Below are 209,268 nucleotides of genomic sequence, written 5' to 3' on the forward strand. Positions count from 1 at the left end.
AGATCTTTATAAAGACTGAATTACAGAAAGATGGTGATAGATATTACGTAACTTGTGCTATAACATTTCATAACAGATACAAATGCTAATACTGTATGTAATTTTTAAGCATTAACACAAAACATAATATGAGAATATGACTGTATTAGGTGTGTGCAGCAGAAAGTCAATAAATGTAGTTGTTTCCTGAAATCACAAAAGCAAAGAATTTATAAACGTGTGATCATATTTAAACAGGTACGATACATTGCATCACTTTAATTTTCCTTGTAACCAAATGTCTTTCCTTAACAAGTGACAGATCACAGATATATCTACATTTTCACATAATTATATATAATACCATAATACCACATAATTGTAAAGACTCTGTCAAAGATGAGAAGAACTGAGGAATTTACAGCTGAACAGATTTATTCAAAATACTGAAGATTTGGGTAAAAAGCAACTTAAAAAACAGCTTTGCAGGCATAATAACCACAAATAAACACAACCGACAACCAAAGATTAAAATGTTACTGAAACTAAGCTGAAGGTAAGGAATTAGTACCCATGGACAAATAAGGAGTTCTCAAAAGAGTTATGAACAAAATCAGTTCTAATGGTTAAATTTTTTTTCACTACATTAACTCTTTCCCCGACAATGTCTGCTATTAAACACTAGGTGACGCTTAACAAATGAAGATAGAAATGGGTACAGTTATAGCCAGGGTGACCCTAAACAAACATCAAGTGACAGAAGGAGTTAACCTATAAAGGAAAGGTTTTTATGGAAAATAATATACAGTTAAATGACTTTTAAATGAGTACAGTTATAGTCAGGGTGACCCTAAACCAGTGCTTCTCAATTATTTTCTGTCACGCCCCCCCTAGAAAGAGGTAAACATTTTGCGCCCCCCCCCCAACTCTCCGCCGCGACTGTAAATAGTATAATTTGTCTATAAAATTACACCTCTTCAAAACATTGTATCCTTATTAATATTTAAGAAAAAAGAAATATAGATCAACTAACAACAAAGAATAACTTTATTAACATTGTTTTTTAGTCTGTAACAGAAAAGACTTAAAATGCATCAATTTGCCTGAAATAAAAAAATCAATCTTTATTTAAAGTATAATATTTTTTGACCATTTGATACTGAAAAATTAAATATAATCAATAAATAATAATAAAAAACACAAGTGGCTTATCAGCGTGATTGGGGTGTAATGTCTTTAAAAATCACTTCCTGAAAAAGTATTTTCCCTGGGGTCTCGCGCCACTATTTGAGAAGCACTGCCCTAAACAAACATCAAGTGACAGAATGAGTTACCCTATAAAGGAAAGGTTTTTATATAAGGTGTATATTCTCTCACACACACACACACACACACACACACACACACACACACACACACACACACACACACACACACATCTGTAATTTCTAAATGGGGTGTAAATTTAATTTAAGTCAAGCCAAGCCAGATTTATTTATATAGTGTTTTTTTACAAAGTTGCAAAAACTTGTTTTAATCAATTTAATTTGACAAATATTAACCTTGACATACCTCACCACAAAGTGTATTAAGAGAATCCCTAGTAAAGAATTATTGACAACTGTCAACAGTGCCCGTTCCTCAATCGGAAGGCTGCAGCCTCCGGAGGTCGCATATGCAGGCTGCATAAGTCATCACGTCTGGTTAATTTAAGTTAACTAAGCATTACATCCGCAAATCATAAGGATATTACAACAATTATCGACTAACTAAGAATAATAGTCAACTTTATAATAGTTAGTTTTCTAAAATAAGACAGTCTTGATGATGTATGCAGCCTACAAAAGATTGCCTGATGAAATTCAACTCTGTGTTCCCGACCTAACAGTAAAACAAAATGTGATTGGTTGGAGGGAAATCTTGCCACGATTGGTCAGCACAGTGTGCTTATTGTCTGATTGGCTGGAGTAGACGGTAGGCGGAGTCCACCTATTTGTGGATTCTTGTGCACGTTTTGACGTTAGAAATGTTTCAGGTCCACAAATGTGTGCAGCAATTCACAAATGCACAGAAAGCGATCCACAAATGCGCAGGAAGCCATTCACATATAAATAAAATAAATATATATATTTATAAATATTTTTTCATTTGCAAATCCCATTTTATTTATTTGTGAATTCCCTTCCTTTTTATGAAATGTCTAACATATATTTATGGTTCGCTTATTGTGCATTTGTGGATTTAAAAAATATTTATGAAACTCTCTATATTTATTTGTGGATCATAGAATATTTATTCAGAAATACAAACCAAATCTGACCCCATACGTTTCTTGTAATAGACTACAGTGAAAGTCATGTCAGAACGTCCACTGCAGGCATCGTTTTAAAAATCATGGTTACCATGGGTCTGATGCCCATTCCAACTAAAGTCAGATGCCCATTCTGACTAAAACAGTAAATGTTCATGATTTAATTTAAAAGAACTGACAAAATTCTACCTTCTGTCAAAATTTCATGAAAATATTGGATAAAATGAGCAAAAACATGTGAATAAGCAGCATTTTGGTCACACAGATTCCATAGACATCCATATATAACTTTTTCCTCTGATTTCTAATATAAAAAATATCATAACTTTCTCAATCCTCAATGGATTTTTACAATCCTGAATGTCTGCTCTGTCTAGAAATGTGATAGATTTTGAGCTTTGGCGTTTTTAAAAATGTTGTCATCATACCTATACACTGGTCTCACTTGGGCGCTGGACAACGTTTCTTCAGAAACATCAAATTCTTTAACAGTTTTGGTGTAAAGTATTTATCCCCACTTTATCCCCACTTTTACTTGGTTTGGGTTTTAGTCAAAAATGATAACCAATAAGCGAAATCAAACTGTCATAATTAGATTGAGACTTTAGCCTGGCTTTTACAGACAGGCTCACATTTTCACAGCGAAGGTCCTGGTAACCACAAACAACAACTCTGTAACTGTATTAAACTTAATGTTTACATTTGCTAGCTAGTGTGCTAACTTAGTAATTCCTTGTACAGCTGTTACCCGGTATGTTTAATACCAAGGCGATTTCTCTCCAGCTCTTTTCATTGTCTGTCCGGTTGTGGTAGGTTTTAGAGGAAACGTTATAGAGGCAATCATGTTGGGGCCACATTTCCACCAACTGCTCCTCCATCTCCGCTGTCCAACACAGCCGTGAAGCAACTTTTGCGCTTCTCTTAGTCATTTCCGCCTCCAGGATAACGTAATCATCAGGGGGAAAAAATCTTAAAAATCTTATATAATATGTTTGATGCGATCGGGCGGCCCTGATTTGTGTGCGAGCATATTGGAAGGTGTAAGTTTAGATTTGTAAATGTCTCACATTACAGGATAATCTGGGGCAAACTTTGGGGCCAATCGAGGTCGATGACCCGATTTTCTATCAAGGAGGGCAAAATCGGGGTAAATTCGTCCTGATAATCCTGTGGTGTGAGCCAGGCATTAGACAAAGGAGTGGGAGTGAGTGAGCTAAATATAAAGGGTGAGGGTGATGAGGTCCAGGTAAGGTATCATTTAATATGTGCAGTACCCAACTGGACTAAACCATATGAAGCCTCATGATTTGTTTTTATATAGTTAATACTACATAGTAACATCAGTTTCTTTTATCGTGCCGAATGAAACATACAAAATCATATGGTTAGTAACAATTAATAATTTAAAAAAAAACAAATATCTTCAGCAGTAAAACTAAAATAACTTAACAAAAATTTAAATGGCATCTCAATACTCAAAACCGCCAAAAAATACACTGATGCATTAGAAAAAACTAAAAGAAAAGTCGACACGACAGTATGTGTACACTCACACTCTATAATCCTGGGTTGTTTTTAACCCAGGGCTGGGTCACTATTGGACAGAACACATTGCTGGGTTAAAATGACTTAAATAACTGCAGGGTTACTGTAAATAAACCATGTTGAAACAACCCAGCAGTTGGGTTAAAATAGGGTGACCATACGTGCCATTCCTCCCCGGACGTGTCCTGGCCAGGATTTCAGTGCGTCTTCCGGAAGTTGTATTTGACGACCACATACGCCATTCGGTTACAAACATAAGACATACAATCCTAGTTTCATTCTTACCTTAAAATGTAACATAATTAATTGTCATTATTGAATTCGTTTAGAGTCTCAGATGCTTAACTTGAATACTCAGTAATATAATTTTAAATATTTAACCTACAGTGTCAAAGTACATTTATTTGTTGGTAAACACAGAAATTAAAATGTTCGCTTTAACTGTTTCAATAAACATCTCATGTGACAATATGTACAGCTAACAAGCTAAAGAACCCAGAAATAAGTTTTTATAAGCTGTCAAGCCGTAAAACCCAGTCTTTAAGGAGAACAAAGTGGATCGCTGACTACGTTTCCCCCTAGTGGACGCAGTTCTACTAATAGAAGTACTATGAAAAGTTGCCTGTATCCATTTTTGTGTCTTTAAACGCTCGTTTTTTGGGGTCGACAGCTTATAAAAACTTATTTACAGATTAAACTTAAAAACAGAATAATACCTAAAAGCTGCTGTGTGACAAGGTGTACATCTGATCTAACACGCCAAAAAAAAAACAAATACGTTTTTATAAGCTGTCGACTTCAAAAAACGAGCGTTTAGACACAGAAATGGAAACAGGCAACTTTTCATAGTACTTCTATTAGTAAAACTGCGTCCAATAGGGGGAAACGTAGTCGGCGATCCACTTTATTCTCCTTAAAGGCTGGGTTTTACGGCTCGACAGCTTATAAAAACGTATTTCTGGGTTCTTTGGCTTGTTAGCTGTACATATTGTCACAAAGCAGCTTTTAGGCATTATTCAGTTTTTTGTTATAAGCCAGAAATGACAAGGAGGCGGCCTCTTGCAATACAAAGTCAATGGAGATGGTTGGATTGCTTCCCCCCCGGTGGGCGTGGTTTTCAGGTTATGACTCGCTGCGCTTTGTCTCTATTTCTGTGCAGCACATGGTAAAATACATCAATCAATTTAACACAAAATTAGATGGATTTACTCTTTAACACGTTGCCTGAATCAAATAACAATTAAACATTTCATGTAACAACAAATACTAGATTTTATCCAGACATCCATCATTAATTCTCTTAATTGGGATGTCTGCGAAGTGTATGTCCGTGCATCTTATGGCGGATATCCATGCCATCCATCGTCGTTTGGTTACATCGGACACATGACTCCCTTCCATTTCAAGGCCAGAAAGCAATAAAAAAGAAAGTCCGTTGTCTATTTTTTTGCCCCGTTGATCGTGTGAATGGACATTACCACTGGGGCCACTGTTGTTTTGTTTACATATTAATGAATTGCCATCGGTCTGCAAGGGCAAAAATATTATGTGTTTTATATAGCCATGGGAGAGGTGCAACAGACGTAGCTAAGAAATGATCAAGTGTTATGAGTAAAGTCAGTAATTGGTAACATGACTCATGCCTTACATCAGGGTTACCCAAATCTTACCCTGGAGGGCCGGAGCACTACAGAGTTTAGGTCCAACCCTAATCAAACTTACCCACCTGTGATTTTCTAGTGATCATGAACATAGACATACGTAGACACCTCGTAGACTGAGCTGCCTATTGGAGCTGACGTAGCGTGCGGCCGCCATCTTGGATGGGTCTCCAATGCGCTCTCTTGCATTCATTTTTAATGAGGAATAATCATAACTCCCCTAATTTTTACCAGATTTTCACATGATTTGAGTTGTTATAAGCGGCAGAGATTTAGTTATGATACAGGACACTGTCACACATTGAAAAATACTGCTTTCATGCTAAAATACTTTGTCAATATGCCATACTTAAAGAGTATAATACAGAGGCAGACACTACGTCATGAGGTGTCTACATATATAATGTCTATGATCATGAAGACCTTGATTAGCTTGCTCCGGTGTGTTTGATCAGGGCTGGAGCAAAACCCTGCAGTGCTCCGGGCCTCCAGGGCAAGACCCGGGGAACCCTGCCTTACATTAAATGCTGAAAAAACTGTAACTATGTTTTCACAAATCGGTCTATACTCAAAACCCATCCATTATACCCCACCCATTATTTAGATATACAAGAAACCGCTGAAGCATATATTTAAAGGCAATGATCATTTCTCATCTTTTGTACTGTATTACATCCTGGTCTCAGACATGTAAAAGTCATAAAATCCGTAAAATCTTTGTATAAAAACAGCTTGAAGACTCATGACCAATAACACGTCATTATCATCACTGTCATATATTGGTCAAATATGATTTACTTAGTTTTGATAATGTAATAAAACATCTAATTTATCTAATCAATCTAATTGAACTTTGTTACATAATATCATGCATAGTGCCACTGCTCCCCCTTCGAAAAAATGTGTAATACTTTGCTCTGAAAAAATACAGTGAACAACTAGAAGTGTTGTAAGGGGTAATGCAGTTTTCCACAACGTAAAACCCAATTTAGGATTTCCTCCTTCTCATGTGGTCATGAGTCAGTGGAATACCCTTCCCACGAAATACAACTTATGTACAGACTTGCACACTTTCTCATGCCTTAAGATATGGTTGTTAAGCAAGCAACCCATCTGTCTTAAATGTATTTATGTATTAAGATATTACCAAATTGAGGGTGTTTGATAGGGTAGGGGGAGACATAGAGTAGATGGGCTGATGGTTTCCCTGTTTCTTTTGTTTTTGTTTATTTGCGCATTTGTTTGTTTAATTATAATGGACATTATTATTATTATTATTTTCATCTTGTAAGCTTATTTTTAATTTGTCAAACCTGCCCAGGGACTACAGGTGGAAATTAACAATTGACTAATATTTTCTTGATTAACAAGTTTAATGTTTATTTGTGCATTGTCCCTCTTTCAAATAAAAACAATCAACAACACAACAGGTTCTTAACATGACTAATACTTCCCCGGCGCATCACAAGAAGTGGCCTCACAACATGCCGATTTTTCCCATCAGCCACCGCGGTGCTAGAGTCATGAAGTCACGTCGCCGGAACCTATATTGCTAATGAAACAGCAGAGTGCTTGAGGGCATCATTCAGTCTAACCAATACCTGCAGCCCTGTCTATGTATTTTAACAATAACATGAAATATATAAAATGCAAAAACATTGCTTGTTTTTAAGAAAAAAATGAATATGTGGATCAGGCAACACGTGCATTCGCTGATTAGCTTTAATAGATTTATTTCAAAATGAAATATGATATAAAACACAACCATTTATTTAATACTACAAAACGTTTGTACAATATGAAATAAACACAAGAAAAAATCCAGTTAAAGTAAAAAGGCAGTTATTTACTACAGTGTTAAGATTATATAGATATATATGTGATGATTTAAGTTATGAAACTTAACTTTAACATCAGTTAAAACCACCAGCTGATCACCTGGAACTCACACATACAGTGAGAAAAATACGTCTTCGAAACCCCCAGCCATTCTGCAAGTTCTCCCACCCAGAGATCATGGAGGGGTCTAAAAATCCTCTTCGCAGGTGCATGTCCACTGTGGGAGACGTAGTCTGGAACGGATCCAGAAATTACAATGTATGATTTTTTTAGCTATTTGTATGATACAGTTGCAAATAAGTATTTGAACACCTGTCTATCAGCTAGAATTCTGACCCTCAAAGACATGTTAGTCTGCCTTTAAAATGTCCACCTCAACTCCATTTATTATCCTAAATTAGATGGACCTGTTTGAAGGTCGTTTGCTGCATAAAGACACCTGTCCACCCCATACAATCAGTAAGAATCCAACTACTAACATGGCCAAGACCAAAGAGCTGTCCAAAGACACTAGAGACAAAATTGTACACCTCCACAAGGCTGGAAAGGGCTACGGGGAAATTTGACAAGCAGCTTGGTGAAAAAAGGTCCACTTTTGGAGCAATCATTCGAAAATGGAAGAAGCTAAACATGACTGTAAATCTCCATCAGACTGGGGCTCCATGCAAGATCTCACCTCATGGGGTCTCAATGATCCTAAGAAAGGTGAGAAATCTGTCCAGAACTATATGGGAGGAGCTGGTCAATAACCTAAAAAAAGAGCTGGGACCACCGTTTCCAAGGTTACTGTTGGTAACACAATAAGACTCATGGTTTGAAATCATGCATGGCACAGAAGGTTCCCCTGCTTAAACCAGCACATGTCCAGGCCCGTCTTAAGTTTGCCAATGACCATTTGGATGATCCAAAGGAGTCATGGGAGAAAGTCATGTGGTCAGATGAGAACTTTTTGGTCATAATTCCACTAAACGTGTTTGGAGGAAGAAGAATGAGGAGTACCATCCCAAGAACACCATCCCTACTGTGAAGCATGGGGGTGGTAGCATCATGATTTGGTGGTGTTTTTCTGCACATGGGACAGAGCGACTGCGACTGCACTGTATTAAGTAGAGGATGACCGGGGCCATGTATTGCGAGATTTTTGGGAACAACCTCCTTCCCTCAGTTAGAGCATTGAAGATGGGTCGAGGCTGGGTCTTCCAACACGACAATCGCCCGAAGCACACAGCCAGGATAACCAAGGAGTGGCTCTGTAAGAAGCATATCAAGGTTCTGGCGTGGCCTAACAAGTCTCCAGACCTAAACCCAGTAGAGAATCTTTGGAGGGAGCTCAAACTCTGTGTTTCTCAGCGACAGGCCAGACACCTGACTGATCTAGAGAAGATCTGTGTGGAGGAGTGGGCCAAAATCCCTCCTGCAGTTTGTGCAAACCTGGTGAAAAACTACAGGAAACGTTTGACCTCTATAATTCCAAATAAATCATACATTGTGATTTCTGGATTTTTTTTAGATTACGTCTCTCACAGTGGACACGCACCCACGACGACAACTTCAGCCCCCTCCACGATCTCCAAGCGGGAGAACCCGCAAAACAGCAGAGTCCTCAAACACCTATTCCTCTCACTGTATACTCTGTGTTACTCAAATAATTACATTGTTACTCAATTGTATTTGTTTTCACCAAGGAGGTGCAATCATGAAAGTGGAAAAACATATTTACAACTAAAGGCATTCCAGAGCCAGACGAGCACCGAAAACAGCTTTGGAATTTTGGTGGAAATAGAATTCTGGGATGAGCCCTGGAATTCCATCCTGACAAAGCAACACACCTGCAAACCGATACATCCTTGCTAATTTTGTGGACACAGATGCTTTAGGTGTCCCTCAACCTGGGGAGTACCGAGCAGTTGTTGCAGACAACGGTACTCTGTTAAATGCCCTTGGTCCAAGCTACAGTTCTTTATGATTGCTAACACACAGTTTATGAATAAATTCACCATTTTCAGCACAAATCTCAAACTTCCAGGTCAAAATCCAAATTTTCAAGTCAATATCATATTCCCCTCTATACAATCAAACTTTTATCTCAGATGATGCTGAAACATGAAAAACACAGAGACTATGCCAGACGCAGCAAAACAAGTAAACATGGCAGCACAGTTTATTTGTGTTGCTGTTTTTCAAACAATAGTTTGTAGATGTCAAAAATAGTCTGTGTTTGATGTTCTTCGGGGAATCGACGCAGCAAGTCCGCAACAATTTCTCCGAACCAACTATATTCGTCTGTGTCTTGCAGAACAAGCTGGATTCTGGGCTGGAAGATGTGGCTGCCGAATGTGTTGGTGTCTCCTCTGCTGGCGTCTTGTCGGCGTGTGATCTCGCCACAAACCCGTTCTCATTGGCACTCTAGTAATTCAATTGTACAACGTTAGAGTTTTGCAAATATATACGTAAACAACATAATTTAATGAGCCCGTTCTCGTACTGATTAAATACTAAAGAATAATTTAATTCAAGTTGTGTATACAAACAAGTAAACAAATCATAGCTTGTTTGCTAGTAAACTAGCTACAGTAATGGTCATTCAAATCTCGAGTAGAGACACAGTTTCCTGCAATTCAAAGAACTACAAGCATGAAAGGAATATTTACCTTGTGTTTTTCATAATTAGTTTCCGTTTGCCGATGTTTCACACGTGCTTCCAACCAAGACAGAAATATAGCACAGGCACTTTCTTGCCATCTGGGTCGCAGCTCCTCGCACTGTTCAACTTCTTGTGAAAGGGAACGTACTTGTCTCGGCTGTTCTTCCACCTCTTCAAACAATACAACTTCTAGCTACGGCATAGAACCTATGCATGCCTATAACTTGCATGGCACCTTCTCTCTTCCTCCATTTTTCATCAAGGTAGATCCCGTATCTGGTCCTGGCTGCAGATACAGAAGCAAGTAGGTCCTTTGTAAGGAATACTTTGAGAACCCCTCCACAAGCTCTAACCTTGTTACAGACCATTATCTGGGCCTCAACAGTGTCTCCTTCTATATTGCAAGTCTCTACTTCCCTGTTGAGAGAGCACAACCTATATTTTAAAGCTATCCCTATAATATTCCTACCAGCTGAAATCCCTTCTGTTAACTGCTTGTCCTGCAGAAATCTTTCAACTAGAGACTTCAACTTTCCTTTGCACCATTCTGGGTCTCTGTTCATGATGGAGGGGTCTTGCAATCTGCCTGACACTGGGGCATTTCAAAGGGCATCTCTCTTGTAGTTTCTAAATTTTTACCACCAATTACTCGACAATTAAGAGAAAACGCTTCCCTGCCGATGACAAGTTTTTCCGGCAATCCGTAATACTCTTACCCAACGTATAAACCCGGAAGTATTCCCTTAGGACAGTGGTTCCCAATTCCAGTCCCCGGGCCCCCCCCCCCCAGAACGTTCCAGATGTCTCCCTATCTGAAACACCTGATTTCACCTATCAGGCTCCTTAATTAACACACTAACGAGCTGATGAACTGAATCAGGTTTTTTATATATGGAGACATATAAAACGCTCTGGGAGGTGGGGCCCGAAGACCGGAACCGAGAACCACCGCCCCAGGACAAACCGTTCAAATTCGGATTTTCGAATTCAAATGTTTTGAGGATCACTCTGAATCTGATCTCTTATCAAAAGTCCTTCACAAAAATGCAATTATCTTAACTTTTGCTATTTTTGAAGAAACCTACCCATATTTAAGAGGTGATAAAAGAAGGAAGGAAGAATGAAACGTTTTTCATTTGTTTGAAAGCAGAGGGTCTGTTCTTTCATTTGATATATTGTATGTTTATTTATTTAAAGAAGAACATTTTCTGGAAGGCATTAAACTTTTGTGAAAATCATAAAAATGCTGGCGCTGGCTGGCAACTTAAAAAAAAAAAAAACGCTGGTGGGGAAATAGCTAATTCTAAAACTACACTCAAAATATTTTTTCTTCAAAACTAAAAAAGTGTCTGTAGAAATAAAATGTAATGCTTTTTAATGCCATTTAAGACCTTAATTTTTGCAAAATCAATTTAATGACTTTTAATGTTTTTTAATGCTCTGCTAGACTAAAACTAAAAATAATTCAGATGACTAAAATATGACTAAGACTAAATTGCATCTTAGTCAAAAGACTATGGCTAAAACTAAAAATCTGCTGTCAAAATTAACACTGCTTTTAAGTGACCTGACCCAGTACACGTCTTATGTAAAGTCTTAAACTGTATGAGTTTTCTGGTGTGACACTAAATGTTCATGTCGACTAAAACTCTTCCAACAAACACTACAGTGATGTGGTTTCTCTCCAGTGTGAACTCTCTGATGAACTCTCAAATGGGATGGATCAGAGAAGCTTTTTCCGAGCAGATGTAAGGTTTTTCTCCAGTGTGAAGTCTCTGATGGACTTTTAAGGAATTTAACCGAGTAAATGTCTTCTCACACTGAGAGCATTTGTAAGGTTCCTGTCCAGTGTGAACTCTCTCATGGACTTTTAAGGAATATAACCGAGTAAACGTCTTCTCACAATAAGAGCATTTGTAAGGTTTTTCACCTGTATGAGTTCTCTGGTGTGACACTAAATGTTGACGTTGACTAAAACTCTTCCCACAAACACTACACAGATAAGGTTTCTCTCCAGTGTGAACTCTCTGATGACTCTCTAAGGAACCTAAATGAGCAAAAGTCTTCTCACACTGAGAACATTTGTAAGGTTTTTCTCCTGTATGAATTCTCTGGTGTGACATCAAACTGCCACATTGACTAAAACTCTTCCCACAAACATTACAGTGATGAGGTTTCTCTCCAGTGTGAACTCTCTCATGAAGTCTAATAGCAATTGAACTACTGAAGCTCTTTCCACAGGTAGAGCAGACGTAAGGTTTCACTCCAGTGTGAACTCTCAGATGAACATTGTATTGAGCTGGATTAGTAAAGCTCTTTCCACATTGAGAGCAGGCGTAAGGTTTCTCTCCAGTGTGACCTCTCAAATGGACTTTTAAGGCATAAAACCGAGTAAACGTCTTCTCACAATAAGAGCATTTGTAAGGTTTTTCACCTGTATGAGTTCTCCGGTGTGACACTAAATGTTGACGCTGATTAAAACTCTTCCCACAAACACTACAGTAATAAGGTTTCTCTCCAGTGTGAACTCTCTGATGACTCTCTAAGGAACCTAAATGAGCAAAAGTCTTCTCACACTGAGAGCATTTGTAAGGTTTCTCTCCAGTATGAATTCTCTGGTGTGACACCAAACTGCCACGTTGACTAAAACTCTTCTCACAAACATTACAGTGATAAGGTTTCTCTCCAGTGTGAACTCTCTGATGAACAACATAATGTTCTTTGGTGCTGAAACATTTGTCACATTGACTGCACTGATACGGTTTCTCATTGGTGTGTACAAGTATGTGTCTCCTCACGAGGTCTTTTTGTCTGAATCTCTTCTCACAGTGAGGACACTTGTATGGTTTTTCTCCAGTGTGAATGTTCTTGTGAGAATCAAGATTTCTTTTGCTGCTGAAACATTTGCCACATTCACTGCAGTAGAAATGTTTTTCACCACTGTGTGTCCTCATGTGAATATTCAGCTGAGATAAGAAGTCAAAACCCTTCCCACACTGCTCACAGTCAAACGGCTGCTTCTTCTCTGTGTGCTCTTCTGAATGATGTTTCTTCTCTAGTAAGGTAGTAAAGCTGATCTCAGATCTGGTGAAGAGTTTCTGTTCTGTGTGTTTTCTCTCATGTCTCTCTAAATGACTCTGTGAGCTGAATGTCTTTCCACAGGTGATGCAGGAAAGAGTTTGTGTTGTCAGTCCCTCTTCTGATGTTGAGGACGTTATTTCTAGATCCAAACATGAATCACTCTTCACATCTGAAAGAAACATAACAAAAGATTAAAATTCTCTTTTCACTCTTAAGATCTATTCAGATGGTAATTGTTTATCATTGGAACGTAAGGTATTTTTTACATTTACAGTATTATGTGAATGCTTTGTTCCGGACAAGTTAACTATTGCGACCTAAGTATATTTACAAGATGAGTTATGTGAATGCTTTGTTAAAGAGATATGTCTTTAGTTGCAGGTTACATTTTTCAACGAATTTGTGCAATTTGCTTGTTGATAATAAACATTTAAACTGTTATCCATTGTATTTTATGTTGTTGGGTATCACAAAACAGAATATAATACGAAAAAGTACAGCGGTTTGCAATGATTCTCCTTTCCCCCACAACGCACTGTATGACGTCACGCTGGGGAGTGAATTCACCAAAGCCGCCTTGAGAGCTTTGAGAATGACTATAGAGAGACGAGTAAAGTACCGTTCTGATTATAGATTATAGATAAATACACAGACAGATAGATAGACAGACAGACAGACAGACAGACAGACAGACAGACAGGCGGATAGGCTAGTATAGAGAGATAGGCAGACAGCCAGATAGCATAACGTTAGCATAACTTTGTGTAGAAAGTAAACAAAAATTAACATATCGTGCGTGCTGGCTTGAGGGGGTGGCCTGCCTAAAATGGGTGTATGCGATCTTCAGCACAAACGGATTTAGGCAGCATGTCAAATCCTGGAAGCTGAGTGAGGCACGTCACATCTGTTCGCGGGGTAAGCTTCTCGACCAGCGAACGAAACACACTCACTTACAGCCAGTAGCGGAGAGACAATCGGGAGAGTCGGGACTTTCCTGGTGGGCCTATCTGATAATAGTTAGACATTTCAAGTTATATTAGCAACACTGTCTGGCGGCGTGATGTGCGGCCGGTTCCCGCAGCCCGCTGGTCAAACTGTGCAGCATCTCTGATCAACAAAGTATATAAAAGTGCTCAACCTGTTTGGCAAGTCCAACCATGTACAGGATTTATAAAAATACGGTGATCAATGAGCGGTTCCTCCTCAAATGGCATAGCCTTTGACATAATTTGATGTAAAAAGCCACCGAACGCATGTTTATTACAGTATGTATGTGGTCGGATCTGAGTGTGCTGCAGCTGCTGACCGCAGCTTTTCCGTATAAAATGATCGTGTGATTCGTTATGATTGCATAAACAATATAACAAAGCATCCTTTTATTTCACAAAACAATATATTTTAGATATTATTTGATAGAATAGTAAGTGTGGATTAAGGATGTTTAAAAATCTCTAGCCTGGTGATCAGGACTAGCCTGACGTTGTCATACTCAATTCTAGTCAGAATTTGAGTCTGATACCGCTCCATTGAGCTATAATTATGAGGCGTGTCTCAACCGAAAAATGCCTCTGCACTCAATTGGATAGACCTACGACCAATCAGAGCAACGGAGTGTGTGACGTATGTTGAAATTACGTCTTTGCAGCCTGACCAAACTGCTAGTTATTTCGCTACAATGACACTAACATTGTGATTATACTGAGTTAGCGAATGTACATCAACACCTACTATGTTTACAACATTTCGTTTATATCACAACATGAAGTATTTACTAAGTCATAGAATAAGACTATCTCTTACCATTTGTACGTTAGGTGAACTTCATCCACGACGATACCCATTACGTTGGCTTGAAAATATTGGAGCCTAGCATGTCCCTCCACTTATTCAGCAACCACGATTCCGGGCTTCCGAAAAGAAGCTGGCAACGACTGCTAATTATATCCATCTCGTTGTGGATGCTGAGTTGCATCGCCGTGATAACGTTAGCCATTTCAGTTGCGACCAACTTTTGCTGAATAGAAAGGACAGCAAAAACATCAACAAATGCCCTGCTCGTGTTTCTCTGTTCCTCTTTTAAAATCAATGCTCTGTCGATATCTTTTAGAACAGACACAATGTCGGAATCCACACATCTGAACTCTACAGCGGCAGCCATTCAACACACGCGCTCTTTGGTGACGTGGTTCATTACGTTACTCTTGATTATCTGTCCATCATCGTATAAAGCCCGCCCTGACAATTTGATTGGTTCGACCAGCATTTGTCCAAGCATAGTAGCTCCTCAACGCAGAAACCCCAGACCGATATTCCCGTTTTCAAAATCTTGTGGGCGGGGGTAAGATCGGCTGGCACCCAGGCTAGATCAGGACATGAATGGATCAAATCAGCAGATTTGCGAAGTTTTATTTATCTCCACATATATCATAAATAATAATTAGCATGGTAACTTTGCAGTATACCACATTATATATTTCCTACGATGTATATATGATTTCCACATTATATACGTAAGTATTAAACGGCAATAAATGTCTCATCTATCTCTATGGCTCTGGCTGAGGCTTTCTCCACTTTGCCGAATTACGTAAAAAAACCTGTTTATACCAAAAACGTAAAAAAAGGTGTTCTTTAAGACAATTTTTGAGACATTTAAAAAATGATATACATATCTTGAGTGATTTTTGTACCCATTAATCGACAGTGGTGGTTAACCTGCAACACGCCCTTTAAATTGATTGACTGTGTCCGTTTCTCAAACATTTTTTGTAAATCATTCCAGAGATTAGGGGCTAGGTAGGAAAAGGATCAACCACCTTTAGACTAGGGCTGAACGATTAATTGCATTTGCGATAAAATCGCGATTTGACGGAACACGATTTTCTAATCGCAACGTGCGCGATTTGAGGTGGTCACGTAACGCAAGCGAAAGAGCGGAGAAGACGGCTGCATCAACTTTTCATGCTGTCCAGCGCAATGGCCTCTTGCTCGACGGAACAGTCAGAAACTGACACAGCTGATACTTTAATCGCGAAGAGGAACAGCACGTCGGTGGTATGGAACTATTTTTGTTTTAAAAAAGAAGATGTTGAGCAGCGTCAGGTGTTGTGCAGAGCATGCCGTGCTCCCATTGCTACTTCACGGGGTAACACTACAAACCTGTTTCAGCACTTAAAAAAATACCACAATCAATGCATGACAGTTGTATGACCAAAATGCCAAGCACCAGTGCGCGAGACAAGCCAAATACCTCAAGACAGGAATCACTGACAGAAATGTTCGCAAGTGTCACTCCGTATGAACGTAATTCAAAACGGCACGGGGAAATCACTCGGAGAATAACCGAGTTCATAGCCAAAGATATGATGCCTCTCAGCACGGTGACCAAGCCTGGGTTCATGGCATTAATACATACGCTTGATAAACGTTACAGTATACCCTCCCGCACATATTTCAGTCAGACTGCCATACCGGAGCTGTACAAAAAGTGCAAAGAGAAAGTTGCCGCGGAACGTAAAACGGTGGAGTTATTTGCTAGCACTACTGATATGTGGTTAAGCCGCACAGCTGAGCCGTACCAAAGTCTTACAGTCCATTTTATTGATGAAGATTTCAACCTACGAGCTCGCTGCCTACAAACTATCTACTTCCCAGACAATCACACAGGGGAAAATATTGCAGCCGGCCTGAGAGAAGGGTTTGTCAGCTGGGATCTCCACGAGGAGAATCACGTCTGTATCACGGACAACGTGTTGAATATGGTGCTTGCTGCGCGGCTTAATGAATGGACGAGGCTCCAATGTTTTGGCCACAGATCTTGCCATTGGTAAGTTATCGTGTGTGTGTGTGTGTGTGCACGTGCGTGTGAGAGAGAGATGCGTCGGTTAGTACAGCTGAATATACAAATATATATAAAATAATGATATTATATAAATCGGATGGGATTAAATAAATTCATACTTTCACTCCTTTTTTAATATGTAAATTCATTTTACTTGAAATGCCCACCTGCATTTTTTTTAATTGAGAGAGAGAGAGGACAGTGGTGTGGATGAGTGTATTTCAGAATTACAGCTAATGTGAGTGTGTAATAGTGAGAGCCTTGTATCACAAAACTCAAATTGTGTGTAATACACTACTTTTTATTTCTTTAAGAAAATGCACTCAAAGATGACAGAGTGTCAAGGGCAACAGGACTGTGCAGGAAGCTGGTGGGGCACTTTTCCCACAGTTGGAAGAAGAAAGCAGCCCTGACGGAGGCACAGAGAGAGCTCAAACTCCCTGAGCACAACCTCATAACGGAGTGCCCAACAAGATGGGGTTCTAAAGAAATGGTGATTGCCAGAGTGCTTGAACAGGTCAAAGCCATTCCTTAGGTATTGTCTGTAGATCGATATGCACGCTCCCTTATCCCAACCTGGCAGGATATTGACGTGTTGGAGTCGATTCACAAGGCACTGCATCCTCTACTGGAGTTTACTGATGCTCTTTCTGGAGAGGAGTATGTAAGCATCTCCTACCTCAAGCCAGTTCTCCGACTTTTTGCCACATCAGTCCTGGCTGAAGATGCTGAGGACACTGACCTGACTAAATCAATAAAAACCAAAGTCCTAGCATACCTCAACAACAAATATGGAGACCCAAACATCCAGGAGCTTTTGGATGTTGCCTGTTTCCTGGACCCTAGGTTCAAAATACAGTACATCAGTACAGACAACATCCCTGCTATCAAGACTCGTCTGAAGACAGAGATGGTAGACTTGGCACAACGTACATATCATTTGGTAAATAAAAATGTATTTCACAAAAACAAACATTTTCTGTAAAATCTAACTGGAAAACTAATGGCTGTTGTTTTCATGTTTCAATAGGAGAAGAGGTCTCGTACTGAAAATGTTCAGATGCCTCAAAGTGCACAGTCCTTGGGGGAAAAGCCGAAGAAGTCTCTTGGCAGTTTTTTTAAGACTAGTTCAGCCTCTCCTTCTTTGCCTGTAAGTCTTGAAGATGTCGCAGAGGCAGAGATAAACAATTACCTGATGACTCCTACCATTGATGGAGAAGATGATCCATTGGCTTGGTGGAGGGTGCACAAGATCAGCTACCCACAGTTGTGCACCATGGCACGCAAGTATCTTTGTGTACCTGCTACAAGCGCTCCCTCAGAGCGTCTTTTTAGCACAGGAGGAAATATTGTGACTTGCACTCGCTCATCCTTGAAGCCAGCAAAAGTCAATATTCTGGTTTTCTTAGCAAAAAACCTGTGAGCCACTAAGAACAGAACTGTTGGATAATTATGGCTGGCAGTGCCATACTCGTAGTGAAATTTAGTCTGTGTGGTGTGTTATTGTTGTGTACTTGAGATAAGTGAGGTTCATCTATATTATAATATTCAAACAGTTTATAAAAAATAGTTTATTGTCTAAATTAAAAGTGCATTTCTCTTTTTTTATACCTTTATTTACTTTGATTTTACAAAATATTTTCAATGCAAATTCCTTGTTTCAGTTGTGTGAAATGTTACTGACTAGGGAGCAGTAAGATACATAATTTTAAATAATTTTTTTCTTAAGACTGTACATTTTGCACACAGTGTTTACAAAGTGCATGTTTTTGTTTAAATTATTTAAATGCACAGTGGCAAAGCCACAGATGTTTCTGTAATGAGCAGTTCAATAAAAATGTCATTTATTTCAAGTCATACATGTTTGAATTTAATACTAACAAATAGGCCCAGCCTATGTGAAAGAACATTTCACACTAAATGTATCTAATATTGTGTTGGTCGTATCCAAATTATTCATTGTTTTGTTGGGAAAAAAGGCTAAAAATAAATTGCATATTAAATCGCAATCGCAATTTTGAAAAAAAAAAAAAAAAAAATCGCAATTAGATTATTTTCCCAAATCGTTCAGCCTTACTTTAGACACTTTTGATATTCTAGGGATAATAAAGTAACCAGAGTGTTGTGACGGCAGTGCACGTGGTGGATTGTATTCTGATAGTAATTCTCGAGGATACAAAGGCGCTAGGCCATTTAAGGCTTTATAGGCGATTAGCAATATTTTAAAATGTATGCAATATTTTACTGGTAACCAGTGTAAAGATGCCAAAATTGGGCTTGTGTGGTCATACTTCTTAAATCGAGTAACACTCTTGCAGTAGCGTTATTTCCAAGATGGAAGACTGCTGTGCAGCAGATGTTGGAGATATGACTATCGAAAGATAGATTTCTGTCGAACATCACACCTAGGTTTTTGACTGTGGAAGATGGCACAACAGTGCAGCTGTCTACGGGCAACTTGTAATCGGACATATTTAGTTTGGAGCAACTTAAATCAATAATAAGTATCTCTATTATTGAAGTTTAGCATAAGGAAGTTATTTGCCACTAATATCGCTAATACAGTCTGTTAGCTTAGAAAACTGGTGGGTTTCGCTAGGATAAGAGGAGATGTAAAGCTTGGTATCATCTGCATAGCAGTAAAAACTAATGTTATGTTTCCTATATGTCTCCTAGAGGTAACATATATAACAAGAAAAGGATAGGGCTTAGAACTGATCCCTACGGCACACCGTATTTAACCAGGGAGTGATATGACTTTCCCCATTTACATAAACAAAGTGATAGCAGTTGGTTTAAAGCTCACGTAACACACGCTGTTTCTGCATTTCTGATATTAATCTGGAGTACCTATGGAGTAGTATGACATCCTTTATATCTCTGAAGAGTCTTTAGTTTAATCAGATTTATAAAAGAAAGATTAGCTTTAACGAATCTTTCCGATAACGTACGAAAAAATGAAGAAGGAGGAGTTATAACACGGGAGGAGCGAGTAGGAGTCATACAACACTATACAACACTGTTTTAACTTATGATTCACTACATGATCGTGTGATTTATATAATATACACGCGCCTATTTCCAACATAAGACAGAAGTCTTACTTACCACGTGTAACTCGTCATGACCCGGTTCTGAAAATCCACCGCATCAAACGCACACGCAAAACTCCGCTGCTAATCCGGATAATAAACTATATCCATTGTTTCCATAAGGCTGGATGTCTTCTCCTTACATCCAAAAACACACTTCTTCTTGTGCCATTGTTGACTTTTGAAATTAAACAAGGCTGAGTGGCGTGATAAGCTGTTAGCAAGCTCTAGCGTCTCCCGCTGACTGACGGCTGGGCGGTGTTTTCCGGGGGAAGTTTTCCGGCGGAAGCCCATATAAAGAAGTGATGCGTATCGAAAACCCCTGAAACGTCAGTTAGAACCGTAATCGAAAAAAACTAGCCAAAACTTGTACGAACCCTGGCGAAGTGCATTCGGCACAGAAATACTCTGAAACACGCCCAACTGCATTTTTGACACTTTGCCTACGTTTAGCATGAGGAAACAACTCTATAACTGTGTTAATAAGTCAGAATGCTTGAAATACCATTAAACCCCCCCTTTAATACGATCTAAACCAGGCTAACACCTGACCACCAATGCCGGCATAGTTTTCTAGTCTATTGAGTAAGATTGTGTGATCTAAGTGACAAAGGCTGCATTAAAGGTTGAGTAATATAAGAATTGAGATTTCACCACGATTCAATGTTAAAGGAAGTCATTTGTAACTGTAAGCAGTGCTGTCTCTGTGCTGTGGTGGGGCCTGAATCCTGATTGGAACTTTTTATACGTACTATTATTCACTAAGAATGTGCATAGCTGACTTGCCATTACTTTGACACTAGAGGGAATACCTCTTTTAGTAATTTTGTGGGAAGAGGATCTAATAATTACGATGATGATTTGGATGATTTTATTCATTCTGAGTGATCCTCTATTGTAGTAGCATAAAATGACTTAAGTTGTTTAAAGGCGGTTTTTAGAGCATGTCTGTAGTGTTGCACACCCTCTTTCCATGCAGCAAGCCATACCTCTTAACTTTGTGCTCCTCCAACTATGCTCCATTTTTCTAGCCGCCTTTTTAAAGACTGCGGTATGATGGTTATACCATGGTGCTGGTGATTTTCCTTGAATGTCAGCCTTTTTCTACAACCACCTGTTAACTTTCCGGTCTTTCAGGAGACCTATTTGAAGTCTCCTTCCATGATAATATAATGGTTGCCAACATTAGGTAGTAGGGATGGGAATCGAGAACTTCTTAAGTTCTTAAGAACCGGTGCCCAGTGAATCGATTCCTTTGAACCGTTAGCAAGCCTGCTTAACGATTCCACTTATCGGTTCCGCTCATTGCAAATGTGTCATGACGTCACACACGCGCTGTGTTGGTTTGGTTTAGAACGCAGCAAACATTGCATCGAGACAGAACGATCCAAAGTTTGGTTATAATTAGTAGTGGGGAGAGCGAGGCTTCATAAAACACTGAAACAGTTGAATCAATAACTTATATTTCACGCGAAAATACGGCAATACGGTCGCGTTGCAGGAGGTTGCAGGACTGTCGCGTGTTTGATACACTATTACACAACAACACCAGCGAGTCAACCACCAGCAGAGCTAACGGGACGTCATCTGTTATTAATGCCGAAGGTAATGTGTTAATGTTAATGTGAGCGCCATTTCATTATGTAAACTTTTACTATACAGATAATCTCCGTAGTCATTGTCCATCAAATTGCTGACGGCCAGAGTCTGACTGGCTCTCACACTGGCTCAGAGAGATTGCAGAAAGTTTCTCTCGTGCACCTCTAGCTAATCCGTTTACAGAGGCAGGGAGGAATAAAATGACCGAGGCGAGGATAAACAACTTTTAGAGGCGGACACTACTTAAGTATTTCAACTTAAAAGTACATTTTCAAGTATTTGTATTTTATCAGTGTTTTTAATTTTTTTGAAAACATACATTCCAAAGCATATTATCATAATTTTAACTTCACTGGATTTCATAATTTCAAGTTTTTGGTTTATATTTAATATTTAAGTACATTAAAAATCTAGTAATTTTTTTTACTTTTACTTAAGTAAAAAGTACTTATACCCAAGAAAAGTAAAAGTACACTATTTTTATGTAATTATGTATTAAATCAATTTTAATATGCAATATAAATAAACAGTATGATTCTATGCTTTAGAATGTAGTGAACATTTTTAGTAAAGTAATTTTTTCCCAAGACAACACTCTGATAAAGCACAGATGCTTGGAAAATGAAACTAAAATACTCAAGTAGTGTCCACCTCTGCCGAACAGTGACTAAGTTTGTGGTAAAGGGTTTGCATCCGTTTGCCACAGTAGATGCATCTGCATTTCAGTAGGTTAATTTGCTGTATTTTGTCCAGCATCATGTCTTTTCAAAAGAAAATAACAAATGCATGGATGACCAAAAGTTGTATGTTTTATGTCAGTCTAGTTGTGTTTTATTAATTCCTAGTCCTATCATATATTTACTGGTTGAGCAACACTGCCCTAGGCTATAGGTCCCTTACTTTAAGAAGTAGCTCACCTACCTTTAAGTTTGTTCTGAGGTTGCTACACATAATTTGTGTATACTCTGTTCTGTGTCTTCTGAACAGATATTAAAGCGAGTTAATACAAACATACAAATTTGTACTTATTCCTTCACCCAATGAGAATCGATAAGAGAATCAATAAGGAATCGGATCGATAAGCAACACCGATAATGGAATCGTTAAATTCTTATCAATTCCCATCCCTAGTAGGTAGATAAGAAAAGAGACTAATAAAGAACTCTTTGTTGTCCCAGTTGGGGGCATAAATAGAGATGAGATGAGAATGACAGAAGTATCATAGAGTTTTCCTGCAACTATGACAAAGCTGATATCGTGATAACGGGTTCAAACTGGACCGATTTGTGGATAATGATGGCTGCCCCACGTGCTCTCTGAGAAAATGTAGAATGAAATAAATGACCCATCCATTCCCTTTTAATACGGATGATGTCAGTTATGCACAGATGTGTTCCTTGCAAGATATTGCAGGTGAGACAGTATTTTGCTACCCTTAACACTAGAGGTTATCCCCTTAGTATTCCATGATATAAATCTTAGCCCCCCCTCTTTGGGCTTAGTCGTGTTAGTCATTTTCAATGTATAATCATTTTAAAACCATATGTACAGTGTAAGGTGGTGCCAAACCCTGACAAAATATATTTATAAGACTAGCAAAAAATGGCTGAATCCACAGGAAACCATTTTCTAAAAACAATAAAAGTAAGCAACCTTCCCCCAATGTTGGGAGACACCTCCTACCATAGACATGTTAACCAATCACCCACTGTATACATATTAGGCAACACCCCTGAATTCACAGGAACCAATCAGTACCTATATGCCTTGTTCTCTGTATACTTAAGGAAAAGTTTGTAAATGGTTCAGGGGGATTTTCTATATTCAGAAATTCACCCCATGATGATGTGTCTTGGCACAGCATCATGTATTTTTATTTTGTTTTGAGGAATTTGTAACAAGATTATTATCTGTAACCACTCTTACCAGGTATGCAATGGTTTTTCGTTTTATTGTTTCATATTTGAATAGGATTGTAAATTGATTTCTGAATTATGTTTTTCCTACCTGCTTAATAAATTGTTACGTTTGAATTTATTCTGCCTTACTCTGAATTATTGACAACAAGTAAATTGATGTATCCTTTATTACCGCAAATCTACGACCAGGATTAAGTTTGGTGCATCGTTTGCCTTCTTGTTTTATTATTTTTGGTCTGACAAACCACTTACTTTTTATCAATAGAGTTAAGTTTGGTGCATCGTCTGCCTTTTTTATTGTATTAATTTGGTCTGACGAACCACTTAATCTTAATTACAGGGTTAAGCATTGGCGCATCGACTGCCCTTAATTATTTGGTCTGACGAACCAGTTAACTCTTAACTAGTTGCATGGTCGAGTTTGTGATTGTGAACCTGCAGCAGCTGTGGCAAGGATTCAAGCGAAAATTATAAGATCCACAATATAATGATGAGTTAAAATAGAATGACCAAACGTTTATCTAAATTCCACAATTATATCTATTTGATTCATATTACAAACAAAAAGATTTTATCTTTTGTAGTCAGATAAAACAACATACATTACGTAACGTTAAAACGTCATTGGTAAGAGCCAAAAAAAAAAAAAATGAATGCGCAGGAAGAGGAAAGAAAGAAAAAAAAACATGAGAAACCCACCCATTTTAAAGAAAAATCCCAGAGCAACACATTTCAAGCGTAACATGCTCTATAGAAAATGACTTAAATTGCTAGGTCTTAACTCCCCTCCAATATATTTAAACTCCCCAGAATGATAAATAGACAAAACATTTTTTTTTATCTATATCAGATGCACTTTTTTACATGCAGACGGTGACACGCAGGTATTGAAAAAAAGAGACATAACCTCAGCTGGGCCACTGACAAAAAAATTAATAATTATAATTTATAATTAATGTAAAATGAAAAAAGGAGCGCACACAAACCAAGGCTACCAAAACCTTTATCTCAGGCAAAATAGCAATCACATAATTATCTGAAAAAGAGCCGGGCAAAGGCAGAACATACAGTCCATCTGCAGAGTGGACTGGCTGTGATGATATGCATAGGAATTGTGCTGAGTGGCACAGTGAAGCCACTTTATAAAACGAAAAAGAGAGTAACAGTAATAATAAAAGAATACACAAGTCAAGGCTAGCGAAACCGTCATCTCAGACAGTGTAGCGGTCACAAAGACCCAGGCAACGGCAGGAAGTAATACATTAGCAGAGTGGACTGTAATATTTAGCAAAGAAACTGCAATGTGCGCCACTAGGATATCAAAGCCGTCATTTCAGTCAGTGTAGCAGTTAATGTTACGTTCTATGAAAAGGAACCGCTGCGAATTGACGATAAGAAGTCCTCTGCCTCTGTGAGTGATGTGAAAGATTTCCTATTTCCATCAAGAGTTCTTGTGAAGAGTCTCACTGTAAAGAGCAGCGAAGGCCTCATTCCGAGCTTCTAGGGATCTGCCATGACGTGTCGAAATGTAGCTCTTTGTGCTGCAACCTCTGGTGTGTTATCTTCAAATATTGCAATCGGATTACCCTGGTATTTTAGGTTGCCTCTCTTAGTTGTGGCCTCGCGTAAGATTAGCTCTTTGTTGGTATCGATGAAGTCTGATGATTACCGCCCTTGGTTTCTCTCCTGCCTCTGGCTTGGCTGCAAGAGATCTATGGGCCCTGTCGATTTCAGGCAGAGTTGGAAAAATACTTTCACCAAACACACCTGACAGCAACTGAGAAGGGCAAGGTCCTTCGATCGACTCCGGTAAGCAGACTAATCTAATGTTGTTCCGGCGACTGAGCGATTCTAGATCGGTGACTTTGGCCTGTAGCTTGAAGTTGCTTTCCGACTGGCCCAAGCATAACTTCTCCAGAGCAAGTAGATGTTCATCTGTTACGATTATGTCACTGTTTATTTTCTGTCCTCGAGTGTACAATAAAGTTGTGAAGTTTAAATTACTTCCGAGTTAATGGGAAACTAGACAAGACTTACTCTGTGTGTAAATTCTCATCTCAGGTATATAATTGTCATTGTCTTAAATCTGCTAAGCTTCCATTTTTGTTGAGAATAGTTGCACTTGACTGATTAAAAATTTGCCTTGTTGTGTACAGTAGAATTCTGATGCATTGCAATGCATCGTAGAATCTAATTGAATTGAATCGTTACCTGGTGAATTGTAATTGAATCGAATTGTGAGGGCAGTGCCAATGCACACCCCTAGTATTTCATAAGAATACCCCAAAGGACATTAAATATGTTGCCTTGTGTGTTTGTGTGTGCATTTGGTCGTGGTGTCACACTGTCTGACAGAAGCACAAAGAAAACACTTGCGTATGGAGAGAACTTTTAGTGAGGATATACAGGCGCGACTAAATAATTATTAAGATGTAATGTGCGATCCGTATGAAACAACTCAGCACAGGAATGAATGTAGAGACTGGATCAGGACTGTGGGCGAGAGCTAATTTATGCATATGGATCGTCTCTGCTCTTTCAATTCAAAGGAGTTGGGCGTGGTGATCTCAGCTCATTACAGATAATGAGGTAACAGGGGAAAGAAGGTACGGTACGATTTCACTTACATCATTTAAAAGTAAACATTCCAAGCATTATGTAGACATTTATCTTTTGTTTATATGGAAAGTATAATTTTTCTGACACGTTTCTGAAAGAACTTCACTGAGGGAGAGAGAACAGAATGCGCATCATGTTTATTTTCTTTATTTTGCGAAAGCACAACATTCTGTTTTTATTGGGAGTGGACACTTTAATGTTTTAAATGATGTATAAATCATATCTGCATGTTCAAAATCAGCAGAGTAATCTAAGTCTCTTTGCGAAGTGATTGAAAAAAAAGAGTTTGTGGTGCGCACTACATGGTCGACCCCAGTTAACCTTTATGAGTTTTCTGGTGTGTCACTAAATTGCCACGTTGAATGAAACTCTTTCCACAAACACTACAGTGATGAGGTTTCTCTCCAGTGTGAATTCTCTGATGAACTCTGAAACTAGATGAACTAGAGAAGCTCTTGCCACAGATCGAGCAGTGGTAGGGGGTTTCTCCAGTGTGAATTCTGTGATGGGTTCTCAAATAAGATGAAGTACAAAAACTCTTTCCACATTGAGAGCAGACGTAAGGTTTATCTCCAGTGTGAATTCTCTCATGGGTTTTTAAGTAAAATGAATCAGCAAACGTCTTCTCACACTGAGAACATTTGTAAGGTTTTTCACCTGTATGAGTTCTCTGGTGTTTCAATAAATGTTCATGTTGACTGAAACTCTTCCCACAAACACTACAGTGATGAGGTTTCTCTCCAGTGTGAACTCTCTGATGAAGAGTCAAAGTACTTGACTTAGAGAAGCTCTTCCCACAGATCAAGCAGAGGTAGGGTTTTTCTCCAGTGTGAATTCTCTGATGAACTTTTAAATGAGAGGAATTAGTGAAGCTCCTTCCACATTGAGAGCAGACGTAAGGTTTCTCTCCAGTGTGAACTCTCTGATGGACCGTTAAGGAATATAACCAAGAAAACGTCTTCTCACATTGAGAGCATTTGTAAGATTTTTCTCCTGTATGAGTTCTCTGGTGTGACACAAAACCGCCACGTCCACTGAAACTCTTCTTACAAACATTACAGTGATAGGGTTTCTCTCCAGTGTGAACTCTCTGATGAACAACAAGATAACTTTTGGTGCTGAAACATTTGTCACATTGACTGCACTGATATGGTCTCTCATTGGTGTGTACAAGCATGTGTCTCCTCATGAGGTCCTTTTGTCTGAATCTCTTCTCACAGTGAGGACACTTGTATGGTTTTTCTCCAGTGTGAATGTTCTTGTGAGAATCAAGATTTCCTGTGGTGCTAAAACATTTGCCACATTCACTGCAGTAGAAAGGTTTTTCACCACTGTGTGTCCTCATGTGAACTTTTAGACAAGAAGAGGAGACACAAACTTTCCCACACTGCTGACAATGAAACTGCTGCTTCTTTTTGATCTTCTTCTTTTTCTTCTTCTCTGTGTGCTGTTTTAATTGAAGTTTCTTCTCTTGTAAGGTGGTAAAGCTGATCTCAGATGTGGTGCAGGTGAAGAGTTTCTGTTCTGTGTGTTTTCTCTCATGTCTCTCTAATTGTCTCTGTGATCTGAATGTCTTTCCACAGGCGATGCAAGAAAGAATTTGTTCTGTCAGTCGCTCTTCTGATTTTGAAAAGGTTTGTCCATTAGAACATGATTCACTCTTCACATCTGAAAGAAACATAGTAAAAATTAACTCATCAATTATGAGAAAACGCTTCCCTGCCAATGACGAGTTTCCAACTTTCCGCTCTTTCCACTTAAGCAACTCGGAAGAAACGCTGCACGTGTAAGAGTAAGAACTCTATTTTGAGGATCGCGACAAATAAACACATACACCCGGACAAAAAAAATGAAGTTAAACTACCCATGATCACAATGATGCTTAATGCCAAACACACACCTGGGCTTTTTAATGTCATGCGAGACGAGGCTGGCTGCCAACGCAACAAAATGGCATCCGCGTTGGATCTGACAGGGTCCGATACAGAAAATGCAAAAACAGTTAGGATACTGAAAGTAAAGACCCTCTTCAGGGAAGCCTGCAAGATTAGCATAGCAACGCTGCTAACACTGCTATTCACAGGGAAGGAGACCAGAAATCGTTTTTTAATAAACAGTTTAAAATGTAATCTTAAATTCTGTCAAGAATTTGTAAAAAGTAAACTGTAACTGACTTTTGTTACACTCTGAACGCCGCAACATATATCACTGATCATTATTGACTGGTTGAGGCGCTACACGCTAGCCAAGTTGACTGTTGCGTGTTTTCTAATGCAAGTTTGCCATCTCTATAATACAAGCATCTTTGCTGAAAGTACACCGCAGGTCTAAGCTGAAGTGATGACGGGGAAAGTGCCTTTCTTGGATAGAATTAGAGCAAACGGTGTATCAACGACTCGGAAAGCGAGGTGAACAACTTACAGAAAAAATCTTGATGATAATGAAACTTTTATTTTGACATGTCATGGACTTTCATGCGACTGTTGCAGAGTGCCCATGTGAGGCGGAGTTATACACAGTGTCTATTAAAGGAATAAGCCCAGTGTATTACCAGTGCATTTTATAACAGCTAAGGGGCATTGTTAGGCATGACGCGAAGCGGAGTGCCTAAAACCCCCTTAGCTGTTATAAAATGCACTGTAACCCCACTGCTTTGCAGGGCTTATTGCTTTTATAAAACGGCTACTTCATATGCATAAAGTTAGCAGGATTTCATCAAGTAAAACACATAAGTTGTAATTATATTAGTACAAATATTACTCTTCCGCCAAACAAAGTAGTTCCTCAGAATCAAGTGTGGCTGCAACAGAGAGCAGTTCCCAGCAACACAGACGCACCAAAGACACAATGATAATATGATTAAAGACTGTCAGTGTGAAGCAGCACAGTGCTCATTTAGTACAAAAATATACCTTTAGCTGGGTTAACAAATGCAACATTATAAAAAGTTCACAATAACCTTTCATCAATAGCTCTCGCACTGCAGGGGTTAAAATTTTTAAATTGTCTTTTCATGCAGTGCACGCACACGCAATGATCTCAGATAAATGATCTCAGATAATTCAATCCTGCAATACTAATCATCAAACGGCAGGAGTGTTCAAAAAACTGGATAAGCAAGATCATAATTAGAGAGATCTGAACATCTCGGATGTGTCATTTGATCTCGGATGTATTAAGCGACTTACAAAGAATGGACCCCTGATCTCGTCTGGAAGCTGATTCCAGCTACAGATGGCATAATATGTTCCTGTACAGCTCAGTGGTAGAGCATTGTGTTTGCAGCGCAAAAGGTCATGGGTTCCAACTCAGGGAACACAAGAACTGATAAAAATGTATAGTTTGTATGAAGCTAAGACCTAAACAATTGTGTTAACAAGAATATTTGCAGAGACAAACGGTGGAGTTTTGTGTGTCCAGTAGGGGTGGCACGGTTCACAAAACCCTCGGTTCGGTTTGTATCACGGTTTTGTGGTCACGGTTCTCGGTTCTGTACGGTTCTTGTTGTTATTTTTTCTTTTAATTTTTAACACTTCAGAAACGTATTATCTTATTACTTATCCATAATTTAGGATACAGTATTAAAAAAGTTATATCATGTAGGAATGCACCGATCCGATATTCTGGATCGGTATCGGGGCCGATCCGGCCTTTTTTGCTGGATCGGATATCGGACTAACAGGACCGATCCAATTCCAATACTGCACGTTGCCCATGGTTGTCACTGACAAGCGATTAAAACGACAAAGTATTATAAAAGCACCATAAACGTTTTTATGCACTATAATCAAAGTCATCTTACATTCAATAGCTTCATGTGAAGGAACAAATGCACATTTAAAGATATTTATGGTCACAGAAACACTCTAACTTGCAAACTGAGTTAATCCACTGATGAGAAGTGGACGGATGAAAACGCGTCATTCAACACACGCACACGCACAATAATTGTAACGTTAGGCTTTATTAAAGATCTGATTTTATAAAGTCTCAGTAAGCTGTTGGATGGATGCAATTCACTAAGTTATGTGCTGAGTTAATTCACAGGTGAAGCGGATGGATGAAACGCATCCTTCAACACACGAACACTCAATAACTGTAGGCGGTTTAAAAGATCTTATTTTATAAAGTCTCAGTAAGTTGTTGGATGGATGCAATTCAGTATGTGCCGAGCACACGATGCATCAAATCTCTTTGTGTTTTAATAGTTATGAACGTAACTTTCCATTGCGGAGCAAGGATTCCCATGTGAGTGTGAGGACGCTTCTAGAGCATCAATGCTGCACCCAGGAAGCACAGTATTGCGCAAAATGCGCACTCAATATGATTTAGGCGCATCAATTCTGCACCCGAAATGTGCATAAAAGGTCCGGTTAAGTGCATAATTATCAAAATAACCATCTGCACACTAAAGCTTTTTTACTGTGACTTTTTGCGCAATTAAGGAAAATATATTTAGCATACTTATTTGATCAAACGTGCCTGTTTTATTTTCTCCTAAACACTGCCATGGTTAATAATTACTAATGTTCTTGTAACTTGTAAATCATTTTAAATTATTGGTTTTTACTTTAAAATTATAATTATATATTATATTATGCTAGATTTAGCAGAAAGCACTATACACATTTATATATAGTGTGCGTGTGTCTGTGTGTGTGTCTGGGTGTAATTTAAATTGCTCAAGAAAAATATACTGGACCATCTTTACACTACCATCACAAAAGCATACTGTACATTGCAGCCCTCTTACCTCACATTGGCAGCTCTGACCAGTTAATTTGACTACTTAAGGGCTGGTTATACTCGCGCTTTGGTCCGCAACGCAAGCCTCCGCGGATCGCGCGCGCGTCTCACCAAACGGACGAGGCGTTTATAGTTAACCAGGCGGCGACGCGAGCAATAAAGTCAAAAACAAACACAAAGAAACACAAAGAAAAAGTCATCCGCTGGAACAACCCTACTGCTTTTAACATTAGAGTTTGATATATATATAAATATGAGAACATGAATAAAACAACAATCTTATTATCATTTCATTAACGTTTTTACTTAACAAACAGTACAGACATCTTAAGGTTTATATTTTATTCCTCATCCAGTGGTTCATTCAATACAAATATAAGCCAAACATTCTGAATCATGTAAAATAATTCGTGTTTTAAACTGCAAAGTTTCCATACTTTACTTCCAGAGTGTCAGATAAATATATACATTGTTTTGCTTGGATTTATCAAAGAGATACGTCACAGGCTTGCCTGCTCGGACAGAATCGACTCGAGTTCGGTCATTTTCGGATGCGGAGCCGCGCGGAAAGTTACAAAAAATGCCGTGCACAGCGCCACGCGAAATGGGGTCTCGCGCACCCAACGCGCGCGACCGCCCACTCCGCGTTGACGTCATTTTTGCCGCGCGCACCAACGCGCTCTTGCGGACGCGGCGACCATAAACTAGGCTTTAGGCCTGCATACAGGCTGCGGGTAAGAAGAGAACAGTCCACAGTAAAGGAAATCAGAGTGTGGCCACAGGAAGCCAGTCAATCCTTACAAAGGTTTTGAGAGCTGGTGGTATCCTGAAAGACTGCAGACATCCCTTTTATGGATTGTTTACAATAATGCAGTCAGATAAAAACAAGAACAACTCGGCTGTGAAACAGCTTTCTTCCTATAGCAGTCAGGGTGCTAAATTAGAGTTTGTGACTTTATTGGAGTTCTTGTTTATTTCTTAATATACTTAGAGTGTTTTGAATCATTTTTATTAGAGTATTTATGTTTTAGTATCTCCAAATAAATTTTACTAAAATATTTATGATTTTATAATGCATAATGAACTGTACACTTTTGACGTGTAAAACACAATTTTGCTTCTATATAACATATAGAAATGACTAACTAACTAACTAACCAACTAACTAAATTTCAGGATGAAGATGCAATGTATGTAATAGAAATAGAGTATATGTTTTATACACTGTTTTTAATGGGGAAGATGTGTGACGCTGCATGTTAGGACTGGAGCGCGGCCTCATAGAAAATACACATATCTTTGTAAAGGCAGAGAGAAATCCAAATTTGCAGGTCGCAGATGAGCAATGGGTTGTAAAAACTAGGGATGCACCGGTTGACCGGCCAGAGATTGGAACCGGATGGTTTTTGCGCGATCAGCAACCAGCCGTTTTTTTTTTTTTTCGGCCGATTTTTACGAAAGTGCGCCTGCGTTCACAGACTTACATTTGCTTATAATGCGCGTTCGGCAAATGGCTGGATTTTTGAATATTTTCGTCCGAATTTTACGAAAGTGCGCCCGCTTTCACAGACTTACATTTGCTTATAATGCGCGTTCAGCAAACGGCTGGATTTTTGAATATTTTTGTTCGATTTTTTCGAAAGTGTGCCCGCGTTCACAGACAGACTATTTTTTTAGTATTTCTCGAACATGTCTTTTGTGTGGAAGCATTTCGAAATCTGCGAGCACAATGTGAAGATTGCAATTTGTAATGTATGCAAAGGACAGGTTAATCGAGGAGGAACAACGGCGAAGACATTCGGTACATCAAACTTGATCAGACATTTAAAAATTCATCACCTGAAAGAACACGATGGATATCTAAAGTCTATCGATCACGCAAAACAGGCAAGACCTTCAGTAACTCAACCATCAGTGAAATACGTCATTCTTCAAAACCAGAGTTACAGCCGGGATAGCCCAAAGGCGCAAGCCATTACAAAGAAAGTAATGGAATTTATTGTACTGGACGAACAGCCGTTTTCTGTTGTAGAAGACCAAGGTTTCCGCCGTCTAATGGCACACATGGATCCGCGATACACGCTGCCCAGCAGACGATACTTTTCTACTCAAAATCTACAATGCTGTGTCAGCTCATGTTCAAAGTCTACTTAATGCTGAGGTCAGATACATTAGTTTTACCACAGATATATGGAGCGCTGATGTGAGCCCAATATCACAAATTTTCTGGTTCACATACAGCACCTGCGCTTGTCATGGCTTTTGAAGAAATGCTTGAAACCTGGAACATTTCCAAAAGCAAAGTGCACGTAATTGTGCGTGATAATGCCGCAAACATGTGTAAAGCAATGAAGGATGCTGACCTACCTAAACCTGCCTTGTATGGTCCACACTCTGCAGCTGGCCGTACATGAAGGGTTGCTCTCACAGCCCAGTGTAACGGACATAGTTGCGACTGGAAGAAAAATAGTTGGCCATTTGAAGCATTCACCGCACGCATACTCCCGACTTCAGAATGCACAGACACAGCTGAGCCAGCCGAAAAAAAGGCTACAGCAAGATGTCCCAACGGGATGGGACAGCACGTATTATATGCTGTCAAGTCTTATGGAACAGAAGCATGCTTTGGGGGCATATGCTGTAGACTACGAATTACCTGTAACCCTCACCTCGTACCAATGGGGTCTAATCGAGAACATATTGACTGTTCTTGCACCATTTGAGGAGCTTACAAAAGAAGCCAGCTCTTCCACTGCGACTGCAGCAGATGTCATCCCCTCAATCGTGGCACTGAAACGGATCCTAACAAAAAGCGCTGAAACGGACCACAAATCCACACTTTTAGAAGCGGTTGAGAAAAGATTCAGCAACGTTGAACAGGAGCCTTTGTACTGTCTGGCTACGATCATCGATCCGAGGTAACGACAACAATATAATAATAAAAATAATAATAACAAAAATAAAAATAAGGGTCAACATATAATCTGTAATTTTTGTTTGTTTAATAAAAAGGTACAAGGATCAATATTTCTCCAACACAGCCAAACATACAGTACGAAAAATGCTTCAGAAGGTGTTACAAACAGAAACAGGAGAACTGAGTAAAGAGACGAGATACGCTGAAGGGAATGAAGAGTGCATAGAGGCGCCACCAGAAAAAATACCACGCAGAGCAAGCTTACTGTTGGCGATGCACAATGAGATATTGGGAGAACAGTTTGAAGTGATTAAGGATACGGGCAGTCGCACAGCACTGGAAATGCAGAGCTACTTGTCTGTGCCACAAATACCAACAAGCGAACAGCCGCTGGTGTACTGGCGCACAAATAAAAACCGCTTTCATGCGCTTGCTGAAGATGCGTGAGCGTACCTTTCCGCACCCTGCACAAGCGTAGAAAGTGAGCGCTTGCTCAGCTCAGCTTTTCACGTGTTGGATGAGAAAAGAAACAGACTAACTTGTGACAAAGCTGAAATGCTTCTTTTTGTAAAGAAGAATTTGCATGCACTTCTGAAAAGCCATAAATAAACGTCAGTTCTGTAGGCTATAAGATTCATATTTTTTATTTTACCTTAAAATTACACTGACTTAATGATTTAAAAAGCACCTGCTGTAGCATCTTTGTTTTACTTGTTGCACTAAACATTATTTGATTAAACTTTTTTTTATAATTTATTTATATAGTCTACTTTGGTTTTATTTATTTAGTTTGACTGGTAAAGACCTTTATTCTATACGCAAAATTTTAAAACAAAAACAAATGCTAAATGTTGAATAAGTACAGTAACATCTTTGTTTGGAGTGTTAAAGTGCCCATATTATGACTGCTTTTCCACAAGTTATATAGGTGTATGAGTTCCATAAAGCATGTTTCAAAAGTTGTTTGCTCGAAATAGCTTGTAGGAAAAGATTGTTACCCATCTCTAGGAGCCTCTGTTTCAGTGCATTTCAGATTGTGCCGTTTTGAGCTAGTCATTACAGCTGCTGCTCCTTTGATCACGCCCCACTACTAATGTCATGTGCGCGTGCATATCGTGAGCAGTACAGACCATACTGTGTTATTATTTTATATATTATTATTATTAACGGTTTATGTTGCCAACAGACAAATCATGCAGAAAAGTATCACTAATAAGTAACGTTACACTACAGGAGAAGAAACTCATGACACACACAATGATTTCAGAGTCAATTGTGATGTAGCAGTCTCAACAATACACTCGTTTTCCCTAGACAATGCTAACATATTCCCGTTATAAAACATTTTCAAATGCATTATTTTCGAAAATGACAAAAATTTAGACTCGGTGGGGGATGTATACTGCTTGTGGGCCGCGTGCTAATTGCTAGACGCTAACGGGAGGTCCGGACCGTAAAGTTATAAGATGCTCGGGGGTTAGCCTCGTCAGAAAAGCCGGGGCGGTAAGGCCGGTCTCGGTTAGTTTGGCAAAACACTTTTAGTTTGGCAAACCACTATTACTTAGTTCTTGTAGAATTGTAAAATAAAGCCGTAAAAAAAATTTTAATCTTCGAAACCACGCTGCAAACTATACAGCCTGCAAAAAATATCTATATAGCCTAACGTTACTGTCTACAAACAATAACATATACATTTAAAGGGATACTTCACCGATTTAGCATTCAGCTTTGTATCTGTAGAAACCCGGCAGTATTACTGAATGACCATGTTTTCCTCCATCATTTCCCCCTGAGAGGAGAGATATCTGCATTTTGGTTCTGCAAAAAAGTCCTCCGATGATGCAAAAATCGTCATATTACATCATCGGAGGACTTTTTTGCAGAACCAAAATGCAGATATCTCTCCTCTCAGGGGGAAATGAGGGAGGGAAACATGGTCATTCAGTAATACTGCCGGGTTTCTACAGATACAAAGCTGAATGCTAAATCGGTGAAGTATCCCTTTAAAAGGTATAGTTTACGGGATTAGCATCAATGTATGATCTCTGTTTTGAGATACAGATGCTCTAGCATCATAAATGTAGTATTTTGTGACAGAAGATGACAACATGCAAAATATAACGTGACTTCTTACCTTTTGTGTTGATATAACGATCGCGAATCGAATCCAGTCTGTTTCAGATGTGTGAATGATCCATGAAAGTCCAATAAAATACATTCAATGACCATTTTTGTCCACAAATGCGTATAATCCGTGAAAGCTACACAGTCTGTTGTTTACATCAGATTTCGCATGAACGTCTTATCGTCTACAATCTGAGGACACTTTGCGTCGTAACACACTGTTTATGAGATCACATTTTAGGTTTAAATAAACACGGGTTTAAACTTTGTTTTTAAAAGTAGGCGGGAGTATAGTCCATAATATCCAAATAGCGCTGTTATTTCAGTGAGACATGATGACAGTATAGAGGGTATCAGCGAAGTGACTGACTGCTCTGTGCTCTCTAGCTACCTGGTGGGTGGAGACCTGCGAGTGGGGTGGTCGGTGGGAAAATTCAAACTGAATGTGACGAAACGGCTAGTTACGTCACAACGGAGCTGAGTTTGAACTTGTGCAATCTGAGACTCAAGGCAGAGGACAATCTCACTCAAAACAGCATGGATGGATTTTTTTTCCAAGTTTGTATGCGTGTGGAAGCATCAGAGACACAAAATGACACCCCAAAACCCAGAAAAAGTTAGTTTTTCATAATATGGGCACTTTTAATGTATTTTGATTGTGTTGTTTGCATTTTGGAACTATGCAGTTGTTGCCTTTTAAAATTACATTTGTTACAGTTTTTATAATGTTTTAATTTAGGGTTTCAAGTTTCAACCCAAATTAAAAACAAAAGCTAAATGCTTTTGTCAGTAGGCCTTTCTCCTTGTTCAGCTCAGCTTCTTACGTGTTGGATGAGAAACGAAACAGACTAACTTGTGACAAAGCTGAAATGCTTCCTTTTGCAAAGAAGAATTTGCATGCACTTCTGAAAAGCCAAAAATATATGTCAGTTCTGTAGGTTGAAAAAGGATATTTTTTATTTTATCTTAAAATTACACTGACTTAATGGGCTCTCTCTTACACCCGGCGCAATGCAGCGCAATGCGCGACGCAAGTGTCTTTCGCTAGTTTCCACCCTGCGCGATTATAATTTTCACGTTTAGTGCCACGTTGTTTAAATAGCAAATGCATTTGCGCCCCCTTTTGCGCCCATGGGCGTTCTGGTCTGAAAACGAGGTGTGTTTAGGCGCATTGTTGGCACGTTGCTATTTTGAGGCAACTAAAATAGACTACGCCATTGACCAACAAAAACCTGGTCTAAAGTCTAAAGTCAATGGCACAATGTTTTTTTGTTATTTAAAGAGCGCATTAGTAAAATGCGCCTATAAACGGGAGGACAACGCGGGTTTGCTTATCACATAGTACATGAATGGGCAGCAGCACAAAAACGTTATTAAATATGAAAGATTAAAGGATTGAATGTAAAAGATTATTATTGAGTCTCTTGGACATAAATGAGGACTAATGATGAGACGTTAGAAGGCGCCAAGAGCTGCTTTACCTGCAGCCTGGTAAGTAAATAAATGCTTTGCTTTAAACAAATGCATCTGTTTTTAAATGTTTTTTTTAATGCTACCTAACGGATTTATTGTATATGATGACTCTGTACCTGCGGATATGGTGAGATGAGAAACATTTTTAAGCAATGCTTAAAAAATCTTGTGACGCTGTCCAAGTGCTGAAAGGAGAGCCGTTTGTAAATTCTTTAACTCCTGTTTGTTACAAATAAAGTATTTTTAGAGTACAAACCTTTTCTTACATACTTGTAAATTATATTTTGATGATATTGGATAGCCATACATTTAAAGCAACTAAAAGCCTGTTATTTTACTTCCATGACTAAAAGAAAACGATTTTTAAAGGTTTTAATAAAAAAATAACAATTTCAATACAAGTGAAAAACAACACAATTATTTAACATTAATGTTAAACTGGGGATCTTCTTTCTCCGCTTAGTTTTTCAGTTTACAAAGTCCGTCATCTAAATAGGGATTAGACATAGCGCCAGCGCAACAGGGTTTTAAAGGGGATGAGAGCTGAGACTCTCATTGATTTATTGCACGTTTTGCCCAAAATACTCCCATTACAATAGGACCAACCCTTTTCGACCATGCGTTCGGCGCACAAACCATTTTTCCCGTCGTTAAATTACCAAAAGTGGATTCGGACACGCCCATTTAGACGTTGCGCTGTGCGCTTTAGACAATGCGCTTAGATCGTTAAAATAGGGCCCAATGATTTAAAAAGCACATGCTGTAGCATCTTTGTTTTACTCGTTGCACTAAACATTATTTGATTTAACATTTTTTTTATCATTTATTTATATAGCCTACTTTGCTTTTATTTATTTACTTTTTATTTTTATTTATTGACTGGAAATAATTTTTTCTTTACACAAAATTTTAAAACAAAAACATGCTGAATGAGCACAGTAACATCTTTGTTTGGAGTGTTAAAGGCGTTCTAAGCAAATATGTGTGTTGATTTTTGAAATGTGTTTTCAAACAAATGAGTGTAGTTAACTCCTCCCCCTCCCCCTCCCTTCCGTGCTTTCATGAACGCGCCCAAACCCAACCCCCAAATCCTTCTTGGCGTTTATTGGTTAGAATACTTTGTTATGGTTTCTGGTGTAGGTTTGGCCAGTTTGTTATTATTGCAATTTGTGGATTCTGAGCTGTCTACAGAGAACGCGTTTTTTTACAGTTTGATCAGCGGACAGGCAGCAAGCAGATAGTGAGATGATGTTTGCTGTATGTAACAAAAAATGTTTTATGGTCTAACGCGTGAATTTGCTTAGAGAACCTTTAAATGTGTTTCGATTGTGTTGTTTGGATTGTGAAACTATGCAGTTGTTGCCTTTAAAATTACAATTGTTACAGTTGTTACAATGTTTTCATTTAAGGTTTCAACCCAATTTAAAACAAAAGCTAAATGCTTTTGTCAGTAGGCCTTTCTACACTGACATTTTTTTCTACTGGATATACTTAAAACTATAGTGCATCATTTTTGCATCCACTTTTTAAAGAAAGTTTCACGTGGAATTTTAAGCAAGGAATTGCTTAAAATTTAAAGGAATAGTCTACTCATTTTCAATATTAAAATATGTTATTACCTTAACTAAGAATTGTTGATACATCCCTCTCATCTGTGTGCGTGCACGTAAGCGCTGGAGCATGCTGCGACGCTTCGATAGCATTTAGCTTAGCCCCATTCATTCAATGGTACCATTTAGAGATAAAGTTAGAAGTGACCAAACACATCAACGTTTTTCCTATTTAAGACGAGTAGTTATACGAGCAAGTTTGGTGGTACAAAATAAAACGTAGCGCTTTTCTAAGCGGATTTAAAAGAGGAGCTACATGTTATGGCGTAATAGCACTTTTGGGAGTACTTCCCTTTCATTCTCACAGCGTTAAATTTTGTGTAACAACGCCATCCAGTAATTGCTGGAAATATCGCTAAGCCAGTTAGTTGTATGGCTGGACGGAAAACTGCACTCATTACTCTAAATATAAAGACATAATAAATAAATACGAAGTAACTTTCAAATACGAAGTAAAGTCATTCACTTGCTTCCCTGTTGACTCGATGAGGTACGAGTTTAATGTCCGGGTAAGACACCTCTGGGCAATAGGGAGCGTTGTTACACAAATTTGATGCTGGGAGAATGAAAGGGACATGTTTTTATATTGACCAAATTAAATATGTTAATGTATCTTTCGCGCTCTATGGCAGGCAGGGTGGACAGATAATTACTCAACATGTTTGATCTGAGTGATTTCGTGGGTTGTTTACGCCTGCCGGCTGTGTGCGAAGGTTGCTTTGTTCCGCTGTTTTGAATGGAAGCCGATGGAACGTCTAGTGTGATTTCCCCCAAAAGTGGGCGTGAACCTGTTCAGAGACATTCTATGACGTTGCGCCGGTTGTGCGTATTAATAATACCTGCAACATGATAAAGCTCATAGTTGACTAACAGGCAATATATTTAACAGAATTCCACTTTCAAAGTCTACAGCGAATGACCAGTTGTGACTACAGCCCTCTACTTCCCAATGACGTCAATAAAAAGGCTGTTTCTCAATATGTGTTCTTCAGCGATCTTGCGTCCTCACTCTACGTCATCATTAACAGTCGAAGTTCAATTCCAATTCTCAAGAACGCAAGTACAGACTACAGAGGACACATGAAAATACCCGGATGAGTTCTTGATATTAAGGATGCATCGAGTGCAGACTTGCGACTTGAAATCTGGGAAGGTCACGTGACCAGCAGTAAGATCGCACACATCTCAATTCTCACAAGTGCGTTCTGTGTTCTCGCAACCTTCTGAGTTCGTTCTTCCAAGGTCGCCTGGCAAGACCAGTCTCCACGAGAACACAAGTCCGTTCTTTGCATTCCTAGAATTGAGAAACAGCCAAAGTTTTTGACTAAACTCCACCCACAGGAATATTCAAGTCACCAGCTAAACTCAAGCGGCTCTGCTAAGCTAAGCTGCTGTCGAATCACAACACAGTAAACAAACTACACAATCAGAACCCATTATCTATTTCTAAAGGATGGACTTCATAGATCAAGGATAACATCAACCCGTTTTTAGGACAGTGAAAACAACGGTATAGAGAAAATAAAGTAAATTGTCAAGTAAATAAATTGTGTGAAAAATACCACGTTTTTTTTACACATGAAACATGAACAGGTTATATTGCGCACTGTAACACAAAGCTTCCAAAGCAGCGCTAACGTGCTAAAGTGAATGTGTAGTCTCAAGTGTGCAGATGGCGATAACAACTGGCTCATTTTTAATAATAATATTATTAATGACAAGGACAAGATGGTAGATAGGGGTTATCGCGCTACATCTGCTCCTGGAGTTAGTCTGCCTAAAACTAAAACTAGGACTAAACCAATGATTTGTGAGACCATTGATGGAAAAACAATTATCAAGGATGAATTCCTTAACTTCCTTTCTGTAAAAATTAAAACGATGAGCCAGGATCAAATAGTTTTGGTGGGCTCGACCACGTTTGATTCAGAGCGGAACTCCGCCCACACACCAAGCAACGGTGTGTAGCCTGTAAAGGCACTCAGAAGCAATATAAAAAGCTTATTAAAACTGTTAAATGAGTGTGGCGTTAAATCCCCCAATTTTTGTCGCACTATTTGGACGAGTCACCACCTGTGACATTTATCAATGTGTGATCTTTCAAGTTTACTATGTAAAATGGAGCGTTTGCATAGTGAGATGAGCGCGCTGCGGCATACTGTGAAATATCATGATATCATTTTGAGGCTGTATTGCCCACCCCTAGCGTCTAATTCCCTGTAGCATATATTAAATATTTGGGAATATATATTTTATATTTTATTAGGTTCTTTGGTAAGGTTAAATTACGTAACTTAATATCCCCAAACCTTTGGCGTCACGTCACGGAAGTGCCAAGTAGCTCCCCCTGCCAGCCACAACAACAAAACAAACGGGGAATTAAAAGATGAAAGATGATCTGTGGGAGAAATTAAGGTAGGGAATTTGTGAACAGATAATACAAACGCTGCTTTGTAAATTTTGAAAATGTTTATCATTATCCTATCTCTATATTAATATGACCATGCTGGTTTCTATGGTTCATTCGCGTATGTTGTTGCCAGTTTATAGGGCGATGTAATCTAATGGCTGATTCCATGCACTTTTAGGCTGAAATAAAGTCTCTTTTTATTTACATTACAGATGCGTAGTATGTAGGGGTGTGACGATACATCGCGTTCTCCGTTAAAAAGACCTGCCTGAAATCGATTCTGAATCGCAAGGCTGCGATTCTGTGTTTCATGCACAGCTTGTGTGTGTACTACGGCTCTGTGATCAGTAGGAAGTCCTAATCAAGCTAAAATCATTATGAGTTTGAGTCGTTTATAATGTGAATTAAAAAAGCAACACTCACACACAATCATTCAAAATAGTTTTATTATCATGAAAATACCTGAAACAATCTTAAGAACAGCAATATAAATATCCGTTTAGACATTTCCTGGAATAGTGTTTGTAATGATACTTCTTCGAGACTGTAACACAAATGGCATTTCTACACGAGAGCGCCCTCTGGCTTTTGGATGTGGCAGCATTTTACCATAATTCATTCAAATTCATTCATTGAGAAAACGCGCATTTGCACGATTAATCGTCACAGCCCTACTAGTATGTATTTTAATGGTCGCGGATGCGGGGCAGGTTGTAAAAATAGATACAGTGGTGCGGGGCAGGTTGGCCTAAATGTTTCATGAAAGCGGGACCCGCGGGTCGACATTTTTTCCAACTCACGGGTCCCACTTTAATGAAATATTGCCATATCACTAATGTAGAACTAGAGAACACAGAGACCTTCAGTTTCCAGATTTTTATTTATCGCAGCAAGCGTTGAGTACATGCAGTAAAAAAATATTTAGGACATGTCAATGAGGATTTAAGTGATGATGAGGATATCTATAGGAAGCGTTGTATGCTATACGCTCAAGCAAAAATGTTGATGAGAAAATTTCATGTGTGTTCAGATAGGTAAAAATAAACCTTTTAAGAACATATTGCACTCCTTTTTATACTGCACCTTTATGGATTAAATTTAAGAAAGAGAGTCTTCATAAGCTGCAGGTAGCTTACAATGATTGCATGAAAATCCTGTTGAAAAAATGTGGTGAAGTAGTGCTAGTGAGTTGTTCTGTATGACCAGAGTACAATCTCTAATGAGGAATTTGGTATATAAATTTACTTTCTGGGGTCCACTATCAGTCATATATGCGGATGCATTGGTTTAACTGCCTTTTCAAAATGTAAAATTTATTTAATATATTTGTTGCCCTTTATTGTTTTAATGTGTATTTATTTGTTACTGTTGTAATTTTGATGGACTTTGAGTCTGTAATAAAGTAAAGTAAGTAATGAACCATCTTTTTTATATCCAAAATGTTTGCTCAGAGAGCACACCGATTGCAGCAAATAAGTAATACTAATGTCAAGCCCACTGCACTGAGCGAGCAAAAGCTATTATGTAAGCTGACTCAAGATATAAAAACTTAAAGCTGTAACGTAAAGTCACCCATCACCGGGACAGCAAGTATACTTCTGAATCAGATATAATAAATGGATTAAGCTCTTTTAATCTGCAAGCGAGGAATAGAAAGAGAAAGACACTTTTACTGATTCTCCTTCATGTAATAAGTGAATTAAGCATAAACCATTATAAAACCGGTCACATTTATAATCTCTATACCTGTTTATAATATTCCTACATTGTCTATTATAAATATACTATTCATGTTATTGTATTCAGCAGTGTTTAATAGTATTTTACACCTCTCACAATGTTAACTTCACCAAGAGAGTTTGGGGTGGTTGGATTTATGAATGATGATGTGAAATTAATATAAATGTTTAATAAATCAAAGTACTGGGTTATGTCACACATTACTAGTTGTTTGTCACACGTATAGTAAACTATTTTTTTGACGGTGGGTAATAATGTTTGCCTTTTTCACCAGCTACCACCACAAGTACTTTTTAGATCTGTGAGAAACACTGACATCATTTATAAACTTGGCAATAAAATAATTAAAATCATGGACTTTTTGTAAACATTTAGTAGTTTTGATCAGGACTGAGGTTGATTAACAGATTTAAGCAAAAAAATTGAAAAAAAAGAAATAGTGTTCTGATGCATTATTACAGCAATTGAATTTATTGGATTTTTTCATCCCAAACAACATGAAAGGGTAGTGAATTTGCCCACAATGTGTTGTTGAGTGTTTGAAAAATTTTAAAGCATTTTTTATATAAGGGTTAAATGAGTATTACAATTTAAGGAATGTTTGCAAAAGATTTAAGGAGGACTTTTTAATTTAGGACCAAACCCCATAGTGCTGTAGGAATGGGACGATTACTGGTTTCACGATTAACCACGATAAAATATCCTGATGGTTAGTATTATCGTTTAAAATTTAATTATCATTACAACCGTGTTTGATTACCGTGATTTTGAAAACCCGCGGTAAATCCTGTCCAGCCAGAATCAGTTTGACGCAGGCACGCACATGCAACATAGTTTTTTGCACAAGGCGGCATTTAATGGATAATGTATTGCATTCATACACGGTAAACTTATTAGACAGATTTGTTTTACCACAGAAGTAATTTTAGGGACATGAAATATTAAATTGTGATTTTCAAAAATAAAACTTGTTCAAATGTTTTCAGTGTGTGTATCAGTTTAAGAAAACCATGATAATATTGATAACCGTGATAACTTTGGTCACTATAATCATGATATGGAATTTTCATACCGTCCCATCACTAGTGCTGTGTTCAAAATATCGATACGACGATACATCGTCATGGACGCATGACGATGCGCGCATCGATACAGCACCTTCCGTATCGATTCGGATGCACTTTTGAAAGTAACGTGAAGAAAAACGCTGTTGATCCATATGGAAAGGACGCATGTGTCCCGTGGAGTACGTAGAGTTAAGGAAGCGGGGTATAGTTTCACTTTGCGTGTCTGTCTCGCTGGCGCACGTGTCTGCATAGCGAGCCGCGTACTCGCGCTCTCTCTCTTTCTCGCTCGCGCGCATATTTAAAATCAATGAGTTCAGTATGAAAGCGCAGATATCTTAGCCTATACTACAGCAAAGGGCTTTATTAGCCACTCTCTTATAAAACAGTACTAACCCATTTGAGAAGAACAAAGATTTGCATGTGAAAAGTGTACGTCTAGAGATACAGAGCTACTTCAAACTATAGCTGTCACATTAATAATCTGATTTCTACTAAATAGTATTAACTCTGACTGGATGTTTATAGATATGTTCAAAGATATAAAATAATTAAATGAGAGACAAATATAATGCCTAGAGTAAGGCACTACCTTTGTAAAACTGCTTTAAAAAACATAAGTACTAACTCTGGGATTTTAAGCATTTCTATGTGACCCCAAAAGCTAATAAATGAATGGCAAAAACACAACTGTTACAACACTGCTTATTCAATGAACAATAAACAGATAATAATAATAATTATGTTACAAAAGTCTGAACAAAAAATGTAATTCAAAATAGTCTTGTATCGTGATGCGCATCGTATCGGGACCCTTGTATCGGGATACGTATCGTATCGGGGAATTGTTGGCGATACACAGCCCTACCCATCACCAACGTGCCTTTTTCCTTACGAGTGTGATATTGATGTCAGAGTCATGAGTGAATTGTGAGCTTTAGAAAACAAGCTTCATTGTGCGAATATCTCAGCCAGGTCACTAAGCCCACATTAGATTTGTTAATGTTAAAGGTAGGGTTTCAGATTTTGAAAAATGCTAATGGTAGGCGCCTAGCAATGAAATCAAGAGATCCCACCCTCAAGTCAAATCGCCATCCAAAGTCACGCCTCTTTCAAAGCACATGAACACGCACAGATCACATCTCATGTCTCATTCACCAGTGAGAAAACTTTGCAGTACAAAGTGAATAACACTTCCAAAACAACCAACATAAACAACTGGTTTACATCAGAATCACAAACGAACACAAATTTCATAAGCAACACAATGTTTCATAAAAGTAGAATATCTGAATCCATCTCAATACAAACATATGGCGTACCTACTTTACCAAAAATAACAGTGCAACAACTCTTTCAGACCCTTTGCCTCCTGCAGCTGTTTGCATCTCGGGATAAAGCAGTAAAGTTGCAGATGTTAATTTGGATTTTTGCTCTTTGCTGATCCAGGCAGTTAGCTTGCGCGGTGGGCATTCAAATTACGCTTACGTATGAGGGACAAAAAAGGAAACGTCCTTTCGGACCGAAATCTATGATCGGTTGAACATTTTTTGCTTCTACGCCTTTCACAGATGACATACATTTCTACAAATACATAAACAACTTAACACAGTGATTGCTATCAGGATGTGAAGAGACTTTTAACCAGCATAACTAAAAATGTTTCAGGATCAAATCTGTTACCCTACCTTTAATACAGTTGTTCATGTTAATTAATTGTGCAGTAACTAGATGTTACTTTTGTGTTAGTTAATGCTAAAATTGCTGTATAAGTATTGTTTATTGATAGTTCATTGTTATATGCATGTACATTGTTAACAAATACAACCTTATTGTTAAGTGTTAAAATTTTTTAGTCATATTTATTAGATTACAACCAGAAAATACAGCAAACTTGTATGGTATGCAGTATTAAAAAAACATATTTTATAAATGTAAAGTATTTCATGTGATCTCCTCTAAACACTTCACAGGAAAATGCAGGATCTTTTAAATATAATTTTTTAATGACTTCAGTCTCTTCAAGTTCAAGAAGTGTTTAGAGACAAGAAAGGTCACATTAAATACTGACATTTATCTGAAGAAACCACGCTGTTATTAATGTATTTACCCCTAATCTTATGGTAAGTAAAACACATTTACATATAATGAGGAGGATTAAATCAATATATTTAAGTAAAGTACTCTCTAATAATTCATTAATTGTTGTGAAAAGCCAACAGAAGAAACATACCTGAAGGAATAAAATCATCTTCATCGTCGTCTTCATCAGTGGAATCTTCCTCTTCTGTGGGTTCAGTTTTTATTTCTTCATCCTCATCATCATGATAGTCCTCATCTTCATCAGTGGGATCTTCCTCTTCTGTAGGTTCAATGTTTATTTCTGTAGGTTCGGTTTTTATTTCTATGGGTTCAGTTTTTATTTCTGTAGGTTCCGTTTTAATCTCCATCTCATCTCTCATCATCTCAACACTAAAATACACGGAAATAAGAATCTGTTTACAGAAAACCAACAAACAGAAAATAAAACAGATGTAAACACTCAGCGTTTGATACTCGTGTCTCTTCTTCTTCTTCGTGTTTATTGGCGGTTCACAATCTTCGGTAGATCATTAGCGCCATCTACTGCTCTTTGCTGTGTAATGGATTGAATTTTTCTCTTCATTGGGTTTAACTGCGGCTTGTATTTACAGAGTGACACTATTGCCATCTTCCGGAGATCTTTCCCTCCTGCACACAGTCACGTCAGTTTCGTTTAACCAGGAGCAGTATTGTGCATCTGGTCGTGGAGGAGACAGCATGGGAGAGAAGCTCATTCACGCGGTCTCGAAATACCCCATCATTTATAACCCATCTTTAAAATCATACAGCGATTTTAACAAAAAAAATGAGGCATGGAAGCAAATTGCCGAAACTGTCGGACTGCCAGGTTTGTTGTATTTGCAAAATGTGCTAAATGTTTGAAACTTTTTTGGTACATTTCTCGGCAACCGAGAGGCAGAAAGAAGAGACGTGTCTTGTGTTGTAGGCTATAGCGGTGTCTGTAAGTCAAAATGTCAAGGAGTTGTTGTGTGAATAATAATACCAACAAAGTCAGTGCTGGGTGCCTGATGTTAACATACCAGTAGATGCGCTATTACTAGCTTAACACTATAATTCATACACGTGTCACATTAACACTGCAAAATTACAGACAGATAAACAGATACAACTAATATCAAGTTTTATTTATATACAAACAATATATAGAAAGCTTGAATACTTAAGGTTGTTGTTGCAGTAGCAATCCAGCTCACCAATCAGGCTTTTTGCCTCCAGGATGCACCCTGTACCCTGTAATGTTTGTAAACAGGAAACCCGTGTATACGGCATTTAATTAGGATCTAGCCTAGTATTTCCATGCAGTTGCATTATTCCCGCATTATGGGGTTTCTTTTGTGCCAAAAGTAAGTCGACATGCTATCTGTGTATGGTATGTGTCGTCTTCCATGTCTATGTGTCTGTTTACTGTCTGTGTCTATGTGATTGCCCACATGACTCAACTTTTGTGTATGTGTCCTGCTGAAAAAACAGCATACCAGCAAGACCAGCATAAGTTGTGTTTTGGTGCTGGTTTGCTAGTGAACACCAGCTAAACCAGCATTAGCACCAGCTATACTAGCATCAAACCATCATTAGCACCAACTTACAATGCTGGTCATACCAGCAAGACACATCATATGTTGTGTTTTGGTGCTGGCATCCTGGTGACCACCAGCTAAACCAGCATCAAACCAGCATAGACCAGCATAATTCCCATGCTGGTCCATGCTGGTTTTTTCAGCAGGGAACTTAACTTACTCCTGTCGTATTTCCTTGTTGTTTTACTGTGTCGTCTTGCTGTGTTAATGGGGCATGCGTCATGACTATGTTTCGTTTTCCTCTGTCGTTACCATGTGTCGTTACCATGTGTCGTTACCATGTGTCGTTACCATGTAACGTTACTATGTGTTGTTTTTGCTTTTGCTAAATGACGTGCAATTCTAGTTGAAAAGTGATGTCTTTCCAAGGCTTTAACCTCATTTTAAGAATGTACTTTATTATATATTAATTATACTATTATTTTTAGGCTAATCATTTTCTCAAAATAGGACAGCTAACAAAAAGTTAATACGAATTTATTGATAAGTCAAATACACATATGACACGAATATCTCATCAATTGGTTTGTTTTTTCAGCCATAGTATATCCCTCACCTAGCATGGTTAAGGTTCTTACCTTCATGATCAGTTATCCTTGCTGTCCCACATTTTGACTGCATTTCTAATGACAAAGAAAACCTTTTGTGTTCTGCTATTTATACCAGAAATTGCCTTTCACATGCATATGATCAGAGATATATATAACAACACATGGTAACGACAGAGGAAAACGACACATGAAGAGTTTGGTTCCAAAACGCAATAAATCCATCTTGACAAATTTCTGTAAAAACGTGTTTTCTATACCAAGAAAGTGACAAGATGAAAACCACTATTTTCTGTTATAAACTTTACATAGCATCTTTAGGTTATAAAAAAATCCATAACTTGACAAAATGCAATAAATCCATGACAAGTTTTTATTCAAAATGCTACAAATCTATTGAATCAATCGCCTATATAAATGTGCATTTATCTTTGTCATGTTATATTCATTTAGTTGACTAGTTGTACACACTAATTAAAAATATAAACATTAATGTCATTAATCAAAACACTTAGTTTGTCATATTAAGAACACTGTCATTGCTGCGGTTATACTTGACGTCGTCGCTTAAAGGAATAGTCTAGTCATTTTCAATATTAAAATATGTTATTACCTTAACTAAGAATTGTTGGTACATCCCTCTGTCATCTGTGTGCGTGCGCGTGGGCGCTGGGGCGCGCTGCGGCGCTTCGGTGGCGTTTGGCTTGGCCCCATTCGTTCAGTGGTGCCATTTGGAGATGAAGTTGGAGGTGACCAAACACATCAATGTTTTTCCTATTTAAGACGAGTAGTTATACGAAAAAGTTTGGTGGTACAAAATAAAATGTAGCGCTTTTCTAAGCGGATTTAAAAGAGGAACTATATTGTATGGCGTAACAGCACTTTTGGGAGTACTTCGACTCGCCTGAAAAGTCCGCTTCACTTCTCACTCTCATAACTACTCGTCTTAAATAGGAAAAACGTTGATGTGTTTGGTCACTTCTAACTTTATCTCTAAATGGTACCATTGAATGAATGGGGCTAAGCTAAATGCTATCGAAGTGTCACAGCGTGCTCCAACGCTTACGTGCACGCACACAGATGATATAGGGATGTATCAACAATTCTTAGTTAAGGTAATAACATATTTTAATATTGAAAATGAGTAGACTATTCCTTTAACGTTTTTCACCAGCGATCAGCTGTAAAATGTTTTGGTCCTGCTCGATTTTCGTTGACCTTGAGTAAAATTATGGAAAGTTTTTCATAAGATCCCTCGGGATCAATGTGTTAGCATGACAGAGACTTGATGCTGTCGGCCCGGGCAAACAAGCACCCGTCTCCCGAGTGGCTCTTGCGTAAATTATTAGATGTTGATGGCTTACGTTTCTTTCCCATCACAGAAAACCATCACAGGTTTATCAATGCTATTAAAGTATTATTTTGTTTTTGTTTGTTTGTTGATCATGAAGTACAAAGTAGATGAGGAAAGCTAGGATTCTGTGTACTCAACACGCCACCATTGTTTGTTTACATTGCGTGGAAAGATGCGCTGTAAAATGTGGAGCGAATATATGGCATTCTATAGAAAAGGGGGAGTGGCGTTTATTGCATTTTGGGAAAAAAGGGAGAAAAGATGACAGAATAACACGGCGGATATTGGATTTTGCGTAAAATTAAGAATTTACTTTTAACTACAAACCTGATATAATACTGATTCTGGCAGTAACTCATTTTTTTTCGAAAATGGCGTTTATCGCGTTTTGGAACCAAACTCTTCACATAGTCATGATGCATGCCGCATTGACACAGCAAGACGACACAGACAAGGAAAGACGACAGGAGTAAGTTGAGTTGACACACACAAAAGTTGAGTCATGTGGGCAATCACATAGACAAAGACAGTAAACAGACACATAGACATGGAAGACGACACATAGCATACACAGATAGCATGTCGACTTCATTTTGGCACAAAAGGAACCCCTTACGCATTTAACAGTATGATTTACATTATTAAAAGGTTTAAGTAAAATAACAATGAACAGTTTTAAAATAATTTACTGCTGATAGAGATTTAATCATCATTATATTTGGTGATAAAGTTCTTGACTTTTGTTGAAGGGCGTGGCTCATTATTCCCTATTTTACAGTATATGAATTACAGTATTAAGAGGTTAAAATAAAATAACAATGCACAGTTTTAAAAATGTTTGTTTACATTAATTTTGAAGTTGATGATCACGTGTAATTTGTGCACTAGCACATGATTTAAATTTTTTTTAACTTAACAGTGGATAAGTGCAGACAAAAATGGATGAGTTTCTGTGATGTTTATGTGAGGGAAAGGAGAGAGGAGAAGAACAAGAAAAAGAAGAAAAAAAGTGGAGCAGCTGCCACCCAGAAACGCCCTTGGCGGCACTATCAAAAGATGTCTTTCCTCCTTCCATTCCTATCATCTCTGCCTAAGGCTGGAAACATGAAAGAGAAGAGAAGAGAAAAGAGAAGAAATGAGGAGAAAAGAGCTGAGGAAAGACAAGGTCAAGAAAAGAGGAGGATGGATAGTCTGGTAGAGGATAAGGAGAGCAGAAAGAGGAAGATCTCAAACTTTGCCCAGCCAGAAAAACGCTGCAAAAGAGTAGAGGCCTCATCAGTTTCCCCTTTCGAAAAGAAAAGTGTTGAAGCTGTAGAAACCTCCACCCCTGCTCTATTACCTGATCCTGACTTGCAGTTTCTGCAAAGTTTGCTGCCAGCCCTGAAAAGGTTTGATATCCAATCCAGGGCACTTGTCAAGCTGAAAATGCACGAGCTCATTTTTGAAGCCGAGTTTAAACGTGAGTTTTTGATATCTCGTGTTGATATTCTTTTATAAATTCTGAATGGTGGTGACATTGAATCTAACAATACAACTGTGCTTTTTTGCAGGGCCTCATTCTTGATTTTCCATGTTTATTCTTTTAAACACATACTTACATACACACACACACACCTTCAAAACCCATACTTATGTTCATTTCTTACTCTTAGTCCTGTTATGGTATTAATGCTCATGTTCTGGCATGTTCAACTTCCCACACATTAAAAACATACATGACATACATTTAAAGTTTTTTTAATAAAAGTTACTTTGATTACTAATTTACTTGAACTTGTGTTATGCTACTTTGATTTTTGTTTAGGCAGGCAATTCTAGGAAAAATCTGCTTTATGTGATTGTAATGTCATATATAATAGTAATAATAAAAGCAGAGTCCCCTAGGGCAGTGGTTTTCAAACTGGGGGGCCGCGAGATGGTGCCAGGGGGGCCCCAGTTTTATGACATTTTATGAAATACTTTAATTTATCATGAATTCTGTGTAATTAAACCTAAAAAAATAAGCCTACTAACCAAAAGCACACATTTTTTGTATAATTTAATGTTGTTGGGTTTTTTTGTATTCAAATGTTGAGTTTTAGAACAGTTTTTTGTTACAAATTTTCTTTGGGGGGCTGCAAAGGAATGCACCGTACACAAGGGGGGCCGCACGCTGAAAAAGTTTGGGAACCACTGCCTTAGGGTTCCACTATTACTTCCAGGGCCATAAGTACCAAGATTGATTACTGTAAAGCAGTAGTTGGCATCAACTACTGAAAATAATGCGACAGAGTAGGTCCCTTTATAGTTGTAGAAAAGGGAGCCCGAGTTCGGTGGAGCCTAGATGAAACATGCTTTCATCAATAGCCTCCAAACAATTGGGAAAATTCCAGCGCACACTGAAGTCCTGGGCCACCGTCTTCCAGTCTTCTTCTTGTGGCACTGGCATGTGCTGATCAACCAGACCTTCCCAGATTGCCTTTGCCACCTCAGGGACCATGCTGGACACAGTAGACCAGCCCACCCTGAAGTGATAGGAGAGTGAGTGGTAGGAGTCTCCAGTTGCTAAGTATCTGAAAAAATAAGACAACAGACAAGTTGGAAATAAAATGACATTTTATAAATTCTAGGTAACAGTTTAAATTCACAAATTAAAAACACCCTAAACCCAACCCACTACATTATAGAGGACCACAAGAGTCATGCAAAATGTAATAAAGAACTTCAATATTTAATAACTACCTAAACAATAAAAATAGCAATTAATAGATTTGTTTAAAAATTCATTAATTAATCTATAAATAAATAGACAAAGTTATGTCACATTTTATTAGGCAATAAAAAGTGAGATTATAAAAATAACGTAGAAATTAAATATTAATTCATTAATAAATAGTTCAAAGTAATATAACAATTTACAAAGACAACATAAAACACTCAATACGTTTTTTCCATTTATAAATTCTTAATTAAATAATGGAATTTCAAAATGTATTTCAAAAAGCGAGTTAAAAAGAGAAATAAATAACTGGATTTATAAATTGAACCACAAATACAGGTTTAAATTAGGCATTTAAAAGGGCATTTCCGTTTAACATTTCTGTTTTCATTTCTCGATGGTTCTCCTTATTCTTTTCGCTATTCGATTTGCTTTTCGTTTTAGCCTCTCTATTTTGCTTTTTCGTGACTCTTTGGGTCCTTGCAAATGGTCAAATAAGAAATGCAAATAAGCCAGGTGGATGTAACAAGCTCACTGATTGGCTCGGATTGTACGTCATGGGCAGATTTATAGATCTCGGATGAGGACCCAAAGAGTCACGGAAAAGAGGCTAAAATGAAAAGCAAATCGAATAGCGAAAAGAATAAGGAGAACCATTGGGAAATGAAAACAGAAATGTTAAACGGAAATGCCCTTTTAAATGCCTAATTTAAACCGGTATTTGTAGTTAAATTTTATAAATCCAGTTATTTATTTCTCTTTTTAAACCGCTTTTTGAAATACATTTTGAAATTCCATTATTTAATTAAGAATTTATAAATGGAAAAAAACGTATTGAGTGTTTTATGTTGTCTTTGTAAATTGTTAAATTACTTTGAACTATTTATTAATGGATCAATATTTCATTTCCACATAATTTTATAATCTCACTTTTTATTGCCTAAAATGTTACATAATGATTTTTTTTGTAACTTTGTCTATTTATTTATAGATTAATTAATGCATTTTTAAACAAATGTATTAATTGCTATTTTTGTTGTCCGGGTGGTTGTTGAATATTAAAGTTCTTTATTACATTTTGCATGACTCTTGTGGTCCTCCATACTACATTGCAACATAAGTGAAAAACTAAAAAGATTACAGCCTATGAGCCTTTAACTCTTATAATACTTATAATGTAATTTAAAATGTCCTTAAGTTAATTGTCATAGCATACAACATATAGCCGAGCTTAAAATTATCCATATCCTTTGTAAATATGACCAAAGAAGGCTGTGAAAATAAATCTGCGTTGTTAATACTTTTGATCTTTAATTTAAAAAATCTACAAAAATCTAACCTTTCATTGGAGAAGAATAATTTTAAAATGGGGGAAAATCAAATATTTTTTTCTCTAAAACAAATTAATCATACCCTTTTATTTAATTCTTTTTGCAACCTCCTTTCCCAAAAGAACAGCTCTGAGTCTTCACCTATAATGCCTGATGAGTTTGGAGATCAGAGATCATTCCTTCATGCAGAATCTCTCCAGATCCTTCAGATTTCAGCTCCATGTTGGTGCTTCTTCTCTTCAGTTCATCCCACTCATTTTCTTTAGGGTTCAGGTCAGGTGACTGGGATTGTCATGGCTAAAGCTTCATTTTGTGCTCAGTGATTTTTTTGTGTTAGTTTTGGATCATTGCCCTGAAGGAGGATAAAACCATGGCCCATTATATGATTTCTAACAGGGACACTCAGGTTTTAATTTTTTATCTGTTGGTATTTCATAGAATCCATGATGCCATGTATCTGATCAAGATGTCTAGGACCTTCAGCAGAATAATAGGCCCACAACATTAAAGATACAGCAGTATATTTCATTTTACACATGGGGTACATTATACCCCTGTGTGCACCAAACTAATGTTAAGTTTTTGCTGCTAAAAAATGCAAAAATGTTTTGCTTCATCTGACCATAGAGCATTTGAAAAATAACTGACACTACTGAAATTTCAAATGGGATGGGTAATATGGTCAGATGAAACAAAAAAAATGCTTTTTAGCAGCAAACACTCAACATTAGTTTGGTGCACACAGGGGTAATGAAATATACTGCTGTATCATTAATGTTGTGGGCATATTCTTCAGCTGGAGCTCCTGGAAAATTGATCAGACACATTGCCTCATGGATTCAATGAAATACCAACAGATAAAAAAATCAAAACCTGACTGTCCCTGTTAGAAATCATATAATGGACCATGGTTTGATCTTCTTTCAGGGCAATGATCCCAAACAAACACAAAAAATGAGTCACTGAGCACAAAATGAAGCTTTAGCCATGCCAATTCCAGTCCCCTGACCTGAACCCTAAAGAAAATGAGTGGGATGAAGTGAAGAAGCACCAACATGGAGCTGGAATCTGAAGGATCTGGAGAGATTGTGCATGATGGAATGATCTCTGATCTCTTGTCAGGTGTTCTCCAAACTCATCAGGAATTATAGGTGAAGACTCAGAGCTGTTCTCTTGGGAAAAGGAGGTTGGAAAAAGAATTTTATTAAATGGTATGATTAATTTGTTTTAGAGAAAAAAATATTAGATTTTCCCCCATTTTAATTTGAAGAGTTTCGTTGCAAAACGAGATAACCACCGTTTTGTTAATTGTTCAGAAATCACGTTTTTTGGTTCTGCATTCCAATTAATTTCAATGCAACTGCAGTTGGTTTGTTTTGATTTAAATCTTCATAATCTAAAAAAAAGACTTGACTGAGTTAGAAGAAGCTGAGCGACTCTTCAGAGTGAAGATGTTATGGTAATGTAAATCTTAAGTTTTTATATTGTAGTTATATATAATATATCAGAGACAGCACGTCATTTTAACCATGTTTTATGGTAAAGGGGTTTTGCGCTTTTCCATTGCATAGTACCCTACAGGTAAGGTCAAGTCAGCTCACTTTACTTTGGCTTTGTTAGCTTTTCCATTGAGTTTAGCAACACTTCAGAGTGGGAGGGATTATAGGGGTGTCAAATGTATATAGCACGACATTCGTTGCTCGACTTATCTAAGATGGCTCCTGTCTGTATACGCATAATGTTCTGTCTTTATAAAGGATCTTCTTATTAGGGCTGTCACTTTTAAGAAAAATCAAGCACACATATCCCGTGCATGAGCGTGTTTGTGAAAAGTAATCGTCACTGACAACAAGCACACATACATAGCCTATGTATGCGCGCATGCATATACATTAACCCTGCGCATGCTGTTCGCTTGACCGTTTTTAATGATAGAGAGCACAAACCATTGATATTTGAGAAATAAAACTTCTGCTGAGTTAAGCAGATCTTACTTCACTCTGTCGTCTATGTGACATGCGACAGTCAGCACGTGATCATTTTAAATCAGTTTACAAGACAAATGCTGTTGTTGTTTAATATAAAGTTTACAGCAGGGCTTTAAACCTGAATTTTTTTCCCAATTGGTTCGTTCCGAACAGAAACAATATTTTAACGTTTCCGGGCTTTGGTTCAACCCTAAAGTTGACGTTCCTGAACTGGTTAGAACAAAAAAATAAAGTTCCCGAACCGGTTAATAACGTTCCATATCAGCTGTGGGACATAAAAATAAGTAGTCTGATCATTAGGACATTAAACTTAAGAAAAATTATGTAGACTAATAAGTTAAGTCTCTATCTTGTCATCGAACATTAAAAAGGCTAAATTATGTAAGCGGCATAACTGACATGCCTACATTTGTTGAGTGCACTTAAACACACACGCACACACACAGACGGAGGACGAATTCCAAACGGCGCTTCGGGAAGAAGATGCTGCATAAACAGTCGCTCCACATAAAGTGAAAATTACGATGTTTTTCAGTGCTTTATTCGCCAAGTGTATTTTATACATCAAGAGTTCTGATCTTTGAAGGGCATAGGGATAATCATGTTTGATTGGAGTTGGGCCGGACACATTCAAATGCATGTGCGTCTGTATGTACAGAAAATAGTTTATTTTAGCGCCTTTTTGTGGTTAAATTGTTTAAAATCACTTAAGTGTTAACATTTGCAAGCCTTTGAAACAGGTGCAAATGATCAACTTTCATCCTATTTAAATTTGAATATTAATCCGCAAATCGCATGCGAGCCGAACTGTGGGTCGTGATCTGTACAGTGGCAAGCTTCTCATTTCTCTGAGTCAACGACGACCGGAAGTGAACTTCACAGAGTCAAATTGCACAGAAATCTTATCAAAGAACTGAAAAAATAACGTTATTAACCAGTTACCATTATTTTCAATTAACGGTTCTGTTCCGGAACATATATTTTTGGAAAGTTTCTGGTTTTGTTTCTGTTCCTTGCAAAACATCAAAAGTTTCTGGTTTTCGTTCCTTGAACCGGTTGAACTTTTTTCTACTTTTTTAAAAAATATGCTCATTTTCCAGCTCCCCTAGAGTTTAATATTTGATGCAATCCAATCCATTGAATCTGATCAGACCATTAGCATCGTGCTAAAAATAATCAGAGAGTTTCAATATTTTTCCTATTTAAAACTTGACTCTTCTGTAATTACATTGTGTACTAAGACCGACAGAAATTAAAAGTTGCTATTTTCTAGGCAGATATGGTTAGACATATACTCTCATTTCTGGCTTAATAATCAGTGACTTTACTGATATAAAATTACTGCAGCAGGTGTAGTGATATTATGCACTGCCCGAAAATAGTCCCCTGCCATTGAAGGTAACCAAGGGGACTATTTTCGGGCAGTGTGTAATATCACTACGCCTGCTGCAGCCATGTTACATCAGCAAAGTCACTGATTATTACGCCAGTTTGAGAGTATATTTTCTCGGTAAGAATCAAAAGTTTAACTCAGGGGAGCTGAAAAATTAGCATATTTTCAAAAAAAAGTGGAATGTCCCTTTAACACAAGCTTTTTATTCTGCTATAACACTATAAACAATAATATATGTAATTTTATATACAAACTATAATTCTATCTATCTGGTTCGTATTGGTCCAATTTAATTCAGAGCACTTGTTTGGTTTGGTGTTTTCATTTTCATAGTAAGCCTTTAAAAAGTCATACTTTTAGATGCAATTTTGTAATATTTACAGCTTAAATTCTCTTATATATTTAAAAAAAAAATTTAAATGATTCCGCAGAATTATCCCAAAAATTTCCAGAGAAAAAAAAGGCTGCAGAAGCCGGAGCCACATCTTCCCTCTCTTGCGCACAGTTGCCGTCGGTCTCACTCTCAGCTTCCTCCCTATTACGAGGTGTTAGGCTGTAAAAAAAATGCGCTACACATGGCATTTTAAAAACCGGATGGTTTATTTATAGTGGATATTTCACGTCATGTTTGAATGCATATTCGAATATCGAATAAAAAGTGACAGCCCTACTTCTTATTAAACTGTTTGTACACTTACAAAGTTCAACTTGGGGTTTAGTGCCTTGCTCAAGGGCACAACGGTGGTGACCAGGATTCAAACATACAAATTCTAGGCTAGCATACTAGCCAGGTTCCTTAACTGCTGTGCTACTGTCACCCCTTTTGGCTTAGTGCCTGCTTTCGAACCACACCCGTGGAGGTATCTGCCAACAAATGGACAATCATTCATGGGGCTGCAGTTAGTGCATTCAAGAACCTTCAATGTATGTGTTCAAATTCACATTCTGCGTAAAAAATAGTTTTGATGAGAGGTGGTGGAGGAGGGTGGTGTTTGCCACTATGACCCTATCTTGCCTGCAAATTAAATTGGTGCAAAACTGGCCGCCATGCTTGCACTAAGCCTTACTTGCCTATTCACGTACTTTGTCACTTAATTGTACTGACTTGCACTAGAAGATTTTTTTTATCTTTGTGATAAGTTTATCCACCAGTGTTTTGTCTGCTTTATACCTAAAACTTTTTCTTAAAAATTTACCTTCTCAGATGCAGTTATGTCAAAGCACTCGTTTCGGCTGGCCAGATTGGAACAGACCTGAATGGGAAGATGGCAGAGTTAAGACTGACAATGTCCAGGAAAAATGTTAACTAAAAATGAGTGTGTTTTTCCCCAGCGAGTGAGTTTGGGAATGTTTTAAATGTGCCTAGAAGTTTGAAAATGTAATACTGAGGGAAAAAAGTGAGCGCTTTGAAAAGGTTTTAAAAAGAAAATAAAGTCTGATGTTGATGTTAAATGAAGTTAAAGTTTTTACTTGAAAAGTTTGTACTTGTTTGTACTTGTCAAGTCTGTGCAGTAAATGCAGTAAAGTTTGTATTTGAAAAGACTTGGAATTGTGTGTTCTGTAAAATGAGTATGAATACTGTATATGTGCAGGCTGTATAAAAAACATAGTTGTGCCACTAATATAAGTGAAAGTACATGGTGTCATCATATTTGAAGCATATTTGTATCACTAATATAAGTGAAAGTATGTACTATGGAAATAGGTACATATATGCATGTATACATATATGTGTCTTACATATATTTCACATGTATGTCCATTTTTGCTATATTTTGAAATATATTTTACATATATGAATTTTGCATATACTTTCATATATGCAGCAGACATACATGGGCACTGATATTATATATGTAATTTACATATATTGACATATATTACATTTCTGTATGGGGAACTAAATGGGCTCCACAAACGGTTTGGTTACAAACATTTCCCAAAATATCTTCCTTTGTGTGTATCGGAACAAATAAATGTATACAGGTTTGTAACATGAGAGTGAGTAAATTTTTGGGTGAACTATCCCTTTCAATACTGTTGTGTGATAGATTGTTCCTGAACCTAATAGCTGGACTGACATGAAGTTCATATCAATGTTTTTTTTTTTTACAAAGCATGACAAATAATACAGATTATTTATAGATATAAGCCTCAATTCCTCAAGTATTGGTAAATGTAGTCACCAACACATATAAAAAAAAAACACGAATTGTAGATTATCTATAGATTAATATGAGATTTTTTTTATTTGGCTTTTCATAAACAGGGAAACATTAACAAACACATGTTCAATTATAAGTGTCAGAAAAAAACCTCACTTCCACCCTCTTTCGCAGATGTTATAAGTACAAGTCATACTGATTATATTCGGAAGGAAATAAATAAATAAATAAATGAAATTATATATATATATATATATATATATATATATATATATATATATATATATATATATATTTTTTTTTTCATTTATTTAGATGAATACATTTTTTATATAATACTTTTTCCACAAAAAAAATCACAGGTTTTAGTGCAACTAAAGCAACAAAAGTCAATCTTATTCTTTCTTTTCTTTTTGTTACACAACCACCAAACTTAGATGAAACATACAAACAAAAAAATCTAAAATTTTGCTGTAACAAGCTTATGGCCAACAAACTAATAAACTTTTCAACAAATTAGAAATGTCCATGACTTTGATGTAGATTTGTACAATTGCAGACACAAGTGACTTGAATCAACAGCAGCTGAATGCAGCGATTACCATGTTGTTCAGCAAACCTTTTTACAAAGTCATCTAAATTAAAGGCCTTGATGCGTTTTGACTCAATGCCGAGAATAGCCAAAGTGGACAGTCTATTCTTCGCCATTGCAGCCCTTAGGTGATTTTTTATAATCTTCAGATCTGAAAAACTTTGTTCACATGTGGCGCTGCTAACTAGTAACACAACAGCTATTTTGCACAACCTGAACAGTTCAAAGAAAACATCCTTATATGGCTCCAGAAAATGAACAAACTCCATCATAGTAGTAGGACTTCTTTTCCATTCATCTTAAGTCGATCTAGTGCTCATCAGAGGATGCGCTATTTAAAAATTGGTGTTCGGGTTGTCACGTGTGTGGTGCCCTTTTCCAAAATATGTGTCCTGCGTGTCGAGAGATCATGTGTGCATCACGTGTTTTGTCAAAATAAGTGCCTGCTGCACACGCATCAAAACCGTTTATGATAAAAGAGATGCTCACGTTCACCAAACACACGCAAGACACTCCCTTAAGATAGATAGTTTATTGTCCTGTAAACAGGAAATTTGTTTTCACAAACTGTCATACAGTACACTACAACCACGTTTTGAATATTGGGGGACACCAAAGCATTTGGGTGAAGGAGGGTATATTTTCCCTAACCCTAATATACAAACATTCATTTCAATCCTATGGTTAATGTACTGGAAAGAGCTCTGTCAATCTGATAAAACAAAAATCATTAATGATGACTGTGTACACAACATAAATCTTTGCATTCCTGGAAGTAACTGTTACATTTTTAACATAAAACAACTTCTTATGTGTTTTGGCTATTCATTTACATGACTATGGAATTTTGGGGCATTATAACACCAACTTTCAGAAAAAGGTTTCAAAGTACAAGTTTACAAAAAATGACACAATTATGGTTTCAGTGTAAATGACAAAGGTGCAAATCTGTGCAAACCATGACAACGTGCATGGTACGTGTTCAGTCACTACAGGCATGTTTGAGTTTTTGACAACTATAACAACAATGCGTCACTGATTTAATCAAACACCAGTCATTGTCCCACCCCACAACTCTTAAAAGTCATCTGGATTAAGCGAACGCATGTTGTCCAGCTGTGAGAGCATAGAGAGAGTCAAGTGATTGCTCATACTATCCTTTACTCGTGTGACTTCATCTCTGCAAGCCTACAGACTTGTTTACCTCACAAATAGTGTTGACAGAACAGGTTTTGACTGCAACCTTTTGACGTCATGTATTGCCATGAAAATCTTACATTAAAATAAAGTCAGCATTGCTTGAATTTAATCAGCGATGATTTTTCTAAGATATGTTCTCATGTGATCAACAGGGAGCTTGTGTTGTGATCTGATCATTTTCTTTTCTACTTTTGTTTTCATTGATGTAATGCATCATTTACATGTACTTTACATCTACAATGTTAAATAAAATGTTTATTTAGTGTTAACAACAGCACCACATAAGCATAACATGAGTTAGCTAAAACTACACATCATGTAGATAAGAGATTAAAACTGTATTCCTTTAACATAGTGAAATCAGACGGAACAGAATGAAGAGTTGTCTTATATGTACACGACTACATTATAATATTTATGAGTATACACAAACATGGCAGTATGTTACACTGTGCATGAGAAGAAAAGAAACACGTTGGGTTTTTATATTATACAACAGATAGACAAAAATGATATTTCAACATTTAAAAACACACCCATAAATATATACTGTAGGAGCAGATAGTTAGCTTCAGTATACAATCTGACAGCATGACAATAACTTTAGTGAATAAACCCTGCTCAGAATGAAGAGGTCTTGGGATGGCTTTCACTTCTGACACTGGTGCCTGTCCTGTTTATTTTAACCAAAGCTTCTTAAAGGAATAGTGTTTGGGATGGGCCAATATATAGATTGACAAAACCAATGTTCAATTCCATTATTTGGGTTCAGCTACAACACCAATGAATGACACAGCACATCCAAAAACCTCAAACAGAAAGAGAAAAGGCTAAAAAAAGGGAGGGGGGGTCAAAGAAACTTAAATGCAAATATTAATGGTGATTTACAATGAGTCTGTAATGAGCTTTGGAAGACTAGAATATCTAAATAACACAAATCTTATACAGATAACAGGGCAACGGAAATTAATTTCACATACATTACATTCATATACAGAGTCAATGTATAAAACATAAGCCTGTATTCAATGGAAAGTAAATATGATCGCTCATTCAGTTAAAAAGCACAACTCACTGATCCTCATGTGGAGATAAAATGGCACTTCCTCTTAAAGTCCTTGCCATGATGTCAGTATTTCATCTGAATGTTGAGTTTCTCAAACTAAACCACACTGCACAAAATTTATGTCTGTCTTACATATTTATACTGGAAAACCAAATAAAAATATGAAATTGAAGAGCTTCAGGCAAAAAAACAACAACTATGCTTAAAACAAGTACAAATATCTGCCAATGGACTAAGAAAAAAAAACTTAAATTCAGTTTATTGAATTAAGTTCAAAAAAATTTTCTCAGCCAACTGGCAGATATTTTTGTTTTAAGCACAGAAATGTCAAAAGTTTTTTCAGCAAACAAGACTTTAAATCTTCTAAATCCACTTTTCTTATCAACTAAATTCATCTCAATGTAATGCTACGTACACACCAAACGCAGGGCATCACGTTACTCACTCTAGATTACTCGCGGGATTTAACTTCGTGTTATGCGAATTTTTCGCTCGAGTTGAATATTTTCAACTTGGGCAAAGACGCGTTTGAGGCGAGTAGCAGGTGTTTTTGCGGCAAACGCGAAGCCCATATCGCATCATTCGCATCACCCCATGTGTGGACACGTTTGTGTCTTTGCATTGACTTTGTATGTAATCTACTCGCGCAAATCGTTGAACTCGTGGTTGGTGTGAATGCTGCATAAGAATTCTTAGTATTTTTGTTTGTTTTTCCAGTATAAATATCTATGGCACTGTTTACACGTACATGGTTATTTTTGAAACTGAGAGATTTACCTTCGTTTGTGCCTCTCGCCTCTGAAACCAATTGTTTCTAAAAACTCCGGCCAGAGTAGAGATCTTGAAAATCTTCGGTTGCGCGGTTGCATGTAAACTGAGACAAACGGATGTTTAAGCAGGCAACGTCACAGAGTATGCGACAGACCTACGTCAAAAGTGCGACCTATGTTTACATGTCACTGCTACTCTGAATGCTTCCAAGATCACATTTATGTTCGTACAAACTCGTTTCGTGTGTTTGTATTTGCAAATACAGCTGCTCCATTATGTCGAGGAGCAGAGACAAGTGTTCGGAGGTCAGCAATTTTACGCGTGTTTGACTTAATGCGGCGCTACAAGAACCGACAGACGGATGATGTCAAAGTGCCGCGAGAGCGATTCGAAATTAGACCTCCACGTGTGATTCCTCAACTCGCTCTCGCGGTACTTTGCCGTCATCGATCACCTACTGCAACAACTCCTCCCTCCAACATGAAGAACCAGTTCGCGTCACGACCAGCGCTGCCGGTGATTGGCTTACATGATCTTGAGCTTCTCTTTACGGCATATATGCACGGGTATGTGTAAATAAACACTTTTCTGAAAACTGACATGTGTGCACGATATTATTTTTGAAACCGGAGAGGTTGAAAGTCCGTTTATGAAAATAGCCGCCCACGTGTAAACGTAGCCTAAGACATTCATTTACTGCAGTGCAGTAGCAACTTAAAGCAGAACTCGACATCCAGGGGGCGGAGTTAGATCTGATCCAGGGACTGATCTATATGTACTATTAGTTGATTGGTCGGCAGTTTTACCACAAGACACGTCATACCAGTGTTGTTGCGCTACCATTTCCACATTAACTTAATTTATATATGACATTTACATCATTCTTTTGACAGAAAACAAACTTTACTACAATATTACTCCAAAAAAGTAGTGTAAGTTTTTTTTTATAATGTTTTGAATTGAAAGTGTCCGAGTATTATGTGTCATCTTGACAGGCGCAGTTAAATACCTATGAATTAATGCGGTATAAATATGCATAATTTATAACATCAGTGAGATTTTATTTACAAATGAATAAACAGTGTTTATATTGTTTGGACTTTAAACTCGTTTTAACACATCTTTGCTTAGAGCCATTAGGACACAGACTTCTCTCGCAGAAGATTGACTTTTCTTAGGAATGAGCTAAAAAAGATAAATAAAAATGTTCTGTCTGTATATTTACTCGTATAGCAACTAGCCGTGTAATAGGTGGGATAATCGGGGTTGTTGTCACAAATAAATTCCTTCAGGGTGATAACAACCAGCTGGCTGTACATGATCCTTTACTTACACTACATTATGACTCTATCTCCACTATATTATTAATCAAACATAGACTTATATCGATAAGAGAAACCTTGTAAATATGGCGGTTTATCTGCTTGAGCACGTATATAAAGTGAGATGAGTTGAATCTGTATGTGGTGTTCAGCAGTGAGGATCATCTCGACTAGACTGAAGATGAAACATAGTGAAATCTAAAGTAACACACCATGATTCAGACGTACAGTAACAAATAATAAATAAGCACATTGCATAGTACACAAGCTCATCTTAGTGTTCATGCGTAATATTAGCGTCATTAGAGGTGTAGTCCACATAACATCTACTACATTCATCTACACTATTAGTTATGATCTCAGTAAGTCAAATTCATACAATGTAGTGCACAAATCACGTTCACAGTGAACACATCTGCTAACGTGAACATAAAAGCATCTGAAATCAATCGTAGTGTATGTGTGTGAGAACTTCACTTGTGTGTGTTTCTTGTGTGCTAATGACAGAAGGGGGTGTGAAAGACCCTCCATGAAAAACTAAAGACAGAAAGCAGAGATACGGTCATGGCGTTTGAGATCCAGATCTCTTGAAGCTGCCCAGTAGACTCTGAACGCCTTTCTTGACTCGGCGGGCCACAGAATCAGCGGGTGGGCCTGGCAGACACGAGACGACACCACCGCTGCTGGGTGGACGGGCATCCAAACACTTCTGATACCTCAGCTGTGAGAGACAACAGATATCACTTAAAACATCACAGCAACATTTATACACTCAATGAGCACTTTATTAAAGATGATGAGGAACCTGATCTTAGTGTTTTAATTATGAATGATTATTATGTCAGACGTGCTGGTTTGAGGATTTTTCAATGCTGTTTAAAACTGCCGTTTCAATGGGCTCTAAATGATCCCAAACGAGGCATAAGGGTCTTATCTAATGAAAAATATTTGGCAAGAAAAATTAAAAATATGCATTTTTAAACCACAACTTCTCGTCTTCCACTGTCTGTGTGACGCGCCAGCGGGACCTCACGTAATATATCATCACGCCAAGAGGTCACCCATGACGTATGTGAAACTAACGCCCCAGTGTTTTTTATTGTTCTTGCAAAAAATGACAATCGTTTCACTAGATAAGACCCGGATGGGATCGTTTAGAGTCCTTTGAAACTGCAGTGAAACTGTAAAGTGTTGGGGTCCTATAAAGTCTATTTTAAATTAGAAAAATGTTTTCCTCAAAAAAAAAAAAATCTTTTTAACTGAACAAAGAAAGACATCAACATTTTGGATGACATGGGGGTGAGTAAATGATCAGGATTTTTTAAAGAAAATTTACTAATACTTTGAAAAAAAATTGAAATAGTTTTGAACAAGATGTTTGCTTTTGCAATAATGTGTGACTTTTGCATATGGTGAGTGTAGAATTTAGGGAAAAATTTAAAACCCCTTTAATGCGCAGATCTTGAGAGTAAAGACTAGTAAACACACATTCACACGAGTGTTGCAACGGTAACTCCGGTGGTAGATGGATTATTCTGGTCAAGATTATTCAGGTCAAGTAATCTCTGTAGATATTTGCTCAGCATACATGCGGCCTGCACGGCCTCGCTCAGACTGGCTGCGTTGGGATCACACCAGAACATGTGACAGATAAAGTCTCCGGGTCCTTCCGCCATGATGAACGCAAACGTGTGTACGTCCTTCCCCACGCCCATAAACGACAGGAAACGCACACGACACTCTGAAAGAACTTCCTCTGTCTGTAACATCACATAAAACAGATCATAGTGATTTCATTAAAACATACTTTATCACAGGAAACATTACTTACAGATTTATAATATAAGACGATACCGGTGCTGAAGAATCGCTGCTATTACCTCAGATTTGAGTATAGTGAGTGTAGCAGATGCCACGTTCACAGTGACGGGTGTCCACTCCTCTTTGTCTTTGCTGTTGAGGGCCGTCTCCAGCGCAACATTAATAACATCCATGCCTACAAGAAAAAAGATATATCAAAGCAGGATATTACATATAAATAATCTGTAACAAACAGTGCTCAACCCATACATTGCAGAGGCCGATATTTTATCTGCAGATAATAACCATAATACATTTTTCGTTCGGCCATGTTAGCACATTTGCATCATGGGTATGCTTGACCCCACGCAGTGCCCCACAGACCGATCGGCACAGGACACAGGGTTCCAACACCTTAGCTAACTTCCAATTCAAGGACCTTTTAAGGACTTTCCAGGTCCAATGCCCTCAAATTCAAGGACTAAATGTGGGGACACATTTCAAGTGAGAGCACGGTTACATCGTGTTACCTTTTAAGATACATTGTTACAGTTTCCTTTCGATGGAACTTGCGCTGCGTCGTTGCAGTGACACTTTGGGGACGCCTCCAGGGGTAAGTGTGTCTGAATGTGTATATCAAATTCAACCAATGGTGAGGCTTAACGACAGGGTGACGCGGGAGCCAGGAAGTATATCTGAAATATTGCCAAAGACGGCGTTACACGGACGCAGGAAGTATGACAAGGGAGACGCAGCGTCTCGTTCCCTTCTCAGGGAACAACAGTTACATACGTAACCCGAGACGTTTTCATGTGTCAAACACAACTATGCAAAAAAGCATTTTGGTATGAATCAGCATTTGCATACAAAAGATATAAGCATTTAAAGCGAACAGTTTAACACGTGTGCTTAAAAAGTCTAGAATTTTTATGATATTATCCGACACTACACAGGAAATAAAACAGATTCAAGCACTTTCAATGACCTGTATCTATGCATGTATATTTTCAAAAACTTCTCAGGGCCTTGAATTATTTCCCCCAGATTCACAAACTGTCAAGGATTTCAAGGACCTGTGGGAACCCTGAGGACAGCAATAACACTGCTAGATCAACCTGAGAGCTGACTGCTCACTCCAGTGCCACACGCTGACTGGCCCCCACGACACCACACAAACTTAAACACACTAACAGTAAAGGCAGCGTTTGATGCACAGAGAAATGACAAAATATCACTTTTTTAACAAAATAAAACCGTCTTTCTCTCACACACATGCATGCGCGCACAACCCAGTGTTTTAGTTTAGAAATCTTTTTACAGTAAAGCACGTAGCAACGTCTCTAGTGACATTTTGGATAAACCTTAACTTTCTCTCAGTAAAAAATATGTCACCAGTACTGCACACAATTGCACAATTGTTGAAAATATTTAAGAAAATATAAGTACACATGTAAAAAAAATATAACAGCAGGCTAGTACTTTTGGGGTATTTTAATACAAAAATATTACATATTGTGCCAAGAAGATCTTACCAGCTGGTTTTGTCACCCGCACGCAGTCCAAGTATCGCACATGGAAACGCTGAACCAGTTCATTCTTAGGCACAGGAAACTCTGCAGAACAAAACATCTGATTCAATCATAATGAACATTTCATACTCAAAGAATTAAAGATATTTTTGGCCAAAAAAAAAAATTAAACCAAAATCTCAAGCCAGAGTCCTGCACGGGTGCCGCCCCAGAACACCCCACTTATTATCCAACAGCAGCATTAATTTAATGTACCCGACTCGACTCCTTTGACAAAGACCACGACCTGAATCACACCGCAAATCAGACTGTAATTACAAACGTTTAATAGTTTTCAGACAGAGCGTGAGCGTTTAAACAGCTGCCTATCAGCGCGTACAGAATCAAGTCAAAATACTGTTGTGTTTTAGACCGTAGTCCACCCGTACCTACTGATTCCAAACCTGCACCACACCGCAAATTACTTTAACATAAGCGGTTCACAATACACCCTTCCCACCCACGTGAAGGAGTCTGACAGGAGCTAGATTTAGCATGTGATATACGTTACCCTGGAAGGGGATGTCCATAAGTCTGGAGGGATCAGTGTTTAATCTGGGGGCTGATTTTCTTTGGGCCATTATCTGTCAGGCAATACATGAAAACAGTCAATGCATGAATTCAATCATCTTATATATATAATAACTTTTCATTTTCTCAAGCACAGTGACAGAAATCGCTGAAAAGGTAAATAAACTTTTAATGAATGTAAGATTTATTCAAAACTTCATACAATAGCTAAAGACTGACTTTTATAGCAGAAAAAGGCCAGGTGGGTGTCTGCTTTTAAATTCAATACATGTAAGATATTTTTCAGATTTTGAATCTCTTGGTTGTTATTATCATCAGATATGATGTGATCCTGATCTTTGAGCAGATGTCGTGCATGCTGGTGGCGATGTTCTTAGCAGGGGTGTCACAGCGAAACACGTGACACTTCAGCACATGTGTCAGTTTGTCTCGGGCCACATACGCAAAGTCCCTGTCATAGGACACAAACACATTAACAATTATTATGTAAAATGGCATTTAAAAAACTAAATCTTTAACAGAAACTCTATGTACAGCTCTGCATGCCAGGCACTTTTGTTTATGTGCAGTCGATGAATCTGATGCTTGTGAAAATTTGAACCCATGACAGAGCTCAGCTTTACGACACTTATTTTACGCTTGCAATCCTTTCGCAGATCTAACATTGCATACGCATCATCTCATCTTCACAAAACTACATCTTTAAGTGTTTTGCACACTGTAATGAAATAATGATTGTGCTTATAAGGGTACCAAAAGTAAAGAAACGTTGCAACACACATATGGATACACTACCTCTCCCTGAGATCCAGAATGCAGCAGAGAGAAATTAAAAACAAGAGAGAAAACACAATGAAACTGTCATTCAACCTAAAACCAGTTGTTAGTGTAGCGCAGCAAACTCAAACTCTTACTGTGACACTGAGCATCTGTCAATGTTGAAAAGTGCTGACCTGCCATCATCGCGGCCGACGCCCCAAACGCGAATGCTGACGATTGGCTGTGAGTGCAGGAGCGTCCGACTGTCAGGCTCCATTAAATTCAGTGTTTCATTCTCCAGAAGCAGCAGCATCTCCTTCCCCTAAAGACATTTATGTTAACGTGTGAATGTGTGTATTTTAATCAACATCATCTGAAGAGACAAAATCACATCTGACAGACAGGTTTCATTTAGACTTTTAAAGGTTGTGTGTGTCAATTTTAGTGGTATCTAGTAGTTAGATTGCAAATTGCAGCCAACAGCTCACCCCTCAATTTCAAAACACATACAGTAACTGCCACAGAACAAACCCGTCATCATCTGAGACAGCATAGTGATGAAATATGCTCTGTAGAGCAGTTTGTCCATTAAGGGCTACTGTAGAAACATGACAGCGACTTTCATGTAAGGAGACCCGTGGTGTATGGAGATGAAAACGGCTCGTTCTAAGTTAATAAAAACAATACAGTTCATTATGTGAGGTCTTTAAGCCGAAAGTATACTAGGGACGTCCGCGTATGCGCGCCGTCCGCATGACGTCATTTTCGTCATCAGGAGGGTCCGCAGCCGGCCGCGCAAACCGTCCGTGTGCAGCCCAAAATTTGAGACCGCGCGGACAGTGCGCGTACAGTCCGCGTACGACAGTGCATGCGCGTGAAAATATTTAGACAGAACACTCCACTATAAACAATTATACAAAGGAAATAGACAGCATTTGCACACACACTATCGTTTTTCTTCTTTAACTTTTACTTCTTCAAAGAACAGAAAGCTGTGGAGCATGTTTGTTTCATTCCTGACTTTGTTGTCTTGTTGTTTGTTCTAAACTGTGTTTGCAATGGTGGATCAGGTACTTTTCTTCACCTATCCTAATGTTTTAATGTACTGTAAATGTCTCCAAATCAGTGCTGCCCTGACGGCCTGTTAGACTAATAATTTGAATAAGAAATCATTTGTATTGCGTATAGTGTCGAACGCGGCCATCCGCGTGTAGCCGGGGGGAGTATACTTGGAAAGCTGTGCGGACGCATGCGTGCGTGGGCCGGACACGGGAAAAAAAGGTATACCCCGACCTTTATACATCACTGATAATATAGTTATAAAGATCATATTGTATTTCTGTCAAGGGTTCCTTCTAAAAGTTACACACTGCACCTTTAATAACATATTAACATTGATTAACTTATAGAAAAACAGGAAATCAGAAGAAAAGCATTTAAGGAGAAGCAGCTCGAACAAATTACACATTAATGAAATATATCATCTTCATAATATATTTTACTTGTTCTTTTTCAGGAAAAAAACAGGCATACAGTATCTACATGGTCGGGTAAAAATCAGCAAACATTTAGCTCGAGTAGGGCTGTCACAATGATTAAAAAATTGTCTCATCACGATTGTTTGACCTCATCGCGATGATTTCAGATTTAGGATAGGACGATTACCGGTTTTTACGATTAACCATGATAAAATGTCCTGATAGTATTATTGTTTAAAATTTAATTATCATTACAACCGTGTTTGATTACCGTGATTTTGAAAACTTGCGGTAAATCCTGTCCAGCCAGAATCAGTATGATGCAGGCGCGCACTTGCAACATAGTTTTTTGCACAAGAAGGCATTTAAGGGATAATTTATTGTATTCATTCACCGTAAACTTATTAGACCGATTTATTTATTTTTTATCACAGAAATAATTTCAGGGACATTAAATATTAAATTGTGATTTTCAAAAACAAAACTTTTTAAAAAATATTTTTAGTGTGTGTATCAGTTCTTTTTGAACATTTCCATCTCATTTGAACAAAACCATGATAATATTGATAACCCTGATAACTTTGGTAACTATAATCATGATATGAAATTTCATACTGTCCCATCCCTATTTCAGATCACCGCAATGATTGCACATCTCTTTAAAAAACACAAGGGGGAGCTGCAGTGCTTGTATATACAAGATGCCGGACCTTAACTGACAGTGTAACACAAAAAGATCAAAGCCATAGCAATTCAATACAGTGGAAAAAAAGAATTTAAAGAAATGCTGCAAAACTTTGAACTGCCAGGTAAAACATACATTTCCAAAACAACCACTACAGACATGTGGTCCAGTAGCCTACTAATATGACCTAAAATTATTTCATGAACAAACAAAAAATTATGAGAATTAAATGTCAAAGCCCTTAACAGGCAATTAATCATCATAATCCTCACAATTTATTAGACAATTAACCGTCAGCCAAATATCATAATCGTGACAGCCCAAAGTCTGAGTGCACTCCAGAGACAGAATCAGACATGTAAACTAAGTTAATAAACACATATCTTTACTGTAAAAAACTCAAAACTTCCCTGTAACCTTTTCATTTCAATTTACTTTACTTTTTTAAAGATTTGTATATATTTACATATTTATTTGGTAAACTGACATTTAGTCTTTTCTATTACAGCGCCTTTATTGTTACTGTTTGTGCGGAATGCAATTTTTTTCATTGAATAAATTACTTTCATATTTAAGTTTTTTATTTTTTTAATTATATTTTAATATTTAGGTCTTATACCTAACTCAAACTTGCAAATGATTATGTTCATTTGTGTCTTTGCATGACAATTAATTAGCATAAGTGTCAAAATAGTAATAATCTATAAATAATAATATATTATATTAGACAGTTAATTGTCATGCAAATTTCATTTCGTACCCTAGCGTACGGTGTATATCGGAAATTTACAGCACATTAAACTATCCCATTAAAATATTTGTTTCTTGTTGTCATCCGTGTGTACACACCTCGCCCCAGATGCCGGCCGTGTCATCCAGATTGTGTTTCTGATAAGAGAGCTGTCTGATACAGTTATTAACAGCAACACTACTCCTGCCAGGAGCCATTTCCTCTTCTGATATCTCCACCCAGCCCAGAGAACGCACAGCGAAACACTGCAGAAAAACATTGCCCATTAAATACCATCAGCATCAGAGAAGTGCCGTCTCATGGTGTCTGCGCTCAGATGATGTTTTACCTTTGATCCATCACGACTGCCCAGATGAGTCCGCTCCTCCTCTTCCTCCTCAGACTGAGAGCAACTGCACACAACACACACATGATACTGAATATAGGCACAGATCAATTCAATACATCTTTCTGTTAATGACAGCTTTAAGATGCTTTGCTAGGAGGTCACAGTTCTTGATCAAACTGCTTCCAGGAGATGTGCTGTCATTTACATTTGTGCATTTTTATAAACCTTTTAAGTCTATAGTGTTTAATGAATATGTGTATTAAACCCATTACACTGGCAGCGTGTAGCATGCTTCATGCTTTAGCGGTCATATATTTACACTCACCTAAAGGATTATTAGGAACACCATACTAATACTGTGTTTGACCCCTTTCGCCTTCAGAACTGCTTTAATTTTACGTGGCATTGATTCAACAAGGTGCTAATAGCATTCTTTAGAAATGTTGGCTCATATTGATAGGATAGCATCTTGCAGTTGATGGAGATTTGTGGGATGCACATTCAGGGCACGAAGCTCCCGTTCCACCACATCCCAAAGATGCTCTATTGGGTTGAGATTTCGTGACTGTGGGGGCCATTTTAGTACAGTGAACTCATTGTCATGTTCAAGAAACCAATTTGAAATGATTCGAGCTTTGTGACATGGTGCACTATTCTGCTGGAAGTAGTCATCAGAGGATGAGTACATGGTGGTCATAAAGAGATGGACATGGTCAGAAACAATGCTCAGGTAGGTCGTGGCATTTAAACGATGCCCACTAATGTACCTAAAGTGTGCCAAGAAAACACCCCCCACACCATTACACCACCACCAGCCTGCATAGTGGTAACAAGGCATGATGGATCCATGTTCTCATTCTGTTTACGCCAGATTCTGACTCTACCATCTGAATGTCTCAACAGAAATCGAGACTCATCAGACCAGGCTACATTTTTCAAGTCTTCAACTGTCCAATTTTGGTGAGCTTGTGCAAATTGTAGCCTCTTTTTCCTATTTGTAGTGGAGATGAGCGGTACCCGGTGGGGTCTTCTGTTGTTGTAGCCCATCCGCCTCAAGGTTGTGCGTGTTGTTGCTTCACAAATGCTTTGCTGCATACCTTGGTTGTAACGAGTGGTTATTTCAGTCAAAGTTGCTCTTCTATCAGCTTGAATCAGTCGGCTCATTCTCCTCTGACCTCTAGCATCAACAAGGCATTTTCACTCACAGGACTGCCTCATACTGGATGTTTTTTCTCTTTTCACAACATTCTTTGTAAACCCTAGAAATGATTGTGCATGAAAATCCCAGTAACTGAGCAGATTGTGAAACACTTAAATCACCTTTCTTTCCCATTCTGACATTCAGTTTGGAGTTCAGGAGATTGTCTTGACCAGGACCACACCCCTAAATCCATTGAAGCAACTGCCATGTGATTGGTTGATTAGATAATTGCATTAATGAGAAATTGAACAGGTGTTCCTAATAATCCTTTAGGTGAGTCAGTGTATATTCTGTGATGATTTTGTACCTCAGATTAATGGAGGCGTAACGCAGAGTCGCTCCCTCAAACTCCTTCAGACTATCATCACAAGACACGTCCTCCTTCTACACAACAACAAACAAACACTTCATTCACAACCTCACCAATGTTACAATATTACAGCTAGCAACAAGTCTCATTTACTTCAAAGAAGACAGCAGTCCTAAGGCTGGGTACGGTAATAAAAAACAATCTTAAACATTATAATGCAATATATTTATGTCAATGATAAGCATGATAGCATTTACCAATACATTTTTTAAATCAAAGCTGAAACTGTTGACACATTAGTTAATGCACCATGAACTAACATGAATAACTGTACTGACATAAACCAAAATGCTGAAACTATATTGATTATTTTAGATAAAGCATTTACTAATGTAAACAAATACAACCTTATTATAAAGCGTTACAGAAACTTTTTTATGTATTTAATGTTATTAGGTGCACCCCTGATCACATTCAGTCACGCACACTGTAAATAAACACCCAGAACCCACCTGCCAGAGATCTTCATCACTGAATATGTTTGGATGCGAAACATCGTCCCATGTCATCTGAACACAAACCATTTTAGTTTATTTAACATCACCACTCTCCTGAGTAACAATAATGCTTCTCTTTACTCTACTAATGTTTGTCAGCTGTGTACCGCTATATAACCAGTCTGATATCTCGTAACAAACGTGAAATACAAGGCTCACGTACCTGCGGCTGATCAGCAGGCGTTTCTGCGGGTGACGTGCTGGTGGGTCTCTCTTCTAAAGGCCCGGGCGGCTCCCACTGCGTTGTTCCCGTGGGAATGTGCCAGTAGTAGGTGCCTGAAGTGTCCTGCACCCGCATCCAACCGGAGGGCAGATCCGTGTCCGATTCAAACGCATTGCCACCCCAGTACGACTCTACAAGCAAGAATGATGCACGTCTCGGTTTGTTTATTATTAATTTCATGCATCTTAACTTTCCTGTAACACATTAACACCTTCACTTACCCGGCTCTCCATCCGGTGTGCTGCTGGCGGTGCTTCCCTGCGACAGAGACATACAGCTGGAGTCCTCGTCGCTGGGAGCGCCGTTCTTACCGAACAACAAACACGCACTTTTGACGCCACCTTCACCTCCTTTCCTCTGAACGTCCGTGTTCTCGTTGACACTGGGATGGGAATTCTCATCTTCTTCCGTTTCGTCGTCTTTGGATCCCTCATCGTTGTCCTTCAGGGCTTCAGAAGAGTAAATGAGGAGCGGTTCATCGTCTGTGGTCCAGTTGTGGAGCTCCGAGCAGAGAGCTTTCAGAGCTTTGTTCTTCTCTTCGTGACGCCGCTGGGAGTTCTGGTTAGGGTTGATCTCATCTGTGTTTTGAAGCAGGTTCAGATTCTGGTCCTGCTGCTTGCATATTTGGTTCTGACCCTCCTTCATCCACTTGCTGTTGCTCTCGTTTCCCTGATGCTCGTCGTCCAGGCCTCCCATGATGCCTTTCAGCCGCTGGACGGAGGTGGTGTTGATGGATGTGTGATTTGTGTCTTTCAGGCCTAACTCAGCATGTGACAAACACAGGTCGAGAGTAAATGTGTTTTCATTCAGCAGATCTGATGGACTCGACACAGACATCACACTACACACAAACACACAGCTACTGTAACGACACAACACAAAATCACAGTCAGCTTTATTAAACATGTGTAAGAGACATTATGACAACAAATCAAATATAACAACAACACAAGATATAACGACAATGAAATATAGGCAGAAAAAGGCCACATTTAATTATTAAATTATTTTAAAAAGAAGTGTAACCGATGTATTGCCTCAAGTAAATGCTCATTTATTAAATAGATCGGAAACACGCCTATGACGCTTCTTAACATGTTATTAAACCCTACGCGAATGTGGTTTATTAGACGCTAATTTTTAACATTGTTTGTTATCAGTGGTTTAGGGATGAAACGATCATTTATGATATCATGGATTTCTCACAGCGCCTGTACAGATAATATCAACGTTATTATTGTTATTCTTATATGAATAATATTATATAGACAAGATAAATCACTAGCAGCAGTAGCATGATTTTTCTCTATCTGAATCACATTCACTCATGAATCGCGCGATATAAAGACGATGATCGCACTCACTCGATAATCAACTGTTATTTTATTATCCGTTATTAAACGCTCACTCACCGGTTATAATCTCTTGATCACATTGATTAATCCTCAAAATCAAATCCTCAAAGCATCATCACCGTTATTCTGCTAATGCTGCTAACGCTAACCCACGTCACGACACTGACGTCACGCCGCTGACGCATGCGGCGCGCAGCAACTGTTCGGAAAGCAAGCTGATGATCAAAATTGCTGCTGGGGAGAGAGTCAGTACCAGTACACTGTGCACAGCACTATTTTAGTGGGACTGCCCTACGGAAATTAACCATGGTTTTAATACAGTTAAAACAAAACAAAATGGTTACTGTAGTAAAATACACAAATATAAAAAATAACTGTGGTTTACAAAAAAACATGCCCTTACGAAAATTAACAATGGTTTTGCTAATAGTAATCAATATACACAAAAAATATGGGTAATTTTGGTAAAGGTGGATATGTATCATGAAGCAAGATAAGTTTTATGTAGGCCTACAATAAAAGTAGCTCAGCTGTTTTTGTCTGTTTGTCGTCATAGTAATTTATGCTCAGTGTTAAGTAAGTTACTCAAAAAATCAATTTTAAAATCCTACTTAAATAATACAAAGATAAACTTCCCTGCTGAGAATTACAGAAAAATGCTAATGGTTTTATTGGTTTAATGGAATATGGCCCAAAACACACTACAGTGTAGTGGTTTTAATGGTTCCTATTGGTATTTTAATGGAAACCATTAGAATTTTCTGTAATGGTTTTATTTTTTTAAACGGCTCATATAAAAGTAACGTTACACAAATTATTCTAATCACACTTTTTAAGGTCCAATTCTCACTATAAACTAACTATTACATCAATATACTCCTTATTAATACGTAGTAAAGTAGTTATTAATTTTAAGTATTGGGTATGATCAAGGATGAAGAATAAGGTTTTACAGAATCAGGCATCAATATTTGTTTATACGTATGAATAAATAGCCAATATCTCAGTAATATTAATGCTAATAACTAACCAGTTAATAATGAGAATTATTATTATTATTGAGTGTTGCCATTATTCTTATTAACTCAAAAGTATTTAACGTGAGAAGGAATCATAAAAAACATGCATTTTTAGAATTTTGATGTTAGAGCCACTATTGTATTATATATATCATTGATCTACAGTCCATTTACAGCATTTAATTCAATTACATCAGAAGTTACTGTCAATAAATTACACAGTAATCCCTTATTTTTGAGATTCAAGATTTTCTCTTAATTTATTTGATCCACATACTTTGAATTGATCACAACCCATTGTTAGTACTTTACTTTTAAGCTAATGTTTGCTTCCCTTATCAGGATGGTGGAGAATGTTTTAAAATATTAATAATATAATTAATTATCATAAGTCCATCCTTTAAATTCGCTACAGAGCTCAGGCTTTTATTATGTATCAAGATCATTATTACATTATATGTTTTTTTTTTTGTTACATTTACTTAAAACTTGATGTATGTTTTTATAAAACTTACTTTGTTCTTGATATCTGATGTACACATCCAGAAATCTTACCATGTGTGAATCTTCGCAGCTTCTCTTTCTCAAGCCGTAGTATGTCATGAACACTTTAGTCCACAAACAGGAAGTGTTGTTTGAGGATCACATTTATTCATTAGACCTAGAAGACTGAAAGATTGAATCTCAGAATGACTGACACACATAAAGTAAAGGTCCAGCGTTGATGCCCACTGAAATGCTGAAACTCATGGATCGTGTTTAGAGACATCTTGTGGTGCTTCTTCATAAAGGGTCACTTTTATAGATTTAGGTGAAGATCAGATAACATTAACACATGTAAAGAGATACTGTATGACCTACTGATTATTATTTGTAGCCTCCAGCTAATCTCTCTGTCTCACCTCACTGAAAACCACATGAAACAAGAATGACTGAACATGAACAATGTTGTTTTTCTTCTTATTAACAAGAATTTAAGTGAATTTAACTGCAGCTGTAAATGTGAGACACGTGAGGAATGATTCGATAACCCTTCTGATCATTACAACAAAGTTTATACGACATCTTTGTTTCATACGGACACAAATCATCAGTATAGATGCAGCTTTGTGTTACTGTACAGACAGACAGACAGCTTGTGAATGATGGAGACAGCAGTATGTGGTTTGTTGTGTGATCTCTGCCTCCATGTTAAATGAAACAGCTTTATTATCATCTCATACATTTCAAACATTAACAGAGGCATAGTTTCTCAGTAATGAACAGTATACATCCTAGAAAAAGAGTAAGTGCTTACAAAATACATCAATGGGTTATTATTGTTTTACAAGAAAAGCATCAGAATTAAAGCTAAAGTAAGATATAAAGAGCTAGTGTTTTACTGTGTTTACACTGGTAAGTGTTTACTCAAACTTGATGCCCTGTGCCAGCGGTAGATCTTTGCTGTAGTTGATGGTGCTGCGGGAGGAAAGTCAGAGAAAACTTGTTTACATTTCACCATTCAGACCAGTCAATGTTTCAAACTAGCTTCAACTTGTGTGCACTTCTGAACCACAGTTATCCAAATGTTTTCATTTGGTTAGAACAAAAGCGTCTGATATATGATTTGATCAGAAGAGATTTTTAAAGTGTTTCCCACTGTCACATTGACACACAATGACAGATCTGATCTAATGCGGTGATCACAGACATCAACTTTATCTGTACAGATGAGCTAAAGCACTACTCTGCAATTTTATTTTCAGACAGAGGTGGTGATAAAGAGGCAAACGTTACGGATTGCACCTTTAATAAACATGAATAAACGCTGTAAAAATATATTTTTTTGTCATTTCAAGTAAGGTAATGCGCATGTTAATAAGTCTTAGAGATCAGCTCGTGTTGAATATTTTTGTAACATTTTACTCTATCAACAGTCAATTTAAAAAAAACATCAATTAACACCAAATCTAACTTTTGGAAGTAAATCAGGCCATTAAAGAATACTGAGCAGTATATATTTGTATGAAAACATGTTAAAATGTCTCACCACGTGGATCTTCTCATGTACTGTTTCCACGAATCACTGCCTGACTCTCGACCACCTCCTGTGTGTTTCTCTCCACCTGTGTAAATAAAACACAGCAGTTAAACAAAAGCAGTCTCTATTAACATCTAGGGCAGCAGTGGTTCGCAAATGTTTGCGGCTTGCGGCCCTCCCTTGTATACAGTGCATCCTTATGTGTCGCCACCACTAAAATTAATGACTTAAAACATTTCAAAACTTTATATTTGAATAAAACATATTGAATTATACAAAGCCTTAATTTTCTGAAGTTTAATTACACAATGTATGATAAAATTATTTATTTTATAAAATTTCATAAAACTGGGGCACCATCTCAGGGCCCCCAGTTTGAGAACCGCTGATCTAGAGGAGCTTTTTAACATATAACACAAGCATCAGGTATGTAAGGAGTCCTTTAAAACAAACATGGTGCTGATGATCAAACTGGAACGCTTCAATATGTTTTCTCTAACCAGCCCTTAAATCCTGCTGATCTCCAAGCATTAAATGACAGAGGATGAGCAGTCCACAGCAAGAAAAATATTAAACAAAACTACAACATTAACATTTTACTCTAGTGGCCATGCATTTGGCTCTCAGTAACTTCAGTTTCCCTCTCTGTCCCAGATAAATGTTTACAAATAAATATCCGTGCCCCAAAAATGCTGAGGAATACATTTGACTGAATCTGTAACAAATGCTGAATTATTTTAGAAACCGCAAACTTAAAAAGGCTCAGCACTGAGAGGCTTATTATTTATTTACAAAAGTATTTAGGAAAGAAAAGATTTGTATTTAGAGAATCTACTGGAGTGTCTTGTATGGTGGTTTCTCCTCCACTCATTTCAATAGAGGATATTATTTAAACAGCCGTTTATGAGCCCTATTTATTTATATCACACATTTAAGCGGGACTTTTATAAACTTCAAAAAATAACAATGCATGAAAATCAATGTTGCTACCAATCTTTGACCCATCTCGGGGTATAATAATAATAATAATCAGATGGTGGTTCAACTGTGTTTTTTGGAAAATATTTAGTTTTTTTGTTTTTTCTGTTAAAAAAAACATGGGCTAATGTAAACAAACAGGCATATAAAGGGTTAAAATTTTCACGAATTATATTAATATTTGATATGTATGTTTCAGGCAGAAGTAGTTCTAAAAGACTGCATCGTTTAAAATGAAAAAAAATATTCACGTATGATATTTTTAGAGCAGTTTTTGGGAAGGTGTCATTTTGTGGCCTTAAGAACACTAAAGGAAGTTTTTTATAAAATCTGACCCTGTTCAAAAAATAACAATGCATGAAAATCAATGTTGCTACCAATCTTTGACCCATCTCGGGGTATAATAATAATAATAATCAGATGGTGGTTCAAATGTGTTTTTTGGAAAATATTTAGTTTTTTTTGTTTTTTCTGTTAAAAAAAACATGGGCTAATGTAAACAAACAGGCATATAAAGGGTTAAAATTTTCACAAATTATATTACTATTTGATATGTATGTTTCAGGCAGAAGTAGTTCTAAAAGACTGCATTGTTTAAAATGAAAGAAAATATTGACGTATGATATTTTTAGAGCAGTTTTTGGGAAGGTGTCATTTTGTGGCCTTAGGAACACTTAAGGAAGTTTTTTATAAAATCTGACCCTGTTCAAAAAATAACAATGCATGAAAATCAATGTTGCTTCCAATCTTTGACCCATCTCAGGGTATAATAATAATAATAATCACATAGTGGTTCAAATGTGTTTTTTGGAAAATATTTAGTTTTTTTGTTTTTTCTGTTAAAAAAAACATGGGCTAATGTAAACAAACAGGCATATAAAGGGTTAAAATTTTCACGAATTATATTAATATTTGATATGTATGTTTCAGGCAGAAGTAGTTCTAAAAGATAGCATCGTTTAAAATGAAAGAAAATATTGACGTATGACATTTTTAGAGCAGTTTTGGGAAGGTGTCATTTTGTGGCCTTAGGAACACTTAAGGAAGTTTTTTAAAGGAACTCTTGAGGGTTAAAACAAACATGGTGCTGATGATCAATCTGGAACGCTTCAATATGTTTTCTCTAACCAGCCCTTTAATCCTGCTGATCTCCAAGCATTAAATGACAGAGGATGAGTAGTCCACAGCAAGAAAAATATTAAACAAAACTACAACATTAACATTTTACTCTAGTGGCCATGCATTTGGCTCTCAGTAACTTCAGTTTCCCTCTCTGTCCCAGATAAATGTTTACAAATAAATATCCGTGCCCCAAAAATGCTGAGGAATACATTTGACTGAATCTGTAACAAATGCTGAATTATTTTAGAAACCGCAAACTTAAAAAGGCTCAGCACTGAGAGGCTTATTATTTATTTACAAAAGTATTTAGGAAAGAAAAGATTTGTATTTAGAGAATCTACTGGAGTGTCTTGTATGGGGGTTTCTCCTCCACTCATTTCAATAGAGGATATTATTTAAACAGCCGTTTATGAGCCCTATTTATTTATATCACACATTTAAGCGGGACTTTTATAAACTCACAGTACACTGCCGTCACAGACAGCAATATGTTAATAATATATAAAATAAAAAATCCATATCTGGTCATCTCAGATGTTGTTAGGATCGGGGTTTTTAGAGTTTTTTATTATGATGAGTGTATATTAGAGTGATTTGTTATTAATATTTTCCTATCCAATTTGAGATTGGTCAGACCCGGAAGCGTTGCATGACGTCAGACTTAACAAGATGATTTATACCTTAGTGAACTACATGTTTGTCATGCAGCTTAATATATATTATGACCTATATACCAGCTGATATATGTAGTCTTTTTGGTGGTCAATCTGCATTTGAAAGAGTTCTAAATAAAGTAAATAAAGTAAAATTACTGTAAATCAAGTAACTATAGCATGCCAAAGTCAACTGTAATCATATAAAATGTATTTTCCCTACAAACAATTGTGGCCAGTGAAAATGCTGTGTGGCTAGTAACTTTGGAAAACCACTGTGGCTAAAAGTTCACAGTCCATACTGTCAAAAATAAAGTTTCTATATGTTTGTATAGTAATGTTGAATATGTCTATTATTGTACAGAGCAGTAAACAGGCAGTATAGTGATATGGAGCCAGTGAAAAATGTCTTGATGTAGTAAGAAACATTATTAAAAAACATCCAAGGCAATTTTCTTTATAACGCTGATGATACACAGCTTTACATTTCCTTTATTAACCTGGAGATAACTGAACAGATTTTATTAATGATTTTCCTTCTTTTGAATTATAAGTAAAGGTACTGATTATTGACATGAATACCTCTGAAAACAAACACTTTCAATATAATCTGTCCGCCCATTCATGTTCCATCATGTTTTTTACTTTTAAAAATAAAACTGTGATGTTGGATAAAAATTAATTTTAATCTCATATTTCCAACGTACAAAGTATTTTTCCACCACAGCATTATTTCAGAATGAAACGTATGCTATTAGTTTCTAATACAGATATTATTCTCTGTGATTCCCTACAGAGATTTGTTTTAGCTGTGTTCAGGTGTGGATACGTACCGAACGCTCCTCCGATCTCAGCGCCGCTGGTAGGAATGTTCACGTTCACAATGCCACAATCAGAGCCTTTGGGTCTAAAGTAAGACAATGATCATTACATAGCGCTCATTTTCTCATGTATGAAACTGTACCTCTTCCCTAGCAGCACACATACCCTAACCAGCGAAACACTCGGCCCATGTCTCTTGTGAAGATACTGCTGGAGAGCCCTTGTTTCACTTCATTATTCCAGGCGAACGCCTCATCCTCCGTCTGAAACAAAAGAAACCAACACCAGTTCAAACAATCATACCACACAATACAATATTACATTATGTAGTTGTAAATGTAGCTTCATGTACTATGCTTATTGCTGGCTCTCAATTTGTTTTATGTATTTACTTGGCAGACACTTTTATCCAAAGAAGTTACCTTAAATTTGAGCACATAAAGGATGGGAACGAAGGTCTCCGTGTGAACTATTGGAGCATCGTGTGGCAATCCTGTGATAATTGTGGGCTCCACATAGTTCCCTGGACGCTCAATGATCTGACAATAATGAAAAGTTAAATCTCAACATGTGACTTCATACAAATAGGAGACAAATAACAAGAAACCGATTAAGCAGCAAATGATTTCTGACCATTCAACAGTGTTAACAGTGTTATATTGACTTATTTTTACACATTTCAATCTTCTTGTATTAGCCAAGTACACTTAACAACATTGTGTCTCAATTTGGGAAATAGATAGATCATAATTTCAAAAAGAGCCTTTTACATTTAACTTATTCATTTGGTAAAATCTCTGAAATCATTTTTAAGATTGGTATTTTAAGTCTCACAACTTTTATGTAATATCTAATTCTGCCATGTTTTAGCAATCCAGGTTTTAAATCATAGGGTTAGGATTAGGTTGAGTCACTTTACAGTTAGCTCAGAATAAAGAAAACTGCAAGATAAGAAGAACAAAACATGAAAATGTAAAACATTTTGCAAAGCAATTAGATATTTTAAGAGGTTTTTATTAGACGTTTAAAAGCAGTTTCTCATCACTACAGCACAGCCAAACTGCTTGCAAACTGTTTAGAAACTATTTGAACTGATAAAAGTGACAAGTTATGTGCACATGGGCATATTGTGTAACATGCAAAAAAATCTGAAAAACTTTACAAATAAGAAACTAGAATAAATACTTGTGTTCACTATTACTATTCTTCATTTTCATAGTTTTATACTTGGTAAATTTTCACATTTTCAATCATGTGACAATACCTCCATGCATGTATTGATTATATAATTTTTCCACCTCTGGGTCAGATCATAAATATTACTTGGAAGATTACGCTAGAAAGTGGATTAATGCATAGTTAGGGTGAAAAATAAAGTTTAGCTTTTGTAGCTCTTAAACTAAATGTAAAAAAGCGGAGTGAAACATTGCAGGTGTGAGCTGGAGTGTAATGGACATGTTGTGGTAGCGGGTGATAATGGTCAGAAAGTTACCTGGAGCGGGCGGGTAGTAATGATCATCCGTGGTGGGCATTGCTGGTCCTGGAGGGCAATGTGTCCAGCAAACTTAAACCTGTCAAGTCATCCTGCAGCTTTTGATGAGATTTTTCAGGTGTGTTTGATTAGGGTTGTAGTTAAACTTTGCAGGACAGTGTCCCTACAGGACCAGGAATGCCCACCCCTGGTGTGAATGAAGTAAGATCTGTTTCTGGTGTACACACAGGGAGTAATGATTGTCATACAGACAGTATTCAGTTACCTTTCCTCCACATACGACAGTGCCGCCCTGCTGCTTGGCTTGTTCTACAGCCGCTAGATACTGTTCAACAGCCTGTTTGGTGTGCAGAGGCCCGTAGAGAGTATTAGCTGTTAACAAATATACAAGAATTAATGCATAGACTCATTTATAACATCAACATACTAAGTAATGAACTTACGGTCCCAGGGGTCGCCGATTCTGATTTGTTTGTATGCTTTAGCGATCCTCTCCACAACCTTGTCATGAAGACTTTCATGAAGCATCTAATTCAGAAGAAGAATATAGCCGATCCATTAAAGGTGCTAAAGAACGCATTGAAAGGGTCATGAATAATAATGTTAAGCTCTGTTTCTCCTTCAGTAGCTCTGTGTGTGTGTGTGTAAACAGATCTTATGTTTCAGTCTGTATCAGATGAAGATACAGATTTTGAGACTATTTTACAATAGTTTGGAGATTGTTAATGGACGTTTCTGAGTGGTAAGTTTGTGTTTTTTTTCAGTATGGACCTGCAAAACGTAACTGTAACGCCAATAGTAGGACTTCAGACTAAACGCTAGCATATAGCATTAAAGGGTCTCTAATCTATAGGTGTTTTCAGTGATATAAAAATAGTCTCTGGTATCCCTGGAATATTTCTGTAAAGTTTCAGCTCAAAATAAACCACAGATCTTTCATTATACGATGTTGAATATAGCCATTTGTGGCTGCAATGAAAATCACGCTGTTTTGTGTGTGATTTTTTAAATGCAAAGAAAGCTTCTGTTTCCCTCCGCGCATGTAAAGTAGGGGGTAGAGCGCTTACTAGTGTTGGGTGATATGCCCCATTTTGAGATCGTCCTATCGTCAGCCTGTGAGAACGGCGATACACGATAGTATCGGGGGGCGGGGCATTAGTTTACATTAGTCTTACCGGATGCAGCTCTCTGCACGTACGCGAGAGTGAGAGAGGCGCCAATATGCAGCGGGTCATATTTTAAACAAAAAGTAAAGTTTGCCTCAGCTCGCATGAAACTCATTAAACTGAACAAATACATAAGGATTATTAGTTTATGTTTAGACTTCGGACAGACGCGAGAGCGCGTGCACGTGAGACAGAGAGAAGCGCAGCTGCTCATGACGCGGCGTGCTGGATTTAGTGCTAGAAGGAGTCCAAGACGCGCATTAAGTGCAGGTACGTGCAAGAAGGAATTCTCTATTTAGATTAAGCATGCAATGTGGATGTTAATATAAAACTATGATGATGATAATAATAACCATTCGCCAACTATCGTCATGACTATCGCCATGAAAACCTGCCATTGGCGATATGTCCGAAGATCGTCGATACACGATACTATCGTCTATCGCCCCCTTCTCCAAATCTTACCCTGGAGGTCCAGAGCCTGCAGAGTTTAGTTCCAACCTTGATCAAACACACCTGCACAAGCTAATCAAGGTCTTCATGATCACTAGAAAATCACAGGTGATTAGGGTTGGAGCTAAACTCTGCAGTGCTCTGGACCTCCAGGGTAAGATTTGAGGAACCCTGGTCTATCGGCACAACCCTAACGCTTACACAGGTGCTTTGGACTACATCAAAACATGTGTCTCTGACAAAAGGCAAAAAAAATATGCACTCATAAGGCGGAGTCTGTGAGCAGTTATGGTCTGGGCATAATCAATGTGACATCACATTGATAGGGGATCCCCAACAGCCTGTTTTGTGTGACTGTTGCGGTTTAAAAGAGATTACACAAAGAAAAATAGATGGATTTATATAATAACACTTGCCACTCATTTCCTAATAAAAACACATTTAAAAGTGCATTTTCTGGGTTAGGGGGGCTTTAACTAGCATATAACGCTAACGCAGCAGTGACGACTTTGTTTTTATCATTGTAACAACATTGTACTTAATGTGTACTGAATTGTAATTTAAAGCAACACTAAAGAGTTTTGCTCTTTGCTCCCCCTACAGGTTAGAAGCGGAATTGTTCATTACCACCATCGTAAATAATTTAGCCTACTGCAGCAAAGCTGGCACTGATTGGATTGTAGGTCTGCCGTAAAGCAAGTTTTTGTTGTTTTCACTCAAACTATAGGACCGAGACCTGACGGTTGGAAACTTCTTTAGTGCGATTTTGGCTGATAGAGGGCTGCAAGGCGAATGTGAAAGTGCCATTCACCCTGTTTCGAGTGGATGAACGACTGAAACTTTGTAGGAAACGTTATTTCAAAACTGAATTAATGCTAGTCTCTTTAGCACACGACACTAACCAGTCTTCTGGTAGTAGTGCAGCGCTGACCGGCCGTTCCCACTGAGGCAAAGACAGCAGATGGCACAACCAGACTGAGATCAGCGTCTTCAAACACTGTGACAAACACAAAAGCATTAAATCTTCACTGTGTGTGAGAGATCGGAGGAATATGACAGTAACCTCAAAAGATAAACATAGTTTGTCCAATTATACCAATAACAAATATGCAAACCTCAAAAAAAGTTAAATGAATCAAATGTGACCCACCTATGATGGCGTTGTTTCCTCCCAACTCCAGCAGCTGCCGACCTGAAAACATCATCATTTTACAGCATTAGACACCAAAAAAAAAATAAAACTTCAGACTTAAGTTACAATGACTAACTGAAATAATAAAGCAGTTAATATGCACTTCTTAACCATCATATGCACAACATAGAAAGTGTGAGGAACCCAGTCCATTCATCCCAAACACTACCCATCCCAAATACAACTAAAACACTCCTGAAGTCAGAAATACTACAAATCCATATTGATATGGAAAAATCACATCCTAAACAATTAGACAATCATTATCACTGAATCACAAGATCACTACTAAGGTCTTCAGGTTTGTGTGTACTAACAACAGTGTTATTGTCTGGTGTCCTAGCAGATGAAGAGATACATCTGTAGATATTCTGAATATACATCTGTCATATTTTTGTATATTTTCCCCTAACAATTAGATAAAATCATACCATCTGCATTTACCTATTTTGCAAAATAACTTTATTTTTCGTACACTTTCAGATGAACGACTTTGCAGACAGTTTGCATTGATGGACAGCAAAATTACACTACAATAAAGACAATTATAGAAAATCCATCTGAGGGGCACTTAATACAGACACAACTCTGACCAATTTCAGCATTTAACAATTACATTATACACAATAAAATGAAATAAACGGGTTAGCTTGTGTTAAAAGCTATTATAGAGAAGAATAAATGGGTTGTCAAAAGCCATTTCAAAACTGATAGAGAAGGTGCAGTTCTAATATGTAAGACCGAGCTCACGCGACAGGATTTTAAAAATCCTGGTCAATTATGAAATCTGGTTGCAGCACACCCACACTGCAAAAAAAATAATTTCTTACTTAGTATTTTGTCTTGTTTTTAGAATAAATATCTGAAAATTCTTAATTTAAGATGCATTATTAGGATTAGCAAAATAATCTAAGAAAATAAGTCTAGTTTTTACATAAAAAATATTAAATTAAGTAAACTTGTGCCTAAAGCAAGCAAATAAATCTGTCAATGGGGTAAGACAAAAAATCTTGAAATAAGTTTACTTTTTTTCTTAAACACATAATTTGGGAGGTGTAACATTTGATTTCACACAATACATGGGAATCTGAGCCGTATAATTGAACTGATGGAGGTTCGTAACCGGATTGTCTCTTTGATTCTCAGAAGGGTAAAATCAGGCCTAAACTCCTGTAGTGTGAGCCAGCTTTAAAGTCGTCATAGTCTTGAGAACGCTTACGCTTTATTCCCTCTGGGTCTGTCTGGTTTAACTTTAAAAACACATCATTTTATCTATCTATTACTACACACTATTTTATTTTTATGCTTCTAATCTTTGGTTTTCATTGACCATATGTATATATTGCACATACTGTAAAATGAAAGAGTTGTGATCTGTTGGCTACGCGAGTTATTAAGCTGGACTTACCAAAGCGCTCCTGCACCATCATTGCCACCTGATTACCAACATGAGTGCTGCCCGTGAATGAGAGCAGACCCACTCGCTCGTCCCGAGCCATCGCCGTGCTGTAAACACACAAAGACACAAAGACAGGGTTTCAGTGTTAACACTTAATACTGCAAGTGCTCTGCATGATTATAAACTACTAAACTTGGACTAATTTCATTGCTTCTCATACAAAAATGACAAATTCTCTAACTGAAAGGTATCTCACAGACAGATGCTACCAGTGTGCAAACACCCATAATCAAAATAATGTGTTTGTATTTTAAAGAAACAACATAAAGTGTGCCATATCATACCATCCATTATAGCGCTGGTATAATTTTTTACACGACATTATAATAATGATTGTTTGGCCCCTGCACATACCCAATGTCAGCTCCACCACAGGTCATAGAACAGATGGCACCAGGAAGATTATTCTTCTCTAACACATCAGCGACAATTCTGTACAGAAATACACAAACATCAAATATACAAACACAACAAAATATAGCTGCATGCAGTGACGACAACCCTAAGCACTACAATGCACAGTGGGCACATAAACTTTATTTAAATATCACTGGACTATTTTAAAGTAATTTGTAAGTGACACACTTCAAGTTACCAGCTTGTCACGCTATGACCCACAGTAGCCATATCCATGTGATCAACCAAACATGCAGTTTAAGATTGACATAAATGCATTGCCTTGCCATGATAACAGCGTTCAAGATATCAATGCATTTTTATTTTTAATGTGCATCTTTAATGTATTGGGAAAAAAATTTAAAACACTATTTACACATTAAGTGTTTTACTGTGTTCTATTAAAAGTGATCAAAATGTAAAAAATATTCACATTCTGGAAAATACATTTGGCTTTTTTTGGGGGTAGAGTTAAATGTGACATTTTATCCACAATGAAGAATTAAGTATTTTTTATTTATTCCACGTTTGGATGAAATTTGCTATATAAATTAAATGAAATTGAGAGGCAAATGTACTTTGTTACCGCAACGCTTGTGAGAGGTGTGGTAGGAGCTCCTTTCCTGTTGGGAAAAAATTAATTAATACCCACATTAAGTGTACACATTATACTACAAACATGTCAACCAATAAGAAAAGAGAGTTCCAACCAAAGACAAACGTTGCCGCAGATAAGAGCTAATGCGTTATTCCAGCCGTAAACTGCCACGGGGAAGTTAAAAGCTGTGATGATTCCCACAAGACCCACTGGATTCCACTGCTCGATCAGTACGTGACCTGGCCCTGAAGACGGATGACAAGTGTTCAGTACTGGACTGATGTTTTACTGAGACAGCATCAACAGGTCCAACTCACTTTCAGAGGGTAAAATGGGTCCACCGATCATCCGAGAGAGTCCCACAGCATAGTCACACACATCTACATACTCCTGCACCTCACCAACACCCTCCACATAGATCTTACCCATCTCCAACGACACCTGCACATGCACAGCACATTCACATCACAACACTTATCAATACTTCACATCGAAATAGTTTTAATGCTCACGTCTCTTACCAAGCTGCCAAGAACTTTAATCTTTTTTCTCAGAGCATCACCGATCTGTCGAACAATTTCACCTCTCTTTGGAGCAGGAACCTGAGTAAGAAATGTATTAAATTAGATGTGTTCAGTACAGAAGGACTGAAGTATTGTTGTTAAGAAGGACTTTATACAACAATATATCTGTATTATACTTTTTACAATCATCTCGTTTATTTCATAAAGACTGATATTGTGCAACCTAGCAGAATGTAAAAAACACACAAGGAAGTGCCGACAAGTTCAGGTAGCAGTAATCGGCAGGCAGTGATGCATGAGAAATTTGCGTCAATCTTAGAATGGATATAGATGTAGTTTAATTGTGTGCATGCATCTAAATGTCTGTTTCTGCACACTGTTTTTCTGGTTGCTGTGGGCTTCTCAGGCTGTAGTGGCGCTCTGGCAGTGACTTTTCTCACTGTGTCCAAAGCGCTCGAAGGTTTCAGATTAATATTCCTCCACAGTATGCATGCAGGTAAACGTCTGGTAATCACAAACACGTTTGGGACCGTCACTGGTGTAGTGGGGTACTTGACCACAGATAAGCGGCACTTGGTTTTAGGGTGGGTGCATGTGTTCTGGTTGTCTGCCTATTTACACAGCCAGGTCTATACACACATGTTTTTGGTCAATACACAAACAAAACAGACTTGGTGTTCATTTACATTTTCAGATATCGCATAGTGTCCCTTTAATCAGTTAATTGTGTATAATCTCAAAATGTCTAATCATTAACAACTTCATGACAAATTTATCAGTCTGTCACTACTTGAGAATTCATGTGAATGATAATTCATGTGCTTACATCTGCCCAAACTTTCCAGGCTTCCATTGCTTTCTGTACAGTTTCTTCATATTCTGCCGTAGTCGCCTGATGAAAGAGGACATAACATTTATTCAGAGACATCAAACTTCACAGGGCATCACTATATAAACAAATAGCGTCAGTATGTGTTTAATTGCTTCACTAAAAGATATTCATTCAAGGCTCGACAAAAAGAAGTGCACCATGGCCAGCAAAAATGTTTGGGACAGTTGCCCGATGGGTGCTGAAGCCATGAGATGCGGCTTTCTGGGTGCTCGCTTCGCATTGTGTGTACACACAATTCTCTTTAAAGGGATAGTTCACCCGAAAATAACAATTTTGTCATCGTTTACAAAGAAAGATAAGACTTTCAGAGTATTATTTTTCCTACTATGGAAGTCAATGGTGCTTCTGACTGGTTTGGTTACAAACATTTCTTAAAATATCTTCTTTTGTGTTCATCAGAAGAAATAAATGAATACATGAGAGTGAGGAAATTATGTCAGAATTTTCATTTTTGTGTAAACTATCCCTTTAAACAGCGCGTGAGTAGTGCAGTGAAATCTGACAGTTCTGTCAAGTGGCCTGAAATCATTATTGTTGATTTCTTTAAATAATTTTAAGAAAATAATTTGGACTTCATGGGGGACTTTTAGTGATAGACATTACTTGTCAGTTTCTTTAGTAACAGACACCAGTATGTGTTAACCTCTTTAGTATATGTGTTTTTTTTGTTCATGAGTCTGACTTACCTGTCGGACTCTGGCGATGGGTTCATTGTTGGCCGGGCAGTATGACGTGATTACCTGTGTGATACACAGCAGCACATAAGTTATGTATTAAACTAACTCCGTTACAGGTGCAGCGCGTCTGATGAAAACAACTGTCAATGTTTTATCAGATGCGTTAATGTTTTTAAATCAGTTATTTATTGGAAACTTTAACCAGCAACCACGAGTACAGATACAACTCTAACATGTTATGAGAGTATATCAACAATAAATATATATGATGAATAGAAATGTGGAGGAATGTCGCGCCTCTGGTTTGACTATATTTAGCACGTCAGATCCTCTTACCTCTCCCGTTCCCCCCCAGGAGCCGTTATAAACTCCGTCATTGTCCTCCTGCAGGTCTAACTCTTTTAACCAGCTGTACTTTGGTTGACTTATCAGTAGGGTGGACATTTTTACAGCGCCGGGTCCGAAACGCAATGCAAGTTTATTTCTCAGCGTAATGAGTCGCCCAAGCCTCACAGTCAGCACGCGCTGCATCGTGACGTGACTGACTGAGACAGGCGCAAGCGCATACAGGCACGTGATATACGGCGTTTCTGATTGGTCAGATCGGAACTCGCCCCTTTCAGACAAAACTGAAATAAAACATATTTACAAAATCAATGTTTTATCAAGCTACAAGATAGTATTTACGGTATATTAGTTATGTTAAGTTATAAAATATAATTTTATATTTTTAAAGAATTAAATGCAATGTCAATAAAACAATGCAAAAAATTATTGTCAAAGCCCGGACATACACTCTGAGATTTTAGCAATGTAGAGGATAAACGCTGTAATAAGTGATGGGAGAAACGATGCTTTTCGAAGCTTCGAATCAATTGAACCAATTGCTTCGCAAATTGATTCAGTTTTTGGAAGGGTTTTGGAAGGGTTTGCACATTTTTGTCATTAAATCTGTCTATAAACAAAAAAGTAGACAAAATGGTAGTGTTAATAGTCAGAAGAATAAATGTTTTATGAACTTTTATAATAAAACTGACCCGCGTTCACCTACACTGGTCATTAGTGATCAACTCCTCCTTGTGGTGATGAATCGTCGGATTTTCGAAACGTTTCGAACCAGTAATGACGTAATGAAGCCTCGTTTGCTAAAATCACGTGACTTTGACCAGTCAGAACTAAACAACTAGGGTTTGTGAAGCAGAGTGGCGCAGCGGAAGCGTGCTGGGCCCATAACCCAGAGGTCGATGGATCGAAACCATCCTCTGCTAATTATTATATGATAAAAAAGCTCTCTGTTTTTCCTGCAGTTTATGTAATGTGAGTTAAAAACATAGTCCAAATTATTTTATACACATAACATACTATACATACAGAGCAGCCTGAGACTCCGGAACGCGCGGGAGAGGTGGGATTTATACATTATCGAGATTTATTATTTAAAGGTTGTGTCCGAAATAGCTCCCTATACCTTTACAAATTGCACTATTTGAGGGGACATATTTTTTCGAAATTATAGTGGACATCATCGAGTGCACTTACTCGCCCCAGACTCGTGCCAAAGGAATACACTTCCGTGTTTCGACACAAGATGGCGCCCGCAGCGCGCAACTAGGATGCATAAAGGGTGATGTTTACATCTTCCAAAATGGTCTATAAATGAGACGCAGCTTGGTACGAACGACTGTGGACTTGGCCCATCATCAGCGGGGAATAAAAAGAACATCACGTGACAGCGCTATTTATTCACCGCTTCTGTAGAGTTCTGAACAACAACAGTTTTCAGCTGAAAATTGACACGGATAAACATAATTCGACAATGAACTGAAAATAAACAGCGGGAGTTAAACCAGAGAGATTACTTTTTTTACCAGAGAGATTATTAATAGATTAGTCCTCCTGAAGTACCCACTAAGCCCCGCCTTTCCATGTACGGAACAGAACATTTGTCCAATCAGAGTGTACGTCGAAGACGCTGCAGGAAGTAAGCGCGCGGTAAATCCGGCAGGGACAAATGGCGGGTGATGGAGACAGAATGGACGATCTGGAGGATGGAGAGATCGAGTCTGATCATGAGTCTGATGTGAAAGAAACTGCAGAGGTAAAGGTGACATGATTAAACTATCTTAAGTTAGCGCTCTTCATTAGTTAACTGTGATATCAGACTGACTGATCAGTAATGTGGGTGACGCTGCAGTCAGTGTATGTAACGTTTCAGGCACGTGAGCGTTGTTATTAAACCGAACCTGCCCCTGTCTACAGTAGTTATTGCTTTTTGTTTCCTCCAGATGTGCAGATATTTTAGCAACGCCCCTCAGTGCTAGACTGCTACTTTTGTCAGACGAATCCGTTTGAGTTTTTTTAAACTCACGCTCATTCAGATTGCAGGTTCTCTTGTTAACTCTTTTTATTTTTAAATCCCCCAATCGTGAACAATGTTTTTCCACTCATTACATGTTTTGTTTTACTTCTCCTCTGTGCTATGTTAGTGAAATGAGTTGTGATGGACGTTTCCCATCATGTGATTGTATATGACCCATAAATTGGCTGTGTTTCATTCAGGATTTACTCATTGTGCTATTTATTCCCTGTTGTAGGTGTCGTCCTTCAAGAGCAGAGCTCCTCCTGTGAACGCCGCGTCCGTCACAGGATACCGTAATTCATTTAACACGGACTCCAGCGACAGTAACTCCGACTCGGACGATGACGCCATGCTCTGGAGACATAAACGGCGCAAGTCTTCCAATATTCCTGCCCCTGTCCAAAAGCCGTGCGAGAGCAGGCCAAGAGCAGCCGCCGGCCCTTTCGCTCCCAAGATTAACAACATCTGGGGCACCGTGGTGCAGGAGCAGAGCCAGGAGGCCGTGGCGGCCGAGCTGGGCATCATGGGAATGGAGGGCGGAATCAGTATGAACAGTCGACAGAGCGAGACGTATAACTTTGTCCTGGCCCGCAAGATGATGGAGAAAGAGCGTGAGAAGGAGGAGGAGGGAGCGAAGAGCATGTTGGACGATGAGTTGGAGGGATACATGCAGCGGAGGGGATCTGATCAGATCGACCGCGACTGTCAGAAAAGAAAGCGGTCAGCTAAAGAGCGACTGGGCGTGAGGGCTGAAATGGACTTTAAGGGTCGATACGAGCTAACTGAGAACGACACTGAAGCCAGAGTGGTGGATGAAATCGCACACAGGTGGGATAACAGCAGAGTACATGAATATTACATTAAACAGTTTAGTTCATCTTAGAAAATGGTGTACATCTGCGACAGGTGACCCTTAAGTGTAATTTATAGTCGTGCATGGGTTCTATGCCATAGGCGTACTATGTCTTATGTGTAGGTTGTGCGTAGCGCACATCGCCAAAATGTTAAAAATGCATCCATCCTACCTGGATGGTAAGTGCTGTGATTGGTCCACTAGAACCCCTCCCATCAGGTAAAAAAGTCACAAACAATCACCATAAAGTGTCACAAATCCTTTTGTGATAAATGATCAGTAACACTCGTCTACATATTATATATAAGTGTAAGAGACTGACAGTTCAGTGAGATCTTCATGCAACTTGATTTTATAACACTTGATTTGTTTGTGTGTGTTGAAGACTGATGGAGCCAAAGAAAGATTTAATGGAGCGAGTGGTGCGAGTAATAGGAGCAAAGAAAGCCATCGAGCTGCTGTCAGAGACAGCAACCATTGAACTGAATGGAGGTCTCTACACTGTGGTATGTGCTTTTACAAAGCTACATCTTAACATTTGTATACATAGCTTCTTTTTGACGCAGACTTGTTTTTAATGCAGGACGGCAGCAGGAGACGCACGCCTGGTGGAGTGTATCTGAACTTACTCAAGAACACGCCCAGTATTACTGATGAACATCTGAAGGTTTGTCATCATCACAGCTGGAGAAAGCGTTTTGTGTTTTATTGACTTAAGGGGAGGTCACACTAGACATTGAGTATGCAAATATTTTTTCTCATTTTGTATACATCAGCCCTACAAAGTATCAAAATGTCTTGGTAACATGCAACAAAACAGATTTTTTGCCATTGTTTAATTGTTTAAGTGGATTATCATGATGAAACCGCAGTTAATGTAGATGCGTATAAATAATGGCAAAAACTTCAGTGGTTTTAACCGTTGGTGGAACGTATGATGCTACAAATCACTTTGATATCAGGGATTGGGTGCACTTGCTGGATAAATTATTATAAGCATTATGATAAATATTTGCACCTTCTAAAATTACGACTAAGCGCAGCTATGCTTTGTGTAGATGATGTGCATTCCGCATGGCATGTTTTACCACAGTAATAGTTGAGACGCCATTCGTGTTACTATCGTTTTAAACTTACATTTATTCCTTCATTTAATAGATGAGACCGGGTTTCCCGCAGAAAATTTGTTAGTTAAGGTGGTAAGGGTGGGTGGGGCTGATTGGCGTGGCACTCAAAGGGGCGGCGTGTACGCATCATAATGAAAATATTTTTATTAAAACCACTCAAATAAAACTTAATTTTGAAGAAACCATGACAGAAAATGAACACATACCAGATTATTAATGAATTAAATGTTTTTACCTCTAATGGAATAGCAGTGTGATGAAGTGAAACTAAAAGGTTAATAACCAACTAAAGCAGATGTTGTAGAACGTCTGGCGAACGATGATAGATTATATACAATTATATCTAATCAACAGGCACGTGAAACCCTAGCAGGTTGCTTAAACAACAAAATTACCATCTAACTTACTTTAAAACTGGAAGAACTATAGACTAATACAGTAACAGGCTTAAATAAACCCAAAACATAAGTCCACTTACAGTTCTCACAGACACGTGTTTTATCAACTGGCCATCCTCCAGACATGACGGACCATGTCTTTATCTCATTTCAGCTGTGTGGCGCGCGTTCACGCTCGCGGTGTAAAGTGCATTCGCGCTATTCTCCGAGATGCGCTTGACGGCCTTTTGTACAACAAATAATTTTTTTTTGGATGACCTATTTAAGGCGGTAGGGTTTAGGCGGGCCGCCCGAACTGCAAAGTGCTGCGGGAAACCCTGTTGAAAATGAAAGCTGTCCCTCTCCCTCAGGATGTGCATACTAAGGGTGTCATGATTTCGATTTTAAAACGAAATCGATCGAAATTAAGTCACAACCTCGAACTTCGAATTAAAAAATGGGATCGTCGATGCTGCCACGCCCCCATGTCACGTCTGGTCGGCTTGACAAGCGGGGGAAAATAAACTCTCAGAAGTGCCTTTAAAAACATCCATCCAGCGGAACGCGATTTATATTTTAAACACGAGAGATGTATTGCTACAGCTCCTTGAAATGCATATCATAAACAGGATTACTACCTAGTGATCTACCTTCGGAGTCGGACAGAGCGCAGCTCTCTGCACGTGCACGAGAGAGCCGCCAAGATGCAGCGGGTTATATTTTAAACAAAAGGTATAGTTTGCCCCAGCTCGCATGAAACGCATAAAACTGAACAAAAACGTAAGGATTATTACTTTAGTTTATGTTTAGACTTTGGACAGATACGAGAGCGTGGCACGTGAGACAGATAGAAGCGCAGCTGCTTGACGCACCGGTTTTATTTCAGATCATAGGAGTCCAAGACGCGAGCATTAAGTCTATCTGCGTGCAAGAAGGAATTCTCTCTCTACAAGCTCTCTCGCGTAAAGTAAAGCCCACAAACCCCCATGTGAGGAAAAGCACGCAATGTGCATGTTAATGTGAAACTATAATAATACAAATAATAAAGGCATATAATTTTGTCTTTAAAAAAATCATTTAAAAATCGAGAATTGAATTGAATCGTGACATCAGAATCGAAAATATAATCGAATCGAGGATTTGGAGAATCGTGACACCCCTAGTGCATACCCAGAGTATACCATCAAACACCACATTAACAATAAATAAAAAGTAAAAGCCTTTCCCATTTACAAAACACCATCATCATCATTCACTGATTCTAACAGCGTTCACACCAGAGGAGAATGAACTTTTGCTAGTTTAACGACGCAAAAAATGGTCTATGCGCCTGTTGCACAGTCTAAAAGGGATGTTCTTATTCTCGTAATGAGTAATGGGTGTGGTTTGGGCATAACATTCAATAAACCAATGAGAATCTTATCTCTCATCCCCTTTAAAAGCCAGTTGCGCTCACGCCAAGGTGGATTTCCGTTTTGTAAAACAAAGTTTGTAACGACCAAATTTAAGCATAGGAAGAAGACCAGCAGCTTTATATGTAACAAACAAGAGATAAAGAATTTACAAACATGTAGGGAGGCGTTTCCGCACTGGGCACTTGAAAAATAGTGTTTTGAAAAATATTACTTAAAAGTGGTTCTCATCTCACCATATCTAGAGATACAAAGTCATCATATACAATAAATCTGTTTATTAGCATTAAAAAAAATCTAAATGAATGCAAAATTAGCTAAACCTGGTTTACTTTACCAGGCTACAGGTAAAGCAGCTTTTCTGCCAGCTCATTTCAGCTTCACGCCTTCCAAATCAGTCCTCATTTATGTCCAAGAGACTGAATAATATTCTTTTAAATTTTAATCCTTTATTTTTTCATATTTAAAAATGTTTGTGTGCTGCTGCGCATCCATGCTTGTAAAAAAAACAAATGCGCTTTGTTGTCTCATTTATAGGCGTGTAGTACTAACGCTCTCTTTAAATAACAAAAACAATATTGCGCCATTGACTTTAGACCAGGCTTTATTTAGTCAATAGCATAGTCTATTTTAGTTGGCTTAGCCCCTTTAGCTTTTTTGGTTGGCGGATGCCATTTACTCTGGTCACTTTTTGACATGTATGTGGGCTCTTTGTATTTGTAAATGTAATTTTTCACATTGCAGGATGTCTCCTCACTTTTGTACGGATATAATGACACGTGTCTGTTGTTCTTATCATCCAGGAGATCTTCTATGAGGAAAACCAAAAGGAATACAACAACAAAAAAGCTGCCAAGAAGCGGCGGAAAAAAATCGTAGCAAAGAAGATGAAGCAGGCCATCGGCACTCTCAGTCTCCAAGAACACAGTGATATCTCACGAGAAACATTCGCTAGTGACACTGAAGAGGCGCTGGTGTCCCTAGAGGAGCCCCCTGAGGACCCGCCGGACCCTGCGCTGGGCACGGATGACATCCCTGTAATTTACAACTCAAGTGACCTGGAGGTTTTCTAATGCATGCCGCTTCAGAGTTATCTATTACCAGCACTATTAAATACATAATACTTCAGTTATGACTTTAAATGAGCGTTAATGGCTGATATTTGAGTTCCTGTATGGTGTGCATTTCCCCACTGAGTGTTTAGGGTAAAATCACACACAGATGTAATACTTGAGGGCCCTGATGTTTGTACAGATTTTTTACAGGGTGTTTGGCTAGATAAATGTGTTGTTGATAAATTGTTAACTGTCTAAATATTTAGAGTTCTGTTTTTTATACCTGATTGCATAATTGAAACGTTATATATTTGCTCAGACATCCAAGGAATAAAACTTTCCAATAGGCTAATGTCTTTTAAAACATTAAATATTCACTAAATGCAATACTATGTAGAGTATGGTTGATGTGTAGAATAAAATGCTGATTTGAAATGTCAGTTTGACTGCTGAGTAAAGTGGTTTGCCCTAGATAATATTATTGTGTGTTTATTTTAGTAAGTATATTCTGGACACTGTCAATCAGGTGTCACTTTCAATTAACCAAGTTAAAACATGAACTAAATTGATTTACCCTGAGATCGGAAATGCTGAGTTGAGTTCAACCAACCCTGAATAGTTTGACCCCCAATTTAAGCGCATGCACCATTACTTTAAAAAGTCAAAATTTAGGGGCAGTTTCCCGGACAGGGATTAGACTAGTCTTAGACTAAAATAAATGTAAGAGCTGTCCAATAACATATCTTATAATACATCAGTGCCCTTTGTTTTGCCTCAAAATCCACACAAGGTTTTAGTAATGCACGTTTGATAAAACTAGTTATATTTCCTAATTAAATTAAGGCCTAGTCCTGGCTTAAGCTAGTCCCTGTCCAGGAAACCACCCCTTAAAAGTTTAGTAGCTAAAATGTTACAAATCACCATGGCAACAGTGCCTGAAAAGAGTCTGCTTACTTTTCATGCTAGTGCAAGCGTGCGGCCCCTACAAACATAAACACTTTTTGGAAATTGAAGTAATGTTGTTGCAGTTGGAGAGATGACATTAGTGAGATTTGCTGCTCAACTCAAGGCATTTAATTTCTAATCACTTTTAGATGTGAGAATATCTGGAGCTACAACTGAAATCTAAAAGCATGATTCAATCAGGCAAGACTTGAGCATTAAAGGCTGACTTTACAAAACGATGTTCAAATATTAATAAAACTAAATATCATTCAGTGTCTCTTTCAATGTGCAACTGCTTTAATCACATACTGTACGTCTAATGTTGTTTCCACACAATTCACTCGTTTTTCATCTACATTTTTTAATAAGGGAAATTGTATTTAGATTTTATGCAGACAACAGAATGAAGGTAAAGTCTGGCAACACCTCTAACAGCTGCAGAACTCTAAGCTTATGAATGAATAAAAAGCTGCTTAAAAAAATAGCAGTATCAACATTTTCCTCTGAAGACACTTAAAACTGAAGAGATTTCTTAAGATTTGACTTCACTATTATTAATATTTAGTTGCATAAGCATTGTTGTTGATAACTGCTGCACATCAAATTGGGACAAGCACGTCTGACAGATTGATATTTCAGCCCAGAATCCACAGTTCCTGTCAATTTTTAGGTTTTGCATCAGAAACTGCATTTTAATGTCACCCCAAAAGTTTTCAATGGGGTAGAGATCAGGGGATTAAGCTGACCACTCCATAATCTCAATCCTTTTAGTCTGGAACCAAGATTTTGCCCTCTTGCTTGTGTGTTTGAGGTTTTTGTCTTGTTAAAACATCCATTTTAGGGGCATTTTCTCTTTGGCAAAGGGCAACATAATCTCTTCAAGTATTCTGATGTATTTAAACTGATCCACGTTCCCTTGTATACAATAAATAAGCCCAACACGAAAACATCCCAATACTATGATTTTTGCACCACCGTGTTTATCTGTCTTTACAGTGTGCCGTGGCTTTATTTTTACTCCCATCAGGCCACAAAATGTTACACCATGTTTCTTAGGGCCAGTCGATGTGATTCTGCACATGTCTTTATTTAAACAAAGGTGTTTTCCGGGGGCTTCTTGCAAACAGATTAGCTTTAGATTAATCTTCTGTCACAGTACTTACAGATCATTTTAGATCATCTTTGATCTTTCTAGAGGTGATAAATGTGCTGAGCCTTTACTATTCTTCAATCTGTATTAACCGTAGTTGCTTGTTTTCTTCCATGTGCTTATTGGGTTTTTGTTGCCATTTTAAAGCATTTGAGATCATTAAAGCTGAGCATCATAAACTTTGCTGCATTTCTTTATACGTTTTCCCCTCTCAAATCAACGTTTTAACCAAATTGCATTGTTTCTCTGAGCAATGATGTAACGGCCCATTTTACCATTTTACTTATTCAGCAGCAAATATATATTTTACAACAAACATTTGCTTCCCCCTTTTCTTTATAAAGGAGCTGTTTTTACAGAATGGACTCATTTAATTAAACTTCACACTGCTGTTATTTTAATCACCCCACTTTCAATAAATGAGAGTCTTTAACAAGTAGTGTGGATATCAATGCAGATTCTACTACTAATAACAGTTTATCAGTAGGGCTGGGCAGAAAAATAGATTTTTCGATTAATCGTTTTTAAAAATGTGGTCGATTCAAAATCGATTCTCAAAGAGCAGAATCGATTTTTTCTTTCATATGTATTTCCGCAAACATTGAACGTAAGATTAACATTAATCTAATTACTAGTCTTCACTAGATGTCACCCTCTTTTTTTTGCCTTGCGCTATGTAACCAAGGAGCGAGAGGCAAGCCTGTCATTCATTCATTCAGTGCTTAAAATGGTAGTTTCAGGTGCTTCATCGACGTTGATGCCACCTTCACATAAAAAGTCAGAAGTATGGAAGCATTTTAGATTTCACAAGCAAGACGACGACGATAGTATTGTGTCTTTTAATTTCTTTTTATTAATTACCCACTTGTAAACTGTTGTTCACTGTTCTTCTTTATTAATATAGTATTTTTATTAAATCTATATTCATTGAGTTGAATCGAGAATCAAGTATAAAAACCGACCCGTGAAACGGAATCGAAAATTGAATCGAGAATCGAAATCGATTTGATAGCCTGTGAATCGAAATCGAATCGATTTGGAACATCTGAATCGATACCCAGCCCTATTTATCAGGTTGCACTGCTATATGGTTGTAATAACTGTATATGGTTGTAATACACAACTGTATATGGTTGTAATACTTCTGATACAAGTAAAAAAAATTCTGGCTTGTAATGAAATGATGACTATTGCTAAATAATTGAAAGTGGGCCAAACTCACAGATTTCATTGCCTTATATTTGCTAAATGGCAGACATCCCACTACAGCTTAGACTGACAGAGTATATAAACCATTATCTGCAATCATTTCATTCACACATAATAAAAGGAAATATATGACAAAAAAGACAGAAAACATTTGTTGCCTTTTAGTCCTTTAAGTGTATTTAAAGTATAGTATTAAAATATTGTAAGGCTGCATGATTATAAATACATATACAGTAACTGTATCAGTCGCAGGTTTGGACCCTTGACCTAAATATTTCATATGATTTAAAAAGTATTTTATTGTGAAGGTGTATGTTTGTTTAAATGTTTGAAATTACTAATATAGTTGTGGCAAACATATGAATTTCTTTGAAATCAGAAAAAAATCAAAATTATTTAGAAAAATAGAAAATGTGCTCTTTGGTATAGGGTATACAAAACGTGAAAAAGGGAATCCAAGGCACTCTTCGTATTTAAAAATAATAATAAAAAGCCTTTATTTAGACATGGCTATATAACATTAAAAACATTCAACTGGGCAGTAACCCACGCGTAGCGGCACAAATAGCCTTCTTCAGGGTATAATGATCAAACAAACAATTTACACTTAAAAGGTTAACTAATCACAACCACCTGAATGAGACAGATAATGACATCACAAAAGGTAATGAATTCCCATATAAACAATACAAGAAAAGACCAGGTGGTCATTTCACTTGAGTTAGGACACCAATAAATACAACTCTGTTAAAAAACAAAAGAACAATTACAGAAAGGGACTAAAGTCAATTTCATCATTTAGTCCTGGGTATGTCATGGCCTGCAAATTATATATATAAAAAGTTTCTCTTTGTAGTAGTAATCTTAATCTATCACCACCCCTAATGTTCCTTATAATTGTCTCTTTATTTCACAACATGAATTTCTTTCATTATTAAACAAAAAATTTGATTTAAAAAATACATTTTTAGTGTGGGTGTCATTCTCTGCAACAGCCAGGACTGCAAGATCCACAGTTTATTTATATAAAGCAAAAAGCAAAGGTGGATTATTTGCACTTACATAGTAAGTGATAAGCCACATGGTTAATTTGTATGCATGTGATATACATTTCCAAACCATGTATTTTTTATGATGATGGGTGGTGTAGATCTTTTGTTAACATATGATTATAAAATGGATAAACTGTGTAAAAATAGGTTAAAATTCACAAACAAACTTTATTGGCCTGGATGCTGGTGTTCATGCACAGTTTCCCCCAAATAAATAAATATATTATGTGGAATAATAAATGTATACAATATCAAAATAGATCTCTTTTCTATAAAAGCTGGTATGAAAATGGTATTGTGTTTGTTAGAACACTTTTAAATTCAGATGGTAATTTACTTAGAATTCTTGGCTAAATTTTGGGTTTCCAGTTACAACAAAAGAGTATGCAGTTGGCAAAAAAGACAGTACTTTTAAGAGATTTCTTAAACATAGTTGTTCAAACAAACATATAAGGAAGATAATATTAGCAGAAACAACTACTCGTAAAAGTTTAATGTGGATCAGTGTATTTATATAGAGAGGTTACATTTTGAATTTGACATGATATATCCTGATTAAAGTGTATTGGAGAAATTTCATTTAGATATTGATTGTTCCTGTGATTTTTGTTCAACTTAAAAGAGTCCATTGCCTATTTATTTTGTAACTGCAAGTTTTTCGGGGTTGGATATGGAAAACTTTATTAAAAGGAAAACAGATACTTAATTGAAATGAAAGGATTTCGACCCATGTATGTATTATTCTAATGAGGATAATAATGATCATACATTTGGCTTTTTTCGAATTTTTATTAATTTTCTCAGGAGCGGTGCTAGAGTCGCGCATGCGCTGTAGTCGTGCCTCAACGTTTTTGTGGTGTTTTTCATTTGAATTTTGTCTCAACTGCTCTGTTGAACCCGTCGAATGACGTGGCGAGCAGTCATTGGGTGTATGTGGTCACGTCACGTGTAACAGTAGCGCGGCCATATTAGTTCAGTCATTCTTTCACGCGGCTAGTACGGAGAGACACGCGCCGCGCACATTAATCTCTTTCTAGCGGTTAGAATAGAGTAAGAGTCGCAGTGAGCTGAATGTCTATAATCAGACCCGTTGATCAGATTAATTAAATCTTGGCTGAAGGATGGCGAGCGCGACTCCGGTCGGTCAGCGGTCCCGCGCTAGCGGCGCCGCGTCCCCTCTGAGCCCGGCGCGGATCTCTCGTCTGCAGGAGAAAGCAGATCTGCAGCACCTCAATGATCGTCTGGCTACTTACATCGACACAGTGCGTAGTCTGCAGTCTGATAACAGCGTTTTACAGCTGCAGATCCAAGAGCACGAGCAGCTGCGCACCCGCGACATCACTGCACTCAAAGCTCTCTACGAGACTGAACTGGCGGACGCGCGCAGGTCGCTGGATGATACTGCGAGGGAGCGCGCACGCCTGCAGATTGAGCTCGGCAAGATTAGCAACGAGCACGAGCAACTACTGCACGAGTGAGTCTAGTTCATAACTCGTGTGTGTGAGAAAGAGAGAGTTGTTGTTGTTTTATGTATGATGCTTTGGCAATATACAAAGTACACACAATCACGACATTGAGGTACATTTACATTGAATTGAAACTGAGAGTGTGTGTGACAGGGAGAGCGTGTGTTTTGATTGACAGCAGCAGGCAGCTCATGATCACTTTACCGTTATAACACGTGTGCGTGCGTGTGTACAGTGAGCTCTATGTGAAGTGTTGTTGTTCAGTAATGAACACATGCTATACACACACACAGTTGTGCAGTGTTCAGATGTGTGTGTGAGTGTGTTCATTTCACCAGCAGCTGCTGTCATACTCCTGTATGAATGAATGTATAACACAGCCTCTGTGTGTGTTGTACAGGTGTGTGCATGTTGAAGACTATAATCACTGTTATTGCATTAGTTTTACACAGATATATGAGAGTCTTAAAAGTAAACTGCAGTTAATTTGTTCAGAGTCTGTTGCCTGATTCATCTGAACATTAGCTGTGTTACTATTGCAAATTTGCACACTTTAGTTTTATCATAAACTTTAGTGTTATTATCATAATGTTGACAAAGACTTGTGAAAATGGTGTTTCCATTAACCGTTGATATATGCAACTGAAATTTTTTCCTCTAGCGATAAGTCATTATAAACATCACATCGACTGATGTTGGTAGATTTACTAATATCACATCCACTTCACTAGGCATTATTTTTAACCGAAGGAGACAAGAGTATTTTCCGAAGATTTAATTCCAAGGAAAACTCCTTAAACTTCAAAGCGGTATATATAGAAGTGTCTTAGATATGATGGAGATACACAACAGTAGCTGTGTTTCCACTACCCTTTAAATTGTACAAATTGACATTGTGAATCAAAAAAATTATGCAAGCATGAGGTGGTGTTTCAGGCAATTTGGAAAAGGTGTATTTCACGTGCTCAAAAACCGGCTTGGAACACAGCATCAGTCACATATTATTTGAAGATGAAGCAGTATTAACTAAAACTAGGGATGGGCGATAACTTGCATGCAATATTTTGTGCATCTCGTCAGTAAAGCCAGTTCCTTGATTAGTAGTAAATCGGCATCAGTTGCTATCAGAGAGCGGCATTTACTACACAAAGCCGTTGCTCACTGACAATCGGAGCAATTTTTCCTTAATTATGCCGGACGTATCGCCTGCAATATGTATGCAATATGGCCCAGCTTGTCGGTGAACTACGGCTTTGTGTAGTAAATGTGGCTCCATCTGATAACAGCTGATGGCGATCACGGAACCGGCTTTACTGACGGATGTGCAAAATATTGCATGCAAGTTATCGCCCATCCCTTGTTTTAGTTAATACTGCTTCATCTTCAAATAATATGTGACTGATGCTGTGTTCCAAGCAGGTTTTTGAGCACGTGAAATACACCTTTCCCAAATTGCCTGAAACACCACCTCATGCTTGCATAATTTTTTGTAAAATTGGCGCGTTTCAATTCACAATGTCAATTTGTACAATTTAAAGGGTAGTGGAAACACAGCTACTGTTGTGTATCTCCATCATATCACACTGTAACATCACTTCACTGATGACAGGAGTTTAGGTGAAGTGCTGCGTATGGTTTTATTATAACTTATACATTTATTTATTGTAGCTCCTTGTGTTTGTGTCTCGATGGTAAACTGACCCCCCCAACAGCATTAGTGTCACATTGTGTTTCGTTGAGTCCTGAATCCATTGCCCTGAAAGTGTAAGGATCAATAATGTCTAGGGTTGGTCATAGTTTTAAATCTATTGATTTCACTTCCGCTTATTGAATCTGATTCCTAACAATTCTTGGTTTTGCTTCCAAAGAGGTGAAATGCAATAAAATTCAAGTGGCCTTTATAGATAAAAAAAATATTAATTTTGTGCCATTACTTACAGTTGAACACACACAAAAAAAACTGGATACATAAAAACTATTAGGAGCAGCAAAACTTTTAAACAAACATGGCTATGCTCAAAATGATTTTTAAATAATTTCCCCTCGTAACGTAGCACCGACCTAAATGATGGTGACTCAACAACCAAAAAATGCAGGCAGCTTTAGTTTCACTATAAATACTGTCGCACTCATAACTGTGCTTTCACACCACCATCAGCGTCAAAGTGGCCGGAAGTCATTCATTTTCAATGAGAGCTGGTGGCGAGTTCATTGTGCGAACTGACTATTAGCAGTCGAGGAGAAGATCCTGTGCGCTGATGGCTATAGATTAGGTGACTCCGGTCTTAACAAATGACGTGAAAATTATGTGACCGTGCCGTCCAGAATTGTTAAGTGAAATTGTAATATTATAACAAGGATCCGATTTCTTTCTTATGGATCCGATTTCAGAATCTGAATTGAAATTCGATTCCCAACCTTAATGTCTGATTGGCTATTTTTGGTCGTCTGTCAAACATTCCACACATTCCAGAGATTCTGAGGTCACCGGCCGGAGCACTAAAATAAAAAGCAAATCTCTATCCTCATGAACCCTAAAACACCATAGCAATGAATCTGTGTTCATACAGTCCTGCTCATACATAATGAATCTGAGGTGTTTGTGTTAACTTTTGACTTTTATGTTTGGTATTTGGTCACTACTCACTAGCTGCACAAATCTCGCTAAAATAACATATGGCCAGTCAAACCGCTAACAACTAACTAACAAACTCAACTGACATTTAAAACAAGTAAACCCAGAAAAATAAGACCATTTAAAAGGAAAATGAGATTGCGCTATTCAATACTTGTTTTAATCTTTCATTGGATATTTTGTAGAAAAATTGAAAGCATAATTTTTCATCAGTATTTTACATGATTACAGCGCTGTCTCAAATGTGAACCCAAAGTATGGTTTGTTTGGCTAGTTGGATCGCTACGCTCTGTACCTGGGTGGGTACGCTTTGCAGAGGTGGTCTCGGGTACGGTTCCTTTTGGTTGGGGGGGGTGAGACACTGTCTTCAGCTGTCACTGAAAAACACTCTGATAGGTGCAGCTCAACATTAATGTCATCACTTTTTGGACTGCGCATCGGGAAAACTACCACTTTTCTACATTTCAAGCACTGCTTGAGTGGTGTGTTTATTATTATTCTTAATGAGAAACACAACAACAAAACAATGACAAACTCGCTTTCATTAAACAATACAACTTTATTGCCAAAACAAATAAGCACGCTGCTGCTGCTCATCTGTGCTGTGTCTTGCACATCCTGCTTTCTGCCACATGGGAAGATGAGAAATGTGGACTAAAGTGTGATTTGTGTTTGTTACAGTTATGCTAAGAAGGAATCTGATCTGGCCGGCTCTCAGGCTCATGTGAAGGAGATTGAAGCTCTGCTGAACACTAAAGACGCTGCACTGAGCACAGCGGCGTCTGAGAGGAAAGCTCTGGAGAATACACTAACAGACCTGCAGCTACGAGTCCATGAGGTATAAACACATCATCACACAAAAACTCATATTTCTAAGCTTGGACGGCTGTTGTGAAAGCTTTAGGGCCAGATTTACTAAAAGGGACAAATTAGCGTGAGCGCAATTACAAAAAAGCACTGATGGGAGTGATGATACCTGCAGGATATTTACAAAAAAAACACAAATTAAAGAACATGGCGCAACAGCTGATTTCCACAATGACTGACGCAATTTACTAAGAGCAGCGAAAATTAGTGCACGGTCACAAATAAGCAGAGCTGATGATGTGCGGGTGATCTACTAACACCTGATGTGTTTGAGTTCAGCACCACAGAAATCCAAGTTCATGAAGCCATAGTGCACTTAAAAGAACTGGAGGACAAAAATGAAGGTTTGAATAAGTTTTGAAACCCTTGGTATTGTGTGACTTCTGATAAATCCTCTTTTATTTACTTCAGCTAATAAAAAAAAAACACGACTTGGCAAACAATATTTTAAAACAATGTTCCTCTGGCATTACAAATAAATTGTTAAAACAATCCTCTGCATTGTACCACATGCTCTCTTATCTCTGTGATGCCTTCTCCTGTCAGTTACAAATGCAGCCATTTCGAGCCCAAAATTCGGTGTTAAATATTGGTGCAAATACCAGTAATTTTACAAGCGCAAACGAAAAAGCCTAAGAAAGAGATGACGAGGTATAGATTTGGTGCCATTCTAATCAGCATTAAGACACAGATGCAGACTTTTAGATGCTCTGTATGATTAAACATATGTGCTTCTGTCAGACCAGAATGTCACCTTTAAATAAGAGTTAGGGCAGGAAGAAAGAAACACTGAAACTACATCCAGGTGTGTTTGCATATACACGAAAATAGGGGCACTGATGATGCTGTGTTAACTATGATGAATTTTCTAACCCTCCATTTACAAAATTCAAATGCTTATGCAAGAATTCTTTTTTTAGATTTTACATCGGCATTTAATACAATGAGGATCGATATTCTGTTAGAACGGTTAATATACATTGGTGTGAATGGGTATCTGATTTTATGGATTAAGGACCTTTTGTTGTCCCGTACTCAGAGGGTACAGTATAATGGACAGATGTCAGATGAATGTATTGTTAATACTGGGGCCCCTCAAGGAAGTGTCATATCACCTGTCTTATTTTCATTGTATATTAATAATTTTATGATTAACAATTCTAATTTTAAAATTTTTAAGTATGCAGACGACATGGCCCTAGTGGGACTTTTAAAAAAAGATGACATAAATGACTCAGCTAAATATCTGAAATATGTTGTGGAACTCTTGGGCTGGTGCAATAATAGTGCACTAGTATTAAATATAAAGAAAACCAAGGAACTAGTCATAAGTCGCACTAGGCAAGATGTTGCAATACTGCCGGTATTGATAGAAGGTCACCAGTTTGAGATTGTTGATAATTTTAAATATCTTGGCACATGCATAGACAGTAAGTTGAATTTTATGGATAACACTAACAATATTGTGAAAAAGTGCATGCAACGATTATTTTTAATACGGAGAATCAGTAGGTTTGGAGTAAGTCAAAACATATTGGAGATTGCCTACAAATCGTTGGTGGAAAGTGTTTTGACCTATAATTTAATCGCTTGGTATGGGCATCTTAACTGTAAGCAGAAAAATACTCTGGCAAGAGTTACTACTACAGCTAGTAAAATTATTGGCAGACCACAGAGTAAGCTGGGTGAGGTTTACACCCTAAGATGTGTTTTGAAAGCGGAGAGTATATCCAAAGACCCAACTCACCCTCTGTGTGATCAGTTTGTTTTATTGCCCTCTGGGAGACGATTTTTAATGCCTAGAGCAAAGACAAATATTTACAAAAGATCCTTTGTACCCTCTGCAATCGGTTTTTTGAATCAAATGGGTATGTGATTTTATACAGTGTTATGTCTGTGTTTCTGTATTATGTGTTTGTATGAGTGTCTGGTTTTGCTGGTCAAAGACAAATTTCAACCAAGGTTGACAATAAAGTTGTATTGTATTGTATTGTATTAATGCAAAGATATAATTGGAAACACTTTATAATATGGTTGTATTTAGCACTAATCGGACAGGATTCGTTTTCCAAATGACGTTTGAGTTTCAAAAATATAATCCCACTTGTAAGTCCCCATCAAGAGCCTCATGGCAGCATTCTGGACTAGTTGGAGTGGATTTATTTCTGTGTGAATGACACTCACATGCGAGGAATTACAAAAGTCTGAAAAACACAAAAGCGCATTGATCAACTTCTCAAGATCATTTAAAGACAAAAAGTTTTGACATTATCTAGTAATCGTATATAAAAAATACTTTAACAACTGAATTTATTTGTTTGTAAAATGTCAAGGTGTTGTCAAACATGATCTCTACATTTTTAACCACAGGTTTGCGAAATAGGTATAATTACTTACTTTACTTTAATTAAAATAGAAGAATCACTGACTTCCAGGGTTTTACCTCATTTAGACAATTCACAAAGAGTCCCAAATCCCATAATTGTGACATTGACCCTATCGGACTTTAACTTGTGAACGGCATCTTGCCTTAAACAATATGATAAGCTGCCTTGTTAACACGGCCTGCAGCGTCTGGAGGAGCTGTGCTTGGTGTCATATAAAGCTTATATAACCATAAATCTCCACAATAAAAGTACAGATTAAAGTTTGAGCACAGTGTTGTAAATGTAATGTTTCCTGCAGTCGCTCCTCACAATATTTACAATTTAATAATTTTTGGTATTTGAGTACCTCCAAGTTATTTCTGGTGTATTATCGATGGATTCATTCAGATGACATCTTGAAAGTTTATCTCTGGTTTTAATGACTGATTCTTTAATGGGAAGATCACAATTCAGATTGTGATTATGACTGATGTTTGAAGTTAAATCTAACAAACTTCATCACTAGCTGCGTTTACATGGACATTTGTAATCCGTTTAAATGATCAATCTGAATAAAAATGCTCCATGTAAACACCTCAATCGGACTAAAAAGTGCCAATCTGATTAAAAATCGAATCCGCTTGTTAGGGGTGGTTTATACCGTTTGTAATCCGCTCAAAATGACATGTATACACTTGATCGGATGAACTGAAACTGGGATGCTCTGCGCATGTGCCATCTTTTCTTTTTTTTAATGGCGGTTGGCAAACCCACTGAAAGGCGCATTTCCGCCACCTACAGGACGGGAGTGTGGAGCATATGCACACGTGCAATGACGTAGAATTGCCGTAATGACATGTGACGCAAATAACTCGAGTTTGTTTTGTTGAAGGAAGTCACAAGAAGTGATTGTCTTGTTAATCTTGTTCCTATTATCCTTCCAATTCCCCATAAAGTGATACAAGACAGCGTTGTCCGGTCAGTCCATGATGTTTCTCTGATCCACAAACGTGCGTGATATAAAATACGCTTTTTAGGCACACGTGAATGGGTGTTTGTGCTGCTGCTTTATAATCAGTGAGGCACAAAGCAAATCTTGAAACAGCGTGAAACTATATTTGTGCAATGTGCGCATGTCAAATGATCAAATCTGATGTAAATCTTGTGTCATATAAACACGCACATCAATCCGATCACATTATTAAGTGTTCATGTAAACGCTATGATAGGATTTATTAATCGGAAGGATTTTAATCCGATGAAGGCAAAATGTGTCCATGTAAACGTAGCTAGTGTGAGCATGACCGGTGTTTTATTTTGAGTTTTTCTGTTTTTCAGCTTGAGAACAGTTTGAGTTGTGGTAAGAAGCAGCTTTCAGATGAAACTCTACTACGAGTGGACCTGGAGAATCGCTGCCAAAGCCTCGTGGAGGAGCTGGACTTCAGAAAGAACATGTTTGAGGAGGTGAGGAGGACATTTACAACTTGAAATCCTTTCATGTACTAAACTGCAAAGGGAAAGGGTAAAGTCATGCCAACCCTAGACATGAAGGGTGTTAGAAGAGGCATGACACAGAGGGAAATTGTGAGGCGGAGGGAGGTCAGGAGGGTGATTGTTGTGTAGGGAGATCGGGAGGGGCCTGATGACAAGGAGGGAGATTTGAAATGTCCGTGAAGACGAGGAGGAGTAACTGTTTGTTCATATAAGAATCAAGCTCTTGCCATGTATCTGTTCAAGGTTTGTAAAGTCTGTCTGATGTTCTCATCTGTGTCTGTGATGTTGACAGGAGATCAAGGACACTCGTCACAGACATGAGACGCGTCTGGTGGAGGTGGACACAGGCCGTCAGATGGAGTATGAGAGTAAACTGGCTCAGGCTTTGGCAGAAATGAGAGAACAACACGACCAGCAGGTTAAGCTTTATAAAGAGGAGATGGAACAGACCTACATGGCCAAGGTGACGCTTGCATTCACTATTCATTTATATGAATATACTGAACATCATTCATCTAGAGATGTCACATGAAGATGTCGTATGACCGGACTCTGCTGCATGTGTGAAGAAAGCTGTTTCCTTCCTCTAAACACGGGTCTTTACTTCCTGTTTGTGCTGTGGTGTTTGTGTTTTAAGCTTGAGAACGTGCGGTTGTCTTCAGAGATGAACTCTTCTTCAGCCAGTTTGGCTCGTGAGGAGCTGCGTGAATCCACGATGAGGGTGGAGAGTCTTTCCTCTCAGCTCGCAGACCTTCAGAAAGAGGTACATTCACCTTTATCTGACACCAGCCGTGCTCTCAGCTATAAGAGTTTCACTTTTACTAGTATTGTCTTGACTACTTTTCTTTGACTCATTCATGTTGTTTCAGTTGTACTCAGTTGCTTTACAACAATGCAAAATTGTGAGAAGTGCTCTAGAAAGAGATTTTGATTTGAATTGATTTGAATTGAAGGTCACTTGATGTATATCTCACTGTTAAAACGTTAGTTCCTCTTGTAATGTTTGATGCTCCTCCTAAAAATAACTTTGAGACACAACATTAGATCTCATTTCCTGAACGTTTAAATGTTTCTTTCTTTAGTTATTTTGTAAACAAACATGACTCATTGTTTGTCATTATTTATGACTTTCTGGATTGGTTCATGAAGCCCGTGTGAAAGTCTTGATTTGCAGAAATGAAAGGGTGTGTGGATTCTGACTCTGAGAGGATCTTACACCAATACATTTAAAGTGCTACTTCTTTGGTTTTTGGAGCATCAAGCTGAATTGAACCGGAAAGTGAAACGAAGATGACAGAATTAGTGTTGTTTAAAATAACTTCAACACACATACAAAGCGTCATAATACAACTGATTGCTTGGCGACATTAAAACTGCTTAAAGATAAAACCTTTAAAGATTTTTATTTAGTGTATCTACAGCGTCCGCATCGCAGAAGAGCGAGTTGCAATGCTTTATTGTTAACTGACTGAAGACTTGACTTTCATCTGTCCTGGGAATTTAGATATGCAAGTTTTTCATCAACAATATCTGCATGAAACATCATAAACTTGATGCTCATCTGTCGACTCGACTGTTTCAGCACGTCTTCTGTTATTACAGACAGTCTGCTTTATTAACGACTTATCGTTCTCTCTGCATAAGCCAAGCGTTTTGTTTCTGTACTTTTTTTATCGCATATATTTCTACATATTTTCAACTGTGGAGCACACAGATATAATGGAAGTTGTTATGGATCACATTTAAGCTTGTTCTGAAATGATGACAAAATCTAAATGACAAAAACTGATCTCTCCCAAGTTAAACTCGTTTTCATATTTTATAGATTCACATTTATCTACTAATATATTATTGAAATGCATTGCCTTCTGTTTGCGTTCGTTTTGTATGCTTACATATGCACAAATATACTGCCTAATTTTAATTTCATTAAGACACTGCTCTGTAAATTTGCACTTAATAAGCCTAAACAATGTTCTTCAATTTATTTTTGTTTAAAATAAATATATTTAGTAAGGGTGTCACATTTTCAATTTTAAATCGATTGAAATTAAAGTCACATCCTCAAACGTAGAATTAAAAAATGTAATCGTCGATGCTGCAACGCCCCCATGTCACATCCGGTCGGCTTGCCAAGCTTTTGTAGTGTAAATGCACATGTGGTTGAATGTGTTTGAACAGCCACACGCGGTCGCCTTCTCTCCGTCCTTATATGTAATCTGAGGTACTGAACACAATGTTTTACATCTTTTCTGACTTCTGGTGTGAACACAATGTGTACAGCGCTATTTTTAGCCTTTCATTGATAAAACTAAAGCGGCTGATTTCCGCAGTTTCATTTTGCAGGCGTGTGAAAGTTGCGCGGTCTTATTTCATCAATTTCACTGAAAATTCAGAGAAAGCTGTAACACATTCATGTACAAAACACTGTCCGAACTACGATGGACTGAGTCCGAAGTTGGCGCACTTGGTATTGAGAAACTGCTACCGTGCACTGCAGCATGTTTACTTACAAGCAGCGGACTCCGACATTATATTAGCTCGAGTCTATATAAACTCGTCATTACTCCCGCACGTGTTTAAATGACAAGGTGCACGGTACTGACAGGAAGTTTCGTTTTATCAGGTATGTGCGTGTACCATATTTTTCCACTGGCAGCACAACTAACAAGGCAGGGCATCTCCGGGTTAAGGTCAGATATTATATTTCATAAAAGTCTAGTCTTAAAATGGAATAGCATTTTTTTGTGCTTTTAAAAAAAAAGAGAATCGAGACCTTAGAATCGAAAAATGTAATCGAATCGAGGATTTGGAGAATCGTGACACCCCTAATATTTAGCTGTAGTAGAGCTTGTGTTAATCTTTTTCTCATAATACATGAAGCACCCTGCGTTCTACCTCAGTGCACCTCATTGTTTTTGGATTTAATTGATGATTTTATGTTAATAATGTTAATTAATGAAGGTGGAAAACCACATACCTCGCTGGTGAGCAACACAAAATCACCACAAGGGCAATGTCTTTGAATGAAGTGCCAGGTAGGGCTGTCATGGTGGAGCGTGTGTTTTCATCAGCTGGGAATATTGTCAACAAAAAAATGCTCTGTACTCGTTGCAAATCAAGTTAACCGTCTGGTGTGTTTGTAAAATAACTTGTATACGTGGAAAACTTGTATACGTAAATGTATACGTGGAAAACTTAATATCAGAATATGCAACAAAAAAAACAGCAGAAGATGGACTTAATTGATATTTTTAACCCTTAAGAGATCCTTAAAAAAACTTACGTATGTGTTCCTAAGGACAGAAAATGTCACCTTCCCAAAAACTGCTCTAAAATATCATACATCAATATTTTTTCCCACTTTAAACGATTCAGTCTTGTAAAACTACTTCTGCTTGAAACATACATATAAAATATAATTAGATTTGTGAAAATTTTAACCCTTTATATGCCATTTTATTTACATTAACCCCTGTTTTTTTAACAGGAAAAAACAAAAAAACTAAATATTTTCAAAAAAAAAAACTTTTGAACTACCATTTGATTATTTTAATTATTAGACCCTGGGATGGGTCAAAGATTGGTAGCAACATTGATTTTAATGCATTGTTATTTTTTGAACAGAGTCAGATTTTATAAAAAACTCACACTTGTGATCCTAAGGCCACAAAATGTCACCTTCCCAAAACTGCTCTAAAAATATCATACATCAATATTTTTTTCCACTTTAAACGATTCAGTCTTTTAAAACTACTTCTGCCTGAAACATACATATCAAATATTAATATAATTTGTGAAAATTTTAACCCTTTATATGCCTGTTTGTTTACATTGGCCCATGTTTTTTTTTTAACAGAAAAAACAAAAAAACTAAATATTTTCCAAAAAACACATTTGAACCACCATGTGATTATTATTATTATTATACCCTGAGATGGGTCAAAGATTGGTAGCAACATTAATTTTCATGCATTGTTATTTTTTGAACAAGGTCAGATTTTATAAAAAACTTCCTTAAGTGTTCCTAAGGCCACAAAATGACACCTTCCTAAAAATTGCTCTAAAAATATCATATGTCAACATTTTTTTACACTTTAAATGATTCAGTCTTTTAGAACTACTTCTGCCTGAAACATACATATGAAATATTAATTAAATTTGTGGAAATTTTAACCCTTTACATGCCAGTTTGTTTACATTAACCCATGTTTTTTTAACAGAAAAAAACAAAAATCTAAATATTTTCCCCAAAAAAAACATTTGAACTACCATTTGAATTTTTTTTTGAATTTTTATTGAAAGGATAGCCCCTTGAGATGTGGCATCTCATTTTCAAGGGGGTCCCAAAAACATAAACAAATAATACAACACAAAACACAACCACATTACAAAACAAACACAAAATGCTCAACATGTCCCCCACACCCTCATACCATAGTTGAAATACAAAATCTCAGCATCATAAATCAATAACATCAACAGAAGACAAAATTTAAAGCAAAACAAAAAGAAAACAATAATAGTAATAATAAACCAATCAAAAACATGAACAAGTTATTTTAAGATAAGAAAATAATAAAATCCTGAAGCGGTTAAGAGAGGTAGTAGATCTCAAAGAAACAGGAAGATTATTCCAGTCAAAAGGAGCTTTATACTGAAATGACCTGCGTCCGACCTCAGTAAAGATTTTAGGAACAAGAAAGTAAGGATATTGCATATGTCTAAGTGAATAAGAAGACCCATATATAATCAGGAATTGTTTCAAATAAAATGGACAAACAGAATAAACACATTTAAAAATGAACAAAAACCAATGAAATTGTCTTCTTGATTTAGGATGTAACCAATTAAGCAATTCATACATATAACAGTGATGGGTACGATACGGACACCTTAACACAAATCTACACAAGGAATTATAGACAACATTAAGAGGCTTTAGGTAAATATCATAGGTATTTTGATAAACAATATCAGCATAATCAATAAGGGGTAATATTAACTGAGAGACAATTCTTTTCCTTACTTGAAATGTAAAACAATTGATTGAACGATAAAGTAAACGAAGACAATAATATATTCTACTAACAACATAATCAATATGGGGCTTAAAAGTAAGTTCAGAATCAAGCCAAAGGCCAAGGTATTTAAATGAATCGACTTTATCAAGAGTTAAGCCATCTTCAAAGATAATGTTCAAATCCAAAGAAGAAGAATGACAACGACGTGTCCCAAACATCATACAACAGGATTTCTTCTTATTTAGTATAAGACCATTATTATGAAACCATTTTTGAACCAAATTTAAATCAGATTGTAAATAATTCTGAATTTGTGTCATGTCCGAATTAGAAGTATAAATTACAGTGTCATCGGCATAAAGATGTACCAAACAATTTAAGCATATCTGAGGTAAATCATTAATAAAAATGGAGAAAAGCAATGGTCCAAGCGAAGAACCTTGTGGAACACCTTTTTCAACAATTACATAATCTGACTGAAAACCTTGAAAGACAACACATTGACGTCTATTATGAAGATAAGCACTAAACCAAAGGAGAGCATTTCTAGTTAGACCAATAGAAGACAATTTATCAAGAAGAAGATAATGATCCACCAGATCAAAAGCCTTAGAAAGGTCAATAAAAATGGCACCTGTAGCTTGGCCTTTGTTGAAGGATGAAAATACATCGTTTGCTTATAATTATTATTAGACCCTAGGATGGGTAAAAGATTGGTAGTAACATTGATTTTGATGCATTGTTATTTTTTGTACAGGGTCAGATTTTATACAAAACTCACACTTCCTAAGGCTAAAATGATCCTAAGGCCAAAATGACACCTTCCCAAAAACTGCTCTAAAAATATCATACATCAATCATTTTTTCCACTTTAAACTGTTAAATCTTTTAACACTACTTCTTCCTGAAACATACATGTCAAATATTAATTAAATTTGTGGAAATTTTAACCCTTTAAATGCCAATATGTTAACATTAATTGAACCACAGTGTTCGGCTGATGTCGTGAAAACTTTTGTGGGACATCGTAGCCCAGATAGTGACCTGTCCTGATTTCTCACTCCAGAGACTGAGGGCTGATTCATTTTTTATCTGTAAACACCGGTCAGAATGAGCAGCCCCACATAAGCCTGCAGTTTCTCTGTCTCAAGATCTCTCCAGTCTGTGACTGTCTCCCATGTAGGTTTGTCATGGCCCCAATATGCTGCAGGATTTCATGCATCAATGAAAAGCTTGAAGTCAGGGCACTGATTTGGGCAGTGGCATTGTGTGCGAGCCCTGGGATCAAATCTCTGGCTGCTGGGAAGTAGCGGAGGGTCTCCATGTTTGTGGGAGACCAGAAGATTTTTCAATTTTTGATGTCCATCCTGTCACCACTTCATCCATCTCCTCTCCGCTCTCACCTTCTGACAAGTCTTCTGAAGATCCTTCTAATGAATTAGGCTCCAGCTGATCTACTTCTACCTCTGAGGCCTCCGTGTTGACCTCAGAATCCTCGGAGGAAGATGAGGAGCCATCCTCGCTCCTGAAGTGCATGATTATTTCAGGAGCCTTGTGTGTGCTGTAATGCCTTGCCATTTTTACTACTTCTGCTATACTGTTCATACTTATAGCAGTATACTTGCATAAACAACATGAGCGAGAATCAAAATGAACATTGATTTTGTTTCGGTTCTGACCTCTCATCGTTTTTATTACTGAATTAGTTTATAATGCAGAATGTGCCCTTCAAAGAGAGAAGAATTTGGATATGTTGAATATGCCCCCCTGCCCCACTCAACATCGACTCCACCCCGACATCACCACCACCCCCTTACCACTCAGACACACTTTTTTTACACACACTATTTTCAACATTAAAGGTTTATCTTTTCAGCAGCTATGCGGTCCGCAGAAAACAGCAAAAATTGTGACATTTTGATGAATGCATGAAATGGTAAAAAGTAGCGCCACCTGGTGGACAAGTATAAAAATTGAAACTTCAAGGCCAGTAGTTCAAAATGATATATTGACATAAAGGTATGTATTAGTTTATGTTAAGATACATGGGGGGTCAAAAATGGTAGTTATAATGGTTTTCAATGGGGCATTTTTTGTCCCTAGGATCACATGTGTCGGTTTTTGCGTAGCTTAGCCATTTTAAGCTAATTTAAAAAAATGAAACCAAAATTCTAAAATGTATCAAAAATGATTAACCTTTGGCAAGTTTGGGCTATATTCAATCATCACAGTCAAGATGGTTTAAAAATCAAAATCAAAATGGCAGAAAATGTCCCTAGGATCTCTTAAGGGTTAAGAGTTAAAAGATGAGTTTCGAGACAATAAAAGTTTTTTTTCAGACACGCAGTTGGCAGAATCGCATCAGTGAACTGGAAGAAGCTCTGAGTCGTGAGAAAGATTTGAGCCGCAGGTTGCTGTCAGAGAAAGAGCGAGAGATCTCTGAGATTAGAGCCAAGATGCAACAGCAGCTGGATGAGTATGAACAACTGCTGGACGTCAAACTGGCTCTGGACATGGAGATCAATGCCTACAGGAAACTGCTGGAGGGAGAGGAGGAGAGGTGATGCATGACAAAAGTCCAACTCCGGTTTCTTTCTTCTAAAACTCTTTGAGTTTAACCGACTGAATAAACATGTGAGTGTTGTGTTTGTGTTGTGTCAGGCTGAAACTGTCTCCCAGCCCATCATCTCGTGTGACGGTCTCTCGAGCTTCATCCAGTCGCAGCGTTCGCACCACGCGTGGAAAGAGGAAGCGTGTGGATGTGGAGGAGTCTGAGGCCAGCAGCAGCGTCAGCATCGCTCATTCAGCGTCCGCCACCGGAAGCGTCTGCATCGATGAACTGGATGTGGACGGGAAGTTTATCCGTTTACACAACACTTCTGAACAGGTGCGTGGAAACGTGAAACTAATTTAAACAAGTGGAACCATCAAAAATACAAACACTAGGGGGCTGGAGTTGAGAAACACTGAGTTAGAGATGCCAAAATTGATATTGGAACATTTTACTGTCCTCTGTAGTTCTAAGAAAGTTTGTTTATTTGATCAATGAATAACTGAATTGAATTGCTGTCCCAGGATCAGCCCATGGCGGGATATCAGCTGAGCAGAACTATTGGTGACATTACTGCTACATACAAATTCACAGCCAGATTCGTCCTAAAGGCGGGACAGAAAGTGACGGTATGTTATTCAATTTAATTTTATTTATATAGCACTTTTCACAATTGTTAATTGTTTCAAAGCAGCTTTACATGAATAGATGTAGGGGAAAACAGAATAATCAATGGATAATATAAGAAGTAGAATACAGCGGCTAAGAATAAACGGTACAAGCGAGCGTAGTAATACTGTAACGTATAAAGTAAAGTGCTAAGTTAAGCCAATGTTGGCTGACTCTCCAGGGGATGAAAAACGCCCTAGGAGAAAAACCCTGTGGGAAAACTCCTAGGAGGAGAAAAACCTAGGAATCACGATAGGAATAGGAAACGGGTAAGCGGATTAAACTGGTTCAGCCAGTGGTCGTTGGTCGATCATTGTCCTCGGGGTCGAGGACGAGACAGGGAGAGAGAAACAGAATCCTATTAGCGTAGGGGCTGTTTGCATGTGATGCAAGTGTCATACAGTATTTTGGTTTAAAATCCGCTCGGTTCCAGACAGGCTAACTATTGCGGCATAAGTATTTTACCCAGATGAGTTATGTGAATGCTTTGTTCTGGACAAACTAACTATAGGTACATTTACTGGACATTTTATGTGAATTGCTTGTTTATTTCACCATCTCTCTGCTGAGGAAGATGAACTCTCTCATTATTTACCTTCATCAAAGATCTGTGGCCTTTAATAACACTGATATGAGCTGCTGTCTGATCAAATATAATTTATGATGGGTAGCTTTGGTAAGTTTTGTGTTCATTTTAATCAGATCTGGGCATCGGATGCAGGCGTGAGCTCCAATCCTCCAACTGATCTGATCTGGAAGAATCAGAAGTCCTGGGGAACCGGTGAGAACGTTAAAGTGCTTCTCATCAGCTCAGAAGGAGAGGTAAGATGTTTTTATCAATAGAGAAATAAATTGTGTGAACAGTTGGTGGTGTCATTTGAAGATTTAGTGGAGCAGAGGATCGGTTCTGATCTGATATATTACAGGAAGTTGCCGTGAGAAGAACAGTATTCAAGACTGCACTGCCAGAGGAAAATGAAGAAGAGGAGGATGATGATGATGATAAGGAGGCTGAAGTCATTGAGGAGCATTTCTATCATCAGCAGGTTTGATAAGAGCAGTCGTCTGTCCATTAGATTGATTTGTGTTGTTTTAATGGCTCTTCTGATCTCTGCTGTGTGTTTACAGGGAGATCCACGTGCCACTAAAAGAGGCTGTTTGATCATGTGATGGACCTGCAACCTCGACTCCACCTGCGTTTTTCTATTTACTGATTGAAATCTCTTGTGTTTCTTTATTTTGATTCATGCTTTTCTTTTTTGAATGCACATTTCAGTTTCATACCAAATGTTTGTTTTCTTTTGACCATGTTAAGTAAGACTTGTGTGAGGTGCGAGTGCTTTTGTAGACTCGTCAGGTTCTGAGACTAACCCTTTTTTATCATGTTTATATTCATTTTATAAAGCAGTATTTTAGGTCTCTTTATAGACATGTTTTATAATTGTCAGTAGTTTTTAGTAAAATCACATATAATAGAATGTAGACATTTGCATGTCAGTGTGAAATATTATATTGATTTAATTTAAAGCAGCTATTTGTTGACAGTAATTCACTACACGATCTCAGACGAGCCTAAAGCGCCGGGTCTCTTCAGCAGCAAATAACTAAAGAGAAGAGAAATCATTGCCTTTCGTTCTTTAACATTGCTGGAGCGGTGAAGATTTTCCACGTGTTAAGTTGATGGTGTGATGTGTGAAGTATTTGGGTGTCATTGCTGCTAAAGATGAAGAGCTTTAGGTTTATCTGGTTTTGTATATTTTCAGTCTGTAACAGATTCCTCGTCCAGAGAGGATCACATTGATCTCTGAAAACACTGCCTGCGTTCATGGGTTTGTGTGGAAGTCTCAAGATTCAGTACTGTATTTACAATCATTTTTATAAATGGATCACATTGCCGGAGTGAATTGCTGAGTTTTTATTTGTATTGCTTTTTATTGTTACTAATAAACACTAGCCGTCTGATCTTGAGAAATATTTGTACTTCAAATGTTGTGGATTGTCACCTGCATGTCCTGCTGCAACCTTTATGTTTGAAAAAAGCAAATAAAGCGTTGAAGAAATCAATATTTTCTGGATTAAACTTTTAAATTGTTTGTTGGAAACTTTAGAGGATCGTTTAGGATCTTTGCAGCAGTTATTAAACTCTACAGCTTTATAAAATGTAAGTTCTTCAGCTACCAAAAAAAAAAAAAAAAAAATGAAACTGAGGCTTCATGGGCTGACCGAATGTTGGTTTGCTGTTCAGTTAATGTTAAACAATCTGCTGTAGGTGAAGTTTATAACTACATGTGGTGGTTATATTTTTAGAAAATTAAAGTTAATCCCTGATTATTAAAGACCTAGATTACTCATGGTGTCAGAAAACTAAAATCACAGTGGCATAAACCAATTTGTAAATGTCAAGTCTGTACAGTGTTCTATTAATCATTAAAAATCAAGATATCAAAATGGTAAAGTGACTATGGCTATATTACTATAATAATATTGAATTAAGAGATAAATTCAAATAATAAAACCTTAACAAAATATCAACAATCTCCCAGTGAGGAAGCCAAAGGTGATGGTGGCAAGAGTCGTCGCTGCTGGTATTATTTTGAAAGTGTCTTTTTATATCCGGTAAAGTAAGAAAAGTACGTATGATAAATGGGATCCTGCCTGATAAGTGGTTTTTTTATGAGATTGAAAGAAAGTTAGAGTATATACTAACTAGATTGTTTAATAGACCAGTGGTCTTTAGTCCTGCTGCAGTTGAGGGTTAGGTGACCCCCAGTCAAACACATGTAAATCAGCTATTCATCATAAAAAGCAGATGTGTTGAAGCAGAATTTGAACTAAAATATGGATTTCTCCTGGCTTAACGTGTGTCCTCCTGACCACATCTACAAAAGCATGTGCACCCTGGCTAAACCATGACATATTTTAAGTGTTTTTCTCCAATTCTACAAATAGAAAACTATTTTATTGCTTAATAAAATAAACCGCTCTGCCCTGATGTAATAATATTTAATGATCACATGAATCCCTTATATGAACTTATTTTCCATTTAACTATGTATTTTAGTCTAAATTATGTTAAACTCGCAGTTCTAGCTTTTATTATTGCTTTCATATGAATGCATCACTTCATGCATGTCAAAAATAATCAATATTGTAGATAATGAACTAAGCATTAACTTGTCAACAGTCTGTCAATAATATAGATTATTTATTTATATAAAATTATCTTATTAACCATCCAACCACTAATATATGCTAGATGTAATTTACTGCAGTATGCCCACATCACAAAACTATTTTTAGGCAGGTGCTAGATCATCAAAAACACTTAAATATCAAAGGACAAAAACTGGCACACTGCTATTACTGCTCTCAAGATTTAAAAAAATTATCTTTAAAGATTATTATGATTTCTTACAAATCCAGGGAACAGCAATGGGGAATACTAATGGCCCTTTATTATGCGAATCTACATGTTGGTCATTTTGAACATGAATGTGTATGGTTAACGCTGCCTTATCGAATATCTTGTGCCGTCAATACATTGATTTGGATTTACTTATAATAAAAGATGATACTCAATTAGTGACAGATTTATATAGAAATCCTACAGACAAAAATGCACCAAAAAATTTTATAAAAATGATTATTTTCATTGTAGGGTGGTTGTTTTTTAAAGATATGAAATGCAATGTAAGGATCTATTTGTGAAAGAGGGTATGCCAAAACGTGGAATAAAGAAGCTTGCAGCACATTTTGAAAATACTGATCAAAAAGAGTCAAAATCGAATGAGTTTGCTAATATACATAAACATTGGCATTGAATCAGTTCTGTGAAGATCCTCCATGAATTGTTCAGAAACAAGCCCCTTATATACGGCAAATGATTGAAGGGTCAGAACGATTTATGATTCACTTTTCAGCTCCTGAAGGAAATTATAGATGTGGACAATCTGCACAAAATGTCATTTTACAACAAAATGTCGAACTTTAAGCCATCCCCATATAAAGGGAATCATCTCATTTAACACTAAACATTTAATTTATACACTCTAAGAAAGGATGTGTTCATTTTTATGCATTTTTTGTGCTTTGTTATTTAATGTGTCATTTTAGAACATTATATGTTATTGTGTATTGATGATGTGTTAAAATAAATAAAAGAGACAACATTGAATGTGTTGTTCCAATAATATCACAGAGATGTGTGTCAAGTTAGGGACAACACATTAAATGTGTTTAACAACCGTTTTAAGAGTGTATGATTGTGGATTGGCCTATATTGGGAAAAAAGCGGTGTTTAAAAACATGTCTTACTTTTACACCGAAGTAAAAAAGTCCCATTGCTGTGCATTTTGATCCTTTAAAACAAAACTTGTTGACCCTTCACTATGGGGTGGCAACTTTAATAAAATTATATATTAGAAAGGGAAGCAAAGCCTTTTATATTTATACACTCTGTCTCCAAAAGGTCTCCATTAAGATTTTGATTTAAACGCTTTTTTGTGATTTATTTAAAATGTTTGTATTTGTTATTTGTGGTGATTGGGTTATTACTTGATTTAAATGGTGACTGACCATGAAGATAATCAGACCTGCTGGAGACCTGTGTGGTGAAAACATCTTTTTAATAAATTGTGAGAGCAGTAAAAGCAATTTTTGTTCTTAATTATTTAAGGTTTCATCAGGTACAGTATCTCCTCCACCTGGCATCAGACGTCTGATTTCATCATTCAACACATTTACCTCATCAGACACTTATAACATAATAACAGACAGGACAATAGAAACATTCAGTCTAGTGCTTTATTGAACATTCTGCCAGTGAGAGTAAAGAAAGAAAACACAATATATCATCTCCAAACGTCATTATTATTATTATCCAGTTGATTTGAATGCTTCTCCAGAGCCCTTTCTAGAAGAGTTGTGTTTACACGATGCATCATCAGAAACTGTCCATTGAAATGAAAGACGGGGATATCGTATCTGTATCTCTCCCACCAAACACTGTTCTCGGGCAGACTGATGTCAACCTCCTGAAATTCAAACTAATACAACAAAACTCAGTCAACAAACAATTCAACAAATATTTCAGCATAAACATCATGACATCCTCTTACCCTGTGTTTATATGGCTCCAGTATTTCTTTAGCTTCCTCGCACAAAGGGCACGGATGCTGAAAACAGTCAGATCAACTCAGTAAAGTTTTTTTGTTGTTGCATGTATTCATGTAGTAGATAGTGTCTATACCACACATTAGTTAAGCTACAGGACATGAGCTGTGATTCATCCTTAGTACTTGAAACTGAGGTTTAATGTACCTTAGTGAAGAGCGTAAGAAGCGGCAGCAGATGATGATGATGATGTGTTGTTGTTGTTGTTCTGCTGTTTGGACGTCTGATGAGATTTAGACAAACATTCAGCTTCTCTAGACTGAAGAGCTTCTGTACCAGCAACATTACAACCCTGTCAATCACATCACACTCTTACTACTACAACATTCATGACAAACAGCACATGGCCATGTATACAGTGCTATAATAAAGATCTGAACCACAACATCTGGAGTAAAGACCTCCCTGGAAGATTTTTGGTTTTATTATGTCTTAACACTGTTTTAAGGTTGCATAATCTTGCCATCAAATCAACTTTAAATTAAAATGTTAAAAACAGATATGGAAGAAAGGATTTTACTTTGAATTATAACAGATCATTTTATATCACTGGTAGTAAACGTAAGGTTTCTATACATCTAAATAATACGTTTACACACACATATGCATCAGCTTTTGCTACCGCGTCGACATACTGACAGTTTCTCCATCAGAAGGCTGCAGCATCCAGAGGTCACATTTGTAGGCTGCATACATCATTTGAAGTCTTATTTCAGGATATTAACAATTATAACACTGCTAGTGCTTTAAAAAAATGAAAGAAACCATCACAAAATTCTACTGGATTTAATGGGAATTTATTGGTTGTAATGGAAACTATTATGGTCTCTGTGGGTCTATACTGGTATGTGTTGGGTTCTATTGGTGGGGGCAGTAAATCCTAAAAACACTAGAGGAATTTTGTAGAGGTTTAAATGGTAAAGGCTAATGGTTCCTTTTGTATGTATGTATGTATATATATATATATACATATTAATCTCTCCCAAGGGTTTTTGTCCTTCTAGGATTTTTCCCACCGTGTTTTTTCCCTAGGGGGTTTTTAGTCCCAGGGAGAGTCAGCCAACTTTGGCTTAGCTTATCACTTGACTGTATATGTAAGACTATTAATACGCTTGCTTGTACGGTTTAACCTTAGCCGCTATGTTCTACTGCTTATATTATCTATTGATTTTCTGTGTTCTCCTTTACATCTACTCATGTAAAGCTGCTTTGCAACAATTAACATTTGTGAAAAGCGCTATATAAATAAAATTGAATTTAATTGAATTCCTAAGGTATTTTAATGGAAACCATTGGACTTAGTAGTAACCAGTAGTGATTGTTACTACTGTTTTTTTCAGCAGGAAAAGTTGACTGTTATACTTAGTTCTAAATTGTTGTAGTATGTTTATGACTTGCGCGGATGTAAATCAAACTTGATGACGTATGCAGCATGCATATGCGACCTACGAAGTTTGCAGCCTTCAGACTGAGAACCGGACATTGTTTTTTTTTGTTTAGAGTGTGTGTGTTGTTTTAGATCTAAACTTTATATTTAGATTGTATATTTATTTACCTGGATGATTAGCTTACACTTACTCTAGATGTCACTGATCTAATTTGCTATAACAATCTTACATTTTTGTGACAACACAATTACTAACACTATTACTAGCGCCGTACGTCATCGAATAAACATCTCATTATTTACTGACAATAAACAGAAACGATGCTCGTCATAATAATAATAATAATCTTTAAATAATAAATATTATTATTATCATCAAATTTATTAAAACTGTAGTCTTACCAATGACCCGGACTCTTCTTCTTCGTCAGACATATAATGGCGGTTGCAAAGTAACTTCCGGTTCACTACCGCCACCTAACAATCTGGAAGATAGAGCACTAACGAAATTATTCCCTCTAGCCATATTTCTTGAATGTACTTTACTGTAATTATAAGTTATTTAATTCAATTATTCCTTGCCTAAGTTACTAATTTCCTGAATTAGTTTTTGTCTTTCATTTTCATAGTTCTGACATTCTCTGTCTGATCACAATGTTTACATTTACCTGTTGCACATTTACCTGTTTTCTAAATGGAGTAAATTTTTGTGCTTTATATTGGGTCCTTTAATGCATATAGGAGGTCTGGGACCCCCAGCGTCCACTTAATTCGTTAAGTGAATAGGACATGTTCTGTAGGCACCACGACAAGCTTGACTCTGCATTGCTTCAGTCTTCTTAATATGGTTTTAAATGCACATCGTCCATACGAATATAATCCAAGCTTGATCTGATTAATGTACAGTAATTATTTTTAATGATAACCTACAAGATACCAATTCAACCCCTGATAAACATATTGACTCCTGTTTTACATTTCTCTATGAACTTTTTAATTATGCTTTGCAATTGTCAGTCTTTGATCTTAATTGCCCATGCCTCTACTTCATTTACTGCTTCTTGTAACTTTTTTTACACAATAATAATACTGTTTAATACTGTGTCCTCTTTTCCAAAATGCCCTGTCATCTGCAAAAATTATCTTCATATGGCACCTTAATATTATTAACAACATCATTTATCATAATAACATTAAACAATACTGGACTACATACATTTCCTTCAGCTGCTCTATTATCTATATGTCATTGTATACTCTACTCCTACCCTAACTTGTGTTGTTTTTTCAAGAAGAAAATCAATAATTCACTTATATATCTTCCCTCCGATTCCCAAATCTTTGGGTTTTATGAGTAGACTTTTCCCCCCAAAGCATATCATATGCCTTCTCAATGTCAAAAGAATCCCTACCAAAACCTCTTTATTTACAGTACTTGTGCTTTCCTCATATCAGCTTATAGGCATAAAACAGCACAGCATTGTGTTCCACCCTGCCTGAAATCTACCCTGGTATGGCTGGTATGAGTCCATTATTTTGTTTAGAGTGTGTGTGTGTTGTTTAAGATCTAAACTTTATATTTAGATTGTAAACCCCTGACTTACAGAACTGTCAGCAAGTGTTATTCACTACTGAAGCTCTAGAGGGCGCCAAGCCATCGCAACTCTACACACAGATATGTACACATCTATGAACTCTATAACACACACGCACGCACGCACATCCTCGAGTTATTCACACACACTCTGAGTTGAGTTTGGTGTTTATGTTTTTTTTCAATCATTAATAGCTAAATTGTTATTTTCAAGTTTAAAAGCACGAGGAATTGATAAAGAAACCGAAGAGTGTCGAGACGCTTTTGTGAACAGCGATTTCTATTGGCTATTTTCCATGTGACGTCACAGCAGCAGTGGCGTTTCTGTCGCGTCGCGTTTGTGGTGAAGGTGCAAGAAAGGCAGCAACAGAGGAAAACTCCAGGAACAATTTATTAAACAAATCCTTTATTCCGACACTTCTGTGAAAACATTTGAGCGGTCTTCATGAGTCTGAAGAGAAACTTTTAATGATAAGCGGTGAGTTTTTATTATCAGATTGTTTTGTTTTTGTGGCAAGCATCATTTATTTGGTATTCTGTATGTGAATTCTTTATTATATTAACTTTAGTGAAATATATTTATTTTATTATGTTTTTTGGTTTAAACACTTTACACTTGGTTTAAATACATTTTCAGTAAATTCTTTGTAGATGTAATAGAGTTGAATTTAAATGTGCGCATTGTTTTTATAAGTATGCGTTTTCCGTGGGAATCAAACTCACGACCTTTCACAACTAACAACACAATACTCAACCAGTTACCCGTTGAGCTACAGGAACAACAGAAACAGCATTATTGTTATATAGTTGTAAAGATTATTTGGATCAGAGATTCTTAAATGTTGTTTACACTTATTGTGCATCTGATGAAGATGATGGCATCTGGAGTGAAACTGAGATTTGATTGACAGGGACACGTGCGCGTGTGTGTTTATTGGCCAGTCTGAGAAAAAATCTGTAATGACCATAACATGTTAAAATCACATCATAAATGTTATTTATTCATGGTTTCTCATGACTGCACTATGAATAAAATGCAAAGTTTTACCAAACGAAATGATTTATTATGTCCAGTGATGTTATACTGTAATCATTTTAAATATTACAGACCTACAGTTGAGGCCAAAATTATTAGCCCCCCAGGAATTTTGGAACATTTTCCTAAAGATCTTTCCAATGTTTGCAGCATTGATAAAACTTGATATAATCAAACATTCACCAGTGCTATTTAGTAGCTTTTGATACACTTTGAAATATAAAATACATTTTTAGGCTTTCTTTCCATCAAATATAGTGAAAATGTGGTGGTCAAAAATATTAGCCCCCATGTGAATTTTTGCTTTTTAAAAACTAATTAATTCATCAACTTTCAAACCACACATGTGCAGTCAATTGGCTTCCTAACAACACATGAGCATTTAATCAGCATAAAAGGACTAGTGATGTCTCGTTCGCGAACGAGACGTTCTAAGAGCTGATTCTTTGTAGCGAACGAGCAGAGTCGAATCTCTAGACGCAGGCAGGGGTGGGACCGTAAGAGCCGGCTCTTCTAAGGGAGCCGAGCCAGAAGAGCCGAATCTATGAAAAGAGCCGGACTGCCATCACTAAAATGTAGAGCCGGAGCTTGAGCCGAAAGAGCCGAATCTATCACTAAAAAGGACTCCAAAGAACAGGGCACTTGAACACATTATTGGGAGAGACTACTTTTACTCACCATGCCAAAGACAAAGGAAATCAGTCTTGAGCTCAGAAAGAAGATAGTGGAGGCTCATGATAAGGGGGAAGGCTATAGACCGTTTCATCGGACGCACGTGATACACGTCTGGATCCGAACCTTACTTCCGGTTTCGTTTTTTTAATGGTCTGACTAGTTGCTAAACTGATCTCTTGAACAAATGCCTCGTCGAAAATAACAAATGTTTTTGGTTTCCTAGGTAACCTGTGTGTTGTTGTTTTGCTTGTTATATAAATAAACTACGTTTAAAGAACTTTGTTGTTATTTATTCTTAGCGGAGTTTACCGGAAGTTATGGCAGCCGCTTGTTAAGTGTGCTTGCAAAAGCACACTTATTGTTCTTCTTAAGTTTTATTATTATTATTTTTATTATTTTTCCCGGGTAGATTTTTTTGGCCAGCTCTAGCGACCAGACCGTTCGACGCAGAGACACCGTTCAAACTTTAAAATGTTCGGGCAGTACCGGTGCAAGTTGCTTGAGAGGATGAAGTCACAGATCCATGTCGTTCGGCCGCCATATTGGATAGAACACAAAACCTTTAAAAAGTTTCACAGGTCACAAATTTTGTCCAAACTTCAAGAAATTCCACGTACACGATCCTTGGACCAAGCCTCACAAAAGTTACCAGAAGGATTTTTGATTTTCGGAAGCATTTGCCCAAAACAGGTCAAAATATACCTATGGCGTAGTCCCCAAACAGGAAGTAGTTCATATCTCAGATTGTCTGTAACATATCTTTATAATTTTTTTAATATGAACTCGGAACTCCAATGTGAACATGGCCAAGATAAAAAAACATTGCAGTAACATGTCTATATTATGTTATTTTCACTTTAAAATGTCCAATAAAATCCTATGTAAAAATAAAAATGTCATATAGCTTTTACCACTAGAGGGCAGCCCAAGCGTGTTTAATTGCCTTGCCTTCACACGTGACTAGACCGAAACTTAGTCCGTGCCTATTGAAAACTATATATACTGAGGATTATTTGATACTAAATCCAATGGAATATTAATATTTCTCATATACATTTGTGTACAAAACTGCAAATGGATGTTATATTCTGAAGGCGTGAATCAACGCGAGCTCTCTGGAGAGCGTGCAGTACAGGTAGGAATGTTTCGGGGATTCAGACGTAAAACCCTTTCTTTTATTTCAGTAATATATAACATGACAAGTTTAATTCCGTTTTTCATCAATGTAATACATTGTAAACGTATTAGTTTGTAAAGACGTCAATTTCGCGTCCTCGCGTAGCAGTGATCGTTTGGCATCGGCTCTATAACAGCTGCATGGTTTAAATGATTGTGAATTGACGCGAAAAAGTGTCACTTTACCTTAAATCATGCATGTTATGCCAAGTGTATTTAACGTAAACAGTCATGACTTTGAGAAATGTATGAGACATTAAAACACAGATTGCCACAGCTAGAAGACTGCGTATATTTACATAATCTTCAGATAAGAAAGTTATATATCATCGTATGCTTAACTAACGGGAACACGATCGATTGCATTATGCTGTCAATCATTATGCTGTCAATCACTCAGCGAAGCATTGATTTCACATGGAAAGCAAGAGGACAGGGTCGCAATCTTGGTGCGCGTGCATATGTTGTTGCATGAGATGCAGAGCGCGAGTCACCCCTTCACGTGTATTCGCGCTTTGGTCTGCCCGCGTCAAGATGCAGAGACCACGGACTCTATGGCTGTTTTAACTTTATTTATTGTATTTCCAGCTTACAACAACTCCTCTTCCGACAGTTGTTGTCTGATATGTCGGCTCAACGATCACAATGACATTAGATGTCTTAATAAAGGAAACGATTTTTGTGAACTAGATAAAAGATCCTGGCGTTTCTCCGAAGTTCAAAGCAGACAAAGGCTCAAATATTATGCGAGTCATCGTTCTCACACAAGAATGCAATTTAAACGTGTAAATTAATCGCCCATCGCTCACAGCCCAGCACCTGCACCACTGCATGCGTATCGCGCTGACAAACATACACGTGATTTTACTGCCCTGATGAAATCTAAAAGTATAATTTCTCTTATTAGAAGCTAGCTTAATGTTTGCCAGTTATTAAGATGGCGGTTGTAGTTTAAATAGAGGTCGTGAAATAATTAGCATTGCCAAAAAGTGCATAAAACAATGTTATGTTCCATATTATAAACTTTTGGTTATGTGTACTTAAGTGAGTAAATAAGTTAAATTCTCAATAAGTGTGATATGGCTCTTATTTACCCCTTTAAATGAAGAATAAAGCTTACTCGGGTATCTTACAATGCACTTATGTTGTTATGCAGTTTTAAAATACAAAATACGAACGTCTGGATGTAGATAAAGCCTACTTGGTCATATTACAATGCACAAGTTTTGTTGTATGCAGTTTGAAAATACATGTTTGTAGAAAAAGTATATTGTACAATGCACTGATTTTGTTGTTATGCAGTTTCAAAATACAACATGAGAATGTTTAAATGTATATGTAGTCATCATCACTGATGTATCTCTGGCCCTCATGACAAACTAATTGAATAGCCCTGTCGTAGATGCTCAACACACAATCATATTCATAAATAGTAAAGAAATGAAATGATATTAGGCTATCAGTGCTGCTGTCGCTCTTTCCTATCGCTTATTTTAAAAATGAGCTTATGATCAATAAAATGCAGCTTACATCTGCTGCTTTTGGTGACGTGAACTCTGGCCTACATTAAGTCTCATGTTTTTAAGATTATCTTAAGTACTAAAGAAGAATTTTTGGTATATTATGTACAAAACTAGTGTGTGAAAATAGGACACTTTAAAGGGATTGTTCACCCAAAAATTAAAATTATTTAAATTACAATTCTAAAAAAATTTAATAAGAAAACACTGAACATGTGCAGCATAGCTGTTATAGTTGGTTCTAGGTTAGCTAGAGCGGGTTATCTAGGCTTGTGATCCCTGTATTTACATAAAATGGTCTGTGCTAAACCCCGGATGTCCTTCAATGCTGGAAACACCCCTGGTTACAAGCCTGTATACATTTCTGTGTGTGTGTGTGCGTGCGTGCGTGTGTGTGTCAGGAATGCTTTCACGTAGAGGTCGACCGATATGGCTTTTTCTCTGGCCAATGCCGATATTTAGAAATCAGGGCAGCTGATGGCCGATATGTTAGGCCGATTTTCTATATGTACATAATTATCAAAATGTTCTCATCATTAGCAGATATTTTAAATGTAAAAATGTCACTATTTAAGTCAAAGTCTTTTAAAAAAATTATGACTGGTCTTTCTGAAGAGTTTTACAACCTCCTCTGCACCATGCATTTATCAGACACAGATATTACCTGACACTCTTCTGTCATCATCTTTGATCAGTTTTTTACCATGGCTTTTATTGCTTTGTAGGATAAAATCCTTATTTGGTAGACCTGATAAAATATTTATTCATCATAAAGTTAACATAGTAATAAATGTCTATGTTTTTTAGTTGAGACTGTTATTTAGGGCAAATCTTTCTAAACAGATTTACATTCTCCTTTCTGAGGCGTTATAAGTGACTGATTGTGCTGACAGTGACGTCTTGTGAGTTTAGTGTTGGGACAGATCTGTTGTTTCAACCGTTCATTCAAACGAATCCGTTCAAAGGAGTCAGTTCGCGAATCGGACGCATTGTGTTGTAATCCAGGCTGAGCAGCGCAAAACTGTAAACAAAGTGTTACTGTAACAACACGAAAAACATTTCCTCGGTGGATATGATTTGGTCTTCCGACCTTTCGCCATCGAGTCAGTTTTGTTTTGAGTAATAAAAGCAGGGAGACAGTTTAAAGACAGAACTGTCTCCCTGCTCTCCAGTAACGCATAACTTATGTTGTTATGCAGTTTTAAAATTCAAAATACGAACATGTCTGGATGTAGCATTTTTTTGTGGAGGGAGGTGCCCTTTTTTTTAGGTTAGAGCAACTGCCCCTTAAAATTCCTGTGCACGTCCCTGATGCTTAGTTACTGTTGAACGGGAACACGATTGATTGCATTATGCTGTCAATCACTGAGTGAAATATTTTTTTTATGGTAAATTTTAGAGAAACAGTTGTTACAAGTCTGTATACATTTCTGTGTGTGTGTGTGTGTGTGTGTGTGTGTGTGTGTGTGTGTGTGTGTGTGTGTGTGTTTTTAAAATGTTCGGGCAGTTCCGGTGTAAGTTGCTTGAGAAGATGAAGTCACAGATCCATGTCGTTCGTCCGCCATATTGGAAACCTTAAAGTTTCACAGGTCACAAATTTTGTCCAAACTTCACGAAATTCCACGTACACGATCCTTGGACCAAGCCTCACAAAAGTTACTAGAAGGATTTTTGATTTTCGGAAGCGTTTGCCCGTCACAGGCCAAACTAAATGTGCGTGGACGCCGCCAAAACAGGAAGTAGTTTATATCTCAGGAATGATTTCACGTATTGAAACCAAACTTTGTACATGAATTTCGGTCTCCAATGTGAGGATGCACAACATCAAAAGAACAATTTTTTTCCTAAAATTTTACGCTGCCAAACAGGAAGTAGTTTATATCTCAGGAACGCTTTTACGTATTGAAACCAAACTTTGTACATGAACTTGGGACTCCAATGTGAGGATGCACAAACTAAATCGGCGGCACCAGAGCAAGCACACTTTTGCAGTTCGTCCCGAAATGCATTTTCTAGTATTATTTAACATGGCAAACAAAGTAAAGTAATTGTAAAAGATTATAGTCTCTCAAATGCATATCAACTATGATCTAAACCAAACTGCAAATTCAAATAGCTTCTAAACATCTTCTCATGGTGTTCATCTATGACCTCTTAATGTTCAAGAGCTTACTTGTAACTAGTTTGAATGTGACAAAGAGAGAAAATGAAAATTCTTATTCTTACGCTACTTTTCATTATGTTCTTATACTTATATTTTGATGACACAAAAATAAACATTTTGTTAATGACACTTGCTGATTATTTAGCCTTGTTTAGTTTTAATGTTGCTAAAACAATAGGCTACTAAATTTTTTTCCTCTAGTTATTATTATTATTATTATTATTCCCGGGTAGATTTTTTGTGTCAGCTTTAGCGACCAGACCGTTTGACGCAGAGACACCGTTCAAACTTTAAAATGTTCGGGCAGTACCGGTGTAAGTTGCTTGAGAAGATGAAGTCACAGATCCATGTCGTTCGGCCGCCATATTGGAGAGAACACAAAACCTTAAAAAAGTTTCACAGGTCACAAATTTTGTCCAAACTTTATGAAATTCCACGTACGCGATCCTTGGACCGAGCCTCACAAAAGTTACTAGAAGGATTTTTGATTTTCGGAAGCGTTTGCGCGCCACAGCCCAAACTAAATGTGCGTCAACGCCGCCAAAACAGGAAGTAGTTCAAATCTCAATATGTCTGTAACATTTACTAACCAAAATTTTTATATGAACTCTTTACTCCAATGTGAAGATGCCCAAGATAAAAAAACATTGCAGTAACATGTCTATATTATGTTATTTTCACTTTAAAATGTCCAATTAAAACCTGTGTAAAATTAAAAAATGTCATTAGCCTTTACCAGTAGAGGGCAGCCTTTACGTTCAAACGTGTTTTTTAGACAGAATGTAAAGATAGCGGCAGCCATCTTTAGAAGCTAAGCTAACAGGCTATTGCTCCGTGGAAAAGTTTGAATAACAATGGCGGGATGTAGTTTTAATGTTAAGATGGCAAAATGGAATTTAAAAGAGCTTTTGAGAGAATCTGGTGTTCCTTTAAGAGCCACAATACAGCGAAGAGCTGAGGAAGAGAAAGCAGAGAAGCCCGGAGAAGAGGCGACACCCTCAGACTCTGCTGCGAGCCCGTGGAGGACTCGGTAACCTCGGCTGCCACCCAATCTTCGTATCGTATATGGACAGATTCCTGGATACATATTTTTAGAATCGTAAACTTCATCTTATTCACTATACAGTATGCGGTTTCGGACGCAAAACTGCAAATGGATTTTCTATTCTGAATGCTTGAATCAACGCGAGCTCTCTGGAGAACGTGCATTTTCACATACAGGTAGGAATTATATGATTCAGACATATTTTAATCCCTTTCTTTTATTTCAGTGATATATGGCACGACAAGTTTAATTCCCTTTTTCATCAATGTAATACATTGTAAACGTATTAGTTTGTAAAGACGTCAGTTTCGCGTCCTCGCGTAGCAGTGATCGTTTGGCATCGGTATTTTAATTAATTACGAAATTTGTATTTTATTTTTAAATTGCTATCTTGTGTTTCTGGCGCATTCGCGGATTAATGACTCATTTGAGTCGTTTTCATTACAAAGTGTTGCAAATAAATGAGTCTTTTGAGTCGACTCTTTACAAAGCGAATGGGCCAAATGTTTTAAAGTGGTTCGCGAATCAGTTTGAATGAATTGTTCAGATCGCTTCAAACACGGAATCGTCCGAAGCTGTTTTACTCGTAACCTATGTAGAAACACGCAGAATATAACCAGTGTTGGGTGACGTGGAAATGAATTTACCAATCTTTTAACTAAAAGCAAAACTTCACACATGTACCCGCCATTACATACGCGCGACCGCCGACCTGTTCGTCGTCAGACACAGTTAAACGCGTGCAACCTCCAGAAACACTGTAGCACAGATTGAAGAAAATCCATGATCCATGAATTCGATGATTGACGTCTGATTCGCTGTTTAATGTACTGTATGATGTAAGTGATTCTCACAAAACACACGTGACATGACAACGTAAGAAAACATGAGTTTTGTTATAGTGTAAACTGTCAATGTCCTCAGACCATCTTAGGAGATTCCAACTTTATACATATACAAAACTGTTGTCAGTTTACTTGTCTGATATTTCAGCTACAAGCTACATCAACATTGAGACTAAAGTTAATTTGTTAATTTGAAATGCTTGTCTATTCTGTGCTTGTATTCTTTTTCTGTACTGTTGGTGTATGTTGCAGTTTTACACATACTGTAGAAGTGCCCTTCATAAGTATTGTTCTGTTTGTTGTGGAGTCAAGAAATGTCTAAACATTAAAAGATGAACATGAGACAAAAGTACAGAATCTGTCGCATTATTTTTTTTAATGGGCACTGAGCTGTGTCCTGACTGTTTACACATGAAAAGCATAAAATATGTAGGATCAGTTTGATTCACTTATGTGCATTTGTGTACAATACACATAAGTCAGCATTTAATGCTGTTGTTCTTTGTTGTTAAAGCATGTATGTGTTGAAACATAAACAAAGGTTAATAAAATGTGACATTCTAAACTTCTGGCATACTGATATTTATCTTACCAATTTCTGGTCTCCACATCAAACAGAAAAAGCTTGTCTTTATTGTTCTGATACTTATGGAGGGCACTGCGTGTGTGTGTGTGTGTGCGTGTGTGTGTGCGTGTGTGTGTGCGTGTGTGTGCATATATCTAGATTTATTTTTTCATGAGTAACTAGTAACTCGCTACTTGAGTATTATTTTCATTGCATACTTTTTACTTCTACTTGAGTAATTATTTATTTAGTTACTTTTACTTTAACTTCAGTAAAGTTTTTGGCTACTCTTTCCACCTCTGTTAAAATCTTCATGAATCTAGGCTGAGTTTGCCACGTTGAAGCCTAAATAATCAGACAGATAGTAAGTTAATCGCCCATTGCTCACAGCCCAGCACCTGCACCACTGCATGCGTATCGCGCTGACAAACATACACCTGATTTTACTGCCCTGACGAAATCTAAAAGTATAATTTCTCTTATTAGAAGCTAGCCTAATGTTTGCCAGCTATTAAAATGGCGGTTGTAGTTTAAATAGAGGTCGTGAAATAATTAGCATTGACAAAAAACTGCATAAAACAATGTTATATTCCATATTATAAACTTTTGGTTATGTGTACTTAAGTGAGTAAATAAGTTAACCGCAAAAACTAAATGTGCGTCGACGCCGCCAAAACAGGAAGTAGTTTATCTCAGGAACGCTTTCACGCATTGAAACCAAACTTTGTACATGAACTTGGGACTCCAATGTGAGGATGCACAAACTAAATCGGCGGCACCAGAGCAAGCACACTTTTGCAGTTCGTCCCGAAATGCATTTTCTAGTTTATGTTGTTACTGCCATTTCCAAGCATTTCACAGTGTCTAGAACCACTATACGTTGCATTATTGCCAAGTACAAGAATACAAGTTCCGTAAGAAACAAACCTGGGCGTGGTCATACGTGCAAAAATTCAAAAACACTGAAGAGAAAAATAGTCAGGGATGTCCATGCCCATACATCTGCCAAGATGATTGTTGCTGACCTTGCCTCTTCTGGAGTTGATGTTTCAAGGAACACAGTTGTTCAGTTCACAGTTGTGGTGGGCTTCAGGGCCATCATCCCAGAAGAACCCCTTTACTCAAACAGCGGCACATCACAGCCAGACTGAGGTTTGCCTGTGAACATTAGATGAGTTTTGGGATTCTGTGCTTTGGTCTGATAAGACTAAACTGGAACTGTTTGGGCACATGGGTGTTGCTTATGCTTGGCGAAGAAAGGGTGAGGCCTTCAACCCTAAGAACACCGTTCCCACCGTTAAATATGTTGGTGGGAGCATCATGCTGTGGGGCTGTGTTGCAGCCACAGGCACAGGGAGCCTTGTTCGGGTGCATGGCATCATGAACAAAGAAAATTATGTTGACATTTTAAAGTCAACATAAATGTCAACATAATATGCAGAAATCTGCTCGCAGTCCAGCCTTAGGTTGTCGCTGGGTCTTCCAACAAGACAATGACCCAAAGCATACATCAAAATTGGTCCAACAGTTCCTGAAGGATACCAAAACCAAGGTCCAGGAGTGGCCTGCACAGAGCCCAGACCTCAATCCTATTGAGAATCTGTGGCGAGTGCTCAAAGTGAATGTCCATGCTCGGAACCAACGTAATTTGGACCAGCTGGAGCAATTTGCAATGGAAGAATGGGCTAAAATCTCTTAGGAGACCTGTGCCAACCTAGTAAAGAACTACTCTAAGAGGTTGTTGTCAGTTGTGGCTCAGAAAGGGTACACTATTGACTATTAATGACCAGGGGGCTAATAATTTTGGACGTTACATTTTTGCCCTTTCTTGTTTTAACTCACTATTTCAATTAAATATCCTAATCAAACTTAGTGGACATTTTGTCTTTGTTATTTTGGAAACAAATCCACAAAAACACTTGTTGTTAATGGTGATTTCCATGGAGAAATCAAGAGTTTTGTCCAATTTCATAAGGGGGGCTAATAATTTTGGCTTCAACTGTATTTTAAAAGATTAAGAGTCATCATTCATAAACCAGATACAAAGACAGATCTGTATTAGAAAGAAACAAAACAACATTTAAATTCTTCAGTTACACCTAAATATCATTTATTTATAGCAGTATAATATTATTTTTTTGCATTGTTTATCCTTACGTGAAGTGAGGCACAAATCTTGGTGTATATCTTCAGTTTGATAAATGAAATGTTTTTAAAGTCCCCCTGTGGTAAAAATCAGATTTTTATTGTTGTTTATATGTTTATGTGGTGTTTTTGATATGCTTTAAGACAAACCATGTGCAAATTCATCATTCAGCATTTGCTGATTATTTTCTCTATAAAATTTGAGTTTAAAGACAGTCTCATTCCGGTGGTCCCCTACATCACAAAGTTGAAACCAATCATATGATCACATTTAAACATGTGGATCAGTAGTTGGAGTCATAGACATAATGTATGATGCTGCATAGACTCATAGCCCTGCTGCTTCAGCTCCTCTTCTGTGATGCTCACACATGGACTGTGAATGATCTCTAACCTGTTAACATCAGTGCTGAAGAGAATGAATGCTGCACAGTTCACGCATGCATTATGTGAAACCGGACTTAGCAGTTATGTGTAGACATGCATTAGGATTGTGACGGTAGCAATGCAACATTTCATTGTGGTGGTGCAGTGGTTATAGAAAAAATATGCATAAAATTTTGAAATATAAAAATGTAAATGAGGATCGGATATCCGTTTCTTGGGCGATTATCACGAAATCCAGACTTAGGTGGTGTCCAGCATCAGATTTTTTTAAAAAGCCCTTAAAGCCATTTTTTGCACATATAAGATTAAGGTCTGAACTTAATATAATCATTATTTTTAGAGGATTTAAAAAATATGCCCTGTAGAGTTGTTTAAATTTTTTAGATTATAATTTTGAAAAAAGATCATTTCCGCAAAATGATATTACATAAAATATATGCATGTACAAACTCATGTTTCGGTAACGAGAACTAAAAAGTTGTCTAGGTACTATAACAAACAAAATTTTAACTTTTATTTGGAGAGAAAAAATAAGAACTGCTTACCTGGTAGCCATCTTGAGCGTCACAGTCAATTATGTCCCTTACAACAATTTTTTTTTTGAAAATGTTAGTTCCTTTAGGGCTTAAACAATGATTGAAATTTGTTGCGGAGGATGAGAAATTGATCTTGGACACATTTATATTCCTTATTATTGTCTCTACATTTAATGATCACCTAATACCACATGTTTCTTTACTGTAAATGTTTATAGTATAATATGCACTGAAGCTTTTTATTTTTTAGATTTTTTAATTATACATTTTCTAGGGATGCACCGATAGGATTTTTTGGGCCGATACCGATTTAAACAGACAACTTCTGGCCAATACCGATGCGGATATTAAACACTTGTATACAATACTATACAGTTAACTGACCAACATAGTAAGAAAGGCACAAATTAAGACAAATATAAAAAGGCAACATGACAACCTTCAAAGGTGGTTTTTGCTATTCAGCATTTCTTTTATGAACAACATTAACAATTTTTTGTTTACATATAATGGATTTCTTTAATAAACATAAATAATGCCAGTGCTATTGTTTTAAAAAGAGTATAAATATTGCTATTCTGTCGTTGCTTAAGTATAGTGCACACCAGAACATTAAATCATTTTAATTGAACAACAGACATGCAACTCATTGCCTTTATGCAGTTAATTAATAAACAATCGGTATCGGCCTTTCTCTATTGCCGATATGCCGATGGTTTCAAAATCATCAAAAATCGGCCGATAAATATCGGCGGCCGATACATCGGTGCATCGCTAAAATTTTCCATGTCAAAGAACCCAAATCCAGTCATGGACACGTTGCGGTAATAAAAAATTCCCCCTTAAATGTGGAAAAAACAACAAAATTGGTTTGTATGATGTCATTTGAAATCATGTGCAAAATAAGTATGTGAAGAATGCTTCTTATTTTGATACTCTTACTTTGCATTTACTTTTTTTAATCAAAATGTTCACAACACCTCATAAGTCTAGATTCGCGAGAATCACCCTCTTATTCTTAACAAATGTGTGTGTTTATTGTAGATCTTCCATCCATGAAACAACACACTACAACAAATACAATGGTAAAACAAATAACAGAAATAATGGTGCCAGTATCCTAAGTTAAATAGTGAATAAAAAACATTTGCCACATGCTAACTCGTGAACAGCTTTAACCTCTTAATTAGTGAACATAAATGATTTAAGATTTGGCAATCAGGTTTTAAATTCTTCAACAGAACAAGTAGCATAATGACATTGCGCAGACATGTACGCTTTAAGTGAGGAAGCTTATTGGGGTTACAAAGCCATGCTGAAAACGTGTTCACATGGTGTGCTGGTAGCGGAGATAGATGGTTTTTCACAACTTTGATCTAGAGAAAATATCTTGCCTCATTGTTCCACCAACAAGCCAGCGGGTCATCACTGATATCAGTTGCATCCCCTTGCAAATTGGCCCAGTCTGCTGGCCGTTTGCATTTACACAAACTTAATTTTGAGTCATAAGCTTTCATTCTTAAAGTTAAATAACTTTTGCAAAAAGGGACGATACATGTACCTTTGGCTCAACAAATAGAGCTTTGTTAGCAGCGCAAAAATCCCTGGGACTTAATTGCAAGGACCACAGACATACGAATGACATGTATATCTTAAATGCACAGTAAGCCGATGAGGATTAAATGCATAAATGAAGTCAATTGAAGTGTTGACACTGTTTCCACTGTTAAATGTCAGAAAAATGCAAAGATGATGTAACTTGTAGAAAATTCAATGGTCTGGGAATGAATTGTGGGAAAATTGTAAGTGTTTTCTTCTTGTGTGTAATATTTTCCTCTCAAGTGTTTTTTAAGGGCTGTTGGAGTGCCACACTTGACTCGTGTGAATGTAGTAGACACAACAGTCATTTTCAGGCCCATCCGCCCCCACTTCAACGCACATGTCGTCTCAAGAGCTTGTGTTACTCTACACATGACAGACAAACCATCACACACTTACCTCACAATACACAACACATTTAAATATAAATTACACTTCATCTGATTACTGTTAGTCTGAATGTGTTTGCGCACAGACACGAGAGGATTGAAGGCGTCTCGCTCTCTGTAACACCTGACTGCTTCCGTCAACTGGTCTGAGGACAGTTTATATGGGATACACTTAACCGCTGCTGAGACCTCTGATTAATGTTACTCTTAACTCACACACTAAACACATCTGATGTTCACCTTCTTGTTTCTTTTTTGGTTTGGAGGTGTCGTGATGTCTGATTTATTCTGCTCAAGCACTGTGTTTAAAGTCCAGATCTACACTATAGCTTTAAGTAATAGGCCATCATTTCTTCACACTAGGTATATATGACCTAACCTGCTGATGTCTTTAACAATAAGTCGTTCTTAGATGGGTTAGTTATGAGCTTTACTAGCTTTATTGATTTAGAAAGTGATATAATAATAGGATTATTTTCTCTGGAAGGACTTCAGAGACTATGTGCTCTTCTCATATCTGGATGGCCTTTTGGTTAGACGCTCTGTGTGAATCCCTCAGCCAGCCGGCGCCCGCAGTGTTGGGTCATTTCAGACGACAGCAGAGGTCTTGTTTGTGTATGGGGCAGTTGTTGCGAGCGCAGCTGTGCGGCATTAGTTGAGTGAAAGTGATGTGTGCCAGCGCTGGTACTTCCATTAACTCTTCAGACAGAGAGAGCTGCTAACAGATCAGCTTACGGCTATAATACACACATACTACTCTACTCATAGTCTTAATGCTACAGTAGACACAGCTGCTTACAGTGGAAAGCTTTTACTAACTACTTCTAAACTCCAGTGAAGTTTACAGTGACCTCCACTAATATTAGCACCTGTTTAAAATAATAACCAAAAAACTCTTCTTTCTTTAATCTTTGTTAAATACATGTGTGACACAATTATTGGCACCCTTTTTGTCAATACTTCACAGATCTGAAATACACTTGTGGTGGTAGCCAATGATAAAGGCAATCATTATTACACACCAACAAAAAAATGGTCTACTATACGAGTGAAAAACAACTAGTCATGTGTGACATAACCCAATACTTGGATTTATTGAAAATTTATATTAATTTCACATTATAGTTCATAAATCCAACCATCGCCTTCCCTGCTAAAAAACAATAAAACCATTACAGAAAATTCTAATGGTTTCCATTAAAATACCAATAGGAACCATTAGCTTTTACCATTAAAACCACTACACTGTAGTGTGTTTTGGGCCATTAAAACCAATAAAATTCCCAATAAAACCAATAGAATTTCTGTGATGGTGTCTATTGTTTTTTTAGCATGGTTCTCTTTGGCATGAACAAAGCTGATACTGTCAAAGCACCACAAACTGTTATATGGACTGATATATGAAGCAAAACTCCTGAAGATAAAACATTTTAAAGGATTTATTAACATTGTGAGCCGTGTAGAAAGACTATCAAACTCTATTGAATACAATAATCTGTACAGTATATTAATAATCGACAATCGGAGTAACCTTGACATTAGCATTGCTTAATTGCTACCATCTCTGATCTCTCTGAGCACACATTTTGGATATAAAAAGATGTTTCATTAATAATATTATTATAAAAAATGGGAGGGAGAAAGAAAGTACAGCATGTGGTAGTGTCATTCAAAACAGGTGTCAGTTGTTATGTCCATAAAAACCAACGCTTAAGACTGCACATGAGCTTTAGAGCTGACTGACTCTGATCTCGGCTGGTCGTTCTCTGAGCGGTTTTACACACAATATTAATCAGACCCGGGACCCGAAGAAATTCAACTGGGACCGAACCAAACCTGACCGACCATTTAAAATATAGACCGGAATCATACGGGTCCTAGGATCTCCATGAAGACCTATAATGCATACAAGTCATCTCAATTCAGAAACACTGAAGGATACAATGTGACACGAGGGCCGTATCTCAATCTAAGGGCTGAAGCTTTTCTAGGTTACATACTTCATCAAGACATATTAACGATTATAAAGTTGACTATTATTCTTAGTTAATCTTAAATTGTTGTAATATACTTGCGAATGTAAAGCTCAGGTCTCTTAAATAAATCAGGCTTTATGATGTATGCAGCCTGCATATTCAGGGTGCAGCCTTTGGATTGAGAAACGCTTCGTGTCGCACCCAGTTTGTTGAGAAACAGAGAGACACGGCGTGCTTGCTAGCAAAATGTCATTATCAAAGTGTGTCATTATCACGGAAGAACAAAAACAGACAAAATTTGACACCAGATATACGATATACCTGGGTCGCCCGTCCAAGTAAAGTGAATGTGTGGGAAACACAGCTTGTCAAGATAACATCTCTTGAGTCTTCTGATATAATTCCTGATGAGGTTGGCAAGGGATCTGAGATCATTCCTCCATCTCTCCAGATCCTTCAGATTTACAGGTCCACTCGGGTGGTCTCTCCTCTTGAGTTTATCTCACAAGTTCTCTATGGGATCAAAGTCAGGTGACTGGTATGGCTAGGGCAAAACTTTGATTTTGTGGTCTGAAAATCATTTTTGTGTTGATTTTGATCATTGTCTTGCTGGAAGATCAAACCACAGCCCATTTAAAGCTGTCTGGCAGAGACAATCAAGTGTTCATTTAATGTTTGTTGATATTTGATAGAGTCATTGATCTTAACAAGATGGCCAGATCCTTTGACAGAAATACTTTAAAGAGTCACCACTGTATTTAGCTGCGGTACTTTTCCATATGGCTATTTCTCTGTGTGCACCAATCCCAAAAAAAGTTTTTTTGCCAAAAAACTGTCATTTGGTTTCATCTTACCATAAAACTTGTTCCCATTTGAAAACCCACTAGTATCTGGCAAACTGAAGACACTTGAGTTTGTTTTTGGTTGAGAGTAGAAGCTTTTTTTCTTAAAAACGTTTCATACAATTTGTGTTGATGTAGGTGACTTCACATTGTAGTTTTGAAAACTTTCTGACCCCAAAACCCAACTAACTTCTACATTTCCCTAGCTGTGATTCTTGGAGATTCTTTTTTGGCCAATCGAACCATCCTCCTGACAGTGTGTTGAGACAAAACATTTTATTATTATGTGTCACTATTGCTTTATTAGAGATGGCTTGATATGTCCTGATTGTAACATCCGTGTCTAAACACGTATGTTTGACTGTTTAAATTTATTAAAAACATTAAACAATTAATAAAAGTACAACGCTCAACATAATATAACTGTAGTATAACATTTACAAATATACAAAGTTAGTGATAAGGACTTACCAATCGCGGTTTAGATTCTTATTTGCGCCTACGGTGTTGTATACAGTAATTTAGTCACGTCAGGTTTAAAGTTTTGTTGCTACTTCACTATACGCATTGTCATTTAGGTGTATCATCTTTAGCACCCAGAATCTTTTGTGGGTCGAACATATATTTGTTTAGCTGCTTTTTTACACATTAATGTTTTCAAAACATGTAATGATGGGGAATGAAGCTATCCAATCATAGCAGTGGGTGTTAACGACCAGGTCTTCAATGTTGCCCACCCATCAAAACAAAGCATTTTTCAAGCCAGCCTCAAAACCAGGGTACAAAATAACCCATTACTTATTGCTTTGAATGTTTTTCAATGTAAAAACGATGCAAACATCATAAGTAGACCTCAGACAACAGTGTAAAACAATAAAAAGAGCCGATTTATCGCCCTTAAATAGTCAATGTTATATGAGTAAAAGAGGGAATCAAACTGATTACTCTACATCAGGGGTCACCAACGAGGTAGCCCGCACAGAGTCTGTGAGGTGCCCGCCAAAGCACATTCTATTAATAGTCCCAACTGTATTATTTATTCATTACATATTTTTTTATATTAGCGTGGCTTGGTTTACGTATGTTAAAATTTTAAACAATACTAAAACATATAAAGAAGTCAAATAAAATAAAATAAACAAGTAAAACATAAAAGTTTTAAGTAGACTATATCAAAAAGTAGCCCTCCAGATTGTTTTATCCATTGTGGTAGCCCTTGCTCATAAAAAGGTTGGAGACCCCTGCTCTACATTATCAAGCAGTTGGAAGACAAGTATAAAGCTGGTAAATTCTGGTTACTTAGGTGATGGGCATTCAAAGAAATTAAACCAAATCGCAAGGACTATTTGTATCATGTCATGAGATGTTATATCAAACATTACAAGAGACCAGCAGGTCACAATGACCCAACCATAAATGTACCAAGAGACAATCAAACAAGAAATCAACCTAACACTATGATTTTAATCAATACAGTCAATAAGATTCAAGTGTAGGTGAAACATTTCATCTGTTGTTGTGAATGTGCAAAAAACACTGACCTGTTTGATTCAGAATGTAGTTTAAAAGTGTAGAAATCTAGAGATGTTTCAGTGCACGTGTCTTCATCTGTCTTCTTAAAGGGGCCATGGCACAAAGATTTTTTTAAGATGTCAAATAAGTCTTTGGTGTCCCCAGAGCACATATGTGAAGTTTTAGCTCAAAATACCATATAAATAATTTATTATAGCATGTTAAAATTGCTACTTTGTAGGTGTGTGCAAAAATGTGGTGTATTGGGTGTGTCATTTAAAATGCAAATGAGCGGTTTGTTGCAATTAAAACTCAATTGTGCTGTGAATTCTTTTCTCTCTGTCTTTTTCTCTGGCAGTGCTGTGATTGGATAGTCCAGATTAAGGGGTGGTATTATTCTAATAAGAGCTCCTTATGACATCTTATGACATCACAAGCAGAGCCAAATTTCAACGACCTATTTTCTCATGTGCTTGTAGAGAATGGTTTACCAAAACTAAGTTACTGGGTTGATCTTTTTCACATTTTCTAGGTTAATAGAAGCACTGGGGACCCAAACATAGCACTTAAACACGGAAAAAGTCAGATTTTCATGCCATGGTACCTTTAAGACATGTAGGAGTGTTGAGATGTATTAGAACCTGGCTGTGTTCTGTCTACAGAAGACATGTAGAAGAGATGTTATTTAATTAGAAAAAAAATGTTTTTATTTGTAACAGATCTAGTTTCAAATATGGCAAAATAATAAAACAACTAGTCATGAGATACATGAGAAATAATGAGTGCCGCCATATGCTGCTAGCTGGAAGAAACAAACTGTAATTTGCATTGAAGTGTAATGTCAAAAATAAATGGAAAGAAACCTAGCATTTGGGATTTGTTGCTTTATCCTGTTGTACTGAACCGTGAGCCTTAAACCAAGGTACATAAAATATAATCTTACTGCTTGTGTGATTGCGGTTTAATGCTTGTGCTGATCCATATACGTTTAGGGTTTGTTTTTCACAGTGGCTGCAACTTAACATTTAATGATGATTAAAATGAGTCAAGTATGGTCACACACACACACACACACACACACACACACACACACACACACACACACACACACACACACACACACACACACACACACACACGCACAAACCAGCAGGCATCTATCAGTGCAGCAGTCAGGGAGCAACTGGGGTAAAGATGTTTTTCTAACCACTAGGCTGTTAGTACTTCCTCTGATGTCTGTTATATATTTGGTTGAGCTATTGGGATTTTTTTTCTGAACTGGGTCACTTACTGCTGTGTGTTTACCATAATTTCTCAAAATATCTTATTTTGTGTTCATCAGAAAAAAGAAATTCTTACAGATTTAGAACAACATGAGGATGAGTAAATGATGACAGAATTTTCATTTTAAAGTGAACTATCCCTTTAAGAACTGCCTTAATTCTTTGTGGTATTGATTCAACAAGGTACTGAAAGCATTTTTTAGAAATGTTGGCCCATATTGATAGGATAGCATCTTGTAGTTGATGGAGATTTGGGCACGAAGCTCCCGTTCCACCACATCCCAAAGATGCTCTATTGGGTGGAGATCAATGCTCAGTAGGGGTGTCAACAATAATCGATTCGGCAATGCATCGCAATGCGCGCGTGCACGATTCAGCATCGATGCAGCAAAGTGTCATAATCGATTATGTCAATGTTTATTTTCTGGCCTGGAGTGGACAATAAAGTTGTAAAGTTTCAATTACTTCCGGGGGCATAACAACAACAATCAAGATGGCTAAGGCAGAGAGAGATGACCGCGATAGACGGGTAAATAAAAACACTTTTCCATGGAAAGTGGACATATGGGCACATTTCGGATTCTATGAAGTTAATGGGAAACTAGACAAAACTTAACCTGTGTGTAAATTCTCATCTCAGGTATATAATTGTCATTGTCTTAAAGCTGCTAAGCTTCCGTTTTTGTTGAGAATAGTTGCACTTGACTGATTAAAAATTTGCCTTGTTGTGTTCAGTAGAATTCTGATGCATCGCAATGCATCGTAGAATCGAATTGAATCGTTACCTGGTGAATCGTAATTGAATCGAATTGTGAGGACAGTGCCAATGCACACCCCTAATGCTCAGGTAGGCCGTGGCATTTAAATGATGCCCAGTTGGCACTAAGGGGCCTAAAGTGTGCCAAGAAAACATCCCCCACACCATTACACCACCACCACCAGCCTGCACAGTGGTAACAAGGCATGAGGGATCCATGTTCTCATTCTGTTTTTTTACACCAAATTCTGACTCTACCATCTGAATGTCTCAACAGAAATCGAGACTCATCAGACCAGGCAACATTTTTCCAGTCTTTCACTGTCCAATTTTGGCGAGCTTGTGCAAATTGTAGTCTTTTTTCTCTATTTGTAGTGGAGATGAGTGGTACCCGGTGGGGTCTTCTGATGTTGTAGCCCATCCGCCTCAAGGTTGTGCGTGTTGTGGCTTCACAAATGCTTTGCTGCATACCTCGGTTGTAACGAGTGGTTATTTCAGTCAAAGTTGCTCTTCTATCAGCTTGAATCAGTCGGCTCATTCTCCTCTGACCTCTAGCATCAACAAGGCATTTTCACAGACAGGACTGCCGCATACTGGATGTTTTTCTCTTTTCACACCATTCTTTGTAAACCCTAGAAATTGTTGTGTGTGAAAATCTCAGTAACTGAACAGACTAAACAACCATGCCACGCTCAAAATTGCTTAAATCACCTTTCTTTTCCATTCTGACATTCAGTTTGGAGTTCAGGAGATTGTCTTGACCAGGATCACACCCCTAAATGCATTGAAGCAACTGCCATGTGATTGGTTGATTAGATAATTGCATTTATGAGAAATTGAACAGGTGTTCCTAATAATCCTTTATGTGAGTGTACATATTGAGACTACAAGCTAGCTAAAGGCGGCAAATTCAGTGTATTCACTTCTTCTCGTGAATGAAGCGAGTTAACTCAAAATGTGCAAGCGTCCATCTTTGCGTGAATAGCGCAAATTTATTGCTTTATTTGCGTCTGGTGTGAACGCACAGTGAATTAAAAAGAGTAAAATCTGATGAAGGTGCTTGTTTTTGTGTTTTTGTGAAGGTGCTTCCTGAAATGATGTCATTCTTTACTCCTTTATTGGCTGTCTTATGCTGGCTGTTATCACTGACATCATCTCTTAAACTGGACGACCCCAATGTCTGCAGTCACTGGGAGAGGTGAGACACACACACACACACACACACACACACACACACACACACACACACACACACACACAAACAGTATAGGTCCATGGCCAGGGGATGTCTTGGAAGTCTATTAAAGTTTATTGAAAGGAATAAAGATCCATGTTTACTTCCCAGCTAGATTCTCTTTCACTCAGTAATGTGTGGGAACAGCTGTGTGCTATGAGGGGTATCCTAAATCATAGATAAACACATCTAATGTGTGTGTGTGTGTGTGTGTGTGTGTGTGTGTGTGTGTGTGTGTGTGTGTGTGTGTGTGTGACGTGCTGAGCTGTGCTGCTATCACATCCATCCATATATAACCTATTTTACAAGTTCACACTTGCAAATAAGTCAGATAGATTAAATTGGTAAATGTATTTGGTGTACTGTCCTGGGAGAGGGCTCTGAGCTTGGTAATTGGCCCGAACACAAAGTACCCCCTCAGGTTTAGGAAGTAACCTGGTGAGTGAGAGGAGATGGGGTGGTGGAGGGATTCTGAAGACTGTAGAGGATCCTTAGGTGAGTTTGACTGTGATTATATATGGGCTTGCCTTCGTGCTGATTGGGTAGATATGTTGATCACTGATTGTAGACAGCTGGTGATATTAGAGTAGCTTATTTGACTTGTTTTTCTAGAACTATGTTTATAAAACATCATAAAGTTTTCATTTGTTTGTGTTTTATACCTTTCATAATTTTCATGATTAACTCATAACTCTTATGCTGCGTTCAGACCAGCAGCGGCAGAGACGTCAAGCGCCAGTGATTTCAATGTTAAATCAATGTGAAGATGCATTGACGGCGTCTGGAGGTCTCGCGGCGCGAATGAGGCGTTTAGTGCGGCGCGGTAGACGTGGTTCCGTCTCATTCGTGCATCTGCATTCGTGCACGAATTGAAAAATATTAACTTTGGCGGAAAAACGTGCTGCATTAAAGGGGGAGTCCACGATGTTTGAAAGCCAATGTTGATATTTGAAATCACCTAAACAAACACGCCCCTACCCCAATAGAATCTGGACCTTCTGTTGATAGACCCGCCCCAAACATACGCAACCCGGCAATGATGTCAGTTAGTAGACACGCTCCTTACTGCTGATTGGCTATAAGTGTGTTTTGGTAGTCGGCCCGTCTCCTTTTCCAAAGCGTTTTTCAAACATCGTGGACTCCGCCTTTAACCAATCATGAGCTTGCTCTAGTAGTGAGGTGATTACAAAAAGCGAGTGGAGGCACAGAAGCCCCTCCCATCACGCGAATTTCCGCATGAATGTCTTGATGACTTGAATTTCACGCGCGGCTTTCACGCGTGAATGAAGCGAGTAAACTCAAAATGTTCAAGTGGCAAACTAGACATGGTTTGAACCCACGGTTAGGGTTGGGGTTAGATTAAAACTATATAGAGGAGAGGTATAACGCCCTTAAATGATCAAAAATAAAAATATTAATCTAATATTTGCCCTAAATAGTGTTCAGTATGATTCTGATGATGAGTGGGTCCTGACACATGTTGTCTAACTCCAGAGTTTAGAAAGTCTTTAAACTTTTTTGTATTTAAAGATCTGGGAGACAAACACATTCCCTCTATTATGATGTTTAGGTGACTCCATGTGTTGTAAATGATTTATCTTCTGTTACGTGCCAGCGAGCAGACGGTTGGTTAGGTCGGTCTGTTCGCTTCCAGACCTGAGCCCTAGTATAGTAATTAGCAGTATTACTACAGACTATGTGCCAGATTACTAGACAGAAGAGTAGCAGCAGCACCCCGGGAGGGTCTCTTTTCAACAGGTCAGGTCTACCCCAAAAACTCTTTCTATTATGTATAACAACCCAAGTTCTCTAAACTAAAGAAGAAATAGTGCTGTGGTGAATGTGTCTGACTGTGTACATGAACAGCCGCCGGTCACAGCCGTTCCAATGCAAACACAAAAGAGCTTCTGTCACTGTTGTCTGAATAAAGATCATTTCATATCTAAGAAAAACGCCTCACAAATACTCACAGACAGGTGCTACAGCTGCTAAATACTTCACTCTTCTTCATGTGTTTTGGAGGCCACACACACACACACACACACACACACACACACACACACACACACACACACACACACACACACACACACACACACACACACGCATCACTCTGTCTGCAGCTTCATTATCATACACAAATACTTAAACATGTGTGCGTGTGTGTTTGTTGTGTAGTTATCCTGTGACCGTGCAGGAGTCGTATGCACATCCCTTTGACCAGGTTTACTACACCAGCTGTACAGACATCCTCAACTGGTTCAAATGCACTCAACACAGGTGTGTACACATCACAACACGTTATAAAGGTTTTGATTTATAGTCTTTGTTTACCTCTAAACTGAATGAATAAATGAATAGACTGTAATGTTAAGATGATCATTGATGGTTTTTAAGGGTAAGCTACAGGATGGCATACCGCAGGGTAGAGAAGACGATGCATAGACGAAAGTCTCAGTGCTGCCCGGGCTTCTACGAGAATAAAGACGTGTGTGTCCCTGAGTATTACCTCACATATACACTACCTTCACATTTATACCTGTCTAGTCACTGGATTGATTTATAATGTATGAATGATCTTGTGTAAAGTGTCAGATGAATGATCTTTTATATGAATATGATATATAGAGTTTGTATGAACAGTTACTGTAATCACATGCTGCTTTCTATTGAGCTCAGACAAACTTTAACTTTCTGCTGATTGTTGAAATCACTCAGAAAACATCACGGTTCTGTTAGTATCTTTACATGAGGAATAAGATGTTGTGGCAGGTGTAAGTTAAAAATGAGAGTAAAAGTGACATAATGTACGGTAACCCACTACATATTTCTAGTGTTTTTACAAATGAGGATGTCTCCAAAGGGAGGTTTTGCTCAGGTTTGTTCATTTGTCCCCAGAATGTAGTATCTTCTTTCATCTTCTAACTCAACCCCTAAGAGTATCCCTCAAAACTTTCTGCATTTTTAGATTAAATGTTTAAATTTTGTTTACAATGGCACAGGAAGTGTACACCATGTTTATGTAATTATACACATGTCAAACATACACATTTGTTCTAATAAAATACATATCCCATACAGCAAAAAATATATTTTCAAACATACTTTAAAATATTTGTAAAAATATAGAAAAAATGCCTAATAAATATATGTACTGAAATATATTTACACAACAAATTTCAACGATATTTTCTATATTTTGACAAATATTTAAAAAATAAATATATTTTAAAGCACTTATATTCACGTTACATTTGAAGAGAAACACAGCAGGTTTAAAAAAAGATTAAAATTAAACACATTTTCAGGATGAGTAGGATCAACGCTATGTGAAGGGAGGTTTGGGAGCTGATCTGTAGTTAAGATTGTATACATTATACAGTATAATACACATTTTACACAGTAACGTTAGCTCAGTGTAGTTTTGATACACCTTACCCCGGTTTCACACCGCAAGCGTGAGCGGCGCGTATGCGTAGCGTGAGTAGCGCATGAGGAGAAGCGTTTGCGTAGCGTGTCCATTGTGCTTTCACACCGGCTTTCACAATCTCAAGTTCACATTACTTTATTTTACATGCATTAATGAGCAAAACCTCTTTAAGACGCTTTTTGACGGTCAGTGTAATTTATAAAACTGTGATTTGTTTAACCCACATTGTTTTCATGCTGTTCTGGTCTGTTTAATGACAGATATAGACACAATTATAGACTTAAGAAGCACATATATTATTAAATCTGTTTCTCTGAAGTTTTACAAAAAAATAAAAAAGTCACTCAGTGATTGACAGCATGAAGCAGTTGATCGTATTTTCCTTCAACCGTTTAAGCATAAGATTTAGAGATTTATCTATTTCTCTGAAGATTATTAAGATAAATTAGGACTCATTTAGTGCTGGGCAGACAGTGAATGACAGCACAGTCTTCTTGCAACAGCGTGTTTTTAAAATATTTCATTGCTTTCTTTAAAATTGCTCAAAGTTATGACTGTTTGAAACACACTTGGCATCACATTCATGATTTTATTGTAAAATTACACTTTTTTTCGTCAATCCACGACAATTTAAAGCATAAACAATGCGCTGTCACTTTAATTGAGCGTGAGCAGTGCAGCGAAAATAGAGCCGAAGCCGAAGAGGCCAAAACGATCGCAGCACTGCTGCTACAGCGACGCTCCTGCCACGCGAGCATACGCTGCTCACGCTTGCTTTGTGCATTCTTTAAAGGTGCAGTGTGTAATTTTTAGAAGGATCTCTTGACAGAAATGCAAAATAATATACAAAACTATATTATCAAGTGTGTATAAAGACCTTTTTATAATGAACCGTTATGTGTTTATTACCTTATAATGAGACGTTTTTATCTACATACACAGAGGGTCCCCTTACATGGAAGTCGCCATTTTGTGCCGCCATGTTTCTACAGAAGCCCAAACTTTTTTACTAAGTTGTCTCCGACGATGACCTGTTTGTCCGGTGGCAGCTATCGTAGCTTCTCTATGTGTTTCAAAAGCAAGAGGTGAGCAGTGGACTGAGCCATTGGTTGCAATTCGCAACCTCACCACTAGATGCCGCTAAAATTTACACACTGCACCTTGTTAACATGGGCACCGAAAAAACATGCGCTGCTTACGCGCTGCTCACGCTTGCAGTGTGAAACCGCCATTAGATATTGATTTGAACTTAGGTCATCTACTTGTTTATTTTATTAGAGATGAACTAAAATAACTTTATTTTTATTGATTCTATGCAGAATTTACTGAAAGTTATGCTTGTTCCACTAAAGCCGTTTGTTTATGTTATTACTGACGAAACCATGAAGGTTAAAACAAAAAATATTTTCAAATTCAAAAAAATATGTAATTATGGTTTACTTTCTAGAAAATGAATTTCACATATATTTAAAACATATTTTTGGCCACAGATATTTATTTTTTTGCTGTATGCCATTTAACTATCCGCACACACACACACACACACACACACACACACACACACACACCGCACACACAAAGTGGTTAGCTATTCACTACTGCGCCAGGACCAACTGGGAAAAAGATGCCTTATTTCCTGACAGCATTGAGAATCAAAGTCATGTTTGGAGTCTGACTTTCTAACCGTAAGGCCGTTACTGTTTAATCAATGTTTGATTTAAACCCCCTCAGGTGTCCATCACAGCACATATAAACCGTGAGCATCATGTAGCTTTCATGGAGTCCTTAAGTGAACTGTACCTCACTGAGATTTAAGATGATGCACAATGACTGCATACTGTACCCAACACATAGGAAGAAAAGGATGTGAAAATGCCCAGCCTGTGGCACAGCAGATGACTTTAAACCCAACCCGCTAAACAATGACCCGCTTCAGATAAAATGAGCTCAGATGAACTGAAAAATCCCAAATGTTCACAGACTTTAGAGAGATGCCGCTGATCTAACAGCTCACATGAGAAGTCAGCACTACAACTGAAGGACCTAAAGCCATCTAACATCTCTTAGGAATTATGAAGTTAAAGAATATGCTTGCCAAATCTTAAACCATACCACAACATGTTGACCAGATGAGGGTTTAGCAGTCATCAATACACATTGTCTTGAAGGACCTGAACCCACTAGCTGACACCTTCATGAGTGAACTGAAGGAGGAAAGACTCTTTGTAGGAAGCCTAAGCTTTTATTCGAGTCTTCATTCTCCTCATCTTGTCCTCGCCGACCCCTAGGACACTATAGGGTTAAGGAGGAGGGAATTTTATGACTGACTGTCTGTTGTACAGCTTTATGGCTTTAGGTCTGGCTTTTTATTGGGTTTTAATTTGATCTTCTTGCAGAAATGTGTTGTTATTTTGTGTCTGTCAGTAGCAGTGAATCTCTGCTGGACACTGTCTCTGTGTGTGCTTTCTCCTCATGTTTGTTTTCCGCTCTTTTCATTGATGAAGTGAAACCTGATCCGAGTCTGGCTTGTTTTCACTTTAGCTGAATGTGCTGAGAAATGTGTGCATGGCCGCTGTGTGGCCCCCAACACCTGTCAGTGTGAGCCGGGCTGGGGAGGAGCCGACTGCTCCAGCGGTGAGTACTGCAGCTGTGCCCGTCTGTTACACGCACACACACACATGTTGGCATATGTGGTTTACATGGACAAATTCAATAGACACAATATTGTATTCCCCTAACCTACCCCAGTCCATAAACCCAACCGTCAAAAAACCTGCTGTCAGTCTTTAATATATGAAAAACTAGCATGTAGTATGTTTTTAAGACATTCAGTTTACAGGGACACTTCCTAAACATGTTATATTATACACTATTCATGTCCCCATAAACCACATATACCAACCCACACGCACACACAGCAACTGTGTAGATATTACAGTGTAGCAAATGTTTTGAACACAATGTCATCCCCATAATCTGAAGAAAAGAGAGAAAAGAGTGTTCTGTTGTTATGTAAAGCTCATTTAATATTTAATGGATTGGCAGTTCCTTACCTTGCAGACAGGAAACGACACACATATCTCATTTAGGTCCTCTGATCATCTGCTTCTATATGTTTATAGGTCCACATTATAGCTTCAGGGGGAATATTTTTCAGTAGTTGCGTCTCTTACCTTTGCACGTTAGAGTAGCTCCAACAATATTTAGTCTTAAAACTGGGTTCAAATTTTGCTTTATAAAAACAACAAACAAACCTAATATGCACATCCTCACCATGCCAAAGTGTACCTGTGTAAATACATACAACTGAACACTTCAAACATCAGAAACTGTAAAACAAACCCCACTTTGTTTAAGCCAAAAACACTTTGTTGTCACTTCCTTTAAGGTAATATGTTTCATTTTTTGAATGCCTGACCAGTAATAGTTGAGGTAAAATGTCTTTAAGGGAAATCATTGTTAATCTTTAAATATGATCAAACCAAAGTTCAAGATAGGGACAATTTGATTGCTCTTTATATAGCTTAATTCTGTATATGTGTCAACACAAATTAAAAAGCATATGAAGACTTTGCTTCCAAAATGCGTTAAACACCATTTTTTAAAACCAGTATTGTCTAAGGTCAGTATTTAAAAGTAAATTATTAATTTTACGCAAAATACAATATCCACCGTGTTATTCTGTCATCTTTTCTCCCTTTTTCCCCCAAAATGCAATAAACCACACTCATCCTTCTCTGATCAACAAACAAAAAATCTAAATAATACTTTGATGGCATTGATAAACTTGTGGTGGTTTTCTGTGACGGGAAAGAAACGTAAGCCATCAAAATCAAATAATTTCGTGAGAGGTACTCGGGCAACTGAAAAATGCCGGCTGTTGCTTGTTCTCACACGACAGCATCAAGCTTCTGTCATGCTAACACATTGACCCCAGAGGATCTTTTAAAAACTTTTCATTATTTTACGCAAAGCCAACGAAAATCGAGCAGGACCAAAACAACATTTTACAGCTGATCGCTGTGAAAAAAGTTCAGCGACGACGTCTTAAGTATAACCGCAGCAATGACAGTGTTCTTAATATGACAAAGTAAATGTTTTGATTAATGACATTAATGTTAATATTTTATCATTGTATACCACTAGTAAACTAAATAAATATAACATGGCAAAGATGAATGCACATTTAGATATTGATTCAGTAGATTTATAACATTTTGAAAAAAAACTTGTCATGGATTTATTGCATTTTGTGGAAAGTTTTTATAATAAATCTTTGAAAATCAAATTATGGATTTGAATTTTTAAAGCAATAAGCCCCAAGAAGCAATTTGTAGTCCTTTGTAGTTCTGTTATTTCATTGGTTCTTGTCTGATTGTCTTCCCGGGTGTGTCTTGTTATCTTGCTATACTACAGGGCTGTTGAATGCTTTATTCTGATTGGTTGAGAAATGTTCCACAGGTGTTGATTAATTTTCTTTATACCACAGGCTGTTTAATACTCGATTCTGATTGGCTGGAAGGTGTGCATTAAAACCGTTTAATGCACAGGTAGTTCCAGTCAGTTTGATTACAGTTTGAAATTAATCCACTACTATAAACATTGGTTACCATAGTAACACAGTTACACTTGCGTGAGAGACACATATATTTATGTAGACTAAATGGATGATTTTTGCATATTGTTTAATTTGTATGGTGAATATGGCAATTTTGAGAAATGGGCCCAGGCACGAGACGAAATAGAAGAATTGGAGAAGATGTTGAATAACAAAAAGCGGCACAAAGAATTAAAGTTTTCATTTGTATTGATATTGTTGTTTTTTTTGTATTAAAACCAATATTTGTTTTCTTTCAGTCATGGAAGTAAAACTAGCAGGCTTTTCATTTCTGTAAATGAATGGATAGCCTACATGATCAGTGTCATCTCAAACAATAATTTACAAATATGGAAGAAAAGGTTTGTACCGTAAAAATACTTTCTTTGTAACAAACAGGAGATTACAAACGTGCAGAGAGTTAGCACTCGGACAGCGCCATGAGTGTTTTAAAAGGAACACTTAAAAAAGATTCTTATCTCACCATATCCACAGGTACAAAGTCATCATATACAATAAATCTGTGGGGTAGCATTTTAAAAAAAACATTTCAAATCTTTATAGCACGTTTTAGCTATACAGTGCCTCCCAGAAAACGCTGCACATGGAACCATTTTTAGTGCTATATAGCACCTAAGAAGAACCATACGGGGTGATATAGCCCTACTATAACACCACATATGGTTCTACACAGGTACTACATAGGTGCTATATGACACTTAAAATAGTTCCCCCCTATGATAACGAGCCAGTGAACCACTTTTAGTGCTATTTAGCACCATTTGTTTTAAGAGTATAGGTGCACCTTAAGGGACCCAAAGTGTTGAAAAAAAAAAAAATAAATAAAAAAAATTAATTCTAAGAAAAAACAATAGTGCTTCGCACCTTTCGGATGCAAAACATTCAACATAGGCTTCAGGTGAAGCAGTTTTTATTCTTCTAACGTCTCATAATTGGTCCTCATTTATGTCCAAGAGAATCAATAATAATCTTTTACATTTGTGTGCTGCTGCGCGTCCATGTGTGTAAAAAGCAAACGCGCGTTGTCGTCTCGTTTCTAGGCACATATTACTAATGTGCTCTTTAAATAACAAAAACAATATTGCGCCATTGATTTTAGACCAGGTTTTAGTTGGGCAATGACGTAGTCTATTTTGTCATAGTTCTTTATTTATCAAGAAGATGTGTAGAATATGGCTGCTTGGTTATTGGCAGAATCATAATCATCACGTTCATTTAACATGATTACTCGATGACTTTGAAAACATGCATTAATTAAAGCTTTTTATTAAGTAAGTGTTGCAATAGGCTACACGTGTCAAAGTAGTGGTGTCTTATGGTCCAGCAGCACACAATTTATATTTTAATCGCACAATAATTGTTGTGGTGTAATTTGTTTTTTTAATTGTTTGAATAAAAAAATAGAAAATCAAAAACGATTAATTGCACAGCCCTAGTGATCATCTTTGCAGATTGATAATGAAGTGGGTATGTTTGTGTTTTTGTACAGGGATGGCAGGCCATATAAAGTTGTGTGATGTCTTGAGAGTCAGTGTGCAATGATATGACTTTAATTAGCTCTGAAAGCTCTTTGTATCGGCCCTTTTCTGGGCCACGAGACCCCAACAAAACATCCAGCGCTGAATTAAACTGAAAGAGAAAAGGCCTTTTTCATCTGCAGAGAGCAAAACAAAGAGAAGAAAATGATTGGCCAGAAAGGCAGGAAATGACCTCAGGGCTCAGCTCATGTGATGTCAAATGTGGGTCATTGCATGACAATAATACAACATACTGAGTGCATTGCTATAAGCACAAATTGCTTTTCATTTCCAGTAAATCTCTTTAGTGCTTTCCATTATTGTGAACATCAGAAAATATCACAGCTTTCTGAAGCTCTGAAGCTTTTCAATTCTTCATCAAGTCTGTAGCTGTGTCTCAATTCAAAGGCTGCGACCTTCTAAGGATGTATTTTAAGACTGATTGCGTCACAGCAGCGTGACTTGAGCAGTAGCGGCTCCAGAGATTTTCTGATGCAGGTGCTATGGGGATGCTCAACACTTAAGAGAAGGTGCTTTAAATTTTGGGGCGTTTCATTAAGGAGGTCGCATCGGACCACCCTTTATACACGCGTACACGCCTGCATTAACTAGCCTATACTCGTTCCACGACTATGTAAAGGTATTCAACACAAGGGCTATAGATACAACATACATGCCTGCCAATGTAAACCTCTGAAAATAATATTTCACAGATCTGTCACAGTCTAGCCCTGAATACAACGGAGCAGCAAACGCAGCAACAGACACTCTGCACGCTTCGGCTTAAAATGCTCAGATCACGAAATCACACAGCCAGTTACCAACACTAGTGATGAATCAGCATTGTTTCTATTGTTGAACCATCATAGGGCGACCATACGTGCCATTCTTACCGGACGCGTCCTGTCCAGGATTTTGGGTGCATCTTCTGGAAGTCGTATTTCTCGACCGCATATGTCATAGAGGATTATTATTATTATTATTACAGAAAAGCAACCGTTACATTTTAAGGTAAGAATTAAACTACGATAGTATGTCTTATGTTTTTAACTGAATGGCGTCATTCAAATACTTCCGAAATCCTGGACAGGACGCGTCCGGGAATAATGGCACGTATGGTCACCCTATAGATGTAACAATGCAGAGCCAAGATTTGTGCTTTAACCACCAAATGAATTCAATTTGTAATAGCCAACAGAGAGGAAAATCAAGCACTTATCATAGATGTCTTCACATCAAAACAGCATCATCAATGATGTTGACGGAGTCAAGGGTCCTCGTTCTCTCCGTATTTATAGCCAAAAGTGCCAGATTACTGGTCCTAGTGTCTCCACTGCTGTTCCTTGGGTAGTTTTTGGTGTATCCATTTTGTTGTATTTTACTCTGCTAAATTTCTAAACTCGCTATCAAAAACAAACTGCGTGCGTTAAGGTCAAAGGTTCACCGGGCGCTGCACCCATTGGCCAAAGAAGATCACCTGTTTGGGCCTCATGATATTTTAGACTATAATACATATTTTTTTTAAATTATTATTTCATAAAATTTTTAACAACATGAAAAGACTATTCAAACATGACATTAAAATATAAATATAAAAAATTACAGACATTTCTTGGGGGTGCTGGGCGGGTGCTATGGATATTATAGCCGGAGCTACAGCACCACCTAGCTCCTCCCTGGCACCGCCACTGGACTTGAGGATAGTAAGGCTGTCCCAAAGGATGCTTAGAATGAAGCCTCAAAATGCGTCCTCATTTCTCTGCGATGTTAAGGATAGAACGAATGGATCCTTAACAGCCGAGGATATCCCAAGTGTCAGGATTTCGGAACAGAGAGAACCCAAACGCAGACACGTATTACAGAAAACAGGAATTTATTAAATAACAGAAACAAAAAAAAACACGAGGGGGCAAATGAACAGAACAAACGCTAATAAACACAGAGCTACACTAAACTTAACATATAAACAAAACATATAACACTAAACTTTAACTAGAACATACTACACTTAACTTGAACTGGAACACACTGGAAACAACGACTGGCATGAAACAACATAGTAACACAGACGAACCCGGACTGAACAACACACATAAGGACTCTTAAACAGGGAGAAAGTAAATGACATACACCTGGAACTAATTACAAGTAAGGGATCGGGGAAAAAGTGCAGAGACCCGGGAAATGCGTGGTCAGAATAAATCAATACAAAAACCACACATCTCCCACATGAAACATTGTACTGTCAGAACCCTGCCATGCTGACTAGATCTAAATTACAAAGAAGGATCTGGCAGGATTCTGACACCAAGAGTCATTGCGCGTCTGCAACGGCTGCATATATTGGCTGGATATTCTAAAATAAACAATTAAAACCTTTATTAGATAAAGTGTATTTATCAGAAAACATTTTTCTTGTCACTGCTTTAAGTATTCTAAGTTATATTTTGTGTTAATATTATTTTGTTTAGGTTGCGTATATTTCTAATCTACATTGTGTCATATTTTCTAAAATAAATTCATATTTTTCTGATTTCATATTTATTTCAATAACTCAGAAACGTCTCTGCTGGGTGACGCAATTATGGGTCCTCTGAAGGTTAGACCGTCTCATTTCAGTTTTCTTGGCGAACTTCTGAGGCTGCCATTTTTTAAGGTCGCATCCTTAGAAGGTCGCAGCCCTTGAATTGGGACAGAGCATGGCTGAATCCGAAATCGCATACTTACTGTGTAGGTACTGAATTTCATTGGGTACCTACTTAACGTGCGCTAAGGCAGTATGTACGTTCGCGTTAAGTATGTACAGCATTCGCCATGTTGACGTTATCATGTGACATATGACGTAGTAGACTTGTTCGAGTTCATGCGGAACCACAAGAATCAACAGGAGATTGACATCACAATACCGCGAGAGCAACTCGAAATCAGAGTTCTCCGTGTGATTTTTGGAATCGCTCTCACGGTACTTTGATGACATCCAGCTGTTGGTTCTTACAGCGGTGCATAAACTCGAACAAACCTAATAACAGACATGAAAACGTATGCGTGTGTATGAGGGACAGGTGCACTAACACCTGATTGCATCAGTAACTTGATCTGTAACAGTGTTACAGATATATTACACATTATTTTGTAGGGGACAAAATAAGTAAAACAAGCAGATTGTAATTTAATATCTATTGTCAGATGACAGCTGTGCTTGAATACAAACTAGACAATGCAGGCAATGTGATTATATACATTTTAGTGAAGCAATCTCTTGTATTTACTTAAAACGACAGGAAACATGAATAAAAAAATGAATGAATAAAACCATCACAATAAACTTTCCCATATGAAACAAAAGTTTATTCAAATGTATTTTTCTAACAAACCATCACATATTTACTGTCAGCTCAACACAGATGTGACAATTCTACAGCTTTATTTTCATGAATCAGCTGAGCACTTTGTGGTATATCCTGGCCGGTCTGTGCGTGAAGTCAGGGTGCTGAGGAACAGTCCTGTGTAACGTATCAAAATCACCCGATTGGTTGGTCTCCGGTCGATTGCTTTGTTTTCCCGTGGCATCATGGGAAAGCTGGGATAGAAGTGTCCATCCGATGCACGCTTCAGAATAGGGGCGGACTCAGTAGGGCATCCGGGGATTTCTCGCCTACTGATTTTATGGATACTGAGGATTCGGACGTACTACTCTGTTCACGTGCTGTTTCCCCTACTACATTTTCAGTAAGTAGGCGGTTTCGGACAATACTTAAGTACACGTGCCTCTGAATCTCGCGAGAAATAGTCCAAAATCCCGCTAATTCTCGCCTACCCTTTTACGTATACTGAGGTTTCGGACATACTATTCGTTCGCCTACTGCTTTTTGCCTACTATATAGTATGGCAGTATGCGATTTCGGATTCAGCCCATGTGTCTGATTGTGGGCTGTGGTCCAGCGTTTCAGTGTTGTGTTTAAAGATCAGAAGTGCATTGATGTGTTAATCTCATAAACAGATGCTTATTTCTAACTCTTATTTTTTTGGGGGGGGTTTGAATCAAGTGTGTGTGTTGTGATATCATCTTTGTCATGTGAGATAAATTCCCTCATTGACATTAAGATGAAATCACATGAACGATTCTTTGACTTTAAGAGTATCACAGTCTGTAATGTAAAACATATAAGGATGCATAACATAATAATATTGAATAACATTAATGTAGACAGTGTTTGTTGTTGTTGTTGTTTTTTTTTAACTGGGTCACATTTTACTAAAGCACTTATGTGAATAATACAGGGTTGTCTAGCCTGAAGAAACATTAAGGTTGTATTAAAACATTAGCCCGATTTATAGTTGTGCGTAAGCTCTACGCGGTAGCTACGCCGTAGGTTATCTGTAGCCTGTGCGTAGCTCTACGTGCACCTCGCAAAATTTTTAACAGCGCATCAGATCTATGCGGACCGCAAGCGCTGTGATTGGTCCACCAGAACCCCTCCCGTCAGGTAAAAAAACTGCGTCATAGGTATTTCAGTTTGTGACGGTGAAAACAAAGATGAGCAAGTTGAGGAGTGATTTAACTCAAACTGCATCAAACGTCGCTGTTTATTTACTTCCACCATTGCTGGTCTTCTCAAATTATACACAACAAGTTGCTGTTTCTTAATTAATTTCTTACTTTCTTTAATTAAGCTTTTTATCTGTATATAAAATTAACAGCGTAATACAGGGGTCCTACATGCATTCAAAACATTGGCGGCTTGCACTAAAAAGTGAATATGAATATAAAGGGGTCATATTATTGGTGTTCCCAGAGTACATATGTGAAGCTTTAGCTTAAAATACCCCACAGATAATTTATTATAACATGCTAAAATAACACTTTGTAGATGTGAGCAAAAATTTGCAGTTTTTGGGTGTGTCCTTTAAAATGCAATGAGTGATAAAATACAAACACTGATCACCATAATGGTGGTTTGATGACTCTTGCTGTGAAACTCCAAATAAGAGAAAATTGAGTTTTATCTTTAGAAAAAAATCCTGAAACTTGCCGGTTGTACTTGACGAGTGATCTGATGCAAGCCAATTCGAGGGAAGTCTCGGGTCACCTGCCTGCCAAAACTCTGTGTATGTACATAGACACTCATTTGTCCAGCCCACCGCACATAGACTATACAGTATAAGCGTGAGTCTCCATGCCTTCCCAATTCGTCCAACATCCCTCCTCATCTTCTTCTTCACTGCTCGTTTTCTTCCTCTGTGCAATTTTGGGGAGTGAACTTTTGGCGCTGGAGCCTTCAAGGACAGCAAGCCAAGTTTGTTTACACTTCATTATTAAGACTGAATGGGCAGGCGATCTTTTGAAATTAACCATATGGTTTTAATACAGTAAAAGTGTGGCTTTTTGGAGCATGGATTAGCATTTGTACAACCATAGTTTTACTGTAGTAATCATGTGTTGTTTTATTTGTAGTAAAGCTGTGGTTAAAGTTCTTATGAGAAAGAGAAGAAGCAGCAGGTGTCGGGTTCAGATGGGGGACTCGAGCACTCGATTTAGATGTTTTCATTCATTTGAGAAAGATGCCAGGTGTGACTTCACTTTCACATTAGTGTGTATCATGTTGTTGTTTGACTTTAGGAGTTTATTTGTTGTGTTTGTTAAAATCATTGGCTGTGTTTTTCTCTGAGATCTGTGAGGTTTAGAAACAGCTGTGGGATTATGAGCTTCTTTGAGTTTCACATTTTCCTGAGATGGTTGCCAGATTGTTGCGAGCTGTCTGTGAGAAATGCTGGGAGAATTAAAGAGTGTCATGATGATGTCATGTGTGTCCAACTCTTACTGACAGGTGCTGCTCTTTATCTTATGTTTTAGTTTTGTTAAAGTGTTCGGGTCAACCAAACCAACACAGTTATTAAAACCAATGATTTAATATTGACCTGTATCATGATTTTCTTTCAGTCGGTATAAACTGATAAGAACTCCATGTATGATCATTCGTTTTAGAGATAAAAGGCCAGATTTACTAAACGGGGCAAATTAGCATAAGAGCGCAATTTCAAAAAAGCGCTGATGGGAGTGGTTACATCTGCAGGTTATTTACTAAAAAAGCGCAAATTAAATAACACAGGCGCAACAGCTGATTTCCATAATGACCAATGCAATCTACTAAAAGCAGCGCAAATTAATTCAGAGACAAGCAGAGCCGACGAGGTGCTGATGATCTACTAACGCCTGATGAGCTTAAGTTCAGCACCACGAATATTACATCAAAACCATCATACACTGACAAGAACTGGAAGACAAAAAATTAAGGTTTACAAGAATTTTTGAAACTATTGTGTGACTACTCTTTTGTTTCCTCCAGCAAATAAAAAAATAACATGGCTTTTCAAACAATCATTTTGAATATGTTCCTCTGGCATTCCAAATAAACTGTCCTGTGCCTTGTACCACACGCTCTCTGATCTCTGCAGTGCCTCTTTTTTTAGCAACAATTGCAGCCATTTCAAGGAGATGGTCCTCACTGCAGAACACGACATCTAGGGGGCGAGGTTGGATCTCGATCCAACTCCTCCCCTTTATATACTTTGTTCTGCCAAATGAACCAGAATATTTGCGTTGTTGCAGCCCGCAATTAGTTGCAACTTGTGGTTGCCAACGTTTGATCTTATCAGTTTAAATGTACATTTGATTAATAATATAGTCGAGAATGATTCATAAATTAGTTAGTAGGCTAATGATCACAGTTAGTGTAAGTGGAGGTAAAGGGAGACGTTTCTGATAGTGTGATATCACTGAAGGGATTTATTTGTACATTATCCCACTTATTACACAGTTATTCCTATACGAATATATATAAAAACAGAAATTAATTTGATATCTTTTATTAGCACATTTTAAAAAAAAGTAAACGGAGGGAAACCTGTTTCCTAATGTCTGTAAACAAATACGCGTTAAAACAAGTTCAAAGTCCATACAAGATAAACATTTATTCATTTCTAAATAAATTGCCATATATATGTTTATAATTATGCATATTTATACTGTATACATTCATAGGTATTAAACTGCATGTGGTAAGATTACTTATAGTAACGTTACCCAAAATGTTTTACTCAAAAACATTATAGCAAAAAACGTACATTTCACCTTAAAAGGCACTACTTTTATTGTGGTCATAAGTAAAGTTTGCTTTTATGTCAAAAAATAACTTAATTTAGTTACTACTTAATGCAGAAATGGTAACGCAACAACAGGTGTATGACATGTCTTGTGGTCAGTGTTGGGTGTAACTAGTTACTAAGTAATTAGTTACTGTAATTTAATTACTTTTCCCTTGAAAAAGTAAAGTAAGGGATTACTCTTATTTTTCTTGTAATCTAATTACAGTTACTTCTGATGTAACTAAATACTATAATACAATAATGGATTTAACATGGTTTTAGTTTACAATTCTCATTATAAACTGGTTGATTATTAGCATTGATATTAATGAGATGTTTATTAATACTTAATAGCACATATTAATTCCTGATTCTGCAAAACCTTATTCTACATCCTTAACCCTCCTCATTTCTACCAGTACTTAAAATTAACAACTTCTTTATTATTAATAAGCAGTAGTTGGAGTATATTGAGGCAAAAGTAGTTAAAAGTTAGTTAATAGAGAGAATTGGACCCTAAAGTGGGACCAGAATAATTTAGAAAGTAATTAGTAAGTAATTAAATACTTTTTGGAGAGAGTAATTTGTAAAGTAATCTAATTACATGATGAAGATGTAATAAGTAACTAGTAATTAATTACTTTTTTTAAGTAACTTACCCAACAATGCTTGTGGTAAACTGCCGACCAATCAAAATGCAGTGGGAAGAGATCTCTGGATCTGGATCCAGCTCCGCCCCCTGGATATCATGTTCTGTAGTGTGGCGCTACTGATTTCAAGTGCAAAAGGATTTAGGTCATGCTTTTTTCGGCGTTAAATAATGGCACAAATACCAGTAATATAACATGCGCAAGTGTGTTTAAATAGCAATATTAGTAAATCTCATTGCATGATTCATTTAAATAATCATCTCCAATAAATTTTTAGTCTGAAAGGGAAACTCCTAGAAATGCAAATGCAATAAAGTCAGTCGCAAAAATAACTAGACCACACCTTCTGCGTTTATTATCCACTTAGTAACTCCAGACAGTTTTTATTTAGCGCCAAAATGATGACAAGCTGTTAGTAAATCTTGCCCATAGTCTAGCACAGGGGTCACCAATCCTGCTCCTGGAGGGCCGGTGTCTCTGCAGAGTTTAGCTCCGACCTTAATCAAACACACCTGAAGCACATTAATTAGCTGAGACACCGGCCCTCCAGGAGCAGGATTGGTGACCTCTGTGCTAGCATATATGCTGCTTATCAGTGTCAGTACAGTATGTATAGACGCCATGATTGTAAATAACAGCACGTGCGTGCAGAAACTTGAAGGTTTGTGTGTTTTGTGTGTAGCGTGCGACAGCAGTCACTGGGGTCCGCACTGCAGCAGTCGCTGTCAGTGTAAGAACGGGGCGTTGTGTAACCCCATCAGCGGAGCCTGCATCTGCTCACCCGGGTACCGCGGCTGGCGCTGCGAGGAGATCTGTGAGCGCTCCACCTACGGCAACAACTGCCAACAGACATGCCAGTGCCAAAACAACGCCACGTGCCACCACGTCACCGGAGAGTGCGTGTGCAGTCCGGGTTACACGGGAGCGTTGTGAGTCTGACCTCCTTACAACCATACAACTGTGTATCTGTCACGTATCAGTGTGTCTGATCTGTGTTTGATTTGTGTAGCTGCGAGGATCTGTGTCCTCCGGGAAAACATGGACGTCTGTGCGAGGAACGTTGTCCGTGTCAGAACGGAGGCGTGTGCCATCATGTGACAGGAGAATGTTCTTGCCCGCCCGGTTGGATGGTGCGTATCACTTTAGAAATACTGTAAAGTCTCGGCCTGGTGTGATTATAATGAAGCTGTAGGTCATGATATCATTGTAATGCTTTTGTAAACACTCAGATGTGTCTATGTTTAGGGTACGGTGTGCGGACAACCGTGTCCTGCCGGACGCTTCGGGAGGAACTGCACACACGAGTGTCAGTGTCATAATGGAGCAAGCTGTTCATCGTCTACAGGACAGTGTGTGTGTAGTGCAGGATACACAGGAGAGAGGTATACACACACACACACACACACATACAGTACACACTTCATTGAAACACAAGAGCTGATGCAGACTGTTAGCCGTGGCTGGCAGCAGCAGAATGTGCAGCAGCTATAATTACAGTATACAGTGCAGCATGTATTTAAATGCAGGAATAGAAACACAAGTGCATTTTTATGAGTTAATAAGAGCTTTGGCTTCAGCAGACGTCACTCTCTTACCCCAGTTTTACCCTGATTTCACCACACCCTACTGCCTGGAAAATAATCACATCACAGCCACAGGGAGGAGATCACCAGTGTGTGTGTTTATATGAGGAGCTCAGATGGTAAAGCCTCTTAAATGCCACCTCCCTTAAAAACAAAATAATGATATTAACTCTTGACATGTATTATACGTTCATCAAATACTTTCACTTTAAATCTGCTTAATCTCAGCCTCAGACCATTCAGAAATACTGCTTTATTGGCAGAATAGGCTTTATGCCCAGCTGCACTACTTCCTGGACTTCAGCCAGCTCCTTGTTTCCTGTCTGCCATTATTGAACAAACTGATAAACAAAGGTGTGTCTGATTATTGTTGTTGTGACTACTGAGGTCAGGCACACCTGGATTACTCAGTTTGTCCAATAATGGCAGACAGGAAACAAGGAGCTGGCTGAAGTTCAGGAAGTAGTGCAGCTGGGCATATTAGGAGAAGCGTAGTGCTGAGCAGGTTTACAAGTTTATACTGAATACTGAATTTAATATACCCCCATACCGGTGTGTGACACAAACACGTGTGCCACTGTTTGAGAGGGGTCCCTTTTCACTTTTGCACTGTGGTGAGTTTTACAGCTGTATGTGCCACACTGTGATCAGTTTTTCTGACAGTGCGAGCAGGGACTGGTGCGACAAAAATGAATTTTTACCGTTCATTTGCACAACTCGTCAATTGTTATATGTCACCATGCGCTCAGTTAATCTACTGATATAACGTTATTCAGTAAAGTAAAATAGGAAATAGTGGCGGGCATTGGTTAGACACTGCAGAGCATTACAGATGAGAACATTACAGATGAGAATAAAGGTCTTAGATAACAGGTGCCCAGGTCAGGTCAGGAAAGCTGGATAGAAGAAGAAAAACGCGTAAAGGATAAAAATATGGATATAACCTTCATCTTATTACAATATGCTAAATGGATAACACTGGATATAACTTATTGTATATGTAGTTTAATAAAATAGTGTATGTTACCTGCAATAAATCAATTACATCCTAACTAGTAGTTGTATTTGCTAGCTGCTGACCTAAGATCAGCTTAGGGAATCTCTATGGCTAATATTAAAGAAATCTACAGTGGCAAAAAAAGTTTGTGAACCTTTTGGAATTTCATGGTTTTCTGAATAAATTTGTCATAAAATGTGATTTGATCTTCATCTACAAGTCAAGGCTATTGACAAACATAATGTGTTTACAAATAATTACACACAAAAATTATGGTCTTTATTAAACTCACTCATTCAACATTCAAAATGGCAGTGGAAAAAAGTAAGTGAACCCTTAATAACTGGTTGACCGGCAGCCGTAACCTCAAACAGGCACTTCCTGTGGCTGTGGATCAGAATTTTAGCACATTCTTCCTGACAGAACTGCTTTAGCTCGGTCACATTCTTATGTGTATGGTCCTCTTTAATTTAATCCATAACATCTCTATTTGGTTGAGGTCTTGGCCTCTCCAAAAGGCAGATTTTTTTTCTGAAGCCATTCTGTTGTGGACTTGCTCCAGTGTTTTGGGTCATTGTCCTGTTGCATCACCCACCTTCTACACAGACATTCTCACATTATCCTGAAGAATTGCCTGATATATTTGGGAATTCATCTTCCCCTCAATGATGGCCAGGCCCTGATGCAGCAAAGCAGGCCTAAATCATGATGTTTCTTCCACCATACTTTACAGTGAGGATAATGTGTTCATGATGAAATGTCAGGCCAGTTCTACGCCAGATGTAACACTGTGTGTTTTTCATAATTATTCAATTTTAGTTTCATCAGTCCACAAAACATTTTGCCAATACTGCTGTACAGTGTCAATGTGCTCTTTTGCAAACTTCAGGCATGCACCAATGTTGTTTTTAGTAAGCAGTGATGTCCTTCATGGTGTCCTGCCGTGGACTCCCTGCTTCTTCAGTGTTTTATGTATTGTAGACTCATGAACAGACATGTTAGTAAGTTACAACTATGCCTTTAAATCTTTGGCTGTCATTTGGGGTTGTTTCTTTACCTCTTTGATGAGTCTTCATTGTGCTCTTGATGTCACTTTGACTGGGCGCCTCTTCTTGGTAGAGTAACAGCATTCCCAAAGTGTTTCCATTTGTAGATTGTTTGCCTAATTGGTGAATTTCTAAAGTCTTTGAAATAACTTTGTAACCCTTTCCAGCTTCATGTAAAGCAACAATTCTTGATCGTAGCTCCTCTGAGAGCTCTTTTTGGCAAGGCGTGACATAAGCGCGTTCTTCTTGTGCAGAGCAAACTCCAAAAGTTTGAGGGGTTTTTATCAGTCAAAGTAGCTGTAGTCCAGGAATTGGCAACTTTGGTCCTGGAGGGCCGGTGTCCTGCAGAGTTTATCTCCAACTTGCCTCAGCACACCTGCCTAAAAGTTTTTAGTATGCCTAGTAAGACCTTAATTGGCTGCTTCAGGTGTGTTTAATTATGGTTGGAGATAAACTCTGCAGGACACCGACCCTCCAGGACCGAAGTTGTCCATCCCTGCTGTAGTCCATACCTCAAAATGTATTATCTTTGGGGCTGTTTACACTTGGTATTAAGATGTGTTTTCATCGATCGGATCACAAGTGGACGAGAGAGACACATCACGTTTACACCTGGTATTTAAATCCGTCTCTTTTGTCCCACTCGACCGCTTCTATCCTGAATACTGTGAGGGGGCGGTCTGTCGAGACGGTGGGCGAGTTTCTCTGCTGTCATTCAAACGCGAGCGGGAGTAATTATGAGTTTAAATGGACGCAAACTAATATTATGTCGGAGTGCACTGCTTGTTTAGCAAGTAAACATGCTGCACAGTGTTTTGTACATGTATATGTTAAAGCTTTCTCTGAATTTTCAGCGCAATTGATGAAATAAGATCGCTCAACTTTCACACGCTTTCAAAACGAAACTACGGAGATCAGCCGCTTTAGTTTTATAAATGAAAGGCTAAAAATAGCTCTGTTCACCGTATGTTCACGCCAGAAGTCAAAAAAAGACGTAAAACTGGTGTTTAATACCTCAGATTAGATAAATGGGCGGAGAGAAGGCGGTCGCGTTGCCTGTGGCTGTTTGAACGCATTCAACCAGATGTGTGTTCCGCAACTCCAAAGCGATCCGACCTCTGGATGTGGTTGAAAGTGGACGAGCTCAAAACGTTTTGAACACCGTTTACACCTGGCATTAACTTCGTCCACTTGTGATCCGATCGACGAAAACGCATGTTAATGCCAAGTGTAAACAGCCTCTTAATGTGTGCTAAAACCTCCAATGAGCTTTTTAAGGTCATTAACTCAAGAGTTCACATACCTTTTTCACAAGCACTATGAAGTTTTTTGGTTGTTTTTCAATAAAGACATGGATGATTAGAATTATTTTTAGACATTACTTTTGTCAATATCCTTGACTTAGATGAAGATCAGATCACATTTTATGACAAATTTATTCAGAAAACCATAAAATTCTAAAATGTTCACATACTTTTACTTGCCACTGTATATTTTGCTAATATGTAGTACTGTGTAGTTTATCTGCGCTGGAACTTGATGGATTAGTAGTATTAGTGCAAGTTTAACACCTTTTTCTCTTTGTTTATATATTATGTGTGCAAGTTGCCCTTTAATGCTGTTCAGTTGTTAAAGAAGTAATAACTTTGCAGTTAAAGGTCATACACAAGGTTTATTTACAAGAAAACATATCAGGTGCACTTTAAAGGTTTTGCATCTGAGCTCTTTAATTATTAAAAATCATCATTTGATATTTCCTATACAGTTCTTTTTGGTTCTCAAATCTGATTGGCTGAGAGCCTTTTCCAGCCATTATGTCATTTGTAGTGTTGTTTGCATCTGAGCTCCTCAATTGTTAATATATGATATATTGTTAAAATCATTAAAGTATAAAAATGAAAGTTTATTTAACTAAGTTTGGTAGGATCATGGTCATGTGATCCAACCAATCAGCACGAAGAGGTGTCTATAAATAACCGCCCCTCACATCTGTCCTGTGAGTTTGTGCAGCATCCCTCCTCCACCCCATCACTTCACTCTCAGCTAGTTTCATTTATCCAAGTTAAAGATGGGTGAGTATTCTGGGCTTAAACAACAAGCTCGGAGCCCTCCCCTCGGACAGCACCCCAAATATGCTTTATCTCAATCCCTATTGATAACATGTTAAAGAGTAACTAAACCCTAATCCAACTTTTTTTAGTTAAAGATCTGTAAAAATGATGCTTTATTAGTGCTGTTCATTGTTTTTAGTAACTTTTTTGACATTTGGATATAAAGTGTTTCAAAACTACAATATATGGTGTAAAAACGTCTGAGTGCTGCCCTCTTCAGGTTGTACAGTGGCTACTGCAGTTAAATTTTCCTATTGGATGTTGGGTCCAAAAAATAACTCGTGACGTAAGCAGGTTCAAGATCACCACGCCCTTGTTACGATCTCCCCACACACTTAGTTTGTCCCCTCTATCTCTGACTTTTCTTGCATTTTTCAAATATTGCCAGTGGGTGGAGTCAGGCTCTGACCAGGGCTTTAGTTACGCTTTAATGCCAACTTGTAAAATGAATTTTAAAAGGGTATTATGGTGCGTGAATGCGTGATTACCATAAAAATGCAAACTCACAATTTTTTTTAGGCAAATAATTAGAAATAGGCATGTACAGCAATTTATGTTTTTCCAAAATATTACAGCGGGGGGCATGCCCCGTACCCCCCCATCCACACAATGTTTACACCTTTATCTTACCCATTACCTGTTCAGATCCCTCATATTTAACCTTTAATAGGGCCATTGTTTGATTCAGCTATGAGTCAGGTTGCTTTTACTTTCAGAATCAACACACAGCATCTCTTCACCTTCATTTACATATTATGTGGAAAAATTGGGATATTGTGAGTTTCAATTACTGCATTGCTATGAAAGATGTCCTGACCTGCCGGATTACTGTGTTTCCTTTTGCAATATACAGTAATGAGTAACTGTTAAATTAGATATATGCCATATGATATTACTTTCAAAAAGTCAACTAAGGATTTAAAAAAGTTAAAGGCTTTTTTGCAGGTAATTGGTGGTATGTTAAGGATGATTGGAGAAATATGATGAAGATTGAGTGATTGTGTGTTGTCAGGTGTCAGGATCAATGTCCTGTTGGCTCTTATGGAGTGGACTGTATGCAGACGTGTGCTTGTGTGAACGGTGCTCAGTGTTATCACGTGAGCGGAGCGTGTCTGTGTGAACACGGATACACGGGCGAGAGATGTGAGGAGCGTAACTGTCCCGACGGCCTTTACGGTCTTAAATGTGACAAGAAATGTCCCTGTCACACCAATAACACACGCAGGTAAGACAAACCTCTCTTCTCATCATTCACTCATTCATTTAGTTCAGCCACATACTCGTAACAATCATATTTCTCTTCATGTTTACTGACGCTTGAAGGGTTGATTTATAAAGTATTGTGTAAGTGTAAGAGTGCATGGTGTGTGTGTTTAAAGCACAGTTGGTGATTGTTTAGATGAAACAGACAAGCACAGCTGACTGTAGTGTAGTGTATGTGTATGTGTCAGATGTAAGAGCAGCTGTTATTGGCTGTACAGCTGCTTTGATACTGCAGTCAGGTACTGAACAACACAACAACAACAACTGATGCTGTAAGAAGAGATTTGACTGATGCTTTACTGTTAGGACAGAGAAATAACGCTAATATGAATGTGTTCACTAAAACTACAGCATAAAATAATATAAATAAAACCTGAAGAAAGTTTATGAACCACTCCTAATCCTAAAGAAAAGATGTGTTGTCATGTTTGGTTGTGTCTGTCTCAGCTGTCACCCTATGACGGGCGAGTGTTCATGTAAGCCAGGATGGGCGGGGTTATACTGTAATGAGACGTGTGCTCCTGGTTTCTATGGTGAAGCGTGTCAGGAGGTTTGCAGCTGTCAGAACGGTGCCGACTGTCACGGTGTGACGGGCGAGTGCGTCTGTGCGCCCGGATTTAAGGTACAAACAGTCATGTTGGTCTTGTAATAATATAAGTGAGAAATCTCCACATTGATCCCTGACTGTGTTCACAGGGCACAGATTGCTCCATCACGTGTCCCATCGGTACATACGGCATCAACTGCACCTCTCGGTGTTCCTGTAAGAACGGAGCCGCTTGCTCACCGATAGACGGATCGTGTTCCTGTCATGCAGGTGATTTTTTCACATTTATCTCTTCTTGTATTAGTGACCTTTATAATAAATACTACCCAGTGAAAATGAGGGAAACGTGTCCCTTTAGATGTTTTGAGCCAAGTGGATTTTGCATCTAACCTCAAAATCTATTAAGCCTCTTTTCATCTGTCACTTTGTTTCATTTGCAAAATATCATCAGTTCTTCAATTTTCTGAGATTTTGTGCTTTATTCTGTAAACAATGTTTTATAAATGAATTATACAGACGCAACAGCGCTGGCACGATTATTGTGCATTGTGTGTCGTGAATAACTGTGTACAAAGATGATAGTTCAAAGTCCATTTCTTAATGTTTATATTCACCACTAGAGGAGGCGCTGAATCACTATGTGCTCCGATTCAGAGGTCAAATATGATGCAAAAATGCTTTCCTATAATCATTTTATATAAAATATGTTGGTAACACAATAAGGTTGTACTTGGTAACAATTAGTTAATGCATTAGCTAAAATAAATTTAGAAATACATAAATAAATATAAAAATACATTTTGTAAAACAGAAATGGAGCAACAATAATAAAATTCAAAGTTGATACTTTTGCTAAAACAATATATTTATTTATTTATTTATGTCTCCATTTATTTATTTATTTCTATATCTACCGTATTTTTCGGTCTATAAGCTGTGTTTTTTTCATAACTTGGCTGGTGCTGCGTCTTAAAGTCAGGTGCGCCTTGTAAGTCAGTATGAATTAATTTTGACATTTATGTTTCAAGAGACATCATTACTGTCTACAGCCGCGAGAGTCCGCTATATGCTGCTTCTGTATTTATGTAATTCAATGGATTCTGTAATGTGGAATGACGAGTATGCGAACCTCATGCTAGTTGGCTTGTTCGGTTAATTTAGCCCAGGGGTGCCCAACCCTGTTCCTGGGGGGATACCGTCCTGCAGATTTTAGCTCCAACCCCAATCAAACACAGCTGAAGCAGCTAATCAAGGTGTTCAGGGTTGCTTGATAATTACAGACAGGTGTGTTGGAGCTGAAGTCTGCAGGATGGTAGCCCTCCAGGAGCAGGGTTGGGCACCCCTGATTTAGCCTATTCAACCTTCCAGGTAAGTTCTGTATGCTATGGTTTATCGTTTAAATAACTGATCATATTACTTTAACGTACAGACACCTATTCAGCCTGCTGTTCTGTATGCTATTGTTTAGTTGAATAACTTGCCTTTCCAGATTAAATGTCTGTTCTTCGGCTTGGATTTTGTGAAATGATTTTCTAAATAAATGCGACGTATATATGTTAGTTCGTCTTAATGACGCATTTTTTACATGATGCGGCTTATATTCTGGTGCGGCTTATAGTCCGGAAAGTACGGTATTTATTTACTTTTGCTTTTATTTATTTCTGTATTTCTACATTTATTTTTTTATGCATTTATTAATTTATTTCTACTTTTATTTATTTTTGCATTTATTTATTTATGTATTTCTACATTTATTTTTTTTGTGCATTTATTAATGTATTTATTTCTACTTTTATTTTTTTATGCATTTATGTATTTATTCATTTATTTATTTCTACATTTATTTTTTCATGCATTTATGTATTTCTACATTTATTTGTTTATGCATTAATTAATTAATTAATTTCTTTATTTCTAGTTTTATTTATTTATGCATTTATTCATGTTTTATTTATGTATTTCTACATTTATTTATTTATATACATTTAAGCCATTTTTCATCCTCCATAGCACTATTGTGTGTTACACCTTATAAACATAACTGCTTCATGTGCAAAGTAATATTTCACATGAATATCTGTAGGTAAGTCCATTTGTTTACTGGTGTTGTGGCTGCATTTGAAATATTCATTTATAGAGACGCATAGCCAACAAGATACCTGCAAAATATAAATCAACCGCTCACAGTCACCGGTAATAAGGCTTTTAATGTAGCACTAAATCTTTATGGAGAACTTTAAGGCAGCTCACATTAAACTAAAGTTTCTCTGGAGGCATTTTCAATTGAATAGATTTAAGTGCATAGATATAATATAATTTTTCTAGTATAATTAAGGGTGATTTATGATTTTCAGCTTGTATGTTTATCATGTTTCCTGTCATGCAGGTTGGCACGGGGTGGATTGCTCCATTAACTGTCCCAGTGGCACCTGGGGTCTGTCCTGTAATCTGACGTGTGTTTGTGGTAATGGAGGCTCATGCAGCGCTCTGGATGGCAGGTGTACATGTACCCCAGGCTGGAGAGGAGACAAATGTGATCTGCCATGTCATGTTAGTTTCTCAATAACATCACACTTTATACATGCACATGATATCAGTCTCAAAGCCTGTTTTCAATGTAATATTCCTTTTCTTTTATTGTCCTATTGAATGGTATGTATGGTGTACAGGACGGCACGTATGGACTGGAGTGTCGCGAGCGCTGTGATTGTATTCATGCAGACGGATGTCACCCAACAACTGGACACTGTCGCTGTCTGACAGGCTGGACAGGTAAAGATAAATCTCAAAAGATTACAATAAATCATCATTTGCCAAAGTATCAGAGCTGTTACTTTCAAAGACTTTATTTCTCATTAATGTACACTCAGCACCCCATCTTGACAGAAAAAAAACAGACATGTAGACATTTTTGCAAATTTATTAAAAAAGAAAACTGGACTCGGGGTTCCTAAGAGCACAGTGACCTCCAAAACCCTTAAATGGAAGAAGTGATGACTAGAACTCTTCCTAAACCTGGCTGTCCAGCCAAACTGAGCAATCGTGAGAGAGGTAAAGAAGAACCTAACGATCACTGTGATTGAGCACCAGAGATGCAGAAGGGAGAAAGTTCCAGAAAGTCAACGATCACTGCGGCCCTCTCCAGATGGAAACCTCTCCTCAGTGCCAGACATATGAAAGTTAGCCAAAAAACACATGAACATGACATTTTTTTAAGCCAACCTTAATTTTTAAGAGTGCTTGTTCCCTCGCCAAAAGACCATTTATTTTTTAAAATAAAATAAATGCTTTAATGTTTTGTCCAAGATAATCTTCACAGATGAACACAACATTTATGAATTTTGAAAACTAAATGCGTTTACTAGAAATAAAAAGCTAACCTTAGGCTACACCAAGCGAACAACACCAGCTGTCTAACATCACTGTTATCACCACCAAGCTGACAGCTCTTTAAACTTCATTGAACTCATTTACAAAAACATGTTTCCTGGTAAGGAACTCTGTGGATGAAGATTTATTGGGAATTCTGCTCATGTTAAGTTGTTTTTAGATCTTCATGCATTATGTTTGTGGTTGTTAGCAAGCGCTCATAAAAAGACACTTTAAAGCTTTATAAAGTCACCAGTGGGATATTACTGTCATAGATTAAAACATGAAAATACATTGTTCAAATGCAGTCACCTGTTAACTAAGCCAAACATACCAAGAAACCAAGATATTTTTCCATACATTCTAGGTCATGGAAATTCAGCTTTTTATTCAGTGAAGGTGACTCTAGCTTAGTGTGGGAGGAACCCTGTATCAGTAATGAACTCTCAAATGAATGTTGAAATTGATTGATTTGTGTTTGTAAGTGAAGGAGAAAAGTTAGTGAGGTGTTCTTCACATTCCTTCAGTGTGAACACAACACGTCCAGCATACTGATGATGCTATCATGAGAGTTTCCTCACAATCATCCCAGCGTTGCCTAGCAACACACACACAGCTCTCAAAAGAGGCTTTTGTCCGGGTTTTGGCACGACCCTCTGCCACAACTCCACTTTACCCACAATGCACCACACAAATGAGACTATAGAGTGACACACAAGAGGAGATATGCTTGATAATCAGCTTGATCAAACACTGGGACATGTCTTAAATGACTTACTGTCCTGTCTCAAACATCAGATGTGTGCTCTCTGATTGGCTGTGATTGTGACGCATCATCTACCAATGTAGTGTTGACTTTATGATCTGTTATTGTATGTGTTCGCATCTGTTGAGCTGCTTTAGATCAGATCTTCATCTGATGTGTGACAGGGTTAAGAGGATCATACAGCAGGACTCTATATGTGATGTTTGTGATGATGTTTGATGACAGGTATCCATTGTGACAGTGTGTGTGCTGAGGGCCGCTGGGGTCCCGGCTGTTCTCTGTCGTGTAACTGTAAGAACGGAGCGTCATGTTCACCTGATGAGGGCACTTGTGAGTGTGCATCTGGATACAGAGGAACCAACTGTCAGCGCAGTGAGTTTACTACCTCTGCTCTGTGTGTGTGTTGTATGTTTGTGTATTTTCTTCTGATGTCTTCTGTATTGTCAGCGCAACTGTTCTCCAGGTTTTTTTGGTCATCAGTGTAGTCAGGTGTGTCCTCAGTGCGTCCACAGCAATGAACCGTGTCATCATGTGAGCGGTCAGTGTGACTGTCTGCCTGGTTTTAAAGGATCTCTCTGCAATGAAGGTAACATTCACTGATTCAGCACAAAACTTTATTTTCTTGCTTTTTATTTATAGATATGTTTCAGTGTTTTCTTCAGTACGTGTAGTGTTTGTAGCTGTGCTCTTTTATCTGATGTGTCTGTCTGATGTCAGTGTGTCCCAGTGGCAGGTTTGGTAAGAAGTGTGCGTGGAGCTGCAAGTGCACTAATAACGGCACGTGTAACCCCATCGACGGCTCGTGTCAGTGTTACCCCGGCTGGATCGGCAGCGACTGCTCACAGCGTGAGTTTCAGTCACATTAAAGGGATAGTTTATCCAAAAATAAAAATTCTGTAAAAATGACTCACCCTCACGTTGATCCAAACCTGTATAAATGTCTTTGTTCTGCAGAATATAAGGGAAGATGTTTTGAAGAATGTTTCTAACCACACACAATTGACTTATATAGTAGGATAAAATAATACAATCAAAGTGAATGGTGCCCAAGGTCTGCTTGTTATTATCATTTTATACCACGGGTCTGTTGAATGCTGTATTCTGATTGGCTGAGAAATGATCTGTGGGTATGCATTAATTTCTGTAAACCGCACACCTAACTTGTCAAATGTCTTAAAAATAGGCACCAGAGCAATATGTGTGGTAACAGTGGTATAAGAGGAATAATTGACTCCGGTCCTTTGAATTATTTGAAAATAATGCACATCCGCGGTGTAACGGCACTCCGCTTCGCATCGTGCCGCATTGCACCTTGGGTGTGCATTATTTTCTTATAATTCAATGGCCCGTTATCAATTATTCCTTACTTTCAAAATATCTTCTTTTGTGTTGAGCAGAATAAAGAAATGTATACAGGTTTGAAACTAATTGAGGGTGAGTAAATGATGACCTCTCTCTCTCTCTCTCTCTCTCTCTCAATTGAGAAACATTGATACTAATGTCATTCAGAATTATGAAGTGTTTGTGATGAGTTTGTTTCTGACGCCCCCTGCTGATCATAATGACAAACAATCAGGATTTTCTCTTATTTAATGTACAATAAAGCCATTTTCATATAGTCAGGGCCAAAGTTTGAAAACACACTTAAAATTTTGAGATATATAATGAGTTTTAAGGGTTGTGATTTGAAATAGGTCAATTTGTACTTTGAACTCAGATTGCTGTCAGAAAAAAAATACTGAGACATTTCTTAAATTCATCTTCATAATTCACTTAAATGATGTTATACTGATGAAAATCCTGTTTGTAAATGTAAAATAATGTAAAATTACATTTAAAGGGATAGTTTCTTTTTTCTGATGAACACAAAAGAAGATATTTACATAAATGATAATAAGCACACAGTTAATTGTAACTATTGACTTCCATAGTAGGAAAAACAAATACAATTTTAATCAATGGTTACCTTAAACTGTGCTTAGCATAATTTATTAAAATTTATATCACGGGGCTGTTGAATGCTTTATTGTGATTGGTTGGGAAATGTTCCACAGGTATGCATTATTTTTCAATGACTGTACACCTTACCTGTCAAATGTCTTAAAAATAGGCACCAGGAGCAGGTTGCACCAGCTGTGCGTAAGTTACAATGTAGCCTAGTTAACGACGCAAATGGGCACTAAGTTACAACATACGCATTACTAAATGTTTTTGCGTTTCACCATTAAACTTAGTTTAAACGTAACAATATGTTGTAACTAATATGTACGGAAGCCTCTGTCCATGAATAACGTTTGGAATAAGATTAGGGTGGCCATTCGTGCCAGTTCCACCGGACATGTCCCGAACATGTTTTCGGGTTTGTTCTCCGGAAGTCGCGTTTGTCGACCGCTTACGTCATCAAGGTTTAATATTTCGGTTTAATTTCAGAAAATCAACGTTACATTTCAAGGTAAGAATGAAACTACAATGATTGTATGTCTTAAAAGAAATAAATCTTAATTTTCTAATGTATTTTAACTGAAACTTGAGAACCTCGATGACGTATGCGGCTGCGCAACGCGACTTCCAAAGAACGAACCCGAAAACATGTTCAGGACGTGTCTGGCGGAACTGACACGAATGGCCACCCTAAATAAGATGTCAGCTAGATTAGATCACATCGAGGAGCTCGTAATTGATTATGAAGAGCCGCAAGTTCGTCAACGAGTTTTCAAGAACTGTTTTGTTTTCTGTGTATCCATCAATTAAAAAAAGATTGTAATTTTCTTCCTGTTTCTTTTCTCCTCCATGTGCGGAATAGATATTTTCAGTTAAAAGTGTAATATTTTGAGTTCGATAACGTTTGCTTAAACGTCTTTTTTAACTTTCAGTTTAGGCGAGTCAAGAATGTGTTTGAAATTATGTGCTTTTCAGACTATTTCCTGTTTACCTATTAGAAGGCTTGTGATTGGGTTAAGAAAAATAGACGTCATACTATGTGACAACGCATTACTTTACGGAGAGCTTACAACCTACTAGCTACGTTCTGCCTTAAGAACAAATGGTGCAACTGAATAAAGTAAAGAGTTATAAACTAGCTAGTAGTTTGGACTTTACGTCCCAGTTTAAGTAAGAACTTATGAACGACAGGTGCAACCCTACCCAGAGCAATATTTGTGGTATAAGCAGAATAATTGACTCCGGTCAAATTGAGATGTTTTCCCGTGTCCGCGCGGTTCGTGACTTGTGCCAAGGCTAGCATAGTTAATCATAGCTTACATCAACTGGATTTCTCCAAATAGCATGACAAACTTTACCTGTTGAGTAGAAACTTTGCGACTGAGGCATCAGAAAGCCCAATCTGTGCTTTTAGTGCACGCCAGCGTGTGAAATATTCTCTCAAAAAAAGTCTGGTCTTGTTTCTTCAGAGGGCTTTCTCTTCTTTTCATACAATTTGTAGAAACTTTTTCTCCGGCCATTTTGAACAAAAATTCGGTGAGAATGGAAACCGTAGCTCACCACACATATGCCACATGCGCAGAAAGGGACGAGGACGTACGACGGCCTATGCAACATATTACCAGAATGATTGACAACTAGGAGGACCAACAGATGATTTTGATGATCCACCCGGAAAAAGAAAATCCTCCGCTGTATCTTTAAGATGTATTTTCTTGATAAGCAAAATGACCTAGCAAAATAAGTCTAGTTTATAGACAAAAAATAAAACAAGCAAACAAATCTGCAAATGGAATAAGAAAATTTTTCTTGAAATAAGTGTTTATGAAAAAGTAAGAAAATTTTTCTTATTCCATTTGCAGATTTGTTTGCTTGTTTTAAGCACTAATTTGCTTAAAGTTTATATTTTTTTGTCTAAAAACTAGACTTATTCTCTTTGGTCATTTTGCTCATCAAGAAAATCATCTTACATTTACATCTTAATTTAAGAATTTTTAGATATTTTTACTGAAAACAAGAGAAAAATACTAAGTAAGAAAGTCATTTTTTGCAGTGTATAATTCAATGGCCCGTCATCAATTATTCCTTACATCTTCTTCATCATTTATCAAAATACTTTGATAATATTTGTTTTCTTATTTTAAAGGTTAATGGTTACAATCAGCTGTGTGCTTACAATCATTTCTCAAAATATCTTCTTTTGTGTTCATCAGAAAATAGAAATTCATACAGATTTAAAACAACATGAGGATGAGAAAATGGTAAACTATCCTGTTCTTGATTGTGTATGATGTGTTTTTCCAGTTGAACAGTACGTGTTTATATATGCATATGTGTTTATGTGTAGTATGTGTTTATATATGCATATGTGTTTATGTGTAGCGTGTCCACCCGGTCAGTGGGGTCCTAACTGCATCCACACGTGTAACTGTCATAACGGGGCCTTCTGTAGTGCTTATGACGGCGAGTGTAAGTGTACGGCCGGCTGGACGGGTCTCTACTGCACACAACGTAAGTATACAGCTTAAAAAAAACCTGTTTGTAAAAGTTATGTTTGCATTTCCAAAACTAATCACTCAGTTTCTCTTTAAATGTGAACAGTTTTGTTTATTATGTTAGTATATTGTATTGTTGTAAGAGATGTTATGTGTGATGACTGCAGGTTGTCCATTGGGTTTCTATGGGAAAGACTGTGCACAGGCGTGTCAGTGTGAGAACGGCGCTGACTGTGATCATATCTCGGGTCGGTGTACGTGTCGCACCGGCTTTATGGGACGTCACTGTGAAAAGAGTGAGTGTTTTTCAACAGGACTGTGTGTGTTAAAGCTTGAATATCTTCATCACACTCTTCCTCCACACACTTTTCAGAATGTCCTGCTGGTACGTATGGATACGGCTGTCGACAGGTGTGTGATTGTCTCCATAACTCCACGTGTGATCACATGACCGGCACCTGCTACTGTAACCCCGGCTGGAAAGGCCCACGCTGTGATCAGGGTAATGTATTTTTGTGTGAACAGTAACATTAAAGGGCCCCTATTACGTTTTTTTACTTGTTCAACTATATTTAGTGTGTAATGTTTAGCGTGTAATCTCCATCATTACAAAACTCAAAATTGACCCGAAAATGAGATATTCTGTCTGTTTAACAAAAAAACACTTTATAAGAACTACTTTGAATGACTTGATGGGACTACAGTCCACTTCTTTTGTAAATTATGCCTTTACCATTTTATCCATGAAATAATTCCCACCCATGGCATACAGACAAGTGGGTGATAACTGGTTAAGATGGTTTACCAGTGGGTTGTCTAAGAGATTCTGTTTATTCTACTGTGATTCTAATCCTAGCTAACAATCTTTTCAGAAGCGCCCCCTTAACATTATGCTATACTATACCTCAGCATCACACATTGTATTTAGATAACATCTTATTTTTATTCAATATATAAATATTTAATGACTTCAACACAGTGTAGAGGACTTAAAACTTATCATAATTCCTCTCGCTTCAGACTTACAGCCTTTAAAGGACAAGTTTGGTATTTTGCACTTAAAGCCCTGTTTTCAGATTGTTTATGATGAAATAGAACGATTTTGACTGAAATTTCGACATATATGCAGCTGCCCCGAGAATTTTCGGGTGTTTGTTGTATCACCCCACCACCTCTATAATGGCTGTATAGGTGCACTGGAACAATCCTTCCTAAAATGCATTAAACTTTCGTTTACAAAGACGTGAAACTCAGCGAGTGGTCAGGGGTGTTCACTGGTATGCTCACACAAAAATCGCTGCAAAGATCCTTTCCAACAGGTGTTTTAGCATTCGTTGTAAACTTTTGGACCTATTTTTCCAAATGCCTCACACCCGTATATTCTTCCATTAAGAGCTTAAAGCAACAATATGTAGTTTTTTTACCTTTAAATAATGTCTCTAAAATTATTTCAGTGATAGAACAACTTTTAACTGGACAAATTGTACTGTTGCTGCAACCTGAGCAGCCTCCTAGCTGCTACAAGCACACTCTGAAAGTGTTGGTGGAGGGTAGAGCACACAGCCCTGCCGCTCCCCCTGCCTGCAGAAGAGTGTCTGATACCAGGCACTGTTGCGCTTTTCAACCACACGGGGGAGCTGTAAGTCATTTTTACATAGAAACAACATAGTGTTGCTTTAAATAATAGACACTCCAGCCCAGTTGGTGGCGATAATCCACCTTTGCCAATTGCAAGAATACAAACAACGTTCCCGGCACGGAGTAATACCATACATCACAGCACATCTAATACAAGTCAATGGAGTTGGACAAAAACTACGATAAAACCTGTTGGAAAGCATCTTTTGCATTTTTGATTTTTGTGTGAGCATATCAGTAAACACCCCTGACCACTCGCTGAGTTTCACGTCTTTGTAAACGAAAGTTTAATGCATTTTAGGAACGATTGTTTCAGTGCACCTATACAGCCATTATAGAGGTGGGAGCTGATAGAACAAACACTCAAAAATTCTCGGGGCAGCCGCTTATGTCGAAATTTCAGTCAAAAGCGTTCTATTCCATCATAAACAATCTGAAAACAGAGCTTTAAGTGTAAAATACCGAACTTGTCTTTAAATTAATTCCTGTTAGCATTGCATTGTGTGTGAATCTTTCAAACATGGTAAGGAGCGTCACATTTCCGGCTGACGTCAGAGGTATTCAGGCTAATCACAACGTACACATTAGCTGGTCAATCAGGGACACAGTGCTTTTCAAATCTATTAGGTTTTTACAAACTCAATGCATATCAGGAAGACAGGGATATCTGGAGCTACAAAAATTTATGGTATGTGGAAAATAAGCGATTAGCAGATAGCAGCATGACCTAACTTCCAATGGACCAATTCAAGTCTCAAGTGACCAATTCAAGTCTCACCTGTGACCCTACCCATTTTTCTCATTAAGCAGCCATTTCACTTGAATATACATCACCACGGAAAAATTAAGAAAAACACTACTTCCATTTCATTGTGACTTTAACATCATATTTTTTTGTACAGATGTCACAGAAATCTGAAATATATATTCATTCTCACATATTTATGCTACTAAATGAAGAAAGAAAAAACTAAATTGCTAAGATAATGTTTGTCTCTGAGCTGAAATGGAGTTAATTTTTAAATGATACGAGTTTGCTGTTTTTTTGCTGAGCACAGGAGAAAGTGTGCACTGATGAAGAGTACCCTAAACGTATAGACGGTTTCATCAGACGCACATGCGCTGACGCGATACACGTCTGGATCCGAACTTTAGTACCGGTTTCGGTTTTTTTAATGGTCTGACTAGTTGCTAAACTGATCTCTTGAACAAATGCCTCATCGAAAATAACAAATGTTTTGGTTTCCTATCTAATCTATGTGTTGTTGTTTTTTGCTTGTTATATAAATAAACTACGTTTAAGAACTTGCCGCTTATGTTGTTACTGCTGAAACCGTCTATAATTGGCTACATTATGTTTTTACTTCATTTCCTCAAAAAATCATAACATTCAAATGCATAAGAGTGAAAAGGTGAATTTTATTTGTTATATTTTGCAAACATTGTCACAATAAGCCTAAAATGAACCATTAAAGAACGTTCTGTAGAAGTTTTTTTTAACCACCTTGTTCTGGGAAAATTACTTAATGGTTTCAAAGATAAATCCTAAACAAGACGTTCCCAGAACTTTATTATTTGGTTCTCAAAAAACCCATAAAGGAACCAAAGACTAAAGTTAGGGGAACATTCTGTGTTAGCTGGAAACCCTCTTTGTTTTGCCTTCCTAAGAAAAAATAAATGTTGATGTAGTGTTGCTCTCACTCCCCTTCTTTTCACTCTCACTTCTCTTAAAGGCTCATTATAGTTGTGCGTACTAGTCCTACAGCATAGCCTCAACGCCGTAGTCTACGCGTCAGTTTTCATTCATACACCTGTGTCGTTGTCCATGTTGATATGCAATTACACATGCAGACTGCTGGTCAAGGTAGGCACAGCCTAACCTACGACGTAGCTACTGCGTAGATCTTACACACGACTATAACTTGCACTTAACTCTCACTTCTCTAACTCTCACTAGTCATTGTATTTGAAAACAAAGATGAATCTCTCTGTGTTAACGCATAACTTGACTTTAGGGGTTTCACAAATTCACCTTCCCATTCAGTCTTAATAATTAATTGTAAACAAAAGTAGCTTTGAACATTCAGAGAGAGTGAAGCTGAGGCCGGGGCTCCAGCCCAAAGTTAAACCCCCTGTAACACAACTACACAGATGAAAAAAAGCATGGTTGATTTTATTTATTTTTTTAAGAAGAGGAAGTACCGATGTGCTTTCTAACAATCAAAATAATCTTATGGAGAAAAGTTATGCGCAGTTATCAGGAGAATAGCGGTTTGATCGTCAGTCAATCCAAAGTGCCTCAAGTTTAAATTTTCTTTATATTTTTTAAGTATTGGTTTTCAGAACTGTCAGATCCGATTGTGCAGCAAACAACAGGCAGTTGTGGTCTAAAGGTTAGAGAGTCGGACGTGACCCAAGAGTTGTAATTGAATTGTAATCTGGGATGTTTCTCATATGTTGTTGTTTGCTAAGTCATTACTGAACATCTGCTTTGTCTTTCTCTCAGGTTGGTGTAATCATCGTGGGAAACCCGAACAGTCTGACGAGTACGGCGTTACCCGTGGGCTCATATCAGATCGGGGCCATTGCAGGAATCGTGGTGCTGGTGCTTCTGGTGCTCACCCTCCTCACGCTCTTCATCATTTACCGCAGAAAACAGAAGGGCAAAGATTCCTCAGTGCCTGCGGTCACATACACGCCAACCATGAGACCAAACACAGATTACACCATCGCAGGTACAAGACGTATGTAAAGATCCACAACATGTCAACATTTCTCTTACATGCTCTTACTAAAGTGTTGTGTGCGTCTTTCTGTTAAGCTTGGCACTAGAGACACTGTTTTGATGTAACTTTGGACTTAAACAGTAATTGCGCGTGATCTGTTTGCTTTTTTTAGAGCCCACAGTTCCTCAGACGACTGACGTCTCTCCCAACAGCAATCATTTCTCCAATCCCAGCTATCACACGTTGACCCAATGCAGCAGTCCACCTCATGTTAATAATCTGCCCTATGGAAAGGTCAGAACATTGCATCATCACCTGTGATACTGTATATACACCTCATAGTAGTATACCTCACCCCACAATAGTGCTCTGCATTAATCAAATTCATTATTTTGCACACTCAAAATTTCTTGATGTAAACAAAAACTGTATAAACCACAACGACTTAACTAAATTTAAATCTATCACAACAGACTATATTTTTTTGAAAAGGTCTAAGAATTTAGTTTTTTAAATATTTTAGCAGCAGTAATAATAATGCAGTGACAGTAATTTATCAATTTGTGACAAAAGTATGCAGCCAACCGTTGACACCTAGTGAGCGTTGTTGGTAAAACCACTAAAAGTGTAACACAACCCTAATTTTTTGTGAGAATTTTATGTATAAAATATATACATTATTTTTATTTATTACAATAAATGTAAACTGTTATAATAATTTTTTATTGAATATTTTCACCTCCAGACACCAAATCAGCCTTGTTTTTGCTTATTCATCCCATTTTAGCAGTTTATTTACACAAAGCCCCAAATGTTTAAAGTCAGAGTTTATTTATAAAGCACTTTAAAAAAAACACACCATGTGTTTTATCAAAGTGCTTTACATATCAACTAAATACAAAAATCATAAATTACAGTAACCAACAACCAGGGGCGGAGTGGGGCCAAAAAATCTACTGGGAAATTTCGTATACCACCGGCCCTCCGTGTTAAAAAAAAAGGTCTTGTATTTGTAGTAAAACTACGGTAATACAAATCGTAATCAATCTGCAAAAAAACATTTTCATAATAATAATAAAATCATTAAATCATGGCTAATTTTCCTAAATGAGTAACTACATAATGATACCTGTTTGAAAGACGGAGATGTGCACCTGTCAATCAGCTATTACATAACAGAGCGAGACCAGAGATGAACGTGCTCATAAATGGGAGTAATATGGAATACTTTCTTTACATCTTTGAAAAACTGTAAGAATTTTTCCTTTAAATATTATTTTTGTCATATAAAGTTTTGAGAGATAATAATGTTTTTTTCCACTGCTATTGCTCATTTATTTAAACGTGTTTGGCGCATTTACCTCAGAGTTTATTTCAGTTATTTTGCTGTTTTTCCGGTAATAATAATACAATTTACATGCCAATCCTACTTCCTTGTCTTTTTATTCATTTCATTATGCTGTTATATTATTATATTTATTGCCATATAAGACGTTCATTGCCGTTATATACGCTCGACTGTTCAAATCATATGCGGAATAATGTGTGCATCTTTGAATAACTGTAAGAATACAGTTAATCCTTTTGAGAAATAATAATGTTGTGAGGATATATATTGCCATATTGCAGTTGAATACTGTCGTTTATAATATGAAAATCACATAGTAGGAAATATATAATGTGATACTGCAAAGTTACCCTTCTTATTTTTATTTATGATATATAGCCATATGGAGACAAACATTTGCAAATGTGCTAATTTGATCCATTCATGTACTGACCACCAAGCTAGAGATTTTAAACATCCTTAATCAACACTTACTATCAAATAGTCTATCTGCTTGATGTATCAATCTGACCGCATATGTACTCCAATAAACAGGCATTCGGCGGCGCAGCTTTTTACATCAAAGGCCGACAGGCTATGCCATTTGGGGAGAGTCGTTCAATGATCTCACTATATTTTTAAAAATCCTAAACATGGTTGGACCTGTCGAACAGGTTGAGCACTTTTATGTTGAGCAAAGAGGCTGCACAGTTTGACCAGCGGGAAGCGGCCGCACATCAAGCCGCCAGATGGGTTTGCTATAACTCGCAATGTATAACTATTATCAGACCGACCCTTGCAGCCTCAAAACACTACCGGCCCACCGGGAAATGTCCCGACTCTCCGATGGCCACTCCGCCACTGCCAACAACTCATAGACGGCTCTAAAACACAAAACACACTTAAAGAAAGCAGCTCTCACATAGTGTTAAAAGCTATACTATAAAAAAAATGTAAGATCACATTTAAACATTTTACGATCACATTTAAGAGCACCAATAGTTTGCGCCTGTCTAATGTACAGGGACAGGCTATTCCAGAGCTTTGGGGCTGCCACCGCAAAGGCTCGGTCACCCCTACTCTACAACTTTGTCCATAGAATAACAAGACATAAGTGATCAGCAGATCTAAGAGTTCTACGAGAAGCATACAGTTTGGTGAATTCAGCAAGATAGCTTGGCACTAGACCACTTAGAGATTTAAAAACAAGTATTACATTTTTTAATTGGATCCTATAATGGACCGGTAGCCAATGAAGGGAAGCAAAAGGACTTCACAAATAATTTTAAATCACAAAGGTCTAAGTCTATTGGCTCACTGTCGGCACTCCCTAGCGGGAACAGCATTACTTCTGTTTCCTCTTCAATAAAATGAAGGAAGTTCATTGCCATCCAGGTCTTAATTTCCTCTAGACATTGGAATAAAGGTACTAAAGAACTTGAATTCTTTCAAAGGCAGATAGATATGCATGTCATCTGCATCACAATGAAATGAAATACCATATTTTCTGAGAATATGTCCCAAAGGGAGCATATAGACCCTTTTACTGTTTGTACACAATGATGACGTGACAGCGTATGCGCGCACATTTAGGCAAACGGAAGTATGGCAAGAATCAGCAGTGAAGCAACGCCAGATCCATGTACTATAGTGGAGTGGATAAAAGACGTTAGCAGATGGCCAAAAATAAAGTTGGCAGAAGATACATATATACGTATATTAGCAACCAAAGCAACAACCAGACATTGATGCTGGAAAACCGTTTGAATAAACTTTCTGAGTTGCTAACACATTAGAACCAATGGGGAATAACACCACTTCTGTTGCCTAAATGCACGCGCAGGCTATTTGATCACGTGAGCTGTAAAAGGGTCTATAGAGAGAGAATAGAATGGGCCCCAAAATGGAGCCCTGGGGGACCCCAAATTTAAAAGAAGCTCTTGAGGAGACAAAGTCTCCAAAACAAACTGAAAATGTTCCAACAGTCAAGTAAGATCTAAATCATCCAAGTGCATTACCCTTAATACCAACAGAATGTTCATATTATGATCTACCGTGCCAAAAACAGCCGAAAGGTCTAGTAAAATTAAAATTGTACAGTCCCCCGAATCAGCAGCAAGTATTAATTCAACGATTAAAACACATTAGTGTAAAAAAGTAACCACAGGTGGTATCTGCACACTAACAGATGTATTTTATCACAATAGCTCAGATCAAACCACATATTAGGAACGCTGTGTGAGCATAAAAAATGTGTTGGGTATGAGATTAGCAGAACGGTTTTTAAATGCTCTCTCTCTCTCTGTGTGTCTCTCTCACACACACTTTTTATATGATCTCCTTTAATAGCAGAATACCAACCAGCTGTTTGTGAACATGAAGAATCCTGAGCAGAGGAAACTTCCGGATCACACGGGAACTCTGCCAGCCGACTGGAAACAGGGTGGATCCTTCAATGAGCTTGGTGAATACACAGCACACATTATTCACATGTTCAGCATCCCTGTGTCTGTTTCATGTATTGATATAAGACCGCAAAAGTACATTGAAAACATACAAGCATTGTACAACAGTAGATGTGAGTGTTTTGTTATTTCACTCATCTCCTGACATTCACACACAAACAGAGAGACGCAGGATCTTTCATTGGCAGCTGTGATCATGTAAACACTGATGACACATCTTTGTTTCTCACGTTAGGAGCTTATGGTGTTGACAGACGTTACATGGGGAAATCACTGCGAGGTATGAGATCATTTTGCGAGGCTAGAATTTGTTATACTGTGCTGGGATTTAAATTGATGGCATAAAACCTGTGTTGTGTTTGTAGATCTGGTGAAGGATGCACCCTATCACAGCAGTTCCTGCTCTCTCAGCAGTTCAGAGAATCCATACGCGACCATCAAAGATCCTCCTGCGCTGCTGATGACCAAGAGCGCCGAGTGTGGATATATGGAGATGAAGTCTCCGGCTCATAGAGACTCACCGTACACAGAGATACACGCCTCCGGTCCTGCCTACAAAAACGTCTATGAAGTTGGTAAGAGTCGGATAGATTCAGAGTGTCTTCATCTCTACTATTTATCACTCACTCATATCTTTCTCTTTAAACAAACATTTGCATCTCTGCATACTCTACAATGGGAGTGATCAAAGGAGAAAAAAAATTGTCTGGTTATTCCTGTATGACAAGCCATTTTGACTTTTATTCGTTGAGTTCTTGATATCAACAATTCAATTTTCACTAGGTAAAAATTGAATTCTTGATATCAGAAATAACATTTCTACTAGTAACAATGATAATTCTTGATATCTGTAATTGTATTTTCACTAGTTAAATGTCACCATTGGCTGCCATTCAGATTCAATTGTTGATATCAAGAATTACATTTCCACTAGTAACAATGTTATTTTTTGATATCAACAATTCAATTGTTACTAGTTAAAATGTTAATTCATGATATCAATAATTTGTTTGTCACTAGTGACAATGTTAATTTCTGTTATCTGAAATTGTATTTCTAATATCAATAAAATGCTTTCTTACTAGTAACAATCCCATTCATGATATCAGAAATTAAAATTGTCACTAGTGACAATCCAATTATTGATATCAAGAATAAAGGGTTTTTATTCATAATTATACAACAGTTCTTTCTGGTTCTCGAATCTGATTGGCTAAGAGCTATGCGATATTGTACTGAAACGGCACAGTAACCGCTTCACCTTTCGTATCATTCCGCCACCTAGTGAATGGAGGTCCTAAACAGGCTCATCTCTGAATGGAAAAACTGCAGGCACACACGGACAAACACAGACACGCTGTTTTTAAACACTCTCCGTGTGTCTCATTTCACTAGCTCGTAAATCAGTCTGTGAATCCCAATTGGAAGCGACTATTCCATCAAAGATCAGCGCTCTTGGATGTTACGTTAAACTTAATGGGAGTAATGTCTTGTCACATCGTGTGGACGATTAACACTTGGAAAGAAGAATGTAAACAATATTTTTTCTGGAGCTATTATCTCTTATCAGAACGCGAAAACACCGTGGAACTGCAGGTAAGCACCGCAGCTTTTAAATGTGGACATTGATCATTTATTTTAATGTGACGTGACTATTAAAACATGTTATGAGATATCGCCACTGATATATTTATAAGCAGCATGCAAAAACATATCTCTGACACTTATAAAAAAACTGTTTTATATAGTAATGTCAAGAACAAAGCCTAATAATAAGAGTAAATGGTAAACCAATAGTAACATTATATAAGTATAGTTTTATTAACTTTTACCTCGCGCCAAAACAATAACAACACAAAAGACACTAAATATGAATAAGAAAACAAGTAATATTTTCATCATGACACCAAATACTGCTGATTTGATCTAATTTTTGACCATCAGGCCAACATGAGAGCCGGGGAATCCCTGTCAGAGATTTAGCCCAGAGAGGGCGGTGGTCAGCGGGGCGAGTGAACACTGATGTCCAGTCATGCTTTGGTTCTCATACGTACCAAATCTCACTAAGCAAACGTTCAAACAGGCGCTATCTTTACTAATCGACTGCAGATTTAAATATAATACAGATACATTCTCGACTGAACTAATCTTAAAACTACACTTTGTGACCAAGAAACTCTAATATAAAGAAACGGCTTTTCCGTCCATTGAGTTAATATGAGCTTCAAAGCAGCCGAAAGTTTTACCTGTCATTCTGGCCGCCCTCAAATCCGTGGCGGAAGAAGTAGTTCTCAAACAAAGAGGCTTTTAAAATAACTTCGTTGTTGTTTTCTAGTTTTCTTTTTTCAAACGTGTGCCGTCGAACTGTTGTATAAAAACAATATCGCTCTCGGAGTCGTGTGATATAGCTCTATATCATCACGGCTGTGATTGCCTCCGGCACTAGGCCATGATGATATAGAGCTATATCACACTCCTACTCAAGCGATATTGATTAAATGTCATTCTTGATATCAAAAATTTAATTTGAATGATGACCTATGGTGACATTTAGCTAGTAAAAATACAATTGTTGATATCAAGAATTACAGTTTTTCCTAGTGAAAATTCAAATATTGATATCAAAAATAGCAATTGTTACTAGTAGAAATGTAATTTCTGATATGAAGAATGAACATTTTTAGTAGTGAAAATTGAATTGTTGAAATCAAGAACTCAACGAATAAAAGTCAAAACGGCTTGCCAAATTCCTGAACATTCTTGGTAAGTGGTAAACTTCTTTCTCTAATGCCCTTATAACTGGCTTTGTGTTTGTTTTGTTAAGTAAAGCTAAATGTGAATGATGGACTCTAAGTAAGAACAATTATTACCTCATTTATGTCTTTATTTTGATGTTACCATAGTAAGGCATTTATGAAGTTTTACTCATCTAAAATCAAACATCACGATTGTGATACTAAAAAATATGATTCAGATCCCGTCATACGATGAGGTGATGTGATGCGTTCATGTCTTTACACCCATCCAACATGACAGACTTCCAGACAGGGGCGTCATGCACCAATTTTTTAAGGGGGCACAGTGTGCACAGCTCACAGAAATTTGTGCATACACAGACATCAAACAAAATATTATAGACAGAGCTTTCAGTCTTTTCCATGGCACTTACATTTCTAACAATGCCTTCATGCAAAAACCTCCAAAAAAAAAGTGTTGACTAACTTTCATATTAAATAATATTCAATCTGAATAATTACATATTGGAATCATATTTACATCTGAAAAGGCATGGTTTATTTATTTAAGTTTTAATAAATTACTTGTTTAATTTGAAAACAACTGCATTATTCTATAAAATTAATGTAATTTTAAATCCATAAAGAATATAAACAATGAAAATGACATAAGTTATAGCCACGTGATTAAGTTTAATGTTCATTATGATTAAAATTTTTTTTTTAGATAAAATTATTAGACGAACGGATTATTGCATTAAATTTTACCTCATATGTGAGCATTTGTGATTCTGCGCCCCCGTGAACTCTGGCGAACTTTGGCATTGAGATGAATCTAGAAATGGGATTTGAAAATGTAGTGAGCGTTTCTTACATGTTTTAATTCCTTAGATAACCAAATGCAGCAGCAACAGCAAAGAGCTTGTGAGCGCACTCAGTATGTAACATGATCAAAACACTATTAAAATGGCAAAAACTCTGAAAAGTGACAAGGATGCAGCACAGAATTGATAATATTGTGCATATTAAACAGATTAAAAGACAAATAACAGATTAATGGACGCTTCTTTGATTTTGAGGTTGCATGCAAAACACAGTGCCCCCTCAGTTTGAATGGGCATGACACCTCTGCCTCCAGACATTTGAATCGTGGTGCACCTTTAGTAGGACTCGTGACTTTTCCACTGCTTCATATTTTTAACACTTAACATATTCTTTGCTTTCCAGAGCCGACCATCAGTAACATCTCGAACAACAACTACAACGGACCGTTTTGTCAAGATCCCTATGACCTACCAAAGAACAGCCGTATCCCGTGTCATTATGATCTACTGCCCACCAGAGACAGCAGCCCTTCACCTGCAGAGAATGTGGACAACAAATAAACAAACTTCAGCATTAAATCAGCACTAGATTAACATTTGTCATTAATTCTCATAAACATTATTATTACCGTCTATAAAGGTCGAATAGTTGTGTCGGAGCCGGTGGCTCGAGGTCCTTTGCCGATCCCATACCCCTCTCTCCACCCTGTACTGTACTTTCCTGTCCTCTCATATACACTGTCTGTTAAATAAAGACAAAATGCCCCCCTCCCAAAAAAACCCCAATGACGTATTCTGACCCAGAGAAATGAAGAGGTGGAGGCGTAAACCACTGCATTAACTTCCAACACAAGCAAATCATTCCATTCATTTCATTCTGTACAGGACCTACGTATGTTTTATAATCATAATATCTGCGTTCTTCATTGAGATCAGACAGAGAGGATTTCATCTTTCTGTTGCTGAAAATCATTTGCTTTTTGTCCGAAAGCATTTCAGGTTTACCAAAGGTGGATTTGCCGTTTCAAAGCACTATTATTATTGTATTTATACTGACAGACGTCCATTAGTTTACACTAAATTCAAATCTTTTCTTTTTTGAGACTGATCACTGAAATTTGTCAAAAACTTTATAGTTTGAAGTGAGCTGAAGCTGGACTTTTGCAAAGCTAGATCTCTAATGTGATGTGGAGTCAGTTTCATACGACAAGCGCTCTTACGATAAACATTCACGTGTTTTGAGCCTGATATGAACTTAAATTGTATAAAATTGTACATACTGCCAGTTCTTACATAAATGTGCTATTTTGATCCTGTAAACTATAACACATTCCTAAAGTCAACTGTAATTTGTCAAATATTTTACATTAGTAAAGATTACGGTTCTTTACTTACTGAAACCCAACAGTGTGTTATATTTGTATTTTTATAAGTTTTACTAGAATTGACACACAAAGAAATGATTAATAATACTGATTCCAGAAAGCGACTGAAGCCCATGTGTTGTGTGTATGCGTGTGTATGTATCTTACAATCAATATCATTCTTTTGTTTTTGATTTTATAATAAATAAATGAAGTTGCACAACTGCCGTTACTTACTTTCCCAAAGAGCACAGGAACCAGACTTTCTGTACCCTGCAAACACTTTGTGAATGTTGTATATTACTTCTATATTTTTAACTTAAATGCATTATACTGTATATGCAATTCATTCTTACAATAAAATGACAACATTTTTCGAGTTGGCAATAGGTATGGATGTTTTTCTTAACTAAATTGAAAGAATAAATTCTTACAATGACTGCTCAAATTCAAATAATCCAACAAATACCCAAATGCAAGTCAATCAAGGCCTGTGGGTGGGGCTTATATGCAGTACAACTGATGAGGTCAGCCTGACATGATCCCTATGCAGTGTTCACGAGATATCGGTTCATTTCACTGCCAATAATCATCTGGAAAGACAACAATTGGGTCGTAGATTATAATAAAAATGAATAATTTAAAACACATGAATAAAACTAACAGGAAACACACATGCACGTACACACAGATAGCTAATTTCAAATATCCCTCCCTTTTATATTTTAAATATTGGGAAAAAAGTATTGCCAAATGTGTACATTTTGCAGAAAAAGAGTATTGATAATTTTTATCAATATTTAAGCCCTACAACAGCACAGAGATAGGACTGGTTAGAGTTACAAATGACCTTTTATTAGCATCCAATTGCGACACAATCTCAATTAGACTTTAGGGCAGCTTTTAATAGCTTAGATGATATGATTCTAACGGGATGGATATGAAAAGTAAACTTTATAGACAAAAGTATTGAGATGCCTGACCATTACAACCATAAGGGATTTTAATGACATTGCATTCACATTAGACTTTAATATGAAGTTTGTCCCCCCCTTTGCAGCTATTAGAGCTCCTAAAGGGAAGCATGTATAGCGAGAAAAGAATGGGTCCTAGAACTGATCCTTGTGGTACACCATATTTAATCTGAGAGTTATATGACATCCTCATTTACATAAGAAAAGTGATACTGATTGGACAAATAAAGCCCCTATAACAATGTTTGTCTTTTTAGTTGCTTGAACCTACCACAATATCAGACCTGAGAGTTTTTAAACAATGTAAATTAAATAATCGCTATTATAAGCTTCCTTTCCAACCAACGTTACAGGATGCAGCTGTAGTCTGTCATAGGAGAACTGACCCTGCTGGCCAAGTCTGGTTTCTAACAAGGTTTTGGTTTCTAGCTGTTGTCTTGCTTACTGGGAGATTGCTGACATTAGTTTAGGGTTTTGTAAATTCTGTTAGGCTTTTCTTGTAGTTGTTCGACTACAATCTTTAAGACATCGCTGTTTCAATTTTGAAGGTGTGTGGTGCTCTTGATGTTGCCTTTAATTTCTCTATTCTTTTTGCACTGTTATTGATGGAATTAATAGCAAATTCTTTATGTAATGTAAAAACCTCCTGCTTTTGTATATTTTTTCCTCTTCTAAGGGCCTTTCCCATGTAAAATGGAAAGGAATGTGTAGTTTAATATGATGCCTGTTATTTACTACTTTACCTATCTGAAAAGTTGGATAGTCAAAGATAAAGCATATACTACTTTATTATTATTTAATTATTATATTCTTTAAGGACAATAAAATTTGTAATACTACATATTCGATATACTATTTAAAGGGGTCATATTATGAGACTTTTTAAAGATGTAAAATAAGTCTTTAATGTCCCCAGAGTGTGTATAAGAAGTTTTAGCTCTAAATACCATATAGATGATTTATTAGAACACGTTAAAATTGCCACTTTGTAGGTGTGAGCAAAATATGCCGTTTTTGGGTGTGTCATTTAAATGCAAACGAGCTGATGAAATGCAAACACTGATCACCATAATTGGTGGTTTGCTGAAATTAAAAATCTTTACTTTTTCTATCTGCACTAAATGGCAGTGCCGTGGTTGGATAGTGTAGATTAAGGGGCGGTTTTATTATAATTAGACTCGCTACCTACGACACAAAATAGGCGAAATTTTGAATTAGCTATTTTTTCACATGCTTGCAAAGAATGGTTAACCAAATCTAAGTTACTGGGTTGATCTTTTTCACATTTTCTAGGTTGATAGATGCACTGGGGACATAGCACTTAAACATAGAAAAAGTCAGATTTTCACGATATGTCCCCTTTAATCATTTACAGGTTTTCTTTGAATTCATGTGAAGTTGCTTTCAAACAATGCAGCACTGTATAAAAGCGCTATATTAATAACTTTGACTTTGTTTCTGGATACAATATGATGGGTGAATCACAAAAAAAACAAGCAGGGTAACAAAAAAAGATCTTTACTTCTCGGCTGGTGAAAGGCACGGGCATAAAATGCCATGAAATCTTTCACAGTTGTTAGGGTTACATTTGACAGAACCTTCCATTCTTGAATGTGGAAATATTCTTCAAGTCTTTGAGCGTATGACAGGTTTGGCTTTGACCATCAGGATTCAGTCAGAGATCATCCTCAGGTCTGTGTCATGTCCTGTGTCACTCCGACACGTCCATCATCATCATCATATTTAAGAACACTTACAGCATCTGCAGCATTTAAGTGTTTTACTAACATGATCTTACGTAACTGGACCACAATAAACATACAAACAAATCATAATCATCATTAAACATTTGATATCAAGTCTGAAAACAAAAAATACTATAAAATTAGATCCAATACCCCAAGAGATAAACCCTGGTGAGCGGTTGCATAAACATAGCCTTGACGTTAAGAATGTGTCGTTAATGATTCTGACTAACTAGCAATTAGTTACGGCTAATCAGTCTTATTATTTTGATAAGACCAATCTACCTTTCTATGTAACACTTAAAACAGTTATCATCAGTCTTGACCAATTTTTAAAACTAGTCTTAAAGTTTTATGCAACCGGCCACTGGTTTCACAGACAAGGCTTAAGACTAGACTAAAACACATCTCAATTAAAAATTAAACCTTTTATGTTTATAAACATTTTCATTTAACTAAAGCCTAGTTCTGGCTTTAGCTAAGCCTTGCCTGTGAAACCAGGTCATAATTCATATATATTTCAACTCTTCATTTTTATAAACCTCCAAATACAAAAGGGATTTGCAGTTGTCTGACTCTTCATTTGAAATGTAAACATATTACAGAATGAGTCAAACCTTAGGACGCACATTAATCTTTAACAGAAGACTTGTCCCAAACCTGACAAAATCTTTTCATTAGGACGTCCAGAAAGAGTTTGTGTGATTTCTGATGATGTGCTTTCAATGTCATATATTTATATCACACAGACTGGGCTTAAGAAAAGAAAGTCTTCAATTATTAAAAGGGTGGGAAGAGATTTATGAGAAACTCTGTTGGTTTGGGTGTTGATTTTAATTGCCAACAATTTTGTGATCATTTGCTGGATGTCTGTGTGCGCTGTGTTGCCTGTGAGGATGGTGATCGTGTCCTGGCTGTATAAATAGAAAAAAACTATGTGGAAAAAAATTACCAATCCACAAAACAGCTTAGTGAGTGTATAAAATGTGTAGAATAAGAGATGGCTGATATATTACAAAACAAATAATAAATGTTTTAAGATTATAACTGGAAGGGGGGCGGGGTTTGCTATAAGGCATATTGTAAAAGACCCAGATGTAGAGATTTCAACAGCGTTTCACATAAATCACTTACGGCACACCTTTAATATCAATTAAACATCATAATCTTAGTAGAAGGTTAAAACTCCGATTTAAACAATAACTTAAAAGATTGAGAGATATTAATGATCCCTGTAACCTAGTTTAGTTCAAAGTAGGAGCAGAAATATAACCAAGTCTCCCGTTTGTCATCTAAAAGCATCATTTTTGTCACGTGGAGTCAGTTTAGGCCTGTATCTGTATGTGTATGTGTATGGATGAAACCAGAATCCAGGTAAACTGTTGTCCTAACACAAGTTAGTTACAGCGTCCTGGAGGGCAGTCGCTGTTTGTACATGCCAGCCAAAGCTTTAGCAGCAGAGTAGATCATCTGTCTGCGAGACATGCCCGTGAAGGCTTGATGCCAATCTGTGCGGGAGACGTTGGGCACGTTTCTCTCCAGAACCTCTCCGACCGTCACCATCAGACCGGACCAGCGCAGGTTATAGTCCGGAGGAGTGAGGGATTGAGCCTACAACACACATTTAACAACAGATTATTACAGCAGATACACAACACACACACCACCAGATGCTAAAGATGTGTTCACTAAATATCACTTTTTTATGCATGCTCCAGACTGAACAAAGAAAGACATAAACATCTTGGATGATATGGGGGTCAGTACATTACCTGTACTTTAAGGTAACTCTTTAACTAAAACATTTTAAAGGCGGAGTGCACAATGTTTGAAAAACGCTTTGGAAAAGGAGACGGGCCGACTACCAAAACACACTTATAGCCAATCAGCAGTAAGGAGCGTGTCTACTAACCGACATCCTTGCCGGGTTGCGTATGTGTGGGGCGGGTCTTTTAAAAGAACGTCCAGATTCTATTGGGGTAGGGGCGTGTTTGTTTAGGTGATTTTCAATATCAACATTGGCTTTCAAACATTGTGCACTCCGCCTTTAAGTTATTTTATCCTAAAGCAGGGGTGGATATTTCTGGTCCTGAAGAGTTGGATTCAAATTTTTTAGGGGCAGAGCTCAAGTCTTGAGTATTACTTGTATATGACATTCAGGTGTGTTTGATTTGGGACAGATGCCAGTGGCCCCTCCCACCCTGACCTAAAGCTATAGGGTGATGATGATGACATCAGAATGTTTTTCTTATTTGTGTGAGTTGACAGTAAGCACAGAATAATTGAGAAGATCTAAAAGAAACACCTGAATGAGAATGCATTTAATATAAAGATTTATCTGAAGCAGCATCTTAAGAGCTCAACGACTAAAAACTGTCAAACATGTCATCCTCCAGTGTGAACTGCTGGCTGCTGATGGATATAATGATTTTCTAAAGGCACTAAAACAAACTAATGAATGAATGAATGAATGAATGATGTCAGTCTTTACCTGCTGAACATAATCCAGAGCTATAGGTGTTGCTTGAGTGAAGGTTTCAATGTGAACTCCATTTCCAGGGTCATCTAAGATCAGACAGCCGATGTCAAACCACCTGAGACAAACACACAGACACAGACGTACACAACATGAACATCATTGCTTTAGGACTGGATTGTTTTAAGGTACGGTGTTATCTACTGCATGCTTTTAACAGCATGTGATTTATTGTGTTGACTTAAAGGTGCCAAAGAATGCATTGATGTTAAATTGTTTGGAGATTGTTAATGGACGTTTATGAGTGACAAGTTTGTGTTTTCTTTCAGTATGGACCTGAAAAACGTAACTGTAATGTCAACAGTAGAACTTCAGGCTAAACGTTAGCATATAGCAGGTGTGCACATACTTTTTGTGTGGTGATCTACTTTTTAAAAGATAAACTTGACACGATCTACCTTAATTGTTTATAAAACTTCAAATGCTTGTTAGGACTATACTGCATATATTTCTACATTAAATTTAGGGCTGTCACCATTATTTGATTCTTTTTGAGTACTTAACTCTTTCCCCGCTATTGACAAGTTATCTTGTCATTTAAGAGAAAACATTTCCCTGCCAATAACGCTTTCCTGATGAGTTTTTACGGTAATCTTTAATTCTGCTACTATCCACTAGATGGCGCACTTACCCAACTTATAAAAATCTGATCTGAAGCATCAACTAATAAAAAACATGTGATACTCAGTGTATGTTGTGATCATCGCTCTGAATTTGATCTCTTAACAAACATCCTTTAGAAAAAATGCTCAAAGTTTTATATTTTTAAAGAAACCTACCCATATTTGAGAGGTTATAAAAAGAGAACAAATGAAGATAGAAGTTTTTTGTTTGTTTGAAAACAGAGGGTCTGTTCTTTCATTTGATATATTTGTATTTTTATATATTTATAGAAGAAAAATTTCTGTAAGGCATTTTGTGAAAAGCACAAAAAATGCTGGCAGGCAACTTTTATAAACCGCTGGCAGGGAAAGTGTAAAAATAATCCCTTCACGTTGAGTACCCCTTAAAATAGCGGAGGTGCGGTTTAGTCAAACAAACTATAAAAACATGACAACAGTATCAGAAACAGCGCATATAAATCAGCGCTACTCTGCCTCTCTCTCATGCACGGTGTGAGCGAGCGAGTGGATCAGCTCTTGCACAAAGGCAAGAAAGCGTATCCTGGTGAATTTCGAAAGTTAGACAACTGAGCTGCAGCGGACAGGCACAAGATTTAACATTATACAAACACATTTGAGAAGAAAGGCACAGGAACTCAAAAAGATTAGCCTGTTTCACAATTACCCCAAGACCATAATGCCAATTTAAAGCTCTGTTTTCTGAACTGAACTTATGTGCGATCTACCTGCATTGCCTTTGCAATCGAATGGTTGTGTAATTTATTGTTGGTGTGTATACATCTCGACTGTAACGTCACAGTTGGTGTAATGTTGAGATTGGTCTGTTTTCCAGCTATCTTTTGAATGCACAAGGTTTACATAAGGAGGAGGAAACAGTCGCGCTTGAGGCTCACGATATGTCATTACCACGTACACAACTCTTATTATTCATCTATGCCTGGGTAAATACACTGCTTATACAGACAGAGGAAGAGGGAGTATATGGTTTAACTGTTACGTTATTTGCAAACTGCACTTCACACTGCAGAACAAACAAAACAATCATGTTTACAGGATTGATTCTCTTACTTGTCTGGAAAAAGTTCAGCGATGAAGTTTTCCACTGAGACCACAGGCTGCTTCTCATGAATGACTGCCATACGCCGCAGACTGTCAATCCTCTCCTGAGCTCCCTACAAACACACACACGCACACAGTTTAAGAGCATCTGTGCATATCATGATGAATGAAAGCTTTATTTATTGACTCTAAATCAACACTCAGTTGTTTACATCGCTGTGACTGTACTATAGTGTAGACATGGACATACAGTTAAGTGTAACATCTAACGTTAACATATTTACAGTATTAATACCCTTGTGCATTCCACTAGATACACAGAAATATAAAAAAAATATAGTAATATACGTGTATAATACATATATCTAAAAATACATGCCATTATTTCTATGCTACACATAATAAATGAGGAGTACACACACCAAACGCGAATTCAAAGATTTGTGCGAGTAGATTACATACAAAGTCAAGGCAAAAACGTGAACAGACACAAACAAACACGGGGCGATGCAAATGATGCGAATTGGTACGAATTGGGCTGTGCGATTGCTGCGAAAACACAAGCTATTCGTCTCAAACGCGTCTTGGCACAACTTGAAAATATTTAACAAGTGAAATATTCGCATGACTCAAAGTTAAATCCGTCGAGTAATCTAAAGCGAGGAACGAGATGCTTCATGTTAGGTGTACGCAGCATAAGTTTGTGTCTTATGTCTTTCATGTCAACACAGAAATCAATCTATCAATCTATTTTTATAATAAATTTCAAACAAACTGCTGTGTATCAAATATAAATATATTATAAATATATAAGTATATAAATATGGTTTAGATGAGCTTGTAATTTCATTATACTCATGTAATGATTGCGTTTATTATCAATTAAAGCATTGAGAAGCAGACAGATACATGAGACGTAAAAGTATAATGCAGGGTTCACATCAGATACAGTAGAGGCGGCCAGCGCGAGTGATTTTCATGTAAGTCAATGCAAAGACGCGATTAGGCATCCTGCGGCGCGTTCTGAATTGAGCATTGCCGCGGGAAACATGCGCAGCTTTTTTGCCACCTCTACCGCAGCTGGTGTGAATGCACCATGAGAAGTTCACCTTAACCCCTGCGGCGTATCCTACAGGCTGTGGGGCGATGTTAGACTGACCGGCCTCTCCGGTCACCATCGCCAAACCAAACACTTCCTGAAAGGCGTCCCGCACCGCCCCCACTTTCACCTCCTTATCTGATGTCACCACAATATCCACATCTCCACCAGACTCTGAAACACACCACCACAATATTTACCATTCACAGAAATGAAATTGGATTGAATAAGATCAGATCAGGAGCATGAGATCTGTACTCACTGATGTAAGGAGCCATTCCAGGATCCAGTGTGGTTATCATGGACTCCACCGAGTGTTTAGTTTTATCAAGAACAGTCTTAACCATGGGATTACCAGCTACACCCTGACAACACAACAACATGAGCATGAGAGTGATGAGATGTAATGGATGAATTAAAGTGTGCGTTCAGTGTTCGCAGTTCCTTGAAGAAGCCCCATAAACCTCCAGCAGCAGCGTTGTCCGAAATCACTCGAGGGTCTTCAGTGTCCTCAGGAAATGTGATGGGAGAGCTGACGTCTAAGCCTCCAGACATGGGCTGCTGCATCATGGGATTACTAATAATGCCTAGACAAAGACAAATCACACATATTATATCATCAATTACACAAAACCAAAGCATATCATTTTGTTAACATTCACACGTGTTCACAATAATCATTTTGGCAATGTTTGTGTCCTGCCGCAGCTTTATTAATGTGATTAATTAATGATGACTAGGGCTGTCATAATGATTAAATAATCGTCTCATCGCGATTGTTTGACCTCATTGCGATGTTTCAGATCACCGAAATGATTGCACATCTTTTTAAAAAACACAAGGGGGAGCTGCAGCGCGAGACCGTATAAGATTACTTTTAAATATGTGTTATGTGTATTCATATTTACTGCCATGTAAGATTAATTTAAATAATCACAGCAATGTGTAAAAATTATTTCATAAACAAACAAAAAAATGTATGAGAATTAAATGTCAAAGCCCTAAACAGGCAATTAATCGTCATAACCGTCACAATGTATTAGTCAATCTTCAGCCAAATTTCATAATCGTGACAGCCCTAATGATGACAGTAATGACTGCAGGAGAGAAGAGAGTCACGCTCACTTTCTCCCCATCCAAACTAAGCAGCGTTGGGTGGTACCTGGCATCGGTGAGGCACTGGAGAAACTGGGCATCAGTGGCGTCTGAGGAGTGCGTCCAGCGTGGCCACGAGTGATGTCATATCCTGTGTTCACAGAGAAGCCGGTGGTCGGTGGGCCTATGGGCGGAGCGGAGAGGACGGAGCCCGGCATGGCCGTCGAGATGGGCGGAGGGACAGCGGATGGGGAGGCGAACGGCGGCATAGGGCTGCCGTACGGAGGAGACGATACGGAGCCGAAAGTAGGAGGAGGAACAGATGACATCATGGGCGGCAGAGTGGAGGTCAAAGCCACTGGAGGAAGAGGGCTGGAAAAACTTCCTGGAGAAAAACTGGAGACACCAGCGGGAGTTGGGAGCGGCAGAGGGCTGGTAATCCCTGAACACAACAAGAGTAATGAAAGGTTAAGCGTGTCATGGCTGTGACTGAAAGTGAAGTTGACTGTAAATTAGCACATAACTCAACAATCCGATGAAAGCAATGAGAGAGATTTCAGATGTTTACCAGCAGGGAGTGATGGAGGACTGATGGTGGATGTTGGAGGTGGTGGAGGGGTGGAAGGTGGTGTGCTTTCTATTCCGCTCTCTTCCATCATCTTCACTCTGTCCTGCCTGTGAAGAAGAATTGAGTGTAAGACACTGAACATCAACACCTCACTGATATTTAAATGACACCCATGTTCCCCTGTTCTTCTACAGCATCAGCCAATTTTCCTCTTTGGACCACTTAGTTTCACATGACAGACAGGTAAAACAAGTTTCTCTATAAACTTGCAACATGAGCAAATCTGGGACTAATAGTAAGCAAAACTTGGCAATTTTCTAGATGTTTTTTTAATATTAGACACGTCCCCGGAATGTGCCTGTGATGTTTCAGGTCCAAATAACATATAGATGATTCATATAGATGGCCTATATAAAACACCATTAGATAATGTTCTGTTTTTTTAAATAACCAACCTGCACCATTATGGGAACGTTATTTTATAGTTGCAAAAATAAAATCTTTTTTTTTGGTTCCCAAAAAAATAACCAAAAGGGAACCAAAAACTAATGTTAAGAGAATGTTCTGTGTTTGCTGGAAAGAGGAAAGAAAGTGAGGAAAGGAAACAAAAATTGACAAACAAAGAATTGAGAAGCACCCAAGTCTTTGCATATCCTTACATCGTATCCCAAAATTAGGAAAGATGTATGCTGTCAAACAGACATGCATAAGTTTATATCTGTAACCACACGGCTGCCCTTTCGAACTTTAGCAAAACTGTAAGCAGATCAAACCCATAGATATGTATAAACTAAAGGCTAGATGTCTCGCCCGCGCTGCTGGCCAATGGAGTGGAACGTCCGCATTTGGCGGCCATCTTACTACAGGCAGCTCACTCACTTGTAGCATTGAGTTTTAATTGTGCAGGTACTTTTAAATGACCATAACTTGCTTAATTTTTTACAGATTTTCAAAAGGTTTGGTTTGTTATAAACGTCGCAGATGTGTTGTTTTTTCCATGTCAAAATCTTGATACCATTAGGTGGCCCTCAGAAAACTCTACAAACTAATACAAAAGGCAGTTCATGACCCCTTTAATATTTTATTGACACATATATATTGGGTTCCTGTAACTTCTTTGCTTTGTGGTTGTGTACACACAGGCGAGGCGACACACAATTATGTTTTTAAGCTGCACCATAAAAGCTTTTTATTATAAATAAACTAAATATAGGGATTATTGAGCGAGTATATAAAAACTGTGTTGTAATGGTAACTGTGTTGTTTATTCAACCTAACTAGTTCTTTCGTGGCCCATGCTTCATTCAGGTTATATAAAGTATTTACTTTACAGCAGCTCAGTTCTACCCTCAGAAGTGCATACGTGTTTCCTGCTGTCTAATAAGCGCATCCGGTAAAGCAGCCGATTCTGTTCCCTTCTTTTTTTTATTTCGTTCCCTTCTGGAATTTCTGTTCCCCTCGAGTCGACAAAGCGTTTCTGCTGACAGCGCACGCGCATAAGAACACTTGCTGCGTGTTTTTTATTATCATGTGTACATAGTCTTATAAACTTATAAAGTTCACAACGATTAAAAAAGTATTTAAAAAAAACAGCTGTGTGTACGGAAAGCGAGACGTCGTATATGATTATAAGGGAACAGAAATTCCGAGGAACAGGATCGGGTACATCACGGGCTCTTCAATCATAACAAATGATTGTGGGCGTGGACAATAATATTAACGTACCATTCTCTACGCATATTGATAGATTTCTGCTATTAACATTATTATAATGCAACGCACATATGGCAAGCAATGGATTTGCAAGTCATTGATCTTTTTAATATTTTGCATGTGTTTCTTAAAGATTAGCATTAAATACTGTTTCCATGACACGTCTTCATAAAGTCAACGTAGACTGATCGATTAATGACACTGTCAAGAACCAATATTATTGATTAATAACGGATGCATTTAATATAGAGAAGCTCTGACTTTATTTACACAACAGGATAGAGAGCAGCGACAAACACATTTAATCAAACACATTTACGACACTCATCGCTCGTAAGATCTGTTGTGGCGAGTTTTACTTAGACAAATAACTTTACGTTAATTAAACACAGATGACGGAGAAACTCTTTATAAACATGATTCTTACCTGACGCGATCGTCTCGAGATCAAATCGAGTTTAAACGTTTAAATCCGAATCAAGCGCGAGATCAGAGGGACGCGGCCGCGCGCTGATGACATCATACAGTGCCACGTCTGATGTTGAGCCGCGCAATTTAGTTCAGCAGATTATAGTTATGTTTTACTTCATCAGATAATGGTTCAGTTCAAAGGCAACGTTTATCAAAACATTTCGAAATAAAATAGCGACTCCATGGGATAGTTTTAAATGTAGTTGCGTGTTGGGAAATCAGACCCTTTTAAGCGAATCAGTTATTGTGAATCGTTGTTTGCAATGAGTCAAAAGGCTTGTTCGACATCGTGCAGCGCCGCCACAACTGACATGCAGATGACGTCAAAGTACCGCGAGAGCGATTCGAGAAAAGTGTAATTTCGAATCGCTCTCGCGGCACCTTGACGTCATCCGCCTGTCGGTTCTTGCGGCGCCAAAAGTATCTCTAGCCTTGTGTATGTGTTTCAACTGTGAATCATATTTACACTGATCAAATATCAGTAATATCATCCAATAATAATGATAATATTTATTTTTAATAAACATCTCAAGTGCATTGTTAGATAACTATATCCATCATGAAAATATGTGTTCAAAATAATGGAGAAAAGCAGGTTGTAGTCTTTAATAAAAAATGGCAATACTTTCATACTACCCTTTGTTCAATTAAGTATTTTGATGTTAATTTTTTAACATTTTTTCGAGCTTTTAATTCATGTCATAGCAGAGTGAACATCTGTCTGTGAATATAACATACTGACAGTGACATCTATTGGATTTTATTTGTATTGCACCAATTTAGTCATTTGGACAAAAATCCAAACTCAAATGCAAATACAAAGGTCATATTTTCTTTTAAATCTTATTAGGTTTAGACGAAAATTTATTTTGAAACATTGAAAGGACTTTCAAGTCGTAAAGTTACCAGGAATTAAATCCCTCATTTTGAAAGGATTGTATTGTATACCCTCCTTATTAAATTTTTGTTTAATTTTTGTTGTTTTAATTTTTTTCTTTAAATTTTATTTGTTTTACTTCAAATGTTATCTGCACAATTCTAAAAAT

At 37.6% G+C, this 209,268-nt stretch overlaps 10 protein-coding genes and 1 long non-coding RNA gene across 18 annotated transcripts; 6 read left to right on the plus strand and 5 right to left on the minus strand.

Annotated features, from left to right (window-relative positions):
• Positions 1 to 9,473: 9,473 nt before the first annotated feature.
• LOC129446093 (uncharacterized) lies at positions 9,474 to 46,984 on the minus strand. The gene is made up of 4 exons (XM_073873762.1): positions 46,448 to 46,984; positions 26,788 to 27,798; positions 9,987 to 13,229; positions 9,474 to 9,741 (listed from the first exon to the last, which is right to left on the minus strand). The coding sequence occupies exons 1-3, from the start codon at positions 46,677 to 46,679 to the stop codon at positions 11,689 to 11,691; spliced, it is 2,784 nt and encodes a 927-aa protein (XP_073729863.1). The 5' UTR covers positions 46,680 to 46,984; the 3' UTR covers positions 9,474 to 9,741; positions 9,987 to 11,688.
• On the plus strand, positions 16,276 to 19,518 carry LOC129446090 (E3 SUMO-protein ligase ZBED1). The gene is made up of 4 exons (XM_073874652.1): positions 16,276 to 16,886; positions 17,292 to 17,394; positions 17,437 to 17,844; positions 17,932 to 19,518. Exons 1-4 carry the CDS (start codon positions 16,276 to 16,278, stop codon positions 18,322 to 18,324), a joined length of 1,515 nt encoding a protein of 504 aa, XP_073730753.1. The 3' UTR covers positions 18,325 to 19,518.
• Positions 46,919 to 51,563, plus strand: LOC129446092 (uncharacterized). Its single transcript, XM_055207053.2, has 3 exons — positions 46,919 to 47,143; positions 50,716 to 51,255; positions 51,347 to 51,563. The coding sequence occupies exons 1-3, from the start codon at positions 47,014 to 47,016 to the stop codon at positions 51,358 to 51,360; spliced, it is 684 nt and encodes a 227-aa protein (XP_055063028.2). The 5' UTR covers positions 46,919 to 47,013; the 3' UTR covers positions 51,361 to 51,563.
• Positions 51,564 to 55,224: 3,661 nt separating this feature from the next.
• Positions 55,225 to 58,748, plus strand: LOC141369124 (uncharacterized). Its single transcript, XR_012372683.1, has 2 exons — positions 55,225 to 55,284; positions 58,411 to 58,748. It is a non-coding gene; the product is annotated as an uncharacterized lncRNA (long non-coding RNA).
• Positions 58,749 to 61,398: 2,650 nt separating this feature from the next.
• Positions 61,399 to 76,081, minus strand: apbb1 (amyloid beta (A4) precursor protein-binding, family B, member 1 (Fe65)). The gene is made up of 14 exons (XM_073873763.1): positions 75,926 to 76,081; positions 74,735 to 75,375; positions 74,454 to 74,644; positions 74,246 to 74,302; positions 73,731 to 73,807; positions 72,223 to 72,286; positions 71,993 to 72,139; positions 69,175 to 69,302; positions 68,560 to 68,672; positions 68,202 to 68,276; positions 67,655 to 67,735; positions 66,203 to 66,318; positions 65,901 to 66,082; positions 61,399 to 65,038 (listed from the first exon to the last, which is right to left on the minus strand). Exons 2-14 carry the CDS (start codon positions 75,348 to 75,350, stop codon positions 64,885 to 64,887), a joined length of 2,001 nt encoding a protein of 666 aa, XP_073729864.1. The 5' UTR covers positions 75,351 to 75,375; positions 75,926 to 76,081; the 3' UTR covers positions 61,399 to 64,884.
• A 1,968-nt stretch (positions 76,082 to 78,049) lies between these two features.
• Positions 78,050 to 91,887, minus strand: aldh7a1 (aldehyde dehydrogenase 7 family, member A1). The gene is made up of 18 exons (XM_055207043.2): positions 91,668 to 91,887; positions 91,341 to 91,394; positions 90,589 to 90,654; positions 89,760 to 89,840; positions 89,556 to 89,679; positions 89,351 to 89,483; positions 89,219 to 89,263; positions 88,599 to 88,676; positions 88,194 to 88,291; positions 86,744 to 86,785; positions 86,496 to 86,590; positions 84,418 to 84,502; positions 84,240 to 84,346; positions 82,905 to 83,021; positions 82,648 to 82,745; positions 82,494 to 82,567; positions 78,917 to 78,992; positions 78,050 to 78,345 (listed from the first exon to the last, which is right to left on the minus strand). The coding sequence occupies exons 1-18, from the start codon at positions 91,860 to 91,862 to the stop codon at positions 78,291 to 78,293; spliced, it is 1,623 nt and encodes a 540-aa protein (XP_055063018.2). The 5' UTR covers positions 91,863 to 91,887; the 3' UTR covers positions 78,050 to 78,290.
• A 1,112-nt stretch (positions 91,888 to 92,999) lies between these two features.
• phax (phosphorylated adaptor for RNA export) lies at positions 93,000 to 98,954 on the plus strand. Of its 2 annotated transcripts, none has more exons than XM_055207044.2 (5): positions 93,000 to 93,435; positions 93,926 to 94,518; positions 94,929 to 95,049; positions 95,127 to 95,210; positions 98,263 to 98,954. In XM_055207044.2, the coding sequence occupies exons 1-5, from the start codon at positions 93,343 to 93,345 to the stop codon at positions 98,530 to 98,532; spliced, it is 1,161 nt and encodes a 386-aa protein (XP_055063019.1). In that variant the 5' UTR covers positions 93,000 to 93,342; the 3' UTR covers positions 98,533 to 98,954. The 2 variants fall into 2 exon arrangements, with proteins under 2 accessions (XP_055063019.1, XP_055063020.1); XM_055207045.2 differs by having other exon boundaries at positions 93,012 to 93,429.
• A 4,873-nt stretch (positions 98,955 to 103,827) lies between these two features.
• lmnb1 (lamin B1) lies at positions 103,828 to 122,006 on the plus strand. Its single transcript, XM_055207042.2, has 11 exons — positions 103,828 to 104,344; positions 107,653 to 107,809; positions 111,543 to 111,668; positions 111,991 to 112,161; positions 112,336 to 112,461; positions 119,062 to 119,282; positions 119,384 to 119,609; positions 119,798 to 119,902; positions 120,645 to 120,764; positions 120,869 to 120,988; positions 121,071 to 122,006. Exons 1-11 carry the CDS (start codon positions 103,992 to 103,994, stop codon positions 121,110 to 121,112), a joined length of 1,767 nt encoding a protein of 588 aa, XP_055063017.2. The 5' UTR covers positions 103,828 to 103,991; the 3' UTR covers positions 121,113 to 122,006.
• Positions 122,007 to 124,727: 2,721 nt separating this feature from the next.
• Positions 124,728 to 127,059, minus strand: c12h5orf63 (chromosome 12 C5orf63 homolog). 2 transcript variants are annotated; one of them, XM_055207272.2, is made up of 4 exons: positions 126,904 to 127,059; positions 125,262 to 125,406; positions 125,060 to 125,116; positions 124,728 to 124,987 (listed from the first exon to the last, which is right to left on the minus strand). In XM_055207272.2, exons 2-4 carry the CDS (start codon positions 125,397 to 125,399, stop codon positions 124,793 to 124,795), a joined length of 390 nt encoding a protein of 129 aa, XP_055063247.2. In that variant the 5' UTR covers positions 125,400 to 125,406; positions 126,904 to 127,059; the 3' UTR covers positions 124,728 to 124,792. The 2 variants fall into 2 exon arrangements, with proteins under 2 accessions (XP_055063247.2, XP_073730793.1); XM_073874692.1 differs by lacking the exon at positions 126,904 to 127,059 and having other exon boundaries at positions 125,262 to 125,431.
• Positions 127,060 to 128,253: 1,194 nt separating this feature from the next.
• Positions 128,254 to 196,730, plus strand: megf10 (multiple EGF-like-domains 10). 5 transcript variants are annotated; one of them, XM_073873764.1, is made up of 25 exons: positions 128,254 to 128,573; positions 149,630 to 149,745; positions 151,960 to 152,061; positions 152,179 to 152,279; positions 155,753 to 155,845; positions 167,825 to 168,071; positions 168,152 to 168,272; positions 168,388 to 168,524; positions 173,892 to 174,104; positions 174,590 to 174,764; positions 174,839 to 174,959; positions 177,076 to 177,239; positions 177,359 to 177,461; positions 179,050 to 179,186; positions 179,266 to 179,410; positions 179,542 to 179,670; positions 183,148 to 183,276; positions 183,428 to 183,556; positions 183,634 to 183,757; positions 187,401 to 187,642; positions 187,797 to 187,918; positions 191,301 to 191,415; positions 191,652 to 191,696; positions 191,782 to 191,991; positions 195,379 to 196,730. In XM_073873764.1, exons 2-25 carry the CDS (start codon positions 149,642 to 149,644, stop codon positions 195,534 to 195,536), a joined length of 3,366 nt encoding a protein of 1,121 aa, XP_073729865.1. In that variant the 5' UTR covers positions 128,254 to 128,573; positions 149,630 to 149,641; the 3' UTR covers positions 195,537 to 196,730. The 5 variants fall into 5 exon arrangements, with proteins under 5 accessions (XP_073729865.1, XP_073729866.1, XP_073729867.1 ...); XM_073873765.1 differs by having other exon boundaries at positions 191,304 to 191,415; XM_073873766.1 differs by having other exon boundaries at positions 128,256 to 128,573; positions 187,401 to 187,633.
• Positions 196,731 to 198,815: 2,085 nt separating this feature from the next.
• Positions 198,816 to 208,329, minus strand: prrc1 (proline-rich coiled-coil 1). 2 transcript variants are annotated; one of them, XM_073873769.1, is made up of 9 exons: positions 208,179 to 208,329; positions 206,039 to 206,145; positions 205,538 to 205,912; positions 204,819 to 204,962; positions 204,638 to 204,739; positions 204,386 to 204,549; positions 203,286 to 203,389; positions 201,550 to 201,652; positions 198,816 to 200,669 (listed from the first exon to the last, which is right to left on the minus strand). In XM_073873769.1, the coding sequence occupies exons 2-9, from the start codon at positions 206,127 to 206,129 to the stop codon at positions 200,460 to 200,462; spliced, it is 1,293 nt and encodes a 430-aa protein (XP_073729870.1). In that variant the 5' UTR covers positions 206,130 to 206,145; positions 208,179 to 208,329; the 3' UTR covers positions 198,816 to 200,459. The 2 variants fall into 2 exon arrangements, with proteins under 2 accessions (XP_073729870.1, XP_073729871.1); XM_073873770.1 differs by having other exon boundaries at positions 206,039 to 206,141; positions 208,179 to 208,302.
• Positions 208,330 to 209,268: the final 939 nt, after the last annotated feature.

This window comes from Misgurnus anguillicaudatus, chromosome 12 (genome assembly GCF_027580225.2).
Source record: "Misgurnus anguillicaudatus chromosome 12, ASM2758022v2, whole genome shotgun sequence".
NCBI lineage: Eukaryota > Metazoa > Chordata > Actinopteri > Cypriniformes > Cobitidae > Misgurnus > Misgurnus anguillicaudatus.

What these genes read in the sequence shown, in the direction of transcription:
- aldh7a1 (XM_055207043.2), bottom strand. Translation starts at nt 91,862, where the DNA reads ATGCAGCGCGTGCTGACTGTGAGGCTTGGGCGACTCATTACGCTGAGA. An exon ending in GATGGTGCAGGAGCGCTTTG is followed by an intron (nt 86,786 to 88,193) that starts GTAAGTCCAGCT and finishes TGATGTTTTCAG; the next exon opens with GTCGGCAGCTGCTGGAGTTG. An exon ending in TGAGATCGGAGGAGCGTTCG is followed by an intron (nt 78,993 to 82,493) that starts GTACGTATCCAC and finishes TTATTTACACAG; the next exon opens with GTGGAGAGAAACACACAGGA.
- LOC129446093 (XM_073873762.1), bottom strand. Translation starts at nt 46,679, where the DNA reads ATGATGAGAGATGAGATGGAGATTAAAACGGAACCTACAGAAATAAAA. An exon ending in AGATGATTTTATTCCTTCAG is followed by an intron (nt 27,799 to 46,447) that starts GTATGTTTCTTC and finishes TGTTTCTTTCAG; the next exon opens with ATGTGAAGAGTGAATCATGT. An exon ending in ACACCAGAGAACTCATACAG is followed by an intron (nt 13,230 to 26,787) that starts GTGAAAAACCTT and finishes TGTTTCTTTCAG; the next exon opens with ATGTGAAGAGTGATTCATGT.
- prrc1 (XM_073873769.1), bottom strand. Translation starts at nt 206,129, where the DNA reads ATGATGGAAGAGAGCGGAATAGAAAGCACACCACCTTCCACCCCTCCA. An exon ending in GCTGAACTTTTTCCAGACAA is followed by an intron (nt 201,653 to 203,285) that starts GTAAGAGAATCA and finishes TGTTTGTCTCAG; the next exon opens with GTGGTTTGACATCGGCTGTC. An exon ending in CTCTGGATTATGTTCAGCAG is followed by an intron (nt 200,670 to 201,549) that starts GTAAAGACTGAC and finishes TGTGTGTTGTAG; the next exon opens with GCTCAATCCCTCACTCCTCC.
- phax (XM_055207044.2), top strand. Translation starts at nt 93,343, where the DNA reads ATGGCGGGTGATGGAGACAGAATGGACGATCTGGAGGATGGAGAGATC. An exon ending in GTGGATGAAATCGCACACAG is followed by an intron (nt 94,519 to 94,928) that starts GTGGGATAACAG and finishes TGTGTGTTGAAG; the next exon opens with ACTGATGGAGCCAAAGAAAG. An exon ending in ATGGAGGTCTCTACACTGTG is followed by an intron (nt 95,050 to 95,126) that starts GTATGTGCTTTT and finishes TTTTTAATGCAG; the next exon opens with GACGGCAGCAGGAGACGCAC.
- apbb1 (XM_073873763.1), bottom strand. Translation starts at nt 75,350, where the DNA reads ATGTCTGTGTCGAGTCCATCAGATCTGCTGAATGAAAACACATTTACT. An exon ending in CACACCGGATGGAGAGCCGG is followed by an intron (nt 74,645 to 74,734) that starts GTAAGTGAAGGT and finishes TCTTGCTTGTAG; the next exon opens with AGTCGTACTGGGGTGGCAAT. An exon ending in GCAGTCGTGATGGATCAAAG is followed by an intron (nt 72,140 to 72,222) that starts GTAAAACATCAT and finishes GTTTTTCTGCAG; the next exon opens with TGTTTCGCTGTGCGTTCTCT.
- LOC129446090 (XM_073874652.1), top strand. Translation starts at nt 16,276, where the DNA reads ATGCCAAGCACCAGTGCGCGAGACAAGCCAAATACCTCAAGACAGGAA. An exon ending in GGCCACAGATCTTGCCATTG is followed by an intron (nt 16,887 to 17,291) that starts GTAAGTTATCGT and finishes CTTTTCCCACAG; the next exon opens with TTGGAAGAAGAAAGCAGCCC. An exon ending in GATGGGGTTCTAAAGAAATG is followed by an intron (nt 17,395 to 17,436) that starts GTGATTGCCAGA and finishes GCCATTCCTTAG; the next exon opens with GTATTGTCTGTAGATCGATA.
- LOC129446092 (XM_055207053.2), top strand. Translation starts at nt 47,014, where the DNA reads ATGGGAGAGAAGCTCATTCACGCGGTCTCGAAATACCCCATCATTTAT. An exon ending in CGAAACTGTCGGACTGCCAG is followed by an intron (nt 47,144 to 50,715) that starts GTTTGTTGTATT and finishes TTAACTTAACAG; the next exon opens with TGGATAAGTGCAGACAAAAA.
- c12h5orf63 (XM_055207272.2), bottom strand. Translation starts at nt 125,399, where the DNA reads ATGTTGCTGGTACAGAAGCTCTTCAGTCTAGAGAAGCTGAATGTTTGT. An exon ending in TTCTTACGCTCTTCACTAAG is followed by an intron (nt 125,117 to 125,261) that starts GTACATTAAACC and finishes GACTGTTTTCAG; the next exon opens with CATCCGTGCCCTTTGTGCGA. An exon ending in TGGAGCCATATAAACACAGG is followed by an intron (nt 124,988 to 125,059) that starts GTAAGAGGATGT and finishes TTGTTGTATTAG; the next exon opens with TTTGAATTTCAGGAGGTTGA.
- megf10 (XM_073873764.1), top strand. Translation starts at nt 149,642, where the DNA reads ATGATGTCATTCTTTACTCCTTTATTGGCTGTCTTATGCTGGCTGTTA. An exon ending in GAATAAAGACGTGTGTGTCC is followed by an intron (nt 152,280 to 155,752) that starts CTGAGTATTACC and finishes TTTTCACTTTAG; the next exon opens with CTGAATGTGCTGAGAAATGT. An exon ending in CACCATCGCAGGTACAAGAC is followed by an intron (nt 187,643 to 187,796) that starts GTATGTAAAGAT and finishes TGCTTTTTTTAG; the next exon opens with AGCCCACAGTTCCTCAGACG.
- lmnb1 (XM_055207042.2), top strand. Translation starts at nt 103,992, where the DNA reads ATGGCGAGCGCGACTCCGGTCGGTCAGCGGTCCCGCGCTAGCGGCGCC. An exon ending in TGCAGCTACGAGTCCATGAG is followed by an intron (nt 107,810 to 111,542) that starts GTATAAACACAT and finishes TCTGTTTTTCAG; the next exon opens with CTTGAGAACAGTTTGAGTTG. An exon ending in AACAGACCTACATGGCCAAG is followed by an intron (nt 112,162 to 112,335) that starts GTGACGCTTGCA and finishes TTGTGTTTTAAG; the next exon opens with CTTGAGAACGTGCGGTTGTC.